This window comes from Urocitellus parryii, chromosome 3, assembly GCF_045843805.1.
Source record: "Urocitellus parryii isolate mUroPar1 chromosome 3, mUroPar1.hap1, whole genome shotgun sequence".
Lineage (NCBI taxonomy): Eukaryota > Metazoa > Chordata > Mammalia > Rodentia > Sciuridae > Urocitellus > Urocitellus parryii.
In genome coordinates, this window is record NC_135533.1 from 67155693 (window position 1) to 67444050 (window position 288358).

Consider the following 288358-nt stretch of genomic DNA (forward strand, 5'->3'; position numbering starts at 1 on the left):
TGAACTCAAATATGCACTCATATTTGAGTTCATATATTTAATGATTATCCATGAGCAGTCCTTCTCCTTCAATTGACTTGAGCATCAATTCAGTATCAGTGCATAAGACTAAAAGCTATAGAAGGAAAGGAGGGGGAAAGCAATGGAGAGAGGGGAACAAAGGAGGGACAAGGGATGTATGAAAGGAAGGAAATTAGTGAACAGTCAAAGCTCCCCATTCTAAACATTGTGATATAGTAGAACAAAATCTCACTAGGAATTACCTAAACAAGTATAAACATCTCTTTCTGATCTAGTTTAAATGTACTTAAGTTAGCTCCTAAGCTAAGGCTGATACTTATTGAAGTTCTTTCTAGTTTAGTCATTCTCTGCCATATCTTGGAGCTAGCCACAGTGCCTCATAAAAGTTCTTTAAGCTTCTGCATATTCTAGGCATGAAAGTTTGAACTAGTTTTGCTGAGATTCACACTTCTGTATTACTGATCTAAGAGGTTTGTGAGCACATATAAACTTTTGAATACTGATTTAAACTACTCTCTAGGGCATCTAGGGTTGTCTGCTACTTAATTAGACCTTCCACGTAGGAAAAGAACAATGAACTGGTGTCCCATCTCCAACAGATGCCTGTGCCAGATGCTCAGAGAAACATACACTCCATTTCCTATAATGTTGTCTATTGCTCATTTTTATACTGTGTCAAAAAGTCTTTCCAAGAATGCTTTAAGAACTTATAATGAAAACAAACAGATTATAAACAGTAAAAGAACTTCTATTATAATATTTTTCTTGTATATTTCTCATGAATATTCTCTTTCTTATTGTTTGCTCACACTTTAACTTATACTTAATTCTTTCTTGTGATTCTAATTACATTTGATGTGCAAAAAAGGGTTTTGATTATCTACAATATCCAAGAGCTCTGGATGACACCTGAATTCTAGGGTCAAACATGAAATTGTCCTCCTCAGGGAAGGTTTTGATAAAACATGATGTTGAAGTTACTGTCAAATGAAAGAGGGACGATAAAGACTATTCCTGAAGATATATGAGGATTTGGGGAAAAAAACAAGGCTAATAATAAATTTTGTCCAAGTACATTTCCCCCAAGACAGTCTGCGTGAATCTTTTCAGAAAGCTATCAAAGAGGAATTTAAAAATGTGAAGGAAGGATATCCAATCACACAGTAAGTCCCACTTACTGAGGATCACCATAGAATTTGTCATTAAAAATGTCAAGAAGATCACTATTTGTTGTAACATTACATCTAATTGAAATGGATATCTGAGAAAAACTTCCTAGATTCAGGTGAGAGTGTGTATTCCGAGATATTTTGGAATTGCAGTTGCATTCTTTCCTCAAATATTCATGACAAAGAATGAGGTATAATACAACAGACTTTTGATGGGGAGAAAATCTAGCTCCCTTAGATGTTAGTCACATGAGAGTATGATGTATAACAGCTTACCTAGAGAGTCATCATTAAGTCCAAATGATAGAGGTATGCAAAGCATGCCACGTAATCAATGGTAAATAATTGTTAGGTTCGTGGCAGCAGAAAAACTATCAAAATTCTTCAAGGATTTTTTTTTTCATGTGGCCTATTTTCTGTGGCATGTATTTCCTTATCTCTGATATACCACAGATAGCAGCTACTACTTTACCTAGAACACCTTATCTTATCTGCTCTTGGACTAGTAGTGTTCATGCCTTCAGCTACCCTGGTTCTCGCGCCTTCAGACAGATACACAACACTACTGGCTTTCTTTCATGGATCTCCAACTTGCAGATTACAGATCACAAAAATTCTGAATTTCCCATAATAAATATCCTTTTAAATTTATCTCTCTAAATATGTTGTTTCTCTTTCTCTGGAAATCCTGAGAGTTCTACCCTGTTTCTATACTTCTCTTTGGTTTTCCAGAATTGCAATTTCTTAAGGATGTCTTTCTCAAGATCAAACCTCTAATTCTACTGCTTAGCCTCCCTTTCCTATTAATCTCTCTTCATTATTCTTCTTTGTTTTTCCCATCATTGAATTTATGTTCATTTCTTAGTGTTCATATATTTTCTTCTTTAGGAGCTTACCTTCCAACCCATATTACCTTCCTTCACTGAGATGAACTTTAATTGCAAGTATTAAGCTTATATTTTTCACTCATTATCAGGGTATTAATTACAAATAAATATGAAAATATGAAGCTTAAATGTCTTTTCTACAGACTTATTAAGATACATTTCCCTTTCCTTTTCTATTTGATAAGTGAAACACTTTCAACATTAGGTTATCTGGCCCTTGACATTTTACTTTCACATCTCTGTGTAAGAAAAACTCGAATTTATGGTCAAAGTAAGCCTTTTTACCTGAGAACAACCAAAAGTTTCCAAGTTTGTTCTGCCCTCAGCTAGACTCTAATCTTTATGAGGGCAGCAATTTTCTTTTTCACTCACTGCTAAATCTTTGCAGCAGTACAACTGTGTTTAGTATAGGAAGAGCCTATGTATGACAAGGTGGGGGATACAGGATTTTCAAATCAGTTATATCATTATTTTGCACAAAGTGATACTAATAGAGTGTTCTAGTTATCTATTGCTGTGTGCACCATTAAATGTAATGGCTCAATACAAAAAATTATTTCTCATGGCTCTGTGGATTAATTAGGTTTAGTTTAATGCTTCTCTCTTGGGGAAATGCCATTTCAAGATAACCCCAACCTTTATGACATTATCTGAAGAGCCAACTAAAAGGTACATATAGTATGGACTTCATTCACATATCTGGTCTTTTGTTGCCCCTCCATCTTCATAGTGTACTTGGATTTTTCTTTTGGTACATTAAAGTTCCAAGAGATTAAGGATGAAGCTACTAGTTCTCTGAAAAGTCATACATAGAATCAACATTATATCACTGCCACCATAATCTAATAGTCATAAACATCACAGGCAGGCAAGCGCAGAAGCAGGAAAGGGAACTATACCCCACTTATCAATGAAATGAGCATGTAAGAACCCTTGGCTGTCTTTCATCTGCAGCATTGAGCACTTACTATGCAAATCCAAAAATACACATTATCTCATTCAAGATCCATTAACAGTTCAGTATGGAAGGTACTATCATGACCATAGTCACATATCCAGTTAGTTATAAGGTAAACTATTGATCCTTGTAGTCTGGCCGAGTTTGATACTGAGGCTGTTTATCACTATGACATTTAAGCCCCGATTTAACTCACCAAAAGATTCTACCAGGAAGATTTATCACCGTTCATCTTTCAGTGCATAGCAGGCATGGTTGATGAATTTATATACTGTTGACAAGCTTATACCTTTGTATTTGCAAAGATAACATGAAATTGCAACTCATCCTGCAATTATGCAATCTTTTTTAGTCCATTGCCAAGTGAGTACATGAGCTCACTAATGAAATTGGAAATACCTATTTAGTCATGATTGCTTTTCAAGGAATGAAGAGCAACCTGTGTGTTGTTTTAAAATGTTACAGTGCACATTGCTTTGAAATGGAGTCATGAACTTGGGATGGAGCTCAGAACTATCTGCTTACCTAGGAAGGGCTGTCAGATATTTAGCTGAAGCTTTATTATCCCTTTAATGACAACATATGCTTCTGAATTTTAACTCAGTCTCCCCATTCTTAAATATATGATGCATGAATAGTAAACTAATAAAATGAGGAAAGAGTATAGCTATCTTACCTTTTCTCATAATAAACTTTCAAAGTAATCCATAATAGCCTGTGTGGTAAAGAAATAGCATTATTCCTTTTTGTCAGAAAGTTTATTCTTGATATTAAAGTGTGAATTTTTTTCTACTTGAAAATAACATTGTTAACCTTTTTTCTCTATTTTGACAAAAATCATAAGAAAAACAAAAAGAATAAAACTTTGAAACCTTTAAAAGTGAATAATTAAAATGGATTAGAATACAATTTTTGTAAAGTACTTTATGCTTTAAATTATTCCTTGCTTAAAATTGTTTCAGAACTACACATATTAGGTCTTAAGGCAGCTTTATAGACATTTAAATTTTAAAATTTTTCTTTTGGGTCTAAAGCCAGATGAACAAACTGATAGCTTTCAAAATCTGTGAAACTTGACATTCTGAATTTCACCTCTTCAGTTATTTGTTTTCTTTTCATTCTATAATTTGTCACTCTGCTAAGGAACAAATGAATGTTATCATAGATCAGTCTTAACTTTCCCATCCAAGTGAATTTGGTTTAAAAAGTTTATTCATCTCTCACCATCAAGTCCTCTCAATGAGTCTCTGTTTGTTCCAGTACACTGTGTTTTAGAAAAATAGATCTAGCATTTCAGATTTCCCAACAACTATGGAAAGAACTTGGTAGTGGAGGAAACTCAAATGAGCATGTGAACTCATACACTTTCAAATTAAAAATAAAATTATAATCCATGACCATCATTCTTTGTTATTTCTTTTTTCCTGCTTTCCAACCCTCTTTAGGGACTAAGAAAATGGAATGGGGCCCAGAATTATGAAAATATCCCTGAGCATATTTATATAAATAAGAAAATACAGTTTGAAGTCTTGACTTTATTTCCTGCATTCTCCTAATTGATACTGATTACAAACATGTATGTGTGGGCACACACATTCACAACCTGAAGTATGTTTCTCCCTAGGAAAGGAGAAGATTCTTTGAAATTCTTCATTAAAATCTATTCTTGTGGGGTAATGTGATAGAACTCAACCTAATATTATGTGGAGATTTGGGGTTTAGACAAATCTTAGTCTGGTTTCAAGAAAGAAAACTTCTATTCCATACTTTCAATTGAACCCTAAGAATGAATGCAAACTTTATACTGAATTTCATTCCTAATGAAGTTACAATTTTCTATTCATATTTAGTCATCAAGATAGTCTGAATAATAATGAGGACATTCTAAAGATAATTTCTAAAATATGGTTAAGAACATAAGATTTTGAATTCCCTTTTGGCTCCAGTGACAACTTTTTTAACGTGTACAAGTCATCTCAATCACTCCATATGAGTTCTTGTAAAAAACAAGGACCAATGTTGACAAGCAAAGGATATAATAACAAATCCCTTCTGTGAGCAAGAAATAGAAGAGGGGCAAATGCTTAACTGAATGGTCCAGTAAAATACCAAAAATAGCAAATAGTATACACTGAAACATTGTCAGTTTTCCTGCAAAACAACAATTGCAATTTCTCTTATAATTCTAGGAGAGGAGTTTTTGTTGTTGTTATTTAGTAGAGGGAAAATATGCAGAGTGTTCTACTTATCTATATGAAGTTAAAGATAATTAATTCATAATGGCCAACTTAGGAACAATGAATGTCGTTCATTCTAAATTGAATATAGAGTAGAAAATGATGGGAAATATAGCATAACAATAAAGAAAAGATATTGTTAAAACACTATTCTTCACTGAGTTTCTACAATAGCAGACCATGTTTATCCTTGTCAAGAGCAGGAGACCAAGGCAGTCAGGGGGACATATTTGCTTGTGGCGGAGATTGACTAATGTATTATGTAAAGAATATTCTATAGTCCTCATTTGCTTATTTAATCTTGCCTTAAAGGAATTCTTTGATTTCTACCATGTATTTTGTACTTTGGAATAATGAGATGATTCTTTAGAGAACAGAATTGCATTTCTATTGAGCCATGTCTGTTCTCATCAACCAAGATATGATTAGGCTCATTCCCCAGTGTTAACACAACAGTGTTTACTCAATAACATTTAAAGGACATTATACTAAACTTTCTAACCATTTAACAGACCTTCATGTTGATGAAATTGTTTTTTATTTTATATAGTGAAAAGTTCTCATGCTATTTTTATTTACTTCCAAAGGGATTAAACTTCGCATCCAAAAATGAAGATTGATACCATCAAATAATATTTGAATATGAAAGAACAGCTTATGAATTTGAGAAGTATACATAGAAAAGCTGATTCAGTATTGGAAAATAGCCATGCACACTGCTCAGTTTAACTCTATGGTGATTCCTTAATTCTGCACAGAGCTTTGACTTGGGATAGAATGCCAGTTTTGCTTTCATAATCTTTATAAGCTCATATTTCTCCAAATTTAGATAATAGAAAAGGTAATTGAAAAGTTAGAATATAGCAAAGTACTTAAACTTGTATCTCAGAAATACTAAATACCATCTGTAGTCATTGAAATATCCAGCTTTAAATATTTTGTGTTACTTTTAGTAAACCTTTGGTCTCAGAGCCAGAAACACACAGCTGAAACTAAGCCAAGTACAAGCCGGAATTGCATTATGATTTCAGAAATGAAATGGACTTTAAGTTTCCTGACAGACATTTTTCTAATGATTTAAATGGGATAATAATTACAACATTTCTTGAGGAAAATATATAGAGGATAATTGATACACCAAATAATTATAGTATTGAAAAGAAACAGTCCAGGAATTTCTGAATGACCTTAATTTGTGAGTATAGGCTATAAAATATTTTGTGCTACTAAATAAATATGGGGTATTTTACAGATAAAAGGGGGTTTTGACTCTCAGATTGAGATTTTTGTCTCCAATGGCATGACTTTGAATGTGACTGCATGTAGAGGTGAATACCTTTGTGTGTGTCCAGCTTCCACAGAACACAGATGCCTAAGCTTATATTAAAGACACAGATAACCCTACATCAATGCACTCTCTACTGCAAGTTCAACAAGGCATTTCATTGAACAGAGTTACAAAAAAACTTATTTTTCAATAAGTTGTGTTAGTTTTTTTTAAAAAAATAGGACAATTCAAAGAGAAACTGAGCTTCAAGTAATTATCAAGATATTTAGATAACAAGGTTGAAGTCATCTGGAAATCACAGAACTTTTGCTCAGATAAAGACGACGTTATAACCAGTGAGAACAGTCTGGATGGTACAACATGGATCTCTTGGCTACTTAAACACATCAGTTTATTTTGCATTCATTCAAGTGGCTAGCAAAATCATGGTTGACAAAAGCAAGTGATTATCTAAAATGATGACATCCAGTATAACTAAAATGATACTGGATAAAAATAACTCACTAAATGAAACTTCTAGAAAGCATCCAGCAATATTCACTACATTTAATTCTTCTCAGTAATCACTTTTCTAAATTATGTTATCCAAATGTTCAAGAAATATTGCTGTGGTAGTAATTGTCCCTGAAATACATTTTATTACTGCTCTTCTATTTTTCACAGTTTCATTCTTTTATAGTTTGCTGAGTTTACTAGCCTGAAACTTTTTTTTTCCTTTTGCACATATATTTTATTTTGTCAAGGAATTGTAAGGATTAGAAAAATGTTGGTGTGAAGGCCTGTTCATCCTAAAGACAGGAATTAACATTACATTTTTTCTAGTTTATATTATCCTGTCAACATATAGATGAAATTTTAAAGATTTCTCCTCATCTATTTTCTCCTTTGGTTTAATGGAACAAAGTAGCAGAGTACATATATAAAATTATCACATTATTTTAGTGTACAAAAATTTACATCATCAAGACTTCACTGGGCAAGAAGGGAAAATCCCTCTGTTGGAGACAGGTGAGAGTTCTATGTGGATTTTAAAGTAAATTTACTGGAATCCTATAAACCAATTTTTGCTTATAAAACTAAAATATTTTTCTTATAAAGTAGCTTTTTCAATATAAGAGAATTGCATAGTTTTTTACATTAATTGGATTCATTAGAGCTAGCTAGTGAAATAAGAAATAATCAAGTTTGAGGAATAAAGTAAACATGACTAAAATGTTTATAATTCAGGTATAAGAACTCAATCATCTCAAACCAATATTCCAACAAAGCTAGTTTTTTTCTAACAGATGTTTATAGTTATATTCAAATTATGACAAATATTAAATAGTACATCAAAATCCTATCCCGTTTTCAGTATTACTAGTAAAATTTTGATTTAATGATTTTTTCTACAGTAAGAACTAATTTGATTTAAAATTTACAATACCTCATATAGAATATACTTTTTCTATATTCAAAATGGCTATCTAAAAACTAAACCAAAATTTCTTCTCCACTTATAACAGATCATTTCATTAAGGGACATTAATTTTGATACTTTCTGACGTCCACTATAATTTAACTCTGAATATAAGATGCTTGAAGCCATGAGGCAGAATATTAGTTTTTGTTCATGTTTTATAAAACAAAATTTCAACTTTGTCCCTAGAAGACACAGAACATGTGGAGGAAAGTAAAAATCATCCCTAGTGACTACAAAGTTCTCTCTCCAGGATTCTAAAAGACCTATATCTGCTGGTTCTAACCAAGCAACAAATTGTTCTGCTGCTATGGCTTGGTTCTCTGAAAAAGAAATAGGCCTAAAAGGAAATTTAACCAGGGAATGCTCCCAGAAATTAGGGAAATAAAAAACAGAGACACCAAAGTAAGCTTACCAGGACACAAAGGCAAGTCTACAAAAAACATACACAGTGTACACATGCAGGAAGAGGATGAGTGAAGAATTTACATATATTCCAGGAAAGCTAATCCAGACCACTTCAGTGTCAGATCCAGAGACCTCAGGTTGACACAGGGTTTTTATTTACTCTAAGCCCATGGACCCAGAACTTCCAGGTGCTGAAGAGTATTATTAAGAGTATAACTTGAGCAATTTCTTCTAAACTATAAACTGTTCAAAGAGTCTTATCATGTTAGTTCTTTCTCAAACATCAGATGCACCATTTCTTGATCTTTCCCTTGTTCGTCAATATTCCAGTCACTTTTGTTCTGTGTTCTGTCAATGTTTTTTGTTTGTCTACTTGTTTTAATAATACTCGGGAGCCAAATAAATCCAATGATACAGAATACATTGGTACCATCTCATTTTAACACAGCTTTTGTTACTGCTTTTCACATAATGACACCATCTTTTAAGAGATAACCAAGTCAAACTATTAGACTGAATGTACCTCTGAATAAATAGAATACATTCACTTCTTTGACTAGGGCTAAAATTGTTTCATCTATATGAAATTTATATTTTTAAAGAGTTGGAAACATCTTCAACGTATCCTACTACCAAACATGACACATTCCTGGGCTCTGTTAGATGTTTTTGAGTAGATAATCAAATGATCACTGAGAAATTCAAAGCTAAATTGAAGACGCACAGTATTGCATTAGTTTGTTACTTCAATGAAATATAAACTACATAGACAAAAGAATGTTTTCAACCTATACACATACCATAATCCATGATTCTTTTGAACTTTGGTGAAATAGCAGTTTATTACTAAATTGTATTCTAACTTTTAATACATAAATCTAAAAACCAAGGCTCTCTCTCCTATTTATATGGCTTTTCCTCCCCAAATGCACATCACTGTTTTTTTTTAAATAAATATAATCTTCATAATATAAATACTTACTTGGTTTTTTAAAATAAGCAAATGCAACAAGATTTATCAACTTTCTCAGGTCATCCAAATGGCATCATCATGAGTTGAAAAGAGAAAAATTCTCAAGCAGATTGAAATAGAAATTGTGTCTCTCACTTTAGGACCAGGATTATAATGTTGGATTTTTTTCTTTAGTTCTGATTATTAATTTGCTCAACATCAGGAAATTAAATAGAATCCTTTTGGGGGTAGACAATAAAATTATTTTTAAGTGTAATTTCACTTAAATTATGTGATTATAGGAGGCTCATTTTCAACTAGAAAAAAATCACAAATGTTGACATCACGAAGTCTTATATTTGTACCTCACTTTTATTGTTACTAGCCTTATGACCTGTGGAGGATTTTATTCCCTGCCAAAATGCAATTGGTTATCATCTAGAGTAAATATTATCTTTAACTAGAAAATTAAGAACTTCTTTTTCATCTTTATTTTAAATTTTTTAACTATGTCTGGGTGATATTATTGACTTTAATTATTTAAACTTCTGTAAGTTGTTTGAGATTTGTACTCTTTTGTAACAGAAGCAATTCAAATTCAACATGACACAATGAATTATCTTCCTCCAGGATCCTAACAAGGTCTATTGTTGATTCTCAATCTACTATAATACCTTCTGTCTGGCATCCTGTATAGCCATATTTGTTCTTTTCTATTTTTTTGAAAAAGTAATTGCTCTTGGTAACTTAATCTTGCCATTTTATTGTTCAAACACTTTAGGGAATTCCAATAATTTATAAGTTAAAATTCAAATTCTAGAATTAGGTCTTTGAGGAACCCCCTCCAGTAAAATTTGCCTAGCACTCCAGTTGCAGCTCTCAGCAACCTTAACTCACTTTTTTCTCACTCCGAACCATTCATATTCTCCACAAACATAGATATTTTCCAATTATTCTGCCTTTCTTTATGCTTCTCCATTCATTTATATTTTCCCATCTACTTCAATTAATTAGCATCATCTCTTAAGACAAAGTTCATCTTTTGCAGAAACAAAACAAAAATCTTTTCTAATTCCTTTTCTCTCTTTTTTGATGTATATGCAATAACAATTCAGTACTTCTAGTTTCATTTTTAAATGATGTTTCTGTCTGCATTCTCTTATTTTTTCTATAATCTCACCAGTTGGCTCCTAACCATTTAAGAAGTACTTGATTAGAATTGAAGGATAAATGAATGAATAGCATCTGAGCTGGACAAGGTAGAAACTTGTGCAAATGGAAGAAAGTTTGTTCCAGCCAATGGCACAGCCTGAGCAGAGGTGTGAGAAGATAATCAGGGAACACATGCAAATCAACATGAAGCCAATCAAAAAGAAGGTGGTAAAGATAATATGGTTCAGTAGTTACTACCAACCTGGCTTTATCTTTTCTGGGTACTTGAAATTATCAGAAGATCTTCTTCATTCCAGATTATCTTTCTTTATCATATTGCTCTTTTCAGAAAACAAATGAATTTGTTGAGAATGATTGAATTCAAACTGTATAATGAATACTATTTGAAGAAGACAAAAGCATAACTTCATGTATTACACAGTTAATAAGGTTGAGATCTGTGTATTTCAAATTTCTAATCAGGAATAGATGATGGCCTTATTAATGAATATAGCAGAAAGGACAGTCTGTCTCTGCTCTGGGCTTCAGTACTCTCATTGTTCTTCTGCCACACCATCCTTTGCTGTGCCTTCATTGTTGTATAATAGTCTCTTCAGTCTTCGATCCAAGATAAAGGTCACTTAATCTAGAGTTTTATTTTAATCAAAGTATTAGGATAATTTTTTTCCTCTTTGTTCTCTAAAAAAAAATGTCTAGCCTGCATTACTTAGTATTGGGACTGACTTCTTTCTATTTGGGGGAACCTCAATTTTCCTGTCTCTAATCTTAGGACATTATGTTCTCTAGCCATCTGTTTCTGGGTTCTGCCTACACAGCAGAGATGGGAAGAAAAAAAATGTTTTATATCCTACTTCTTTTGTTGGGAGGAATAACTTCCAGATTGAGTGTGGCTACAACCAGCAGAACCTCCAAATTGCAAGAATGTGAAGGTCAGGACATTTCAGGTTTGACACCAATGACAAAAATTGGTGTTTATATAAACAGGAACTGTTTATATCCCATAGGTGACTTTATATTCAGTATCCTGAAACCTCTCAGGGAGCATTTTGTGGCAGGAAAATAGAATTTGGAAATTCAGATGAAGAAAAAAAAAACATTATACAGTGTCTAAAGGTTGTATAAAGACTGATGAACAAAGGGACAAAGGTAAATTCGTGAAATATCAAAATAGTGATATTTTCACAAATGTTCATGAGATAAATTGTGTTTTTACTTTTTATATTGAGAATCTTGAGTGAAATACAAGTATTCTCGATATGTACATTCACTTGGTCATATGCATATCAAGTGCTCCACAATTCTAAACAGACTTATTTAGCATTCATTGGAATTTTCCACTAAAAGATGTGACCCTTTTTCATAACTAGCAACAAAACTCTTTTTTCAAACTGCTTTAATACAAGAAATAAATTGTTCCTGAGCACTGATGCATTTACACAAGAGTGGTATCCACAGTAGTTATTGTTGAAGGACAACTATACCTGCTGAAAGCATAAAAATTGGTCTCTATTTACCCTTCAAAATTGAAAATTCTTAGTGGCATGTGCTATGTTTGATAACAAATGTTACTTTTCGGGACAAAGTAGTGACTTTCAATCAACATTACAAAGGTACACTGAAACATATCAGAGAGAAAGTCATTTTGACACATTGAAAATGTGCTATATACCAAAAGAGATCCAAGTTTAATTTTATTTCAGGCTTGAGCTTCTTTAGACAAATGTTATATTAACAATTTTAAAGTAGAATATTTAGCCAGAAGTTACTCATTGAAATATTTTACCTATTAAAGAATTTATTTTTTTCTTGTTATACCTAGGTTCTCCATATGGTGTAGGATGTCCCTGTCTCAAAGATGAAGGAAATGATGCTAACCTAATATTTTTACATGTTCACCCATCTTGTTCACATTGGTTATTATTTTTACTTCTTATCTTTAAACAAGAGTAATATATACTTTCTCAAAAAGCTTAAATGACCATGTAGATATGACTAACTTGTATTAAAAGTTTCATCTTTTATATTTTTGAGTATATAAAATTTTGTTCTCAATATTATAGCTATTTAACCTCATGAGAGATTAAATACTGATGCAAAAACTATTTGCATGAATATTTTCCTTTAAAAATAGCAATATGCAGAAATATAGTAAAAATTATAATATTTAAACTTTTACAGGGTAAAAATTAGGCAGAACTTTGGCTCTCATTTCTGACTTGTTAAAAATTAAATATGCTAAAATCTCAATATGAATGAATTTTTCTGACATTATAGCAGAATCTGTGGTATGCTACTCATTCCCCCTTTAAGGTGAGGCATTCACATATCCCTACCCCCAGTGTAATAGCTTATGCCGTCTCTCAGTCACAGATAAAACTTCTTAAAAAATAAATCTCTGCAAAAGGGAAATGCCTAATACAGACTACTTGTCCTTCCCATCAATGGCCAATATCCTATGTTGTTGATGTGAGGGTAAAGGGTTCCATCCTCTTTGACACAATTTTTAATGCATTTGAATTGCATTTCAGAGCTACATTGGAATCTGATGGGGCTTCTGTTGAAACCATTATCAAATTCAAATTCTCCTTATTCCTGCTTTCTCTACTCTCTAACAGGTATTGTTCTTAAAAGTATTCCTCAGAGTAACAACTACATGTAAATGTCTATATCAGTGTCTACTTCCTGTAGAAAATGACCTATGGAAATTGTTACTAGGGTGATACAATGAAATAAAGTTACCAACCTATCACTGGTGTTAGATAAAGCTATTATAGACCAGTATGTGCTTTCCCTACTAGTGAGCTAGATTAGGGCATCAGTGGAGGAGAATGTTCTCATGGTTATCATACCTCAGAGGTTTTCAAACTTCAGGGGAAGAGAAATTCTATAATGACTATAAACAGTATTTGTTGGGTGCCATTGATGCAGTAGAGAAAAATAGAAAGGTTAGAAGTTGAATAGTTACTAAATTGAGGTGATTATATAGTTACAAATTCATAAAGAAAATCTCATCTCCTGTATCTTGGGGTAGTAAATGCTAAGGATCAGACCCATGACTTAACAGGGTAGAAAAGTTCCCACTTAGATTAACCCTATTAAGTCTACTCTGTAAAGTTCAGATCCATGATTGGGAAGAAGAGAGGATCAGGATTGGAAAATCTGTGTCTACAAACTCAAATATGATAAATTCTCACATATTTCAGGACTTTCTGGCCCTGTAAGAGTGGGTCACTGCTCTTTCATCTGCTTGAACATGAAGTTAGAATTTATTGATACAGAGCATTCTCCATGATTCAATATCTAAAATACTAGCAGGAACCCTAGGAGATAAGTGCTGGCATTCTATTAAAATGGCTCAGGGAAACATGAAGAAAGCAATTGTCCATACTGTGAAGTAAAACTGACAAAGAGACAGAGACAAACTAGTAGTGACAAAGGCAGCTGATCTCCCTGGTAAAACATAAAGAAAATCTCATCTCCTAAATCCTTGATGTAATGAATATTAAGGACTCATAATCTAGAAAAGTTACCAAGAAGATTGACCCCAGAACGTCTACTCTGCCAATGTCACATCCAATAATTGTCAGATCCATGAGAGAAGAAGGGATCAAAAAACTCAGAAATGGTCAAACTAGAGTAGATACATTATGTAAAGCCAGAAAAACCATCAGATGACTTTGCTTCACAGAGTAGGCCAGGAGGATTCTATGTACCGAAGAGATAAGGAATTTTCGACAAAGGCACCAAAGTTATTAAGAAGCTCCATGGTAGCTGTCCTGTGCAGGGCAGGGATAACAGTAGGAGATGGCTGTTACAGAAATGGGTTCCCTAATAGCAATGGGAATGACATAATTCCAAAGTAATAGAGGCCATATGGTGTTACTTAACCAATTACCCTAAGGAGAGCAAGGTTGGACTGGCAACAAGGGTGGTCTGCCTTACAGGAACACTTGGAAATGGTTAAGAGATCACAGTGTTCTTGAGAGCAAGATAGGATATTATCCAACAAAATCAAAGAAACCATGGCTTGATGATACAGATAAAAATTTTGTTGGGGCTGCCCCAATAAAATTCACAATCTCTTCCAGAGTATTTACATGTAAGCCAGTTTTCAAATACGGAATCCTTTAAAAATAGGCTAGATCTCTGGGAGGGATCTGCCTTACTGGAGTAAGGATATATAGTAAAATTTCCTCCACTACTTTCCCAAAGATCATTTTCTCAAGTATGTTTATGTTGAGAAAAGCAAAATAGGCAGAATTTTTATGATGCTTGGATACAATATTTAACATTGAAGTATCCGCATTTCCACCTATCCCCTAAAACTACCTCTGTTAGTTAGAATGAGAGAATGTGAAGGTCAAGCTTCAGTGGGGTTTACTGAGTCCATATTTTAGTCAGCTTTTTCACTGCTGTGACTAAAAGACCTGACAAGAACAATTTTAAGGAGGAAAAGTTTTACTTAGGGGCTAATGGTTTCAGAGGTTTCAGGCCATAGACAGCAGGCTCCATTCCTCAGGGCTCAAGGTAAGGCAGAATATCATGGCAGAAGAGTATGGTAGAGGGAAGTGGCTCACATGATGATCAGGCAGCAGAGAGATTGCACTTGCCAAATACAAAATTTTATATATATCACCACCAGCCAAGATATTACATTTTAAAAACCTATATAGTAAGGCTGGGGATACAGCTCAGTTGTTAGACTGCTTACCTTGCATGCACAAAGCCCTGGGTTCAGTCCCCAGCACCACACACACAAAATATATATTGTATTTCATAAGAAATAGCTAAGTATTTAAAAGATTAAGGGATGGGGAAGTCTATGCTAACCCCATTCATTTTTCCAGTCTGGCTGTTTTAGTCAGCTTTCTTGCCACTGTAACCAACAACCTAACAAAAACAGTTTTAGAGGAGGAAATGTTTATTGGCACTCACAGTTTCAAAGCTCTCTATCATAGTCTGCCTCACCTAGGGCCTAGTACAATGAAGTTGGTGGAGTGGAAAACTGCTCAGAACATGGCAATCAGGAAGCAGAGAGGGAGCCCACTCATCAGGGACAATATATAAATCCCAAACCATACCCCAGTGACCTACTTCCTCAAGCCTCACACTATGTGCATATAATTACTACCCAGTAATGAAGTGGTTAAGGATCTTATATTAATTTCACCTCTGAAAATTCTTGCGTTGTCTCACACAGGAGCTCTTGGGGGGACACCTCATATCTAAACCATACATTGGTATATGTGGCAAAATGAGAATGGGGAAATGGCCTGAAATAAGAATATTTGTTGTCTCACAGACAGTGATGCATATCTCAACTATTGGACTATGAACATGGAAAAAAAGATAAGACTAGGAAATCTCAGATAAAGGCATGTAGATAGATCTATGAGAACTTTTTGTGTTATGTTAATACACACTCAAGCATCTACCATAGAAATGGTATTAATAACATAAGAGAGAAAATGACTATTTGACAAAAATCTGTCACTGTCCACTTCATTGTTCCAGAATCAGGAATATATTAGCTTTCATGAAAGAGATGGAGACTACACATGGACAAATATCAGGACTACCATTCACTCAGTCTGATTTAGCTACTACAAGCAGTGAATGTCCAAATTTTCAGCAACAGAGAACTAAGCTCCCAAAATACATTTTAGGTGCTAGCAAATGTTTAACAGCTGTTTATCCAGGAAAAAACAATCTATGATGTCTGTGGTATTAATACTTCTGGGATGATAAATTTCAAGTTACCAACTTGACATTACTAAACACAGAAGTGTGAAGAGAGATGCACAATCAACTATTGAGAGAGAAGCTGAGCCAACTATAACACATCAGTGCCAATATGGTACCATTCCTTCAGGAATCCAACCAGGAACTGGGTGGCAACTACTATATTACATTGGACCCTGTCCATTCTGGAATGGATAGTGAGTCATCCTGACTGGAATCAACATATATTCCAGAAATAGCTTCTTCTCCTACCCACAGGACTCTAACGAGACTACTACCTGAGGGCTTATGGAATGTTTGATCCCTCTGAGTGGAATCTCATATTACTTCATACTGGAATCATACTGGAATAATAAAGACTGTCCCAGAAATGGAAATGTGGCTATGGAAATATGACCATGGGACACAGTAGTTCTATCAAACACCATACTGCTTGTGGACACCAGATCAATTAAGCAGATTTATGAAGGAGCAGCTACCTCTTAGAAATGTCATTTTGAGAGTACAGGACATTATTTTCCAGGACTCAGAATATACCTCAAGTTGTGTTTTCTTAATGGATTGAATACCTGGAACCAAAACTATATATGTAGAAGAAATCAACTTTTGAAGAGTCCCAATTTCTTAATTGGGAAATTAATGCTTATATTTTCTGAAATTTCAGGTTCCGCAGTTTTAAAAGTCTTATTCTAATATAACACTTAAACATAGGGTGCTCAGCAAGCACTTCACTAGATTGCAAGCTCACAGTCCCCAGCTGCAGAAATGATTGCCTACTGAAGAGTTCATGGCTGAAATGACCTCTAAAGGTCGCTGCCTTGCCCTATACCCAGGAAAAGCCTCCAAAAATGTTCTGACCCCCTACCTCTCTCATTTAGAATACCTCTGAGATACTATCCCAAATCTGGAGTTCCACTTGTGTCAGATGTGGCTTCTACTCCAGTAAAATCATGGTTCAACTTCTCCCTCAACTTGTTCCCTTATAAATGCTGCTTCCAAGAGCACATCTTATCAAACCACTTGGTTGAGCATGTCCATTTCAGCACCAAATTCCAGGGAAACACAAATTATGAGAGCTGTTATCAGAGTCTCATCTTCAGAAACTTGTCTCACATCTTCTATCTTGCATTTCTTTGTCTGCCTCATACCAAAGTTCTATGACTTTATTTATTTATTTTTTCATCCTTACTTGCTCTTATATTTTTTTTAGAATGCTGGAAGCAATGTTCATGCAATCTGGCATTCAATTTTCAGAGTACACTTATATGTCCAAAAAAAATGACCATTTCATCAGGAGCAAATATCCAGCTCTGAATTAAATTACCCATTTCCCTGCCACCTCACCATAGATGGACCACAGTCTGATTCCTCTGTAGAGAGGTGTTAAGAAAAGAGAATGCTGCAGAAGCAAAACAGCCATAAAGCTACTGTTCAATTTAAAACAAAACCATACACCTTTTAGCTAAGCTTCACATGTCATCTCTTGGTCTATAATTGCATCACTATAAATAGCAGTTTCCTTTTTTCTCTAAAATTACTCCAAAGATTAATGCACAGATTTTCTTGTAATTTTAACAAATGTATAGATGGTGAGGACTTCTTCCCTTACCAACTGTGAAAAGGGCTTTTGTAACTATTTTTCTTCTTTTACTCAGACATCTGTATGTGTCCAACACATCATTAAATCTTTATGTACTTTTAGAACTTTCTGAAGAATCTACTTACTTTTCTAATCCATTCAGGATATAAGCACTGCTAAAATAAATAGGGTGTTAAAAGAAAAGTTCTAACTAGGCCATTATATAGGTGAGATAAACAGTACTGCCAGGTAAAATTTTTCTTGTTAAATTGCTCTTCATTTCTCAAACCTCTTACTTTTCTTTCTTAAAGCTGTCTAGCTACATGGAAATTCAAAGATCTCAGGTGCTAGTTTCATTTCTCTTCCACTTATTTTTCCCTTTCTTTTCAAAAGAATCACTTCCAAAGCAAAGAAGTAATGTTCTGGTTGACCTCCAAGTAGAGTATCTTAAAATTATTTGATAAACTTGAAATGGGTGATAAGTCAAGTTTATATCTATTGAAGATAAAGAACTATGGTCAATCTTCTGGTTTTGGATGACAAAATATAGCATTGCACAATTTTTGTAGAAGTCTTCCAACAAGAAATCAATGATTTATTCAATGTAGGATAAGTTTAAATCTGCATCAGCAGAAAGCCAAATCTACTTCCCAAACAAAATCAAATCAGCAATCCACTGACTGCCTTGACTCCATGTAACTGCTTTGAAAATAAAAGCAGTTAATGGACTCACAAAAGTAATATGTACAAATAGATCTCATTAAGTCTTGGTAGACTACTCTTCACTATCATAAGCAGGGATAAAAATTTCTTTTATTTTTCAGAATACAAGTTTATATAAATAATCATACTCACATTAGATAAATAATACATATTTCTGATATTAAAAAATCAAATTGGCCCTTCAAGTTATATAATTTAAAATATATAGCCCTTGATGTTAAAACTGGCCAACTCATAAAACTCAGGGTATCTGTTCACTCAGAAATCACTGTCCAACAGTCCCTAGAATCTAAAGCAGATTGAGTAGAGCTAGTAAAGCGAAAAATGAACAGGCCCGAAGCATTTAAAAGTGAGCAGCACAAGTACACCAAACTGAGCACCATAATAGCTTTCTTACAGTGCATAACCATGTGAAGTATCTTTCTCTCCAGCCTCATGTGGCTGTGGTCGATGAGAATTTGAAGATTTGGTATGGTTTTAAAACATGAAGGAATTCAGCTAGGTTTTATTCTGTTCAATAAGCAAGAATGTCACTTCTTTGATGCTCAGTGTCCCTTCTATATAATTTGGTGATAACTTCATCCTGATTTTGCATCTCATCAGATGACATGAGGAGTAAATGAAAAACATAGGGGGAAATGTGTGTAAATAATTACAAAATCTTGTCATTCTCCTGAAGTGAAGTTATTATACACCACTATGGATATTGGCAGCTGTTCTGAACATCTACAGAAAGCTTATCAAGTAACCTCAGCTTTTGTTACTATTTTTTTCTGCCTTTTTCTTCTATCTGATGAGAATTCTGACAGACTCAGCCTTGCACAGCTTATCTCCTTCTTAGATGTTTTACCAGAAAGGAAGTCTCCTAGGAAGTACTTGTAACTATAAGAACAGTTGGTCAATTAATTTATTTATCCACTTGACATGCAATATCTATCATGCTTAAAGTCCTGCTTCAAAAATTATAAATACATGATTTTAGCACATGGGAACTCCCAGCCTACAGATTGCTAAAGAATTTAACTCTGCAGGGCCCATAAGGGATAACCATCATCAACCTCTCACCCAAGGTCACTCTTAGTAGCATGAGCCTTATTAACAAACCAGGAACTACACCTTAATAAAGAGATGATAGCTGACCTATAAAGTGTACTCATGCACTATATTAACAACATTTGGGTCAACAACAGACTACCTCTACAATAGTAGTACCATAAAATAGTGTCATCTAGTAATACCTTTGCAGTTGAGAGGTGGTTTGAGTATGCTCCCTACCACCCTGATCCAAGTCTTCATGTGCTGGGAGACTAAAGTGTGACAATGTTGGAAGGTGGCCTGGAACTTTGAGAGGTTGGAACTAGTAGGAAGTAATTAAGGGCACTGTACTTTTAAGGATTTGATGTAGCTCTTTTGGAACCCTGGTTGGTTCTCATGAGGTAGTTATTATAAATGGCATCTACTTAGTCTCTTTGGCTTCCTGTTTCACCATGCAATTTCTTACCCAATCTTGTACTTTCAGCCTCTGATACTGTCAGGCAAATAAACTTCTTTTCTTTATACATCACTCACTCTCATGTATTTTCTCACACCATTGGAAAATGTACTAACACACTATCTTTGTATAAAACACTCTTAAGTTTGCACAGTGACAAAATCACCTATTCACACATTTGTCAGAACATATCCTCATTGTTACATGACAGTAGTATGTCCCAAAATAACAACCCCATTCCTTGATCTCTGCCTTTTTCCAGTCAAATTCATTTAGACTCTGCACAGAATTCTTTATAGTCCACTTCCATAGTGAAGTGTTTACAAGTTTATACTCTGAAGCTATCCTGTCTGTATTCAAAGATTGATTCTTTTATTTATTAACTATATACACTTGAACAAGTACTCAAAACCTGTATGCTTCTTTTTCCTCATCTGTAAAACAGGGATGATAATTGTATCTAAGGCTTTTGGAAGATTTAAATGAATTAGTATACATATAGCACATAGAATGGTACCTTGAACACAGTAAAGATTCAATGACTATTAACTTACTACCATTATTATTATTATAATTGTGCTTATCATCTTCATAATTACCATCAATGTACATCATGGGTAAATTTAGAGGTGGCTAATAGAATATTCTACTCAACACTGAAGAGTATGTTTTCTAAAACCAAATGATCCAATGTCAATATTCTCTCCAAGTCCTGTCTGCATTAAAATAGGCCAAGAATGTCTAAGTTAACATTAAAGAAGAAACTTCCACAGTAAATTAATCACTTTTCCCAAGACTTCAAAAATTTTCACCTTTGGCACACATGGAAACAGTTTCTAGATCTCTCTCTCTGGGCTGAAATGCCCTTATATTCAATCATGACCTTGCATATAAATTATACATAGTCAATCTTCATTCAGGAATCCTCTCTACTTCCAGCATTCTTCCTAAGTAAATGATCACTCTATCCCACACACTTACATAAGCTGAAACCTTAGTCATTCTTTATCCATCCCTTTTAGAGTTAAATTTTCCACACCTAATAAACCTTGTTACTCAAGGGACTGTTCTTCCAAGTATCTCTGGATTCCTATCTTTCTATTTCTATCCCCACCATGACCCCATACCTAAAATGCAATAAGTTCAGTTGTCACAGCCACTCCTTCCCGTCTTTAATTCTCTCTCTTCACAGCCAATAAAATAACCTATTGAAAACCAAATGCAAGTATGTCTCACACTTGCCATAAAAAAAGTTTTCATGGGCTTTGGAATTAAATCCAAAAGCATGAGAATGAATGAGAATGAGAATGAAGGTTGTCTGAGATCCAGTGCTGCCATATCGGGTTCAACTCAGGCCACTGAACATCTTTCCAACATTTTCTCATAAACTGGCTTATTTTTTTTTCTCAAATCCTCCAGACCACTGTGCTGTCTTCACTTCCATAATTGCTTTTCCTTTTGCCAGGAAAACTTACTAACCACATCTCTTTGCCCTACTAATTCCTTTCAACCACTCTAGATCACTTTCTCAAAGACAGCAAACTATGTCAAATCCTCTTTGGAAGCTACAGTTTTGGTTCTTGACATTTAGCTATAATGTAATTCAATATTAGTTGTACAACTCATTGTTCAGTATATGTTTTCCAAATCATAGTGTAGATGCCAAGAGGGCAAGTGCCTTATATCTATTATTCATAAATGAATTCCAAAAAGCCTCAATTTTTTATCCACAAGTTAATTCATGAGTTCATTTACTATAAACAACCAGCATATAGTAAATAAAATAAACTAAATACGTCAAGAATTACCGTATGTGTCACTTAAAATTGAGATCTTAAAAAAAATAGTTGAATACATAGAAAGTGAGTAAAGTAATGTAAACTTAAGATGGGAAAAGGGAGGAAATTTGGAAATATAGATCAAAGGATACAAACTTGTTGTTAGGTACAATGAACCAGTGTAGAGATCTAATACACAACAGGAGGACTATGGATAATTATATTATATTGCATACTGAAAATTTATTAAGATTTTAGGTATTACAGAAAGGAAGGAAGCATAACTGAAATATAGAGATGTTGCTCTTCTTACCTGTAGTGATCATTTCACTATGTATGTCAAAATATCATGGTGTACATCTTAGATAATAAATTAAATGGAAAGAAAAGGCTCATGAGAAACTATTTACTGGTTCAGAGAGTATAGAATTTTTCTAAAATCTAAAATCTTAACTCTTGATTCCACATTTAACTTCAGAATAAGGCAGAACCACCCCCATTCCCTAATGTTTCACTGTTCCTTTATTAACAACATAGTCAGGACTTTAGGTATCAATCCTGGAAGATTTCCCATTCTTCAACAATTAAAAAAAATGATTAGCATTTTATTCACCTGGTAAAGAAATTAACATACTTTGTACAAAAAAGAAAATACAAAAATTTACTCCATCTGTGGGAGTTGCTCAATCATTTTACCTGAAATGAAAGAGGTTAACAATACCTACTTGCTAGGCCTTTAACAAGAATAGAAAGAGGTTAACAATACCTACTTGCTAGGCCTTTAACAAATTTAAAACTCAGGTTAGATTTTCCAGGAAAACATCTGTTGTTGTAATATGAAACTGAAGAGAAATTTGGAAAGTGTTTCTCTACCTTTAGCAATATGAAGACATATCTGAACCCTGCTTGAAGGCATCCCAAATACTGTGCTTTACCTTTCCCTATGGCAAAAATTCATCTTGCAGAATGATTCTCAATGCAAGATATTTTCAAGATAATAACAAATATATTCTTCTAATTATAAAAGTGATTATTAAAGCAAATTAATGGCATATATAGAAATTTCAAAAATCATTAATATAAATTTAGGCTGAACATATTCTTTCCTCTCTTCAATTTACAAAAAATACTTCATCTGTTTTCCCTATATATTTTTGGCCACTTCTTTTCCTGACTAATCATAAGTGTTATAGTATAGTGGATGTTAACTCTTCACAAAAATGATAATCAGGTGAGGTAATGACCTTTTCATTGGTTATATTAACCATTCCATTATATAATGGAATAATTATATAACATCATGTTGTACACAATAAATACATCAATTTTTTATTTGAAAACTTAAAAATAAATTTGAAAAAAATAGCTTCATCATCTATAAAAGTGTTATAGTAGAAAGGATACATTGGATTAAAATGAACAGTTTGATGTTGGATTTAGCTATTGGGTAGGATAGTGAATACAGAAGCCAGTTCATAGTAAGTTAAGGAATAAATAGAAGGCGGGCTTTGAAGACATTAAATACAAACAGTTTCCCTGGCTAAAGTGGATCACTCAGAGTGGAGAAAATAGTGAGGGAATGAGGGAGCTAAAGGAGATGTAATGGGAAGGAAGAATCCTTTCCATCTTTCTGCATGGAAAGTCAGAAGAGTTGGACATAGACTGCATAGAAATGCTACAGGGGAATTGTAATCAAAGTTAGTTTCTTTTAAGAAGCTAAAGGTCTGGCAAATAGCAAAATTAAATGGAGTAGCTGAGAAGTTAATGTTGATTTTTTCCCTATATTCTTCCACCTTTCTGGGCAAAAGTTTGAGGTTGGTTATGTAGAATTTGAAATGGGAATAAGTGTAAGTATTTATTGAAAAATCCTCAGATTTTTAGGTATGATAGTAGATGAAGATCTCAGTTGACCTTTTGAAAATCATATACATTGATTTCTTAAGCAAACAAGACCAAAAACTAACAACTTTTCTCAGAGGGAAAAAGCAAAGAATTACATTAATCATGTTCTAACCTATTTTTTCAAAACGGCATTTTAACATGTCTTCAAGTATTTTTGAGAAAAATGGTTGACCATGTAAAATGAATTTTCTGCCTTTCAAAATAGTGAATGATACACAAAACCATGTTTGAATAATGTGGAAAGCTGTACAACATGTAAGCCATACAAGTGTATATAAAGCGACAAAATGTCACAGTACATCCTTAAAAGAAAGAAGCAGAGAGGGAAGGAGAAGAATAAAAAGGAACAAGAAGAGCAGGAGGGGAAGTGGAGGTGGGGGAGAGGGAAGTAAGTAAAGGAGGTATTTTATTGATTTGTTTTTATTTTTTATTTTGGATGTAGAGAATAATCTTTCCTTACTAAGATCACCCAATTCTTTTGAACTAACAATATTTGAAACTCACCCTCAATATATATGAATGTTTATTTTTTATAAAGCAAATAGTTATCCTAGTAAAAATTACTCTGTAAATGATGGTATATATATAGAGAGAGACAAAATTAAAATACTTAATATTGCTGTTGGGAAATATTATCTTTAAAAATTTATCATTATTTCTAATTAAATTATCTTTCCTAAAACCAGGTTTTTAGAGGTTGTGTAGATTTCTTTTCCCTAAGAAAAATTTAAAACTATGTTGTTGGCAGACTGTCTCTCACCTTAGATATTTAAACTGAAGCAAAAGTTTGGTACAGTTTCTAAGATTTGGTATTATGTAACATCTTAAAAATACTTTATTTTCTTTAATTTTTTCCTATATAATTGTGACTATTTTTTAGAGACATAATAAAAATGGATATGGATAGCCCATAGACCACTGTTTTACCAACCCTTCTGCAGATTATTGCTAATAGTATGTGTTCACAACATCCAAAATTCTTATATATATGAATGTTAAAAGGATTTCCACAAGAAGGTGACCAAATATTTTCTCTTCCTTTTTAACTCACTGATTAATATTAGAAAAACATAATGTGTCCCTCACACAAGCAAAATAACTTTTTTGTGTGCTCTGATCAATTTTAAGACATAACAAACATTGTAAAAAGATACTGCTTCTGATATTTTGACTTATTGTCTTTATGGTCCTTTTAAAAGTTGATTTTTTTTAAATTCTTGCTGTCGTGCTTTGATTTATCCTTGTTATTTAAGAACTAGAAACAGGCCAAAAGCTTTGGACTTGAAGGGAGCATTTGACCAATTAGTCATTAGCAACTCAGGGAAGCACTCACACACAGCTCTCTGGTGGGTTGTGTGAAACACACCAGTAGCCTCCATCCAGAATGGTGAGTAAATGCCCACATTAAGAAAATATGCCATTACTACTGATGCTAATAAGTCTCAGAGGAATTTAACCTTAATGAAAATATTCCAGTTCATTGTCTTCTACCACTTTGTGCTAGCATTTTTTTAAACTTCAGCCTTGCCACAACTAAACCTTTCATCTTTTGTGAAAATTATAATCTAGCTCCTACTATAATTAACATAGATAGAAATGAGCTAGCTACCTTAAGATATTTTTGGATATTTTAATCATTAGATTAAAGACAACATGATAAAAATTGGGAAGTCCTCTTTGGATAACGAATGAAGAAAGTAAATACAGAATGGTAGGGAAAAGAGTTATCCTCTGGTATGAGGGGTGGGGGGAAGCATCAGTCAGAAATTCACTTCAGATGCAGAATCTAATTGACAATGTGTGGAACAACTCAGTTCTGCATTCTAGGTTTTTTTTTATATTCTTATACTCAACTAAGGCCCAATCATGACATGCAAACACCTTGGAAGAAAAATAATTTGGCACTCCAATCTGGATCTTCCAACCAGATATAGTTGGAGCTAAAGAAAATTTCAGGGCTGCATGTAGGAAGACAGGAAATGCTAGCACATGAAAGCTATTGATGAACTGGGAGATTGGAAATAAATGTCAATTTAGTTAACTTCTCTAAAACCAATCACAAAGTACACAGATGAGGAGTGATTATTTTGTACCAATACTTCATAGAAGGTGCTGATACAACATGTCTCCAACACCTCAATTGTCCTCACTTACCTGTGAATTGATATTCCACTCCTATTAATTTAAGTCTCTGTTCCATGTTAATAATAGTAACAAATACACCAATAGGAATTATGCTCACAATTTCCCTGATTAACCGTGATTATAAAACAGGAAGAATACACAAGGAAAACATAGAAGGGTTAGGAATAAAATAAAGTGGTGAATGATACCTAAAAAAACATTACATTTATATGGGTCATCTTTTACTCTCCTGTCTTTCCCTTCTCTGCAGCCAAACATAAAAAGAGTACTGTGGATGCTTTGGGTTCTTTAGTTTTTCTCTACAACATGCAGGTGTGTTTTAAACAGTGTTAGATTACAAATGTTGGGTGGAGAGAGATATTGAGACAGAAAACAACATTAATCATGGACAAATGGCTTGAACTAATTGAGATTTTCCTTTGGCATTAGTGATTGCCTCCCAAAGCTCTCTGGTTTTATTCATCCTCCTTTCCCCTTTCTCTTCAAACCAAACCTGTGGGGTCAGAAGGGATCTAGCTGATGGTCTAACTTCTACAATATTATAAACTAAAGTCTAGGAGAAAATAAACTAGTAGATATTATAAACAAATTATTTTATATATGCCATTTTGTATAATCACCATAATAAATTTCCACATTTTACCCTAACCTTTTAACAAATAAGGAAACTGAGATTTAATAATTTGTTCCTCATTACTCAGCTGATAAACTCTGGAGTCAGTTCCTGATAGGTTTAAAAAAAAAAAAAAAAGCTATGTCATATAAATGTACCTCCCCTCTCCCTTCTTATCTAGACTTACTCCCAGTTGGCCAGCAATTGTACTGAATTAAGTAGTTCCACCACAGCCTGAATAATGTGTGAGACTTAATATACTCTCCCTCCAATGGAGGGCACCTGTTTACACAAGGGAACCTATCCTTAACTAATGAAAGATTTTTCTAAGGTAAAGAAGTTTCTGGGCTAATCATCACTTTTCCAGTGGTGTGACTTTGAGGCTGAATGCCCCACTGGTTTGATTTAGCAGGTCATAGCTCCCAAATAGTCAAATATATTTAACCCAGACAGACAAATAAGCATTGTGCAGTACAGTGTTTTTGTACTGCACAGTGATTGCTACTTGCAGACTTTGAAGTAGCAGCTGAAACATGTGTAAGAACCTTGTTTGCTGGAGGAATATACCAGTTCTTAATAGATGCATTTTTATCATGTTCTAGTTCTTTGTGTATTCTTCAATGTTGTTGTTTCCAAATGAGAAAACCTTAGTTTCATGTTATCTTCTCTCGTGTTTCCTATAGGATCTTTAGAGTGTAGATAAGTAACATGAATTCCTGGCAATAACATACTTTTCCAATTAAACTGTTCCAGTTACATGACAGGAAATAATATGTTAACCTAATATTGTAGCTACAACAAATAGCACTAATACTAGCACTTCACTGGGCAGATTTTCTAGAGCAAAGAGCTTCCCATACATCACACAGTGTAAGAGAACAAGGTCAAGCTCTGCAGCTAAACTTCCTAAATTTGAATCCTACTCTGTTCATTAGTAGTTTTGTGTACTACATTAACTCACTTAACTTCTCTTGCTTAGGTTTGTTTGTATTTAAAAAAGAGAGAATAAAACAGTAACCACTTTGTTATCTATGATTAAATGAGCAATTCATTTTAAGTTTTTTTAAAACACTGCCTGAAACATTGTGGTAACTATATATGGCATCCCTTTGTAATTCACTTAGTACTTGTTATGGTTTAAATGTGTGGGAACTATATATGGCATCCCTTTGTAATTCACTTAGTACTTGTTATGGTTTAAATGTGAGGTGTTCCCCCAAAAGCTCATTGTGAGACAATGCAAGAAGGTTCAGAGGAGAAATGATTGGGTTCAGGGAGTCATAACCCAATAAGTGAATTAATCGACTGATAGGGACTAACTGAGTGGTAACTTAAGGCAGGTGGGGTGTGGCACTGTGTGTGTGGCTTTGGGGTATATATTTTGTATCTGGCAAATAGAATTTCTCTCTCTGCTTTCTAATCATCACGTGAGCCACTTTCCTCCACCGCACTCTTCTGCCATGATGTTCTGCCTCACCTCCAGCTCTGAGGAATGGAGCTGTTGTCTGTGGATTAAGACCTCTAAAACTGTGAGCCACCAAATAAAAACCCAACCAGCACAATTGTAGAAGAAGAAAAGTTTAAGTCACAGTGGCGAAATAGCTAACTAAAACAGTACTTATACAATACATGATGTTAATGTGCTACCTCATTTGTGACAAGAGAGGGCTTGTTTCCCTTTTTCAAGATATGAGAAATCAGGGTCCAGGTGAGGCTCCTAGAAAAGCCATTTGTTGGATGCTGCATTTCATCCACACATGACAAAGTAGGCAATGCTCCAAGGAGCTAGTGTGCCCTTAGCATAGAGTAGGAAACCAGGAAGAAAGGAGGCTGGGATGGCTGAGGTAGCAGATACTTAACATGCCTTCTCATAACCAAAGGATAAAACTCTGAGACCTTAGAAAAGAAACTACATTTTAAAACATTGCTAAGAGGATACTTAGAAATAGTGGGTCATAATGAAAAACCATCATAATCGAGAAACTGGTGGAAGCTATTTTAAAAGCAAAAGTGATTAAGGCAGAAGTTAGGAGGAATATGCTTGAATATCCATGTTTTATATCAGTTTAACTGCAAATTGAAAGCAACAAAAGTGAAATTTTCAAATCCCAACCAAAACTTTGAAAGTGAGCCTTTTTTCAGGGACATTGAGACAAGATCAATAAAAATACAGGTAATAACATTTTCAGCAGGGAGAAATTCATGTGCTGGGAACCCAAAAGAGAGGCAAGAAAGAGAGAAAAACAGAAGATTTAGGAGACAACAATGTTTCACAGACTAGTTTATTCCTATGCAAAGAAGTCTTACTACTTCTATGTCTACCTGCCATTTATCACCCTGAATCCTCAAGGTCACTACCATTTGTTGCTATTTCAAGAAAGTGGATCAGTCTGACTATGGTGGCACACTCCTGTAATCCCAATGGCTCAGACCCTGAGTCATGAGGATCACAAGTTCAAAGGCAGCCTTAGCAATTTAGTAGACTGTAAGCAACTTAGCAAGACCCTCTTTCAAAAAGTAAAAGGGGCTGGTTATGTGGGATGTGGCTCAGTATTTAAGTACCCCTACATTTCATCCCTGGTACAAAAAAATGATCAGACATTCAAACCAAACACATGAAATTTTTAACAAATCTCTAGATATTTAAAATAAAAATAGGAAAAAGTAAAAATTAAGAATATCTCAGGAAAGTTATTAGAGATCTCTCATTCAAGAATTGCCTTCAAGTTAAACCTAAACCCCAGCTACATTTTCCCATGTGTACTGAACAATCTAACATATTCTGTTACATCATTTTAATGTTCTCACTTAGAAGTTTGAGATACTAAGCATTTCCTCCTAAAAATAAAAATGCCTCTGGGAATGTACAGAGATGAAATACATTGTATAATTGGTATTCTTATCAAAGTAGGATGGAGGAAAATAACTAGGAAGTAAGAAGACTTCCAGGAGGCAAGTTAGACCTCAGTGTGAGTGGCAGAGAAAACAGCAACAAAACAGCAGCCACTATCTTCCTAGAGACAGAAAGCAAAGAAGCAAAGGAAATGGAGAAGCATCATAGTCAAATTTTGCCTAAATTTTAATTTTTACTTTGGACCATTCCTATATGAAGAAAGTAAAGAAACCCTTTTTCTTTACTCTTCCAATCTAAGTTGCATGGTCCCCAGAACATGGACTAGAATTTTAAATTAATACTTTATTCTGCTCATATTTTTTTATCAGTTAATAGATTCCTGAACACTGGAAAACTCCAAATCTAATTATGAACATGTTCCCAATAGCTCAAACCCATGAAGAACAAACCTTCTGGAAAATACTTATGCATTCATAAGTATAGGGCTAAATTTAAAAATTATAGCTAATTTATAATCATTAGCGATGTTCAGTTTGTAGATTCTGCATCCTGGAAAAGGTATTGAGAGAGTGTAGAAGACAACAACGAATACAATTAAGGAGTTGGAAACTAGGACAATTTCTAGGAAAGGTTGTGAATTAAAGTGGTCATTCGAAATTCACTAGCTGAATAAGTCTAAAAAAAGATATTAAAAAGAAAAGCTCTTTAACCAATTTAAAAAAAAAAAACTAGAGAAGAGTTCACTTCAACTTGCAACTGGAATGGAAATAAGTGAACACAGCTTCAGAGAATTGAATATATAAAAATGCAAGCCACTGCAAAGTCAGGAAAAAAAGGGAGTCTTGTGCACAATCACAGCCACAGGAGTACAAAAAGGGGATACGGAAAATCTCAAACATACAAACTCAAGATCCAAAATACAGAGTTTAGGCCTGCAGAATAGCCAGAAATCCTGGCAGTGAGAGAACTAAAGGAATAAGATGCAAAATATACTATGATTTCTGCTCAAATCAACAGCTTTTAAATTAATTAATGAGATAGCAGAGACCAAGGAGGAATCTATCCTGAAGGATGGAACTGCAAGAGAAAGTTGAGCTCAGTGTTTTCATAACTCAGTACTTTCCACTAAACATTAATTAAATGATTAAAATTAAATTACTGACAATTCTATGCCCTCGTAGAGATATAGAACAAGTAGAACTCTCATACATTTTTGGTGGGATGTAAATTTGTCCTACCACTTTGGAAAAGAATTTGGCAACGTCAAATTTAAATATACAATTATCATGCTGCACAACATTCATACTCATGGATGTTTACCTAGGTAAGATGAAAACATGTTTACAGTGGTGAATGTTCATAGCAACTTAATTTAATAGCTTCAAACTGGAAATAATCTAAATGTCCATCAATACATGAATGAATAAAATAGTGGTAATTTTTATACACAGTGGAATACCACTGGGCAATATGAAATTAAAGCTGCTGATACAGCATCAATGTGGATTCATCTCAGAATCCCTGAGATAAAGATTACAGATACAAAAGAGTACCTATTTTTCTATTTGTATGAGATTTTATAAAGGGCATGTTAATCTATAGATAGAGAAAGCAGATTAGCAAATTTTCTGTGTCTAGAAAAAGTAGATTTAGAGGCTGACTGCAAAGGGAAATGAATCTTTGTGGAATGATGGAATTGTTGTGGTAATTACATAGCAGGATACATCAAACCCAACCGTATACTTTAAATGGTTCATGTCTGCAATACTAGCAACTCAGGAAATTGAAGCAGAAGGATTCCAAGTTTGACACCAACCTGAGCAACTTGGTGAGACCCTAAGCAACTTAGGAAAATCCTGTCTCAAATAAAAATAAATGAGAAAAAGGGCTGGAGATTCAGCTCAGTAGTAAAACATCCTGAGTTGAGTTAAATTATCACTATTTGCGGATGATATGATCCTATACCTAGCAGACCCAAAAGGTTATACAAAGAAACAACTAGAGCTAATAAATGAATTCAGCAAAGTGGCAGGATATAAAACAAACACGCATAAATCAAAGGCATTCCTGTACATCAGCAACAAATCTTCTGAAATGGAAATGAGGAAAACCACCCCATTCACAATATCCTCAAAAAAAAAAAAAACTTGGGAATCAACCTAACAAAAGAGGTGAAAGATTTATACAATGAAAACTACAGAACCCTAAAAAGAGAAGTAGAAGAAGATCTTAGATGATGGAAAAATATACCCTGTTCATGGATAGGCAGAACTAACATCATCAAAATGCTGATATTACCAAAAGTTCTCTGTAGGTTTAATGCAACGCCAATCAAAATCCCAAGGGCATTTCTTGTAGAAATAGATAAAGCAATCAGGAAATTCATATGGAAATATAAAAGACCCAGAATAGCAAAAGCAATTCTAAGCAGGAAGAGTGAAACAGGCGGTATAGTGATACAAGACTTCAAACTATACTACAGAGCAATAGTAACAAAAACAGCATGGTACTGGTACCAAAACAGGCAAGTGGATCAATGGTACAGCATAAAGGACACAGAGACCAATCCACAAAATTACAACTACCTTATATTTGACAAAGGTGCTTAAAGCATGCAATCGAGAAAGGATAGCATCTTCAACAAAAGGTGCTTGGAACACTGGAAATCCATATGCAACAAAATGAATCTGAATCCCTTTCTCTCGCCATGCACAAAAGTTAACTCAAAATGGATCAAGGAGCTTGATATCAAAACAGAGACTCTGAGTCTGATAGAAGAAAAAGTTGGCTCTAATCTACATATTGTGGGGTCAGGCTCCAAATTCCTTAATAGGACACCTATAGCACAAAAGTTAAAAACAAGAATCAACAATGGGACTTACTCAAACTAAAAAGTTTTTTCTCAGCAAGAGAAACAATAAGAGGTAAATAGAGAGCCTACATCCTGGGAACAAATTTTTACTCCTCACACATCAGATAGAGCCCTAATATCCAGAGTATACAAAGAACTCAAAAAATTAAACAATAAGATAACAAATAACCCAATCAACAAATGGGCCAAAGACCTGAACAGACACTTCTCAGAGGAGGACATACAATCAATCAACAAGTACATGAAAAAATGCTCACCATCTCTAGCAGTCAGAGAAATGCAAATCAAAACCACCCTAAGATACCATCTCACTCCAGTAAGATTGGCAGCCATTATGAAGTAAAAACAACAACAAGTGCTGGCGAGGATGTGGGGAAAAGGGTACACTTGTACATTGCTGGTGGGACTGCCAATTGGTGCGGCCAATTTGGAAAGCAGTATGGAGATTCCTGGGAAAGCTGGGAATGGAACCACCATTTGACCCAGCTATTGCCCTTCTCTGACTATTCCCTGAAGACCTTAAAAGAGCATACTACAGGGATACTGCCACATCGATGTTCATAGCAGCACAATTCACAATAGCTAGACTGTGGAACCAACCCACATGCCCTTCAATAGATGAATGGATAAAAAAAAGATGTGGCATTTATACACAATGGAGTATTATGCGGCACTAAAAAATGACAAAATCATGGCATTTGCAGGGAAATGGATGGCACTAGAGCAGATTTTGTTAAGTGAAGCTAGCCAATCCCTAAAAAACAAATGCCAAATGTCTTCTTTGATATAAGGAGGGAAACTAAGAACAGAGGAGGGAGGAAGAGCATGAGAAGAAGATTACCCTTAAACAGGGAGGAGAGGTGGGAGGGAAAGGGAGAGAGAAGGGAAACTGCATGGAAATGGAAGAAGACCCTCATTGTTATACAAAATTACATATAAGAGGAAGTGAGGGAAAAGGGAAAAAAACGAGAGAAATGAATTACAGTAGATGGGTTAGAGAGAGGGGAGGGGAGGGGGGATAGTAGAGGATAGGAAGGGCAGCAGAATACAACATACACTAGTATGGCATTATGTAAAAACATGGATGTGTAACCGATGTGATTCTACAATTTGTATACGGGGTAAAAATGGGAGTTCATAATCCACTTGAATCAAATGTATGAAATATGATATGTCAAGAGCTATGTAATGTTTTGAACAACTAATAATAATAATAAATAAAAATTAAAAATTAAAGTGGGACAGACTATTTTGTATAGATTATACCTCACCAAAGTTGATATTGAAAAGTAACTGGTAATTTGCAGTTTACAGGAATGATAAAAATGGTTTTTCATTATCCTGTCTTTAAACAATTTTTATGTAATCTGGTTCCTTCTAAAAATGTTAAACAATACTATAACTAGAGTTTATAAATGTATTTGATATGTGAGCATCCTTGCTTTCTCCATTTTTCTGTCCAGCTTTTCTCCTGCCACACTTCTGACATTTACAAATGTTTGTTACATGAAAGTTATTTAAAGGGTTTGAAACTTGTATGCATGTTTAGGTTCTTTATCAGAAAGACCTTTCAGAGACTAGTAAAGTAATATTTCAGGGTTTCAGGTAGATACACACACACACACAAACTACAAAAAATTCCACCACAATATCTAGCCTCCCTTGTAAATAAAAGAGGTAATAAGACACAGGTCAATGAGATATAAGCAGAAATGGCTGGCAGAGCTTATGGAAAATCTTAATAAGAGGGTGATGCAGTTCAGTTATGATTCTTATTCTTTACTCCTTCCCAACTTCTTTCCTTATTTGCAGACATAATGCTGGAGTCATAGAAGTCATCTTGCAACCACCAAATTATAAATAAAAGAAGTATAAGAAAAAATCTAAGAAGTGGAATAGAAAGCTCAGTGGAATCTGCGTCCTAAGGACTGCCTGAGCTACCAAGCCAGCCCTCAGGACTAAACTTTTGATCATGTGAAAAACAAAATAGTCTGTTAGTTGAATTTTATATACTGCTAAAGTGGCTCCCTTCATTAAGTTCTAATTCTAATTTAATAAATTACTACTCAATCCAAATGCTGACTATAAAATCTTTTTGCCTCCTTTAATATATTTTAAATAAGTTACTTTTGGCTATATTAAGGAAACATATACACAATCCAATATGTGGGTATAAATATATACACCACTGACATAAAATAAAGTGAAGTAAAATACAAAGTCCCTTTTATTGGCTCTGCTTCTTATTTCATCATCTTATTTTAGGTAAAGAAAGCCACATGCCACATATTTATGTTGCATGTATAATTCTGGATGGGAAACTTTGATATTTTGCTCACTAAATTGTATGAATTATCCTTCACCCAGCATTTCCAATAAACATATCCCACATTCACATCCTTTTACCTATAGACAAGGTCATGTATTTATCTGTGAGACCTTCATTCAATTCTTAAATGCTCCCAGTACCTGCAAGTCTTCTCTGTTCCACTCCCACCCAACAGTACATGCCATAGCCTCATTGTTCTGTATTCATAAAGCAGATTCAGGCTTAAAGGGTAAAACCAGAGGATGGAATAGATAGGAAAAAGCCAAACTATAATTATGCTCTAGAGAGCCTTGCAAATCTATCCATATTTAGTTGTTCTGTGTATACATGTATGTTTTGGAAGGATTCCAATTCAGCTAGAAGTATATTGCATTAATATTAATATCAACTAAATTTGAGTTTTATTTAGAAACCTAAAACTTCAGTCAACTTCAGAAAGTTGTATTTTATTTAATTGATACTGAGAATTGAACCCAGAGATGCTTTAACCACTGAGCTACATATCCAGCCCCCCCCCTTTTTTTTTTAAATTTTGTCAGAAATCTCACTAAATTGCTGAGGCTGCCCTAAAACTTGGAATCCTCCTGCCCCAGCCTCTGGAGTCACTGGGATTACAGGCATGTGCCACCATGCCCTGCCTTGAAAGTTATATTTATTTTCCCATTTGACTTAAGTTTATTGTTCTCTTTTCTACATGCAAGTTATGAAATGGTAGAAAGATGTTAATGTACTTTTAATTCCTGCTTATGCCATAAGACAATTCCATCATCCTAGAATGGTTTGCTTTTGATTTGGTATATACATACATACACATGCAAGTACACACACACACACACACATCAGGATCATAATCATGTAATCACACCAGCTATGGAACCTGTATTTATCCAATACAGGTAAATGCCCATAAAACTTCATAACATTGAAATGTAACTCAGAATTAAGGATTCTTGAGTTGCTCTAAATTGTTTCACCTCATGTTTCAAATCCAGCAACCTCATAATTCAGTCTTTTCCTGAGTTCGTGGTGACTCATATCTTTCATATAATCCATAGGACCTTGGAAATTATCCAAAACATATGCACAAATTCTTCAGTTAATCTTCAGTTACCTCCACGACCTCTACTTTGCTCACAGGATAGGCTTTTAGCAGCTCTCCTACCTGATAGTAATAATACCATCACTGGTTCTTATTCCTCCAAAATTTATGCACATTTTTATTTTAACATAGAAGAGTTGCAAGACTAACACAAGGAACCTGCTGCATAATCTTTCCCTGAATTCACAAACTATTTACATTTATCACCCTTCATCTCTCACTCAAAATTACATTTGAGTAAGTTGGAGGCATCGAAAGTTGTATTTTTTTTTTTTTTTTTTACAAAAAATATTTTATGGGGCTGGAGATGTGGCTCAGTGGTAGCGCGCTCGCCTGGCATGCGTGCGGCCTGGGTTCGATCCTCAGCACCACATACCAACAAAGATGTTGTGTCCACCGAGAACTAAAAAATAAATATTAAAAATTCTCTCTCTCTCTCCTCTCCTCTCCTCTACTCTCTCACTCTCTCTTTAAAAAAAATATTTTAAATGTTTTTCCTTAGAAATAATTGTTTTGTAGGTTAGCTTATTAATAGTTAAGAATGCATTCATTCATTAAAATATCTTCTTTTTATTAAGTAAAGGGGAAAAAAAAGCTTGAGAAACACACTTTCCCATGCCTGTTCTTTAATTTTCTCCCCAATTATAGAAAGGAAAAAAGGCAATGAATAGAAATATACTGGTAAAATAGAATTTTTTGTTGTGTGAAATAGAAAAAAATCTTGTCTGTTGAACGTTTACTATTCCTAAGTAATACATGTGTCCTTTCTATGTCAACTCTTCTTACAGATAATAATTTAATATACTAGAGTGTAAAAGCTTCACAAGGTATTGAAATGGATAGGTCACAAATTAGGAAATATAAGTGGCCCTTATCCCCATGAGATGTTCAACCTAACTAATTGCATGCATCTGATAAGAGAACTGAGTTTGTTTCTCACCTACAGATTGGAAAGTATCAAACTTTTTCAGAATTTGGTTTATTTCATTCCACATGCATGAATATATCACAATGAGTCCCACTGTTGTGTGTAATTATAACATACCAATTATAAATAAACAAATGGCTAGTAGATAAAGGGAATCAGAGCAAGGAAGGACGGGAGGGAAAGGTGAAGTACTAGAGAATGAAATGAGAAGATATGTTGTAGGAATATGTGAGTAGGCCACAGTGAATGCCACAATTATCTGTAACTAGTATGCACTAACAAAAACATAATAAAAATTATAAAAATATTAAAAAATTTGGCTTCATATTCTGTTGGCAAAGTTAGGTAGAATAGGCATGCTTGTATGTTGCTAGTAGAGTTGCAAAGTAGTGTACAGGAATTTAATGAGGCAACATCTGACAAAATTATGCACACATTTATTCCTTGACCTGGCAATTCTACTTCTAGAAACCAACACAAAAGCATGATGACAAATGTTTTTAAAGACATATGCACAAGGATCCCAATAGCAGAAGATGGATTGAATAAACTATAGTTTATTCTTAGGGTGAAGTACTATGCAGCTGAAAAAAATGAAGATGAACCATGATTAAATGATCTCCAAGATATGTTTTATAGGATAAAAAAAACCCTAAAAATGTAAAAACACATTTGACTATAAGATTAAGCCATATTTTTAATTAAAATAGAAGGTACAGGATACAGTAAACAGATATAAACTAGGTTTCTATTTCTAAAAATACACTGTTTTATATATTTTAATTTGTAATGCTGTAAATATCTTATATAATTAGGAAATAAAATTTAAAATTGATATCAAAAAGCTTGATTTGCAATCATATGACTAGCCCTAGCTGAATTAATTGAATGGCATAATCACAAAGATCAAAACCATTCCATGTTACCTTAGGACAATACATTTCTATTCGAGACATAAAATTACTGAGTGGAAAAAACAACAAGAATAGGTGATTTTAAAAATTTGTAAGTTGTTTCACTATATTTTGGGTAACAATATTAGTTGATTGTGTGTGTATGTGTGTGTAGTAAGCAAACTCAAGGCTTTCTGCATGCTAGGCAAGCACTCTGCCAGTGACCTATTCCCCTGGCTCTGTGTTAGTATATTTTTGTTCATAGACTATTATGTAGTGTCTATTGTAAGATAAAGAAATTGAGAGTCTTTGTTAAGTCTGAAATCTAAGATTTTATGCATTGGAGGCAGATACGAGATTGATGAGGTATTATAAATACTATGGACCTAAACTGAAATGGAATTAGTCTAAATTCATAAAATTGGCCTTCATATGATAAACAAACATTTCTAAAATATTTGCTTAAAAAGCCTAGAAACAATGACTAACAGCTAGTAATGATGACCCTTAGCCTTCGCATAGTGATCTTAGTAATCTCTAAATATTATTTCCCACTAAAAGCAACTGGTCTTCTTGGATACAAGACTAATTCATAGTCTGAGACAGGAAATGGGTGAAATTTCCTGGAAACATTTGTCACAGCAGTAAGCAAGAAGCTAACAGCCTACTAGAGTAATGACAAATGACCCAATCTGGAGCCCCATCACATCACAGTAGAACAAATTGAGAATCATTAAAGATAAAAACTGTAAAGAATTGAAACACAATTATATTTAAATACATGAACTCATAATAACCATTGGAGGACTGGCCACCATTGGCTAATGCTATTTTTAAAATGAGTCAATAAAGAGAATCTATAAAGCATTTATCTGGTCCTCCGTGTAACCACATATTGATGAAATTTGATCGTTTCCTCTTTATGAAAGTATTATAGCTATTAAATAAAAAAGGAATGACAGAATTAAAATACCTCCTTTACAACCACACAGGAAATAATGGACCTAAGCTATGATCATTTGTGACTATTAAAATTAGATACAATGGTATAAATAGGTATGTGCCTGTAAGAAAATCATATTACATGTGAAGTATGTTTACCAAAAATATTCAGACCCAATTCAGATTACAAGAAATACTGTGGACAAAGTAACATAAAATGACATGAGGAATGTAATTAATAAAACACAAACTGTAAGAAACTTCAGACAGGCACATGTACATGATAAAATTTCTTTCTCTCTAATCACTTTATGAATTTAGTGTGTAAACTTTATCTGATCCCTGACCTAAATTATGAAAAGTATTTGAGATAATCAGCAACATTGAACAATGATTATACATTTGATATCAATTCTTATCAGTTGTAAGTATATTAATAATATTGGTATTTTCAAAACATTTTAGAAATACATACCAAAATATGCACAGATAAAATTGTAAAATGTCTTAAATTTGCTTCAAAATGATCTGTATTTTAGAAAATACATGAGGCCTCTGTTGATAATTTTTTAAAGCTGGATAGTTCATAACATGAATCCTTCTACACTTGTATGTGATAAAAATATTATATAATGAAAAGCTTTTTAAAATGTATATCTTCCTAAAAATGTGAATATATACAAAGAACAACTAAGCATAGCTAATTCTTGCAAGGTTTTGTGGAGTAGGGATATTTACAAAGATTTCCTATCTCATACTCTGATTTTACGTTTTAAGCCTGAGCTTACTATATGAATTCTATGACAATGAAAGATGACATGTGCTGTCCAGTGGGAGTGGGAAAATAGAGGACTTAGATTTAATGGAAGCATTTAAAAATAGGATGATGGTCTCACCAAACACACACATTGGTTCGGATTTGGATCTAGAAGTTCCCCCAGAGACTCATGTGTTGAAGGCTTGGTCACCAGCCTGTGATGCTCTTGGGACCCAGTGGAACTTTGAGAAAGTGGGGCCTAATGAAGCTGCTAGGTCATTGGAGATATGCCCTTGAAAGAAATATGGGGATCTCTTTCTCTTGCTTTCTCCCCTATGTCTCCCCACTCACGCCCCACCCCCAGTTGCTACTATGAGATGAGTAGCTCTGCTCTACCTCTCTCTCCCTGCCATGGTGTTCTGCCTCACCATAGGTCCCAAAGCAACAGAGCCAAGCAACCATGAACTGAAACCTCTGAATCCACGAGCCAAAATAAATCTTTCCTCATTTTAAGTTACTTATATCAGATATTTTTGCCATGCGATGAATTCATTCTCAGCTCCCGACAATTAAATAAGGCTTTTTTAAAATAGATAATAGGAGTTTGAGATGTGTTCATCAGTAATGCAGGATCCAGAATAAGTTATAAAACGCAGCGAGCAAAACTTCAACTTTCCATCCAGAATTATTTCACAGGAAGCATCTGAAGTATATCTAAGATTTCAACTTACTCCAGTTAGAATGACTGTTATTAAGAACAAAAATGGGGCTGGGGTTGTGGCTCAGTGGCAGAACATTTGCCTACCATGTGTGAGGCACTGGATTCGATTCTCAGCATCGCATATAAATAAATAAAGGTCCACTGACAACTAAAAAAACATTTAAAAAATAAAAATGATAATAGATATTGGTGAGAATGTAGAGAAAAACAAACATTTACACACTGTGGAACTGTAACTTATCACAAGCACTATGGAAATTGGTATGGAGTTCCTCAAAAGGCTAGTCATGGAACCACTAAATGACCCAACTAAACCATTTTTTGGTATTTATCCTGAAGAATTAGTCATCTTACTACAGTGATTCATGCATGTATATATTTATAGAAGTGCGATTCACAATAGCCACATTACAGAAACAGCCTAGGTGTCTCCTGGCAGATGAATGGATAAAGAAAATATGATATACGTACACAATGAAATTTTACTCGGCCATGAGGAAGAACTGAATTATTTTCAGGAAAACTGATGGAACTTGAGATCATGATGTGAAGCAAAATAAGCCAAACTCACAAAGTCAAGAGTCATATGTTTTCTCTCATGTGAAAACAAGAGGGAGAAAAAGAGTGGGGAGGATCACAGGAAAATAGAAGGGAGACTAGTAGAGTAGATGATGGTGATGGGGGAGACAGGAAGGGAAGAGAAGGGAAAGGACTGAGGGATGAAATTGACCAAATCACATGTGTGTTTGAGTATATAACAATGAAATCCACTATTATAATGCGACGATTTAAAAAAATCTAAAAAAAAAAAAAAAAAAGCAATTGCAGTATATGCACTATTAGGTTGGGTTTTGTTTTGTATTTTGGTACTGAGGATTGAACCCAGGAACCCATTGGCACTTAAAAACTGAGCCACATCCCCAGTCCCTGCCCCACTTTTTATTTATTTATTTATTTTTAAGACAGGTCTTGCTAGGTTGCTGAGGCTGTCTTCAAACTTGTATGATCCTCCTGTCTTACCCTCCAGAGCCATGGGGATTACAAGCATGCATCACCATACCTGGCTCAAGTTGGGTTTTATGAAACAAACATGTAGCTTTTGGGGGTACAGGGGTGGTATCGGGGATTGAACTCAGGGGCACTTGACCACTGAGCCACATCCCCAGCCCTATGTTGTATTTTCTTTAGAGACAGGGCCTCACTGAGTTTCTTAGTGCCTCACTTTTGCTGAGACTGGCTTTGAACTCAGGATCCTCTTGCACCTCTGAAACTACAGGTATGTGCCACCACACCCAGCTCTGTTTTCCTTACGACAGTGAAAAGTTAATTTATTTTATATTTGGCACATAAGGCAAAAAGGAGATTTTATATTCAGTTAGAAACACATTGCATTATTAAAATCATACAGACCTGTTTATTCAAAAGTCTTAAATTTTAGCCTATAAAGATTATAAACTCAAAAAGTTGTGTACTTTTTAACCAAAAAGGTTTTGTTGCTATAACATTAAAATACATTTATATACATAGTTTTAAATGTTAATGGTTTATAATACTTTCAATACATTATATATGTATATATAATATATATACACACATATACATATATATATTATATAATATATATAAAAATATATATGTACACACACAATGAAATAAGAGGAGGAGGCTTGTGAAAATTTTTCTTACTTTTTGGTTACTTTTGGTTTGATATTTCTGTTGTTTTATGTTGATTTAAGAGAGAAGGAAGAAAGAAGGAAGGGTGGAGGGGGATTAGGAAAAGGAAAGGCATATGGTCTTAGAGAATACACTGCCCATGCCTCTATGGTTTCCCCTTCAGTGATTCCTTTTTAAAGGGAGAAAAATTAAGCCTGTGTGATCTATATTACCAAAGAGGAGATAACCACAACGGGATTGAAAAGCAGGAACTTGCTATTGTAGACAACAGAACAAACCTTAAGTGTGTAACAGATATTTCAGATCTCAGTAATTCATTCTGAAAGACTACATTTCTAATTACTTGTTGACCATAAAGACACTGGCACTATTATACCTAAAGTGGGTGGGTTTAATGCAACATAAACATTTGTTTGTGTAGACCTTGTAGTACCTTGAATAGTTTCTACAGATTACCAGTCTTCTAAAAGAGTCTAGAAATCTCTCCATCCATAAATTCTAATTAGAGTACGGTTTTTACTTATGGTCAAAATTTAAATCAAAATTCAAAGTTTTATTAAAAGTTTATTGCTCACAAAGGAATACTTTAAAATCTCATACCTGTATGTGTGTATACATATGCAAAATAAGATCTCATTCCCTTAATTCCCTTCCTATGCCAGAAATGCCCATAAAAGAGTCCTACAATTGAGATTTAAAACTATTTTGAATATTACCTGGGGCAGCAAGATATTAATTGTTTCTTCAGGGTATTAATTACCTCCTCACTGAGCAGTGATATAAAACCAGAGTAAGATAATGATTGTATCACCAAAGGAACATGTTTACACATAATTAGTTAACTTAGTAATTAATAATTTGATTGATAGATTTAATGAATAAGTTAATAAACGTACCATTAACTAAACAAAGTCAAAATAAGCAGTTCTTCTGTGACTAAACATAGAAGCTGCCTAAATTTAAACATATATTTGCATTATATTGAAGACAAACTTTGAAATATTATCAACCTGTTCTCAATGCTTTCTCATTCTAAATTGGCAAATTTGAAATTACTGTAAAATTCCTGAACTTTGATCTGCATGCCTGTAAAATATGCACAAGCACCAGAATCAGTTAAGTGTATCTACTACTAGTACAATCAAAAACAGTAACAACCATGTTGGTAGCTTAAAAAAAATCAACTAAGAGAGTTTGCTGACAAAATACCATCAGACCCCACGATTTCTGCTGCGCTGATGGGCCATATGGTGATGGATATATTCTGTTAGCAGCAGGAAATTTTTACAAAAAAAAAAAAAAAATCAGATGACATTTTGTTTTATTTTTACACTTCACTAAGATTAGTTATGAGTTAATTATATGAAAAATATGGTATTTGTCTATTGGTACATGAGGCTTGACTACATTTTTATAAAATAAGTTTCTAAGCTGCATTCATTCAAAAACCTGTGTCCGCTAGGAAAAGTGAAGAGGGCAAGGCTAAAAATACAGGTTGTTTTCACTCATTCAAGCTCCCTTTAATTTGCTTTTTAAGTTTCTGGACAATCCTAGACCCCTAACATCTTTCTGCAGACAATCTCCTCTGCATAAGAGCAGGATGAAGGAGTCTAGGGATCAGATGTTTGCTCTTGGCTAGAGAATGTGTCACAATTCTGCCACCTAGTGGTTACTTTTCCACACGTGACTTGGCAGCATTTACACGTGAGTGGGTTCTGTTTGCATGTGCACAGAAAACGTTGAAGGTGGGAATGGCCAGCCAAAGCTTAGCTAGTAACATTCCAACAAAAATTATTCATGTTTTAACTGAGATAAATGTAAATGCTCCCAAACTTAACTTAATACAGGTGAGATCAGGACCTTTGTAGTCTGATCCCTTTCTAACCACTGTCCAACTTGTCACCCACAATTTTCCCCCTTAAAGAACAATCTGCTGTTATTGAATGCACAATATTCTCTCATGAGTCCCTTTTTTGGGTGCATAATTTTCTCATCTCTTTTGGCCACATTTAACCATTGTCTTCAGAATTATTTTCTCATAAAACCTGCACCAACTTCAGTCAATTTTTCCCCCAATAGTTTGTCCCATTCTGACTGTCCTTTCACACCCCTCTTCTACCTTCTAGAAGGGAGGTTCTTTGATGGCAAGATATTTATCTTTACATTTTTAATTACCTCAGCACTTAACCCTTGATCCATACATATATGATATTATGTGTTGATAGGTGTGACTCTTGAAGGGGTGTTTAATTCCTTAATTAGCATAATTTTATTCTATAAAAATGATTCAAACATTTGATGGAAAAACAGTATTTGCCAGTTATTGTGTTCCAATGTCTCTTAAACCAGACCTTCCCAGGATTACACATGATTTTTATGTATGTTCATGTCAAATATATGGCAAATTTAAGATACTTGGGACTACAAGGAATGGAATCTTGAGTAGTGATGTAAATTTTTTACCCTTGATTTGTAAAAGAAAATTAAAAGAAATTGCAAACATCATTTCAAACTTCATCCTGCCTAAATGGTTGAAATGAAAACTAAAACTAAAAATATGTCCATTTTATTTGGAACATTAGATTTCCTGGATTAGTCTTCAATTTGTGCAAAACCTTTAATCTCAATAATGTACAATATAAATTTTTATGATGGTTAGGAAAGTAATTATGGAAAAACATATTTGACTTAATTTAGCTCACCCTAGCCTATCTTCAAGCCACACCTGCTTGCTGTATTGACCAAAATAAACATTTATTCATTTCCATATTACATAACTGAAATAGTAGAAGAGCCAGCTTGGACTTTTCTTTTATTATCTGCTATGTGTACAACTAATCCTGTGTTAGAATTTTTATTGCCAAAAGATGTATTGAAGAAGATAAAATTTGATGCTGGAGGTTGCCATGTAGAATTTACAGAACTATTGGTTATGAAATAAAATAACCTTTTCATGTAAATGTTGAAAAGTATACACAGCAAAGGATACACATGATAAATGAGTAAGTATGGCACTCTTGAGCAAGTAACTGAGTACAATCCATCATCAAAATGTTATGTGAGAATTCACCTGTCTCATTCCTCATGTCTTAGATGACTATTTTGCAGACAACTTTGATAAATTTAGAATAAACAAAATACTTTTTGTGACAATTTTGCCTAGTAAGTTGTAAAAGATAAATAACAAAAATCATATGAATTATTATAAAGTATTATGTATATGCCAATGTATATGTGAAATCTTACCCTACTGACTTCCACTTGTTTTTAAGGACATATTAAAAAAAACCCAAACAATGTCATCATCCTTTGGAAGGGAATATATATTAAATATAAATGACAAGTTGTTTTCAATTTAAGCTAACTAGAATAAACCAATATTTTCCTAAATAAGAGCTAGCTCCATTTATTTTACTCTTCCTTTACATCCAGGAAATGTTTTATTGTTAGATTTATTCTGAATGTGCACTCCTAGGAAAAGTTATGTGACTTAAATTGTATAGACATAATAAGACTTAAGTTCCATAGTATAGAGAAGTACTTTCCAAACCTGGCTTATTAGTATGTACTGAAAGCCTTTATAAGACAGAGATGCCTTGGCCCAGCCAAGACCTATAGAAGTAGAATCTCTGAAGGGAAGGCCTGCAATCTATGTGTTTCAAAAACCTTCCAGGTATTTCCTACATATCTCATTTTAAATCATTTAAAACTGGTATTCAGTTCTCAGAGTGTAGTTCTCAAAGCTAATAACAACTACTAGTTCTCATACTGTGGCCTTTAGAATAGCAGTACCAGCATCACCTGCAAACAGAGATGCAGAATTTGAGACTCCACTCCAGGGTAGGTTTAAGGTGATAATACTTATTTTATGAGATTGTCAGGGTTTACTGGTAATGGATATTAATATACTTTATATAAGGGGTGAGGCAGAATAAACAAACCTATTTTCCACCTTTTCTGTGCTTATTATTTGATATTATGAATAATAAATTCTTGGGTAGGGCCTATCCATCTGCATTTTAACAAGTCATATGGGTAAACCACACAACTGGCTCAGAAAAACAATGTAAAAAACTAAGGCTATGTTTAATTCAGTAAGATTTAAGACCCCTAACTTTATGAAGGGTATCATAGAACCAATTCTATGTTTTATGGTTTCTGGATTTTAAATCAGATGTTTACTTATTAATAGTTCCATTTACCATTATTTATTTCCCCCAGATTATCATTATAGATCCCATATGCCATGGGTTAAACTTAAAAACAAAAAAAAAAAAAGAAAGAAATGTGGTTAATTGAAAGAAGCATACCTCCTGAAGAAATCATTCTCAGAAAAACCTATTTTGTGAATTTTAAAGGTCCATGCTTTAGGGGAAAAATCACAGGATTACAGGGACTGATAAGGATGATAATTTTGTCTCATTTTATATGCTGAACAAAGAAACAAAATTATACTTTGAAAACACAGCAGAAAATCTTGCACAAAGAGATAACAATGAAGAGTCCTAGAGAACTTAAAAAGCTTTTCCAAATTTTTTTGTTGTTTCATTGGAAGATAGGCATTACTGCTATAACAGCATAAATAAGGAAATGAAGTTCAGTGACTTTCTGGTAGATGCATTTCTGGCAAATATTTTAGCCTGAATTATAAAATCTTATTCTGTAAATTCTAGCCCCATGTTCTTTACAGTATACTTTACTGAAGGAGTATGGAATGCATATAGTAGGATCTCCATTTATGTATATGTACAAGTTTACACAGACATATGCATATGTACACACACATAACTGAGCTAGAAAGATAGCTTCATTTACAGAATAGAGGGCAACTAGTCATTTGATTTTCTACTCTTTTAATTTTCATTCTGGAGATATCTTAAGAAATAGCACTTGGAATTTCCAACCATGATCATAAGGTGAGAAAAATCAGTGTATTGCTTTGAGAATACTGAATTATGGAGGTACACAAATGAAGTAGAATTGAAAGGAGTTCAGTATTGTGCCTGGACAATATCCAGGGTTAATTGTTTTCCAGCACCAGAAAGCTTGAATTCACTTTTCCTCCAGCTATAAAACAAATTAGTGCTACCAATGTCTCAAGAGCTCATGTTTTTAAATATCCTATCAACATTTTTAAATGAGCCATTTATTTTTCTAGACATCTGATTTCAGCTGAACTATTGATCACTATGAAATGTTGTGTAATAAGTACAAATTGCTCCACAACATTCAGAATGCCAGATACCTCATATTTCTTTATTATTTTCAATCAAATCAAAACTGGATTCTAGCTGCCAATAATCATAGCTGACAAAGCCAATATCCACTTTGAAATCTTGTTTTCCACTATTAGTAAAAGAATACCTAACCTAGCATGGTTCAAAAAATGAAGCCCTGCCCCCTTCAGGTTGGTCATTGGATCACTGACCTTTAACCAAGTCTTAGGGACTAATGGAAGGTAGCTACTCTGCATTCTTCCACTCAATTCCAAATCAAGCCATGAAACCTTTCTAAAGTCCTCTGAATTAAGGTTCTCAATACAATCCCCTCAGAGACTCACTATGAAGACTGTCACTCCTGGATGCCTCACTGATTCAGAGTCTTGGAAGGTGCGATCCCTCATCTCAAATATTCTAGTCTTAGAAATTTCAACTATTTGTGACATGAACATCTTCCTCTCCCTCCCTTTCAGCATACAATCAATTTGCTTAGCAGAGCAATACTTTATACCTTCTAAACAACATATAGATAAGACATCCAAGGATGTGTCTATTTCCCCCTCCTCATATGGAAGATTTTTCTCTCTTCCCCTAAAATTTCAAAAGATCATTTTACTTCTATCAGAGCAAAGAGAATTCACATTTTTAAATATATAATTCTGGCCTCACTGATAAGTATATCATAAATATTACTGATAATTATAGTAATCAATCATGCAATACTTTAATATATCACTGTTGCATATAAGTAACATCATCTCTCAAAAACACTGTATAGCCTACAAGAAGTATGAAAGAATCCAAGAGCCTTCTTTCATTCTTTTATGAGTAACTTCTAGTTCTTCCCATAGAGAAACTTATAGAACAGCATGGATTACAAGTGACCCATTTCTCTTCAAATAGTGACATCTCATGAGTACAGTAGAAAAATGTATGCATGGATCCTCACACCCACATCAAGTACCCTTCATGCCTTGCTCATAGTACTTCATGTGACAGGCACTCTGCATGGGGAATAAGAACAAGGGTTCTTCCTGGTCTGTGTAAACTAGGCAAGTGGAACATGCACTAGAAACACTAATTCCTGGACTTGATAGCTGATCAGATGTGGGGAATGAAGAAGTCAAAGGAAATGGAGGAGGAATCAAGGAACAACTACAGTGGTTTGATTGTCCAGGTGTTTATGCCTTCCATTGAGACTTGGCCTTTAAGAAAGACAGAAGAGGGAGAAAGAGGAAAGTGGAACAAAACCTGTATCAGTTCTGGATATTGAGTTTAAGTACCTCCTAGTTAGTGAGATTTCTCAGGGACCATCCACAGAGGTTTCCAGTAGAGAGAGACTTAGATATAAAACTCGGGAGAGAGCATTAGAGCTTCTTTCACTTTGTACAAAGGTTTTCAGCTTCAAGCATCAGAAACCTTAAATTATCTTTTTATTTAATTATTTTAATCAGCTTAAGGTCTTTCTTTGCATCTTAACAATCCCCAGAATTTAAATCTCTGTGCCTTCTTCTCTAGAAGAGAATTACCTCTGGATACAGCTTGTATTTTCCAGGGGTGGCAGGACTGCATTTAAAAACTATTTCAAATATTTTTGAAAGTTTTGAAATTTCAGGAGAAGAATTCTTTTGTTCACATGATTAAAATGTTGTTATTATATGGTTTCAAAACTTTCAGGGATCTCAATCCCAAATGTTATGCAGCTAATTGAAAAAGGGCTCAGCTGATCCAGTCAATATAAATGAGTCATCCTGCATCCAGGTTGGTTTCATCTATGAAGTTGAGCCTTCCCTCACTGTTCCTCCCAGTTTGCCTCCATAAATGAAATCAGCACATATCCAATCTTTGCAAGGTAGAAAAGATGTACTCTAACACTCCTCACCTGAATGCTTTTCTTCTCTCCCTGCTTCACCAACTTCATCACCTTCTCTACAGGTCCTCTCTGCCAGGTCTAATTTGGGTCTTGGCATCAGGAAGAGCATAACACCTTCCTGCCTGGTGTTTGGAGTCATGCAGCCTTGTTCTTAGTCTTGGCATTCTTCACAATTCCCACACTCCATCCCACTCACTATCAGGGAAACTTTAGGCAAATTATTTAGCCTTTTCATGAATATCCTTTCTCAGATGTAAAAATGCAGAAAATACTACCTATTTGATGGAATTCTGAGGATTCACTGGTCATAGTTATTAAAGAACTTCACATAATAAGCATTCAAACTCCCCCCCCCTCCTTTTTTCTCTTTTGTATTGATATTAGGACCATGATTTATAAATAAGGAACCCAAGGGTCAAGGAAGATAACTAAGGTCTTTATACGGCCTCTGGGTGACAGGTGCCCTCTAACTGTCCTTCCATGTCTGTTTATGCTTTGGCTTTGTGGCCTCTCTACACTTTCTGCAGCACATTTTGTGTCTAGTCTCCGTCTCTCTACATGCTATTTATTCCATGTGGGATACCTTTCAGTTCTTCATGTGCATGGAACACTCAGTTGTGTTTTTCTGCCAACTCCAATGTCATCTTTTCTCTGAATCATTTTTGATAGTTAGAGGCAGAGATACAAGTTTTGTATTCCCTCAGCCAAGGGTGTGCATTCTCTCTCTATAAAAATAACTCTATTAAAACACCAGTAGACTATAAAATGCTTAAGGGCAGGAACTATTTTCTTCATTACTGAATCACACAGTACCTATCACAGTGCCTACTGTATATTAGGGTTCCAGTAAATCTTTCAATTCTTTTATACATTGTCTTATCTCCCCTATTTTTACGGAGCCCTTTACTTCCACCTTATCTCTAAATGTTAACATGTCTAAGAACTCAGGCCTTGGGCTTCTTTCTCATTTATACACATGCTTCCTAGGTGATCTCAACCACTCCTTTGATTCCTAATATTGTCTACATGCTGAGGACACCCATGTTTACTTCTTCAGTCTGGACCTCCAGAACTTCAGATTCATGTATTCAACTATGAATTGTACATCTCCCCTTTATTTACTAATTTATCTCATCATTGTAATATATAAAACTGAGCTGCCTAATCTTCCCCAAATCTGTGCCTCCAAGAGTCTTATTATTTTAATAGTAGCTTCACCCTTCCATTTGTGGCCTCAGAGCCATCATTGCCACCACACCTCTAACACCCTAGATCCATCTTTAAGAAAGTCTGTTCTTCATATGGTGAGCAGAGTAACAAATATACAAATATAGGAAAAATTATCTCTTTGTTATAAAAATCATCTCCCTATAATGTCTCACTGTCCTATCCAGATCCATGTCAATGTCCTCACAATGGCCTACCAATCCCAATAAGATCCATACCTAACCCCACCTCTTCTTTCTTCTCCCCATATCCCCCTCCAGTCCCCTTAATGTTCTTTGAACACACAGACTTTCCTCACATTATTTTCTGTGTACTTGCTATTTCCTTCAGAAATTCTCTCTACCCAAATACTCACAAACTCATGCTCCCATGTTCTTTGGGTCACAGTATAATTGCTATCTTCTCTATAAGAACACGTACCCTCACCTCCAGCTGTTATTTTGTTGCTTGACAAAAATTTCTTAGTACTAATCACCAGCTGTTATAATGTAGGTCTAGTTGACTATTTATTCATTATCTATTATCAGACTGACTACGAGATCCATGAGAACTTAAACATTTTTTTTTTTGTTCACTGCTTATCCTCATTGCCTAAAACAATTATAGACTCACAGTAATGCTCAAAAATTGTTGAATGAGTAAAGGGATAATTTATCCAATGATTTGATGGAAACTCTTGATGGCACCTTGACATAAACTATATCTTACAAATTTTTGCCCAAATTTATTTTTTCTATCGGTTCACAATTCCTGTCTCTCTCACATTGAAGCATAAGATGCAGTGAGCTATCACGGGAAGTTTTCATTTTCCTAGGACTTGGCATTTGGCACACTGAATCAAACCCCATAATGCTCTAGAGCACACAGGCCACTGAAAAAACGAATTAGGTCCCATTTACTTGGCAAAAATTTAACTTCTCACACTGTTTCCTATGCTGGCGGTATCTATGAGGAAATACCTGCGGAGAAGCCAAATTCAATATATTCTCCTGAAATCCTCCCCAGAATAAATAGCTAGATGTAAGAAATGAGGATAGGGGATACATTAGAGAAAGGATTTGTACAGACTTAATAGTGAGTTGCTCTGAAATATGCTCTCCCCAAGCCATCTTTGGATTAAGTTTAGCACAGAAAACTAAAAGTAGATTGTATCTAAACCCAAACCCCTGGGAGCCAGTTGCAACAGATTATAAAACATATAAATGTTCTGGAGTAAAGGCCAGTAAAACCTTTGAAATATTTTGAACTGAAATGAATTAATCTTCCATTAGCTTTTGAAATGGTATAATACTAATAATGTTGGACCAAATATCATAAAAATAAATACCCCAAAGAAGTATAATACTTGGCTCAAGTTCTGCTATGTCAAATATAATTTTATAGGTCCCCAGATAGTCTTTATACCCAGACTATTGTTTAAGTGATTTCTTTGGGGTGCAAGTCTATTTACACATAAACAGATATGACTGAAAAATAACCACCCATATAATAGAGACTTTTTTAATAAGTTAATATAAATGAGAGATTCTTCATTAAAACTTTATACTCAAGGGAAATATAGCCTTAAAATTAAGCCTGCTCTAGAACACTTTAATCACTAGAAGTGTGTAGCCACAGAAAAACTCTTGGAACTGAAGTATGCACTTCTCAGACACAGGCGCCAAAAAATCTGCGACCTTATTATTGAAGTCAATAGTTCCATTATTTTCTGCAGGATCATGCTCTCAAAGAATCAAGCCATTAGAGGAACAGACCACAGATATCCTTTTTAAAAAATCCTTGAAACAAGACTATTTCAGAACTGAAATTATTGATCGATTTTTTTTGTGGCTTCAAAGAAGCCCTTTAGAAAGGAGATTGTGATATATCTAATTTTAACCTTTGCATGGAACTCCCTCTCTTCAGTTAATTCAATAACCATGTATATATTGCCAATTGTGTACCCTTTATTGTCCTTTGCTCCATGGGAGAGTGCAAAATGGAAAAAGTCCCAATCCCTGCCTTTATGGCACTGATAAATGGATAAAGTCTGAAGGCTATTTAAAAACAAGAAAGGCAAGAGATGATATGTTCATAAGATGTGTGCCAAAGACTTTAGGAATCTAGACAGCAGAAAGATTCCTTCTAACTGATGGATTCAAAGGAGAGTACACCAAAGGAGATATTAATTGACTTGTACCTTGAAAGTTGAGCTGGGTTTGAGGGAAGATATACAGAAAGAAGGAAATCCTCAATCACTTAGAGTGAGCCAAAACCGAGACATATTTAGGGAGTAGCGAATGCTCCATGTAATAGGCACCTTTGAGGATGACCCTCAATATTGTCCACCCCTGCATCTTTACACCATCATGCTGTCACCTTCCCTTCAGTATAGGATGACCCTAAAACTTGTTTATAATAATATAATAAGGCACAAGTGATGGATGTCATTTCCAAAGTCCACAAAAGACTTTGATTTCCATCTTTCTCTGTTCTTTCTATTGCCTTCTTGACTTGCAGACTTTGATGAAGCAAGCCTCCACATTAAACAGGCTCATGTGCCAATGACAGCCTACTGTCAACAGCAAGTGGGAATCTGCGACTTTGAGTCCAGTAACCCATGAAGAACTGAATTCTGCCAATGACAACTTGAGCGGGCATGGAAGCGGATCCCATCCCCAAGTTGAGCCTAGAGATGTTGACAGCCACAACAGAAATTTAGATTGCAGCCTGAGAGAATCCTGAAGCAGATCACTTAGTTATGTCAGGCTCAGATTTCTGACTGAAGGTTTCTTTGATCAGAAGAAATACTTGTTTTAAGCCACTAAATTATGGTGTAATTTTTTTTTCCACAGGGGTAGGTAACATCCACATTATATACAGGTGTTATAATAATTCACATTTTGTGATCTTCAAAGGACTTTGACATACATTGTCATTTGATGTTTCACAATCCTGAGAGAGAAAAGCTGGTGTAACATTCATTTTATAGATCAGGAGACACAGCTATGGTTTTATGGTTTGTTCTCAGTGTCACACAACTAGCTAGTGTTTTGTCTTTTCAGTGCTCTTTTCATTACAACACACAGAGGAATAGAAGACAGAAATTTGAAAGATTTAACATATACTAGGATTATAGTCTTTAAATGGGGATGAACAGAAATGACAAGTATCTGAACATAAGGGAACTGGTTTTGCTATTTATCTTTGCTTTCCTAACTCTTAAAATCTGAATGTTTTATAAATAAATCTTCTACTGGATTTTATGGCTTTGTTTTGGTGTCTCTGTGCAACTCCTAAATATGTCACCAAAATGTCAAAGTATGTTGACATTTCAGTTGGCTTAGAATGGCCTGTGACTAAGAAAAAAATGAACAGGTCTGATAGGCAAACATGTTTTATATGGTATATAACATAGATGTTGCACAATATTTTTAATTAAAAACCTCATGGCCCACCTCTCAAATACTCAATTAACCCTTAGATTCCTCTCAGCATTTTTATTTACTAATATTACTATTAAAATTATAAATATGTACCTTCTCCCATCAATGAGGATTATAAAGCAAAAGTAATCATTCTTGATATATCATAGTTACTAAGATGAGTTTAAATCTACTCAAATATAGTAATAATCCCTATAATACAAAATGTTTCTGCATTTATCAAGGTAAAAACTACCTCAAATTTCAAAGGTTTTTAAATATGGAAGGATTTTATATTTTTTATTCTTAGTCTTTAAAATCAACTAGCCAATCCTAAATTTACTGTCATTGAGGTTCTTATTTGCACTGTCATGTTTCATTTCTAATGGATTCTTTTTCCTACAAAAACAAAAGTCAGAAAATGATCATTAACTGTAATAGAGGTATTTAAATAATACTGAACAGGGTAGACACAAAAGTTGAAGTTAACCTGATGGTGGTTACAGAGCCAGCATGCGTGGGTTTATAGCCCACCACTTAGTAACTAAGAAACAGTAGACAACTTCCTCAATAATGCTGTGCTTCTGGTAACAATTCCTTCCTCATGAAATTATTATGGAAAGTAAATAAGTTAATATTTTGTATGTTGGTTTACATCACTGGTGGTGCTGTCATATTACCAGTGTTTGTAAAAAGCTTGTGAGGTGATTTCAGGAACAGCTATATTCATTGAAATCAGATTCTCAACCTGACTACATGTTAGGATCACCTAGTAGCTCCTAAAAATAACTGATGCTTAGACCCTGTATTTATTTTCTATTTCTAATATAACAAGTTATTACAAACCCAATAGATCAGAACAACATAAATTTATTATTTCACAATTCTGGTGGTCAGAAGTCTAAAATGCAGCTGACTGAATTCGTGTGAAGATGCCAGCAGGACTGTGTTCCTTTGCAGAAGCTCTAGGAGAGAAAGCACTTTTTGCCTTTTCTGGCATCTGGATTTTCCTGCATTTCTTGCCTGCTACCCCAACTCCTCTGCCCTTCTACCTTCACAGCCAGAGATGGTTGATGGAGGCTTTATCACAGGCATCACTGACATCAATCACTGACCAAAGCTCCTGCTTCCTTCCTTCTGCCACATTAAAAGACATTTGTCATTTACATTGGACCCTCTTGAAAATCCCAGAATAATCTATTTTAAGGTCAGCTGATAAGCAACCTTCATGCTAACTGCTAACTTCTTTCCCATTTGCAATCTAACATACGCACAGATCCCAGAAATTAGGACACGAACCTTTGGGAGGCCATTCTGGCTTCCTGGCTACTGTAGGTCTCCATCTTCCAAAAACTCAGATTTGATTGTGCTTGTCCCAGATACGTTTCAAAAACTCGGATGATTCTAACATCTAGCTTCATTTGAAAACTAGTGATCTAAACATTTTCAGGGTTCCATGAAAGCTCGTCCCCATGAAATGTTCAGTAATGATCAAATTAGGTTCAGAATGTATTTAATTGAATACATTAGATGTTAAGGAAAAATAAGAAGTTCTAGAATAGATAAATTTGTTCAAGTATATTTAACCAGTCTCTCAAACTATTCCAGTAACAGCTAGTAAGAGCCCAACAAATTATTTTTCTGTATAAGGCATTTGGCATCTAATGTTCTGCAGATGAAAAGTCTGAGTATAATGGTGCTTTTTATGTTTTGTTCACTCAGAAATTTAAAACATTTTTTATTTTACCATTAAACCATCTGTTGAATTGGAACATTTCAAGTACTTAAATATAAATTCAAGATAATTTAAGTATTGTATAGCTACATAAATTAATAAGAAAAATATGGTCTCAATAATATAAATGTTATTTGAGGAAAGAGAAAGCTAGAAAGACTCAAGAACAACTATTTTGTTAAAAAAATGGGATGTCTCATACTTCTGAGAAATGACTTGTTTACACAAAATTATATAATGACTAAATTACATAAATGGAATTGAATCTATTTCATATACCTATATTGCAAAGATAGGCCATATCTAAAAATAATCATAAAAATTAGGTCCATATCTCCTAGCTGAATCACAAATACATCAACTATTTTCCTCTAAACTGTCAGCAGAGATCTGTCTTTGTAAATGGAGAGCATATAATGTTTGGAAAATTTGTATCCATTGAAAAGATACTTATTATTTCTAATTGGAAAATTTGCCAGCTACAGTTCCACATTGCAGAAGAAGAATAATTCAGAACAAACAAGCAAACAGACTAAATAGTTTGGATTGTAAAAGACCAAGCAGGGTACTTTAAAAGATTCTCCTTTCATATAATCTAAAGCAAATACTTATTTCTGGTTACTGAGTTGTCTGTACCCATAATGGGACTGTCTTCAAGTTTAAACTGGGCTTGTAGTATAAGGTTGAAATTCTAAGGGCCATAATTAGAGACTTTGTCCATAATGTTTCAGAGTTCAAGCTATTGTAATTTAGCAAGAAAATGTTAAATAATTGCCCTGCTGCCTAGCTAAAAAATACTATTCCGGGCTTCTTCTCTATCCTGGAAGTGGGACACAGTAAAGAGTGGTGGTAAGCTATGCAGCTCTGGAGCCAGCCAGCTACCTGTGTTCAAATCCTGACTGTATCTTTATTAGATGTATGAATTTGGGCTGGTTATTGAACTTTTATGGCCTTGGATTTCACATCAGTAAAACAGATATAATAATGATACTTTAACGCTGGTAACTTACCAATTAGACTCACTAAATGCTAGCACTTATTTTTAGTTCATTACATTTGTATTTAGTGTAAAGTAACATGATTAAATGCTTAAACAAGTTTAAGTGCATTTGATCTGTAAATTACATTAAAAGTACATCTGCAATTTACAAAAGAAGGAGTTAAGAATTTAGTGGGAAATATTGCTACATAAGATGTTCATGATTTTTCCACTAATTAATGCCATTGATTTTTAAAGATGGAAGCAATTTTAGAAGTTCAGCTTTTACATATATAGATAAAAATACTGTGCTTGAAAGAGATCGACTCACATAAATTTTAAACATCTAAATTAAAACAGTTAAAATTTCAAAGATTTTCTGAACAATTTACTTAATTTTACTGTATTAAATTGTGAATACCACTTAAATTTTTTTTGTGCTTAAAATTCTCCAAATGATTGAGAAAACATAAATATTTCCTGTGTGCCTCTCATCATGTTAAATGCTGAACAAGAATAATCAACAGTGACCAAAAAAAGATATATAGGAATTAATTAATTGTGTTATAGTTGGAAGGGTCCTTTAGATGACTATTAGATGATTGATGAGGCCATCAGCTTTAGAAAATGTTTAAATACCTTGCTTGTAATCCTTCAGCCAGGGCCTTACATATGCAATGACATACATAAATTCTGCAATTCCTAGTTTCTCTACCTAGCAAATGTTGACCTTTGAGGCAAGAGGTTTTGAGGCATAAGGAAAATAAAGTTATTCAATCTTTATGTTGAATAAAAGAGAATTACAATCTTAGAAAACGTTTCTTAGCATTTATTCCCAATCTAAAAAAATAGTAAGAAAACATTTCTGGACTTTCTACCAGGATATTTGACTTTAAAAAGTTTTGTATGTACAAAGAAGATTTTTGGTTTTGAATTTTCAATAGCTATGAATGAGCTAAGGTAGAGACAATGGTGAGCTGTCTGCTAGCTGTTAGTGTGGAAAACACTTCCCTTTTCACTTTCCTCACAGTATCACTCTAATTGCAGATTTATGCCCTGGGATTCTTGACCTGATCTTTCTCTGACCTGTGCTATTTGTCTCATTCCAATTGAGCACTGTCATATTTCTCCAATCTCCTTTATGGGGTTTCTGCTATATATTTTTTTAGCGTGCTGCACTGACAATGTCACTAGTTCTGACTCTGTGTTATCATTCTTCTCACTCCTGCCAGTGAATATGCATTGTCATATTGAAAAGGGATGGCACTATAATTTTACATTTCAAAAAAAACACCACAATTTGAAAATATGAGTTCTAGTCTGAAGATGCAGCTCAGGGGTAGGGCACTTAGCATATGTAAGGCTCTGGGTTTCCCAGCACTACAAAAGAAAAAAAAAAAAAAAAGAAAAGGAAAGCCAAAAAAGAAGTAAAAGAAAGCAAACTCTATTCCTTAAGTACATTCCTTGCATAAGATACCGCATTATCATTTCTTCCAGGTTCTCGTTATTCCTGTTCTGCACTATTGTAATGATTTTTATTTAATCTTGCCAATTCCAATCTTACATGTACATTGTTGCAGATAATCTTAAAGTCCACCTCCAATTGGCTAATGTCTCTGATTAAAAAGTACAAACACTACACACACACACACACACACACACACACAGGTTTTTAAAAGAGAATGAAAGTTGTATAAGATCTGCATTCTAGATAACAGTAGTGTACCAAAGTTAACTTCCCAATTTTGATATTGTATAACAGTCTTGTAAGATATCAAAACTGGGAGTACCTGGGTGAAGATTATGTAGGATTCTTTATATTATGTATTGCCTGAGTCCACAATTACTTTAAAAGAAAAAAGAGCCTGTAAATGACATTCTTCATATTTTCCAAATAACTATAAAACTCTGTATTGTATTTCAGCATACCCTACAAAACAGAATCACTTTAAAGTTTATAAATAAGTCCTATATTTACTAAGGCACTCTGGCCTTGACATTTCAATTCCTCTCTCCTACTCATTTTTGGCTTATCCACCATTGCCTGATCTCCTTCAGTTTAATACAGTCTCATCCATAAAACTTTATATCATTTTCTTTTCATTTCCAGCCCCACAAAACTGTAAGCTCATAGAGGACAATTTGTGTCTTATCTTTTTAGTTCTCAGGGATCCCACTAAGTGCTTTGCTCATATTTGTTAAGTGAATCCAAATGCAGCATCCAACCTTCTGCATACAAGGGCTATTATCATGTACAAACGAAAGTGGAAGCTACATCTAATCAATTAATGAGTCAATTTTTAACACACTAAGGAGCAAGATAATATGTCTTCTTAATCCATTATAATCTTTTGTATTTCTCCATATCTTTTTCTGAAAATTTTTTGCTAAGCATCATGGAAACCAAAGATGGGCTGATATATGCTCTGGAGTTTATAGATTCATCCTTCAACATTAAGGCAAATACTCTGGTATATAAAGCATAGAAGTTTCCCACCAATTAAAAAGAAATGCTGAATTAGCCAGATATCTAAAGCAATGCTTCAGTTCACACTTTCATAAGTTATTTTTTCTCATGTGAAGGCTTTTAGTTTGTTTCCACATTTCTTATTTCTCTAGAGAAATAATGAAGGATCCAGCAAACACATCCAGGGTCAGTGAATTGTAGTGCCTTTCAAATAAGCTGGTAGTAACCTCGATCTGAGGTGTCTGTGCCACTTCAAGCTGGAGTTTCCATCCTAAGGCTCAAGTTATGTTTTGTCTAGTACCCTAGTTGAAGCAGGATTGTTATTTCAGCATCCATTTTAATGAAAGAATATGAAACAAATAAACAAAACATATCAAGGTAAGAAGATGGTAAAGAATAAAATTTATTCATGCCCATTTACTTAATAGGAATCATTGCTTCTAGTTTCTGAAGTTGCTAAAAGAGCCTATTTTAATCCACTAATAAAAACAGGTTTTATTCAAAGAATAGTGCTTCAGCAACCTTTCGTTTAAGGTGATTAAGCTGCTGACATTCTGTAATGAATTAACATTCTAAAGTGCACATCAAGGACCTTCTAAAGGCAGGTACTGTACTAGACAATAAATACACTTCTCCCTACCACCACCATAAATTTGAACATGGTTAAACTTCCTCCAACCACAGTCAATGTCTCCTTAATAATAAAATAATTGTAGTGAATAAAGTGGAGTAGGTGACACCATCTGTGCTTCATGCTACTTACTGTCCCATATAATAGGAACTACTCAGGCAATGAGCAGCACCAACCTTAGACACTGGCTGTGGTTGGAGGAAATATTTACCACATTCAATTTTATCATAAAGGACTGGAAAAACAACAAAACAGTATATTTAGTGTCTAGTATTGTACTTGCCTTTAGAAAGTCTTTGATAGCACCAAAATCTGATGAAACTGAATTAACTAAAAACTACTTCTTTTATCAATTATGTTTTTTTCTCAATGTTTATCAATTGACAATGTACAAAAGGGCCACATTTTTTTTTTTTATCTTCATCTAAGGACAGGCCTTTAATAATGGAGCTTTCAGCCAGGTTCAATGCTGCATGCCTGTAATCCCAGGTGCAACTTGTAAGACTGAGGAAGAAGGATCACAAGTTCAAGGCCAGCTTCTGCAACTTAGTGGGGCCCTGTCTCAAAATAAAAAATGTTTTTTATAGTTTTTTATTTTGTATTTTATTTAGAGAAAGGGTCTCACTGAGTTTCTTAGTGCCTAGCTTTTGCTGAGGCTGGCTTTGAACTAAAGATTCTCCTGTCTCAGCCTCCTGAGCCACTGGGATTACAGGTGTGTACCATTGCACCTGGCTCAAAATAAATTTTTTTAAAAAAGGACTGGGCATGTAGCTCAGAGTACAACACTCCTGGATTCAATCCCCAATACCAAATATGTCTTTTAAAATAAACTCCATCCTACATTATCTCCTTCACTGAACAATTTCTTCAAGATTTTCAAAAAGAATGTGTATCAAGAAGATTTACTTGCCAATATTTTTTAGTTATTACCTTAAGCTCAGAGCCATAGTAATTCTGCTTAACATTATGTAGAAATAGTGAGCCTGAAACATGCTTTAATCTGAATGAATGGTTGAAATAAACTGATGTTTTGGCACCACATAACTTCAGAAAAGCATTAGGAAATCTGTTTATTTTAGTGGTGACCTTATAAGGAGATACATGTAATTAGTTTTAGTTGCAAAGACTGAGGTTTCTGGGTACCATTTTGCCCAGTATCAACAAAAAGGCTTCTTCTAAGTTACAACCAGAATTTAGGAGTAAAATCCAATTCCCCACAGATCTGTATTGTTGAGAGTCATTCATGGGCTATGTGTGAACTACATTGGCATTGTTGACTAGTGAATAGAGACATCTGGTGTTTGGGAATTTCCCATTGCAGTCCCATAGGGTGAGATTGCCCAGATACATGTGAATTTCTATTCTGCTCTGCCTGGTCCCACAACAGCACCAGAAATGGGGTGACCTGCAAAGATGCCAATCAAACTGCTGACTGCAAGAAACCATGAAGCAAGAATCCACCCCCAAAACCTTATCCCTGCCTTTGATGTGCCCCCTTAAATAAATCACAGGAGCCATTTTCTAATTGTTCAGCTCCAGCTCTGTGTGGGCTGAACCTATCAGGTGCTCCAACCTTTGAAACTAATTCTGACTCTGTCTTTTGTTCTTTACCAATTATTTCTGACTTTAAATTCTTAGGAGGCTTATCACTCTGAGCAGGCAAGAGTTCCCTGGTGAGGGGCTGGCCAGATTTATAATCTGGGAATTTATGAAAAAATAATATGATTTGGTATAATTTATGAAAGATACCAGTAGAATTATAATAACTAATATAATTTATATACAAAGTAATTGCATATATGCCAATTAATTAATTGCGTATACTCCAACAAAACAAGGATTTGATGATTTCAAGTTAATAATCATTTAAGTACAAAGTATAATATTTCAGGATTTTGTTAGATAAAAATCAATTTAAACCTGGAGAATTTAATGAAACATTTGAGGATGCAAAGACACTAAAGCAATTAGGCTTCCAATATTATTACTTTTTTATATGTGTGTATAGACTTTCTACAACCAACAAAACAACTCAGAGCTCCTGCCTTCAGAAAGCTCTCTGGATGATGTGAATTCTAAGAGTTACTCATAATAAATATGAAGCACATTGAAGAAGTATACTAAAGGAAAAACTGTAACATAAGCTGAAACCTAAAAAATTTACATAATTTGTACCTTTATGTATAAAATAAGTACAGGTAGAGAAGAAGAGAAAGAAGAAGTATGAGCAAATGCAGTGACCATGAGAAAACCATGCATCCTAAAACTGAAGATTTGATATTGTAAATCTGGATAAGATTCAGGAGGGAACTCATAGTTAAGGCAAATAAATTCTAAGATTAAAATAGAGCTAACTTTTAAAACTTTCAAGACAATGAGAAACCAAGAGAAATCCCATTGAATAAATAACGCTTGAGAAGTAGATGTGGGAAAATATTGGGAGTAGATTATAACCAAAGAGGCATATAATGTATTAAGGAATACCCAAATTGATATTATCAATAGGTAGTTCCAAAGGGAATAAATTTTTGGTGAGCAGTTTGGCTAGATGTGATCATCTTGCAGAAAATTACTAAAAAAAGAATGCTTAAATTCTTGATTGTGGAAGATACTTTCAAAACAGAGAGTAACACATAGCCAAGGATAGTCCCAGGAATTGTCTCTGATGAGAAAGAAGAGGAGGAAGAAATAACAGTAGAAAATCAGAGAATAGTGTAATATAAGGAAAACTTAGGGAAGGGGCAACTTATCATTAAACTCTATTAGGCATTCTAAAAAGCATAATCACCATTGAAATAAAATATACTGTTCAAAAATAAGTTATGTTTTCTCTGGGCAGTTATACCCAATAAAACTTCAAATATTTATGGTTTTACACAATAGCAGCTTATTTCTTTCTTTCAAAAAGCCCATAACAGATAGATAGTCCTTGTTTATAAGTTAGCTTTCCAAGTGGTCATAACCTGGAACTTTTTTACTTTGGGTTGAGGTCCCTTCCTCTTCTAGGACCTAAGTATTCTCTGCTTTTGGCCAACAGATGGATAAAGAGAATCAAAACTACATATTAGAGGCATTATGGCCTAAGCCTGGAGATGATATTTTGTCACTTCTCAATGACCTTTTGGCTAAAACAGTCACATGACTTAAAGTTGCAGGTACAGTTGAGAAAGGTAATCTATATGCTCTGGAAGAGGAGAAATCTGATTTAGTGGACAGCTATTAAGTTTTAGAAAGAGTCTGCTCTGGAGATATGGATAAGTAATGATAATATTGAAGGGATAGAAAGATCTGGAGTAAGATCAGAAGAAAAGTCTAATATGTGTATCATTTAACAAGGGATAGAAACCCAATAAAATTTCAACATTTAAATTTTTATGATATTTATATAGATTTGGAATTGAAGCCTTTTAAAAAATTTTTTTATCAAAATGCCTAAGTTCTAGTTTTAATCCTGCCACTGTCTGCATTAATTTCAGCAAATTACATTTTCCTTCTTAATAGATCTAAAATGCTGGTGGCAAAGTAAATATGATATTAAAATTTTTAAGCAATATTTAATTGAAATGATAGTAACATTGTGTTTGATAGAAATACTGTAAGCTAAAGGAATCAATGCAACACTTATTCTTCTTCATAACAAAACAAACAAGAAAAGCCAGCAGCATGCAAAGTATGTCACATTGTTTGGACATCATGAGTGAGAATAACAAACAAAAGACCTGATTCTCAAGAATTCAGGTTTCAATAGAGGAAAACAAACACCACTCTGAGTATTTCAATGAGAAAAATCACTTGCAAATGAAATAGTATTTGAATCCTGAACTAGTGTCTTACTTGGGGAAGATCTGGAGAAAAGTCTAATATGTGTATCACTTAACAAGGTGTGAAATACTGACAGAAGAATTTCAAAATTGGGATGGATTAAAATTTAGTTTGCATGCTCTCAGCTTATGGAGGCTGAATGTATTGGTGGGTGCTACCATCCATTTGATTAAAAGTAATACAAAAATATCAAGGGGGTACATGTTTACATTCTTACCATCACCCTTGCACTCTCTGCAGTCTAGAAGAAGCTGGTTAGAAATGGTGGATCTCATTGACCAGCATAATTTAGCTGAAAGTTGAAGCAATGGTAGCAATCTATGGTTTGGATTGTGGTTCTTAAACTTATCTGCATAATGAAATCTAGAAATTTTTAAATATTGGTGCCTCATTCCCAGCCCTACCAATTCTGCCCTTCTTGATGAAGTATCCAGCCTGGGAATTTGGATTTTTAAAAAGCTCCTTAGGTGATTTTCAGGTGCATCCAACATAGAAAACCACTGGCATAAGGCATTTTTCTTTGCCTCTTAATACTTTCCAATGAGTTTAACTATAATAAAAAAAAAAGAGTGCTAATCCAGGGAATTAAGAGGCATGCTGGTGCTGGGATTGTGGCTCAGTGGCATATGGTCCTCAGCACCACGTAAAAATAAATAAATTATATAAAGGTATTGTGTCTATTAAAACTAAAAAAAATAAAAATTTTTAAAAAGAGACATGCTGATTCTTATTATTACTTAGATTCTAATATATTTATATTCATTTGTCACCAGCTGGCCAGGCTAGCAAGATTAGCTGGGTTCAAAGGAGCTGTCTTTATCAATAACTAAGAAAAGAGCAAAGAAACCACATAGCACAGGAACATGAGTTTCTAAGATCAAGGATGGGACTGCTCTGCAGCTCCATGGGTCAGCTCCATGCTGGGCAGCGCTGGAAAGACAATGTGCACCCAGATTCTTTTTATTTTATAGGGAGACACACACAAAGGAGGTTTGATAGAATGTACTTCACCAAATAAGTCAGGAAATAGGGTTTCGAAGGTGGGATCTTACTTTGTGATGTCTTGGGGTCAGCATATTGATATCTTGGCAAATCACACCCATCTCAGGTGGTGTGTGGGATCACAGGCAGAGCAAGAGGAAAGACACACTGACATTGAACAACCCAATCAGTGTACATTGCCAGACCCATCCCCTATATGCTCAAATGCTCATAGCTCGCACACACTCCATGGATGGCTTGGGACATCCATTAGTATTTGTTATTGGCTATACATTATTCTAGGGTCTTGGAATATACTACTGAACCAGACAAAGTTTTGTGAAGCCACATTAACCTGAAGGACACACAAAAAAGTGATACATAAATGTATTCTTTAGAATAATAAAAGATGATAAATTGCTATATTTTAAAAAGGAAAACATGGTAAAAGAAATGAAGACATATTGGAAGGACTCACAATTTTTAAAAAAGTCATCAGGGGGAGCTTTCATCCAAACTTTTCTAAACACTTTCTGTCTACTATTACATTACTGTGTGCCTTACAATCATTGGTTATTACTACAATGTACAGATGGGAAACTGACCCTCAAGGAAGTAAAATAACTGCTTGAAAATCATATAGTATTTATAGGTAGATCACAGAGCTAGGAATAAAAATAAGGTTTGAGTCTAAAGTCTGTGCTCTTATCTACTTCACATAATCCCTTCTTCCTTTGTAGTCATATTTCATTTATCTATTTATTTATTCTTTTTAAATTGATGCTTTATAGATATACATAAAGTTGAAATTCACTGTGGTATATTTGGCAAGTTTCATTCCATAGTTTCTCCCTTTTCCTGTCTCTCTTCTGTCCCACTCTATCCCCTTCCTCTACTCCACTGGTCTTCTTTTTATTTTCATGGGATTTCCACACTTTTTTCCTCTTATTTTTCTCTGGCTTTTGCATATGAGAGAAAACATTCAACCCTTGACTTTCTGAGTCTGGCTTATCTCACCTAGCATGATATCCTCTACTTCCATCTATTTGCCAAAAAAAAAAAAAAGCCATAATTTTCTTCTTTTTTATGGCTGAGTAAAACTCCATTGTGTATACATACTGTAATTTCTTTATTCATTCATGTGTTGACAGATACCTGGACTGCTTCCACAAATTGGCTATTGAGATTTGCACTGTTATGAACACTGATGTTCCTATATCAGTATAGTATGCTGATTTTAATTCTTTTAGATAAATACCAAGGACCAGGACAGCTTAGTTATGTGGTGGTTTTATTCCTAGTCCTTTTTTAAAATATATATATTTATTGGTTCTTTTTAGGCAGTAGAATTCATTTTGATTAAATTATACAAGCATGGAATGTATCTTACTCTATTTAGGACCCCATTCCTGTGGGTGTATGGGTGTACACGATGGTGGAAATGGTGTTAAATTCATTGTACTCTTTCCTATTCCTATCACCCCTCCCTTCCCTTCATTCCCCTTTGTTTAATCTACTGTATTTCTCTCCTTCCCCACTATATTATAGTTTAGCTTCCACATATCAATAACCAACTATTTGACCTTTGTTTTTTGTGATTGGTTTATTTCACTTAGCATGGTATTTGAGAATCTCCATACCACTTTCCAAAAAATATATGTGTGTGTGTGTGTGTGTGTGTGTGTGTACCTTTTCACCAAAATTCTTACTGGCATCTGGTATTTTTTGTATTCTTGATAACATTCTATGTACAATGGGTAAAAATCTCAATATTGTTTTTATTTCTATTTCTCTGATTGCTAAAGATGAACATTTTTTTCATATACTCTTGGCAATTTGTATTTCTTCTTTTGAGAAATTGTTTAGTTCTTTTCCACATTTATTGATTGGACTATTTGTTTTATTTTTGTTGTTGTTCTTTATATATTCTGGATGCTGAAAAAGCTTTCAACAAAATCCTATACCCATTCATGTTAAAAACACTGGAGAAATTAGGAATAGAAGGAGTGTACCTCAACATTATAAAGGCAATATATGAAAAACCCAAGGCCAACATCCTATGCAACAGACAAAAACTAAAAACATTTTCTCTAAAATTAGAAACAATTAAATATGTCTAGTTTCACAAACTTCTATTTAAGATAGTCCTTGAAACTCTAGGCAGAACAATCAGTTGATAAAAGGTAACTAAAGGGATATAAATAGAAAGATAAGAAGTCAAATAATCTGTTTGCTGATAACATGATCATATATCTAGAAGACCCAAACAACTCTTCCAGAAGACTTCTAAACCTGATAAACAAATTCAGCAAAGCAGCAGGATACAAGATCCACATGCACAAATCATTACCTTTCCTATCTGATGAGAAAGAAATCAGGAAAACTATCCCAATCTCAATAACCTAAGGAAAAAAAAATACTTAGTAATAAATCTAACTAAGGAGGTAAAAGACCTCTACAATGAAAACTATAGAACACTGATGAAAGGTATTGAAGAGAACCTTAGAAGATGAAAAGACCTCCCATATTCTTGGAGAGGCTGAATTAATATTGTCAAAATGCCATCATACCAAAATGTTATACAGATTCAAAGCGATCTCCATCAAAATATCAATGACATTCTTCAGAGTCTAGAAAAAAGACTTAAAAATTATTTGAAGAATGAAAGAACCAGAATAACCCAAGCAATACTGAATAAGATCAGCACTAGAAGCATCACAATACCTAACCTCAAGTTATACTACAGAGCTATAGTACCAAAAAAGTATGGTATTGGCATCACCACAGACATGAAGACCAATAGAAGAGAGAAGATGCAGGGAAAAACCCACATAGATATAGGCATCTGATTCTTGTCAAAAATGCTAAAAACATATGGGAGGAAAGAGCCTTTTTAACAAATGGTTCTGGGAAAACTGGATATTCATATGTAAAAACAAATGAAACTAGATTAATGTCTGTCACCCTGCACAAAGGTAAACTCCAAGTGGATCAAAGTCCTAGGAATTAGACCAGAAACTTTGCAACTGCTAGAAGAAAACATAGGCTCTATCCTCAAACATATTGACACAGGCACCAACTCTTTAACAAGATACCTAAAACTCAAAAAATAAACCCAGAATTGATAAGTGGGATGGCATCAAATTAGAAAACTTCGGCACAGCAAAGGAAACAAGGGTGAAGACAGAGTGTATGAACAAGTTTTTAACAAGATATATGTGATTCCTTTGTACTCTTTGAGCTCTTCTCCAAAAACAGCACATATCTAACTATCAATAAAGTTCTAACTACCATTTCCAACTTTCTGATATGTGATGAGATACTGTTTTAAGTGAGTTTAAATGCAATATGAGAAAAAAAAAACTTTCCAATTTTTCCAAAGTTGGCTTCTGATGTAAAAATAGAAGCTGAGAGAAATTTGACATTTAAGGAAATTGTTTTATCAGATGGAGTCTCAGGAGGACAATATAAATTGCAAAAGTTACATTTATCTCTCTAGCAAGGGGGTGGATTCATCTTTTAAAACAATATGAAAAAAAATTAAGAAATCATATTATTCGGTTGAATGACATAGAGGAAAATTGTTCATGTAAAAATCCTAGACAGCTTTTGATGATTGGTTCCAGATCTCAAAGGCTTTGATCAGTCAAATATATCAGCAACATTCAAGAACACGAGCTGGAGGTAGCAAGACATACTTCACACATTTACATTTTCTCCTCCTCAAGCATCCTTATTTCTGGAGTCTTTTGTCAACAGACTGAATGAAATCCTATGGCATGTGAAGGTTTGCTTTTAAAACTGCATCATCCTTACTTTTATAGATTATTTTTTCTCCTATACTCAGACATAATACTAATATTATTCAAGTGCTTCAAAGATATATTGTGTGCACTTTACAGACAATATCAGGTATAGCCTCTGGTTAAGCCTTTATGAAAAGCTGATTTTTCCATATGAGAGAAAATTTGTATAGCAGGACAACAAAAGACTTTCACACTGCATTCTTAAATCGAAATGAACCTGCTGGGTTGATAAAAACACTAAAATCAGAATTAGCATATTGCCAGTCGTTCAGCAGTGCTTCTGAGGTGTGTGTGTGTGTGTGTGTGTGTGTGTGTGTGTGTATTATTTCACTTCATTCATTATTATTCCCAGACCAAAAAAAACCCACTAATGTGCAGATTAATATTGGCATTTTGTGAAAGAAAATGTGACTTTCTATAGAAGGATGAATGGTGATGAGGTTGGCCTTATGAAAGTCTTTTGAGGAGTCAGGTCAGATAGAACCTAAGCAACTACACTGATTTCCTTTTCAAAAGATGGGAAGGGGATCTGGACAAATCTTTCAAGCTTAAATTATTGCAACTACTGGTTTTATTTCTGATTTGCAAATGTTGAAGTCTAGCTAACACAGAATCAGGTACACAATTCACAAAAAAAATGAAGTAAACACATTTCCAAAAATGTCCCTGAAAATATAGAAAAATTTTATTCAGATTATTTAAAAATCAGATTCTTTTGCCTTATTAAGTACTAAGCATTACTAATCACACTTAGGAGACTGTAGGAAAGTTGAAACTTCATTCCATTGCAACTTTTCCAGAAAACTTTTCTAACTTCAACTATCATTCTATTCAAAGTGGCCCAGCCTAAATCATTCCACCAAATGCATTTACACAAAAGTGCTGTTAAGTAACAACCACTTGATATTTTACTCAAAAGAAAGTTTTACCTAAATAAAAGGTTGTGAGAAAGGAAAAGATTTAAACCAAAAAAGCAATTCTCAAATGATAAAACTGTGAACACTCTTTCCAGAGCATACGAATCCTAGACACATGGTCCTCTACAAATAGCATCACAAAATGTACCCCCAGTTTTGCCTACACAGGGATTTGTTCCTTTAAGATAACGGTCTTCCAATTTTAGCACACATCCAAAGTCTGGACCATTTCCTGAAACACAGATAGCTTAGCACTGCCTGCAGAGTTTGTAGGTCAGTAAGCATGAGGTAGGGCCCAAGAATTTGTATTTCTAATTATTTCCAAAGCTGCTGGTTAGTGACCATACTTTAAGAAACATTTATCTAGGTCAAAGATACTCATGCTTGTCAGAAATCACCTGAGCAGCTTTAAAAACTATGGCTGCTACCCAGAGATTCTGACTTCATGTCTGCCCCAGCCTGGAATCAGTCTTTAAAAAAAAAAAAAAAAAAAAAATCCAGGCATCAAAGTTTTCAATTCACTGATCAAAACACTTTATGGGTAATGACTCCTCTAACGTAAAACTAGACAAGATGGCCCTTATCCTAGCATCCTTAATCTAGCAACACCCAATGTGTGCTCACTGAACACCGATCCCATGTGGCAGGTGCCCTGGCCTGTACAGTTTTACATAACCCGATTCTGGAAATCTTCCTGACCTCATCTCTTAACCATCTCAACCTCACCTACATACCACCCCTCTTCTCCAGCCTCAAAGGCCTCCTTGTTTCTCCTTCACTCCATCAAACACAGTTCCCACTTGGGAGGCCTTTGCGCTCACTCTCCCCTCTTCCAGGAGCACTCTGTCCCCTTTGCTATTCTCTCCCTTTCTCTCAGCTACAAGTCACCACTTTACAGAGACCTTTTTAATCCCTTTATGTAAAAGAGCCTTGCCTTTCTTCCAATCCACTTGCTTTATCCCCTTTTCCCTCTTTTATTTATCTTCATAGCACTCCTGTCTGAATTAGTACACCTTTGTCTATTGTCTCTTTCTACTAAATGTGAACCCCATGAAATGACAGCCTATGTTTTGTTCATTGCTATAATTCCAGTGCCTAGAGATGTGTCTAGCATATAAAAGACACTGAACAGATATTATTGAACAGATGGGGATAGAATAGTCACAAGATGAAGATGCCTACTAAGAGTCAGGCAGTTTTCCCTTGAATGATGCTTATGGGTTTAAAAAAAAAAAATAAAAGTGAGAAGAATAGTCCACATGGGTAGGAGAACACAAAGGAAGGGCTAGAAATCCAGCCAGACCTGATCAGGGAAGACCTCCCAAAAGAAAGAATATCTAAACTGAGAACTAAAAATGAATAGGCAACTTCCAGGGAAAATATAGTAGATAGTGGTCACAGTATATAGCCCGCAGATGAGCTAAAAGGAGTTTAACATATAATTCAGCATGGAATTGTTATACTTCCACTAGGAAAAAGGGCTTCAGTTGATCTAGATAATAACCTGAGGTGATTCAGATTGAAATCTAACAGCAAGAGATTATGGAAAAAGGAATCAGACTGAAGGATATTTAAAATCTTTTTTCCCATTGAACTATTAATCCATCAGGTAATACTATACACATGGTAGGCTCTCCACGAACATAGTGAGGGGTAAACTATACATAAATGAAGAAAACACAACCCATGAGATTCCAGCCATCTCATTTATATTTCCAGTGTCTTACACACAGCAAGAACTCAAAAATTAATTATTGATCAATGATTCCCTGAGGTGAATATCACACTTTGCCCAAATTCCAAATTATATGAATCATCCTACATGAATATTAATTAGATATTATTGTATCTGTCAACATGAAACAATAATTACATTTCATTATATTTTCTCCATAAGCTACCATGAATGTGAACATTTTCAGGATTGATTTGATGCTAAGTTTTCTTTGCAAAAATTATTCCAATTATTTGGCACAAGATGCCTTTGTACTAACAAAAAGACAGGTAATTTTGTCATTTTGAACCTGTCAGCCTCATAGAATTGTATACCCATGTGTTTGTAATCTTCTTATCCCATTTTTAATCTTGAAATATCTTGACAAACTCTTGTATTCTTTCATTATGACAACAATTTTAAATGACACCACAGAGAAAACTAGACTGAATACTTCTGATGCTCAAGTTTTAGAAGTACTTAATAGATTTAATAAATACTAAGTCCTTCAACTATAAGTTCCCTATATTAGAATTCTGAAGATACTAGAAATATGATCAGGCAAACTGAATTCCTAATATTGATCAAATTCATCATAATTGTAGTAGACAAACTCTTAAGTGCCCCCCCAATGATCCCCACCTCCTGTATTCCTGCCTTTATACGATTCCCCCTCCCTAACCTTCCAATGTCCTCTAATAAAATACCAAAGTGATGGAATGTTGCTTCCACAAATTGGTCATAAGACTGTGGCTTTCATCCTGGGGCACACTCTGGCTCTGTCTCTCTTTTGGGCCACCAGTTGCCAATTTATGGGGACACTCAGCCTCCATAGAGGCCCATATGATGAACACGGTGATGAGGCCTGCAAATGCTTGCAAGAGTATGCTAGAAATGGAGGCTTCTTAGACCTGCAATAACTGTGTGAGGGAGCTCAGAGGAGACTTCAACAGCTGAGAACTGAGCACTGAGATAGTTACTATCCTGGCTGACAGCTAGACTACAACTTCATATGAGACAAAGGCACCTTGCTAAACTACACCTAAATTCCTAAGCCATAGAATTCAGGAAATAGTAAATATTTTTTGCTTTAAGCTGCTAAGTTTTAAGGAAAAAAATGTGTTATGAATAATTTGTAACTAGTACAACAATTAAATACAAAATAAAAAGATGCCATTATTTCATCTCTACTTTCAGGTTGTGGCCTCCAGGGTGCTGCTTCCCTTGGAGGTAGTATATAGCACAATGGCTCTGAGCACTGATTTCAAAGCCAAACATGTTTATATGGTTCACTTTGACTCATAAGTGAAAACATGGTACTAATAACATCTATTCCATAAGGCTGTGTCAGGGATTAAATAAAATGATAGTTTCAGTTCTTCAGAGATACCTCATGTTTCACAGCTGGATCTGCTTTTATTATACCCACTTTACGTCCCTACATTGACATTTGCCACTTCAATTCTCCTTTTTCTCCTTTCTGGTTTATGTCCAAATATGTTTTTTCCTTGCCTTTAATCACCCTTTCAAGGAATATTAGTTGTATTCCCGCTCTTTGCAAGACCCTATCATCAACAGTAGTCATGTTAGGTGAATGAGCAGATGGAGCTCAACCATCTTCTGATTTGCAATTTTCTCCCTACTTCCTATTGTCTTACTTTCTCCTACTCTCATCACCACTGTGATCTATATTCTTAAAGCCTTGTTGCCTGGACTATTTTATCATTAAAAAGAATTATTGGGTGTAGAAATAGTTTGTAGCCAACAGTCTTCTCCATCATTCTCAAGAGTTTCTGGCACTGGGCTTAATCTCTTTAAGATTTCAATGAGTTTAAAGTAAAACATAGTATAGCTAAATTTTTTTTAAAGTATAACTGACTCAAAAACCTCCCCTTCATGTTAAAATCTGTTTACTTCCCCAACATTTAAAGTCCACTTGAGTACATTTGGAAAGATCAATCCTATGGGCTGGGGATGTGTCTCAAGCGGTAGAGCGCTCACCTGGCATGCGTGCGGCCCAGGTTCGATCCTCAGCACCACAAACAAAGATGTTGTGTCCGCCGATAACTAAAAATAAATTTTAAAATTCTCTCTCTCTCTCTCTCACTCTTTAAAAAAAAAGATCAATCATATCCTATTAATAACTTTTAAGTTATTTATGTATTTCTGTTCTCTATCAACTAGCTAACCTGGAAAAAAAATCTTTTTCACAGAGCATTTAAGCAGTTTCATAATGTGGCACATTTTTCTAGGAATGACTCAGTGATTCTTCTACACAAAGTTAAAAAATACTGCAAACTTAAAACACAATGAAAGTAGTATGGCTAAGTACTAGGAACACAAACCCTGGAAGCCTGACTGCTTAGAATTACATTCTAACCTCATTTTTTTAGTAGCATCACCCTGGCAATGCACTTCTCTCTTGTGCCTGTGTTTCATCATCTGTAAAATACTGTTAACAAAAGTGCCAGTCTGGTCGAGTTTTCATAAGGATTAGATGAGCTAATATCTCTTAATTGCTTATCATCTGGCACATGGTAAATATCATGTGTGTTTGTTAAATAGGAGGTTTAGAGCTCTTTCTGATGGAGTTTTTCTAAAGAAATTAAATCATAAAAGAGAAATAAACACTCTTGATGATTCTAAGTGTTCCATCTCAGGGTCCCATCAAGAACAACTTATTTGTTTTTAAATATAGCACATTATTTCAAGAATATCTGTCTACAGCTGGGGGAAACCCAGTGGGCACTCCAGCACTGCCAGAGAGAATGGTGGTTTAAACAAGTGGATACTGGAATGAGTGATGTGAATACTTTGGAATCAAACTACTGTGCCCTAACATTTTAATTTCGAATGGCTGGAGAATGAGAGATTGCAAAACGGCAAATTCCACTTTGATTCAAGATTTCTAGTCAGGAAGCAAATGTCATTTGAGCGGAAATTGTATTTGTCCATTTGTTCATTAATTTGGCAATTCCAAAAACCAGTTCTGGAAAGATGAAGATAAATAGTCAATGCCTTCAAGAAGCTTACCCTATCTAGAGAAAGGACCAAATATTCATAAAAAGAAGACCATGTGTACTCTAATGCAGACCTACAGCAGATGTAATCATAATGTAACAAAAGAAGGACAATCTACAAGGGACTATATACACAGACCTCTCAGAAGAAAGAAAAATAGAAGGACATAAAAGAAGAAGAAAACCTGGCGTGACAGCTCTGGTCAGGTAACATTCCCTGACGGAACAACCTGACCCTGCTAGAGCAAGGACTGACCCAGGAAGATAGCTTGTCTCTGAAACTAAATGAGGGTTAGAAGGGCTGTTTGAGGAATGACTGGAAGAAGGTGATGAAAGGACCACAGATCCCAGGCAGTGGGGATGTGTGCCATCGTTAGACATGCATACTTCTCATAGGCCAAGAAATTCTCCACAAAAACAGACAGATGGTCAAACAAGCTAGAGAAATGCTGAACAGAACATCCCCTGAAAGAGCAGGTCGCATATAAATGCTCTAAGAAATTTTCAAGGAAAGAAACCATTTCTCAAAACGAATTGACCAGCAAATTCAAATAGATTTCCACTTTCTGGAAATAAGTGTCCCCAGGAACACAGTTCAAAGAATACTATTAAAGGCAATGGAGGGTTACTTTGCTTTTGATATGAAAGACAGATTTGAGAAGATAAAAAGACTCAGTCAGGGAGACCCAGCAGGAAATAACTAGACCACTAAGTAAGGAAACGGTTGTGGGATGTCAATAATAAAATCATTAGGAGGCAGAAGGTGAAGGAAGAGGATGAGAACAGAGTTTAAAGTGAGCCAGAGGCTTTATCATTTAAAAATCACCAAGCAAATAGTTAGTCTTTCATGTCTCAAACATAAAAAAAAAGTTTTGAGAAAAAATTCAAAGTAATACAGTTTACGCTGTCCTTAAGGAACTATGGGAAAGAATGCTAAACCTACAACATAACAAGATTTGCTAGACTTGCATGGCTTCATCAATATTTGTAAACTTAACTTTGTTTTTTTGAAAGAAAATAAATTTTATTGTGTATATTTGAAGTTTATAATGATGTTATGGAATACATATATGGTAAAAAGATTACTCTAAGGAAGCAGAGTAGCATATCTCCTCATATTAGTCACACTCTTATGTAACAAGAGCAACTAAAATTTTCTTATTTAATAAGAATCCCTAATACAGTATAATTTTATTACTTTTGGTTTTCATGTTGTACATTAGATCTCTAAACTTGATCATTCTACAGATATCATATTTTTTATCCTTTGACCTATGTCTTCCCATTTCTTCTCTTCTGAAACCCCACCTATGGTTAATACCATTTCATTCTGTACCTGTATTTGAGCTTGGTTTTTATTTTTTTTATTTCATACATAAATGAGATAAATATTTTCCTTTTTATATCTGGCTTATTTCATTTAGCAAAATGTCCCCCATCCCTGTTGTGTTAAATTGCAAGATCTCCCCATTTTTCAAAGCTGAAAAAATATTCCATTATATATAGATATATACACATGTTTGGTATATGTTTACAATATATGGAATTTTATATATGCATTAGAGTTTTGATGGATATTGATTTAAATCTACATATTACAGAATATTTGTAATTTTCTATATACAAATAATAACCTAACTGAAACAAAAATTAAGAATATCATCCCATTTATGATAGTATCAAAATAAAATACCTAGGAATAAATTTTTACTAAGGAGATGAAAGATTTTTGCACACTGAAAACAATAAGGCATTAGTGAAAGTAACTGAACAATACACACATAATCCTTTTTTAAAAATCCTATGATGTTGGAAGCAAAGAATTAATATTATAAAACATCCACACTTTGCTCTCTGAGCTATTTTCCCCTACTTCTGGTGCCCAGCCCCTCTTCCATACCCTGGTGAGTACCCCTACGGTCCCTTTCACATTGTACTTCTTTTTCAAGAAAAGATTACATTAATTTATACCTAAGCATGAATTTAAATAGATGCATTTTTCTCTTGGATGTTTCTAATTGAAACCTTAATGCTTCCATATCTTAGCAATCGTGAATAATGTTGCAATGAACATGAGTGCAGATACCTCTTCAGCATACTGATTTAAATTCCTTGGGAAATATACCCAGAAGAGGGATTACTAGATCATATGGTAGTTCTAATTTTAGTTTCTTGAGGAATCTTCATACTGTTTTCCACACTTGCTCTATTAATTTATATCTCCACCAACAACGCACAAGGAGTCCCTTTTCTCCACATCTTCAACCACATATATTCTGTCATTTTGATATTAATCATTTTAACAGGTATAAGTGATATCTTATTGGGGTTTTAATTTGCCTTTCCCTGATAATTAGCAAGGATAAACTTTTTCAAATATCTGTTGGATTTTTGTGTGTCTTCTTTTGAGGAATGCTTATTTCAGTTCTTTTTCTAGTTTCTGGTTGGAATATTTATGGTTGGAAATACAATATCAATATATTTCAAAGATTAAAAAGTAAATTCTAATTGTTTTGCCACTGAAAAAGTATGTGAGGTGATAGATTTGTTAATAAACCTGATTTAATCATTCCATACTGTGAATACACATCAAAACATAACATTGCACTGGATAAGTATATTTATGAATTAAAACTTTTAAAGTTATGTAAAATTAAATAAAAAGACAGTACACATTTAAGGCTTTACCCTTTGGATATAAAGTACCTAAACAATAGGAAGAAGTGTAGATACTTGAGAAGAAATTAAAAATAGGTTGTTGTATAAATCACAGGGCACAGATTCTGGTCTACTCCTTATTAAGAAGAGCTCTGTACCTCCAAGGGAAACAAAATATTTAACAGCCATCAACCTTCCTCGAACACCTGTTAGGTATACTTCACAACATTTTTTCCCCTAAACATATAGGCATAAGGACAATGAGATAAACATTTCCTCAAGTGTGAACCACTATTATATCAGAATGGACAGGGATGTTTGCTCAAAAAATGCAGATACCTAGACACCATGCCTATAAATCTAGATTGGAACCCAAGAATCTGAATTTTTCCTTATTCCCCTAAATGACTTCTTTGGAACATGAACATCTAAGAACTTCTATATGTTAGATTTATTGATTAAATCAAACATATAGAAGTATGTTAGCTGAATGGCTTATTATAAACTGAGAGAAATAACATTTTGTTAATCAGATTTTAGGTTCTTGGCAGGAGTAGAGAACCCAGAAAGCAATTTTTTTTTTCTGAACTTGTTTTAGGTTCAGTTAATTATGAAGGGATTTACTAGTATTTTTCAGAATAGATTTAGAATCAACTTGGAACATTTTTATTATCTTGATTTAAGAAAGGATTTAATGTAAATCAACCCAACGTAAAAGAGCTAGTCAATTTAATCAAATTTTACTCAAAGAGAGGTAATTATTTAACATTCTGTTGCTCACAAATTTGAAATAGACAAAGATGGTTTTGTGCAAAACAAAATTCTAAAATGATTATTTTGAAGTACATTTACAAAATCACAAAATTATTATTTTGTTTGCCATAGATAAACATAGTGAGGTCAACTATGTTATAAAAATGTAGTTTTACTTTTTAATATGAATAGAAAATTTCTTAAGTTTTGGGCTTTTTCCACCAATAAAGAGCAGATACTAATAAATATATGCTATTGTTTTTAAAATCTTGTAGTTTAAATTTAAACTTTTTAGAGGTAAATACTCTGTATTTATTTTAAATGTTGCAATAGATCTGCTCAGGTGAAAATATTTTACCCTGCTAATAGCCTACATCTTATTCCTTTCTTGTACTCACTAATTAGAAAACTAAAACGAAATTTTACTCTCTCAAAACCCAGTTTTGGGATTCCTTATTCATTTAAGCAATACTTTGTATCACTGGATCAACATAAGGATCATTAGGGAACTTTTTAAAATGTGTCAATGCTCGGGACTCATCATACACCAATTTAGCTGGTAGAGTGGGACTGGTATTTGTATTAGAAACTCACTAGCTATTCAGCAAAATTTGAAATACGTGGTGTAAAGAAGAGATACAACTGTTTTGTAAATGCAGAAGATTCTATGGTCATTAGAGAGGCTTATCAATTGAATAGCTTCAATTAATTCTATTCAGTTATGGAAGTAGCCCACACCTGCTCATCTTAGGGTGCTCCTGTGTGCATGTGCATGATCTGAAATTTATTTACTCAATTGCTTGTTTTGACCATTAGTAATAAATACAATTTCCTAAAAGTCTGCTCTTTGTGCCAGCCTATCTTAGAAAGAAAGCTGCAAAGTCAAATTTTCCCTTTTATGTCCAAATTGTCCCTGTCACCAAATGTTTAAAAAAGCAGCTAAAGATAGCCTTGACTTATTAGTATAAAATTTATTTTAAATTATTTCTGTATATATTATTGCAACACTTAAAACTTGAAGGCACAACTTACTTTAATTAAAATTAATATGCAGAACATTTTCAAGCTGTCATATTTTGGTATTAACATGCCAAATAAATACTATCCTTAAAACAATACAGAACATTATTTATTCTGTATTTATTCTAAATGTTGGTATATTCTCAAAATACATGAAGAAAAAATTCTCACTGAAATATATACATGATTCAATCCCAGTTTTTTTTTGGGGGGGAAATGTCATTTTATTTGGAAAAATATACAGATATGAAACAAAATGTCAACATTAGTTACTTAGGTAATAACTACAGGTGATCTTATTTTCTGTACCTATCAAATTTCTACCCAATGAATACTAGATTACTTAAGAAAGCAAATTACTTCCAAACTAGCTTCAGATACAAAAATGGTTCATTATGACAATCTATATTAAGTTTGTTTTATAAAATATGCTAGATATTATTTTAATCTAAAAAGTAAGACTATTTTATTATCTTATTATTTTTATTGATTTTTTTAAAAATTACATCAGAATGCATTATAGTTCTTATTACATGTATACAGCACAATTTTTCATATATCTGGTTGTATATAAAGTATATTGACACCAATTCGTGTCTTCATATATGTACCCTAGATAATATCATCTATCACATTCTACCATCCTTGCTAATCCCCTGCCCATCCTTTCCCTCCCACCCCTCTTCCCTTTCTAGAATTCATCCATTCCTCCCATGCTCCCTTACCCTACCCTACCCCGCTCCCCCATGAATCGACCTCCTTATGTCAGAGAAAACATTTTTTGGTGGGGGGATTGTCTAACTTTATTTAGCATTATCTTCTCCAATGCCATCCATTTACCTGAAAATGCCATGATTTTATTCTCTTTTATTGCTGAGTAAAATTCCATTGTGTATATATGCCACATTTTTTTTTATCCATTCCTCCACTGAAGGGCATCTAGGTTGGCTCCACAGTTTAGCTATTGTGAATTGTGCTACTATAAACATTGATATGGCTGTGTCCCTGTAATATGCTATCTTTTAATTATTAAATTGTTAAACTACAGAAGAAATTATTTTTACTTTGGGAAAAGTTGAGATGATTTGGCTTTATGTGCCTTAGTTGGACTCACACATATTTAGAACCCAAGAAGGCAAATATGTTCAAGATAACACAGGAAAGAATCCACATGCCAACATCATATCTACCCATTTTCAAGTTTTTGTCATATATTTTTCTTCTGTGTTCTTCCCTCATTTTTAATCATGTTATAAAAAGCAAATTTCACTTATTGTTCTTTATTAAATGCTGCTGAATAAGTGCCTGTAATGTGTTAAGTTGCTAATATGTATATGAAGTTAAGCAACTCTTCTTCTCTCAGAAATTATGGACCAGATAAAAATGAAGCAATTTTGAACTGCTACTTTATCTATTTATAGAATAGAAAAGATTCATAGTCTAATAATCATCCTTAATTTATGACCTCATAAGGAAAACTCTGCTTTACATATGGAATATAATTAGCATTTAGAATACAAATAATTCAAGTGACTTGACTTTTAAGAAAGTGCTGTAGGATAATAACAAAAGAAGCTTAAAGGTGAAAGGGAATAAAACTGATATAAATCAAGTGGAGGAAATTAGTGGATGTGGACATTTCATTAGAGACATCCTGTGTGGTTCAGAACTGACTTAAGCTTTCTCTCTTAAATTTCCCTTTCTCTAAATTATGTGTGCCCAAGTAGTTAGAATGGTAGTTACTGAATAGCCAATTTCCATACGTTCTTCTGTATAAAAGGCATTTATACATAAAATTTTAAAACCTAACTGCTCATAAAATCCTGTCTTTAATTATTGTGGGTTAACAAACATTTAGGAAGAGTTTTGTTTATATGCATGTAATAATACACACAACATAATACTGAGAACAGTGGACTACAAATGTATAAATAGGGTAAAATAACAACTAATTAAAAATAAACATGGCTTGAAAATTAATATAGTCAGAAGTATCTCTGAGTGGAAGAAATAAATTACTTTTGCATTATCCCTTTTCTAAAATACTTATTTCTAAAAAACACTAGCTTTTATTAAAATATTATAGTATCCAAACCATATATAGCTATATGGCAAAAGCTAAAAAATTTGAAATAAGTATAATTTAACAGTCCAAGATCAAATTATCAAAAAACTTATTTAGACATGCCAAATTTAAAGATTAAAAATCAATAGTACCTAAAGACAAAACAGTCAAAAAGGCATACTACAATTTAATGGAGATATTCATTTTCTTAATTAATCACCTTCTTTTATATTCTATTAGTCACCTTAAACGCTGGGCAAATACACTTTGTGAGATCATGAACCAAACAAAGAGAAAATGAGAAACTTGATAAGATTAAAAAGCACTCCTTCTATAGCTCAGTTGGTAGACAGCTTGCCTTGCATGCAAGCACAAGGCCGTGGGTTCAATCCCTAGCACCACAAAAATGAATAAGTAAAAATAAAAGCATTGCTTCTCAAAAATGTTAGTGTTGTTGACATCTCACTTGTTTTTAACTGATCATTGATGGTTCCTGAATGGAAGACTTGGTTAATGTACTGAGGCATAAGACATCATTTTAAGGTGAAAAATTAATTAGATTAAAAAAAAGATTCAGAATGAAATCAGATATGTGGGCATGTATTAGATACCCCCCCCTTTTTGTTCCTTAGGTAAAAGTTTGTAATTAAATACTTCTTTACAAGAAAAGCAAGTATCTTTGTAGATTCTTCCTGTCCCTAATGACTTCTCCCAAATCATACAAAAGTAAGATATACAAACTTAGCCAAAGAATTTATCTATAAAACAGGTCCTTAACTATTGGTTGAGAGTTATTTTGAACATAGCCAGATTAATCATTTTTGTTTTATTTTTTAATGTTCTGGAATATCTTTTATTCCTTCAAATTTGATACCCAAAACTAAAGATAGCTTCGGATATGGTCTTAGCAGAAGGATAATTTTCATAGGAAATGTATCCTAGACCCCCACAAAGACTCAAAATCACAAAAATATAATATGTATTAAGTTAAAATAACAATCACAATAGATTTATCAACATATTATTGGGTATATATACAGAGAGTGAAAAAAGTAAAGTCAGGTTACAAGAAGAATAAGTACTTTGGAATTGGCTCAAGGATGGCTTTCAGAAAGGATGCTTATGTGGAGTCTGGTCATCAGATAAGAGCCACATCTTGAGGGACCCTGTACATTGGAATAGAGTTTATACTCTTGAGGACAAAGTCAATAGAGAGCAAAAACAGGATTTGATGTGGGGAACTGTGAGGATAAGATTGTTATGTACAAGTATCATTCTGATGGCTGAAAAGGTATGATTCAAATAATGGCAAAAAAAGAAAAAAGAGAGAGAAAGGATCATTTATTGAGACATAGTCGCAAACCTCCATGTGAAACATGACATTCCAATCTAAGCTAGTGAACTATAGAAAATGTTCAGAATTGAGAGACACACAGAATGAAAGCCAAATTTGATGTGTTCCGTTAAGGACGTAGAAGCATCAAGAATTATGCCAGGCCCTATGTCATCCCCCACCCCCTGAAAATGGCTAGTAATTTTTTGATGTTGCACCTCTGAGCTAATCTACATAAACAAAAAATTTAGTCAAAGCAACTTTCTATCTACTGACAATATACTAAGCAGAGTTATCATATTACTGAAAGCAAAAATATGTAGAAAAATGTGATGTTTATGAAAAATTATAAAATTGTTTACAATAAGAAAGAACACATGTAAAGGAAATCCAAAGTCTTTTCAATTTACAGACCAGTGACAGCCTTTAACAATTAAGTGGAAGTTGAACTCTGTGATATTATTTGCTGAGAGATTAATTCCACACCATCACATGTAGATATCCAATGGGCAGCTAGGTATATAGGACAAGGCTTGAAGGGATGTCTTGGCCAGAATTGCACTCAGTTACTAAAATTATGCAAGTTGCAGCTGAAACCACATGATCTTGTAAAATCTGAAGTGGGATCACTTTGTGTGAAGTCAAATTGGTGCTTTTAATGCCTTCCCATCTGCTTTCTGCTTGGCATTATTGGCAACTGCGTTTCAAACTTCTACTTCTCAGAGCATTATTATTTCAAGGAAAATATGACCTACATCAGCCTGTTCCAAAATTTACCTTTTGGTCTTTATAATTTTGAAAATGACTTTGTTACTTCCATAAAAACTTCTACCCACTGTCATACTACAGACTTCTTGTCAATCAAATTTTAAAATACAGTGATCACCTATTTGCTCTTATTTCATCTCTACATGGTAAATCATGTCAATTTAATTCTTTAATATTTACAATAATACTAGGCCCCAATTCCTGTAATTTGCTTAAAATGCCAAGTGTTGTGTTTTCAAGATAGCGGAATAGAAAACATCACTTTCCTGGTTACTCAATGCTGTGAAACCAAGAAAGCAGTTAGGCAGTTTCTCAGCAAGGTGATATAGTAGACTAAGCATTGGCTCCTCCACCAACCAGTAGAACCCCGGGGAGATCTCTGGGGTGCACCCTTGAGGTGTGTTGATTTAAAATTTCCAGACGCATTGGCATTCGTGAAGAGCTTGGAGCCGACCTAAGTCTAAACCTCACCACCAGAAATTGTGCATGATTCTAGATTATGTCCCTCACTTCAGCAATCCAAAGGGTGGCCACGCACCATGCTCCAGATGACCCCACCTAACACTGCTAAGAGAAGCTGAGAAGCTGAAAATCTTTTGAACTCCAACACAAACAATTTTTTTAACTTTAAATCAAGTTTTTTTCCTCTCTCCCTTTTGTTTTTTCTTCTTTTCTTTTCTCTACTTAATTGTGACCTTAATGGTTCATAGATATTTATACATATTCATATTTGTTTTTTTTTTCTCATTTCTAGCATTTTGAAACATTTTTCATGGATCAGTTTTTTTTAAAGACTAGGATATTTGATTAGTATATTTTAGTTTTGATATTTATTCTTTTACTTTTATTTCTAACTTTTAAAATTGTTACATTATCTTTTTTCTCACCTGATTCCCATGACTCACTCTCTTTTCTTCTGCTAATAGCCAATTTCTATCGTTCTGGCCCTCTTTCTTTAATTTTCTTTTCTCTTCCTCATAATCATCATATCCTATATAACTTCTGTTCTCTCCCTGTTCAACATTCAAATGGTAAAGCCTTTTACAAACATTTTTGTTTTTAATGTGGGCAATAATTGATCCTATCATTTCTGTTTATTGTGACAATTAACATTGTAGATGTCAGCAGAAACTATTTGATTGAATGCTGCATATTGTTTGCATTGGTTGTTGAACTACTTGTCTTCCTCTAAACAGTGAGGAACTGGAAACTGTTAGAAACACTAAGTTCACAGGGTAGAAACTCTACTGCTGCAGATTTATAGAGTTAAATGGGGAAACATACAAACAACACGAAAAAGCAAGGGAAAAAATCCTCCCAAACAAACCAAGATACTCTAATAACAGAATATCAACACCACAGTGGAAAAAAATGTCAGAGAAGGAGTTTAGAATGCTCATAGTTAAACTGATCTGTGAGGTAAAGGACTATGTAAGGAGTAAAATCGGAGAGAAAATACCAGAAGGGAGAGATCACTTCAATAAAGGAAGTTTCTGAAAAAAAAAATCAGGCAGAAATCCTCAAAATGAAGGAATCAATAAACCAAATTAAAAATTCAATGGAAGGAATCACCAACAGAGTAGGTCACTTGGAAGATAGAGTTTTAAGCAAGAAAGACAAAATATATAATCTTGAGGGGGGTGGTGGGCAGGGCAAGTTGACTGAGGAAAAAATGTTAAGAGAACATGAACAAAGATTCCAAGAAATATGGGTAATCTGAAAAAAATTAAGATTTATTGGGATAGATGAATGTGAGAAAATACAAACCAAAGGAAATGTACTATCTTTTCAAAGAAATAATATCAGAAAAATTTTCAAACCTAAAGAATGAAATGGAAAATCAAATACAGGAGGCTTACCAGAAAATATACAAAATTATAAGAGACCCACCCCAAGGCACATTATTAATAACATGCCTAACATACAAAATAAGGATAGAATTGTAAATGCTGCAAGGAAAAAAATGGTCACATTTAGAGGGAAACCCACGTGGCTGATTTCTCAATCTTCAGATCTTTAAAGCTATGAGGTCTTGGAATAATATATGCCAAGTTCTGAAAGAAAATGAATGCCAGCCAAGAATAATATACCAAAAAAATAAGCTTCAGATTTGATGAAATAATAAAGCTTTCATGATAAACAAAAGTTAAAAGAATTTACCACTAGAAATCCTGCACTACAAAACATACTTAAGATAATTCCTGAAGAAGAAATGAAAAATAAAAGTGAAAACCAGCAAAGGGAGGAGCTACACTAAAATAATAGTCAAAGGAGAAACTAATTCAAATTTAAAACCAGAAATAATCAAAATACAGAGAATAAAAATCATTTCTCAATAATAACGTTGAATGTCAATGGCCTAAACTCATCAATCAAAAAACATGGGCTGGGGTTGTGGCTCAATGGTAGAGCTGCCTAGCATGTATAAGGCACTGGGTACAATTCTCAGCACCTCATATAAATAAATAAATAAATAAAGGTCCTCAACAACCAAAACAATTTCTTTAATTAAAAAGACATAAAAGTGGCAGATTGGATTAATAAATAAGACCTTACAATATGTTGTCTCCAAGAAACTCACTTCATAGGCAAAGACATCCATAGACTGAAGGTAAAAGGATGGGAAAAAAAAAATCACTCACGTGGATCTGGTAATCAAGCAGAGGTTTCTATCCTCATATCAGACAAAGTGAACTTGAAATCAAAGTTAATCAAAAGGGACAAAGAAAAACATTTCATGCTTCTTAAGGGAATCATAAATTGACAAATTAACAAGACATAACAATCATAAATATTTACACCCCAAACAATGGAGCATCTCTATACATCAAACAATCACTTGTCAATTTCAATAATCAAATAGACCACAGGACAATAATACTGGATGACTTTACACACTTCTCTCACCATTGGATAGATTCTCCAAACAAAAGCTAAATAAAGAAGCAATAGAAATAAAAAATACAATTAATAATTTAGACTTAACAGACATACATAGAATATTTCATCCATCAATGACTGAATGCACTTTCTTTTCAGCAGCACACAGATTTTCTCTAAAATAGAACATAGCATAGGCCACAAAGCAACTCTTAGCAAATACAAAAGAATAGAGATAACACCTTGCATTCTATCAGATCATAATGAAATGAAACTAGAACTCAATGATAAAATTTAAAAATAGAAGCTACTCTAACAGCTGGAGACTAATGTGCTATATTGAATGACTGACCAATAGATAGAAGAAATCAAAATTAAGGATGAAATTAAGTACTTAAAGGTAAATGAAAATAGTGATACACATTTTAATAAATTAATACATAATTTAACATATCAAAATCTCTGGGACACCGTGTGCTAAGAAGTCAGTTCATTGCATTGAGCTTATTCATTAAAGAATAGAAAGTCACCAAACTAATAACCTAACATTACATCTCAAAGCCCTAGAAAAAAGAAGAAATCAATAGCAAAAGCAGTAGAATAGAGAAAATGGACGCTACTGAACAACTGACAATAATCAAACTATTTTAAAAATTTATACTCTAATAAAATATAAAATCTTGAAGACATTGACAAATTTATAAAGACATGTGATCTATCCAAATTGAATCAAAAGGACATAGAAAATTCAAACAGATCAATTTCAAGCAATGAAATTGAAGACACCATCAAAAGCCTACCAACAAAGAAAAGCTCAGGACTAGATAGATACTCAGCTGAGTTCTACTAGAACTTCAAAGAAGAACTAACACAAACCCTTCTCAAAATATTCCATGAATTAGAAAAGGAGGGAGCTCTTTCAAACTCATCCTATGAAGCTATTATGTCTCTGATACCAAAACCAGACAAAGATAACATCAATGAAAGAAAATTACAGACCAATATCCCTAATGAATATAGATGCAAAAATTCTTAATAAATGACTGGCAAATCACATATGAAAACATATTTAAAAGATAGTGCACCATGATCAAGTGGGGTTTATCGTTGGGACTCAAGGTTGGTTCAATATACAGAAACCAATAAACATCACATCAATAGACTTAAAGAATCACATGATTATCTCAATAGATACAGAAAAAGCATGACAAAATTCCGCATCCATTCATGTTCAAAACACAACACACTAGGTATAGCAGGAACATACCTCAACATGTAAAAGCTATGAATGCTAACCCCAAGGCCAACATCATTCTAAATGGAGAAAATTTGAAAGCATTTCCTCTAAAAACTGAAACAAGACATAAATGCCCTTTCACCACTCCTATTCAACATAGTCCTGGAAAGTATATCCACAGCAATGAGACAGAAGATAGATATTAAAGTAATACAAATAGGAAAATAAGAACTCAAAACATTGTCTATTTGCCAATGACATGATTCTGTATTTATAAGGCCCCAAAAAACTCCACCAGAAAACTTCTAGAACTCATAAATGAATTCATCAAAGTAGCAGAATATAAAAATGAACATCCATAAATCATTTGCATTCCTATTCATCAGTAATCAATCAACTGAAAGCCAAATAAGGAAAACTATCCCATTCACAATAGCCATATTCCCCAGAAATAAAATATTTGGGAAATAATATAATAAAAGTGGTAGAAGACTTCTACAATGGAAACTATAGAATACTAAAGAAATTGAAGAAGACCTTAGAAGATGAAAAGAACACCCATGTTCTTGCATAGGCAGAGTTAATGTTGTCAAAATGGCCATACTACCAAAAGCACTTTACTGATTTAGTACAATTCCTATTAAAGTTCTGATGAAGTTCTTCATAGAAATAGAAAAAGCATTCATGAAATTCATTTGGAAAAATAAGAGACCCAGATAGCCAAAGCAATCTTCATCAAGAAAAGTGAAGCAGGAGGCATCACAATACCAGACCTTAAATTATACTACAGAGACATAGTAACAAAAGTGGAAAGGTGTTGGCACCAAAACAGACATGAAAACCAATGATACAGATTAGAAGACACAGAGACAAACCCCCATAAATACAGTTATCTCATACTAGACAAAGGAATCATAAACATAAATTGGAGAAAAGATAGTCTCTTCAACAAATACTGCTGGGAAAACTGGAAATCCATATACGTAACAAAATGAAATTAGAATCCTCTCTCTTACCCTGCACAAAACTCAACTCAAAGATGATTAAGGACCTAGGCATTAGGCTATAGACCCTGTGCCTACCAGAAAAAGTATCTTCATCATGTCAGCTTACAAACTGCATTCCTCTACAAGAAAAGCACAAGAAGTAAAATCAAGAATCAATAAATGAGATGGTATCAAACTAAAAAGCTTCTTCATAGCAAAGGAAACAATCAAGAATGTGAAGACAGAGCCTACAGAATGGGAGAAAATCTTTGCCACCTGTACCTCAGGTAGAGCATTAATCTCCAGGATATATAAAAAAACTCAAAATATTTAACACCAAAAAAAAACTCTATCAATAAATGGGCAAAGGAAGTGAATAGACACTTCAAAGAAGAAAAAATATGAATGGTCAACAAGTATATGAAAAAATGTTCAATATCACTAGCAATTTGAGAAATGCAAACTAAAACTATACTGATTTTTTTAATGTCAAGTGTTTAGAAAATAACTATGTCCCACATTTGTGTTAAACTTGAAAAAGTAGTTTTAAAAGTTCATCAAGTTGATGTTGCTTGATAGTCTCCCCAGTACAAAGAAGTCCTCAATCACTGTGATCAGCATCCACCTATCCAGAATATTTTCATATGATGCAGTAATATGTTGAACCTGGTGTTTCTTGCCACCAAATATGAGACACTACTTCTCTGTGGGGACCAATTTGTAGTTTGAGTTGTCTATACTTTATTACAAAATTACTTGTATTAGTTTCAAGAAAGCCAGCCTAATGCAGGTGTCTGCTCACAATGTCAGGTGAAGTGAAGAATACTAGGATAATGTGTAGTCGGCAATAGCAGTTAACTGCATGCACTCTAGAGCCAGACTGCCAGGGACTGAATCTCAGCTTTGCCACCTTGAAGCTTTGTGACCTAGGGCAAGTGACTGTGGGTGGCTCAACTTTCCCATCTGTAAAAAAGAAATAATAGTATCTACAGTTTTTTAGGGGAGTGGGGCATACCAGGGATTGAACTCAGGGCCACTCAACCTCTGAGCCACATTCTCAGTCCTATTTTGTATTTTATTTAAAGACAGGGCCTCACTTTTGTTGAGGTTTGCTTTGAACTCGCAATCCTCCTGCCTCAGCCTCCCAAGCCACTGGGATTATAGTCGTGCACCAATGTACCTGGCAATAGTATCTACTTTCTGAGGTTGTCATAAGGAGTATGGAACCTGACAAATGGAAAGTGATAAAATAGTGCATGGCTCATGGTAAACATCATAAGTGTTAGTTATTACTTTTATTATTTGTTGTTATCAATATTTTATTGATACATCAGTCTCTGTCTAGTATTCTAGATATCTGACAAGACATTATCAAAAGCAATTAAAACACCCAGTGTATTCACTGAAAGTGAAAATACACAGTGTACTAATTTATCAACTTCCTAAAATGAGAAAAAAAGATTGCAATTCTACTTAATCCTTGTCAACAGTTAAAATGCTGAACTTTTTTTCTATTGTGGTGTCTGTACATTTGTAATATCAATCAATAATTTAAGATAGAATAATGAATATTTTATGGTTTAAAGCTGAGGTCAATCTCTAATAATTCCCAGTTATATGTAACTCCGATAAATATTTAATATTGTTAGCTGAAGATGATCAAGGTGTGAAGGAAAATAGCATTGGCAAGTGGAAGTACAGTTTGTTTTGAAGTTAAAAAAAAATAATAAGAAAAAAAGCTCTCCATGTCTACAGCAGAACTGAACACTAAATATAAAAAGGCAACCACCATTAGACTGCAGCAGCACCAGCAGCAGTATGGTTCTATCAATAATTTTATTACCAAGCATTCATTGGCAATGGCACTCACTTGCCAAGCAGCCTCCAGGGCTCATGACACACAGCCACCTTGTCATCTTTACAGTCATGTGGGAAATTCTGGGTTCTAATCTTCAGTTCTATATGGTTCTTTCAGTATCTTAAATATGTATTCAGCATAAAAGGAATTTTTTTTGCAAACAACAAAAAAAATGCAATTTACATTGTCTTACATATGCTTTTGTTCTTTTTACTGAAATACTCAGAAGCAGGACTTGCTTCAGATGTACCCTGTCACACCTTCAGTTGCATTTCTCTTCAGTTCTCTCTGCTCCAGCCTTATCTATGTACATTTAATTTTAGGCCTGGTGTCAATCATGGTAACAAGCTGGCTGAAACAATACCAGGTGCTACTAACCATATCACATGACTTCTAGAAGATAGATAACTTTTCTATCCCAACCATGGATTAAAAACTCTGAGCTTCACTCATTTAGGACCAACATAAGACACCTGTGCATCCCTGATCTATTACTCTGAAAAAGGGATGTGATTTTACTTAGTGATTGTGACTGCTACATTGTAACGATAAAGGCAGAAAATGATAAGGAGGTAACCAATAACTCACATTAAAAAAAACACAGATGATTGTAATGTGAGTGATGCCATTTCCAGTTTTAGTTTACATTGCAGGGCTTGATAATATATATTGAACACTAAATATTGTAAATTCAGATTCTCACCAATCACTGCAAATTAAATAATATTACCAGGAAATGTCGTTTCCTTTTTTTTTAACCACTCATGGAAACAAGCCTTCAACATTATTATTTCAGTTAGCAACTTTTATGGAATATGATCTGTAGATTCCTATTCCTTTCAAATATATCATTTCTTTACAGTCAAACAGCCATTAGCAAGATAAGCACAGGGACATTTCACAAATACCATTAAGGCACCAGCTGAGCCAGCTGTCAAGGTTGACTAAATAAACTAGGTCAATAGAAGTTTTCACACGTAGTACTCTTTGAATTAGTATTTATTCAGGTAATATAAAATGTTGGTTAGAAGAATTCTTTAATATTTAAAATATATTATTTTAATTTAACATTTATTCACCTTAATGATCTTGTTTTAAGATATTTAGAAGAATGGATATATTTTCAAGATTTTTCTCTACAACATTTTTATCACAATATTATAGGTTTATTTAGCTGTAAGTTCATATATCACCTCTATGATTTTTTTTTAAAGTAGTGCATGTGCAAATTTTGGTTCAAGGTTCAATTTTATAGCTTATACATTGTTAACTTTATTTATATTAACTCTGCACTTTCAATAATTTTACTTCCAGATCATTTGCCACTATACTTTGTCATGTGTTTTCTTTAGGGAAACCCTGCGGTCTTTATTTAGCCCCAACTGAGTTACCACCCTACAGTCTTAGTTAATTCTTGCGGTTTAGGGCTTACTATATAGCACTATCACTCTTTTGATGGTATTTTTCACCTATATTTATCTAAGTCTAAAGTGAAAATTTAAATCCATATTAATAATCCATCAACCCTTGTTTAATGAATACTAATGATTTTATCAGTTCTGTATTCTAGGTTTATTTTTTTCAAAAATGGAAAATTTTGGCCTATATCACTTTTCAAGGACATTCTGGTTACTCTTCATGTATAGGCTGAATCAAAAATATCACATTGGAGAGAAAACTTAAAAAGTCTTTATGGTGGCTTCTTTCAAGTTTTACCACATTGCGTTGTGAACTTGTATTATCTGTAAAGAATTTGGCTTTATGTGTAAGTTTATTTTTTTCACGTTTCCTTGAATAATTCAGAATAACTGTGCTGATTTTTGTAAGCCACATTAAACTGATAAAAATAAACTTTTTGAAATTCTAGAATATACTGATTTTTTTAAAAAAGCTATTTGGGATATAATCTGCAAAGCTGCAAGTTGTTACTGTGGCTTCTTTGATTTTCTGATTCTAGATGCTGCATGTTCTGATTTTGATGACATTGTTTTCTTAAGTAAATGTGACATATTCTCATTTAGATCTCTTTTGTTCAATTTGTACAATGACTCTCATCTAATTCTCTCTATTGATAAGTGATTCCGGGTCTTTTGTAAATCTCTAAGCAGCATGCTCCTCAGAGTACATGTTGAAATTACTAATTTCAATGAGTTAGTGCTAAATAGGGTGGATGCTATGAGTTCTTCTTTGATATCTACACCAACCTCACTTTGTTAAAAATATTTGTGCCTCCCATAATTTTAATGCAGTGGTAGGGCCTTTTTCAGTAAGGCTGATGAGCTTTCTATATTCTTTATTGCTTATGTCAGATCCATAATGGATAAGTTATAATTTATAATTTGAATGTGCATTTATTTAAAGTAGGGTAAGAAATTACAGAGTCATTAAAAAAACTATGTGGAATTATAGATTTGTCATTTTCATCTTCTAGCCCACATATACTTCAAAAATTTTACTTAGCAAATTAATTTCTTAATTTTATTTTATTTATGAAGCATCAACAGTTTTTGCCAATGACTCTTTTTTTCCCCACTGATGCATCATTGGTTTTCATCACTAACTAAATGACTAAAATGACACAGTTAACAATAGTTGTAACTGTCACATGTGTAACTTCAGTCTCACTCAGACTTTCTTGCGTTCTTGGCTTCCATGCTTCCATGAAGCAAGTGGCCATACTAAAGAAGCTAACATGGCAACATGGCCTGTGACCAACATGCTGCTGGGACTGAGGCCTTCTATCAATCACTTTCAAGGAAGCAAATTCTTCCCACAAGCCCATCCTTTTTTTTTTCCCAGTTGAGCCTTCAAATGAGTTCTAACCTGGCTCATTCCTTAATTTCAGCCTCATGATAGACTCTGAAGGTAATACCAGGTTAAGCTGGGTCCAGACCTCTGACCCACAGAAGTTATAAGATATTAAATATGCATTGTTTTAAATCAATAAGCTTAGGGTGACTTGCTGTGAATAAATAAAAATATAACACTCTTCAAATCATTTATCCATTTTTAAAGTGAATTATTTGTTCTTTACTGTTGTGTTGTGAGTTATCTTAATTTCTTGTCAGATAAATAGTTTGGAAAGTATTTTCTCAGAGTTTGTAGATTGTCTTTGCATTCCATTAATCATTTTTGTTGCTGTGCAGAGGTTTTTAGTTGGATGTAATCCCACTCAATTCTTCCTTTTGTTGCCTGTGCTTTTGGGGTCATATCCCCCACCAAAAAATTGTACAGACCAGTGTCCTAAAGCATTTTCCCTATGTTTTTTCTACTAATTTTATAGTTTCCAGTCATACATTTAAGTCTTTAATTCGTTATATATATATTTATATTTTAATATGGTAAAAGACTAGGTTCAAATTTCATTACTCTACATTTAGATTTTCAGTTTTCCTGGCACCATTTGTTAGAGATTATCTTTTCCCAGTGTATGTTTTTGACACCATTATTATGTAAATACAAATAGCTAAAATATATGAAAAAAATGGTAACATCAATAATCACCACAAATAACAAATTGAAGCCAAAATCAGATATCATTTCACCCCTGTAAGAGTGAATATTACCAAAAGAGAAAAAGTAACAAACACTGGCAAGAACATGAAAAGAGAATTTTTCTATACTTTGAGAATGTAAATTAGTATATCCATTATGAAATACAATATAGGAGTTCCTCATAAAACTAAAATAGAAAAACACATCTAGCAATTCCTCTACTGGGTATAGATCCAAAGGAAAGGAAATCAATATGTCTAAGAGATGTGTGCATTCCAATGCTTATTGAAGAACAATTCACAATAACCAAGATATGGAATCAATCTAAAGTCCAATAGTGGATGAATAAAGAATGCAGTACATATCCACAATGAAATATTACTGTCATAAAAGAATGAAATCCTGCCCTTTGCTACAACATGAATAATCCTAGAAGAATCTATGTTAAATGAAATAACCCAGGGACAGAAATGTAAATACCACATATTCTCACTCATATGCAGAAGCTAAAATGTTCATTTTATAGAATTAAAGAATAGAAACAGGTTACCAGAAGTTGGGAAGGTGGAATAGTTGCTTAACAGATACAATATTGGAGTTAGTAGGAGGAATATGTCCTAATATTCTATAGAAGAGTAGGATAACTATAGCTAACAACAATGTATATTAAAAACAGGTAGAAGACAGAATCTTGAATGTTCCAACACAAAGAAATGATAAATGTTTGAGATGATGTCATGTTCAATTACCCTGATTTTATCATGCCATATTATACACATGTATTGAAATATCACACTGTACCTCATGAATATCTACAATTATCATGCATAAAACATCTAACACTTGCCAGGCTCTGTAATCTCAGCAACTCTGGAGGCTAAGGCAGGAGGATCACAAGTTCAAAGCCAGTCTCAGCAAAAAGTGAGGCACTAAGCAACTCAGTGAGACCCTGTCTCTAAATAAAATACAAAAATAGGGTTGAGGAAGTGGCTCAGTGTTGAGTGCCCCCGAGAGTTCCATTCCCAGTACCCGACCCCACCCCACCCCCCCAAAAAAAAATCTAACACTAGTGATAAACAAGCTTGGAAAAAAAACACAACTAATTCTAAATGAGCTAATAAGGGAGTAATCAAACCAGACATACTAGGGCATAAACCACTGCCATGGTGCTGTCCGAGTCCTCTGAATACATTTTTCAATTTGCAGAGCAAATTAACAACACTGGATTCTGGTAAATTAGTGAGACATATTGATATTAAACACTTTTACAAAACAGGAACACTCAATCAGCAGTGTATTGAGCTACTCTTCCACATAATCCTAGACACTGACTATATAATAGAAAACAAGAAGGACAAGATCCCTGCTCTAATGGAGCTGAAACACTTGTAGGAAGACAATAAAAATAAACTACAAAAAGATTCAGAATGTAAATTTCATGAGAGCAGAAATGTATCTTTTCATTGATATATTATACCTCAGCTCCTTCAACAATACCTGACACATTACAGATACTTAAAAAAATACATTCTGAATAAATAAGTAGCAACTAATGGAATGAAGAAAATTGAGACAGTATAATGAAATAGAATAACTAAAATTGGTACTTTAGATGAAGAGTTAGCAGAAGCCCCAGGAGAAGCTGACAATTTGCATTGAGACATTAATGATGAGGCAGAACCAATCTCTTGAAGATTTAGAAATAAGAAATTTTGAAGAAAGAAGTTAACAAGGGCCAAAGACTTTGAGAATTATAGGTTCTGCGTGTGGTTGTGACAAAGTTCACATGTATGCAAGCAAAATGACCTGTCCAACAGATGAACCAATGACACTGTGAACAATTACACTTTCTGAGGAGTCTTTCTAAATAAGGGGGAAATACCCTTAGGATATCCAAATATCTCCCAAGAAATGTTAAGTAACTTGTGAGGGTGCTTGTGAGGGTTATAGGAAACATAATGAATGCTCTTTATGGGTTTAAATATCTTCTGATGAAGAAGGCCATTGGCATTATGATTTTGTAAACTGAATGTTCATTAAATGTACCTTAACATAAGCCTAATTTTATTGTGGCTAATTCACTTTCCTTCCAATGAGGTAAAGCATTCCCATCCATTACTTTCCTATGCTTTTTGTAAGAATCATTTTCTTAAACTAAGAGGCAAATGGGAATAATAAATTGGCCAAGTTTAGCCTATTTTTTTATTAGAAAGTTTCTGTAAGTCTCAGAATGACTCTAAAAATATGTGCATTTATTGTCTTTTCTCGTATCCAAGTTGTTTCCAAAGAACAATGAAATTCAATTTTTAATGCTCATTTCATCATACTGAATGTAGTTTTGTGTAATTCAATTATTTGAATATATGATGTATTAGATATAAGGAATGCATTAAACTCTTGTCTATTGACTACACTATTACCAAAACATAATGAGTCAGATTATTCCCAATTAGAGTTTAAATTTAAAATGTGTTGTCTTAAATGCATACTGTATAATATTCTCCCAAAATAATACTTTGGGAGAATCTGGAGGACTCCTCAAAAGATAGCAGATGTCTTGGAGAGTCCTGGCCAACATGAGTCTCTAAAAATATTTATTGGTATTGGTATTTGATACCTATTAATGAGTAATTAATGTAAATTAAAACTTATGAAATACTTTTTGCTTTATCACAATTAACATTGTTTTCATCAAGAATAGACAAAATAGAGAACCTAGGAAACCAGATGGTTCAAGAAACCCAGATGAAATGCTCAACCCCTATTTCAATGTTTGCAGGCCCACCTTAAGTGAATGTTTTATATAAGTGAAACAAAGTGTTTGTTCTAGCTCTGAAGGTTTTTTAGCATTTTCTTTCACATGTATTTATTTCCCAGTCTTACCAACATAATGGTAAATAATGTCTACTCACCCGAAACTCAGACCCCTCTTTTCAGAATTGCTACCAACAACTAATTTTAAAAGTCACTGGAGACTGTTTCACATAAGGCTCATGTACATCTTTCTCTCAGTATCTCACAATCCCACCATTTGTCTTTCTATTAATCTGTCCCTTCTGCTGAGGCTTTAAATGCCTCTGGAGTAACTTATAGTCACCAGTTGCTTATTAAGACTGCCAGCACTCTCCTACTGGTTCTCTGATGCTTGAAGTGGAAAGAGGCCTTACCATAAAGCTTAGCGTGCAGTCTAGAATATAGAAAGTGACATGAAAGAGTTACTACTACTATTACTACTACTACTACTACTACTACTACTACTACTACTACTATCATCATGACTATTTTTGCTTAGTTCTATGCTCAAGCAATTATTATCCATCCTGGGTTTTAGCAGTGTAGGAAAACCCTTTCAAATTTTCTCCCTGTTGCCTAGCCAAAAATACACTGAAGTTGTTAAGAATTACAAAATAGTATTAATTTTTGGTCCCTCTTACACATAAGTTATATGCTTTTTTCATAGTTTATCCCATACTAAGGTTTCATGTTGTAGCTTATTGTGATGATGCTAAAAATAACTTGAGTGGCATATACCATGTAAAACATTTCACCATCCATCTCCTCCAATTTTGAAATATAGTGCTATGATCAAAATTTTGTGTTTCATGACTGTTCCTTCAGAAGGAATTCTTTGTAAGATCAAGTCCTACTAGATAAGCATGAGGAAGTCCTAACTTATCAGTGATATATAAATAACTAAAATGTATTATGGAGATGATGTTTCTAAAAAGAAAATCACAATTAAAATGATTATGATATAAAACACCTAGATCAAGTCTTTTTCCTTTTAATTAATATTGGAATTTAATTAATATTTTAATTAATATTAATTAATATTAATTTAATTAATATTAATTTTAATTAATATTTACATCCCTAAATAACCTATGTTTCCACATATCTTTATCCATCCATGACTATAACATTAGGTAAGGATAATATTGACCATTGTTTGAGATCCTGTTATGATACTAACTCTCATATTTTCTAACATGCTCTCTGGAATGCATATCAGCCTGGAAAGTAATTACAATGTACAGTGTACTATTTGATTCAGAACCATGCTGAATAATAAGCTCTCCTATCTGTAATTTGCTTGGAAATGAAATCTGTACCAGAAAAAGGTAAATGTTAAAATTATAACCATAAAAGCAATTATTGAATTTACCCTGCAAATAAAATTGTGCTCTTTGATTCAAATATGTAATGTAGATAATTCATCCTTCATAATTAATATTTAAAAATCTTTTATAAGATTTGTCATTTTATGAAAATGATATCCCAGCCACTGGTGTGGAAACAAGAAAATACAAGGACACACAATTATTTGGAAATGAAATGAATATAACTATCACTCTTGCCTCAATCAAGAGCTAAAAGAAATTTCAAGAAATCAGGGCATTCGCTTTTCTGCCTGGAGGTAGGTCTACAGATACAAAGTAATGATGCACTGTTCCAATTGTGAAGATGACACTGCTGACCCATGAGGAGTGAGTCATATTACTGCAGTATTTTTCCATTAGCAGTGAGGATTTTTGCCTATTTTTCTCCCTTTAACAGACATTGATTTACTAGATCATACTGAAGATCCCCAAATACACTGAGACCGATTGACCTTCTCAAGAGGAAGTAAACATAAAATCAAACCGAAAATCACATTAAAACAGTTATTTGATAAAGTGTCCACATTTATGGAATTTAAGTTACAGTATTCATTTATTTGGTGTAGCTAATAGCAATCTTAGTGATACAGAACAACATTCTCCATACTGAAAGATCTGTGGTCAATAATGTCCTATTTTTTTTCTAAGTTCATAAACAATAGGATGTGTGGAAGTTACAAATGAAACGGCAGGGAAGTAGAGTGGTCACAACAGGCTTGTCGATGCTTCAACTTTGATTCATACTCCCAGACCCTATCAGATTTTAAAACAACCCAGATCACCCTGAAGAGGAAGGCATTTCATCTCAAGGCAGAAAACAGACCAGAACATACTCCCAGTCGACAGAAGGATACAAAGACAACTAGAAGTAAACACACTCAGCAACTCAGTTCCTTCTCCCAACTCACCCATCAAAAATCCTACTCCACTTCTCTGGGACCTAGGAAGAAAATTTGCTGCCACAAGCTTGAACTGTTTTCCCCATATGTGTCTGTCCTGATGAGTAAAAGGGGTCTTCTCCTTCTCTTCAGAAATATGATACAAAGTGCTCTAGTCCTCAGTACTCCTCTAGTCCATTTTCCATTGTTATAACAAAATACCTGAGAGCAGGTAATTGATAAAGAAGTTTATTGGATTATGGTTCTGGGGACTGGGAAGTGCAAGATCATAGCACCAGAAGGCCTTCTTGCTGTCTCAGAACGTGGCAGAGGACATCATGTGACAAGAGGCCAAGAGTGTGCTAGCTCAGGTTTCTTTTCCTCTTATTAAGCTACCAATGCCATCGTGAGTACCCCACTATATGACTTGATATAATCCTAATTCCTCCCATACAAATACCATTAACACTTAAATTTGGAGATTCCATTTCCAAAACATGAACTTTGGGGTGATACATTCAAACTCTAGCAAATTCTAAACACAAATTAATATCCTGTTTATATTTCCTTATCTGTATTATCCATTATCGTTTCATTATGTCTTTCATAACTCAACCTCAATAGGAGGACAGTCAAATCTCAGAAAACAACTGTTTCCTGACACAATTAGTAAGAAGTTTGCCATTAGTTGATGTGGAACTTTTAAAAAATTCATGTGCATTAAAAGTAATTTTACTTAATTGAGTAATTGTAAAAGTATATTGAGACAGCTTAGCTACAAAATCAAAGGATTTATAATTGTCACATTAATTTGAGCTGACCTGAAAAATAACCTACTTTACTGAAAAAATAGCCTATTCTCCATATTTTTTTACAAAATTTTCTGGTAAATTATGGTAAGTTTAAATTGCACCATATTCATCAAAATATTTAACAATAAAAATTAGGTATCTTAAATTCTTGTTTTTATACATTGCATCAAAAAATGGTGTAAAATTGCACATTTTTCTCCCAACATCAGTTTAAATATATTTCAAACTGAACTTTCATTCAGATTTTTTGTTCATTTGGGTTGTTTTATTTTTTAAAACTGGAGATGAAACTCAAGGCCTTGTACATTCTAAGCACACATTCTACCAGTGATCTGCACTTACATACCTTAACTCAGTATTTTTAAAAATGAGTCTGAGTAACTTTATTTTATAACCAATCCTGGGAGAAAAATGGCCAGGAAGGAAAAAAAATGCTCCACTCTCTGCTTGTTCTTCTTCTGTCATAAATTTCCACTCATCATCTATCACATCCTCCATTTGACTAGCTGTCTCCACAGACTATCCAAGACTGACAAATTCTCTAGTTGTGAGATATGTATATATAGAGTACAAATAGAAAAGATTGTTTTCTGAGGCATGATTTCTTTGCTTCTCAGTTTCTGAGATATATAAATATAGTAGGAAGTATCAAATGACTATTAATCACACTTGTCATTTATTCCTATAAAGACATCTAATTTAAACCCATCCACTTGGGAAGCATTGTTTGGTTCATTACTCCTTTTCAAATACAATGGTTTCTATAAAATAATTATTTCTCACAATTTAAATGTTGTTATCAGAACTTTAGAACTATAAAATTATTTGATCGAAGTCTTAGAAAATATCTAACACAAAATAAGAAGGAAAATTTGTCTTTATTATTAAATCATTCAGAGTATCTTTTAAATAAAAATTAAACCTTTTATCCTGTGATAAGTTGTCTATATTTTTTATCTCTTCTGGAGTCAGTTTTATAAATAGCATTTCTCAAAAGATTATAACTCATAAAAATATGCACTTAAACTGTAGCATAAATATTTAAGTTAATTTTGACTTGCAACAATGAGTAATATAGAATGCCCTTAAGGGCTTGTTTTTTTATTATATTCAATGAGAGAGGGCAAAGTGTAACTTGTTAGGTCTCCTAGATACATCCTTTCCCTAGGAATCATACTGAGCCTAAATTTTCAGAGATATGAAATACAAATTCCCATTGAATAAGTAGTAATGATGGTAAGAAGGTAGCCTTACTACCTCTACCCTTTGGAACCTGGACCCATGTATTCTACATGTTAGAGGCACAGCACTATATATGTCATCATTTCATAATAAAGGTGCTAGTTTAACACTCTTCTATTTCTTTAAGAAATCATTCCAGAAATGGGATCCAAGATGGTGGGCCAGATGGAGGCAGCATTCTGTGTCACTTCATGACCTGGAACTTAAGCAGTGAGAATACTGTTTCTCTGCAAGTGATATTCCTGCTCCTATGTAGGAAACACAGCCACTGAGCCTGTCCAGGGCTCCAGGCCTCATCATCAGAATATGTCTCCCAACTACTTGCCCATGCAGGAATACCTAATACCCGAGCGGGACCATCAGCATCAGCACCCATGCAGAACTTTCAGTCACCCACCTGAGCAAAAATCCCAGATGCCACTCCCATGCAGGACACCCAGCAGCTACCCACAGACAGAAATTCCTGTCACCACTCCTGTGTGGTCCCCCATCTACCAATGTGGGGCTCCCCTGGTCGCCTTCATCTTGGGACTCTGTATTAACAGAGATAGTCCCTTATACACAGTAGCTTGCCTGTACCACACACTGCATGCCACAGAGCTCTCTCTGAACACATAGTCCATGTCCAACACCATAACCTGGCTCACCTCACCCCTCGCGACACCCCATCACTGAAAGAAGGTGCCTCCATCTTTGGTCATCATCATCACCATCTTCAGAGGGGGCAACTCCCAGTTTGGAAACCCAACTGGCCAGAATATGTATTGGAACCCTACAGGGACACTGTATGCCTATGGGATAAAAATGGTAATGCCTCATATCCATAGTCCTAGAAGGGAAGACATACAAACAACATGAAAAGTGCTCCAAACCAATTAAGATACCAAAGTATTAGAATCCATGGCCAGCACAGAAGAAGTGACAGAGAAGGAATTCAGGATGTACATAATTAAAGTGTTCTGTGAATTAAAGGATGATATAGAAAAGCAAATACAAGCAGCAAAAGATCATTGAGATAAAGAGCTACATAAACAAATATAGGAAGCAAAAGATTACTTTACAAGAGAGAGAGAGAGGTTCTTAAAAAAATAACAGAAATTCTTGAAGTGAGAAAACCATAAACCAAATTAAAAGTTCAATTGAAAGCATCACCAACAGATTAAACCATTTAGAAGACAGGACCTCAGAAAACGAAGAAAAGATATATAATCTTGAAAAGAATGTATAGTAGTGAAACTGGTAAGAAACCCTGAGCAGAACATTCAAGAAATATGGGATAGAATGAAAAGACCAAATGTAAGAGTTATTGGAATAGAAGAAGGTATAAATTTCCAAACCAAAGGAATGAACAATCTATTCAATGAAATAATATCAGAAAATTTTCCAAACATGAAGAATGAATTGGAAAACTAAATTCAAGAGGCTTACAGTACACCAAATGTACAAAATTACAACAGATCTACAAACAAGGCACGTTATAACGAAAATGCATAACATATAGAATAAGAAGAGAGTATTAAAAGCCAGGAGAAAAATGAATCAGATTGCATATAGGGAGAAACCAATCAGGTTTTATGCAGTTTTTTCAAATGAGATCTGAAAGCTAAAAGATCCTGGAACAACATATATCAAGCTCTGAAAGAAAATACATGTCAAGCAAGAATCTTGTATTCAGCAAAATTAAGCATTAGATTTGATGATGAAATAAAAATCTTCCATGATAAACAAAAGTTAAAAGAATTTACAGCTAGAAAACCAGACTACAGAACATCCTGGGAAAATATTCCATGAAGAGGAAATGAAAAACGACGACGAAAATCAGCAGAGGATAATAATACTCTAAAGGAAAAACTAATCAAAGGAGAAATCAAATCAAGTTAAATAACAAAAATAAACAAAAATGGCTGGGAATACAAATCATGTCTCAATAATAACCCTGAATGTTAATGGCCTAAACTCACCAATCAAAAGATATAGACTAGCAGATTGGACCAAACAAACAAACAAAAAGCCAACAATATGCTGCCTCCAAGAGACTCATCTCATAGGAAAAGACATCCACAGACCGAAGGTAAAGGGTTGGGAAAAATCATACCACTCACATGGACTGTGAAAGCAAGCAGGGATTTCCATCCTTATATCAAATAAAGCAGACTTCAAGCTAAAGTAAATCAAAGAAAGATAAAGGAGGGGCTGGAGATGTGGCTCAAGCAGTGGCGTGCTCGCCTGGCATGCGTGCGGCCTGGATTTGATCCTCAGTACCACATACAAATGGGAATGTTGTGTCCGCCGAAAACTAAAAAATAAAATGATAAAATTCTCTCTCTCTTTAAAAAAATAAAAATAAAAATAAAGGAGGACACTACATTCTGCTCAAGGGAACCATACACCAATAAGACATAAAAATTATAAATATATATGCCTGAAACAATGGAGTATCTATGTTCAAACAAATTCTTCTCAAGATAGAGATCAAATTGACTAAAACACAATAATTTGTGGTAACTTTAACATACCTCTCTTCCACTGGTTAGGTCTTCCAAACAAAAGCTGAATAAAGAAACTATAGAACGCAATAATACAATCAATAACTTAGACTTAACTGATATATATATATAGACTATTTCATCCTTCAATGAGGGAATACCCTTTCTTCTCAGCAGCACCTGGATCCTTCTCTAAAATAGACCATATATTATGCCACAAAGAAACTCTTAGCAAATACAAAAAGTAGAGATACTACCTTGCATTTTATCAGATCATAATGGAATTGAATTAGAAATCAATGCTAAAATAAAAAATAAAAATTACTCCAACACCTCAAGACAAAATAATATGCTACTGAATTAACAATGTGTTGCAAAGGACATCAAGGAGATTAAAAATTCTTAGAGGTAAATGGGAACACTGATACAACATATCAAAATATCTGGGACACTCTGAATGCAGTTTTAAGAGGAAAGTTTATTGCATGGAGTTCATTTCTTAAAAGAAGAAAAAGTCAACAAATAAATGACCTACCATTACATCTCAAAGCCCTAGGCAGGGAAAAATCAACACAAAAAGTAGAAGACAGGAAATATTTGAAATTAGAGGGGAAATCAATGAAGTTGAAACAAAACAAAAAATTGAAAAAAAGTTAGTTTTTTTAAAAAATAAAATTGACAAACCATAGCCATGTTAATGAAGACAAAGAAAAAGAAAATTCAAATTACTAACATATGTGATGTAAAAGAAATATCAAAACAGACACTACAGAAATATAGAAGATAATTGGAAATCATATTGAAAATTTGTACTCCAATAAAATATAAAATATCAAAGGCATCGACAAATTTATAGACTTATATGACTTGCCCTAATTGAGTCAGGATGATATATATAATTTAATCAGATCAGTTTCAAGCAATGAAATAGAAGATGCCATCAGAAGCCTGCCAACCAAGAAAAGCCCAGGACCAAATAGATATAGAGCCAAGTTCTACAAGACCTTTAAGGAAGTCCTAATACCAATACTCTTCCATGTATTTCAGGAAATATAAAAAGGGGGAGCACTTCCAAACTCTTTCTATGAGGCCAATATCATCCTGATTCCTAAACCAGGCAAAGACACAGCAAAGAAAGAAAAATTCAGACCAATATCTCTAATGAACATATATGTAAAAATTCTCAATAAAATTCTGGCAAATGGAATACAAAAACAGCAAAGATTGTGTACCACAATCAAGTGGGGTTCATTCCAGAGATACAAGGTTGGTTCAACATATGGAAAGCAATAAATGTAATTCATCACATCAACTGAATAAAGATAAGAATCATATGATCATCTCAATAGATGCAGAAAAAGCATTTGACAAAATACAGCACCCCTTCATGTTCAAACACTTAAAAAAAACTAGGGGATAATAGGAACATATCTCAACATTGTAAAAGCTAACTATGCTAAGCCCCAGGCCAACATCATTCTGAATGGAGAAAAATTGAAAGCATTCCCTCTAAAAACTGGTACAACACAGGGATGCCCTCTTTCATCACTTCTATTTAACATAATTCGTTAAACACTGGCCAGAGCAGTTAGACAAAAGAAATTAAAGGGATATGGATAGGAAGAGAAGAACTCAATTAGCGCTATTTGCTGACAATGTAATTCTATAACTAGAAGACCCAAAAAATTCTACCAGAAAAATTTTAGAACTAGTAAATGAATTCAGCAAGTAGCAGGATATAAAATCAACACCCATAAATCAAAGGCATTTCTGTATATCAGTGACAAATCCTCTCAAAGGAAAACTACCCCATTTACAATAGCCTTAAAAAAAAAAAACTTGGGAATCAACCTAATGAAGAGGTGAAAGACCTCTACAACGAAAACTATAGAATGCTAAAGAAAGAAATCAAAGAAGAACCTAGAAGATGGAAAGAGCTACCTTGCTCTTGGATAAGCAGAATTAATACTGTCAAAATGACCATAGTACCAAAATCACTAAACAGATTTAATGCAATTCCAGTCAAAACTCAAGGACATTCCTCATAGAAATAGAAAAAGCAGTCATGAAATTCGTCTGGAAAAATAGGAGACCCAGAATAGTTAAAGCAATCCTTAGCAAGAAGAGTAAAGCAGGTGGCATCATAATTCCAGATCTTAAACTATGTTACAGTGCAATAGTAACAAAAACAGGATTGTATTGGAACCAGATTAGATTGGTAGACCAATGGTACAGAATAGAGGACACATAGGCTAACCCACATAATTCAGTTATCTTATATTAGACAAAGGTGCCAAAAACATACATTGGAGAAAAGATCCTCTTCAACAAATGATGCTGGGAAAACTGGAAATCCATATGCAACAAAATGAAATTAAACCCCTCTCTCTTACCATGCACAAAACTCAACTCAAAGTGGATCAATGAATTGATCCACTAAGAATTAAACCAGAGACACTGTGTTTAATAGAAGAAAAGGTAGGCCTAAATCTCCATCATGTCAGATTAGGCCCCTACTTCCTTAATAAGGCTCCTATAGAGTAAGAATTAAAATCAAGAATCAATAAATGGGATGGACTAAAATTAAAACGCTCCTCAGCAAAAGAAACAATGAGGTGAATAGAGACCCTACATCTTGGGTGCAAATTTTTACCACTTGCATCAGATATATGGACTAGAGATTAGTGCTCTAACAAAAACAAAAAGTTAAACATAAAAAAGAAAAAGTCTAATCAATAAATGGGCCAAGAAACTGAACAGACACTTCTCAGAAGATATACAATCAGTCAACAAATATATGAAAAATTGTTCAACATCTCTAGCAATTAGAGAAATGCAAATCAAAACTACTAAGATTTCATCTCACTCCTGTCAAAAGGGCAATTATCAAGAATATAAGCAACAATAAATGTTGGGGAGGCTGTGGAGGGAAAGGTACATACTGGTGGGACTGCAAATTGGTGCAACTGTTATGGAAAGCAGGATGGAGATTCCTTGGAAAGCTGTGAATGGAACCACCATTTGACCCAGTTATCCCACTCCTCCGTCTACACCCAAAGGACTTAAAAACAGCATACTATAGGGACACAGCCACATCAGTGTTTACAGCAGCACAATTCTCAATAGCTAAACTGTGGAACCAACCTAGATGCCCTTTAGTAGATGAATGGATAAAGAAAATATGGTATATATACACAACAGAACATTACTCATCAATAAAAGAGAATAAAATCATGGCATTTGCAGGTAAATGGATGGAGTTAGAGAAGATAATGCTAAGTGAAGTTAGCCAGTCCCCAAAAACCCAAATGCCAAGGATTTTCTCTGATATAAGGAGGCTGATTCATAGTGGGGTTGGGAGGGGGAGCATGGGAGGATTAGATGAACTCTAGATAGGGCAAAGGGGTAGAAGGGAAAGGGAGGGAGCATGGGGGTAGAAAATATGGTGGAATGAGATGGACATCATTACCTAAGTACACATATGAAGATACAAATGGTGTGAATATACTTTTTATACAACCAAAGTTATGAATAATTGTGCTATATATGTGTAATATGAATTGTAATGTATTCTGCTGTCATATATAACAAATTAGAATTTTAAAAATGCTCAGTACTGAAAAAAAAGAAAGGAAAAAAAAGAAATTATTCCAATATTTTATCAGGTCCAAAGATTTTAAGTAATGTAGATATGGTCACGTGTCATGACCTTGTTATACCTTCAATGTAAACTGGGTCACTAGAACTGAAGAAAAGGAATGTAGGACTCATAATGCTAGAGCATTCACAGATTCTGAGCCCTCAAATAATGGTGCTGGTTGAGCCACTGAAAGCAGGGAAAGCCATCTCCTATCCAGAATACAAGCAAATCATATAAAAGACAATAACTTTCCTTTGCTGGTTTGATAGAGTGACCTTTCCACAGAGGTCTGGCTGGTGTCCTCAACTCATTACCAGTCTTTGCTGTGCTGGATCAAACATTCAGCTTCAGTTGACCAATGAACCTTCTCTCAGAGCACTCAATGCAAAGATGCTACCCTGTATAAATAATTGCTGCATTGAAGACCCTACACCACAATCACTGATGTAAGGCTAGACCAGACAAATCACCATATCCAGCTAGTTATTCAGCACTACACATATTTTGGATGCTGTAAGATGGGCATTGCTGTGGATACACAAATCTGGAAACTCTGAACCCATTCCCAAAAGCCATCTGTTTTAGTCAGCATTTGCATTGCTGTGACCAAAATACCTGTCAAGAACAATTTAGAAGAGGAAAAGTTTATTTAGGCTCATGGTTTCAGAGATTCGGTCTGTTTATTGACCTAGCAGAGGAAAGCTGCTCAATTCATGACTGGATGAGAAAGCAGAGAGCTAGAGAGAATGGAGAAGGGGCCATGGGAAAGATACACCCTTCCAGGTCACACCCCCAGTGACCCACTTCTCCAGCCACGCCCCAACTGCCTACCACCAAGGTCAGTCTATTCAAACTAGGATAAACTGATTAGGTTACATCTCTCATAAGCTGATCATTTCACCTCTGAGTATTCCTGTATTAACAGGAGCTTTGCCAGACACTTCATATCCAAACTATAACATCTCTTTTCACATCTTAAATCTCCTGTTTTTTTTATGGGCTCCTAATTGAGGAGACAAGGTGTTTGTCACAGCCAAGGAGTTCACATGTATGCTTACCTCAGGACACTCTCTCCACACCAAGAAAAAGGTCTTGCTTAAGGAAGAATTTTCTTTAACATTGTCTTTAAGGGTCATACCAGCTGAATGCAGCAGCAAATCATCAAGCTAATTCATTACAAACCAGGCCAAATCTTTTCCATCTATGTCCTTTCTGGTCATTGGAACTCATCACAATGTAACAGTGGTCCCCTCACCTTCTAAATGTAGCCCTCATTTCTCTGAGGTTTATTTTCTTTTTTAATGTTTTTTTTTTTCCTCTCTCTTCTTCCCCTCTCCCCCTCCCTAACAAGGTTAGGGAGACAGTGTTATCTTTTCTTCCCCAAGTTAACTGCCCTTGAGCACACTCACTACTAGAAGGAGTTGGTGCTGAGGATTTGGGAAGTGAGTAGCTCCCAAATTAACAAGTGAATCCTAACAGCCTTCAGGGCACCCTGGGACCCCCTACTGGAATGGAACTCTTGAAAACTTACTTTAAAACCCTCCCTGTCCCTCCTGATCAGGAGAGTTACAGCCTTTGAGACAGGAGTCTCCTGTGTTTGTCCTTTGCTAGCAAAGCAATAAAACTTCTTTTTCCTTTTTCTCAAAACCAGGGTCTCATTATTAAATTTGGCATTGATTGGCATTGGAGATAGGGACCAAGCTTTTGGTTACAACAAGGCCGTAGGTGAGAGCACAATCTGGAACATGGGACTCCTAAAAGCAATCATGGTGGCAGTTCCTAAATCTTAATATGGTAGATGTTGTTCTCCAGAGTGAGAAACCAGCCTCTACCTCAGAGCAAAGCCTGTCCAAGGAAGGGGGCATGACCCTTGTCCTTGGAAAGATTAACAGAACACTCCTAGGCACATACCCACCCTGCTGAGTTGTTTATCTACAAATAACAGGAGAGATCTGCTGCCAGGTGTCCCTGACTTAGGCTAGGTGAGGACCCTTAGCAACCCCCTAGCAACCACCAATCAGCATGAGACAGGGAAAATAACTGGGATGCCAGATGACCCTCCCAGTAGTTTATGGTGGTTGATAACATGTTGGGAAACCAAGTAGTTCAGCATGTACTCCCCTTGTGGATTAAACCAATCAGTTCTTGTACTAACCAATCACCCTTACCCAACTTGTTCCCGACAGTGAATGTGTTAATCAATGTTAAGAGTTGTTTGATTTTTCACATGGTGTGTGACGATTTGCTAAGAAATGCTATGATGTATGTGAAGTCCCTGCCTTCCCCAAAGAGCGTATAAAACTGCTGCAAACCCTGGGCTCGGGGCCTTTCAGCATCACCAGTTGTTGTGTGCGAGTGGAGGGCCAAGCTAGATCGCAATAAACGCCTCTTTGCTGCTTACATCGATCTTGGTCTCTGGTGGTCTTTTGGGGATCCCGAATTCGAGCATAACAAGAGCACACGTATTTTAACACATCATTCAAAGTATTTTTACTCCCTGATCACTTGGTATTATTAATATGTTATCAAATACAGTAAGAATTATGTTCTATGGAATGTTAAAAAATCACATTGTGCAATAGAGATATAATGAAAATACATAAAGAATTTTAAATTTTCTATCAGTCACATTTCAAAAGGCAAAAATAGAAGAGAATTTAATAACATAATATTTCAACCTAGGGGACTGGGGTTGTGTGTGGCTCAGCGGTAGAGCACTCACCTAGCATGTGAGGGACCCTGGGTTCAATCCTCAGCACCACAAAAAAATAAATAAAATAAAGGTATAGTGTCCAACTACAACTAAAAATTAAATATTTTTAAAAAATTCAACCCAATATATCAAAATTTAACTACTATAAAAATATTAATCATAGACAATATTTTTGATTCTGACACTTCAAAATCTGGCATGTATTTTACACAAACAGCTCAACTCAATCTGCATTAGCCACATTTTAAGTGCTCAAAAGGGGCATCTGAACTTTCCCTTTTGGCCAAGGTGGAAAACATGTACCAGAATTATACTCTTGCTACCTAAGAGTAAAAAGTAAATGAAATAATGGTTTCAAGATACTGGCCTTAAGGGCAGAGATCTCTTAGAGATAAGTGTGAGGATGGCCTTAGGCCTGAGCCTAAGCAACTCTATTTTAAAAACTCCAGTTTGAAACCTGCAGTCTCATGAGGCATGCCTAAAGGAGCCCTCCAGTATGGCCTTTGGCCCTCAGGCACAAACAAGTCACTTCCCCCAATTCTGATGAACTCAGAGTAAAGCCTCTGGCAGGCTGTACTTACCTGATAAGAGGAAAAGGGGAAAAGATCAGTGTGCAGACCACCACACCAGAGGTTTTAACCCCAGGGTAAATGGTGTCACTGAGAAATCCCGGTGGTAGCTGACAAGGATTGAAAGGGGGGTCAAAAGCCCCCAAATTTAGTATAAATAGTAGAGCAAATGAACAGAGATTTAGCCAGCCAATACTGATGAACACAAGCTTGGAGAGCCTGATGAGGACCTGGACTGACATCCCATCACTTGTCATCATTTACTGATCCTCTGCATCTTCCTCACCACTCTCAAACTCTATAGCCACATCTTTACCCTGGTGACGGCCAAAATTTCTCCCTAGGACTGTCTCCTCAGCTGGCCCCTAGAAGAAGCCTACCTTGGTTGCTGACTTGATCACCACACTCTGTGAGTGTGCATCTGCTGGACTTAAAGCCAAAGGTTTGAGACTTTTGATCTGACACTGGAACTTAGCACTTAGAGGGAATGTCTGTCATTAGGCTGTCTTGAGTAAGTGCATTTGCAGTGCTTAGAATTAATCAACCTAGAATTGTTTACTTAGAATTAATTAATCTAGAATTGTTTGCTGTGAATTAATTAATCTAGAATTGTTTGTTGTTGTGAATTGTCTATTGCAATGCCTAGCATTAAGGATTGTTGTTTTCTTGATTAAGAACCTATAGAGTGATATTGTATTGAATGATTTGAATGAATAAAGCATTGAGAAGGGTAGAAGTGCATGGACATTCTTTGTTTCTCCCCCTTTTCTGCATAAGTCATACCTTTTGCCATCACAAGAAGAAACAAATGAGATTGATCTTGTGTTACTCCCACTTACTGCTTTGAAAGATCTTCCAGGACAGGACAAGGAGAGCAACCCAAGCAGAGGTCAGACAACTTTCTGATTTTAGGAGGGCATCTTAGAATTCAGGGAGACCAAGTTTAGCTATAATTCTCAGAAAGGGGAACCAGAAAGCACTGTAAAGAGAGAGCCCCACAGAGACCCTTCAAAGGATCCCCCTCCACCATTTAGCTGAGTACCCATCAGCACATGTGTGTAAGGACACTAGATGAGTCAGGCAAATTATTACATGAAAATATTAGAACACACACACACACACACACACACACGCATGCAGCATGCAAGACTAGGTAAAGTGCTCATTCCTACTGATACCGCCAGTTATCGGGGAGTTCTGCTTTCACACATGTTGAAGTTTGAACATTACAGAAGCATGCCAAGGCAAGCCTATAAAGCAGGGTTTATTTAAAAAGTGGTAACACAGACTTCTCCTAGGAGGAAGAAGGGGGCCATAGATGGTATCCTGGTATCCCAAGAAGTGATGGTGTTCTGTCTCTTTTATATATCCTAGACCTTCTTTGTTTTTCTGCCTTCTTCTGCCCCCCCCCCCTCCTTCCTGCATACATGACTAGGCCCAGGAGATGGTCCAGGTGGGATGGCCAAAATGGTGAGAAGCAGATGGTCCAGGGAAAGGCCAAATGGAATAATCTAGGCAGTAAGCAGCCCAGGAGACATTAACTTTTATAACTCCCTATTAGGTGGGATAATTCCTGGGACCAGTTACCTTAGCAACAGGTTGTAGCAGGGGCAGGTTATCTTGATAAGGGTGAAGGATCCGTTACTATTTCAATCCCTCAGGGGATTCTCCAACTTCAGGGACCCAAACTGTCCTCCTTTCTCTGGATTCCACTGGATTTCCTATCTACACTGACTGCCTGTCTTTAATTCTGGTTTCACTACCAACCAGACTGAAAAACCTCAAAATTCAATGGAATAGAGGAAAATCAGCGAAGTGTCTTTCTTCAGCAGTGGTAAAAATTAGTTCTAGAATAAACTATGATTCTTTCTAAAATCTCTAAAACAGCAAGACACAAAGGAATCAAACTATTTTCAGGTAACATAATTTTATCCCAGGAAAAAAAAAAACTGAGAATGTTTGTAGGATGAATGTATCTAGCTAAAAAATTGGTAAATTCACAATATTGTGCCTCCAATAAGAAATTATGAGACTTTCAAATAAGAACCCATGCTTTGTTATAGGAGAAAAAAATCAATCAACTGACACCAAGTCAGAATAGAAAAATGGGGCAATTTGAAAATCGATGACTTTTCTTGCATACATCAGAGAAGTCAGGTTATAGAGCAAACCACTAGCCTGAAATCTAGAGAGACAGGTACATTCAGAGTTCATAATATTTAAAATCTGCCAAGTCATAAACTACAGCATGAATCTCATAAGATAATTAACAACTGTCATATCAAAAGTAAAATACAAGAATCTATAATTAAGTCATCTGTTTAAGTAATTTGCAAGTATTAAAAGATCAATCAATATTCTATTTCTCGTTAATTTTTAACAAATTAATCTTATGTGTAACTAAACGTATAAAGGTATTTATGAGGTGAGCAGTATGCTTTCATTAAGGTATGGTTTTACTTTAGTAAATGTGTACATTTTGCAACTCCTTTGCCTTTGGGGTTTATTTAAATCAGAACCAAGAGTAAAGATAAAAAATAACTTTATTAGTTTTTTCAGATATCGTGAATAGAGCTTTTATATTTAATGAAAGATAAAGATGGATAGCTAAAAACCAAGCAGTCTGGCAGCTAGCTTTAATAAATATTATTATTAGGAATCAGAAATTATTAAACATTTTCCAAGATAACAGAAGATGATTGACAAATTTATATTCGTATTTTCTCATAATAAAATATGCCTTGTCTATCAAACAACATACACTGATTCTGAACAAAATTTTGTCTGTTTTATCCAATGTGTTGTCAAACTTTCAATATTTCAAAATCATTCTTTTTTTTTTTTTTTTTTAAGGAGTCAGTATACTAACCCATGATACTTTTTGGAAATTAATACTAAGAACTGATAACTCTTAAGTTATATTTAAATATATAGGTAAATATATATGTACATATTTATGTAAATATATGTGTATATATACATATATACTTATATAAAAATATCTGTACAGTTATATTTAAATAAATAAAAATTTTAAAATATATATGGAAATGTTAATCATTCATCACTTTTTACCACTATTCTCTTTTCATTGTCCCAAAGCTAGAACTTTTTGGATAATAAGGCATAGAAAACACATAATTACTCTATGAAAAACTTCATAATCTCCATCACACCTTTTATCACATAACTGAATTCAGAGTACCCTAAATGTCCCAATAATCTGTTTTTAAAACTATGCTTTGCAATTAACAGAAATATATAACAAGGGAGAAAACAAAAGTTTTTAAAATTATTTTCTTAGTTGGCTATTCTATAAGTTTAAAACCCAAGGCAATTTCTATTACCAGCCTTTGTGGTAGATAAAAGTTAATGCTTAACTGCTGAAAATAGGCAAAAATTTACAATGACATATATATATACATTAATTATGATAATAAATTAAAATTTATTATTTATGGCTTTGCAAATAATTTTAAGATCAACTTATGAAGAAATACATATAAAAGCTGAAGATACAGAAGTTCTGTGCTTAGTCTACTAAGACAGGTTGAAAGATTAATTTATGTCTTAGAAATTCCTTAAAATCAGCATATAATTATAGGAATACTTTATCTAGGAATTGTCTTAGAGAAAAACATAGGTTGAGATAAAGGGAAAATGTTTTATGTTTTGAAGTTCAAAAACTGATTCCTACTCATGTATGCAAATATGAATGCAAATTGTTAGAGTAATAAATATTTAAATGTTGCTGTTATGCACTGTGAATAAGATCACTCTTTGTTCAGCCTTGTAAATGGTATGCCATAAGGGGTAACTGACACTGTAATGTTGCACTAGGTTTTCCTAATAATATTTTAAAGAGATTCTTTTCCTTTTTTTTTTTTTTAAATAGTCAGATGAGTTAGGCATTAACCTCTACAAGGTTAAAAAATACTTGTAGCTGGCTTAAGACTAATGGTTCAAGATGGTCATTTTAGAGCCAATTCAATTTAATGTTTTCACTAAACATCACTCCCCCCCCCAAAAAGGGCATGTTTTCATGATATTATGAAAGACACACAGCTTTTCTTCCCCTGTTTGATTTAATATTTTTAAAATTTATATATGACAGCAGAATTCATTACAATTCTTATTACACGTATACAGCACAATTTTTCATATTTCTGGTTGTATACAAAGTATAGTCACACCATTTCATGTCTTTCCGTGGTTGATTCTTTAACTGATAGTTTTGCTTAGTTGAATGGCTATTGCTCAGGAACATAAAGTCATACAATTTACCTCCAGTAACACATTCTCAACCTGTTGACCTCAGATTATTCTCAAAAACCCCATCTTATGATGCATCTTGTGATAGTGAAGAATGAATTGCTTTTATTTGTGTATTTTTTTTCCCCACAAAATCTATTGGGTTGTCAGGGGAATTCATGTATTCCTACTACCTTATAACACAAAAGCACTAAAATGACTAAATTCTTCTTCCTGGATTTCTAAAGAAGGCTCTTTACTGTATGTATGTATGTGTGTGTGTATGTGTGTGTATATATATATTTTTTTTTAAAAAAAAGGAAAGTCTTTAAGAAATAAAATATGCTGTCAGCCATAATCCAAGCTAAGCATAAAGAGATTTGGGCGGTGCTGGTTTATAAAGGTCAGGGAGAATTTAATAATTTATTTAAATTGAATATTTAACTGATCATTTCAAAAATCAAACATGCTTTTAGACCACTATTATTTCAGGAACCTGCAAAGACTTGTTCACTTCAGCAGTAGTGATCATCTGTTCTGATCTGAATTTTATAGACAGGTTCTAGAACTATGTCATCCATTTCAGGATTTAATGCTAGTTTTTCCCACTCTTCCCTGCTTCCAGCCTCTTTTCCACATCTCAGTCTCCAACAACTCCTCATTCCAATACCACTATTAGAGCACCTATTCATTTATTTAATAAATATTATTTGACTACCCACTATATCCCCAGCCTTTCCTGTGTACCAGAGATTACTAATTGAAATAAGAATCTTTTCACTTTGGAGGTTAAAATCTGTGATAAGGAGTATAGATAGAGAAATAATAGAGAAAAATGAATTATATAATAAATCTAAAAGTAACAAAGACAATGGAAAGAACAGAAATCAGAGTATACAGAAGATTGAAAGTATAGATTATAATTTTGAATATAGTGGTAAGAGTAGCTCCAGTGAAAAGCAATATTAAGTAAACCTTGTAGATGAGGTTACTAACACAGATATCTGGGGAATGAAAATATGAAGCAGAGATAACACCCAGTGCAGAGACCCTGATGCAAGAACAAAACTAGCATGCCATAGGAAGATGAGGATGGTCTCAAAGTCTGCATCAGAATGAACAAGCTGAAGGAGAACAGCAGATGAAGTTAGAGAGGTGAATGGAGCCTGTAGGGCCTATTAGGTCACTATAAGAGGGTTTTACTCTGAAACAATGGGACCCAACAAAGAAGACTGACATGATCCATCTTACATGTGCAAGTTACTATCTTGAAAATAGGAGGTAGAAGCAGGACTACTAGCAAGAGGCTACTGAAGTGATCAAGTGAAGTGATAACAGTGGCTAAAACAAGCTGCAAAGCTATCTTGTTAGAGGTGATAAGAAATGGTCAAAGGAAGAATTGTGAATGTATCTGTCAACAGGATTTAGCTGTGGGGCTACTATAATGGAAAAGAATAAAGGAAGACTAAGATTTCAAACCTGATACAGCACTTATTCTATTCATCAACCTTCATTTCAAGAACATACAAAGAGAGGCAGAGATTGAAACAGTGAGAAAGAAAAATTAAATTAGCTTTAAAAAATGAAAGGGTAAATTATAAGATTTTCTTACCTGATTATGTATGGCATAATTGGAAAGGAAGGCATTGAATTTAAAGACTAGTTTTTCCATTTGTTATACAAGTCATTTTGTCTTCCTAGTTGTTTATGTCTCAAAGTGTATATCATCTATTTCTTAAAATGTTGTTGAAAGAATTTAAGAAGATTGTAACAAAGGCCTAGCATGTTTTTCTTTCTTAACTGTTAAGTATTACTGAATAAATAAAACATACTGTGTTTAAATAAAATGTGTAGTTAGAATCTGCACATCAATAAACCACCTGGGGAATTCTTAAATGTGTTTTTCAGCTGTGTTCATTGTTGTTGTTTCTTTAGGTTATGGGGATTGAACCCAGAAATATTTTACCACCAATCTACATCTCCTGCCCTTTTTAATTTTTTTTTTAATTTGGAGATAAGGACTCACCAAGTTAGGGCCTCATTAAATTGCTGAAGATGACCTTGAGCTTGTGATACTCCTGTCTCAACCTCCCGAGTCACCCAGCTAGCTGCCTTTAAATATCTATCTACTATCTCAGGTTTGTAGTCCTTACAATTATTCTTCCAGTAAAAAGTTGCCACAAATTCATCTAGAATGAGTATTCTTATACTCTGAAAGTAATGCAATATGAAGTACTTTTATATCCATATGAGATAACTGTATCTCTGCTATGATTTTTCTCAAGTTGAAACCAAAGGGACACATACAGCACCGATTAGGAAAAAAACAAACACACACCCAGTTAGCTCATAAATGGACAGTCTTCCCAGGTAAATGCAAATCTACATCATGAAAAATGACTAGATCTTTATTAGTGTCTAAATGGAAGTAATATTTCTTTTTAGTAAGTCTATTTCAGAGATGCTTTTAAAGTCTAATCTTCAAAGTTTTTTCAACAAGCTTAAAGCAAGTGTAATAAAGCCTTATTTTTTTCCCAGAAAGATTTCAAGTTATATTTTAGACCATATGTAGTAAATGGATATCTACCAAACACAGCAAAATATAACTTGTCTTTCAGTCTGATCTCAAGTTAGAAGTTTAAATTTTTATATACATATGTGTGTCTGTGTATGTGTTTCCATCTGTGCATTTAGGATATTAGTAAGCTACTATTAAATGACTACAGGTATTTGTTAGTATATTCCACATAATTTTTAGCTAACAAACCACAATTCAAAACATTTTATATTCAACTAGGATTTGGACAATAGTGAAAGAAGGAACAATAGAGAACACCAGAAGTTCTCCAGGAACAGGAAGACTGATATCAGGGGTGTGTGTGTGTGTGTGTGTGTGTGTGTGTGTGTGTGTGTGTGTGTTGTGTGTGTGTGTGTGTGTGTGTATTTTCAAATGTCCTCATTTTTTATAGTTTCTTAGAAGATAATTGATTATAGTTAACAACAACAAAAAGCTGTACACTACAATATAGAAAGTCTAGCGTATGCGAAAACAATGACAGCCATAGTTCAAAGACAAAAATGGAAAAAAAATCGAACCATACTATTATGTTTCTTGCATCATATGTGAAGGGATATAATAGTATTTGAAAGTAGAGTGTGGTAAGTTAAATATTCATATTGTAAACCCTGTATAATTAATAATTCTTAAGAGATAAAATAAATTTTGCAGCTAAAATATAATACTAAGATATACTCAATCCAAAACAAGGCAGGAAAAGAGGGAAAAATGGAACAAAGAACAAGTAGAACAAATAAAAATTTTCAATATTATAGATTTACATATAACCATATCAACAATCACATTAAATATAAATGTCCTAAAGGCCAATGAAAAAGTAGGCAATTTCTGATTGCATTAAAAAATCAATAACCAACCTCATCTTGTAATAAACCCACTTTAAGAATAGAACCACCAGGTAAAAATTAAAGAGTGGAATGTAATATGCCACATATGGCTAATCAGAAGGATGGTGAAGTATCTATATTAACAAAAAAAATACACTTTATGTCAAGGGAGATAGAAAAACACTTTCTAATGACAAATGTTCAATTTATCAAGATATAAAAATTCTAAATGTATATACCACAAACAAAAACTTCAAAATATATGAGGCAAGAATTAAATAAAATACAACAGAAATAAAAGAATTCAAAATTGTATGTTATAAACCTCAAAGCTCCACTCCTAGGAACTACAAACATGAGCACATGTCAAATTTCCAAGGTTTTATAAGACTGTCAAATGAGTTAACCTGATGACATCACTAGAACATTCCAAAGCACAGCAGAGTACACATTACTTCCTAGTGCACATGGAATAGTCATTACAATATGCCATTCTAGGAAAATAAAATAATTCGCATGAAAGTTAAAATTAATTGAATCTAAGTGAAATAAAATTAAAGTAGAAATCATTAAACAAAATTGAAAATTTTCAAGTATTTGGAATTTAAGCCACATATTTAAATACAATTTTGTCTAAGATGAAATTGCATAGAAAAATCAGTAAATACATTCAACTGAATGATAATGAAAGTACCACAAAGCACAGCTAGAGCAGAATTCATGGGTTTTACGAGTATATCCTAGCACACGTAGAGGAAAACAATACAAAACTGTGAAAATACTGGACTAGAAAAGTCTTCACAACTTGTGATACCAGCATAAGCCTGATGTCAAAAACATACGAAGATCATGAGAAAGCAAATTAGTGACCAGTAATTTTTTTTTTTTAAGCAAGAGTTTACTGGAATAGAAAGCAACAACCGAGTTCCTAGAACAAAATAAAAGGAAAGTAATTTCCAGTAATATAAATAAATGCCTTCAAATTGATAAAGGGTATTTATTTTAAAAATGGTGAAAAATGGTTTCCCCATTAAGAACAGAAAAAATGTAAATTACATGCATTCCCAACACTTTTGTGCCAGAACACAGTGAAGGTTTAGCCAGTACAATAATAAAAAGAGATTAAAAGTATAAAGATTGAAAGATGGAAAAACCTCTATATTCATAAATCATATCTTTGTATTTAAGAAATCTGAAAAAAACCCTTCTATAACCAATAACTGATCAAGATTATAAGGACAGTATCCAAAAGTTAAAATATAATTCAATATACTAGCAGCAGTTGAACAACAAAAAATAAACAAAAGCATCCAAAAACTTAAAATATATTAGAAAACATGATAATGTTTATATATCAGTTCTCCCTAAATTATCCTACAAATTCAACACAATCTCAAATTTCTAGCAGGCTTTGTAGAAGATGTGACAGGTTTATTTTAAAATTTATGGAAATGTAATATACATAGTCCAGGAATGGAATATAATGGAAAATGAAATATATTTACATTTACATAATATATAAAAAAACAGAAATAGAAATTACCTAAATATAATACATATAGTAGAGTGTGTTGTTTGTTGTGAGAATAGTTAAACTGATCAATTGAGCACCGATTGAACTGAATATATAATCTAAAAAGTGAGCTATGTGTACATAATAAATTGATTTTTAACAAAGTTTCCAAGCTCAATCAATGGAAAGAGAAAAATCTTTTGATTAAACTATATTGGCCAAATTAAATATCTATATAGGCAAAATAGAATCTTACCATTACTGCACACAATAGCAAAAATCAAGTTGAAATGGATCACAGATCTGAAAAACATGAAAGAAAAATCTGCATTAGACAAAGACTACTTAAAACAGAAGAAAGCAAAACCATCACAGAAAAATGAAAAGTCATACTTTATAAAAATTTAAACTTTTTGAATTTTAAAAGACACTTAAAATATAAAGCAAAAATAAAAACAATCTATAGACTAGAAGAAAATGCTCAGAATTCTCAATACATAGGTTTAGCATAGAACATGAATCCAGAATATATGAAAAATTTCTTCCATCATTAGTAAGAGAAGCAAAACAATACAATTTGCCAAAATCTAAATGTGCATTTCAAAGGAGTGTATATGTAAATGACTGGTAAGTATGTAAAAATTGTTAGATATCATTAGATGCGGAAATAGAAATAAAATATAAATTCCATGAATTCCGCTTGAAGAATCAAAATTTTAGAAGATTCATGTAAGTTTTGGTGAGAATGAGGAGTCAATGGAACTTTCATGCTTTACTTTTGGAAATAAAAAATGATAAATTAACTTTGGAAAAAAGTTGGGTACTCTCCTAAAGAGCCATTTATATGTCCATATCATCTTGTCATTCCACTCCCAATTATTCAATCAATAGAAATGAAAACACTTGCCCACACAAGTATTTGAGCACCAATGTTCACAGCACCTTTACTCATTACAACCAAAAGTGGAAAACAACCCAAATAGGCATCAACAGATGAATGGAAGAACAAAATGTGGTATAACCGTCCAATGGACTACTAGTCAGCACTAAAAATGACTAAACTAATGATATGTACAAATGGATCTCAAAATATTATACTCACAGAAGACAAAAGCACGCTGTATCATTTGACATACTAAATTTGAAGTAAATTTGACATACTAAATTTAAGCCACTATCTTGTGGCTTAGGTCATTTGAAAATTTTAAACAGCCATTAGTGGCTACCCAGGGCTATGTATGGAGGAAGGTTTCCTTTTCATGGACATGAGGGAGCTTTCAAGACAGTGGCAATTTCAGAATCTTGATTTTGGAAGAACGTACATGGATGTACTCTTAAAATTGGTGCAAGGAAGGTAACAAAAATTAAGACCTAATCACCTATGCTCAAATTAGCCTTTGTTCTGTAAACTCAATCACTTTTAACCCACTCTGAATTATTTTTCATTTATGGTTAATGAAATAGTAGAGTCCTGACACAGAACACATCCTAAAATTAATCAAATTCTATCCAGTAACAAAAGTATATAGAATTTATTATATTTTTACATCAGAATTCATTATATTTTTGATCCATACATTTAGGAACTGCCTATTGGGTCCTCTGTATAACTATGTTATAAGCTTTTTAGGGCAAATGGGATTATTTTCAATCCTTTAAGTAAATGCTCAAAAGGTTCGATTTCCAGTCTAATTAGACAATCCAGTAATGTGTATCTGGAACCACAGAAAGGAAAGCAAGTAATCAATTATGAAAAGTTAACTAAACTGAGGGCACCAAATTTTTTTTTCATTTAAGATCCAGAGTTTGTACTTTCTAAGAAACAGAAATATGCAAAACTAAAAATATTCATTTACAGATCTTTTCAAGTACACAGGCAAGAAAAAATTGCATTTATGTAGAAAAAAATATGCTGCCTTATTTCCAACTTGGTGTATTATACTGGTACATTAGATGCTTGTTTTAGCAGAATGTAATGCTTTATTGAGCTGCTGAATTCATTCACATCATGAAGCCCACCTTATGTCACAGTGAGTTTTCAATGCATTATTAATCAAAGTAATTTAAGATGTATCTATACAATGTCAAAGTATACAAAAACTAAGATTTAAACTCTCATATCAGAATGGAAGAATTTAAACCTTCATTTTTTCTACACAAAGTCAATGATTTCCAGAATTAATATCCCAAGAGAAAATAAAAAGTCTACAACAAAACAGGCAGACCAAACAGCCTAAACTGGTGCTTCCTTATTTTTTATCTTAATTCAAGGTATGTTCTACAATCATCAAATTCTTTTTATATGATGGCACTTGCAGTTTGCAAAGCAATTAAAGATGAATAACATACTCTGTATCAATAAGGAACTCAGTCTGTGGAAGAGCTGCTCATTGTCTGATGGAGGAATTTATTAAAAGGACAAGATATGCAGAGTTCTTTGTTCCCTATTCATTATGGAGTAATTTGGAAACAGCATGAATTTTAAACCTGGTGCTTTATTGGTCTTTTGTTCAAGGAGTTCTTTTCCCCACAGCCTTCCCTTCCATTTAGACCAAGGAAAATCTTTAAATCTCATTAATCTCCTCCTTCCCAGTCTCCTTTGATGTATCTCATCTGAATTATGAGATTAACATATTTTCCTATAATATTGAAGAAAGTTATAAAATAGAAGTGACTCCTTTCAAACTATGATGGGACAAGATCAAGTTTCTTCCACTAGCTTTCTTAAAAATCTCACTCTCTATTACTATGTGTGATGATTTCATAGCAAGTGTTATCATAGCTCACCAATGTGCTGAAACCTCTTTGTACCAAGAAACTCATGTACATATATTACAACCTCCTTTGGCAAAAATACTATCTTCTGTTTATTTGCACTGTGACACCCAGTATATTGGAGGTGTACAGTAATCACATCTTGGTTTGTACATGGATTAGTTTACTTAGAATTATCCTTAGGAATAATATTTATTCCTACTGCATATTTTAAATATTGCCTATTCTCAATTCCTTCTTTAATTTCCAGTTGTTTCTGTAAATATATGATACTTTTGGGATAACTATATCAATTGCAAAGCAAAACTTTTTTTCATTCTTAAACTCTTTACTTTAAAAATAGCATTTATGGAAACAGCCTTAATCATGTGAGTATTGAATTGAGGCTTGACCTATTAGGCAATGCAGGGACAAATGAAGTTATTCAGGCATGAAAATCATTAAATCTAGATTCTAGCTTCAATTCCTTTTATATCAATTTTTCATAAAAAGAACGTCAAACTCATTGCCCCAACTAATCCACAAAACAAAGCAAAAACTCACAATAATATTTTCTTGTGGCTTAGGTGTTCTGGGAAAGGTGCCATGTGAACAATATTTGTTTTGCATTGTCTGATTTTTCAGCACAGGGCAATGAGTCATCAGTCGTGTCTTCTTCTAAGTTATATAATAATAGACAGGGTGGCACAAACATTTTGCCAATGTAAGGGATTCTAGAAGCAATCCATCAGAAATTCCAATTCCTGGTTTGATCAACAGCATTCATGAGCACTTATATGAAAAGGAAAATAGCTACACTATTTCTTTCTTGATGGCAAAGTTTTGTTACACAAAACTAACCAGGGGATGTTTGGTACATGTTGGTCCTTGGCACACTTGTTTCCATGCTCTGTGACATTTTAATCGCCCAGTGATCTTTTCAAATGGCGATGCTTGTCTAGCATTCCCAATTCTACTCACTTAACTGGTGTGGGGTACATTTGAATTTTTTGAAGTAGTCCAGGTGAATGTCATCTGGAGCCAATTTTTAGATCCTCTACTCTAAATAGCTACGGAATCCTATTTTAGTCTTCTTTTTCAACTACCCCTTAACTGCTAAAATTCACCAATGGACGTTCTGCCCTCTTAATCAAGAGTTAAACTTTATGAATACTTACTTTCTTTAAAAATTTCAAGTCATCTTTCTTGTGCCTAACCTTTCTTGCTGTGATATGTTAAAGCCTCACCATTGGGCTATAATGATCCATACAGACTCCATACACACTAAGTGACCCTCATAATTTTCTCTCAAACTAGCATTTTTTTAATGTTCAAAATCCCACTTTCTGGTTTTCACATTTACCCAAAATTATTTTGTTCAAAAAGGGAACCTCTTGTTGACAATGTCACAGAGATATTATCCCACTGAGTGCATCACCTGGTCCTGATTTTGCCAAGCTGTGCTCTACAAGGCACCAAAATAGATTGTGCCCCATTTCCTTAGGGCATCAAAGCTATTCTAATGAACAAATCTATTGCAAGGCATTTGTTAGCAAACTTGTGTCTCTGCACCTTTGCTTAAGCTGCATACTTTCCTTGGAATGACCTTTCCAATTCCTGTCATCTGGTTGGACTGCTGAACACAGGTTCATATTCAGTGAGATAGCACATCCACCATAAGGTCTGTTCTGATCCATTGTATTGAGGGAGAATTGGTCACTTCATCCTCTGAGCACTCCTTGGCAGTTCATGCTTCTGTTACAGACCATAAAACTCTGACACTATGAAGTTACCTTCCAGCTCAGCTCTCTTCAAGAGGCTATAAATCACTAAAAGGTAGAAAATGTATCTCACTTATCTATACATCCCAAGTCCCCATCACTATGCTTGACACTTTAGCACATGGTATGCAATAATCTGAAGAGTTAAGTTGGCTTTCTTAAAGACTAAAACATAGGATTACAGTTAGACACAGGTGCAAATTTCAATTCTTCTTTGACCAACATATTTTTTAAAAATACATAAATTCTCTAAGCCCAAATGACCCCACCCATAAAATGTTACCTGCAAAAGACACATTTGCAGGATGTTGTGAGGACTAAATAGAATGATGTTAAATGCATACATCATCTCTCATAGCACATTTCCCTCCAAACCTTACCTCTGACAAGCCAGTAAAGTGGAATTCAGCTTCCATGTCATTTCCATTCTCCAAACCCCTCCCCCAGATCATTTAGCAGCACCATCTCTCTGCACTTAACCAAACATTACTTAACCTAAATACTTTAAGAAGTAATTTAACAATCCTCCTCCTTATTCTGTCATGTTATCAAATGATATTGCTCTCCCATTTCTAACTATTGGAAGCTACAGTGCATTTGTATTAAAGTACACATAATTTAAGAAAAAGCAGGTATGCCACCTAAAGTATGCCATTGGATCATGAAGTTAATCTAGTATCTAATTGTCAAGGAAATATTTCTTGTGGGAGGAGTAGAAAAACAGAACTATATGTATCTGCTCTGTGCCTATCTGCTACCACTCGAATTTTTAAAAATATAACATCTTAGTATAGGAATATGTCAGTACTGAGGGAAAAAATGATCCTCTCTGCTCTAATTTCCCCATGGCACAATCATGAATTAAAATAGTTATTACATCTAGTTTAAAATTCAGAAGGTTTTGTGGCATATTTTTTTTTATCAGGCAATCTATTCTTGCCTAGTTGAAAATTGATAAGTGTTTGACAATTGTCAATTTTGTAGGTGACATTTTGGGAAGACTGCAAAAAAAAGTTAAGTCCTTTCTTCAAAAGGAATGAGCAAGTAATGTTTCATTGCCTTATATTTGTTCTAAAATACATTAGAAATATGCATATAATCAATGTAATAAGTATGTTCTTGGTGAATTCATAAAAAATTCTCTAGTTGACAACAAACCTTTTAAAGGACCTATTCATTTTTTTTTAAGCAAACACTAATTTGGGGAAAGCAACATTTACCAGGATTGCTTATCTGCTGTGAAATACAATAATACATGTTATAATTCTACTGTAATATATATAAAAATGACCAAATATCTAGTCAGTTTAAATCTGCCTGATTTCATTAAGCAGTTCTAACTCTGATGCCCTGAAAACAGAGCATCCAAAGGTTCTGACTGTATTTAAAAAATAGTAACTTTTACTAAGAACCATATGTCTATATTCACTATACTTATAATTGAGCCTATAGTTCTCAACTAATATGTTACTGGGGAAAAAAAATTAAAAAGATCTTCCTCTGACCATTTCTCCTAGCCAGGACTGGATTAGAAGGTAGGTGTGTGTGTGTGTGTGTGTGTGTGTGTGTGTGTGTGTGTGTGTGTTTAGGGGGTCATAGATCCTGATACTTATTAAGTGCTCAATAATATTGATTTCAATGAAAATATTCACCAGTAGAAAGATTAAAAAATAATGAAATAGGCACATTTTTTTCAAATATAGGCAAAGTAATGCATTGTCACTAAACATCCACTCAATTTTAAAATGTGTTCTAGCAAATAATTGAAAGTTACATTTATACAAAGGGAAGAGAGCATCAGAAAAGATTGAAAAAATAAGGATAAACACAAAGGATATTTTTCTTAATTCTTTTATAAGGTAATTCTCTAAAGCTAGAAGTTACAGCAATGCAGTATGGGCTCTATAAAACATGTATGCACATAATGTATGACAAGAACAGCACAAAGGACAAAATAAAGGAAGTGTAAATATATTGATATGGGTCCTATCTCCCTTGCTTACAATATTCCTTTGTAGTTACTCACTCTCTCCCCATGTTTGAGTTACTTATTAGTTTGAGCATGTCTTTTACAGAAATTTGCACTGTTGTTACTATGAGGCTTACAAAAAATATCTTTTGACTATAATAAGCTATTACAAAGTGATAACAACTTAAAATTGATTATAAAGACAAAAAATAAAGTGTAATGAAAAACCTCTACACTTCTACTCCATTCCTTCTGATATTTTAAATATCTGATGTCTTGTTATTATATCTTTCTAAATATCTGATGTCTTGTTATTATATCTTTCCAAAAACAAAAACAATCAAACAAAAAAATAAGAAAATTTATTAGAACCAAGAAATGATTTCTTTGAACTGAATACAAGAAATATATTAATTAGTAAAAAGAAAATATCAGAAAGCATCAAACTCAAGAGATGAACAATATATATAAATTTAGAATGCTCTAATATTGAAGCCTAGCTCTCTTTTCTTCCCCACTACCCAATTACTTTCTCTGTGTTGTGCTACCTGACTGTAGAGAAGGAATCAGGTGAGCAGTCCCATGGACACCAATACCACTAAACTGAGTTACATATAAATCCATAGTCTGCCAAGACCAGCATAACACTGAGGCAGGATTAAGAGCAATGCGGCTATGGACTTACTTTTGCTGAGTTGGACTAATGGTCTGAAACTGCTGCAATCTGTTACAGGTGATATGGTTAGAAAGTCCGATTGATTGAGGCCGTACATCTCCACATGGCACAAGGGTGAATCTGATTCACCAGGGGTAATCAGAAGCACTGGCTTGAGGATAGTGACCATTAGAATATTCCCAGTTATAGGTCTCACCAGAATTTTTTTTCTGGTAGCAGAGTAGGACTAGAGGCTCCATCTGTGGGCACTGGCTTGGGGATAGGGATTTGGGACCCTATCAGGAACTGGGTCTTACCATAGTGGGCCAGCACTGAACTCCAAAGCAAATTACTTATTTTGCTGGCACATTCCCTAGCTGATAGAGTCTTGCTCCTTACTCTAGTGCCCAAGGTTAGGAAGAGAGTGGTAGAGGCATTTCCTTAGCCACCTGACTCAATCTGAAGATAATACATTAGGGACAGAGACCATGAGGCTTTGCCCAACAGTGGGTTTCTCCATGCAAGTCAGGTATTGAATTCAAGTCTGCATATTGGACTTACATCCCTCTCCCTTCCCTAAATAGGAAGTATATCTCACTCCATGCTGAGCTGCTTGGAGTTGGAGAAGGAATAATATTGACAACTCTTTCTTTCTTTCCTCCTTCAATGCAGTTTTTATTTTATACTAAAACCAGACATTGTGGTCTCTCACCTGTCTTCCTCAGCTCTCTTGATTTAATTATAAGAAGATGATTCTGAGCTGCCATCTTGCTCCCTCCCCTCCGTAGTTACCATGTTGGATTTAAAAGACCCAATTCTATGCTTCCTAAACATAAAGATGCTGCCTATAACACACATTAAGTCCCAAATTTTCAATTCTGTAAATATTTCAATACAATTGACAGATATATTGAAAATAGTTTGAAATCACAATCTACAGCTTAAATGTGTTATGTTACTATAATTACATTAGGATATAAGTGTATTCTTAAAATATTATGAGTATTATATACTTTATTTAAGTTTATATAGATGTTCCACATACGCCATGGTAGAATAAGTTAAATATAAATATACACCTAAAAAAATTATATTAAATATACACATCTTTAACCTACCTATAATTACAGATTCAAAGTGGGAAAAAAAGCATGCAGAAATTAAAGTTGAGTGCTTAAAATAACACTAGAGCTGAAAACAAAAAATGTTATCAGAGAGTGATTTACATAGTGCTGAAGTGATCAACTCATTAAGAAGACATAAAAATCCTAAATGTGTACTTAACAAATACATAAGATATATTAAATAAAATACCCACAATAAACACAAAATTATCGTCAAAGTTATACAAAAGAAATTGGCAAATTCAAAATTATATTTGGTGTGTTCAATACTCTAATAAAATTTAGTAAAGTAATATGACAGGAAATCAGTAAGAATATAAAGTTCTAAAAAATACTAACAACCAATTTGACCAAATTATGGTTTTCCCAACAATAGCAGAAAATTTACTCACTTAGTACATGCCCCAGTAAAGATGATATGATGGGCAATAATAAACACCTTAGAGAATTTTAAGATGGAAATATTATGACAAATGTTAAATGAAATCATGGAATTGAACTAAAATATGAAAGGAGAAAGGCAACTAGAACATCCTCAAATGTTTGGAAATTAAACAATATACCTAAAATTGTTCCTAAACTAAATAAGAAATTAGAAAAAAACTTGAATTTTTTTTTGTTGTATTTTTTTGTTTTGTTTTTGGTACCAAAGTTGTTTACCTACTGAGCCACATCTCCAGCCCATTTTTTAAAATGTTTATTCATTTATTTTGTTTATTCTTTTTAGATATAAATAACAGTAGAGTGTATTTTGACATATATACATGGAGAATAAATTATTCTAATTAGAATCTATATTCTTACTGTTGTATATGATGGGGAGTTTCACTGGAGTATTCATAGATGTGTGAATATACAAGTAGCCCTACACACACACACACACACACACACACACACACACACACATAACTCTATATAAACTTATTTCAGATATTGAGATCAATGGTGCTAAGTGCAGGCTATGGAGGGGATGGTCAATGACAAAAATGGCATGAATGTTTACAGATGGTGAAACTGTTCTGTATCTTAATTTTAGTGGCAGTAACACAGTTATGTATGTTTTTCAAGTTCAAGCTGTGCACTTAAAAGTGGAATTTTGAATATGAAAAAGAATTTTTCAATATATCTGATTTTGAAAACATACATTAGACATTAAAGTGTGTTAATAAGCTGGTCAAATACTTTTCTTCTCTTAATACACATTACAGAGAGGTATAAATGTTACTTTGGAAATACCTATCAAGAGGCTCTGTATTTCAGAACCAGCATCAAAGCTGGAGAGTCTAATGCTATTAATTTTCTCTGGTTCAGCTCTCAGCACCCTGGAGGGCCCTAAATAAATAGTCCTTGCTGAGTGACTATTCTTTATAGTTCCTTCAGCACAAAGTTTAGAAGCACTTGACTGGAAAGGGGAGATTGCAAACTATAATTTTTGAGAGGGCAGAAACAAGCCCCTAGCACCATATCCCATGGCTTAACCTTCAAAGTTGAACACCATCAAGAGGAAATATAGCAAAAGAATCAGAGACACATGAGTCCCAGAATTTAGTTCTGTATTATTCTTCATCATTTGTAGTTCACCTCCCCTTCTTCACTTCTCTTTACCCCCTCCTCCCTCCGTTCTCATGCACACACAAACACTGTTGTAACAGTACTATAAAGTCTACCACCTTACATAGTCTTTATGCTCACAAAAGCATAAATATCTGAAAAGGGTTATATTTGCATTTTTAATAGATTAAGCTTTAGCTACTAGATTGCAATTGCATGAAATCATATTGCCTAAACTCCCTAAATCACACCTATATGATCAAGCATTCACCTAACCCCAAAGGAGACCACTTTCCCTCATCTTTATATCATTACCAAATATACACTGAACTCAGAACAGGTGTATAATATTGTCTGGATGTTAAGGGGCTTGCAAAGCTAATTTTCTGAGATACAGATCTTACTCTAAAGGGTCTTACCATGTTAACACTAATGCCTCAAAACACAATGATAAATTTTCTTGCACTCTTGGAATCATATTGAGAAACCATTAAGGAATTCATTGAGCCAAAATTCATAATAATTCAAAATCTAGGGTCCAAAGCCAATAATTTCAGAGATGACCTGCTCACCCTATGTCAGTTATAAAATAAGCAAACTTTCAGATCACTGATAATGGGTAAATGAATTATTAAATAAACTGCCAAATAATATGGAGGATAGAGGTACATAAGAACTATTCTGCTCTAACTCCAATTTATTCTTCCTTACTTTCTGCATAGTCCTAAGATAACAGATGATTCATATGTGTGTTTAGAGTTGGGCTCTTCATCAAAACAACTGGGGCAAGGTATGTGTTAAAAAATGCAGGAAGGACAGCAGAATAAAATAGACATTAGTATTGCTGTGGGTATATAGGTGACTGCATGATCAATATAATTCTGCAACCTGTACACTCAGAAATATGAGAAATTATATCCCATCTGATTCAAATGTACGATATGTCAAGATCATTGTACTGTCATGTGTAACTGATTAAAACAAACAAAAAAAATGAAAAAATGCAGATTTCTAAAATGGGCCAATGAAATTTACTTCATTCAAGCTGAAATTTATTCAAGGATTCATTAATACTAATGATTAATGAAATTTGGGGAATATTGCTATTATTTTGTATGTTTTCTGAACACTGCTAGTCAGAGGAAAAGAAACAATTAACATTTTAAAGAGACATTGTACAGGTATTTCACATATCTTTTGAAAGCATTTCTCAGTTAGGTTTCATCTGGCTCAGAACATATTGTTAGATGGTACTTTTGTTATTAAGAGAATAACAACCCCAATTTAAGACCTACATGGAAGTTTAAGAATCAGGTCTACATTATGGTTCAATTTGTTTCTCACAAAATAAGCCTGTAGTTCAGATTTTAACTTCTGATTTTTCTTTGTAGGAAATCATCTTGTCAAGGTTACTATAGATAAGGATCACATACTGCCTGCCGGGTTCTGAACCCAGGGCCTTATGTAGGCTAGTCAAGCACCCTACCCTCAGATACACCCACTGCCCTGTACTGCAAATTTCAGAAAAGCTAGAAGAGAAAATTTGGAGTATGATAAATACTTGGAGATATACATGCATACCCTCATATGAACTTTATAATATATATATCTCAAAATGTCAGTGGTATCTCATACATAGTTTTTATATATTGGTTTAAAAAAGAAAAAAAACATCTTGTCTATGAAGTTTTCCAAGCTTTTCTAAGATTATATCTGAATTGAGTTATAGTTTTGCTCTATAAACACTTGCTTGTGAGACTATAATTAGCTCTACTTATAAGAAAACGCTTATTCCCTTGATCCTGCCCATTTCATTTTCCTCAATCAAAACTAGTCACATTTCTCTTGGAATGGTCACCTCCTATACATGAAATTGTACACAAATGATAAAACATTTGTAGGGATTCTGACTGTGGAAAGTATAGGGAAGCATTCCCCTGGTGAGCAAACTCCCAGGGAGTAACAGGCACTGTGCTACCCTTAAAATACCCTGCAATCTTCTTAGGATCTAGTAATATAGCTAATATATATGCAGTGTCTAGCTGGTATGGCAATGCCCTGAGAGGCCTCTGTGATAGAGCCTCATCAAGCCTTGACCTTGATTGTAGCCATATAGATCCTAGGAATAAAGAAACTTGCTTGCTTGATAACTACAATGTTTCATCAAGCTTCAGTGCTAGTGGATCTGCCTATTTAACAATAATTTCAGACAATGTACTTTCTTGAGAACTGCACAAAGCTCCTAAGATTACATATTATAACTGTTAAATGTCACTGCAAAATAAGCAACCTTCCTGATACTTTAAACAATGATGTAGTTATGGTACTAATGACTGAATGTAACCTATTGGTATAAATAAACGTGGCCACTTGAACAAAGAGTCACTCTGCCACCTTCCCTGCCTCTGAACCTTGTCTCTGTGTCACCCTTTATTATTATTTATTTCTTTACAAATCTCTCACTCTTTTCAACCATATTTGTAAAACATTCTCAATTATAATCTTGTCAAGCTCTGTTTTTAAGGAGTTTGCCTTCTCTCAGTGCACTCTTTGAAAAATAAAAAAAAAAATATTGCTCTATTTGCCTAGGATCATGTTCCTTTCTCCTCCATCCTTGAAGCTAATTTTTTTGAGCAGTGTTATATACCCAGGACTAATACAGGTTCCACATTCCAGTGAAGGAATTATTTTAAGATGCAGAATATTAGAGAGCTTAGGCTTTGAAGTAGGAAGCAAACTCAATTTAAATCCTGACTTTTTTGCTAACTGGCTCTATGGTTTCAGAGAAATCATAAAATATACTTAATTAAGGTCCTTCATGATTCATTCTTCTTTCAATACTATTTATGGAACAATATTATTTGACCTTTGTTATCCTAACCAGTTACATCTCAACTTCAACCCACCCTTCATCAATTATGTTCCAATAATAGAGAATGACTTAAGTTCAGGTTACCAAATGTGCCAGAAACTTGCTAGGCTCAGCTTTTTTCAATGCTTTGTTTCATTTGCCTAGAATAATCTCAACACCACCTCCACATTGGCTAACTCGTACTACAAAATGATACTTAGAAGTAATTTTACAATGCAATGAAGAGATAAAAGCAAATAAAGCTACCCAGAGGTGACATATCTCAAAGGATAGGTAGGATTATATTGGGCAAACTGAGAGTAAAATTCATGTAGAAAAATTAGCCAAATCAAGGGAATGCCATAAGACAGAAAGGCGGGTAGTAGAATAAGAAAAGCTTGGGAGGAATTGAGTAATACAGTATAACTTAAGTGAAGGGTGTTATTTGTTATTTGAGGCTGATCAGTAAGAGAACTATATCAATTTTTATGGCCACAGAAAATCCATAGGTTAATTAAAGGAATATAACTTCAGCTACAGCCATGTGCAGTGGTGCACTCCTGTAATCCCAGTCACTCAATAGGCTGAGGCAGGAGGATCATGAATTCAAAGCCAGCCTTAGCAAAAAGAAGGCACTAAGCAACTCAGTGAGACCCCGTCACTAAACAAAATACAAAATAGGACTGGGGATGTGGCTCAGTGGCTGAGTCTCCAAGTTTAGTCCCCACTTCCCCCAAAAAAGAATAATTTCAACTAGGTTTCAAGACTCAGAGAAAATTTCTTTTTAAGGATATACCTGCCCCTCTTTCCCTGCCTTTCCCCTGCTATGTTGTAAGAACCTACTTTCTTGTTTAGTCTATTCTGCATAGGTCTTTAGATTGATAACTCTACTGAAAGTTATAATTGATTTGCGAACTCAGTTGGTGCTTTAAAAGCTACATGTCAAGTCTTCAACAATGAATGGATTCCATTTACCAAAGCAATTAGCCGAGCATCCTAGCAAACTCCAATCTTATAATCTCAAAACAATATCTTACTATCCTACCTCAAATATTTAATTTTATTATCAAAAAAAATCACATATAGGTAAAACTGCAGATAAACAAGTTCAATGGGTGGCATACACATTTTGGTAGGACATGGCCTGAAGGCATGAAGCATCTCTTCCCTTTATACACAACCAATGACATGAACCCAGCAAGATGTTTTGTGTTGTTTGCAGAAAAGGTTATTGATGTTTACTAACTCTGTGCCAAAATAGGCTAAAGGAAAACACTATTTTTTAACTATTTTCTACAAATCTTGAAAAGATATTGAAAGGGACTCCCACCTCCCCACTAAATCCTCTTTCCGATTGATTCTTGCTTTGATGTCCCTTATATTCTCACTTCCCTCTATCCCTTCTGCAGTAAAAGTCACATTGATGGGGAGAGAACTTTCTCAGCAATGCAAAATTATACTTTGTTAGTAAATAATCTCTTTAATGTAATAAATAATTATCTTTTAAACCACTTTTGAAAGATATTTCTAAGAGTTTTCAAGCTCTTAGTACTTTACTCAAATTTGATCTTTCATTCACAAGAATACTGAAAAAGAAAATTTATTTCAGAGTATTAATAAAAAAAAAACCCAAAAGTCAAAATAAAGTGAAAGGAAGGTACCAAATGCTAGATACTTTACACTTTTGAAAATTACCACTGTTACAAACCTGAAACACCCAATCATCTATACACTATTGACCCAGTATTTGTCAAGCCTCAAATTCTTCTCCTACAGACTAAAATATTATTCTTAAGCTAACCCTAAATCATTTTCAGGAAATTTCTAATTTCTGCAGAAAACTCTAGAAAACAAGAATGAGTTTCCCAAAAGTGTATCTGTAAATGCTCCTTTTATTTTATAATCAAGTAATATTTTTATTGTATAAAAATTAGAAATAATAAAATTCACCTTTATTTCCATTATTTAAAAATAAATATTATGGACATTTTTAATTCACCAAGTAATATGTCACGTACACTTTCCTCTGTCAACAAATCTCTCAAACAGTTTGAACTGTGTTGAAGATGACTGAACAGAAGCACCCAGTACTCACCTTCTTTTCCACAAAGAATGAAAGCAAAGATGTAGCAATGCATTTTGAGTTAGGGGATCATGGAAGAACACTGGAAATCAGAAAGAGAAAAATGGAAAACTTGTAAGATTCAGAGACCTGGGACACTAGCATAGCAAAACAAACAAATATTATGGGCATCCGCTTCTCCAGCTCCACAGCCAGGGTAGGGGGAATCTTCCCTCTGCAGAGGTTAGTACGACAGAGTCCCAGCAAACTGCCAGCACAGATGCTGGCAATCCTAGCTATTGGAAAGATTCACAACCCTCACAGATTTGCAGCCTAACTCAGTAAGTAACCTAAAATGTGTGCAGTAGCCTTGTCATGTAAAGGATTTCAATCATTTCCCAGCAATCTCCCAGGGTGTAGCCAGGGACCATCTTGAGAAAGGGACCTATTTTCCGAATTGTACTAGAGTAAGGGTCAGAGAGCATGTTATGTTCCCATCTTAGAGACCCCACAGACATTCCAATGATATGTCTCAGTGGGTTTCTGCCCTGCCAACCAAAATTGGTTCAGTAGGCTGAATGACAGAAACCCACTGACCACCCTGAACACATGACAGGGTGGGGGTAAGGGGAAAATGGAGGGCACTGCCCTCATAAACCAGTAGATCAGGGAGCCTATCCTCTGAGCCCAGGACCATGGTCATTCACCTGAGGATTCCTGCCAGTTCCAGGACTGTAGGCAGTCACCTTCATTGTTCCTGCCACCTTTCGCCCTACACAAGGACACTGCACAAGGAATCTGTCAATTATAGAATAGGGAAAGAACTCCATGGTTTTGCTGCTGCGCTGCTGCTGCTCAGGGTAGCCATGAGTAATGCCATGGCTCTACCTGTCACCCTGCCCCAGTATGTACAGTCTAAGAAAAGCCAGAGTGAAACTGCCAGGCACAAGCTGTGTTTTTGCTCTCACTTACTCCTGATGGGTACTTCAACTGAATGGGTGTCAGGGAGGAAAGCTCTGGCTGTAACTCGGACACACATTGCACGTAACCAAGAGAGGTTCTGAGAGGAATTTTGCTCAACTCCAGCAGTGACCCACTCTTGTTTGCTTCCTGGCAGGCATTAAATGTGAAAGAGTCCAGGAGGGGAAGGCCCTAGCCTTCATCCTCTCTCCAGGTACAAAAGGCTGAGAAGGTCCTATTCCTCCATAGGCATGACCACAGTAGCAGTAGAGAGGAACAGTGCAACCCTTGCTGCTACCACCTCTACATGGTTCCTACCACCAGCTGCCACTATGACTGGACTGTCTGTGGGCACCAGAGAGGAGGAGCTGTTGTTTCTGCCACCACCTGTAAAATATCTGGGCTGATTTCACCGTCTGGGTCAGAGGACAAGTCTTTCTGGCACTTCATCATCTCTGAAATAAAAGAATATCAAGGACCCTTGCAAATAGCAGAGCAAACACTAACAGTGCCTAAGGAGAGCCCCATAACCAGATAGGGGCAACTAATCCCATTGCAGAAGCCAGTGTGCTCCCTACACACTCTTCTCTGTGTGTAGGGAACCAGTGTCTCCATAATACACCCATCAGAATGGCTAGAGTTTCCCCACACTTGCATGCCTTGAAGAGACCATGGCTATCTCCACTTCAACGCAGTATACACTGTGCTCAAATTCACTAATCACACCCAAAGAAAGTACAGGAACATGACCCACAGTGCCTCCCTGGGATTGCTTGAGAAACTGATATCCCAAGACACATAGGAGAAAGCTGCCCACCAAGAAGATCCTCTTATAAAAGTGCCAGGAGTTATTTTCAACCCACCAGATACCTAAGAAGGAACCCAAGAAGAAATGAAAAAAACAAGGCAATGTGATGCTGCTGAAATGTGTGCTTCTCGACTGTTCAGTGGCACATTCCAAAGAAGTTAAAATGGAAGAGATGCCTGAAAAATAATTCCGAAAAAATTGGTTTTTTAAAAATCTCAATGAGATCTTGGAGAATACAGATGAACGTCTAAGTGAAACTAGGAAGACAATGTGGAATATAAATGAGAAATTCAACAAAGAGAAAGAGATTTTTGGAAAGAACCCAACAGAAATCTTGGAAGTGAAAAGCTCAATAAGTCAAACTTGGAATTCAGTTGAAAATCTAACAACAGACCAGACCAGCAGAAGAAAGAATATCCGAGCTTGAAGACATGGCTTTTGGAATATCATATAGAGGGGAAACAAGAAAATGAAGAGAGCATTCAAGATCTTTGGGACATGATTAAACAATCAAGCATCAATATCATAAATGTTAAAGGCATGAAAAAACCTATTCAATGAATAATAGCAGAAAATTTCCATAACCTTGGGCAAGATGTGTGCATCCGTGTACAAGAGACTTATAAAACCCCAAAGAGACCAGGGAGATGCCATAGCATTTTATAGTCAAACTGTCAAAAATGAATATTAAAATCTGGATAAGTACTTACACATTATTAGTGGAATTGTGAATTAAAACAACCATTATGGAAATTAGTATGGATTTTCCTCAAAACACTAGTAATGGAACCACATGATTCATCCACACCACTCTTCAGTATTTATCCAACAGAATGAGACATGTGTACTCAGAGTTGTAGCAACACAATTCTCAATAATCCAATTATAGAACAAGCTGAGGTGGCCATCAAGAGAAGAATGAAGAAAATGTGGTGTATGTACCCAATGAAGTTTAATTCAGCCATAAAGAATAAAACTGTGTTGTTTACAGGAAAATGGGTGGAACTTGAGGGGATTATGTTAAATGAAATAAGTCAGAATAAGAACGTTGAATGCTACTTAGCAAAATTCAAATTCCTCGATCTATAAGTGAAGGTTAGCTTTCCCAAGTTAATACCCAGGGAACCTAAGGGAAAAGCTTAATCTTGATTTTTTTTTTCTTATCCCCAGACTGTGAGCTCATTGAGGAGATTATAGTCTATAATTAATTTTTTTATCCATTCAGTAGCAATATCTGGTAATACTAATGTCACAATAAGTACTAAATGAACAAATGAGTGGATACATGCATACATTAAAGAAAGAAACTTAAGTGTTTTATGTTTTTCTCTCATATGAGAAAGCTAGAGAGAAAAAATGGGGAGAAAAGTGGGAGGTCTCATGAAAATAGAAGGCAGAGAGTAGAGCAGAGGAAGGGGACCAAGGGACAGGAAAGAAATGGGAGGTAGTGAGGAAAGAATCTGACCAAATTATGCTATGTATATGTATAAATAAGTCACAATGAATTGTACTATTATATATAATTATACTGTATTATTCAAAAAAAATGTAAGAGGCAAGTACCAAGTCACATGTAAGGATAACTCCACTAAACTAACTGTTCTCTGCAGAAACCCTATAGGAAGGAGGGAATAGAATAACATAATCAAAGTCCTGTTGCCAAACTGTAACAAGGACATAACAGAAAAGGAAACTGTAGACTACCATCCCTGAGGAACACAGGTGTAAAAACTCTTGAGAAAATACTTGCAAATCAAATTCAGCAGACCACTGAAAAGATCATATCCAATGATCAAGTTAATTTCATCCCAGAAATACAAGGATGATTCAACATATGCAAATCAAGGAATACAGTAAGTCACATAAACAGAATGAAGGATAAAAATCAAGATTGTCTCAATAGTTGCATAAAAGGTATTTGATACAATCCTACACCACTTCATGATAAAAGTTCTGAACAAACAAGATGTAGAAGAATTATACCTCAAAATGACAAAGGCTATATGTGACTAACCCACCTCCATCATACGAAAAAAGGAAATCTGAAAGCATTTCCTCTAAGAAACGAAACAAGGCTGTCCACTCTCACAGTTCTTATGTTGTATTAAAGTTTGAGCCAGAGTGATGAACAACAGAAATAAATAAAAAGAATACAAAAAGAAAGGAGGAAGTTAAATGATCCCTGCAGATGATATTCTATACATAGAAACCTAAAGATTCCATCAGAAGGCTATTAGAACTGATAAACAAATTGAGTAAAGCAGAAGTATACAAAAATCAATATCTAAAATAAGTAGTTTTTTTTTCTGTACACCAGTAACAAATTTTATGAAAAACAAATCATGTAAACAATTCAATTTAAAATAGAAAAAATAACCTAGGGAGAAACTTAATTAAGGAGGTAAAAGACCTCCACAATGAAACTTACAAACATCGATGAAAGAAATGGAGGTGGACACTAACATATAAAAAGACCTCCCAGGTTCCCAGATTGGAAGAATTAATGTTAAAATGTCCATACTAACAAAAGTAGCTACAAATTCAAAGCAATTCCCATCAAAATACTAACAACATTCTTCACAGACCTAAAAAAAATAAAGTACCCTAAAACTCATATAGAAGTAAAAATGACCCAACAGCCAAAGCAATAAGCAAAAAAGAGCAAGGTATCATAATACCCAATTTTAAGACATACTATAGAGTCATAATACAGAAAATGTCATGGTACTGGCATCACTAAAAGCCAGTGGAAGAGAATAGAGAAGCCAGAAATAAGTTTATCCATGCACCTGCAGCCAAGTGATTCCAAATAAAGGTGCCCAAAACATCCACTGAAGAAAAAAAGAACTTCCTCAACAAAATATTATGAGAAAACTGGATATCCATATGCAAAAAAACCTGAAGCTTGACTCTCATTCTGTACAAAAATCAAATCAAAATGGATCAAAGACCTTAATGTGAGACCTGAAATACTAAAACAGGGAAAACTTACGAAATTGGTACAAGCAATGATTTTCTGCAAAGAACCAGAAAAGCACAGAAAACAAGATTTCTAAAATTTTGACAAATGGAATTATATCAAACTTAAAAGCTTCTGCAAAGGAAGCAATCAACAAAGTGAACAGATGACCTACAGACTGGGAGAAAATATTTGCCAACCCTTCATCTGACATGTTTAAAATCAAAGTTGTACAAAGAGCTAAAAAAAATTAATAAAAAAACAAGTAATCTAATTTTAAAATGGACAAATGATCTGCATTAGAGAATAAAGAAACTAAGGCATATTGAAGTATTGTTCAATCATAATGAAAAATGAAATGCTGTCATTTACAGCAAAATGAATAGAACTGTAGAACTGGAGGGCATCATGTTAAGCAAAATTCAGTACAAAAACTTTTAAAAAGGTAGAAAAGTATTTACCAGGGACTGACAAGGGTGGGGGGGGGACGAGAAAAGATATGGTGAATGCTATATGAATGTATGGAAATACACACTGAATCTCATTCATGTGCACAGTTACTATGTATTAATAAAATAAATAAAAGAGAGTAAAGCCCTGATCTTCCAATGTGTGAATATTATCCATTTTTATTTATCAGTTGTCTTTGGACATTTTAATAGTTTTATTGTACATAAGAAAAACCTGTAACTATTCCTGAAAAGGAACCATTCATTACCCAGGCTTAATGCTTCATGGGTGTGAAAACCACTTCTCCAGTGAACTCAAATATTTTGAAAACATGTAAGTCAAGTGCTTTCTAAAAACATGGTTTTTTTTTAATTATGAAAGATATATTTAGTTCCTTGCTTAGAGCCACATAATTTTATTCAGTGCACAACTGGAATCAGTTCATTTTCTATGGTTCATAAATATATAAACAGAAAAGTAAAGCTATCATCAGTACTAATTGCACCAATAACAAAAGGCATGTTTTTTAATTTTCTTTTTTAAATTGTAGATGAACACAATACCTTTATTTATTTTTATGTGGTACTGAAGATTAAACCCAGTGCCTCACACTTGCAAGGGAAGTGCTATACCACTGAGCCACAACCCCAGTCCCAACAGAAGGCATTTCACTGTTGCTTTGGGTATTAAGAAAAACATTCAATAAAAAATGATTAATGGAACATAAACATGCATAAAATTTGTTATTTTCTATGTGGCAAATATTTTTCTAGCTGGTTTAAATGCATCATGCCATATAATCCTATGATATATAGAAGAGTATTGTTATCTTAATTTAACAGATGAGAAAACTTATACTAAAAGCAAGTAAATCTGTGTTTTTAGGAAATGGTGAGTATACACTATAAACATAACTTAACAAAAGAATCAAAACTATCCTACATACAGTATATATGCTCAGAACTATGAAGGGCATACACAATTCAAAGATAATGATCTAAATCATCAAAAAGCATTTAAGAAGGATGAGTGCTGTGCAATACAAGTAAGTATTTCAGTCTACATGAGTTCTAAATGTTCTTAAGTAATCAATGAATAAACTTTAGTTACTTGAAAAATGCTATCGTCTCTAAATTATGCTGTCAATAAAATAGATTCTAGTCACTTTTAGCTGTCAAACTGTTTAAAGACAGTAGCATGACTGAGAAAATAAATTTTTAATTTAAATTTGCAATAACCCAAGTAAACATAATTTAAATGTTAGAACTGAACACCATCTTGGTGGTATTTCATATCCCTTTAACTTTTACCTAGAATAAGATGGTATTGCTATCCCCCAGCTCCTGTGTCAGAGAAGTACATTTTACATATTACACATAAACCCACTACTCATCTAAGTGGTGTCAATAGATTATTGGAATTTTTTTTTCTATGCAAGGCATTAAAATATAACATACTCATTCCTGTATATCAGCGACAAATCCTCTGAAACGGAAATGAGGACAACTACTCCATTCACAATATCCCCCCAAAAAATAAAATACTTGGGAATCAACCTAACAAAAGAGGTGAAAGATTTATACAATGAAAATTACAGAATCCTAAAGAAAGATATAGAAGAAGACCTTAGAAGATGGAAAAATATACCCTGCTCATGGATAGGCAGAACTAACATCATCAAAATGGCGATATTACCAAAAGTTCTCTATAAGTTCAATGCAATGCCAATCAAAATCCCAACAGCATATCTTGTAGAAATAGATAAAAGAATCATGAAATTCATATGGAATAATAAAAGACCCAGAATAGCAAAAACAATGCTAAGCAGGAAGTGTGAATCAGGCGGTATAGCGATACCAGACTTCAAACTATACTACAGAGCAATAGTAACAAAAACAGCATGGTACTGGTACCAAAACAGGTGGGTGGACCAATGGTACAGAATAGAGGACACAGTAACCAACCCACAAAACTACAGCTATCTTATATTTGATAAAGGGTCTAAAAGCATGCAATGGAGGAAGGATAGCATCTTCAACAAATGGTGCTGGGAAAACTGGAAATCCATTTGCATCAAAATGAATCTGAATCCCTATCTCTCGCCATGCACAAAAGTAAACTCAAAATGGATCAAGGAGCTTGATATTAAATCAGAGACACGGCATCTGATAGAAGAAAAAGTTGGTTATGATCTACACGCTGTGGGATCCGGCTCCAAATTCCTCAATAGGACACCCATAGCACAAAAGTTAACAACTAGAATCAACAAATGGGACTTACTCAAACTAAAAAGTTTTTTCTCAGCAAAAGAAACAATAAGAGAGATAAACAGGGAACCTACATCCTGGGAACAAATCTTTACTCCACACACTTCAGATAGAGCCCTAATAACCAGAATATACAAAGAACTCAAAAAATTAGACAATAAGATAACAAATAACCCAATCAATAAATGGGCCAAGGACCTGAACAGACACTTCTCAGAGGAGGACATACAATCAATCAACAAGTACATGAAAAAATGCTCACCATCGTTAGCAGTCAGAGAAATGCAAATCAAAACCACCCTAAGATACCATCTCACTCCAGTAAGACTGGCAGCCATTAGGAAGTCAAACAACAATAAGTGCTGGAGAGGATGCGGGGAAAAGGGCACTCTTGTTCATTGCTGGTGGGACTGCAAATTGGTGCAGCCAATTTGGAAAGCAGTATGGAGATTTCTTGGAAAGCTGGGAATGGAACCACCATTTGACCCAGCTATTCCCCTTCTCGGTCTATTCCCTAAAGACCTAAAAAGAGCATGCTACAGGGACACTGCTACATCGATGTTCATAGCAGCTCAATTCACGATAGCAAGACTGTGGAATCAGCCTAGATGCCCTTCAATAGATGAATGGATAAAAAAATGTGGCATTTATACACTATGGAGTATTACTCTGCATTAAAAAATGACAAAATCATAGAATTTGGAGGGAAATGGATGGCATTCGAGCAGATTATGCTAAGTGGAGCTAGTCAATCTTTAAAAAACAAATACCAAATGACTCCTTTGATATAAGGGGAGTAAACAAGGACAGGGTAGGGACGAAGAGCTTGAGAAGATTTACATTAAACAGGGATGGGAGGTGGGAGGGAAAGGGAGTGAGAAGGGAAATCGCATGGAAATGGAAGGCGATCCTCAGGGTTATACAAAATGACATATAAGAGGAAAGGAGGGGTAAGACAAGATAATACAAATGGAAGAAATGATTTACAGTAGAAGGGGTAGAGAGAGAAAAGGGGAGGGGAGGGGAGGGGAGGGGGGATAGTAGAGAATAGGACAGACAGCAGAATACATCAGACACTAGAAAGGCAATATGTCAATCAATGGAAGGGTAACTGATGTGATACAGCAATCTGTATACGGGGTAAAATTGGGAGTTCATAACCCACTTGAATCAAACCGTGTAATATGATGTATTAAGAACTATGTAATGTTTTGAACGACCAATAAAAAAAAATATATAACATACTAATTTGAATACTGTAAGCAATTAATATAAGTTAAAATGATAAATATATAAATTAAATTTAGTAATTAAAATTTTAATTATAATTTTATTTTTTTTTTCTTTGATAATTCACGTTTCATTTTAAATGTTTATTCTTTTTTTTTTATTGGTCGTTCATAACATTACATAGTTCTTAATACATCATATTATACGGTTTGATTCAAGTGGATTATGAACTCCCGCTTTTACCCCGTATACAAATTGCTGTATCACATCAGTTACCCTTCCATTGATTGACATATTGCCTTTCTAGTGTCTGATGTATTCTGCTGTCTGTCCTATTCTCTACTATCCCCCCTCCCCTCCCCTCCACTCCCCTTTTCTCTCTCTACCCCTTCTACTGTAAATCATGTCTTCCATTTGTATTCTCTTGACTTACCCCTCCTTACCTCTTATATGACATTTTGTATAACCCTGAGGATCGCCTTCCATTTCCATGCAATTTCCCTTCTCACTCCCTTTCCCTCCCACCTCTCATCCCTGTTTACTGTAAATATTCTTCTCAAGCTCTTCGTCCCTACCCTGTCCTTGTTTACACCCCTTATATCAAAGGAGTCATTTGGTATTTGTTTTTTAAAGATTGACTAGCTTCACTTAGCATAATCTGCTCTAATGCCATCTATTTCCCTCCAAATTCTATGATTTTGTCATTTTTTAATGCAGAGTAATACTCCATAGTGTATAAATGCCACATTTTTTTTATCCATTCATCTATTGAAGGGCATCTAGGCTGGTTCCACAGTCTTGCTATCGTGAATTGAGCTGCTATGAACATCGATGTAGCAGTGTCCCTGTAGCATGCTCTTGTTAGGGCTTTAGGGAATAGACCGAGAAGGGGAATAGCTGGGTCAAATGGTGGTTCCATTCCCAGCTTTCCAAGAAATCTCCATACTGCTTTCCAAATTGGCTGCACCAATTTGCAGTCCCACCAGCAATGAACAAGAGTGCCCTTTTCCCCGCATCCTCTCCAGCACTTATTGTTGTTTGACTTCCTAATGGCTGCCAGTCTTACTGGAGTGAGATGGTATCTTAGGGTAGTTTTGATTTGCATTTCTCTGACTGCTAGCAATGGTGAGCATTTTTTCATGTACTTGTTGATTGATTGTATGTCCTCCTCTGAGAAGTGTCTGTTCAGGTCCTTGGCCCATTTATTGATTGGGTTATTTGTTATCTTATTGTCTAATTTTTTGAGTTCTTTGTATATTCTGGTTATTAGGGCTCTATCTGAAGTGTGTGGAGTAAAGATTTGTTCCCAGGATGTAGGCTCCCTATTTATCTCTCTTATTGTTTCTTTTGCTGAGAAAAAACTTTTTAGTTTGAGTAAGTCCCATTTGTTGATTCTATTTGTTAACTCTAGCGCTATGGGTGTCCTATTGAGGAATTTGGAGCCGGATCCCACAGCGTGTAGATCATAACCAACTTTTTCTTCTATCAGATGCCGTGTCTCTGATTTAATATCAAGCTCCTTGATCCATTTTGAGTTAACTTTTGTGCACGGCGAGAGATAGGGATTCAGATTCATTTTGGTGCAAATGGATTTCCAGTTTTCCCAGCACCATTTGTTGAAGATGCTATCCTTCCTCCATTGCATGCTTTTAGCCCCTTTATCAAAAATAAGATAGTTGTAGTTTTGTGGATTGGTTACTGTGTCCTCTATTCTGTACCATTGGTCCACCCGCCTGTTTTGGTACCAGTACCATGCTGTTTTTGTTACTATTGCTCTGTAGTATAGTTTGAAGTCTGGTATCGCTATACCTCCTGATTCACACTTCCTGCTTAGTATTGTTTTTGCTATTCTGGGTCTTTTATTATTCCATATGAATTTCATGATTCTTTTATCTATTTCTACAAGATATGCTGTTGGGATTTTGATTGGCATTGCATTGAACTTATAGAGAACTTTTGGTAATATCGCCATTTTGATGATGTTAGTTCTGCCTATCCATGAGCAGGGTATGTTTTTCCATCTTCTAAGGTCTTCTTCTATGTCTTTCTTTAGGGTTCTGTAATTTTCATTGTATAAATCTTTCACCTCTTTTGTTAGGTTGATTCCCAAGTATTTTATTTTTTGGGGGGATATTGTGAATGGAGTAGTTGTCCTCATTTCCGTTTCAGAGGATTTGTCGCTCATATACAGGAATGCCTTTGATTTATGCGTGTTGATCTTATAACCTGCCACTTTGCTGAATTCATTTATTAGCTCTAATAGCTTCTTTGTAGACCCTTTTGGGTCTGCTAGGTATAGAATCATATCATCTGCAAATAGTGATAATTTAAGTTCTTCTTTTCCTATTTTTATGCCTTTAATTTCTTTTGACTGTCTAATTGCTCTGGCCAGTGTTTCGAGGACTATGTTGAACAGAAGTGGTGAGAGAGGGCATCCCTGTCTTGTACCAGATCTTAGAGGGAATGCCTTCAATTTTTCTCCATTCAGAATGATGCTGGCCTGTGGCTTATCATAGATTGCTTTTACAATGTTGAGGTATGATCCTGTTATCCCTAATTTTTCTAGCGTTTTGAACATAAAGGGATGCTGTACTTTGTCGAATGCTTTTTCTGCATCTATGGAGATGATCATATGGTTCTTATTTTTAAGTCTATTGATGTGGTGAATAACATTTATTGATTTCCGTATATTAAACCAGCCTTGCATCCCAGGGATGAATCCTACTTGATCATGATGTATAATTTTTTTGATATGTATTTGAATCCGATTCGCCAGAATTTTATTGAGGATTTTTGCGTCAAGGTTCATTAGAGATATTGGTCTGTAGTTTTCCTTCTTTGATGTGTCTTTGTCTGGTTTCGGAATCAGGGTGATGTTGGCCTCGTAGAACGAATTTGGAAGTTCTCCCTCTTTTTCTATTTCCTGAAATAGCTTGAAAAGTATTGGTGTTAGTTCCTCTTTAAAGGTTTTGTAAAACTCTGCTGTATACCCATCCGGTCCTGGGCTTTTCTTAGTTGGTAGTCTTTTGATGGTTTCTTCTATTTCCTCTATTGTTATTGGTCTGTTTAGGTTGTCTATATCCTCCTGGCTCAATCTGGGCAGATCATAGGACTCAAGGAATTTATCTATGCCTTCACTATCTTCTATTTTATTGGAGTATAAGGATTCAAAGTAATTTCTGATTATCTTCTGTATTTCTGAAGTGTCTGTTGTGATATTGCCTTTTTCATCCCGTATGCTAGTAATTTGGGTTCTCTCTCTTCTTCTCTTCGTTAGCATGGCTAAGGGTCTGTCAATTTTATTTATTTTTTCAAAGAACCAGCTTTTAGTTTTGTTAATTTTTTCAATTGTTTCTTTTGTTTCAATTTCATTAATTTCAGCTCTGATTTTAATTATTTCTTGCCTTCTACTTCTTTTGCTGTTGTTTTGCTCTTCTTTTTCTAGGATTTTGAGATGAAGTATGAGATCATTTATTTGTTGGTTTTTTCTTTTTTTGAGGAATGAACTCCAAGCAATGAATTTTCCTCTTAGAACTGCTTTCAATGTGTCCCATAGATTCCGATATGTTGTGTCTGTGTTTTCATTTAACTCTAGGAATTTTTAAATTTCCTCCTTGATGTCTTCTAAAACCCATTGATCACTCAGCAACCTATTGTTCATTCTCCAGGTGATGCTTGCTTTTTCCTTTCTTCTTTTATCATTGATTTTCAGTTTCATTCCATTATGATCAGATAAGATGCATGGTATTATCTCTACCCCTTTGTATTGTCTAAGAGTTGCCCTGTGACATAATATATGGTCTATTTTTGAGAAGGTTCCATGTGCTGCTGAGAAAAAAGTGTAGCTACTTGATGTTGGGTGGTATAGTCTATATATGTCAATTAAGTCTAGGTTGTTAATTGTGTTATTGAGTTCTATAGTTTCCTTATTTAACTTTTGTTTGGAAGATCTGTCCAGTGGTGAGAGAGGTGTGTTGAAGTCTCCCATGATTATTGTATGTTGGTCTATTAGACTCTTGAACTTGAGAAGAGTTTGCTTGATGAATACAGCTGCACCATTATTTGGGGCATATATATTTATGATTGTTATGTCTTGTTGGTGTATGGTTCCCTTGAGCAGTATGAAGTGTCCTTCTATATCCCTTTTGATTAGCTTTGGCTTGAAATCTATTTTATTAGATATGAGTATGGACACTCCTGCTTGTTTCCGTGGTCCATATGAGTGATATGATTTTTCCCAACCTTTCACCTTCAGTCTATGTATATCTTTTCCTATCAAATGCGTCTCCTGTAGTCAGCATATTGTTGGGTCTTGTTTTTTGATCCATTCTACTAGCCTGTGTCTCTTAATTGGTGAGTTTAAGCCATTAACATTTAGGGTTATTATTGAGATATGGTTTGTTCTTCTATCCATATTTGTTTATTGATGTTACTAAACCTGATTTGTTATCCTCTTTGACTACTTTCCCCCCTTTACTGTCCTACCTCCCATTGTTGGTTTTCAATGTTGTTTTCCATTTCCTCTTCCTGTAATGTTTTGCCAAGGATTTTTTGAAGAGATGGTTTTCTAGCTGCGAATTCTTTTAACTTTTGTTTATTGTGGAAGGTTTTAATTTCATCTTCTAACCTGAAGCTTAATTTCGCCGGATACACGATTCTTGGTTGGAGCCCATTGTCTTTCAGTGTTAGGAGCCACAGCAAAAATATTGATACAGGCACCTTTGGATTTTATTGACTGCCAGCCAGCAATTCACATTCATATGGTAATTGGACTCATGCTGTTCAGCTGGGCCCATTTCAAGACTCAGGTTACTCATGTCACTCTTGTAATGGGAGAGTTCCCATTGGTTGGGAAAGGATGGTAGGAGGGTGTTCCGGGGGAAGGGGAAACCCCCCCGGCTCAGGTAGAACACACACGTGGCGGACCCACCTGTTAGGGGACGCACACGGCCTCTCTCTAAATAAAACTTTGTCTCAGTTTGACTGGCTTGTGTTTTTGTGCCCAACCGGGTTGCAAGATTGCAAGCCCGTGTGCACTGACAGCTCAGCAGGGGATCGCTCAGCAGGGGTGCCGCAGGCAGTGCTCAGCAGCAGGAGCAGGACTCAGCCGGCCCGGGGCCGGGCAGTTTGCGGCATTTTGGTGGCCCTGTACTGGGAACGCCCAAAACTTAAAGGTGAGTAATATCACTCGCCCCTAAGGAAAGGCGACAGAATGGGTATTTCTGTTTTGATTTATTCTGCTCTTATTTCAGGCTCTCTAGCCTTACAATTTTTCCAGACGAGTTGGGATAAATGGCTGACTCAAGGTTTGAAGTTATTCGGCCCTGAGAGAGAGAAAATTGACATAATCATTTTCCTCCTCTCCGTTTCTGTTTCATTCTGTTTTGGCTTTCTTCTATCCTATCTTATTGGGTTACGTTACCTTTATAGTAGATTAGAATCTAGTAAAAAACAAACCGAAAAACTGTTAAGTAAATTGTTAGAGGTCCAGGCCATGGCAGAAAACATATTAGGTCAAGCAAAACAAAAGGTCTCTCAAGCTAGTCAGATAGAAGAAAATTTGAACAAGGCAAGCTCAGGGAAAAAACGGTCGTCAGATAGGGAGGCTGCTACTAACTCCGTTCCACCACCAGAGGGCATAATTCAACCAACAGCTTTACCTGCCTCCATAGATGATGAACGGAATCCTGAGGCGGGACCCCAAAAACTAGCATGCCCTGTAATTGAGCAGGGAGAAGAAAAAGAACGAGTTTACCGTGCCTTAGATTTCAAAATAATAAAACAATTAAAGGAAGCTGTAGCAGCCTACGTCCCGGCCGTTCCCTTCACAGTCAGTATGGTCGAATCTATTACCGGCTGGAACTTAACACCAGCAGATTGGGCTAACGTGTGTAATTCTGTGCTAAATAGAGGACAGTATTTATTATGGAAAATTGCCAATGAGGAATTTTGCAAGGAGACAGCTAGGCAAAATGCAGAAGCAGGTTACCCTGAACGAGGCCTGAAAATGTTACTGGGAAAAGAGGAGTTTCAAGAACAGATGCAACAGCTCAGATATGATCCTGGCGTATACGCTCAAGTCGCTATAAATGCAATTAAGGCATGGAAAACTTTAAAGGGACAAGGGGATTTTCAAGGTCAACTATCTAAGATAATACAAGGAGTTAATGAGCCCTACGCTGACTTTGTAGCTAGACTTATTGAAGCAGCCTCTGAGACATTTGAAAATACAGAACAGGCAATGCCATTTATAAAACAGCTGGCTTACGATCAAGCAAATCGTTGCTGCAAAGAGGTCATTAGACCGTGGAAACAGGAAGATTTAAACACATATATTAAATTATGTAGAGACATTAATGAACAAGGACAAGTCATGGCAGCTGAAGTAAAACAGGCTTTAAGTACCAAGCCAAAAACATGCTATAATTGCAATCAAGAAGGGCATTTTAAAAGAAATTGCCCCATAGGAGGAGGGTTTAACTAAGCTAGGTATCAAAAGAGTAGAATCCCGGGTATTTGCCCACGATGCCATAGAGGGAGACATTGGGCTAATGAATGCCATTCTCAAACCACCATAGAGGGTATTCCGTTATCAAAAAATGGACAAAGACCAAGTGTCTACCCACGATATCGTGGAGAAAGGCATCAGGCCCCGTTGTCAAAAAACGAATTGGAGGGCCCAATGCCCCGGGGCCCAAAACCACAAATATACGGGGCAATGGAGGAACCCAGCAGTACCATCAAGGTGGTGCCCAGGACGCATTATCCATCAGATCCCTCATCAGACAGACTAGAGGGAGCACAGGGTTGGACATCTGTGCCTCTGCCAGAGCAGTATTAACTCCAGAGATGGGAGTTCAAATCATTCCCACAGGAGTAAAAGGACCTCTTCCCCAGGGAACAGTAGGCTTATTATTAGGACGCAGTTCTTCTACACTTAAAGGACTTATGATAAGTCCTGGGGTAATTGATCCCGATTATGAGGGTGAAATAAAAATCATAGCTAGTTCTCCAAGAGGTATATCAGTAATTTCATCAGGAGATAGAATAGCACAGTTATTAATAATACCAAGCCTACATGATAAATTTTCCAGTTGTAATGTAGAAAGAGGTTCCAAGGGATTAGGCTCCACAGGTGTAGATTGGGCTATGCTATCTTTAAATTTAGATTCTCGCCCTATGCTAAAATTAAATATTCAAGGGCATGATTTTAATGGACTGCTGGACACAGGCGCTGACCTCAGCATCATATCTCGCCAGGAATGGCCTAAGCATTGGCCATTACAGCAAGCGACCCAAACGCTTAGAGGCCTAGGAGTGGCAACTAATCCCCATAGAAGTGCAATGGTATTAGATTGGAGGGATCCTGAAGGATGTGAAGGAACTATACAGCCCTATGTATTGGACCATCTCCCCATAAATTTATGGGGACGAGACGTCCTAGATCAATTAGGATTGACATTAACAAATAACGTCAATCCTAACGCGCCCACTACTAGGGCAAAACAAGGCTTTAGAAAAGAAAAGAGATTAAGAGATCAAGAACAAGATATAACAGCACCAATTCAAGTAGATCAAGAGATAGATAAACATGGATTGGGTTTTCAAAAAGGGCCACTGAGACAATCAAAATTACTTGGAAATCAGAAAGACCAGTGTGGGTTCCTCAGTGGCCCCTAACTAAAGAAAAGATACAAGTAGCCCATGATCTGGTCAAACAGCAATTAGCGGAAGGACATATACAACCTTCCGTATCTCCCCATAATACTCCCATTTTTGTTATTAAAAAGAAATCTGGTAAATGGAGATTATTACAAGATTTAAGAGCCATTAATAATGAGATGGTTATTATGGGACCTGCTCAATCAGGGATTCCCCAACTGTCTGCTTTACCAAAAACGTGGCATGTTCTAGCTATAGATATTAAAGATTGTTTCTTCTCAATTCCAATTCACCCCGAGGATAGTCCACATTTTGCATTTACTATCCCTGCACTGAATCATGAAGGTCCTGATCAGAGATATGAATGGAAAGTACTCCCTCAAGGGATGGCTAACAGCCCAACTTTGTGCCAAATTTATGTTGATAAAGCAGTCCAGCCACTTAGAATTCAAAACCCTGAACTACAGATATTTCACTATATGGATGATGTGTTAATGGCACATAAAGATAAAAACACATTGCTAGAATGTTATGCCACGCTTACAAACTTATTAAAAAATTATAATCTAGAGATAGCAATAGATAAAGTACAATTAAATCTTCCAATTAATTATTTAGGAGTTCTATTATCCTCAACCATGGTCCGTCCACCAAAAATTCAAATACGAGTAGATCAACTCAAATCACTTAATGACTTTCAAAAGTTATTGGGAGATATAAATTGGATAAGGCCTTATCTAGGCATACCAACAGGAGAATTAGGACCTTTATTTGATATTTTAAAAGGTCCATCAGATCCAAATTCACCCCGCATGTTAACGCCTGAAGCTAGAAAGGCATTAAAAATCATTGAAACATATATGGAAAATATGCATTTGGATAGAATTGATATAAGTTTGCCTTTATTATTTATTGTATTACCGACAAAAAATATTCCTACAGGGGTATTTTGGCAAGAAGGTCCATTATTATGGATACATTTATCTTATTCTCCTAATACTATTCTTACTAGATATCCTGAGGCTGTAGGGCAATTAATACTCAAAGGAATAAAAGCAGCAAAAGGAGTGTTTGGGATTTCTCCCAATAAAATTATTACTCCATATACTATGGATCAAATTGATGAGTTAGCTAATGAGTTAAATACTTGGGCAATAATCATGTGTAAATCTAGTGTTGCATTTGATAATCACTTGCCATCTAATCCTTTGTTGTCCTTTTGGTCTAAGCATCCTGTAGTTTTTCCAAAAATGACAAGAAAAACCCCTATCATAAATGCTCCAAATATATTCACTGATGGGTCAAATAATGGTACAGCAGCAGTAGTTACTCCTGATCAAACTTTTACATTTTTAGTACCCAAACAATCAGCTCAAAAGGTAGAGCTCAATGCAGTATTGCAAGCTTTTATGATGTTCAAAGATTCTACATTTAATTTATTTTCTGATAGTCAGTATGTAGTTAATGCTATCGTATCTCTTGAAGATGCTGGTAGGATTTCTCCTTCCTCTACTGTTTTCTCTTTGTTCTCTGCTATACAAAGTCTAATCTGGGATAGAAAGGATCCATTCTTTATAGGACATATCAGAGCACATACAGGATTGCCTGGAGCCCTTAGTTTGGGTAATGAACTAGCAGATAAATCTACACATGACATACATATTTTCTCCACAATAGAAGAAGCTATAAATTTTCATAAAAGGTTCCATGTCAATGCTAATACTTTACAAAAACGTTTTAAAATAACTAAAGAACAAGCCAGACATATAATAAAACAATGTCAAAATTGTGTGACATTTTTGCCACAAGTTAATCTTGGAGTCAATCCTAGAGGACTGATACCTAACCATATTTGGCAGATGGACGTCACACACTTGCCAGAATTTGGAAAATTAAAATATTTACATGTTACAGTTGATACTTCTTCTGGATTTTTGATGGGCTCCCTTCATCCCGGAGAAAAAACTAAAGATGTTATAGCTCATTGCTTACAAAATTTTGCCACTGTGGGTGTTCCTAAACAGTTAAAAACCGATAACGGTCCTGGTTACATCTCCAAGTCTTTTAAACAATTTTGCTCATCATTTGGCATTACTCATATAACAGGAATCCCATACAACCCACAGGGACAAGGCATAGTTGAAAGAGCTCATCAAACTATAAAAATGTACTTATTAAAGCAAAGGGAGGGAATTAGTAAGGGGTATATATCCCCCAAAGATAAACTTAAAATAACCCTTTTTACTCTAAACTTTCTAAATTTGGATTCATCAGGACTTAGTGCTGCGGAAAGACATATGTATCCGAAAAATGTACATAAGCCTAAGGTACTTTGGAAAGATATTCTAACAGGACAATGGAAAGGTCCGGACCCAGTAATAGTCTGGAGTCGGGGCTCCGTCTGTGTTTTTCCACAGGAGGAACAGCAACCAATTTGGATTCCAGAGAGATTAACTAAAACAATTTCTACAGAAAAAGAAGATGATTTGACTCAAATCCATAACAGCTGATATCCAGAGTTCCAGCCTGGCTATTCTTGCATCTGCGACAGTGATTTACCACGGTGCCTTTTTCAATATCTATTTTATTATTTGCATTTTTCCCACATCATAAAGTTCTATTTTATTTTATTTTATTTTATTTTACCTTATTTTTTAAGCTCATACAAACCTAGGTTAATGTTTTTCTGATCAGTTTTATTTTTTTGACTGTGTTTTATTTATTTATTTTTTTTTAACTGTAAAGTTTTTAAACATTGCAATGGAGATTTCACCTAGCTATAGCTACAAGGCCTTTATTTACTATTGTCTTATATGTTCTATGTTATGTATGCTGTTTTGTGTTGTATGTCTGTATGTGTGTATGTCCATATTTCATTTATAAGGAGCGCTCATGTATATATAGATACAAGTATTCAAAAAAAAAAAAATTTAGTCACGTGACTTATATGGTTTAATTTACTTTAGGTAAACAGCTGTTATTAAATTTTGTTTTTAAAGGTGGTTAAGAGATATGTTTGTTTACTTTCACCTTTCCTTTTCATTATATTTCATAATTCTGTTCAGGATAATGTCTCTTTAGCAACATGGCCATAATTCCCATCTCCATCCCAGTGCCGGTGAAGACTAAGACCAAACTACAACTTTTATGATAGCTATCACTATAAACTGTATAAATTGATACATCAATCAAAATAACTCAATAAGACTGCTCAATCAAGGACTTAATTTACTTTGGGAGGAAATGGACATATTGATAGACTCCTCCAATTTGAACTGCTCAATCAAGGACTTAATTTACCTTGGGAGGAAATGGACATATTGATAGACTCCTCCACTTTGAACTGCTTACACAACTTGTCTGGACTATGTATCACCTGTATACATTGTGTTCTATTTGTTGATACAGCGAACTGGTAGTGCTAAATATCTTAGCCGATGTGTCACCAGTGTTTCCAAAGGAGCCGTCAATTGGCTTGGTGTCGTGGCAATTCTGCGTCTTTCTCCCTTCTGCTAGTGATGGTCTGATTTTGGGGGCCAACAGAGGTGAGGCAAGAACCTCACCCCCCCACTGGCACCAAGGTTAAATTTGGGGGCCAACAGAGGTGAGGCAAGAACCTCACCCCCCCACTGGTGCATAGGCCTATTACACAGGTATGGCTATATACTGGACCGGTAGTCAGTGACGGGTATGATTCGGTTACAGTGGTATCAACCTAAGCCAGGAGACTGACGCAATAAGGTCAGTTTTCCCATGACGGGTAAGAACCATATGTGAATTGGACATACCTAACAGGCACGGTCCCTAGCCACATTTGCCTGTTGTTTATTTAAACAGTAGGGGGCAGATGTTAGGAGCCACAGCAAAAATATTGATACAGGCACCTTTGGATTTTATTGACTGCCAGCCAGCAATTCACATTCATATGGTAATTGGACTCATGCTGTTCAGCTGGGCCCATTTCAAGACTCAGGTTACTCATGTCACTCTTGTAATGGGAGAGTTCCCATTGGTTGGGAAAGTATGGTAGGAGGGTGTTCCGGGGGAAGGGGAAACCCCCCCGGCTCAGGTAGAACACACACGTGGCGGACCCACCTGTTAGGGGACGCACACGGCCTCTCTCTAAATAAAACTTTGTCTCAGTCTGACTGGCTTGTGTTTTTGTGCCCAACCGGGTTGCAAGATTGCAAGCCCGTGTGCACTGACAGCTCAGCAGGGGATCGCTCAGCAGGGGTGCCGCAGGCAGTGCTCGGCAGCAGGAGCGGGACTCAGCCGGCCCGGGGCAGGGCAGTTTGCGGCATTTCAGTGTTTGAAATATGTTATTCCAGGATCTTCTAGCTTTCAGAGTCTGTGTTGAGAGATCAGCTGTTATCCTGATTGGTTTACCCCTAAATGTAATCTGCTTTCTTTCTCTTGCAGCTTTTAAAATTCTCTCCTTATTCTGTATGTTGGACATCTTCATTATAATGTGTCTAGGTGTGGATCTCTTATGATTTTGCACATTCGGCGTCCTGTAGGCTTCTAGGATTTGGGATTCTGTCTCAATCTTCAATTCTGGGAAGTTTTCTCGTATTATTTCACTGAATAGACTGTTTATTCCTTTGGAATGGAGCTCTGTGCCTTCCTGTATCCCAATGACTCTTAAATTTGGTCTTTTGATATTGTCCCATAATTCTTGGATGTTCTGCTCATGGTTTCTTAGCAGACTTGCTGAGCTGTCTATGTTCTTTTCCAGTTGAAATACTTTGTCTTCATTGTCTGATGTTCTCTCTTCTAAATGATCTACTCTGCTGGTAGTATTCTCAATTGAGTTTTTAAGTTGGTTTATTGTTTCCTGCATTTCTAGAATTTCAATTTGTTTGTTTTTTATTACCTCTATCTCCCTGTGAAATTGATCTTTTACTTCCTGGATTTGTTTGTCAATGTGATCTTTCATTGTCTGATTTTGCTGTCTCATGTCTTCCTTGAGACTCCAGATCATCTGAAGCATATATATCCTGAACTCTTTATCTGATATTCCATCTGTTGCAGCTATTACCTCTTCTAAAGTTGAGTTGACCTGCATTGCTTGTGGTCCTTTCTTTCCTTGTCTTTTCATACTGCTCGCGTTTCTTTCTGCTTGGTGCAACTGTTGTGTTTTGAAATTTACCCCCTATTTATTTATGTTGCTCTTGTATACTTGAAAAGTCTCCCTTGCAGGTGCGGGCGGCGGCTGTGCCCCTACTCCAATTGGGGTGACGTGTCTACCACGCTGGCGGCTCTCTGGGCCTGTTCCGGGAGTGGAAGGCGGCTCTGCTCTGTCCCTATTCCAATTGGGGTGTCGTGACTACAATGCTGGCAGATCGCTGGGCCTGTTCCGGGCGTGGGCGGTGGGCTTGGCTGGCGGGATTCCACCTAATGGCAGTCCCTAACCTCCCTGCTTGCTAATTAATGGCTTCTCTGAGGCGCCACGCCTTCTGTAGCTGCGGGGCAGGCCGCGCGAATCCGTTGGCCTGGATCTCCGGGGTCCTGCTGCTGGCTGTTTTGATGTTGCAAGCTGTTGGAGAGTGGTGGTGTATTCTTCAGCTTTCCCGGATGGTGGCCACTGACTGCCTGGATGGAGTGTCCGCTGTTTTGATGTTGCACTCTGAAGGAGAGTGGCGGTGTATCCTTCAGCTTTCCCGGATGGTGGCCGCTGACTGCCTCGGTGGAGTGTCCGCTGTGGGGGATGGGACTGTACCGCTTCCTTCCCCTTCTGAGATCCCGTGCTCGGCCCAAGGGTCCGTGTGGGCTTGGCTGGTGGGATTCCACCTAATGGCCTTCCCTAACCTCCCTGCTTGCCAATTAATGGCTTCACTGAGGCGCCACGCCTTCTGTAGCCGCAGGGCAGGCCACGCGAATCAGTTGGCCTGGATCTCCGGGGCCCTGCTGCAGGCTGCTGGGATCCCTGGCACTCTATCACTTTGATTTTTTCTGCTTGCCCCTCCCCCAGCGCTGGCTAGCCAGGTTTCCTTTTGGCTGCTACTGGGAGGAGGGGTTGGAAGTCAGGTGTCTCTGGTTTCCCCCTAGTCTGTATGGAGGCTCAGCTTGATACTCCCTCTCCCGGCAAGCCTAGGAGAGATTTTATGCGAATTCCCGCTGTCTGGGGGGTGAGCTGAATGACACCGACCTGTTTTGATGTCACACTCTGAAGGAGAGTGGCGGTGTATCCTTCAGCTTTCCCGGATGGTGGCCGCTGACTGCCTAAAAACGATGGTTAGATGCCACTAAGTAGGTGGCAATGCCTTAACCGTATGCGTGTTGTCAGGCCCGAGGGCCTCTTCCATCCTTGTCAAGGGGAGTGCTAACCTTCTCTCCTTTCATACAACACTAATTATAATTTTAATTAGAAAAAACTTTAAATAGAAATGATAGACAAATTAAAATTTATTTTATATGCTTATGATTGATGCAGAATTTAGTGAAAAATGGAGAAGTTGATACTATGACAAAAAATATAGCAAAAGGGAGACAGAAGTTATAAGTATCAACAAATATCAATTATAATTTGCTATATCAGAATCAAAATTTATCATGTAAAATTTTTTTAATCATTTTAAAATTTCATGTAACTACATAGTGAAACAAAAAATATAAAAAAGCAAATTTACCTCCTTGAGTTGTTCTAGACATTTTTAAACTTCCACTCAAAACTCAAAGAATAACAACCTTCAAAACAAATGAAAAATTTTAATGATTTTAGGCAAAATTTGAACTTTTAATTTGACATTGTATAGAATTGCTTGGATTAGAAACAAAGCCATATTTAGATGGAGAGATGGTAAAGTAAATTTTATTCACATGAATTTTATAAAGTAATTATAAGTCTAAAAAGTGTATTTTACAAAAGTGAAATCTTCAATTAAGTCATCAGAACATTATGCTTGAAAGTGATTAATTCAAACTTTGAAAAACAGTGAATAGTTTTCTTTAGCTTTGTGTGAATCATACAAGATACATGGGTTGATTAATATTTATGATGGTATTCTGTCACAGGTTGTATAACTTACAAAAAAATGTATGATTGCCAATTCATAGCCTAAAAGTTTTAAGCCTTGGCAAAGACAATTTTGAATCCTTTATAACTGCTAAAGATGAATAATAGCAAAATCTTAAAGAAGTTTGTTTTTGATAGTGTTTTAGCTATATTGGATCAATATCTGGATTTATTAGAAGTTTAAAACAAACTAATGTTCCTTGCTTTATTCCATTATATAAAAATTCACTGTGTATAAATATTGAAAATATTTGTGCTCAATTTTCTAAAGTAGATCCTATAAAAGTGATCTAGCTACACATGCAGATGTACATATAAATGATATAAATCACTGCAGGGTAAAAATAATGAAAAGATATATAATAAATTTAATGATCTTATTTACTTTGCCAATGTTCATTGGTTGAGATCTGAATTACAAAGATTTACTGTTCTGTTTTATCCAGTTCAGTATTCTTGAAACAAAGAAGTGTTCACAAGATAGTCAATATTGGAAGATAAAAAATGGCAGTACAATTTAATTTCCTCATCATATCACATTACCAATTCAATTAAATCTGAGTTTCTGAAAAAGGAAAAGGTGGTTTACGACCTAGATGAAGTTATGTTGAAATTAAAATTTCTTCTCATATAACAGTGCTTTAATACATTTTTGAAATATGAAGCAATATGGAGAAAATTTCATTGTAATTATCAGGACTATGTAAATGACTGCCAAAATTGTAAGAAAAACTTCAAGAATGTTTTGTTGACATTGAAGGAGTTTCTTTTTAACTTAGGCAGTAATCTTTGAAGTTACTAACAGACAATGAGAGCTGACACAAGTCAGTGACCGTTTTTAATTTAAAAATACGTGCTTTTGATAGTGATGTGTTGTTCTTCATAAATTAAAAGAAAACAAATGACTTATTTTTTATGTTTAAGTCAGATTTGATTCTCCTTTAATTGACCATTCTACTGAGATCCATTCATTTACTGGCTTTGATATTTATTTTTCATTTCTTCTCTGTAAAGTATTACATTAAGTATGTTTTGTAGTGCTGGCTTGGTGTTTATAAATTCTTTTAGTTTCTGCTTATTTTGTGTGTATGTGTGGTAAGAACACTGAAGATCAATTATATTGGTAAATTCCAAGTATCCAATACTGTATCATCACCAGGTTGTACATTGGAGTGCAGAACTTACCCATCCCGTGTAACTAAACATTTATCCTCTTTAACCAACATCTCCCAATTTCCTCCATATCATGTCCTGTAGAAACCACCATTCTAATTGCTGCTTTTATAACTTTATTTTTCTTATTTTTGGTATCGGGAATTAAACCCAGGGATGCCTAACCTCTGAGTCACATCTCCTTTCTTTCTTTTTTTAAAAATTTTGAGATAGGGTCTCACTAAGTTGTGTAGGGCCTCACTATGTTGCTGAGGCTGGCTTTGAATTTGCATTCCTCTTGACTCAGTCTCTTGAGTCGCTGGGATTACAAGCATGTACCACCACACCTAGCTGCTTTTATGAATTTGACTATGTTACATTTCACATGTGATATCATGCAGTATTTATCTTTCTGTGTCTGCCTTAGTACACTTAGCATAATGTCCTCTACATTGACACAATTTCCTTTTCTGATGCTGAATAAAATCTATTTTTTGTATCAATTCAACTTATCAACAGATACTTCATTTCCATACCTTTGCTATTATGAATAATTCTGCAAGGAATATGAAACACAGATATCCTTTTGAGATACTGATTTCACCTCCTTTCCATATAAATCCAAGAGTGGGGATGATGGGTTAGAGGATAATTCTGTTTGTCATTATTTTTTGAGTCACTGTCATACTATTTTTCATATGGTTGTACTAGTTTACATTTCTACCACAAGTGTGCAAAGGTTCTTTCTCTTCATTCTTTCTAGCACTTGTTATCTTCTGTTTTTTTGGTCACAGCCATTTTAACAAGTGTGAGATAACACCTCATTGGTTCTGATTTGCATTTCCTTTATAATTAATGACATTTTCATAGGATTATTATCTATTTTATGTCTTCTTTTGAGATAAAAGACACTCTAGTTTCTTAGTTCTTCTTGTGTAGTTATTTGTCTTTTTGATGTTGATTTCCTTATATATTTCTCATACCAAAACTTTGTCACATCTATTTTCAAATATCTGAAAATATCTGCAAATAATCTCTCCTATTCTGCAGGTTATCACTTCACTTTATTATTTTTTTTAAAATTTTTGTTGCAGAGAATTTAAAGTGATCTACAGATTCAGTGCAATCCCTGTCAAAATCTCAAGGGATTTCTTTACAAAAACAGGAAAACCATCCTAAATTTGATGTGGAACGACAAAGTACTGTGAATAGCCAAAAGAGTCTTGAGCATGAAAAAATAAAACTGGAGTTATTTATCACACTTTCTGGTTGTAAAATATATTACAAAATTACAGTAATCAAAATAGCCTGGTGTTGCATAAAAACAGACACACAGATGAATTTGATGGAACAGAAGTCCAGAAACAAATCAGCTCATCTTTAACAAACATGCCAAGAACACATAATGGGGAAAGCATAGTCTCTTTGATAAATGCTGGGAGAACTGAAGAATGCAATTCTTGTTTGCCTGCAAACTATGAAATTGGACTCTCATCTTGTACTCAATTCAAAGTGGGTTAAAGACTTAAAAGACTTGAAACTATAAAATGAGTGGAAGAAAACTGATGTTGGTCTAGGCAATGATATCTTTTTTTAATATGTCACTAAAAACAATGACAACAAAGCAAAAAATAGGCAAGAGGGATAGAATCACAATAAATTATGTTCTTAAAAGTTGATGTAATCCATAAGGATTACAGGTGTTCACTTGTAATCCTTATGGCTCAGAAGGCTGAGGCTGGAGTATCACAAATTCCAAGCCAGCCTCAGTAATTTAGTGAGACCCTGATTCTGAGTAAAAAATGAAAGGGACTAGGCATGTGGCTCAGTGGTTAAACACCCCTGGATTCAATCCCTGGCGCGCGCGCGCGCGCACACACACACACACACACACACACAATCATTTAACTTGTTTCTTGTTACTGTTTTCACGTGGTGCCTAGGAAGTTTTAGATTACAAATGAGGTTCACTTATTTTTTTTTAGATAGCATTGATCTATAATAAGTTAATCCCTTTAATCTTCAGATAAAAGATGATTTAAGTTATCTCTAGTACTTCTAATAATACTTGCATTTTAGTAATTTTTCTCTGGAAAAATCATTTATTGCAAGAAATTTACAAAAATATAAAGAATCAAAAAAAATGAAATCACCTTTAGATGGACTCAGAAATACAATGAATATTTTGAGGTGTTTTCTTCAGATCTTTGTTCATAATTTTTTTCCTATTTCTCTTTCCCTCTCTCTCTCCCTCACTTCCTCCCACTCTTCCATTCTACACGCCAAAGAATTAAAACAGAGCACTACTTTTTTCCAAAAGATATCTGAGCCAGTGAAAAGAAATTAAAAGTAAATCTGTAGCCAAGAAAAATTTGAGAAGCAATGCCATTTTGGGTTTTAAAAGCAGAATATTCAGTTTCTGCTCTATGCAAAATACTATCAAGAAAATGAAAAGTCAATCCACAGACTGAGAGAAAAAGCATTGTTATTCAAAGTATACAAAGAACACTTGAAACTAAATGATAAGAAAACAATCAATCCAATTTACAAACAGTTCAGACATTTACTGATACTCCATTGCAGAAGATATATACATGACAAATAAGCATGTGAAGAGATGCTCCACGTTGTATGTCACAGAGAAATCTGTATTAAATCAAAAATGAATTGTCACTATACATCTATGAGAGTGGTGAGAACACGGACAATACCAAATGCTGGCAAGAACGTGGAACAAGAGACACTCTCATTCTTTGCTGCTAGTGAAAATGATACAGGAACTTTTAAGGCAGTTTGGTGGTTTCATACAAAACTAATCTAGCAACTGCTCTTCTTGGTGTTTACTCAATGCAGTTAGAACCTATGTCTACACAAAAACCTTTGTATAGATGCTTATATCATGTTTACCTGTAGTTACCTAAACATGGAAACAACAAAAACATTCAATGGTAAGTGAATGGATAACTGTTGGCACATCTAGATAATGGGTTATTCTTGAGCATTAGAAGGAAATAAGCTATAAAGGCTTGAAGATACTTGCAGGTAACTTAAACACATATTACAAAGTGAAAGAAGCCAATCTGAAAAGGCTAAATACTGTAAGATCTTAACTATATAACATTTTTAAAAAGGACCAACTATGGAGACTTAAAAAGATCAGTGGTTGTCAGGAGACGACAGAACATGAACAGAGCCTAGAGCAGTTTTATAGCAGTAGAACTACTTTGTATGATACAATAATGGTGGACATATGCCTTTATTCATATCCAGAGCAGGTATAATACCAACAGTGAAACCACAGGTAAACAATGGGCTCTGGGAAATAACTATGGGTCAGTGCAGTTTCACCAGTTGTAACCAATACTCCACTCTTATGAGGGATGTTGATAATGGAAGAGGCCATGTGGGTCGAAAACAGGAAGAATGTGGGCCGTCTCTATACCTTCCACTCAATTTCACTGTGACCTTAATATTGGTTTATAAAATGAATTCTACATTTTTATAAGAAAGACATTATATTCTTTTTCTGAAGTTAGATAAATGTTTATTTCTGCAGATTTTTTTCTCTTCAGAAGTAACAGTTAAGGAGGAGTTTTGAGATGTTCTATTTAAGCCTTTTGTAAGCTCTTTATAGAGAAAATGGCTACAGTTAAATAATTTAAACACACTTATGCAATGCTAGCTCCTTTGAAGAATATTGTCTTTAAGCAGATCATAAAATCTCATAGTTAAGAAAGATATATTTCAAGTAATCATTCACATATTTGAAAGTTTTACTTTATCATCACTATACCTACCAATTGATGGATTATTAATGAAATGTTTACATGTAGAGCATACTACTATGTGCCTTTTATATCTTTGCTTTTCATTCACTCAACTGTATATTAGGTTTTGAAATAAAAATAGTTTCAAATAACTGTTAGGTACTGTACAATGATTTTTAAAAATTAAGTTTGTGCATTGTGATATAGGTGCTATCACATAAGAACTTCTAATAATTTCTGCCTATTTTGAAAAGTCTAGATTGGAAGGTAAGTTTGAAAATGAATTAACGTGTATGTACCACATATGTTTCCTCCTTATATGTGTTTGAAGCTTGCATGAATTGACTCATTCCCTCCATATTGAGTTTCAATCAGGAATTTACAAATCTAAAATGAAGACTTATCAGTAACAAACCACAGGCACTGACACTTGTCCCTACAGTAGAGCTTATGCTATAAAACGATTGGAACATGAACTTTAATTGACAACAACAGTAGTATCATTTAGAAACAAGTTATTCACATTATGAGAAATCAACTATCCAACTATTTCTTCACTTCATCTATCCAAAGAACATAACCCCTTAAGCTGAGTGATTTTCAGGTGTAATGCATATTTCAACATAAAAAAATGCATCCTCTTTCTCCATATGTTGCTTTTTGGACTAACACAATTATGGGTTTATGAACTATCTTTTCTTCAAGAGATGTGATTTGTTATGGATCCAAGTATTTAAATAGTTCATCTTTCTCTGTTATCTGAATAAAGTATTATAACATAACCATAGCATAACTGTGACTTTATTAAGTATTCTGTACCTCCATAGCTAGAAAAAAATGGAAAATTTTTCCTTTAGGTTTTATTTATTTTGTTGTTTAAACATGATTAATTCCATGCATTTTATCAATATACTCCATTCTACAGAAGATGCTAATTTTATATTATATTGAATCCAAAGTTTGTGTTTGTGGCCTTTTCTCTCCATTTATTGCTTGGCTTGCTGCATCAACAAGAAGTGATAAAGTTTAATTACATTTATGAAAATGAACCTAAAACTATTATTACTTTATACAAGTTCTAATGACAAAAACACTTTAAATTGAACAACAAAATCTTACCAGTGAGTCATAGCACTAGCAGCATGCAAAGTAATAGAAAGGAATTCTTATTTATTAGAACAACATTTGCCCTCATGGTACAGAAAAATTGATTATCCTTTCCTGATTTGCTTGTTTTCTCCATGCTCTATGGGGCCATTACACAGCTTCTATATAATTATTTAACTTGTTATTTCCCAATAGCAATAGAAACAGCAATTACTTTCTTCAATGACAAAAATGATGATGACTTAAAATGTAATCAAATAATAGAATTGATAGCATTTATACTCCCAGAACACAGACTTTTTAATATAATGAAAGAGTCATATATTAAATTTCAAATAAGAGAATTGAGTTCTTTTATTTGATTTGTGTACATGTGTTTTGCAGAAGGTTTTGGAGGGAACCCACTGAGAAGGAATTTGGACAATTTGTTTGTGACTCGAAATATTTTTTCCCTTCTTTCTGATCAATTCATACATTTTTGTCTTAGTCTTATGCAGAAGTTAAAATATATGACAAAATAGGGATTTCCAGAATCCCAGTTTTAGAAAGGGAATAACATCTCTTGTAATACTTGGCATACAGTGTTCAATAGCATTTACTCTGCAAATACTAAGGAATTGAGAAAATTTATTCTCTGGAGTCAGGTAGACATGGATATAAAATTTGTCTCAAATATTTACCTGCTCTTTAGCCTCAGGCAAGTTTCTTAGGTGTGGCTGATATTTCTTATAAAAATTCTATAGGATTTTTATAAACATTAAGAAAATATTACAATGCAAACTTAACAAAAAGCCTGATTAATAGAAGATATTAAGTGCAGGTTAGTGTTTATCATTTTATGATTAATATTACCTTTCAATCCAAGTAGGCATTCAAGGCATTCAATAGATATATTCATCATGAGTATCATTCATCCACCTCTCAAGGATATAAGCACAGTACATTCCACTCCATCCATTCCTACCATTCTTCCAAAAAGAATGATGCTTCCACTCTGAGATTTATACACTTATAAGTGTCAGCAACAAAGCCATTTCTAGCATATGTGGTAAGTGTAGCGGGAACATACAGGAATCTTGGGGCGTAAGTACTAATCTGGTATTTGGGGTCTAGGCAGTGAAGACTGCTGACAGCAACAAGAAATTAGAATCTCTGCCTCATTCCTTCATAGGAGTTGAACTAGCATGAGAGCATCAGATTGGTGAAGGAGCCCCAATCCTCTTCCACACATTTTTAGGTTAAAAGTACCAATACTCACATGTATCCCATTTTCAAATTACAGCTAATTATGTTTAAATAATTCTGGGAAAAAAACCCACCAAAATACTAGTGGACTTGGCTGTAACAGAATTTGATCTACAACATCTAAGAGCTTCCTTAGAATGTATTGTGATCATTAGGAACAATCCTAGACAATGAAGAATGCAAAGAATAAAGAATATCATACAAAAATAAAGAATGTGTTGTCATAGTATCCTCATAAGAAAAAGAGATTTCATATGGAGTATATTTGTAATTTCTTTTTTTTTCTTTCTGAGGCACACAGATGTGTTCTTGATTAAATTTACTAGGTAATTTATTGCCATATGTTTGAGTATCAGTTTAAGTCTGTTTATTATCAAAATAATTAGACACAATCATTAAAACAGAAATAAGAAGAGCAGAGAAAAACAGGGTTGTTAACACAAAGCTTTTTTTTTTTTAAATAACATTTCCTTCCCTTATTTTTCATGACTCATGCAAAGGAATGTATGATGCCTGCTAAGTAATAAGGAGAGAAATGCTGAATGAGGCATAACATGCATAACAAAGATGAAGCCGAAAAACCTGCAAAAGTGAAAATTTTAAAATGAGAAAGTGGATAGAGAGGAAAATGGGAAGCTAGACATTTAGAAGAGATCTAAAACTAATCAACAATGAAGACAAAGGAGTAGGCATGGTAGTGTATACCTGTAATCCCAGCAGCTCAGGAAGCTGAGGAAGGAGGAGGGCAAGTCCAAAGCCAGCCTCAGCAATTTACTGAGGACTTTAGCAACTTAGCAAGACCTTGGCTCTCAACAAAATACAAAATGGTGGGCTGGGGATGTAGCACAAGCGCGCTCGCCTGACATGCGTGCGGCCCGGGTTCGATCCTCAGCACCACATACAAACAAAGATGTAGTGTCCGCCGAGAACTAGAAAATAAATATTAAAAATTCTCTCTCTCTCTCTCTCTCTCTCTAAAAAAAAAAAAAAAAAAAAAAATACAAAATGGCTCAGTGGTTGAGTGCCCTGAGTTCAATCCCCAGTATCCCCCCCCCAAAAAAAAAAGGAATGAGGGATATCTTAGAACCTTAGTAGAGAGCTAAGGTAAATAAGAAAGTAGCATGAAAATAAAGAAGGAATGAGACATTCTGAACAAAACAGATGAAAATTTTAGCAATTTTAACCAGATATTTTTACGCATATGGAGAAGATTAAAAAGTTGATCTTATAGAAGAAAATTGAATAGTGATGACTAGAGACTAAGAAGCTGAAGTGAGAAGGGGCGAAAAAGGAAGTTGAACACAGGACACTAAAATACTCTTAGACAGAAAAAAATAAGTTCCAGTGTTACACAGCATAGGAGGATGACAGTGTTTTACAAAAACGTATCACAAATTTATATAAAGAACTAGAAGACTTTGTAGGTAACAATACTAAGAAATGATAAATGTTTAAGGAAATAAAAATGCTATTTACCCTGATTTGGTCATTACACACTGACCATATCAAATGATCATTTTATACCCCATAAATGTATACTAGTGTTTCAAGTAAGGGTAAATTTTAGATACAGTTTACAATTTTAACAATTTGAAAATAAAGCTAAAATAAAAAAAAATAGTAATAAACTACTGTATGGGGGAAAAAAAAAGACTAAAAGAAGATTCAAAGAGACCAAACTAAATTTTTCTTAAAATAGACTTATGTGAAACTACGCACTAAAATTATGAATAGTAAAAAATTCCTCCAGATAAAAATCAGGGTTGTAAAAGGGAACTACTCCAGGGAATAAAGAGAAGTCTAATTATAGCCACTGGTACTTCTTAAAAAGTGTTTTTGCCCTTTCATTAATGCCTGCTGCCAAGTCATGAATAGCTAGGGGGTGCTGGATACCGTCAAGTGGCTTTGTGTGTGTGTGTGTGTGTGTGTGTGTGTGTGTGTGTAGTAACACAACACAGGACAAAGAATGTTCCAGAATTATCCAAGGGTCAACCAAACAATCTTTCTATTTGGATATAAGAGAGAGTCAACACTGAAAGGCACCCCAGGGATAATGATACAAATGATAGTATGTATGCCTTTGAAGAATGAAAGATACAAGAGAAAGGCTTAAATTGTTTTTTTAAGGATAACGTAAAGTTTGGAGAAACACCCTCTCAGAGTGTTTCAGAGAGGCTCTACTTAGAGGGAGTAAAGAAGAGTGGTTAAGAATAATAATCAGATCAGAGCCCAGCTTGGAATCCAGGTGCTGCTCCCCAGATGATATATAATGAGCAAAAAGCTTAACCACTGTGTCTCAGTCTATGCATCTATAAAATGGGAATTTTGCAGCTGATCTGAAGACTAAATACTGTATTGAATATAAATAATTTGGCACAGTGCTTGGTACATACATAATAAGCACTGAAGCACTCCTTCTGTGCCTATTATAGATAAAACAGCAAACATTTAAAAAATCTTGGCAATGATTATAAGATAAATAACTTTTATTCAGACTTTTAAATTTCATCATAAATAAAATCATATTTTGATAAATATCCCATAATTTTTGCAATGAAATTATTTTCTTTGAGAAATTTAGAATCAGTGCATTTAGAGGTTTTTCTATAGTACATTTATACATGGTCTACTTACAGCAATATAGGTCAAAGACAAGGATTATGAATGAATGACATTCTAATGACTGAACCATAGTAAATACTCAAAAGTAAAACTCTGGGGTATGAAAGGGTATAGTTGATTGCATGCAAAAGCATCTTTGGGCACATATCACTTCTTTATTTCATAAATGACTTTGAACAAAAAATTGGATTTTGGTTTCTACCTTCTAACCATAGGGAGAAGTGCGACTTTCTGCTAACAGTCTATGTATGTCTACCAGGTTAAAAAAATAAAATACTCGGGGCTGGAGTTGTGGCCCATTTGTAGAGCACTTTCCTAACCCATGTGAGGCACTGGGTTTGATCCTCAGCACCACATAAATAAATTAATAAAGATATTGTGTCCATCTACAACTAAAAAAATTATTTAAAAAATAAATAAAATATTTGATTTCTAAAGTATAAATTTCAAAATAAGTAAGTAAATGCAAATAATTTAAAAATCAAAGTTCTAAATAATGAGATACTATATAGAAATTCTGTGATGGTAAAATATATTTGTGACTCAGCTAGAAATTTAGTTGATCTATTTCATCCCTCCCACCATACAAAAGATTGAAGTCTAATACCAACACTTAATTTTGAATGTATACAGTATAAACCATAAGGTACTATAGATTTAATAATACATGAGATTTATTTTATTCTAATCACCAAATATTTTAAGTTATACCATTTATCCTCTTAATCATTAATATCTGCTCTATTGAATTCTAATTTCTATTTTAATCTTGGCTTAAATTTATATCGTGGTTCTTTATCAGTTTATTTAATGTGTAACCCATAGATTTTCACATTTTTTTTGTCTGTTATATTTTTAAGGCAACATATTGTCTTTTGGTGCTGGAGGCATATCTGTAATCCCAGGGTCTGAGGAGGCTAAGGCAGGAGGATCACAAGTTTGAAGCAAGGCTCAGCAATTTAGTGATATCCTGTCTCAAAAGAACTGGGAATGTAATTCAGTAGTTTGGTGGTAAAACACCCCCGAGTTCAATCCATAGCACGCCGCGCGCGCGCTCGCGCACACACACACACACACACACACACACACAAATCCTTTGTGCACTACTATAACTATATTGCATACTTTCTAATTCATAGTGTTTTCATTTTTATTAATTTCTATATATTCTGAAATCTTGGCTTGGGTTTCATCTTTTTAAAAATGTTTATCTGTACTTGATAACGTCAATATTCGAATTCTCATTCTATGAAGAAGACACTATCTTCTGCCTTTTTTCACTGTTTTCATTTAAATGCAGGACAATATCATTGTCATGCACTGCTCATTCAGGCAGATGTACAGACACATGCTCTGGAACACACATGCTCTCTTCAACTCCTACACAAGCCTTCATTCCGCTTTGCCTCATTCACCAGTTGCTTGGAGGGACCAAATACAAGGCTCCTAGGTTCCTGGGCCAGACAGGCAAGGAAAATGAGCAAAGCTATGGAGCTGGAGATTACATTGTACTGGAGAAACCACGCCTCCTATGTAAAGGGTGCCCTGCTACTCATCTACAGCCCAGGATGTGTGTTCATCACTCTCAGATCTTTTGGGGACAAAAAAAAAAAAAAAAAAAAAAAAGCCCAAAACTTTGAAGTCTCTCAATTTTTATAGATTGAAAAATTTGAAATAATTGCCAAAGAAAACACTGTGTCTAAGAAAGAAAAAATATGTCTGAGGATTGAACTTGACCTGCAGCTGCCTACTTTAAGTTTTCTGACATTTGTTTTGTTTTGTTTTTCTCAGAGTGACACACCTGATGGCCTTTTTCCTGGCTGTTTATTCCTCACTGGTTATAATGAGAGACTAGAGGCAGTTGACAGCTCTGTTTGTATTTACCAGATATAAATTTTTAAATGTGAAGTCTAAAGAGAAGTTTTGAATCAAAGCAAGCAGTAAAATGGAGGAAAGAAATCAGGAAATGGGGTGGGGGGGATAGAGAGCAATGATATTAGTCAAATTATATATTGTTATATTGTATACATATACAGATATGTAACAACAAATTCAGCCACTATGTACAACTTAACATACCAATAAAAATATGGGAGAAAAATGTTTGATATATTTTTACTATTTTAAAGAAACTTATTATATTATTAAAGTAATAATCATAAACTTCAAGGTTTTCAGAGTTGTAACTTTTTCAGATAATCCAATAGCTTTCAAGGGTAGTGTTTAATTAAATAATATAACCATGAAAATAAAAATAATCTCGGAACAATGAAGATATTGCCACTTGATTTCGTCTACATCCATTTATAATCCCTACTTGTTGCTCTAGCAATTTTGCCTTTGAAGATGTAATATTAATTTTAGTCCTATTTCAAGAGAAGAAAATAAGCACTTCTATAATGTAGACCAAAGTAAGCCAATAATTTATTTATATTTTTTAAAGAAAGAGAGAGAAAGAGAGAGAGAGAGAGAGAGAGAGAGAGAGAGAGAGAGAGAGAGAGAATTTTAATATTTATTTTTTAGTTTTCAGCGAACACAACATCTTTGTATGTGGTACTGAGGATCTAACCCTGGCCATACGCATGCCAGGTGAGCACACTACCACTTGAGCCACATCCCCAGCCCTAGCCAAAAATTTAGTAAAGGATTAAATAGCAGATTCTGTAGAGATTATATGAGCTCTTCTACAACTATTCCAATATATCAATGTATGAATACATCATTGTATGAAAGCAGCAAAGACAACCTATCTGTGAATGACATGGTTGCATTCCCGTAAGACTTCATGTGCTAGTAAAATTTGAATCTCATAACTTTTATAAGTCACAAAATATTATTATTAATTATTCAAACATGCAAAAACCATCTCAGCTCATGGATCATACAAAAGAAATAGGCAATGAGTTAAATTTGTCTCAGGTCATCATTTGCTAATCCCTACTTTTAGAGCATATCATTCTCAATATGAAGATATGTGGAATACCAAATTACTTATGCATTCTTGATAATTTTATATTGCCAAATTAATAAAGTGGCTTAGCAAGCAGACATTCAGTACAGAGGGGAGGACTGCTTGAAAAAACATTTTACACTAAAGCAGGTAGTCCGAGAAGTTCTCCATCTCCCACATACAAGCAAATCACCTACAAACTGCTCAAATAATCCAATCAAATTCACAATCAAGCAAAGAGATTTAAATTCCAAGATTGCTAATGGTTTCTCCAGTTCTAACATTAGCCAATTGTCCTTGAAGTTATGTTGCTGACCATCTACATTCTTGTGATATACTAGAAACAGATAAATGCTAGGCACTGTCATGGTCATTTCCCATCATACAGCCAGCACATAGATGGACACATTAATAGTTATATTTTTCTGGTTCTTCCCTTTGAAAATATTCCAAAGAACACCTGGATAAAGTATTCATTGAATGCACTAGTGAGTTTCTTTTTTCAATTTCTTAAAGAAACCATCATTATCATTGACTCTCTTAGCACTTAAAAACCATGCAATTAAGTAAATGTATTTTGTATAATTTTTAAAGGTTGTCTATATTACCAAGGAATTACAAAGCCTCTTATCATTTTTCTTATGTATCTCTAGCTCAAGTGATACCAAGACATTCCTTTAGCAAAGGACTTGCATCCAAAACAAATAACCTCTGAGAGGAATGAGAGTCAGGATGAAATTATCCAACAGGATGATGAATGGTGACTGAGTATTTTTGAGCATTTTCTTCCACAGATTTCAGATATTTCATCTGTCCTGGAAATATATGAAACTGAGAATATTAGATCAAAAGATCTTTGGTAAATGTCTTCTTGAGTAATGAATTCCAGGGTCTGGACTCAGCATTTTATACCTAGGGTTATTTAAGGTTTTCAGGAATATATAAACTAGAGAGCTAAGCTGACCTTCTCACTTAGAAAAAAAGAATGAATGCATTTCTGTTGTGTTTCAGAAAAAAAAAAATCCTACAAACCTCATGGGCTTGTGCTAAGTAAATTGTATAGCTTAGTTAACATTATTGGAATTCCAAAATTAAGGCATGATTAAATAGTCCTGAAGTATAGAATTTTGTTTTTAGGAAACATCAATTTTGTATTAATTTTTCTTAATATTGTGAGCTTTTCATGAAGATTCAAGAGGAATTCTTGTCTTCTTTGGGCAATTTATTGATTTTACAAGACTTTTCAAAATTAGATGTCCTTTTAGTGACTAACTCATAAGATTTCATGTCCAGAAAGTAGGAACCTCAGAAGAATTTGTGATTATGTGCTGGTAGTGGTGGGTGTTGTTGGTGTGTGAATTTTGTCTTCGTGGCCTTTTACTTAGACATCTAAATTATATAAAGAGAAATGAAGAGCCAAGTAGTCAATGGCCTGTAGAGCAACATGTCAAAATTTTATTGTAATTACTACAGGACTCTCCATCTGTGAGAAAGACTCATTGGAAACACAAAAATGGGAAAGACTGCTATCAGAAATGAATGGAAAAGCAGGCTCGGAGACTGATTGACAGACCAACTGCTATATTTCAACAAGGAAAGATACCTCCTAGTCCATTTTCTTTACCTCCTCCAGCAGGTATTATGATCCTATATCCCCCTAGCTTACCAGGTCTTTCTTGCCCTGATATGAAGCCAGCACTCTATATTGGAGGCTCTCCCAGGATGCTAATGATGGGCCCTCCTCCTTCTGGGATGATGCTAGTGAAATCTGCTCCCAGAATGAGGCCACCCATAGGAGGCCAAATGCCAATGATGCCTGGGACTCCAAAGATGAGACCTCTTGCTCGTCCCATAATGGTACCCACTGGGCCAGGAATAACATGACCAGACAGATAAGGATAGAGAGGAGGCACTTTCTTTCAGTTTCATATTACTTGTTCTACTTCACCAGGAGATCATGTGTTGACTGTATGACAACAAAGACTTGCTCCCCATTTCAATCAAAGAGAATAGTTTCAGTGGGGAGAAGTTGGAAACAAGAGGTACAGTTTTCATTTGTATTGTGAAATGTGAAAATAAAGTCATCAGGTCTTTTAGAAAAAGTAAAAAAAAAAGAGAGAGGGAGGGAGAGAGAGAAAAATGAAACAGTTTTCAACAGGGAAAACAAAATGTTGAGATTCTCCACCCAAAATTGTCATTGATCATTACTCCTTAGACTAACCAGCCACAAATATGAAGATATTACTAATAACATTATGTAAGTCAAATTTAAACATTTTAGCCTTTGAGAATTCATAGACAACCTTTCTCAAATGGTTCACCTGAAAAATAGATCAGATCATCTATGCCATGAAGAATCCATGATATAGTATTCTAATGATTTTTTTAAACATCTCTATTTTTAATATTTACTTTTTAGTTGTAGTTGGACACAGTACCTTTATTTTATTTATTTTTATATGGTGCTGAGGATCAAACCAAGGGCCTCGCACATGCTAGGCGAGTGCTCTACTGCTGAACCATAATCCCAGCCCTTAAATGTCTCTTTATCTTCACATTCTTTCATAATTCTTAGACTTGTCATTTAAGAAATTTTCCACAATGTCAAGTGAGACTGGGAACAGTTTCAATCTTATCTAACTCTTGTTATAACAACTTCCTCCTACTTGAGGACACTCTGTTTGGGATAATTAAGACACAGTGAAATTAACCCATATATAATAAGATTAACTCTTGTCTACTTGCCATTTAGTCTTAAAACACAACTTTTAGAAATTTAATTGAGCAAAGTCAACTGAAAAATATATTTTATGAATAGCAATGTTATGTTAAGGGAGAAAGACCTGAAATTGAAGTCAAAAGGAAGATTTTAGTGCTAGCTCTAACAGTAATTAAAATACAATCTTCAGTCAATCTTCAAATGTTTGCTTCCTCATCTGTGAAAGGATATTATATTAACAAAGTCTATCCCATTCATATAATCATTTTACATTTTAAAGAAGTTAATGCAGTGGAAACCTTTTGAAATCTATAAAATGTTCTAACATTAAATGGCTTTTATTATATCAGTTCTAAAGACATTTACCAATCGATCTTCTATTATATTCACATTTCTGTTACATTTTCAGATATTATTTGTAATATAATGATCTCAACCAATGAATATAGGTAGGATAAAGTCAAGATTATGACCATATGTACAACATTATAGAAACTGATAATATGAAAAATCTAGTCTTCTCTACCTCTTCCACAGGCTCAGCCTCTGTGTGAAATTTACTATGGGAGGTATACATTGAGAAATTATCCATAAAACCCACTTAATTCTGTGCCTGACCATCCTGGAACATGCTCCCAGGAAAAGGTACAAAAGTGAGGTAAGAAGTTTTTACTTTGTTCACAACTATGTAACCAACTTAATTAAAGCAACCAGAAGTAATTCATCAGGAGCTACATAATATATACCCTGGTAATGCATCTGGCTATTACAAGTTTTATTTGATTTTTTTCTTAGACTGCCTTAACCAAAACCAGTCATTTAGCAGTTTAGCATACTGTCACATTCAGAATAAATTCAATCAGGATAATCACACCAAGAATGTTAATTATGCTGTAGTTTAATAATTCTTATATAACACTGTTTTTGCACTCACTACTGGTTATTATGTGAATTATCTTTTGTGTATGATCAAAAGACTAAAATTTAAGATGAAAATGCCTAAGATGAAAATCTATATTATCTAAAATCAGCTTTGGAATTTAAACTTCTATTATCATATTCATCATATTCAGCAGTACATGTCACATGTTATTTTGTTAATAATACTTACAATCCATACTTGCTCCCCAGAAAGCCTAATAACAAATAAAATAGTCATTAATAAGCCTCCCCCCCCCATTGAAATATGTTAAATCTCCTGTGGTCCAAGTTAAAATCCTTAATGAGTCTTAAAATCATTTTCAAAGGTGACCTGCTCATGTGAGCTACTCATAACAAGAACCATTGATACAGTTTATTTAATTGAAACCTCTTAATTAACACCTTTTGATCAATGTGAAAGAAACTGATCTAAGCATATCAGTATTCGGTATTTGCTAGTTGTCCACTCACTAGGCATAGAGCCTTAGAGAAATTCAAGAAGTGAAATGTGGGTATTTGTCTCTAGTAGCATGGAATCCCTGAGGAATGTAATGCACAAGGAAATGGGTCTCATCCCAGACAGAGTTATCCACAGCTACATAGAACCAAAATATATTTCACAGGTTTACAACTAGTCAAAGAAACAAAGTTATATACTTGAGAAATTTTATTTTGTATTTTAATAAACTCTCACCCTTCACAAAAAGTATTATTATTGTTTATAATGGTGGCTTTATACGACACCTCTGGTATACTCAGCCTGGGTGACCATATGTCTGGGATTAGAGACCCATCTTTCTTGCCTAAATAACTAAAACACTTATAATAGGCACTACATTACATATATAATCAGAAACTACTTGTGTGGGCTTTTCATTACTATCACAAATACCCAAGACGATCAACCTATAAAAAGAAAAGATTTCTTTAGTCCCTAGTTGTAAAGGTTTCAGTTCATAATCAGTTGGCCCTGTTGCTTTGGGCCTGTTGCAGCAGATACCTCATAACAAGAACATGTGGCAGAACAAAACTGCTCTCCTCATGACTGGGAAGCAAAAACAGAAGGAGAGAGAGAGACTGGGGTACTTTCAGTCCTTGCTAGGGAATTTCCCATAACTGAAGAACTCCTAGAAATCCTCACTTTTTCAAAGATCCACCACCTTCCAGTAGCACTATGGACTGGGGACCACATCTTTAACCCATGGACCTTTGGGGAATATTCCTGATCCAACCTATAACACCAGTGTTTATTGTTCACCATGAATTCCTATGTTATTTCTGTTTCTTTTAATGTGAATATCTTAAAAGTAAAATTGTGAATATGCAAGCCTAAGCTACTATTGCCCTAGCATATGAAAGCCATGTACTAAATATTGATTATTTGTTGATTGATAGAAGCAAACTTAGTAGCTTCTACCCAATAATATTTAATAAAATAAACAATAATAATAATAAATGGTCTAATAAAAATGGAATCCTGAAAGAGGCTCAATGATTTGTAAAATATTGGTAAGTTATTTATAAATATTGGCAACTCTGACAAAGAAAACAGCACTAATTTTTATGTATGACCAATATACTAATAATCCAGAGGTCTAAAAAAGTGGCCAAATTATTCAAGTACTAATTAATAATCTAAGAATTTGTCTGATTAAAGAAATTTCATTTTACCATTTTTTTATAATTATGAATAGGTAACCACTTTAGGAAAACAAAAATTGCCAAGATATATTTGTACATCATAGTTACTTGTATGAATAGGACAATATAAATGAATAAGGCAAATGCAGTATGGCATGCATAATTGCCAGCTTATTACAAAATCTCATCAAATTGGACTCTTTCTTAAAATGTTATTTGAAGGTGTAGATACAGCATCTGTAATAAAGATGCATGCTTTAAGTGGTAACAGGCTTATTGTAAATATAAATTTTATTGTGTCTCATGTATTTACAGAACAATGGAAAAATCTTAATTTTTTAAAGTTCTCTTTCCTCTCTCATCTCTCTTATTTTCAATGTAGAAGCTATATGAGAATTTTGCTTAAGACAAAAGCAAAGACAAATAATTAAACTAGGGTAATATTCAGGGATTTCTATTAATTTTTAAACTCTATTTAGCTAGATCTCTTCTTTTTAAATTTGCTCTTTAAAATCAAATTAACATAAATGTATACAGCAGGGCAAATTTCTCTATAAAATAGTCATTCTTGATTTATTTGCAATCTTAAAAATAAATTCTACAGTGTTTGGTATCTATGATTCTTTGCAATGACTCTTTCATCCCCATTACATATTTTCTTATAATATTTTAAGATGTAAAGCATCTTAACACTTTCATATAGAAATTCATAAAAATAGTCATAGTCTTAGCAAATTTTAAAATTATACTACTAAAGAAATGGTTATCCTTTTTTCTTTTGGCAGAACCAGGCATTGAACTCAGGGTCTTATGCATGGTAGGCAAGTGCTCTACTGCTGAACTATATCCTTAGCCCCTGGACCTTACTTTTATAAAATGAAGGCCAAATTTTTTTCCCTATGTTACCAAAACAAATCTTTTAAAAATAAAATAATGTTTATATTATTAGTATATATGTATGTATGTGTATATATATATTAGTATAAAGGTATATATGTTCAATTTAAGATGCCAACATATGGGAAACACTAAATAGGTTATCATCTACTCAGTTTGGTTTTAGAATTGTTCCACTTCACAGAGTGTGTGTTAGCTAAAAGAAAATGTTATCTTTGTACTGGCTTTATCTCCAATAAAAGGAGAGAAGGAAAACTTTTTCAACTCTGTCTTTTTCTGATTCTGTAATGGACTCTAAAGTTATCCAATTTTAACCTCATGATGGCACTACCCTAAAACACTGGAATAATTATCCTCAGTTTGAAGAACAGGATATTCAGAGGCCAGATAATTTCCTTTTGGTATTTTTTGTTGTTATTCTTGGTTTCTTATTTATATACTAATGTAAATAATTTAGCCATAAAAATATCTCAAGAGATACATAAATATCATGAACTAAAAAGTGAGGTTGAAGTATAGCAAAACTAAATACAGTCATAGATTTAATATATCTTTAGGAAACCTATCTAACTTCATTTAAATCTGCTAGAAGGCAAGGATTAACTATTCTCATTTATATGACATATGAATATCCAGAGTTAAAAATAAGTTGTTTAGGAATAACTTTTTGTAATCTCATGGTACAATCACTGATACTTGGGGTTTCATAAAGCCATTTCTTAAAACTATGCAACTTTTTTGTCATCCTGGGACAAAGATTGGATAGTTCAACAGCAATTCATTGATTGATGGAGAAAAGAAAGGCTTATCCTCTAGGAGAATGTTATATATCCGTTAAAAATGAAATTTTTGAAAAAAAAATATTAGGTTAAAATTTCCAAAGATAATAGTCACAGTATAATGCTAAGAATATATATACACATATGCACACACACTCATATTTAAGTTTTCCTATGAACTCATGTCCAGATCCAACATTATGAGAAAGAAAGATCACCCATATGTAGCCAGGAAAAGGGGTCTCAGAAGAAAAGGAGGAAGACAGGATTGGGAAATCACACTTCTGACTCCAGTTGGTCCTAGCCCCAAGGACAGTTATTAACAGCCCTGAGACACAATCAATCACAATATTTACTTCCTCTGTGCCAACAGACTCTCACTCCCACCCTTGTATTAATAAAGGCTTATGTAAGGAGCACCTGCCATAGACATGATGGAACTCACTAAGTTGCTGGCCATAAGGAACAGCAGCCACTGAACTGCTTACTCATGTCTGCTTGCAATTGATAAAGAGGTATAAGGGGCACTAGACCCAGGCATGCTTAGCAATGACTGGTTACACATGATAGGGAGCACAGCTCCATGGACATGTGCAAAGATCATGCCCAGCTACGATTACATCACCTCACTGGACATAACCAATGGACATCAATTTTCACTGGGTGTAACCAATCTCCAACACACAAAACCAATTTGGAACTGTTAAATTGCTGGTCCTGCCACATTGCTCCAAGGACATTGGTGAGACTGGCCACCTTACTGTCCGTCCTGGACTGACTCCACAATTCTCTGATGCCCAGCTGATGAACGTCAGAAAAGGAGAGAACCACCAGACAATGACAAGGTCTGTTCTTTGGCTAAGAGAAGTCATGTAGCATCAGAGGTATTTTAGGGCTCCTGGTTGTCCTAGGATTTTGTGATTTGCTTATAGTGTTTAATTAGTGTTCATTGAGTGCTAGGTGAGATGCTCCAGCACACCCATCATTTTTGCATTAATTGTTTATACTTGATGATTGGTGTGATTGAATATACACTGCATTTAAAGACAATCCACCTCCAAGTAATTATTAATAGTCCACTCGACAGCTTACAAATCACTTTTGTCTAGATTTGCTGACAAAAATAGATAGAATTGATTGGCCCCTTTTCTGAATCCGATTTTCTACCAATCACCTACAGGGATAGATCAAGCCCATAAAAATCCCTAGACAACAAACACCTACTGGTGTACCTTTCTTGGGACCAGTCACCCACCCCTCTTTGGGAGCTCTTTCTTTCTTTCTTTCTATTACTGTAATAAATCCTGTTACTTTGCTCTCACCCTTGTGTCCATGGATTTCATTCTTTGAATTGACAAGACAAAGAACCTACCTGACATCCATGTTACAATAAGTTTTTCTTGATGCAATATTAAGTAGTAATTGAACCATGCCTCTTTCTGGCAATAGCCATCTAATGCTAAGAAACATTTTAATATTATGAACTATGAAACTAATAAGAATGCTTTAAAGTTCTCTTTTAAGTAAGTCCTTTTGTAGGTTTTTTTTTTTTCACCAAGGAAATAGAGTTGACAATTAGCCCAATGTCATAAGACCTAAATCCCAATTTGTCACAATACTAACAAGACTGCAAAATGCACAGAGCGCATCCCTTAAGGTAATACATGTGTGCACAGATAAAAATAGAAACTGAAGTGTTAGATGAAACACACCCTTCTTCTGCTCATTACTGGTTCCCTGACAGGTCAACTAGCCTCAGGTCAAAATATTTCATTTCTGATCACCAAACTAACAATTTTCCAGTTCCTAGTTCTCTGGTAAAAAGAATCATAACACATCCTGAGAAACATGAAATGCTAACTTCAAAACATTTTGGAATCCTGAAAATATATAAACCAAACTTTTCACTAGTCCTATAAAATATAGTGGCACTTCCATTTATAATTGGCTTTTTTTTAAATTAAGGATTACAATATGTGGCCTCCATGACTTCTACAGCTTAACTTTTATCCCCTTACCACAGCTCATTAGCTGGGGAATCCAGAAGATAGGAAGACAAATTAAATGGATCCATTCCTGGCCCTTCAGGCAAGAAAGACATCTATCCTCTCTAGGGAATTAGCTCAATTCCAGAGGTCCGTAGTTCTTTCTTAGGTGTTTTCTCCTCAATGGCATATTAAATATTTCCTGCTGCCCTTCATAATTATTTCTTGTAAAAAACAGTATAGGAATTTTGTCTAATTGCAAACTCAGGGCTAATAAGTTGGGGGAAAAAAACCAAATATTACAAAGAAAAATTACCACTGTAAAATTTGATGGCTTTTTCCCCAGGCAGGTGAAAGTATGTGTATTTTTTAGAAGATATTTACATTATACACAACAGCTTTTTAGCATTTCTCAACTCTAGAAATATAATCTTAAAAATGAATTTTAATAGTGAAGTAGTATTTCATTATCACATGGGTATGTTGTCATTTACTAAATAAATTGATATTGTATCCGTTTTTTCCTATTAAAAATAAAATACACCCTTATACAATCTATATACACATCTGCACACACCTGAATTCTCTTATAATTCCAAGTTTTTTAATACTTAAGACAAAAGATAAAACATTTTAAAAACACAACTGTATATAGTTCTATTATTTTCTGTTCCTTATAACAGCAGTGAGAGAGTACGCATTTCCAAGAAGCTTACCAAAGAATAAATTTTTCTTCACTTATGTCAATTTCACTGGTAAAAATTGTATCTCATGAAGTCATTTTCAGAGAGTAAAAACATGAAGGAATTAATTTCCATTACAAACACCACAAAAATTTTTTGGTAAGCTAAAAGAAAAGGACGTGAGAAAAACTGGTATTAAAAGAACAACAAAGAACAGAAAAAAGCAAATTAGTAATTATCAGGGGTCTTTGAAATTATTATACCACATATTTAGTTGTCTCCTAAGACAATTGTCCATTTAAAATAAAATAGGAAATGTATTTTTATAGAATATTTAGAAGTAAAACATGTAACAATTGAAAATACATGATTATAAATTTCTTAAATTATTCATAAAATAGTAAGATTTTGAAGTTATCTCCAATAAATTATACATGTACATTTTATTATCTAAAGAAAAACTCCCAAAGAAACACAAAGGAATGAATAAAATGCAAATAAAATAAAAAGGAATTTAAAATTATATTCAACATGCTTCCAAAAGAGATAAAGAAAACAACTGATGAATAATGAACAGGTAGGACAAAATCAAAATCAAATACCAACATAATAGCATGTCAGTAATTAGTTTAAAGGTTTAAAAGCAAAACATTTCCCTTATAACACAAACTATAAATCTATATTTAAAAAGTTAGATCCAAGTATATTTATTTATAAGAATTATGTACACTATAAACCTAAAAGCAAAACCCTTAAAGCAAAAGGATTTCTATATAAAGATTTACCATGTAAGTGTTAATCATAAAAAACTTGGTACAGCTATAATAATATCAGCCAAAAGACTTAAGGACAAATAATATCAGCTGGAAATTAGAAAATATGCAACTGGATGATAATAAAACACAATAAATTAACATTTGTGAAATGCTGATAATTCAATCTTTAAACAAAGTATAAAGTTGTAAATATTATGTTATATTAGAGAGGTGCAAAATAATGAATCCTGTTTCTAAGTTTAGTATCTTGGAAAATAAAACTCATTAAAAATAGAATAAATGAATACAAATTAAAATAGAACCAAAGAAATACAAAACAGAAAAAAGCCAGAGAATCAACAAAACCAGAAGTTCTTAAAATTTATTAATAAAACTAATAAACTGCCAGAACTGCTTTAAACAATAAATAAAAATAGAGATACATTAATAATACCAGGAACGTAAAGGTTGGTATCATCAGAAATGTAACTGGTATGAAAAATACAATAATCACAGAGAAATGCAAATCAAAACTATAGTAAAATTCCATCTCAGTCAGAATGGCAGTCATCAAGAACACAACCAACAATAAATGCTGGTGAAATTAAAACTACACTGAAATTTCATCTCACTCTAGTCAGAATAGCAATTATCAACTGTACAAGTAACAATAAATGTTGACAAGGATGTGGGGGAAAAGGCACACTCACACATTGCTGGTGGGATGGTAAAGTGGTCCAACCACTCTGGAAATCAGTAAGGACATTCCTCAGAAAACTTGGAATGGAGTCACCATTTTACTCACTTATCTCACTCCTCCACATGTATTCAAAGGACTTAAAATCAAACTATAGTGACATAATCATATCAATGTTTACAGCAGCTCAATTTACAATAGCTAAGCTATGGAACCAACCTAGGTTCCCTTCAACAAATGAATGGATAAAGAAAATCTCTCCCCCCCTCTCTCCCTTCCCCCCCATCTCTCTCTCTCTCTCACACACACACAACACACAACACACACACACACACACACACACACACACACACACACACACACACAGGAATATTATTTAGCCATTAGGAAGAATGAAATCATGGCATTTGCTGGTAAATGGATCAAACTAGATTCTATCTTGCTAAGTGAAATAAGCCAATCCCAAAAAACCAAAGGCCTAAAGTTCTCTCTGATATGCAGATGCTGATTCACAATAGGTGGGAGTAGGGTGGAGTTGGGGAAGAGGAAGGGTATAGGAATAGGAAAGGCAGAACTAATCAGACATAACTTTCCTATATTCATATGTGAATACATAACCAGTATAACTCTACATTATACACAACCACAAAAATGGGAAGTTATACTCCATGGATATATGATACATCAAAATATATTCCACTGTCATGTATAATTAAAAAGGAGGAATTAAAAAAATAATAAAAAAATATATGCTAGTGAGGCTGTAGAAAAAAAGGGAAACATACATTCTTCAGGAATGTTAATGAAGAGAACCACTGTGAAAATCAGTATAGAGGTTCTTCTAAAAACTAAAAATAGAACAACCATATGATCCAGTTATACCACTCCTCCTATGTATCTTTTTTAAAAAATCAACATCATATAGAAGTATCTGACCACCCCTTATTACTGTCACTCAATTTTCACTAGCCAAGTTATGTAATCAGTGTAGGTGCTCTTCAACAGAAGAATTAAGAAAATGGGACACACATATACACGCACAGTGGAGTAGTATTCAGCAATAAAGAAGGACAATATCATGTTATTTATAGGAAAATGGATGGAACTAGAGATCATCATTTTAAGTGAAATAAGTCAGACTCAGAAAGACAAGTAAGGCATTTTCTTTTTTCTGATATGTGGAATTAATTTGGGGGAGGGTAAAAGAAAGGACAAGAATGTAGGGGAAGTTAGTATAGATAATGGTGGAGTACAAATGATCAAAATATGTTACATGTGTATACTAATATGACACATGAACCCTACAATTCTGCTTAATTATGTGTACCAATATATATGCATATGGAATAATGGAATAGCATGAGTATCTTTATGCCAATAAATTCAACAACTTAGATCAAACGGAAAACATTATTGAAAAATTAAAATCACCAAAACTAACCAAAGAAGAAATAGAAACTCTAAATATCCCATCAGCCAATATAAAAATTCAATTCATAAATAACCCATCCCCCCAAAAAATAATCAAACAAATAACACTTTAGGTCTAAGTGGCATGACCAAAGAATCTCCATAAACATTTAAATAATAATCTGTATTGATTCTATAGAAAATCTTTAAGAAAATAGAGAAAAAATAACTAGTAAATTTAGTCATTTTATGAGGCTAGTATTCCTTATTATCTGTGCCAGACAAGTACATTAGAAAAAATAGTTTTAAAAAATCCTTTTTTAAAAAATCTAATCAGAAATCTTCATAAATATAAAACTCAGAAATATATAGATTTTATACCACTTTCAAGTTGAATATAAAACAGAAATTCAGTCTTGATTTAATATAAGCTATTGATGTAATTTATCAGTGTAACAACACTTCAAAATGTTACAGCCATTTTAATCAATAAAAATTGGCATTTAACTATCCTCCTCCACCACCCTCCAAAAAAAGCCCAAGAAAAATCTCAGAAAACTAAGAAGGAAATTTCTTCAATGTGATAATGAGCACAATTTGTAAAACCTATGATTAATGTATTATTTAATGGTGAAATATTATCTATTTAGCTCTTTTTCCTTCTAAGATGAAGGCAAGGCTGATTTAGCCATCTTTTGAACATGACATTAAATTCCTAGTCAGTAAAAGAATGATAGGTGGATGAAAAGGCAAAATGGGGAGAAGAGGAAAGGAGGAAAACCCTCATTCAGAGCTGATATGACTGCATACCATGGAAGTCCTGATGAATCTGCCAAAACCCAAATCTACTGCTATAATCAATGTTGTAGGATAAAGAACTAGAAAAACACAAATTGTATTTTCACTATACTAACAATAAAGATTTTCAAATAAAAATTTTAAGCAGCATAAAAATATTTAGTATTGGCTGGGCACAGGCATGGGCCTGTAATCCCAGCAGCTCCAGAGGCTGAAGCAGAAGGATCGCAAGTTCAAAACCAGCCTCAGCAACTTAGTGAGGGCCTAGCAACTCAGCAAGACCCCATCTCAAAATTAAACACAAAAAGGGCTGGGGATTTGTGCCCCTGGATTCAATCCCCAGTACCAAATAAAAAAGAAAAGAAGAAAAAAATTTTAGATTAGTTTATTTTTTCCAGTGCTAATGAAGATTAAATTCAGGGCCTTGCATATGCTAGACAAGCGCTCTACCACTAAACTACATACTCAGCAGCTAGGCATAAATTAAACAAAAATAAATGCCAAGCCTGTATATTAAAACTATGAAATATTATTGAAAAGAATTAAATATAATCTAGGTGAATGACAATATAAACATTGTTGTGGATCTGAAGACTCAATACTGTATAAATAAATACCAATTCACCCAAGATTACCTATAGATTCAATGTAATACAAACTTCTAGCATGTTATTTCCTAGAAACAGAACAATTTAAAAATGTGTTTAGAAAGGCAAAAGACTAAAGATGGTTTGTTTTAAAAAGAAAGACTGATGTTGAAAGACTTAGCCTTTAATTTCAGAACTTTTCAGAATGTGTAAATAGTCAACACGGTGTTGCAATGCTGAAAGAACAGATCAATGTAACATAACAACATTACATAATCAAAAATACACCCCACATTTAGTCAAGTGGTTTACAATAAGGATGCAAGAAATATTTAACCTGGAAAGGGAAATCTCTTCCAATAATGGTACTGGGACAACTCAGTAACCATATGGGGAAAGAAAGTCAATAAAAAAGGCTGCACAAAATAGAAGGATAATATGATATTTGAGATCTCTTAAGCAGTAAATTTTTAAAAATGTACTATTTCTGGATTTTGTGTTCTTCATGCTTAAAACTATTAATTATCTTTTTAAATCTATAACACTTTAAATGTTTTTCTCATTTTAAACAAATAACCCTTTTATAAACAAATTCTGTGCTTTATATTTTGCATTAATTTTTCTGAAGAGCTCCTGGCTCATCAAATTAAATCAACTACCAGTCCCACAAAAACCTGATCTGTCCCTGGTCCCAAGCTCACCAGGTATTCTGCTTTGAACTAACTGTGTAGTCCAAAATTGGTGCTATTTGCCTGGAATAGAAAATTAATAGGCAGGCCTAGTTACAAAATCCTATTAGCATGTTCATTAATTAAGAACCACACAACTGTGAAATATTCCTCTTAATAAAGTGTGATTCAAAGCAGTATTATCCTTTCCTCTATTTTCACCTTTTTAAACTTGAAGTGTTCTTCTAGGGAAAGAAATACCCATTAAATCAGATAATCTCTAACCCCTAAAAAATTACTTAGCATTTAATTCTGATTTGGGGGTTTTGTTTGTTTGTTTTGTTTGGTATGAGTATTGAACTCAGGGGAGCTTAGCCTCTGAATTACATCCCCAGCCCTTTACTTTTTTATTTTGAGACAAGGTCTCACTAAATTGCTGAGACTGACATTGAACTTGTGATCCTGCCTCAGCCACATAAATTTCTACAATTAGAAGCAAGCATCATTATGCCTGGTTCATTCTGATATTTCTTAAGAAAACAATTGACAATAAAAATTGTGCATGGAAGATCACATCACATTTGGAAGAGCTATGATGCCTTCAGTATGTGTGGATGTTGTAACTACTGAAGAAATGTTTCTTCTACCCTAAGTATCTTCATTAAAAAGATAACTGCTTCAGAAATGATGCTTACTTATGCAATGTCTACTAGAAGATTTGCTGATAATTTCAAGTAATTTTTACAAATATGAACATCTACTTCTCCAGATTTGTTGAGTTTATTAGTCTCATTAACTCCAGTGTCCAGTGCTAGTGTTGAAATCATATTTATTACCATAATATTATACTTTAAAATAAATTCAGTAGTATGACAGGGATTTTTTTTGAAAATGTTTTTATTTTGTTTAGAATACATCTTTCATTAATTAAAATTAAAAATTTTTAAATGAAAAATGTAAAAGCTGAAGAATCTAATATAAAACATAAAATATAATGACCATACTCAATAGAATGTCCATTAGTATCTTTTCCAAGAAATACTGGCTATGTCAATGCCATCAAATAACTGGAACTCAACAAAACGTTTTTAAATTAATTACTTCTTAAAAACATTTACCAAACACTAGGATTTATACCTTAGTCTATTTGCTATATCTTCCATCTACTCCAGAATTTTGAGAAAAAGATAACCACTGTTCTTATTCTAATAATTCATAAAATGCCATTTAATTTTTTTCTTCTAGATCAAACTTATCCTTTTTATTCTCAAAATAATGTAAAGGGCTGGGGATGTAATTCAGAGGCTAAGTTTAAATATAAACATAAGATTTATTATTTCCATTTTATCATTTTAAACATCAACATTAATGCCCTTTAGTCAGTATCTAGATAAATAAATTGATTTAAGTAATACAATAGACTCTTTGAAGCCATTAAAAATAAGGAGACTTTTGCTTCCAACCAAGAGTAACAATGACTAAATCTGCTCTCCTAGAAACTAAAAAAAAAAAAAAAAAAAAAGTAGAAAACATACATGAACCAAAGTCTCTCCATCACTAGACATTAAGCATTAGGTAATGGAAGCCAAGTGGTTAGCTTTAGGAGTTTCAAACTTTCTGTCAAACCTGTTTCAATTTGGTGACTAAGAGAGATGGAGTGGGGGTGGGGGGGAAGCCCATATAGTTCCTGGCTGCACACCTAAAACAGATCTGTGAGTCCAGAGAACTTAGAATTTGTGGATCAGAATATGAGTAATGGAAGGGAGAGCGCTACACAAGATAAAGAAGAGGCTCCTCCCTTTGGTATTCGTTTAAATACTGATGAGTGCTTGAGCATCAGAAAACTACCAAGATTGTGGGACGGAGCGGGGAAAAAAGAATTTCAAGACATAATATTAGAGCTCACATAGGGCTGGGAGTAAAATCTGTTCCCAACAGCCAGAGTAGAAAAACCTTGTAATTTATATAACATAGTATTAACAGGGATCCTATTTCTGTAGTGTAGAAAACTCAATTCTAGACTAACATTTTATGGTTTCACCTATCAAAAATTAAATAAGACCCTCAATAGATCAACCCATTTACAAATAACTACAGACCAGAATAGAGCTAACGAATAGTTTTAGAAATTTAAAAATACCCCAAAAAGGTAAATTTTACAGGCCCTGGCATCCTGTGAAAAATCACATGACATGTAAAGGAGGAAAACGCAATCCATAATGAGGACAAAAATGAATCACTTGAAACTGACCCTGAAATAACACAAATGATAGAGCTAACAGACACAAAAGCAGTTGTAACTGTTTCTTATGTTTAGGAAACTTGAGAAAATATTGAACTTACTTCCTAAAATAAAGACATAGGAGATACAAAAGAGTACCTAATTCAACTCCTAAAGACAAAAACAAATCTTAAGAAGAAAATGCATAGGATAGTTCTAGTAGATCAGACATTGCAGAAGAAACTGTTGCAAATTTAAGGCTTAATGATAATATAGTCCAACATTAAACAGGGGGAAAAACCAATAATAATAATAATAATAATAATAATAATAATAATAATAGAATTAGGGATCAATAAAGTATAGGTAACATTAGGCAATAAAATATACATTGAATTATAGTACCCAGAAACAGGAAGAATTGATATTATTTGAAGTAATAAAGGCCAAATTTTTTATGAATGTTGTAAAAATTATCAACAAGATACAAGACTTTCAATGAAAAAAAAAAAAAAGAACAAGAAACAGCAATACATTTCTGCAAAACTACTTCATAATCAAATGTTTGTTTAAAACCAGTAATGAGGGCTGGGGCTGGGGTTCAGCGGTAGAGTGCTCGCCTAGCATGTGCAAGGCTCCGAGTTTGATCCTCAGCACCACATAAAAATAAACAGAATAAAGGTGTTGTATTCAACTGTAACTAAAAAATAAATTTAAAAAAAACAGTAATGAGACAATGTCTTAAAAGTAGAGAATCAAATCATATGGAAGAAAAAAAGGCAAAGATGGAAAATGTGGACTAGAAAGACAAGATCAACAACATACTGGAAAGAAAAGACCCCAGGTAATGTTTCTATGTTATTTGAGATTTCTTCTCTGAACAAGTTAGACTTACAAACAAGGACTTAAGATTGTCCCCCAGCCACATAGAGATGGATGATATGAACGCTGCTAGTGTCACACCAGTTCTAAAAAAATAAAAAAGAATAATCCTTAAAAAAAAGTTAGATCATAATTCTTAAAACAATAAAATAATAATTCAAAAACACCTTTAACAAGGTAAAATTTAGCTTTCATATGTCTGAAAGTCTAAGCATTCATCATCAGTATATTTGCATTATAAAAAGTATTAAAGGAAGTTATTCAAGGAGGAAAAAATACAGATTTTCAAAATTGAGTCAATGCAACTGAATAAAAAATACTAGCAATAGTACCCACACAAATAAATGCCTTATTTACGTAAATATACTTATTTATTTAAAAAGATTGTTTTGTAATGACAAAAGCATCAATTCCTAGAGGAAATAACCCTAAATATTTATTCACCTAGTAACAGAACTTCAAATTACAAAAAGCATAGAGTAGGAGTTTAAAAGTCCTCTTTCAAAAGTTGATGAAATGAGAATACAGAAAAATCAGTAAGAAAAAAATCAGTAAGGACATTGAAAAATAGGAACATCACTTTAATCCATTTTACCTAATTAACACTTGTATAACAGCAGGCATATCAATATATTCTGAGCTAAAAAACAAGTCTCAATAAGTTTAAAAGGATACAATAAATTAGAAAATAATTACAGAAAGCACTCTCAAAAACTCCAAGTATTTGAATGTGGGGGCAAGAATGCCCCATTTCTAAATAATCCATGGGTCAAATAAATCAAAAGGGATATTAGAAAGTGTTTTGAACTAAATGAAATAAAAAGTCTATCAAAAATTGAAAGGGAGAAATCCCTTGAAACACTCAAATTTCCAAAGCTTAGTTAAATATAAATAATTTAAGCCCTAAATCAATTCATTTGAATTTATCGTTAATATTTTTTTTCCACACACAAAAAATATCTTTAGGCTCACAGTGCTTCATTGGTGAATGTTGGGGAAAAAATTAGGGAAAATTATCAATCCTAAAATTGATATTTAAAGAAGGAATACTTTCCAAGTTACACTTTGATTCAGAATTACTATCATTTCAAATCCAAAGTCACTAGCAAACAAAACCTCATACCAATATCGCTTATAGCCTTAGATGCAAAATTTGTTAAAAACAAAAACGCCGGGGCCTGGGATTGTGGCTCAGTGGTAGAGAACTCTCCTAGCACGGGTGAGACTCTGGGTTTGATCCTCAACACCATATAAAGACAAATAAATAAAGGTATTGTGTCCATCTACAACTAAAAAATATTAATTAAAAAAAGCCAAGATATGAATCTTACATGTCCTAGAAAGGTCCATATAGCAAAAGCCTTCTCCCCAGAAGGTAGAAACTTCACGAAGTAGGGCCCAGTGGGAGTCAAGATCATTCACGAAAAGCTCTTGAAGGGAATCCTGGGACCCCACCTTCCTCTTCTTCCTTCTTTTTGCTCTTTGCTCTTGAGATGAGCATGAGTAGTATATCATGGCAGGGAGCTATGAGTAGTAGCTCCCTGCCATGATATACTACCTTTCCACAATTCCAAAGCAATAGGGCCAAGTAGTCATAGACCAAAACCACCAAAATTACAAGCCAAAACGAACCTTCTCTAAGTCGATTATCCCAGGCATTTGTAATAATAATGCAAAACTAACAGAAATATTCCAACATCAAATTGAATAAATATGTTAAAAAGAATAACATGCTCTGACCACATGTGGGAATGTAAAACAGGCTTAAGAATTGGAAATAAGTCAATACGCAACAGACTTAAAGAAAAAAATTAATATAATGATCTCAAATATTGAAGACAAGTCTTAGCACAATGCCTTAGGAACAATCCAGATAAAATTCTGATCTAGAACTAAAAGGAAAATTCCTCAACCTTATCATATACACATACAAAAAATTTACTGCATCATGCTAATTGTGAGGACTAAGTGAATCTTCTCTAACATTATGAAAAATAAAATAAAGCTCATCATTTCCAGCTTGGGTAATAAAATCAGAAAATAGAATTAATTTCAAACAAATAAACATAAAGATAAATAGAAATAAGTTTTCAATATTAACAGGTGACCTGATAATTTATATAGAAAGCCCTATGGAATCTATTTTTAAAAAGCAATTAAAATAAGTACATTTAGCACTATCAACATAAAATCATCAAGTACATTCTACATATTAGCCATGAAAAAGCAGGGAAAAAAATCAAATTCTGTAACACAATAGCATCAAAATCACAAGAATCTTAGAGATAAATTTTACAAAGAAATGAGAATCCTATACACTTAAGTCTATAAAATATTGCTGAGAGAAACTAAATACCTAAACAAATCACTAGATATAATATGCTCATACATTAAAATTAATATGTACCCTCCCAATATTGATCTACAGATTCAGCACCATCTGAATCAACATCTAGCAATCCTTTTTAATAGGAAGTAATGAGTCATTCTAAAAGATTTGTTGAAAAAGATCTATGAGAGCAAATAAACATGTTAAAATATTCTTAACATTATTAGTAATCAGAAAAATTCATCTAAAAGGCAAATGCTACACTACTACATACCTATTAGAAATGCCCCAAGTCAAGGATCTGAAGGAAGTGGTACTTTCACACACTTAAAACCACTTTAGAAAATCATTCTGGCAGCTTCTAAAATACTTATCCTTCTCCCATCATATGACCTAGACATTTAACTTTTATGTGAATACTCAAGAGAAATAAAAAGATATTTCTGCTCAAAGACCTGACGAAAATGTTCATAGTTCCTGTATCTAACAGCCCAAACTGAAATAACCCAAATATGTATCACAAGGTGAATGGATGAATTGTGATATGTCAAACAACTGAATACTATTCATCAATAAAATGTAATGCCCTATTGATATGTGCATTAGTAATTTATTATACATTTCAAAATAACTGGAAAATTTTGAAGATTCTTTATATATAGAGAAACAATATTGGAGGACAGGGAAATGCTAATTACCCTGATTTGATCATTATACATTGAATATAGGTATTCAATGCACATACTGTATCCCAAAAATAAATACAAATATTATATGTCAATTAAAAATAATATTAATTAGGAATTTTAAAATAATTATGCTAAGTGAAAAAAGCCAGGTTTAAAAATAATATGTACTCCGCTTAGTGGGTTAAGTGCTTGCCTAGCATATGTGAGGCACTGGGTTCAATTCCCAGCACTATAAAAATAAAATAAATTATGCTCATATGCTTCCATTTAAATAAAGTTCTATAAAATTCAAATTAATCTATAGTGAAAAAATGGAGTTCAGAGGCTGCCTGAGGAGTACATAGAAGGGAGACAGGTATAGAAAAGAAATCAGAAAATAAAGTGAGGGAATTTTTCAGTGAATGATATTTTCAGTTCTTTTGATTGTAGTGATGATTTCACAAGAGAATGCACATGTCACAACTTATCAAATTGTACACTTCAAAATTAAACAATTTACTGTATCTGAATAATGCTCTTAAACTGAAAGATCAGTACTAGTATGAGATGTTTAAGATACCTCATGTAAAAAAATGTCTTTAGTATAATATGTATATTATTAACCTAATTTTATAGCAAAAAAAGAATACCTGCATGTGTTTGTATGAGCTTTAAAAATCTCAAAATATGAAATTATGTTAACAGTGAGCCATAAAGAGGTAGAGAACGATTAGGAAAGAGCAACCAACTTTTTTTGCTTTATATATCATGTGTTTTCATAACAATCAAACTATTGATTTGGTACTTAATTTATATAAATGCCCTTAAAAGAATACTCAGACATATATTCTTAATCCTTCCTTCTCATTCCTGATTTGTAGTTCTCCAAGGATAAAAAATTTTATTTCAAGATTTGTAGCCCTAGGGAAATATCAAGGCTGTTCTTTAACTTTTGTATTTAGTCTTTTAGTCTTGGCTACTGTAACATACAGATATATAGATTTTAAAAGGGTCTTTAAAGAAACTTTCTGAATACCAGGTAAATAAAAGCAATAAAAATAGTGATAACTAGGACTACATAGAAATAGAGTTTTTTTTTTCCTTTTTAGCTGATAGTAAATTAAAATCTTGGTTAAATATTAGACCGTGGTACATATACAGTAGGTATCTGTGTGTGAATGAAATCTGAAATAAACAGCATAAAATAGTTAAAGCAGTCACAGTAGCAATGGTAAGGCTCAGAAATCAGGCTGCCTCTAGGGTATAAATTGTATTTTTTTCCCCTAGGGAACTTCACACCTTGAATTAATGAGAACATTTGGATACTGTCTAACTGTATTTCCATTTTATATAACAGACCACAAAAGAAGGAATTACCAAAAAAAAAAATGGACGGATGAACCATTACCAGTAATAATCCTAGGCTAAATATTTTAAATATATAGGTCAGTTTAAGGACACAAATTATTTACATCTAAACAACCAGCATTTCAAATGACTTAAAGCCTGACATTGTTATATAATTCTTATAACTTAATAATGAGTCTTAAATGCCTAAGAGCTCTACAGCAGATAAACCCAATTCCTGCTTGGACAGACTGTTACAGAAATCATTTTTCATACAGAATAACTCTGCAACTCAGTTAATAGCCAACTTAACCAAAGGGTTGTAACAAATAGTCTTTGTTCTAATAGTTTATTTTAAAAAATTATGGTTTTGAAATTAAAATACACTAATTTCTTTGCTTACAAAGGAGACAAGATACTAAAGGTTAACATTACTACAGCCTACCTCAATGCCTAACATAATACATATAGCATATTCTAGGATTACAAATAAATAAAAACACCATTTTAAATATTGATTTAATAATAAACACATAACTTAGGACTTGAGAAATTCATCATTGCCTGCTAAAGTGGTGGCTAGCTAGACTTTCCCATTTCCTACATATTTCTTTTCCTAATGCTAAGCAGAATCATCATATAACACTACAAATTACCTTTATACAGCAAGGATTTCCTATCCAAGATGGAAATCCTAATATGCTTATTTATTTCATCTGCCTTTATATGTGTGTGTATATATTAAAATGATAAATGAATAAAAATGACTATCACTAATAGTCAATATATTTTGACAAAAATTCTGAAAGAAGTTAAAAAACTACCAAATAGAGGAAACAAAACAGAATGCATAGAGACTTTTGTTAATGAGCAAGAAATTTCGGAAGTTCTATGCTATGTAAGGATAGGGTTCATTTACAGCGAGGGTAACCCTCCAAGTATCCCCAGAATTCCTTCTAGTGAGGGATAAAAGACTGTTAATTAATTTTCCTTATTCCCCTGAAACCAAGATACCTTGCACATGCCCTAGTAATTTATAATGTGAAAATGAAGAATGTTTTTGCCACTGAGAAAAGATCCCAATGGGCCATACTGAGAAATCTCAGATCTTTTGGCAATTGTCCATACTCTATTTATTTTTAAAATTTTTGTGATTTGTTGTCTTTAGATATATATGACAGTAGGGTATATTTCACATATTATACATACATGGAGTACAACACATTCTAATCTGGATCCCATTCTTGTGGTGGTACATGATGTACAGTGACACTAGTCTTGTATTTATATATGAGCATAGGCAAAGTTTTATTTGATTCTTTCTACTGTCTTTCCCTATTCTCATCTCCCCTCCTTTCCCTTCATTCTACTTTATCTAATCTAAAAAACTTCTATACTTCCCCTCCCTACACTTCCTTGTTATGGGTTGGCATCCACATATCTTTCTTAGATTGTGCATTATCTCTTTTGCATCTATTAAAGCCTTGGTTGAATATTCCTCATGAAAGTCCTGAGAGCTCTTTCAATTACTTGAATCTGTGCAATTACCAATTTTACCAGATGAATAAGCTGTGCAGACATAATGTAGCAAATTACTGGGGACCCAGCAACCCAAAGTGATGTTCTCCTATCTTTAGTGATCAGGAATTCCATAAATTAATATACACTCACTCTAAAGTAAAACTAACCTGACAATGAGTTTTCTCCCACCTACACAGAGCTTATAATTCTGTCACTCTTAAATGAATAAGCAGAAAAAAAAATTCTAGGAATGGAAAAGTACTTGAAGTAAAAGAAGTGATGAGCAGGAAAACTGACAAAAGAGAAAAGATACATATGTAAGTAAAAGATGAGATAAAAAATCATCCTCAATGAGACTAAATATGACAAATTATGATAATTTCAATGGAGTCAAATGTTTAATAATTAAGATTATTAATGAAAAAATGAATTATTTGCCATAAGCAAAATGGAGAAATAGGAAGCCCTGGATCTTCGTTCCTCCCTCAAGCACATTAATTCAGCAACAGTTTTGAGACAAATTCCCTTTGTGTGAAATTTAGAAACTAGTTGAAAGGTTCTTGCACCCTTCATGAATGTGTAACCACATACACTAATGACAGTAGGGAGACTTGGGACACCCTCTTGCCAGATTCTATGCCTTTGGCAACAATGTCATACATAGAGGAAGAGATCTCCCACCTGCAAGCTTCTCCAAGGCAAGGCAAGAGGGTGCAGCACATTTGTAGCATCCCTACTCTTCTGAGGGAATGCCCCAGATTCTGAATTCTGTCTTGTGAGTCTTGGTACTCTAACAAGTTTGGTATAGTCTCTCTGCCTGAAGGGAAAAGGAAAAGGCAGGTTGATTTGGGAGATAGCATAGATTCGCCAACTTGCTTAGCACAAAACATGCTGATAAAAATACTCCAGCTCTCTGTTAATCTCCAGGACATATGAAAAACTCAAAAAACTTAACACCAAAAAAACACAAGAAAAACAAATAACCCAATCAATAAATGGGCTAAAAAAACAGACACTCTACAGAAGATGAAATACAGTCAATCAACAAATATATGGAAAAATGTTCAACATCTGTAGCAATTAGAGAAATGCAAATCAATACTACTAAGATTTCACCTCACTCCAGTCAGAATGGCAATTATCAAGAATACAAGCAACAATAAATGTTGGGGAGGCTAGGGCAGGCGGGAGGGGCAAAAGGCATATACTCTTATGTTACTGGTGGGAATGCAAATTGGTGCAACCATTATGGAAAGCAGGATGGAGATTCCTCAGAAAACTTGGAATGGAACCACCTCTTGACACAACTATCCTCACTCCTCAGTTTATACCCCAAAGACTTAAAATCAGAATAGTACAGGGATGCAGGCATATATATCAATGTTCATAGCAGCTCAATTCACAATAGCTGAACTATGGAACTAACCTAGATGTCCTTCAACAGAAGAATGTATAAAGAAATTGTGCTACATATATACACAAAGGAATATTATTCAGTCTTAAACAAGAATGAAATTATGGCATTTGCAGGTAAATGGATGAAGCAAGAGAATATAATGCTAGGCAAAATAAGCCAATCTCCCCAAAAAATCAGATGCTGAATGTTTTCTCTTATGTGCAGATGCTAATTCACAATAAGGAAGAGGGGGGCTAGGGAAAAATAGAAGTACTTTGGATTGGGCAGAGGGGCGTGAAGGGAGGGGAGGGAGTATGGGTAGTAGAATGAATCAGACATTATTACCCTATGTACATATATGATTACATGACCAGTGTGATTCTACATTATGTACAACCAGAAGAACAAGAAATAATATACCATTTATGTATTATTTATCAAAATGCATTCTACTGTCATGTATAACTACTTAGAACAATTTTTAAAAATCCAGCTCTTTGTTTTTCCCTGTTGAGGGAAAAAATTGGTTCAAATACCTAACTTCCCAACTTCTCAGGAGACGCCTAAAAACCTTGCATCTGACATGTTATTCTTAACAACCTAGAGGAGAGTAAAGGTAGCAGTTAGGGCCGGTAGACCTGATATCTCCCTACCATTGGCTTAGCAAAGTGTACATCAAAAACAGCTGCCCGATTCTTCATAAAGAGGAAGCCAAATGGTGGAAGCCCTCCCAAATTTTGGACCAGGATAATTGGTGGGGTTCCCTCACGTGCAAGAGTAGTTAGGGAAAAGTGCCTGCCTTACTCAATGGGGTGACACCAACACAAAGATTCAGTAAAAATGAAGAATCAGGCAAAGATGTTTAAAAAAAAAACTAATAATGAACTCAAATGAAATAGTTATAGCATGCCTAAGAGAGAAGTTAACATAACTGTCATGAAGTTTGCGATGGAGAAACATACTTGAATAAAGAGGATATCAAAAGAGATTAGACATATTAAAAAAGTACCAAAGAGAAATCATGGAGATAAAGAACACACTAATTCAACTAACACTTTTACTACAAGGGTTCTCTAGCAGAACAGATCAAGCAGAAGGAAGAAAAACTCAAAGACACATCATTGGAAATAAATTAGAACAAAAAGAATGAAAAAGTATAAGAGAAGCTTAAAGGACTTCTAAGACACTATCAAATAGATATGTACATATGCATTATGAGAATAAGATAAAAGGAAGGACCAGAAATTTATTCAAAAAAATGTTGCATTTTTCCAAAATCTGTAAGGAAGTATATGTCCAGATCCAATATCCCCAGTAGCCACCAAATAACTCAAATCTACACCAAGACTCATTAAAATCAAATTGTCTAAAGATGAAGAGAAAGAGGAAATTGTGAAAGAAACAAGATAAAACTGACTTGTCACATACAAGGTAACATCCATAAGACTATCAGTAGGCTGCTCCCCCTACTCCACCCCAGCAGAACCCTGGTAGACAGAAGGGGTTGGGCTGACATACTCGGAGTGCTGGAAAAAGGAACTGTCAATCAGAAATATTATATATAGAGAAAACCTGTCCTTTAAAAACAAAGAAACAATATTTTCTCAAACAAAAGCTTGAGAAATTCATTCACTATTAGATTTCTGCCTGCAATAAACGATAACAGAAGTTCCTCAGGTCTATATAGAGAATGTTAAATGGCAATTTGGAGCATTGGGAAATGCAAAATTCACTGATAAAAGTAAACATACTGACAAATACAGAATGCTGAAACTATTACTGTAATGATGTCAGGTAAGTAAAATTCAGTTATTATACATGTATACAAATATATACAAAACAGAAGACAAAAAATATTAAAGATAATTATATGTTAAAGATATACAAAATGAACTCATAAATTATGACAATGATAACAAAGTATGTAGGGCAAGAGAACTTAAAATGTAGAGTTTTAGCATGCAATTGAAATGAAGAATCATTTCACAAGTCATTTAATGTTGTTTCTCTGATACTACTGACAGAAAAGTAAATGGTATTTCCAACTAATTAAATTACCAGCTTAACTAGAGACTATTACAACTATAAAATAATTAAGCCACAAAGTAACCACCAAAGTACCTATGGAAGTTGCACATTTTAAAAATCAACAAAACACAAAGGAAGTCAGTGAGAAAAAGACAAAAGAATTACATAACCAAGAGAAAACAATGAACAATAAACAAATGAAACAATGTGGCAATAACAAATCTTCCTCGTAGATAATTTATTAAATATAAATGAAATAAACTGCCCAAGCAAAAGCATAGAATAGCTGAGTGGATTTTTTTAAAAGTAAAACTCAAGTATATCTACAAGAAATTCATTTTAGATATAAGAACATAGGCTAAATAGGGAGAGATGGATATTTTATGTAAATGCTAATAAAAAGAAAAAAAGGGTGACTATACTTACTGTCTATTTTATCTGATGTAAGTAGTAAGTCAAGAACTGTCAAAAGAATCAAGAATCAAAGAAGGTCATCATACCATACACAATTAAAAGGCCAACCCATAGGAAGATAAAACAATTACAAATATATATGTACAAAATATCAGAGCACCTAAATACATAAAGCTAATATTAACAGAACTGAAAGGAAAATAAGCATCAATGCAATAATAGTAGGAACCCTCAATATCTCATTTTTTGGTACTAACTAGAACATTCACACAGAAAAATCAGTTCTTAATAAAGGACTTGAGCAACAGTACAAAAACCTAAATAGACATTATAGACATGTATAATACATCAACACAAAAAATAGAAAATTTTCTCAAATACACATGGATATTTCTCCAGGATAGGACCTATTTTAGGTGTCAAAAGTCTCTTAACACATTTAAGACAAATTATTCCAAATACATTTTCTGTTCACAACTAGAAATCGGTAGAAGAAAACTGGAAAAAATTACAAATATGTGTACATTAAATAACATACTCCTGAAAACCCATTAAGTCAAAGAAGAAGTGAAAAGAGAATTTGAGAATTTGAGATAATTGAAAGCAAGATATAGTAAAGATTATGGGTGACAGAAGCAAGGCTGAGAGAAAAGATCACAGTGATAAATACCTACATCAAAAAACTAGAATAAAGAAAAAAATTAGAATGAAGAATTTTGAATGTTTTAGCAAAAAAATGAATACTTGAGAAGGTAGATATTAACCTGATTTAAAGATTATACAATGTGTATATGGATCAAATATCACACAATGCCATATTAATATAAATTTTATGTTTTTATGTATCTGTTAAAAATAAAATGCTAAAAAAACAAGAAAGATCTTCAGTAAACAACCCAATTTAACACCTCAAGAAGCTAGAAAATGAAGAACAAACTGAGCCCAATTTTATCAGAGAGAAGGAAATAATATTAGAGAAGAAATAAATAAAATCAAAACAAAAAGAAATCAATGAGTAAGAGTTGATTTTTTGAGAACAAAATTTACACACTTTTAGCCAGATTGAGAAAAAAAACTGTTCTCTCCAAATACATCAGAAATTAGATGAAAATAAATCAGATATAATAAAATCAGAAATGAAAGAGACATTTACAAGTGAAACCTCAAAACTAAAAAAGATTATTAGATTACTATGAAAGGTTATATGCCAATAAGCTGGATAACCTGGAACAATTGATAGATTTTAAGAAATAAGCAGTATACCAAGACAAAAGAAAATTTGAACAGACCTAAAACTAGTATGGAGATTGAATCAGTAAGGAAAAACCTCTCAACGATGAAAAGCCTAGACCAGATGGCTTCTCTGATGAATTTAACAAATATTTAAAGAAGAATTCATATCATTCCCTCTCAAACTCTTCCAAAATATTTAAATGGAAGTAATACTTCCAAACTCTTTTTGTGAAGCCAGCATATCCTGATATCAAAGCCAGAAAAAGAAAACAAAACTATAGGCCAATGTCCCTGATAAGAGTAAATGCAAAAATCCTCAACAAAATGTGAGCAAAGTGAATTCAGTAGTACAATAAAACAGATTCCCTAACTAAGTGGAATTTATTCTAGGATGCCAGATGGTTCTATGTACAAAATCAATGATATGCCCTGTTAACATAATAAAAAAAAATAAAACCACATTATCTTCTCAATAGGTGCAGAGAAAAAAAAATTGACAAAATGCAACAAAAAATCTTAACTAGAAATATAAAGAATTTGCATCCACATAATAAGGTTTTTCATAATAATCTATGAAAAACCCACAGTTAACATTGTACTGAGTGATGAAAAATAAAAACCTTTTCCTCTAAGATCAGAAACAAAGCAAGGATATCAAGTCTTTAGGCTTCTATTCAACATACTACTAGAAGTCCTAAAGAGAACAATTAGGCAAGAAAAATAATAAAAGTCATCTAAATTATAAAGGAATAAATTAGATTTTCCTGTTGCAGATAATATAACATACACAAAATAGTTGTTAGAATAAACAAATACAGTTAGTTGAGTTGCAAGATGTAAAATCATCATACCCCAAATCAGTTTTGTTTCTATGCACTAACCATGTACTAACTAAAAAGAAATTAAGTAAAATAACCCTATATATAATAGCATCAAAAGAGATGATAAAATAGACTAGGGATATAGCTCAGTTGGTAAAGTTCTTGCTTTGCATGCACAAGGCCCTGGGTTCAATCCTTAGCAGCAGCAGCAGCAGCAGCACCACCACCACCACCACACACACACACACACACACACACACACACACACACACAAGATAAAGTGTGAAGGAATAAACTAAGGAGGAAAAAGATTTATTTACAGGTTGAATGACCCTTATCCAAAAGGTTTGAAATCAGAGAACTTTGGGTTTGGGATTTTTTGGATTTGGAAATATTTGTACGTACATAATGATGTGTATTGGACATGTAACCCAATTTTCAAGAAATTCATTTATGTTTTGCAGATACACATAGCCTGAAAATGATTTTTATAATACTTTTTGTGTCCCTGAATTTTTACTGTGACCTATCACATGAGGAAGGTATGGAATTTTCCTTTGGCAGTACCATGTTGACACTCAAAACCTTTCAGAGCTTGGAACACTTTATTTTCCATTTTCAGATAAGAGATGCTGCATCTATATTGAAAACTATAAAATGTTGATGAAAGAAATTAAGATAAACACACAAAAAGGGAAAAAAATCCCATGTTTGTGGACTGGAAAAATATTGTCAACATGTCTATACTGACTAAAGATTCCATGAAATGCCTACCAAAATGTCAATTTTTTAACAGAAACACAATCACAATTCTATTCATATGTGCTATGATCTCAATGCTTGTGTTCTCTCAAAATTCGTATTGAAATCATCATTGTAATTGATTTGGGAGGTGCAACATATTTCGGCTTTCATCATATTAGAGCTTTCATCAATGAGATTAGTGATCTATAAAATAGGTCTACAGGAGTTCATTCATCCTTTCCACTGTATGAAGACCCCCCCAAGAAGGCACCCCTTATGAACCAAGAAAGAGGTCCTCACCACACACTAAATTGCTAGCCCTTTGATATTGAATTTCTTGGGTCCCATATCTATAAGAAATAAATTTGTTTTTTATTAGTTATCTGAGGTATGATAACTATGGTATTTTGCTACAGTAGCTTAAACATCCTAAGACAATATAGAATGATTAAAAAATTATGAATAGAAAATTTTAGGAATAAAGAACAAAGTTGGAAGTTTAACATTTTCTATAAAATATATTTAAAAGCTATAATAATCAAAACAGTATGGGAATAACAAAGGCATATGTGTGTGGGTTTTTTTATATATTCCAATGTAACAGATTATAAACCCTAGAAATAAATCCATACTTAAACAGTCACTTGATTCTGAAAAAAAAAAAACAAAACGGACAATGTGGAGGGTCTCCAACAAATGGTGTCAAAGAAATAGGATGTCCTCATACAAAAGAATAAAATGTGACCCATGTGTAAAAAAGCAATTCAAAATGGATTAAAGACTTAAGTCTAAGATCTGAAACTGTAGACTTTCTGGGAGAAAATAAAGGAAAAAATCTTAATGACATTGGTCTTTACAATTATTTCACAGATATAATATCAAAAGCTCAGACACAAAAACAGGAACAGAAAAAGTCAGACTACGTCACACTAAAAATCTACTACACAGTAAAAGAAACAATCCAGAGTTAAAAAGGCAAATGACACAATGAGATTAAATATTTCCAAAACACTTATCTGATAAGAGGACAATCTCTAAAATGTATGAAGAATTTCTCAAATTGAACAGAAAAAAATATTAACACTATGATTAAATGGGGTCAACTTAAAAAGACATTTCTCAAAAAAGTTACATGACCAACAGTTATATGAAAAATGTTCAATCTGATTAATCATTTGGGAAATACACATTAAAACCACAGTAAAATAGCACCTCATGCTTGTCAGAATGGCAAAAGACAAGCATTGGTGAAATTAGAACACTTGCATGTAGGATTTCAAAATGGTACAGATAATATGGAAAACCACATGGATGTTTCTTAAAAAAATAAAAATAGAATTAGCATGTGATGCATCAAAGTATTGTCCAGAATAATTAAAGTCAAGATATTGAAGCTATATCTGTACTTCCATGTTCATTATAGCACTGTTCACAATAACAAAGATGAAAAGCAACTTAAATGTTCAATAACAGGTGATTGGATAAAGAACATAAAGTATATAATTTCAATAGAATTATTCAGCCTTAAAAAAAACTTTCCACTTGTGACAACATGGAACTTTGACCATATTATTCTAAGTGAAATAAACCAGTCACAGAAAGACAAATGTGGTTACACATTCACGGGGCATCTAAAATAGTCAAATTAGTCAAATTGATAGGATCGAAGTGTGAAACTGAAGTTATTTTCTTAATCAATTTTTCCTCATTTTTGACAAGCAAACTTGCAGATATTTATGGTATACAAAATGATGTTTGATATATGTATACATTGTACAATGTGTAGTGAACCTTTTCAACATGTATTACCTCACATATTTATCATTTCTGATGAAAACACTTAAAATCTACTCTTAACAAATTTCCAGTATATATTACTAATGACTGTATCATAAAACTCTTGAAATTATTCATTCCATACATTTTAAATTATAGGTCCTTTGATTAAGGTTTCCCTACATCTCTTAGGATGCTCAACCTCTGGGAAGAACCATTTTACTCTGTTCAACATTGTCACACTCCACATGCAAGTAAGACCATGTGGTACTTTTCTTTCTGTGCCTGGCTTATTTCACTTAGTGTTCAGTAGATTTATGCATGTTGTCACAAGTGACAGAATTTTCTTTTTATTTTAAGGCTGAATAATATATTGTGCATATATACTCCATTTTATCAATTCATCTGCTGATGACAGATTGATTTCAAATCCTCACTATTGTGAATAATGCTTCCTGGGTAATTTACATACCCAGTGGTGGCATTGTTGGATCATATAGTAATTCTTACACAGGTTTCTCAAAACACAATGGCTGTTTTCCATAAAGGTGCACTAACAATGTGCTTTTCTCCACATTCTTGCCAACAGTTTTTACCTTTCATCATATTGATGATAGCCATTCTAAAAGTTGTGAGATGATACCTCATTTGGATTTTAGTTTGTGTTTCTGTGATAATTAATAATGTTGAGTATTTTTTGTATGTCTGTTGGTCTTTTGTATATCTTTGAGACATGCCTATTCAAGTCTACTGCCTGTTATTTAGAAATTGTGTTGTTTTCTTGCTATTGATTTCTCATGTACTTTGGATATTAACTTCCTATCACATTACTATTTGAAAATATTTTCTCCAAATCTGCAAGTTGTTTCTTCACTCCATTCTTTGCAACACACAAGCTGTATAGTTTGATGTAATACCATTTGCTCCTTTTTGCTTTCATTACCATACTTTGGGGGTCATAAAAAAATGTTGCAACTCCCAATGTCCTGGAACATTTCCCCTATATTTTCTCCTCATTAATAGACATGCCTGGGTGTTACACTCAAGTCTTTAAAGTACTCTGAATTTTAATACATGGTGAGATGTGGGAGTTTAGTTTCTTTCTTCTGTATATGGATATCCAGTTTCCCCAGGACCACTATTGAAGAGACTTTCCTTTCTCTTGCTGAAATTTTCTTGCTTTTCCAAAAATTCATTGTCTGTACACATGGATTTATTTCTGGGTCTTCTATTCTGTTCCATTGTTCTGTGAGCTTAGTTTATGTTGGCTTCATGCTGTTTTGGTTACTATTGCTCTGTAGTATGTTTTGAAATCGGGTATTTTAATGTTTTCAAACTTTGTTATTTTTGCTGCAGATTGTTTTCACCATTTGTTTTTTTATTTTCCTGTGGTTGTATATACAAATTTTAAGAACATTTTTCCCCGGGGCTGGGGATGTGGCTCAAGCGGTAGCACGCTTGCCTGGTATGCGTGCGGCCCGGGTTTGATCCTCAGCACCACATACCAACAAAGATGTTGTGTCCGCTGAGAACTAAAAAATAAATATTAAAAATTCTCTCTCTCTCTCTCTCTCTCCCCCCTCTCTCACTCTCTTTAAAAAAAAAAGAACATTTTTCCCCATTTCTATAGAGAATGTCATTGATATTTAGATAGAAATTGCATTGAATTTGTTGATTACTTTTGTTAGTATGAACATTTTAACATTAATTCTTCTAGTCCATGAACATGTAATACTTCATTTGTTGTATATTCTTTTTCAATTTTTTCATCAGTGTTTTGTAATGTTCATTATAGAGATTATTTCCTACTTTGACTAAATTTATTTACACACACACACATATTCATTTGGAGATTTTTATCTATAAAGAAAAAAATATATATATAATCTTGTTTAATTTGTGTGTATATATATACGTATATTATATATATATACACATCCCATTTACAATAGCTACAAATATAGATACTTGGAGATCACACACACACACACATACATACATACACTCAGTATTTTCATTATTGGTGTATAAAAAGTTCCTGATTTTTGAGTGTTAATATGGTATCCTTCAACTTAACTGGATTTCTATAACAGTTCTAACAGTTCTTGGTGTGGTTTTGAAGTTTTTCAATATATAAAATCATGTCATCTGATAAGGGAGATAATTTGAAATTAGCTTTTCCTGTTTTGGTAGCCTTTATGTCTTTCTCTTATCTTCCTGTTCTCGATGTTTCAATGCTACATCGAACAAAAGTGGTCAGAGCAGACATTCTTGTCTTGTTCCTGATCTGAAAGGAAACAATTTCAGATTTTCCCAATTCAGTTAGTTCTTTTAAAGTTTATCAAAGTTTAGTAGTGGAGCCATCTGGTCCTAGGCTTTTCTTTGTTGGGAAATTTTTATTACTGATTCAATCTCGTTACTTGTTATTGTTCTGTTCAAATTTTCTCTGTCCTCATGGTTCAATTCTTGAGACAATATGTGCAGAAATTTGCCCATTTTCTCTATATTTTCCAATTTGCTGGCATAATTTAAGATAGTCCCTCATGATCTTTGTGTTTCTATCTGTACTGACTCCATTTTCATCTTTAATTTTTCTGGAGTCCTTTCTCTCATCTTTTCTCTAACTAAACATTTGATTGTTTTCATAAAAATCAATTCTTGTTTCATTGATGACATTGATTCCATTTATTTATGTTTTGTTATTCTTTTCCTTTTCCTAATATTGGGTAAGTTGAACATTGTACCGTTTAAGTCATTTAAAAATAGACATTATTACTATTAACTTTCCACCTGATGCTGCTTTTTCTATATTTCATAGGTTTTGCTATGTTGCATTTTCTATTTGTTTTAAATTTTAAAAAAATTCATCGATTTTTTCATTGACCCACTAGTCATTCAAGCATTGTTAAATTTCATTATACCAATTTCTAAAATTCTTCTTGTTGGAACCACAGGAAGATGGGCAGGTCACCTGGATGCTTCCTGGGAATTTCAGGGCAAAGTCACTTAGGAAAGGCTGCTCAGCTGCTTTCCAGGTTATGAATCACTGAGCATGGCTGCTTATTTGTTTCTCTGAGCTGATTACAGCCTAGACATTCAGGACGCTCTCCGGCTAGGTTTGGAACTGAGGTTGGGTGGGTGAGGCCACCTGACTGATTCCTAAGAGCCTTAGCAGGTCAACCCTCTTAAGTCTGGTTGCCCAGGTTCTTTCCAGGGCTAAGGATAGATGGGTCAGGCTATTTGACTACTTCTGGAGCAGGAAGATGGATGGGGCCACCTGGTTAGTTCCATCACAATGGAAGGGTAAATAGGACCACCCATCTCTTTTAAGGGTATCAACAGGCTCAGCCACTCAGAGTTGGCTACCCTGGTGTTTGTAAAGGCTGTGGGAGGGTAACCTAAACCATATGCTAGTTTTAAGGGCTGAGTAAGGGTAATTTCTTTTTTATTTTCCCTTTTCCTCCAGAGCAAAGGACATTTTGGCTCAGTGTTGATCTTGAGAAAAAGAACACTAGACTCTGTGTGCTCAGTTCCTTTCTTCATAATGTCATCATGTCTCCATGTTCTGCAATGTCTCTTCAACATCTCCACCAGACTCCAATGCTCTGCCTCAACACTCCAAGGAAATAACATTCTTTTCCTCTTGTTTTGGTTCCTTTTGTAGAGGAAAGTGTTCTCAAGTCAGTCATCTTGCTCTATTCTTGACTCTCTCCTGTGTTTTTCTCTATTGTTTTATGATCTCAAATCTTTAATCCATTTTGAGTTGATTTTTGAGATGAGGGCTTAATTTATTCTGCATGTGGATATCCAGTTTTTCCAACACTTTGTTAAAAAATATTCTTTCCCTAGCAAATTGGAAATTACTAATCAATAGACATTAGATATAGTTAAGCAAAATTAATAAACTGTAGAGATATTACTATAGAATAATGTGGTATAGCATAATATTTACTTAAATATTTAATAAAAGAGTATGTCTCAGATGAAGCATGGTGGCACATGCCTATAATTCCAGTAGCTCAGGAGGCTGAAGGCAGGAGGATGGTAAGTTCAAAGCCAGCCTCCCAGCCTGTCTCAAAAATAAAGAGGTAAGGGGAAGAGCTAAGGATGTCGCTCAATGGTTAAAGCCCCCTGGGTTCAATCCCCAGTTAAAAAAAAAAGGAGTGTATATGTCTTATGTCTTAAGTATTTTACCATAATAAAATAATTTTTTAAAAAAGTCTTTTTAATTACAAAGTTTTAAATAAAGGTTAAAAAATATGAAATGACTAATAACTGATAGGGCAGCTAATGTATTTTTTCTTGGTGGAACTATTCAATTAATAGTACTTCCAAGAAGACAGAAGAAAAGTAAAATCTTAGGGAAATTAAAGGAAGAAGTTGAAGATAAAAGACTATGCTAAAACAGAGATGAGAATTTTAAAGATATAAATTCCAAATACCAACTACAATGGATTTTTAAATTCACCAAAATAAATGTATTATTGTGAACTGTCATACCATTGAGGATAACTAAAAATTTTCAGAAAGGAACAAACTATCAAAAAGAATGGATGACTTCCAAGTCATTCCAGTCTAATGGAGAATTAGACTGGCATCTGAAATTTCAGTAATATTAGAGATACGACAACAATTATGGAAATTCCTTCAAAGTTTTTCGGGAGAATAATTTTCAGTCTAGGATTCCAGCCAAATTTATTCACTAGCATGAGGTGTGATTAAAGCATTTTATAATGAGGAAATGATCCAATATTTATTCTCATGTGCTCCACATTGGAAGTGTATACTGAGAGTATACAATTGTAATATTAGGTTTTAAGAAACAAAAGACAAAGTCCAAAGTAGAAAACAGTAGAAGGAAGTTCTACGAATTCACACATACCCACACAGGTAGGAGAGGAAGGGATACCCAATGTTACAGTTGAGAGTTTAAGAAATAATATTAAAAAAAAAACAAAGCAAATGAACAGCAATTAGAAACTATAAAGTAAACTATACAGATGCCATGGTTCAAATATGAGACAAAGCTTAAAGACTGAAGTTACGTCATTTGCAGGAAAATGAATGGAACTTGAGAACATTATGTTAAGCAAAATAAGCCAAATGCAGAAAGTTAAGGGGTATGTTTTCTCTCTCATGTGGAGACTAGATAGGAAAAAGGAAGAGAGAGGTTGGGGAAGATCTCATGAAAATCAAAGGGAGAGTAAATAGAGGGAAAGGACCAGGGAAAAGAAGAGAAGGAAGAGGGGAAGGACCAAAGGACAATAGTGGCCAAATTATTTTGCTTTATTTGTTTTGTTTTGTTTTTTCGGTACCTGGGATTGAACTCAGGGACACTTGTCCACTGAGCCACATCCCCAGCCCTAATCTGTATTTTATTTAGAGACAGGGTCTCACTGAGTTGTTTAGCAACTTGCCTTTGCTCAGGCTGGCTTTGAACACAGGATCCTCCCATCTCATCCTCCAGAGCTGCTGGGATTACAGGTGTGTGCCACCGCGCCCAGCTCAAATTATCTTGTTTTGTTGTGTACATGTACACATATGTAACAATGGATCCAACCATTATTTTATATTAAAATATGCCAATAAAGGTAAATAGGGGAAAAAATAGGATGCAATGATTTCAAGTTAGATTAAGAAATCAGTGGACTTTAAGAAAAAGACTGTATATAGACAAAAAAAAAAGTAAGCAGCTAAAAAACAAGAAAGAAGTGCAATAAAGACATAAGTTTGTTCTAAAATAAAAACAAAATCAAATCCCAGAAGATAAGATCTGTATAAGAAGATTGCTTTCAGGATATTATGCAAATTAAAATGTGGTACAGTTTTCGGCAGTTGTCAGAATTCAAAAAAGAAAAATGTGTTTGAATTTAATATTAGATATGGGCATTTATCATTGGAATTAGGACTGGATATGTTAGTGAATTAATTTGTTCTTCACTGCAAAATATTTGCATAACCATAAACATATGCTTTTTATTCATTTTCAACTTTTACAATTAACCTATAGAGAAAACATCCTGCTTAAAAACTGAACAGGATCTCAATGTTAGACACTTTTGAGGATGTAAAAATAAACAAGTCTGGCAAGAGCTGAAAGATGGAAATGGGAAAAGAAGTGGTCAACGAATAGAAGTACTCATCATCTTATTAAAAAACATATAGATTCAAAAGACACTTCTTACAGTTGAAAGAATAGGATATCTATAAGTACAGATGTTCTTTTTATTATATAGTCAGAAATTTCCTCAAGGAAGAAATTAGAAAAGGATGATATAACTCTGCTTCAAAGTCTCAGTGATGAGCAAGTGAAATAAATCCTCTTGTATCATAATAGTAAAGAAATGATTGTTTGTACAATTGATAAATCAAGAAACAGTTGTATAGATGTACTATTTCAAGATATTGGAAGAAGTTAAAAGCTACTGCTCTGAAAATCAGAATGAGCCACTAAGATTGCCATTTTTTATTATAGCTCTTCCTATCCTTTTTGATTTTTTTAAATCATATACAATATTTTGGTTTTTAAAAATATTCAATGGGATAAAAGTGAGATAAATAGAGCACATCTATTCATCTATTTGAAATAACACATGGTAAGCCACAAGTAGAACAGATTTGCTAGGAGTCCTGAACAGGTCTGTGCAAACTAAACCATAGCTTAGAGTACTAAGAAATCATAGTCTTTTGCTTCAAAGAGTCATGGAGCCAAAGTGAGTAAGAATTCCTTCACCTTTTCTTTGTCCAATCAGACTCCAGTCCCCAATGATGAGCTGAGCACCCTTGTAAAAGTATTTATCTGCCAATTATTGGATAGACACTTCATCAAATTTCAAAACCACAGCAGTTAGTCAAACCTTCTAAGAACATCCTCTCCCAGCCTCTGCCATAAATCCATTCTCTCTGGAAATTTTTTCTGTCAGGATAATCTGAAAAGTTCTATGGGCACTGCCATCTATGATAATCAGTTTTGCTTCAGAGATGAAATTAACATGCATCATCTAGTCTAAAATTACTCTACTTTTGGACTTTATATATGCCATCCCTGAAAAAAATGTTTCAACAAAAGGCCAAAAATTGAGGTATGAAATATCCCATATCTTTACATGTAAATCACCTCATGATGTTTTAGGAAATGTATCCACAGATGTTTCATCCTTTGGGATACACACACATTTGTATATTGTATACACATAGTATATGTATTTTAAAAACTTTTAATAAATGTTACCAGAAATCACTTTAGGTCAGGAAATAAGTTTTTGCATTATCTATCTGTCATTAGTACTATATATAACAGGATCCTTGAATTCTAATATTGAAAACAAAAGTTGCGAAGTATAAGAAATTTTCTACACAAACTAAGATCAAAACCACATATGATGCCAATATGGCAAACTTCAGATTAGAAAATGGTTAATACCTTGAGTTTCTTTTAAAATTTTTCCTTTGAAAGAGAACCACAATGTCCTAAAATTTTAATGAAAATATGGTTTTAATATAAATTTACCTACCTATATTTAAATTAAAGTAACTTTATTGAAATTATTGGCTTTGATTTTTTAAGTAGTATAAACACATCTTAATTCAAAAAATTATCTTTGCTCTCTTTCTTCCCATACTAGGCCTATGAAAGTCGAATTCTCAAAAGTCTGAATTATTTTCAAATTATTTTTAATGAATTCTCTTTTGTTTGAGATGATGTTTATAAGACTTCTTGAAAAATTATGTAAATATCAGTTTCACCAACTCTTTTTGACTGTTACGAATCAAATGGTTTCCAGTGGACTTTCAGTTTATGCCTGCAAGTGACAGTCACTCTTATCTCTATAGCTAGAATGCGCAAAACAAATGTTTAATAGGGTACTGTTAGATAAGATATGAGAAGTTCAGGGAAGTACAGATAGAGGGCTCTGACTGTGCTCTTATTTAAAATCTAGATCTTGATATAAAAAATGGTACTCAGGCAAATATAGCTACACAACATTGAAACTAGAATAAAATTATAGAGTTAACTCAATTATAAAGATAACTTCAGAATTAAAAGGAGAGATTGTAGCTGGAGATATCCTTTAGAGACTGAGGGTACTTTTGAAAGTGCTTTGAGCTGACAGTTAAAAGGGGGAGGGGTGTGAGGCAGAGGTAAGAGGGAATAAATTTCTCTTAAAAATCTACATATTACACACTAGCACAGCATTTGGCACATATTTTGTTTTCAGTCTTGTTGAGTCAGTGAAATTTAACTCTACCTTTTCAGCAGCTGTATAAGTAATGAGAGTTAATTTTAAAAAATGAGGGAGGGTAAATTAAATGGTCAAGGGCCTGAATTTTGCCCTTCCCCTAATGACTGCTTTTATTTGGGACCCAGTTTACACTGTACTGTGCTTATGAATAGTTCTCGGGTAATATTAATGCTCCAGTTGAACAATGGAGCCATTGGTCTGAGAACTATATACAGAAAGATGCTATATCCCAAGGGTTAAAGGCTTTTCATGTGACTCCTAGTTTCTATTACTGACTTACCTTTATTTTCACTAATGACCTTAGAATCCATATCCTTTCAGGAGCTACAATCAACAGAATCACCAACTCTAAGAGACAAACTTTCTCATTACAAGTGGATTCCCAGTGTTTGTTGTACTTACTTCCCAAATGTTGTCTGCTGTAGTTTTCCTGAGGCACAGCAACAATCACCCGTGGGCCCAGAATCAGCCTTAAGCTCTATTGGGTTTCTTCAGTTTTTGTTTTTTATTACTTCAATCTTTGCCTCATGATGAAAATCTGGCAACCACCTCACAACCTCCAGCTTCTGTCCATAACATCCTAGGAGTTGATGGCCACTTTTTTTCAGTTATTTCACAGGAAATTCCTCCAAGTCCTGCTTTTATTCATGTTCAGATTATTTATACAGTGTTTGGCTTTGGGGGAGGTACCAGTTCTACTTTATACAAAAAGCATAAAACAATGACCTTAAGATTCTCAACTTGGGAGGATCTGGTGCTTGGTACCAATGTTTCTAATATTCCATAATCTACCCAGGTAGTCTGCATCCTACTCACTAATAAGAGCCCCAGTTTTCAAAAGCATATGCAGAATTTACTAACCTCTGTAGCTCTATCCCATTTTCCCTAGGACAGACTACTCTTTCAGAGTTGTATACTAGAATACACCTGTCACCAAGTCTCAGATTCTAAGCATCTATCTTTGGGCTGATATAAAGGGTATATAAGAACAAAATTATTTTACCAACACATTATTTAACAGATGTCTATTATATATTGAGCACTTTTTTAGATAGTTGAGTAAAGCAGTGCATGGACAAATTTCCTGCCCTCCTGGATCATATATTTTGTTGGAAATAAAGACAATTGACATGATAGGTATAACTACTATATTTGTACCAGATAACCAGAAATATTGTGAAGGGGGAAAATTGAGGAGAAAGAAAAATGTGCTAACGTTTTAGACAGAAAGTCTAGAAACTTTATTGTAAAGATACAAAATAATTGAGACAGTTGGTCATATAAAAATCTGGGGGAAATTATCCCAGGCAAAGGACATGGAGGTACAAAAGCCCTGAGGATACAATCTGCCATAGGGCTCAAGATAGCTAGAATGGATTGGTGGGGAAGCATCTAGATTCAGAATTTGGGGAATAGTGACTGGAGTAGTAGATTCATACACAAAGTCTCATTGGTCATAGTTAAGACTTTGGGTTTTACTCAAATGAAAGCAGAAACATTTGAGGTCTTTAGTATAATAAGAACATGATGTGATCTTCGGAACAGTAGATTGACAAAAGCTGAAAATGGGCAAGACAAGAAGTGTACCAAACAGTGGTGGTAATCAAATAATGGCTAAATTTTGGTTTTAGACTGAAGATAGAACTTATGGGAGAAAGAGGAGTAAAGTTTTAAATCAAAAGTTGCAAAACAAAAACAGCATTCATTTACTGCTATTTACTGAGATGAGGAAGACTCAGAGAAAATGTATTGTGGGGGCATGTCAAGAATCCAGAAGTATGTGACTAGAACAATTGTTTTTAGATAAAAAAGAATCATATCCATATTTTTACCATAGTGAAAGTCTGAGTGAATAAAAATGTTGTTCTCTGTTGGTAAATGAAAATTTCAGAAGTCTCAGACTGATCATGTTATTAATTGAGTCAGTTTTGAGAGTTGTTTACTAGACCCATTTCTAGAGCACTCCTCTCCCTCAAAAAATGTACAACAGAGGAATCCACCTATAACGTAATAATTAAGTGTGCAAATGAGAAGTTCATTTATTTTGGTCTTGGCAAAATATCATTAATCAAATTTATGAATGTAATGAAATCACTTCTTCCATGTTTATTAAAAGTCATTATGAAAATGTTATCTTTGTACTCAGTTGACAGTATTAAACGTAATGTGACTTTTAATCAATGGCAACAAATATCAATTATGTCACCACTGAGGACCTTAAGGAAAGTAAATTACTACCAGTCAAAAAGTCTTTCTGTTTAAATTATGTCTTTACACATGAATGAAAAAGGAAAAAAAAGAATTAGCAAGCAGGGAGGTTAGGGACTGCCATTAGGTGGAATCCCGCCAGCCAAGCCCACACGGACCCTTGGGCCGAGCACGGGATCTCAGAAGGGGAAGGAAGCGGTACAGTCCCATCCCCCACAGCGGACACTCCACCGAGGCAGTCAGCGGCCACCATCCGGGAAAGCTGAAGGATACACCGCCACTCTCCTTCAGAGTGCAACATCCAAACAGGTTGGTGTCATTCAGCTCACCCCCCAGACAGCGGGAATTCGCATAAAATCTCTCCTAGGCTTGCCGGGAGAGGGAGTATCAAGCTGAGCCTCCATAAAGACTAGGGGGAAACTAGAGACACCTGACCTCCAACCCCTCCTCCCAGTAGCAGCCAAAACAAAACCTGGCTAGCCAGCGCTGGGGGAGGGGCAAGCAGAAAAAATCAAAGTGATAGAGTGCCAGGGATCCCAACAGCCTGCAGCAGGACCAGGGAGATCCAGGCCAACTGATTCGCGCGGCCTGCCCTGCGGCTACAGAAGACGTGGCGCCTCAGAGAAGCCATTAATTAGCAAGCAGGGAGGTTAGGGACTGCCATTAGGTGGAATCCCGCCAGCCAAGCCCACACGGACCCTTGGGCCTAGTACGGGATTTCAGAAGGGGAAGGAAGCAGTACAGTCCCGTCCCATCCCCCACAGCGGACACTCCATCCAGGCAGTCAGCGGCCACCATCCGGGAAAGCTGAAGGATACACCAACACTCTCCAACAGCTTGCAACATCAAAACAGCCAGCAGCAAGACCCTGGAGATCCAGGCCAACTGATTCGCGCGGCCTGCCCCACAGCTACAGAAGGCGTGGCGCCTCAGAGAAGCCATTAATTAGCAAGCAGGGAGGTTAGGGACTGCCATAGGTGGAATCCCGCCAGCCAAGCCCACCGCCCACGCCCGGAACAGGCCCAGCGACCTGCCAGCATGGTAGTCACGACACCCCAATTGGAATAGGGACAGAGCAGAGCCGCCTTCCACTCCCGGAACAGGCCCAGAGAGACGCCAGCGTGGTAGACACGTCACCCCAATTGGAGTAGGGGCACAGCCGCCGCCCGCACCTGCAAGGGAGACTTTTCAACTATACAAGAGCAACCTAAATAAATAGGGGGTAAATTTCAAAAACACAACAGTTGCACCAAGCAGAAAGAAACGTGAGCAGTATGAAAAGACAAGGAAAGAAAGGACCACAAGCAATGCAGGTCAACTCAACTTTAGAAGAGGTAATAGCTGCAACAGATGGAATATCAGATAAAGAGTTCAGGATATATATGCTTCAGATGATCTGGAGTCTCAAGGAAGACATGAGACAGCAAAATCAGACAATGAAAGATCACATTGACAAACAAATCCAGGAAGTAAAAGATCAATTTCACAGGGAGATAGAAGTAATAAAAAACAAACAAATAGAAATTCTAGAAATGCAGGAAACAATAAACCAACTTAAAAACTCAATTGAGAATACTACCAGCAGAGTAGATCACTTAGGAGAGAACATCAGACAATGAAGACAAAGTATTTCAACTGGAAAAGAACATAGACAGCTCAGCAAGTCTACTAAGAAACCATGAGCAGAACATCCAAGAATTATGGGATAATATCAAAAGACCAAATTTAAGTCATTGGGCTACAGGAAGGCACAGAGCTCCATTCCAAAGGAATAAACAGTCTATTCAGTGAAATAATACGAGAAAACTTCCCAGACTTGAAGAATGAGACAGAATCCCAAATCCTAGAAGCCTACAGGACGCCGAATGTGCAAAATCATAAGAGATCCACACCTAGACACATTATAATGAAGATGTCCAACATACAGAATAAGGAGAGAATTTTAAAAGCTGCAAGAGAAAGAAAGCAGATTACATTTAGGGGTAAACCAATCAGGATAACAGCTGATCTCACAACACAGACTCTGAAAGCTAGAAGATCCTGGAATAATATATTTCAAACACTGAAAGACAATGGGCTCCAACCAAGAATCGTGTATCCGGCGAAATTAAGCTTCAGGTTAGAAGATGAAGTTAAAACCTTCCACGATAAACAAAAGTTAAAAGAATTCGCAGCTAGAAAACCATCTCTTCAAAAAATCCTTGGCAAAACATTACAGGAAGAGGAAATGGAAAATAACATTGAAAACCAACAATGGGAGGTAGGACAGTAAAGGGGGGAAAGTAGTCAAAGAGGATAACAAATCAGGTTTAGTAACATCAATAAACAAATATGGATAGAAGAACAAACCATATCTCAATAATAACCCTAAATGTTAATGGCTTAAACTCACCAATTAAGAGACACAGGCTAGTAGAATGGATCAAAAAACAAGACCCAACAATATGCTGTCTACAGGAGACGCATTTGATAGGAAAAGATATACATAGACTGAAGGTGAAAGGTTGGGAAAAATCATATCACTCATATGGACCGCGGAAACAAGCAGGAGTGTCCATACTCATATCTAATAAAATAGATTTCAAGCCAAAGCTAATCAAAAGGGATATAGAAGGACACTTCATACTGCTCAAGGGAACCATACACCAACAAGACATAACAATCATAAATATATATGCCCCAAATAATGGTGCAGCTGTGTTCATCAAGCAAACTCTTCTCAAGTTCAAGAGTCTAATAGACCACCATACAATAATCATGGGAGACTTCAACACACCTCTCTCACCACTGGACAGATCTTCCAAACAAAAGTTAAATAAGGAAACTATAGAACTCAATAACACAATTAACAACCTAGACTTAATTGACATATATAGACTATACCACCCAACATCAAGTAGCTACACTTTTTTCTCAGCAGCACATGGAACCTTCTCAAAAATAGACCATATACTATGTCACAGGGCAACTCTTAGACAATACAAAGGGGTAGAGATAATACCATGCATCTTATCTGATCATAATGGAATGAAACTGAAAATCAATGATAAAAGAAGAAAGGAAAAATCAAGCATCACCTGGAGAATGAACAATAGGTTGCTGAGTGATCAATGTGTTTTAGAAGACATCAAGAAGGAAATTAAAAAATTCCTAGAGTTAAATGAAAACACAGACACAACATATCGGAATCTATGGGACACATTGAAAGCAGTTCTAAGAGGAAAATTCATTGCTTGGAGTTCATTCCTCAAAAAAAGAAAAAACCAACAAATAAATGATCTCATACTTCATCTCAAAATCCTAGAAAAAGAAGAGCAAAACAACAGCAAAAGAAGTAGAAGGCAAGAAATAATTAAAATCAGAGCTGAAATTAATGAAATTGAAACAAAAGAAACAATTGAAAAAATTGACAAAACTAAAAGCTGGTTCTTTGAAAAAATAAATAAAATTGACAGACCCTTAGCCATGCTAACGAAGAGAAGAAGAGAGAGAACCCAAATTACTAGCATACGGGATGAAAAAGGCAATATCACAACAGACACTTCAGAAATACAGAAGATAATCAGAAATTACTTTGAATCCTTATACTCCAATAAAATAGAAGATAGTGAAGGCATAGATAAATTCCTTGAGTCCTATGATCTGCCCAGATTGAGCCAGGAGGATATAGACAACCTAAACAGACCAATAACACTAGAGGAAATAGAAGAAACCATCAAAAGCCTACCAACTAAGAAAAGCCCAGGACCGGATGGGTATACAGCAGAGTTTTACAAAACCTTTAAAAAGGAACTAACACCAATACTTTTCAAGCTATTTCAGGAAATAGAAAAAGAGGGAGAACTTCCAAATTCATTCTACGAGGCCAACATCACCCTGATTCCGAAACCAGACAAAGACACTTCAAAGAAGGAAAACTACAGACCAATATCTCTAATGAATCTTGACGCAAAAATCCTCAATAAAATTCTGGCGAATCGGATTCAAATACATATCAAAAAAATTATACATCATGATCAAGTAGGATTCATCCCTGGGATGCAAGGCTGGTTTAATATATGGAAATCAATAAATGTTATTCACCACATCAATAGACTTAAAAATAAGAACCATATGATCATCTCAATAGATGCAGAAAAATCATTCGATAAAGTACAGCATCCCTTTATGTTCAAAACGCTAGAAAAATTAGGGATAACAGGATCATACCTCAACATTGTAAAAGCAATCTATGATAAGCCACAGGCCAGCATCATTCTGAATGGAGAAAAATTGAAGGCATTCCCTCTAAGATCTGGTACAAGACAGGGATGCCCTCTCTCACCACTTCTGTTCAACATAGTCCTTGAAACACTGGCCAGAGCAATTAGACAGACAAAAGAAATTAAAGGCATAAAAATAGGAAAAGAAGAACTTAAATTATCACTATTTGCAGATGATATGATTCTATATCTAGCAGACCCAAAAGGGTCTACAAAGAAGCTATTAGAACTAATAAATGAATTCAGCAAAGTGGCAGCATATAAGATCAACACGCATAAATCAAAGGCATTCCTGTATATCAGCGACAAATCCTCTGAAACAAAAATGAGGACAACTACTCCATTCACAATATCCCCCCAAAAAATAAAATACTTGGGAATCAACCTAACAAAAGAGGTGAAAGATTTATACAATGAAAATTACAGAACCCTAAAGAAAGATATAGAAGAAGACCTTAGAAGATGGAAAAATATACCCTGCTCATGGATAGGCAGAACCAACATCATCAAGATGGCGATATTACCAAAAGTTCTCTATAAGTTTAATGCAATGCCAATCAAAATCCCAGCAGCATTTCTTGTAGAAATAGATAAAAGAATCATGAAATTCATATGGAATAATAAAAGACCCAGAATAGCAAAAACAATGCTAAGCAGGAAGTGTGAATCAGGCGGTATAGTGATACCAGACTTCAAACTATACTACAGAGCAATAGTAACTAAAACAGCATGGTACTGGTACCAAAACAGGCGGGTGGACCAATGGTACAGAATAGAGGACACAGTAACCAACCCACAAAACTACAACTATCTTATATTTGATAAAGGGTCTAAAAGCATGTAATGGAGGAAGGATAGCATCTTCAACAAATGGTGCTGGGAAAACTGGAAATCCATTTGCATCAAAATGAATCTGAATCCCTATCTCTCGCCATGCACAAAAGTTAACTCAAAATGGATCAAGGAGCTTGATATTAAATCAGAGACACGGCATCTGATAGAAGAAAAAGTAGGGTATGATCTACATACTGTGGGATCGGGCTCCAAATTCCTCAATAGGACACCCATAGCGCTAGAGTTAACAACTAGAATCAACAAATGGGACTTACTCAAACTAAAAAGTTTTTTCTCAGCAAAAGAAACAATAAGAGAGATAAACAGGGAGCCTACATCCTGGGAACAAATCTTTACTCCACACACTTCAGATAGAGCCCTAATAACCAGAATATACAAAGAACTCAAAAAATTAGACAATAAGATAACAAATAACCCAATCAATAAATGGGCCAAGGACCTGAACAGACACTTCTCAGAGGAGGACATACAATCAATCAATAAGTACATGAAAAAATGCTCACCATCGCTAGCAGTCAGAGAAATGCAAATCAAAACTACCCTAAGATACCATCTCACCCCAGTAAGATTGGCAGCCATTAGAAAGTCAAACAACAATAAGTGCTGGAGAGGATGCAGGGAAAAGGGCACTCTTGTTCATTGCTGGTGGGACTGCAAATTGGTGCAGCCAATTTGGAAAGCAGTATGGAGATTTCTTGGAAAGCTGGGAATGGAACCACCATTTGACCCAGCTATTCCCCTTCTCGGTCTATTCCCCAAAGACCTAATAAGAGCATGCTACAGGGACACTGCTACATCGATGTTCATAGCAGCACAATTCACGATAGCAAGATTGTGGAATCAGCCTAGATGCCCTTCAATAGATGAATGGATAAAAAAATGTGGCATTTATACACAATGGAGTATTACTCTGCATTAAGAAATGACAAAATCATAGAATTTGGAGGGAAATGGATGGCATTAGAGCAGATTATGCTAAGTGAAGCTAGTCAATCTTTAAAAAATAAATACCAAATGACCCCTTTGATATAAGGGGAGTCAACAAGGACAGGGTAGGGACGAAAGTTTGAGAAGAAGATTTACATTAAACAGGGATGAGGGGTGGGAGGGAAAGGGAGGGAGAAGGGAAACCGCATGGAAATGGAAGGCGATCCTCAGGGTTATACAAAATGACATATAAGAGGAAAGGAGGGGTAAGACAAGATAATACAAATCAAAGAAATGATTTACAGTAGAAGGGGTAGAGAGAGAAAAGGGGAGGGGAGGGGAGGGGAGGGCGGATAGTAGAGAATAGGGCAGACAGCAGAATACATCAGACACTAGAAAGGCAATTTGTCAATCAATGGAAGGGTAACTGATGTGATACAGCAATCTGTATACGGGGTAAAATTGGGAGTTCATAACCCACTTGAATCAAACTGTGAAATATGATGTATTAAGAACTATGTAATGTTTTGAACGACCAACAATAAAAAAAAAGATTTGTATAGTAACAAACCATATAGATTTTAAATAATGTTTGGAAATAAAGAATTCTTCCTAACAAAAAAAAAAGAAAAAAAAAAAACAGTACCATGAAAATAAATGAAAGCCATGTTTTCTTACAGTTCTGTTATGATTTAAATCTGGAATGTCCCCCAAATACTCATGTGATGAAAGTTTGGTCTTAGGTCAGCAATGTTCATGGGTAGGGTTTGATCAAGTCATTGGATCATGAGAGCTGTGCTCTCATTAATGGATTTATCCATTGAGGTTTTTATAATTTGAATGGACTACTGGAAGGTGTTAGGAATTGTAGGAGATGGACCCAGAAGAAGGGAATGGGTCCTTCGGGACATGTCTTTGGGGACTATATTTTATCCCTGGCCTCTCACTCTTGTTGTGCTTCCAATGCCCTGACCAAGCAGCTATCCTCTGCCAAGCCCCTCCAAAGAAATAGATCCAGACAACCATGGTTTGAAACTCAAACCAGGAGCCAAAATGAATCTTTCCACCTGCAAGTTGTTTTTCTCAGATATTTTATCCAAACAATGAAAAGCTGACTAACTAGTCTGTGTAATGGAAAGTGCCCTCGTTTAGAAGAGAAAAAGCAGTTTGTGATCTGTGGTTTTGCACATACCAGTGTGCTCTTGAAAAATTTACCTGATTTTGTCGAGCAACAGATTCTCATTCCTTAAAATGCCTTCCCATAGTGTTGCTTTGAAACTTAAATGTAAAATGGTATTGTTAATCTTATAGGTTACATTTAAATGTTTTTATAATATGTATGGTGTTGCATGCCTGTTATCTTAGCGACTCTGGAGGCTGAGGCAGAAAGATAAAAAGTTCAAAGCCAGCCTCAGTGAGTTAGTAAGGCCCTAAGCAACCAACCAAGACCCCATCTCAAAATAAAAAGGGCTGGGTATGTGGTTCATTGGTTAAGTGCCCCCGAGTCCAATTCCCAATACCAAAAAAAAAAAAAAAAGTAGGAATGACTTGCATTTTTATTACAGAATTTATTCATTTGTTTTGTTTAATTTTTCAAATATTTGTTGCATTCATGGTGCCAAAGCTGGAAGTAAGATTTGCTTGGGAAGTATAAGGAAGTTTAGAGAAAAAGATACACACATGAATCAGTCTAATAGTGTGATAAAAGTATAAATTTAAAGTGCTATTCCAATGTTGATTCTCATTATTTATGTAAAATATCAACTTATTTTCATAATATATTGTTTTATTCATAACAGATTTTATATGGGTCTCAACAACGAATTAATTATATTCAGCTCAAGCCACACTTCCATGTTATGAAGGAAGTTAATACACTTTTCTATTTCCTGTCCCAAATGATATTCAGCCACAATGCTTAAAGCTTCTTATCAGAAGATCTACAATATGATTAAATGATAGTATTAAAATTCTCTGACTATAAAAGTACAGATATGGCCTAACCTAAATATAACACTCAATGTATTTTTTTAAAAAATTACAGTATAAAACAGGAATCCTTTTATCATTTATAATCAAAAGAAATAAAATTCTATTTTCTTTGTGAGTCAAAATCCCTAGGAAATTAGTAGTTTAAAATGCATCCTCCTTCATGTCATGTTTTATTCAATCTCAATAGGGTACATTTTTTAAAAATACATGACCTCATAATGCATTACAATTCTTATTACACATATAGAGCACAATTTTTTATATCTCTGATTGTATACAAAGTATATTCATACCAATCATGTCTTCATACATGAACTTTGGATAATATTGTCCATTACATTCCACCATCATTTCTAACCTCATGTCCCCATTCTTTCCCCTCCAATCCCTCTGCCCTATCTAGAGTTCATATACTTCTCCCATGCTCCCTATCCCTATCCTACTATGAGTCAGTCTCCTTACATCGAAGAAAACATTTAGCATTTGGTTTTTTGGGATTGGCTAACTCACTTAGCATTATCTTCTCTAACTCCATCTGTTTACCTGCAAATGTCATGATTTTATTATCTTTTACTGTTGAGTAATATTCCATTGTGTATATATACCACATTTCTTTATCCATTCATCTACTGAAGGGCATCCAGTTTGGTTCCACAGTTTAGCTACTGTGAATTGTGCTGCTATAAACATTGGTGTCCCTGTAGCATACTGTTTTTAAGTCCTTTGCATATAGACTGAGGAGTGAGATAGTTGGGTCAGATGGTGGTTCCATTCCCAGTTTTCCAAGGAAACTCCATATTGGCTGCACCTATTTGCAATCCCACCAGCAATATATGAATGTACCTTTTTCTCCACATCCTTGCCAACACTTATTGTTGTTTCTATGCATAATAGCTGCCATTCTGACTGAAGTGGGATAAAATCTTGGTGTGGTTTTTATTTGCATTTCTCTAAATGCTAGTAATGAACATATTTTCATATATTTGTTGATTGATTGTATATCATCTTCTGAAGAGTGTCTGATCAGGTCCTTGACCCATTTCTTGATGGGGTTATAATTAAAAGAATACACATAGGAAAAGAACAACTCAAATTGGCACCATTTGCTTATGATGTGATTCTATACCTAGAAGACCCTAAAAGTTCCACCAGAAAACTTCTAGAACAAATGAATTCAGAAAAGTAGGCTATAAAATCAACACCCATAAATCAAAGGCATTTCTGTATATCAGTGATAAATCAAAATGGAAACGATGAAAACTACCCCATTTACAATAGCCTCAAAAAAAAAGAAAAGAAAAAAGAAGCAATAAAATACTTGGGAATCAACTTAACAAAAGAGGTGAAAGATATATATAATGAAAATTACAGAACCCTAAAGAAAGAAGTCAAAGAAGACCTTAGAAGATGGAAAGATCTACCTTGCTCTTGGTTAGGCAGAATTGATATTATCAAAATGACCATACTTCCAAAAGCAATATACAGATTTAATGCAGTTCTGATCCAAAACCAAATGACATTCCTCATAAAAATAAAAAAAGGAGTTATGAAATTCACCTGGAAAAATAAGAGACCCAGAATAGCTAAAGCAATCCTTAGCAGGAAGAGTGAAGTAGGTGGCATCACTATACCAGACCTTAAACTATACTACAGAGCCAATAGTAACAAAAACCAGCATGAAATTGGCACCAAAACAGATTTGTAGATCAATGGTACAGAATAGAGGACACAGAGACTAACCCACAAAACTACAATTATCTTATATTAGATAAATATTAGACAAAGATGCATCAAGAACTTGCATTGAAGAAAAGTTAGCCTCTTCAACAAATGGTGCTGGGAAAACTGGAAATCCATATGCAACAAAATGAAATTAAACCCCCGTATCTCACCATGCACAAAACTCAACTCAAAACGGATCAAGGACTTAGGAATACAACCACAGAACGTGCACCTAATAGAAGAAAAAGTAGGCCATAATCTCCATCATGTGGGATTAGGCCCCCACTTCCTTAATAAGACTCGTGTGGCTCAAGAATTAAAATCCAGAATCAAATGGGATGGACTCAAACTAAAAAGTTTCTTCTCAGCAGAAGAAATAATCTGTGAGGTGAATAGAGAGCCTACATCTTGGCAGCAAATCTTTACCCCTCACACATCAGATAGAGCACTAATCACTAGGGTATATAAAGAACTCAAAATAGGGTACATTCTTGATGTCAGGAGAAAAGCAGCCTTCAACAGTTCCAACCTTGGTGGTACTTTTGTAACTCAAGACTTAACACACTTGTTAGTAAGTATCTAATGTGTGTGTGTGTGTGTGTGTGTGTGTGTGTATTTTTTTTTTTTTTTTGGTACTGGGGATTGAATTTATGGGCGCTCGACCACTAAGCTACATTCCAGCCCTATTTTGTATTTTATTTAGAGACAGGGTCTCACTGAATTGCTTCGCACCTCGTCATTACTGAGGCTGCCTTTGAACTCACGTTCTTCTCATCTCAACCTCCTGAGCCGTTGGGATTACAGGTGTGTTCCATGGTGCCCAGCATAAGCTATCCTTTTAAAGAAACTAAAAAGTTAATGTGACATACCAAATTTCACTGTAGTTTCTGAGTCCTAATATTATAAACTATTTACTATCTAGAAAATAAGTTATTATTTAGCTCCTGGAAGTTATCACAAGCAAAATTATATTTCCAAATTCAATACTTAATAATTCCAAATTTCATAGTAGAATCTCAATGGCATCTGAAGGAAAAAAAAAATGAACAGATAAAATCCTGGTATTAGCCTTGCCGAGATGCCAGTCAGTCTATGAGGGATGCCCAGAATCTACAACCTGTGGGATTAAACTCAATTCTACCAACAGAGTGATGATAGCAACAAGGCCATCAGGCGGAAAAGTCATCCCATTACACCACCCTCATCTTCAAGTTGCTTCTCCCATGTGTTTGCTTTTCTGGTGATGTTTGGAAAATTGCAATACTGGTGGGTGCAGGCACATTAAGGCATTTTTTTTCTGCTTTTCTTTCCCATTCAGCATATTCAGACCCTCTTAATTTTCATTTCCCCTTTGGGCCCCGTGTTTCTGGCACCCCAGTGTCAGACTATCAGCACCGATTAATGCCTTAATGTCCATAATGTCTTGTAATGTATATTTTTAATCTTGCATATCAGTAGCTATTTACATTGTGTCTTCTTATAGCATAAAATCTTCCTCTCAAGAAAAGGTGCTTCATGATCCCCTGAGTTGTGGACTTTCATATTAGAGTGGATACTGGTGTTCTTCATCTCATGGCCAAGAAAAGTCCAATAGTGCTTCTCAGAACAGGATCCTTTCCCTTTGCAACAGCTCCACGTCTCAGCTGACTTTCCAATAATTTTTTTTAAATAAAACTTATATTCCCAAGTAATTTTAAATGAAAAGTTACATCAAGAGTACAGGATTCCCATGTACCCATACCCAGTATCCCCAATTATTTACAACTTCTTTAGTATGTAATATTACGCGACATCACCTAAAGTAATATTAAGACAGTACTTGAAATCTGTTTCTTCCATGTATTTAGTTTTCATCTAATGTCCTTTTTCTATTTCCTGCTCCCATTCAGATATTTCTCAGATATTTCTTTTTATATCTTAATTTTTTTTTCTATCTTTAACTATTTTACAGGATGCTAGTAACAGTTCCATTTTTGCTTAAGTTAGTATCTTTCTTTCACTACTTGATATAATAGGGTTCGTACTGTTCACAGTTTCAGTGACTTATGATTTACTGTTTTTTTTTCCTAACCAAGAAGCTTATTTATCCAATATACTTCAGATTTTATCTTTTGAAGCCTCCCGCAGTGAAAGATATAAATCTGAGTTTAGGTCTGTACAAAATCTTACCATTTTCAGCTTCCTGTACTGGATAATCTGTAGAATGTTTGTTTAAAGACTGACATAGACAAAAATCCCATCTATTGCTATTATTCTGAATCTTTGTTTTTTCACGTCTTCCTGTTCAACAGAAATTCCACAAATTTCTCAAGCAAGTTCCCTAAGGACAAAGATAATAACTCACTCTCCCCACCCCCCATAGTTACTGTCATCTAGAAACTCACTTATCAATTGTTTCTTATGTTTTTGCACTGTTCTTCCTAGTTTTAACCTTTTAAATATGCCCCAAAATTATTATCACCAACTGTGACAGTCATCCTAATCTTCTAGGTATATTTACTCAATTATTCTTACCAGGGATTCTCTATGTACATTTTTGTAAAGATCCTCTCCATAGTCACTTGGATCTTGATTCTTCACAGCACAGTTATTCAATCCTCCTCTGAGAACCTGCCATTCTTTGAGAATTCTTTGAGTCCCAGTCATCTCTTCTGTCCTAGTAACAACTAAGCCAGTATCTATCCTTTTCTTCTATCTTCTAACTGGGCAGTTTGGCCTAGTTCAACTAATTTTTCCTTTTATATCTGACCAGTATAACTTGTCAAATATATAAGAATATCCGTCTTGGTTGTTGGTTAAAATACCAATTTTTCCAATAAGCAACTCTCTTTGGCTGACTTAGCAATCTTCCTTTATTTTGTTATTAACTAATCATTTCAGTTTCTTTTCAATTGCCTGAGGTAACTTTATATAGAGAATTCCAAGTTACCAGCTCTTTAATCATCGTCTTAGTGGGTTTGCAACAACCTATTTTGAGCTATATGTCTTTACTGAATCCCGAAAGTATAACATTTTCTGTTCATGGGAAGGGCCTCCATTTGTTTTATTTATTCATTCATTCATAAAATTTTATTATATTTCTCTGGGTGTCTAACATTAGGATCCATAGCCAAAGTTTAGTCACTTAATAGCTCTCAAGCCAACTCTACAGAACAGAGTTTATTCCCTCATCACTTCTCTCTCTTGGCCTTGAAAGCAAGCGATATAACCCAAAGACTAACGGAACATGGGTCAGCTGATCAAGAGGTGCCTACAAAGGTCTGGCACATCTGTGCAAACTTCCCTGTTGTTCTAAAGAACATGAAAAACTCAACTGCCTTGCTGTTTAAAAGCAAGAAATAAATAGTGTTATTTCTTCCAAGTCCTAAGAGAACTAATCTCAACTCTCCTTCAGTGAAAATACTAGACCACACTATGCTTATAAATTTTCAAGGTCTTGCTCTCAGTGTCTCACCCAGGAGTGCTAACTGAGGCTGGAGTTTGTCTAAGGCACAGGTGCTTGCAGCCTTGCCTGAATAAAAACTGTCACTTTCTGGGGACACAGTTAATATGCTTCACTGACCCACCAAAGTCAAAATCTCACCTGGCCAATTTACTAAAGCCTGAGGCCTAATGCCACCCACCTAGGTCATTTGAGCTAAAAAACAATAATAAAACTGTAAAAAGTAGCCATATGGCATGCTGTTGAAGGTTACTACATCTTCCAAAGTCAAAAACCCATGACTTACACCTCTACTCCTGACTGGTAAACTGAACACAACAATACCCTTTTGATAACTTATGGTTTCTTGCTTCAGCAGCCTGCCTTTATCTCCTCTGTTTCTTTTCCATCTCAGCTTCTGTTCCTTAACTATTGTCAAGGTATCTGATACAATGTATAAGATTTGGGGGTTTATAGATTTAGGATGTAATACTTCTGTCTCCCTGTTCAAGTTCAGAACCAAGAGCTGATCAAATGAGTCAAGAGACTAGAGATGCCAGCTTTATTATGAAGGAAATGATTGGGGTCAAATCTTGGATTTGTAAACCATGCACATTCCCAATGCTGTGCCCCGTATGTTGAAGAGCAGAACAAAATACTACATTCTGTCTAACGAAAGTCATCAGGTTTGTAAAGTGTGCCATTATTTTATGTACATTTAAAAAAAAAGAACTTTCCTTATTATCTAAGTTAGGACTTATCATTTATCATAAGGTAAACATTTATTCAAAGATATTGTTCATAAAAATGTGTTTTAGAGTAGAAGAAATATGAAATAGGATATCTGCAAGAAGGCACATTCCACTGAGGTTAAGTAAGCCAAAATAGTTAAGCTGCTCACACCTGGTCATTCTTCATGTATATTAGTTGTATAATGATTGACTCCTTCCTGGGAGCAAAGGTGGGCAGGGCAGCCAGGGAGTAGTCTGCTTAATTCTTGAGTTTTTGGAAATGTGAAACAAGAGGAGAGATATCCTCATCCAACCAAAAATTAGCACTGTATTTCAAAACATTTGAAATAGTTTAGAAGATGATACCTAAAGTCATTTCTAAAATGTTTAATATGGAAAAAGCCACTTCTATAAATTTTTTTCCCATGGAACTTTTCTCCCAAGTATAAAGTAATATTAATTTTTAAAGTTTGGAACGAAATTACTAAGTGGAAATTTCAATTTCAAAATAATTAAAGGTAATAAATATTTTGGAACTACTACTTGCAATTTTCAAACACTGAACCAACATTTTATATAGCAATGGAAATAGGACCTAGACTTTGATCTTCTCAGAACAAGACAATTTCATATTTGGTCCCATAAGTTTAATCAGTGCGACTGTCCTACTGGTCTCATAACTTTCCCTTTAGTTCAGATATTACAGTCTTTGTCTCTATAGCAAGATTCAATTGCTCATTTTCACTTTGTATTGACGTTTAAAAGCATGCTTTCATAACATCAAAGAAAAGGACATTCAGGGACCCAGTGAAAAGGACCTTTAAAGTAAATTATTAACTAAATTATGGAGCCTGAAGGACACAGAAGTATTTCATAAATGCAATGTCACTCTTAAGGGCATCGTCTTTGGAGTCAGAGCCTTAACCTTAGCCCCACCATTTACTTCATGGGCAAGCCATTTAACCTCACTTCATCCAGTGTCTTCATCTTTGTATAAATAATAATACTACCTCCCTCCCATTACATGAAGCAATGTATGCAAAGCACTAGTGGAACATTTGAGACATTTTTTTGGGTATATTAGGAAAGAATACACAAGATCAACACTACTTTATCATTGTGGCAGCCATTAGTGTTGTTCAGTTGTTTTATTTAGGCTCTCTGCCTTCTGGGCACAGGATAAAACTGAAATCCCTTGTGGCTGTTGGCATCAGTTCTGTCTTTGAGTCGTACACACAATCTATGCTTGTATGTTCCTGAAGCACATTTAAGTGCTGATGTGAGACTCTGTAGATCTTTCTTTTCCTTTGCCACATCCACCTAATGTTCCAGATCACCAGCCTGGGTTCCAGAGGAAGGGCCACTAACAGAAGAGATTCTAGGTAACCTTTAATCAACATGGAGTTTGAGTATTGTTTTAAGCCAAGAGATTTTGTTTCCTATAACAATGGATTTTCATCAACTCTGATGGATACACCTAGCTAATTTATCTCTAATACATAGATAATTACATCATCACACTTTTCACAAACTGTACATGCCCTACACCATCTTTCTATGGTTGTAATCAAGCAGGTAGTTGGCAATATCTTTGACATTCTCTAATTCTAAGCATATGATCCAGACATTAGCTTAAGTTCCAGGCCAAGAAATTGGTACAAGTGGACCTAATGTGATACCTTCCCTCATGTTTTACCATGAGGTTGATTGAATCATGAGACAAGTGATCACGGATATTAACCCCATATTCTCATAAGATTTTTGGCTGGATTATTTCATTTTAGATTATGGAGGGAACCTTGCTATCATACTCCCATTCATTATTTTCAAAAGACATTTATGATCTTATTACTTTCCAAGATAGCTGAAAATCTCCATAAGTCCTTAAAGTTAAAACTTACCTTAGGAAGGTAACTATTACCTGGCTAACTCCTAAATTGAGATGGAATTTTTAAAATAACACTTTTTTATTCATTACAGAGCCATACAATATTAGAGTCCTGGAGAAACGGCACATTCAGAATTTTGAGAAGAAAAAAGTTTGTGCCATACTATGGTTTGGATCTCAAACGTACCTCAAAGTCTCATGTGTTGAAGGCTTGGTCTCCAGTCCAGCAATGTTGATGGATGGGGATTTGGAGAAGTGATTGAATCACAAGGACTCTGACCTCATCAGTTGATTAAGCCATCAATAACTGGGAGGTGGTTGAAACTGGGAGCAATGGGGTAAGGTTGGAGGATATCAGTCACTGGGGCATGCCTAGAAGGGCATTTCTTGTTCCTGGCCTTTCCTCTCTGCTTCCTGGCTTCCATAAGGTAAGTGGTTTTCCTCTTCTACACTCTTGTGCCCTGATTTTTTTTTGCCTTGGAGCCAGCTGACCATGGACTGAAAATTCAAACTATGACCCAAAATAAAGCCTTACCCCCTGTAAATTGTTTATATCAGGAATTTTGGTCTTAGCAACACAAAATTGACTCATTTAAGCCCTAAGGAGCAGGCTAAATGTACAATAGGCTCAAGTATAAAGTGTTCTGGAGTGGAAAGAGATGCAGCCTAAAGGCATTACCCAATGAAGGGGAAACAATGGAAGGCAGGTTGGGATATTGGCACACATAGTGGATTAAAAATCCATTTGTTTGAAGTTCTGACTTTACTAAACATTTGCTGTCTGATCTTAAACATAAGCCTTAGATTCCTCCTCAGAAAAATATGGGCAATAGGACTTTTTTTTTTAATTCCAAGAATTTGGTAAAATCTGGAAGTAAAAGCATTTTGAAATCTCAAAAGTGTTTATTCTAGGGAAGAATATTAATCATGTAATAATTGAGGAGCCTGATGAAGATTCCCTGGACTTCACAAACTAGCAATTTTTGCAAGGGGCATAAAAGTGGAAGAAGTCAACAGTTCTTATGAGAATGTAGTAAGTTTTGGGCTATTTTCCTTTGCTGAATGTTCTACTTTCTGTGTAAGCTAGCATGAATACAAGTGTGATCCTAGCAAGAAGTTATTCTTACGTGTGTTCCAATATCCTACTTCAGTGGAAGAAAGAGAATGGAGTTACAGCTGACAATAGAATTCAAAATAACTGTAAGTATTTCTTTCAGAATGATTACCAGCTGGAACATTGTCTCTCATGGGTTCTGAGCAGGAAAGAGTTTGGGAAGCACTGGATTAGTTGTCTTTCCTGTGAGCCTCTTACTGTCCTTATTCAGCAATTCTCTGATCTATACATATTCCTTTAACTTCCGTTTCTTCCTTAGAGTCAGAATATACAAGAACAAATTTATCCTTAGAGGAGTCAACTTAGGAAGAAAAGTAATTCATTCAAGAAGGGGATTTGCAGTTTCCTCCCTGTAAACCAGTGGGAAGAAAGACAACATTACATTCTAACCTTTGCTCCTCATTAAGAGCTCATTTAGTCTGCAACTTTTAGAATCAAAATAGTTATATTGTAGGAAAAACAGTGAATGAAAGATTAGCAAATAATGCATAATTTTAATAAAAATTCCCCCAGAACTTAAATCCAAGGCTTCTTTTCAGTCTGAGATATTTGATTTTGAGCAGTATGAACTTTAATTTTGGTGAGGTAGTAGCACTCTTATGGCTTGCTGCTAATTTGGCACCACATATAATTGAAGTAGCCTGCCCTCAATGACTGAATCTCCACCACCAAAATAACCTGGAGAATAGGAATAATTACCTAATTAAAATCTTTACTCAATTGCTAAGATCATTCAAGCCAAACACATTTTGCCTGAGAAAAATGCTTCCCTGATAAATTTTATTAAATTCAAGCCTAGAAGTGATAGCATCTGAATGTAAATAAATGACATTAAGTTTGGCTATCTCCACCCAGATTCCTTCCACTCTTAAGATACCCTTATACTAGGCCAGGGGGAAAAAAAAGTCCTTGTTATTAAGGGCCTTGATTTTCATTATAGTAAACATTTCCCTAGTAAAGACAATGCCTTTCACAATGAAAACTGGATTCATTTATGAACCTGCAGAACTCATTAAATGTTTTTCAAACATATGAAAGGTTAAAGGAGGAAATTAGGAGGTATGGAAGTGTTTTTGTTTGCTTTTGTTTTTAATGAAATGAATATTTCCAGAGTAGCATACAAAATAATGAAAAAGCAGAGTCAATTAGAGTAAAAAGCTTGAAATACAATACTGAGAGCTTGTGATATCACCCACAGTCATAGGGCTATGGTCAGAACATTCCTAAAAATAAACGTCTGTATTGATTGAAAGCATTTTCTGACTATTAGTGCCACAACTCCAAGAGTTCTATTAAACTAATCTATCTTGTATACTCAACATATACCACATTGCCAGGCACAGAATGGGCACTCAATACTTATTATTAAATGAATCTCTAAGAACAAAACTAGAGGTATCTCAGTGAACAACATTCATATTTCAGAAATGAATACCTACATCAAGGGCTGGAAAATTATCTCGAAGGAGAAAAGATATAACAAGAGGGAAGTATCAGGGCACAGAGGTGCCTGCCTCTAATCCTAGAGATTCTGGAGACTGAGGTAGGAGGATCACAAATTCAAAGCCATCCTCAGCAATTTAGCAAGACCTTATCTCAAAATAAAACATAAAAAGGGGCTGGGGATGTGGCTCAGTGGAAAAGCATCCCTGGGTTCAATCCCTGGTACCAAAAAAAATGAATATTTCCAAAATATATGAACAAAACAAATGAACTAGTGAGATAATTCCCCAAGTCAGACACTACTGGCTGGCTAGCCCACCAACAAAACCCATTCACCTCCTCTTTCATATCTTATAATAATAAAGCTTTCTAGCTTACAAACAAAGCTAGAAAGCTAGTTAACACTTTTCCAACCTAAGTTACATCTAGGGGAAGTCTTATATAAACAAATCTGGCCAGTGAAACATGAACAGTAGTATCTATGTTGTGTGGTTATGGGAACTGAGAACGATAATACATTCTTGATAAGCAGAGCAAATATACATATAGTGTTGCTAGTCCTGTTTGTTACCCCTCAGTTGATGATGTGATAGCTGGAGCTAAAGCAGCAATAATGCAGCATAAAGGAAAAGAGTTGCTGGCTCTGACAACACTGAGCCAGAGGCTGCCTAATTCCATACTCTCACTATGTGAAAATACATAATATCTAGAAAAGCACTATTTATTAAAGCCATTGCTAGATGGGTGTTACAGCCAAAAATCATTTCTAGCTAACCTACTTCCCTTTCTCATACATATTTATTTCAAATTTTAGAAGTGGTATACTCATAGAATAACAAACTCATTGCTTGGATCATCATAGTCAAAGACTAAACTCAGGACTTCTATCATAATAATTATATACTGGCCACTTTAGATCATTGTTTTCCTAAAGGACAGCCTTTAGGTATCACATTATATTTTTAACAAGTTTTTTAATTTTCTGCTCATCATTATTGAAATAAAAAAATCTTCAGGTTAGGTTTTCTCATCTTCTTGGTATCCTAAATACTTGGCATTATGTTTGCACCAGGACAGTTTTCAATGAATGTTACTTAAATACATAATTAATCAAACCCTGCTTTGATAGGAATGGGCAATCTAGAAACAAATAGTATGCCATCACTTCCAGGTATGAGAGAGAGACTTGAAATATCAGGAAAGAAATAATCAACATAAAACCAAAATAAATAGCACCAAAATATGTTATATCTAAAATATACAATGGAAACCTATGCCAAAATCTGAGGGGGGAAAAATGTATAGGTGGCTAAACAAACTTAGTTGATATGCTTTTCTGTCTCCTGTGCTCCTGTAGTGTTTGCTCTGCATCATTTATTTAGAGTGGAGTCACAAGCCCAGAGCAACAGCAGTGACTACACACATTATCTACTTAGGTTAAATCTCTAAGCAATGGCTGTGCCTGGAGGCTCTAGTGCCCCTACCATGCGTATAATCTTTACAAGATCCTATTATCCCACCCTCCCCCCTAAAATTATTTAAGGAAACCTAAAACCAGTCTCATGTTATGAAAATATGGAATTTGACACAAAATCCCTAAGAACTTCTTTTGGTCACTTAATCTTTTGTTCATCAGATGCCTAATGAAATCTACAATACGCCAGACAGTGTTAGGCACTCCAGATAGCAGAAAACACAAACACTCTCTCCCACATGAAGTTTGCAGTCTGATGAACCATGTTAATAATCTAAGCTCCTCCTGTATAAAAAATAATCAAGAATCCATGCTATTTCGGACTCAGCCACAAAATATAAGGAGACATTTTAATATTTTACAGTTAACTCAGTAATTCAACAAATATCTACTGGGCTTGCCTTCTCCTCCCTGCTCCACCCTACACAAATACACATTTCCATAAGCACCAGTGTTAAAACCAAAAATATGACAGCCATCGTAATTTTTTAATGATCAAAATTTGCAATGTTCCAAAGCAGCCATATTATGGACAGAAAATATTTTAACATGTAAACATTTAAATTTAGAATTTACCATAATCCAGGTGCTAACTACACAATACGCAGGACATAACCAAAACAAAAAATCATAAATGGGACTACTTATTTTCTTTTCCTTTTGCTGTTGTGAAAATCAGTGGGGGGTAGGGGGAATTGCTTAAGAATCCAAAGTAACCAGGAGTGACAGTGCAGCAGCTCCAGAGGCCCAGGCAGAAGGATTGTAAGTTCAAAGCCAGCCTCAGGGCTCAGCAACTTAGCAAGACCCAAAGCAACTTAGCAAGACCCAAAGCAACTTATTAAAATCCTGTCTCAAAATGAAGAAATAATTTACTGGGTTCAATCCCTGGTACAAAAAAAAAAAAAAAAGCCCAAATAAAGCTCAAAGCACCACAAAAACACCATTGGCCCTGCATACCTTACCTATGTTGCTAGTTCTTCTCTATCCCCTTGGATGTCAAGGCCAGCACCTTGACTTTCAAATTTTTCCAGGATAAAAATTCTTCCCTTCACTTTTTTTTTTAATTTTTTTAGTTATAGGTGGACACAATATCTTTATTTTATCATTATTTTATTTTTATGTGGTGCTGAGGATCGAACCCAGTGCCTCACGTGTGCTAGGCAAGTGCTCTACCACTGAGCCACAGCCCCAGCGCCCCTTCACTTTACTCTTCACACTTCAGTAAAAATAAATACATTACAGACACAGGAGGAACTGGATCTAAGGCAGAATAATAACTGAAACTCAAAACATCCCTCAGAGCTGATGCTGTGCCCCTCACTCAACCTGGGGAGCATCAGGAGGGAAGCCCACAATTGGAGCCAACAGTCTCTTCTGTCCTCATTCCCTCTTTACCTTAAATCATAGGCTGGAACTTTTGAACTCTTAGTAGTAGAGGTCAAAGACCAAGTATGAAGGGACAAAGAAACTCTCGTTTGTCTAGCATTGCTTTTCCCTGGGCTGAGCAGTTTTCAACACTGACTTTGCAGATGCCAATTTAGTCCATCCTCTGAAGACCCTAAGGCTCCTGGGATCTCTCACTGCAGAATCTGACCCAATTCTGATGAAGCATTCATGACTGGCGACTTACTACTGCCCTCCCCACTTCACCTTCAGGCTTCTCTTACCATCAATTATGTGAATTTTTTAAAAAGCCATCGCACCAGATTGATGGAGTACAAACAGATGCCCTCCCCCAGGTTGATACCGCTCCACAGAATAGCTCTCCTTTACTTCTCTGATAGCCAGGCACCTTTGTGCAGAGCACAACCTCAAGGTTCCGCTACCACAGCCCTGTACCCTCCCGAGACATCTATGGAATCCACAGATTCTCATTAATCCCTTCCAGGTAGGAGCTAAGAAAATGTGTCTCCTTCTCCACGCTTACTCTCTCCACAAGAAGTGTAAAAGAAACCCTCCATTTACCTGCCAAAAGCCTCTTCCCTCCAGCCTCTGAGAGGCAAACTAAGCAACAACACTTTGTTTTCTCTGTTGTGAATTAAAAAGCAGCCCACTACATCCCCTAATTCCAGGGCAACACAGGGGTGATTTCCCTATAGCAGCAGCACATTCATTCTAGCCTGTATCTGCCCCATTAGAGCACATAGAAAATTCTCCATACTCCAGTGTCCTTCCCCTCTCTACTTGTTATACTATGACTCTTACATTCCACATGGTTTAAAGATACCCCAACTCAAATTCAATACAAGCAGACTGAAAACTCTTTGAAATATGGATGTTGGCACCTCTTTTTCTTGGAGCTTTAGTCAAAACCAAGGCTAGGATTTTTTTTTAATATTGTATAACAATAATTAAAATCAGAATTTATAGACAAAAACAGGAAACTTTTATTGGTTCTAATTATACGTAACATTATGATTCATTTTGGCATAATTCTAAAAGCACGGAATATAATTTACTCGAATTCAGTCCCCAGTAAATCTCCTTTTCCTCCCCTCCTCCCTCTTTCTTCCCTATAGTCTACTGATCTTTCTGCTATTTTTTTTTTTTTTAGTGTGTTGTAAATGTTGAGATTCACTGTGGTATATTCACATACATACATAGGAAAATTAGGTCACATTCATTCCAGTGCCTTTCCCTATTCCATTCATTCTCCTTTGTCTACTCCACTGATCTTTCTTCTATTTAAAAATAGTTGGGTGTGGTGGCACATGCCTCTAACCCCACAGCTTAGGAGACTGAGGCAGGAGGATTGCAAGCTCAAGGCCAGCCTGAACAACTTATCAAGATGCCATGCCTCTTAGCAAGACCCCATTTCAAAATAAAAAATATTAAAAGGATGGGGATATAACTTGGTGGTTAAATGCCCCTGGGTTCAATTCCTCGTATCAAAACAAAAATGAATAAGAGGTATGCTTACAAGCAAATTAAGGAAATTTAATATTTTGTAAGTATACTATAATTTACAAAGATATATGTAATAAATTTCTATAATTGATCAGTCCTATCCTGGAAAAGTTATACAAATAAATTTAAGAGTCATAGGGCAGACAAAGCAAGCAAAGACTGAGTCAAAAGATATTGTATGGTCAGATACTTAGAAGGTTGGAGGAGCTATATGATTTAATGCCCAAACCTGACACTTCTGATAAATAAAGTAAGGTCTCTGAATACACCCAGATAAAAGGCATAAACCAGACCTGTTCTATGTAAGATGGTATAGTATATGATCAAAATAATTGTATAATCCTCAATAGTAGTAAAACACAGCAATGAAATTGAATTCTGAATTGAAAAAGAAATTTGCTCTGAAGAGAATGCTAGTGATTAGCATAAGGATGGGAAAGTATTTTATCTGTAATTAATGATGATAGTACATCAGTTTTCGGGTTACTTTTTGATGAAAGATGGTATATACTTTGTAGGCCATATTTTTAAAGCAAAAAATAAAAAATCAGTGTGTTCACTATAAAGTGCTCTAATAGAAATATCATGATTAATCATTTGGACAAATATAAATGGATTAAAGTTTAAACTAGTAAAACAATATGAACTAGAAAGTAATCCAGATGCTAAACACACATCTATTTTACTTGAAAAAATGGAGTTTTATCAACTTTTTTTAAATTATAGATGGGCACAATACTTTATTTATTTTTATGTGGTGCTGAGGATTGAACCCAGTGTCTCACACATACCAGGCAGGCACACTACTACTAAGCCACAACCCCAGCCCAAGATTTGGTTTTGATAAGGATGCTACACCAGAGGTACTTAAAAAGGGAAACTAGAATTGTTAGAAATGGAGCCCAGCTAGAACACTTGGGGAGGGTGAGGGAACAGAAAAAATGTAATTTCTTAATTGGTATATCATTTAGTCAGCAATTATTTAGCCTGATTCCTTGAAGCTTTTGTAAAGCAACTTGAAAATACACACCAACAAATAAATGCTAAAAGCTAAGCTATTATTTCTGGTCAATGATGTATTTAATTTATTAAGGAAGAAGTTCAAGGTGAATTACCTTCCAATAAATATTCTATATGTTTGATGATAAAATGCCATCAGCTAACTATAAACAAGAAACTAATAATAGTAATTAATATTTATATGCTGCTTACATGGATCTACTAATACAACTGAAGTATAGACAATTAGTCCATTTTATAGATGATTAAAAACAGTTTAAGAAACTAGTCCAAGGTTACACAGCTATGAAGTGATGATAATTCCAGATTCAAATTCAGGCAATGTGTTTACATCAAGCAGAATGGCATTTTGGTTCATCAGAATGGGGAAGGGCAAGAAGTATCCCATAAGACCAGCTCTGATAACAGACAGGTAATTTGCTTCAGTATTTCAGTCACTACACATTACAAGCATTGATATATTAAGTGTCTACATACAGACTATGCCAGATATCAGAAACTCTTTGCACAAACACCTACATTTCTTTTTTAATGTGATGCAGATACCAGAACTCTTCTACTTTTATCAATCTCAACTGATTCTGATAAGGTCTTAGAAATGCATGATGATATCTTCTGGCACATTCTGAAAGAGATCAAAATCTGCTAGTGTGGCTTTTTGAGTATATGAAGATCTTTGCAGTGCCCAAGACTTTATCTTCCTCATTATTTCTGTCATTGCTCCTTGATACTCAGTTTTCCATTGGACAGACATTGTCTCTCAAAGACCTAATGTGTTTGTGCTGAACTAAATATGTTAGATAGTAGTAATAAAACAAAGAGTCACTTTTCTTTGTATTATGGTGATACCATTGCATTCTAAAAAGGTTTTGAAGAGGCACTTCTAGCATTTTGCTATATAATAAAAAATGCTAACTATTTGAATACCTAAATTTCTTGGTTTAGTGGAATTTAAAATAAAATACATATGCACGTTTGTCTCCTAAATATTACTGGCCTCTAAAAGAATCGTTGTTCAATTATTTATGTAGTTTAAATGTTCCAGTTAGGTTACAAAAGACAGGAGTTAAACAACTTAACATTAAAGAATAAATGAAGCATCTAACCATTAATTTCAATTGTGTCTGGCTTCATATAACTTAGTTCTTGATTAATACAAAGTTGGTATATCAGGGTGGAAAAATGAGTGAAGTTTTATTTTGAAATTAAACACAATGCATTTCTAAATGCAGAATGGATGTCTGGAATTTTACCTTTAGGATTTTATCTGTAGCTTGCAGCCTATTAAGGCTATTTCCGTGTGCCTTTTTCTCTTTTGTGCCTACGTCACCGATTTAGGGTTTTTATTTATTTAATTTTAAGAAGAAAGAAGAGGTTCTGTAGAAAACCCTGACAATTTTAATCACAAGTAGGACTACAGGACTAATCTGGAAATGTAGGGGGTAGCTGCAAGGGAGAAGTGTGGTTTGCACAGTAGCATAAAAAAGAAGATAATTTCACACTCCTCTAGAATCTTATTCCGCCCAAGAAATTTGGGAGAATGAGAAAAAGCAGCAGCCCAGCATTCTTGAAGGGGCGTGACTTCTCTCCTGGGGCTGTCCAATCGAATTCCTTCAGAGGGAGCTATCCGGAGAAGATTGATGAGAGTTGCTAGGAAACCGGAGCGTCTCCCTCCCTCCTGACCCAGGGATTGTTCTGCAAAAGCCCTCTCCCGGGGCTCCCAATGTGCAGTTAAGCCGCGTGTGGGGCAGAGATGCGCACCCGCCTCCCTGGCTCACTCGCTCCTGCTTTCCCTTGTCTCCTCCAGCATGCGGTCAGCCAGTTGCACGGGGACCACAGGAGAGTTCTTCCTAGGAATGACTGTTAGTCCCTGCTCACCCGCAAGCCGAGAGCTGTAGCAGAGCTTCAAAGTTGGAGCCGACGCCCACTCTACTGCCCCACGCCCCTTTACCCCACTTCTCCGAAATTCACCGACCTTCGCTTGCACTGCCTAAGGATTGCAATCCCAGTGAGGCAGAGCAACCTGCAAAACCGCCCTGGCTTTCTTTATAATCCTCCTCTTCTCTAGGTACCCTGTCTCACTGAAGACTCTGCAGATACACCCCTATAAAAGGAGGGAAGAAGGGGGAGGGGGAAGAGAAGGGAAAAAGAGAACGAGTAAAGGGGGAAACAAATGAAAAGGAAAGGATGCCAGAAGGTCCATGCCTCAGCTGAGAGTCCCAATTAGCTGCGACGGTTTCAGCCTGTCCAAGGTGAAGGAAAGTTGCTTCCGCGCCTAGGAAGTGGGTTTGCCTGTAAAGAGGAGGAGGGGAACTGGGCTCTGAAGTACTTCCCTTCCCTCTGCAGAAGACCACTGGGTCCCCATTTCCCCCAACCTCCTCCCTCTTTTCTCCTCTACCCCTCCCTTTTCCCACTCTCCCTTGACTCGGAGGCCTGGATGCTCTGCCGCTGGGCAATGGTCCAGCTCACAGCCAGGAGGGGGCGGGGGCAGGGGGCACTGTGACAGGAAGCTGCACGCACAAGTTGGCCATTTCGGGGGCAAAATAAGTTCTCCCTTGGATTTGGAAAGGACAAAGGCAGCAAGCTACCCCTTTTGTGTCGGATGAAGAGGACCAACCATGAGCCAGAGCCCGAGTGCAGGCTCACCGCCGCCACCGTGGTCAGCTCCAGTTCCTGCCAGGAGTTGTCGGTGCGAGGTAAGGAGCCCAGAGGAGGATGTGTCCCTCTGGAGGGCGCCCAGCGAGGGCGCAGGAGCTTGGGTGTTGTATGGGGGCAGGCACAGCTGGGAAAGTAGAGGCACAGCACGGACCAGTCCCTATAGATATGCCGGGGATGGGAAAGGTAGAGGGCAGAGGAGGTGTAGGTGTGTGTGAGTGAAAATGTGTTTGGGCTCACGTCTGTGTCTCCGGAAGGAGGCAGATTTCAGAGTACACATCTGCAGCCAGGGAGCAAGAGGTAAAGGGACTAACTAGCACTGGTGGACCCCCAGAGACACCAGACTCACAAGCCAACCGCCTCCAGCTCTGCTCTGGGCTCACGATTCATTTCTATTTGGGAGCTTGCTAGGCTTTGTGCACAGGAACCCATGAGATGACTGGCTGACACACTGGCAGTTTCATGTGGGTGTGGAGGTTGCCAGGCGAGGTGGGTAGCGGTCTGCAGGACCTGGTACTGCTGGGATAAGCTTTGCAGCCAGGGGCAGTCAGAGGTCCTCCCTCCCACAAGCATGCTTGGAAAGGAGCCCTAACTTGCTGCCCTTCGCTCCTTTTGGCTTGAATGAAAAATCAAAGAGCCAGACTGGGAGCATATCTCTTCATGGATCCTGTTCCATTTTCTTATCTGACAGTGAGATAACTAAGAGGGTGGGAGATTCCCATCCAAAAATAGACTAAATAATATATCAAATAAGCTTGATCTTAAAATTTTCATTTAATTTGCTTCTAGTTCTTCCTTGGGTCAACAAATGTGTAAAAAGTCTCAAAGGTATAATACTTTAAGATTGATGGTTTGTTAAGTATCTTAGAGCATTGTGAATTTTGAAAACAGAACTACACACTCCTAAAGATCTCTGGTCAAGTACTCAACAGATTTACTTATAAAATATGTCCATTCTTGCTTGAATAATAAAGATTTATTTGGGTTATGTATAGAGATGATTACATATTGGCATATTCAAAGTTGAGATTATTGTGAGCTGACATTAGTATGAGTTTAGCACTCCAGGCACAGTTCATTACTTGGAGTTTCTTTGCTTGAATTTCTTTGTGTTGCTGGGACCTAGAACTGTTCACTAGAGCTATGTTATGTTTCTTTGGGTAGAAATGAAAGAAGCATTCACTTGGGAGCATTATTCATTTACCTAAGTGTAAATCTGTTTTTGTTTATCTGATCATATATTAAAGCTGGTACCTAAACTCTATTGTTTGCCTAAGTATATTTCAAATATGTATTACTGAAAACATATGGGTTACCATTATACTAACTAAACTCCTTAGGACAACAATTCCTACCAAATATGTTCAGGACACTTCAATTGTCATTATGATTCTATTATACTGCTATGTGCCTTTTTCCCAAAAACATTCAAATAGAATTTGAAAAGATCCGAAAACCATTATACATCAGGCATTAATAAAGTGATATCTTCCTTTCTGTAAGTGCAGCATCATATTTACAAAGATTTCCCCCACCTGTGGGTTTGAGCTGTCCATCCTTTGAGGTACTGATTGCCCAGCAGGAATACAGATACTTTGAATAGACAGGTCCTAGGCTGTCTAGATTTATGTGTAAAGTAACACAGGTGTTTGGCATACAAAATGTGGAAAGGAAGTCTTGAAATTCATACTTTCACAAATAAGGCAGTGGAAATTTATATTCATTGGACTAAATCTATATTCATTTGACTAAAAACAAAAAATATGAATAAGAAAACTTACAATATTAATAAGCCCTGCCACTCCAAATTTTGGCATTAAGCCACTAGTTCTATAATCTAGACCCTTACTAACAAAATGTGCACCTTAAATTAGAGAAAACTGTGCTAGCACACAAAATAGACTAAATTATGGGACTTAATGAAAAGGATATTTATGTTGAATGGTATTTTTTGCACTTCAGGAATATGCCATCTGTAAGTGAAGAAAATATGTGGAAAGCTACATGGATATTATAAATAATGAAAATAAACTCTGTTAATTGAACTTATGGTGGACTTTTTAAAAAGTTTGTGTACATAAGTGTAAATCAGATGATTTGTTTCACAATTATCAAATATCAAAATGAGCCCATCTCTGATTTTATGTTACTGCAATTAAGTTAAATACAAAGATAGTATAAAATTAAGTGATTAAAGATTAAATTAATGCATGTATTGCATGACATAATTTGGATAATTCTCAAAAGGTTGCCTGTCCTACTTGTCTACTCCATGACAGGTGATCAATTAGAAGCACACAAAATTGAAGACATTCTTATTTTAAAAGATTCACCACAACAGCATATTACAACTTCTCTGGGTACATTTTCCTCTTTTTTTAATGTCAAACTTTTCCCATTAAATCATCTTCTGTTTCTTGCCCATTCCATAAAAATGATCAATCACAAAAGGAAATGTGGTCTCTTTCTAGAGATTTTTTTTTTCCTCCTAACAAAATATAGCCTGTTGGCTTGGGGATGAAATATTCCATTTGTTTTCCTGCACTCGACATCACCAAAAGAAAAAAATATCACCCCAAGAAACCATTCAACAAAATAAATGAGAACTAATATCTAATTACTGTTGAAAAAGCAGGAGAGCAGGATACATTTATGCACACTGGAATAAAGCCAGAGTTATGGGGTGAGACTTGTTTTCTCCAGTGCTAACTTCCAAAAAAGGGTAGATGTTTACTCAGTTGTCTCGCTTTACTATTTTACACAGAGTTCATTGTGCATTCACATCTCTTTTGAGTCTCTGCTAAATGCATCCAATTCTGCATTACATGAATTTTCTTAAATTGTTCTCAAAAAGCAGCATAAAATGAGAGAAGGTTATCTATCAAGATTGAACACATAAAATGAGTAAAATCATAGTAATCACTGAGATGATAGAAACTATTAGGTCATCCTCCTCTTTTTACTTGTAAAGTGGGCTTGGTCTTATTGTATTTTGGAATACTTCAGTCCAGTCTAATTTTAAATGATTCAGATAATGACTTCTTCCAGAGTGTTAGACTATTTTACAGTATGATTCTCCCCTATTAAGAACTTTGCTCTGATATTCAGCCTAATTTTTTTCTGATTGTTTTATAATATTACTAACTCCTCCTACCCTTCTGGACTAGTTCATCCTCTTATCTGATTTAGAGTCTACATGTAAATAGAAAATTTATAAAAATATAAAATCTTAATAGAGTTATAAGAAAGAATACAAAGGTGATAGCTCTTCATCCAGATATCTTTGCTAAATATATAGATAAATCTTTTAGGCCATTTATATGTACATTTATGGCTATATATTTCTAATAATTTGGTTTACTAAGGTAAGAGTGAGGAAATTGCCTTCTCTGACATTGGTGACCAATGTGAATATTAAAACGATCCCTTCTGAGCAATGTTCTATGTGGATACACAATTATGAGACATTTTCATTGCAAATTTGTTGTCAACAGAACCCTGTCAACGCCCACACTACAAGGGAATTCTGTGACATGCAAGTCTGATGCTCCACTGAGCCCCAGAAGCTGTTGTCATGTAAATTCCACTATTGAAATGAAAGTGATTTCCATAATTAATAGAATGTGCTAGGACTATCACAGCATATATAGAGTTTCTGTGTATATGAACACAATATAGTAATTCTGTTAGAATTTTCAGTGGTCCCTTCATGCTGAAACAAACTAAAAAAGCAAGTAGAATTAAGGCCAAATTCTTTACTGTGCTGTATCATGAAAAGTAAGCTTAAATCATTCTTCTATCAATATGGAATATTTTAGATTTATATGGAGAAACCATATGGGAAGGTTACTTTATAAATAGAAAAGCCTGAAATAACCACAAGAGAAAAGCAGGTTTTCACTTTGTTCACTTAAAATCTGGTTCCAACACATTCATGTGTAGGCTTCTTTAAGATTCTTAAGCAAATATCTTAGTAGACTCACCATCCCACTCAATTTTATCTCAGAGTCCCAGGCATTGAAATGTGAGTTCCGCTAGACAGTAGAGGAGTAAATGATATAAACCAGGAAATAAGTTGCTAGGCACACTTGGCAAGTCCAGAAAATACAGGACTAGGCATAAGGTGATCAGCAACTAAAGACACCATTTGGTAGTGTCCTCCTTACTGCTTGTTGAGCATTAGATGGTACATATACACAGTTGTGTGGATTAAGTTAAGGAGACAGTGAATAGGAATGTCATGCCAAAACTCAATGTATTTTTAAGGGAATAAAATTGCACTGCATGGATTAAACAATTCTTAAACCAGAGTTCTCCTTCCTGACATCCGAAAGTGTTTTTATAGTGCCATTCATCACATAGTGGCGAGTACCCTCAAAATGATTTTCCTTAGAAACAAAGGGGAAATCAATTTTCTTGGTATAGGAAAAGTAGGCCATTAATATATCTGTGATTTCACCCTGACACAGAGAGGCATTCTAAGAATTCAGTATTTATACAGAATATAATCTCGTCTCATCAAATGAGCAGTCTTATTATGGAACAGGAAATCATACAACGTACTTTAAGGAGGGAAATAAATTTGGAAAATATTCAGATATAAAGTATACAAAGCATGGATTAAAACACCATGTTTGAAAATAAAGCCGTAGACAAAGAAGATAGCACCACAGAAAGCACAAGATAGCTCTCATCTTTCATTCCTTGTTAGAATATACTTTCACTGTCATTGCCTGTACCCATACTATATTCAAACACAATGTTTGAGAAAATTCAGTTGAAATAGTGTAGATATCCACCCAATAAATGAAAATTTTCAAAAACTGTGATGCCAACACATGGTTTCCAAAAAAAAAAAAAAAAAATGCAACCAGTATATCTAACATGGGAATATAGACAGTATAGTGAATTTCAAATTAAGGTTCATTTTAGAGTCAATTTAGGATTTGAGGAGACTCCCTTACCAAAGAGATTACCACAAGAACGAAAAAATTAGTTAATACAAAAACAACTGATCCAAAATATTTATTAAACATTTATTATGACCAAAACAAGATTCAGAGCTTGTAGTGAGGAAAAAAAAAAAAGGTTAAAATATACACAAAGTTTCATAAACATATGTAAAGTGGAAGATGCTTCCAAAATCAATCTTGAAATTCTAAAGGTGTTATCAGAATTATTGAGTGAATGAAAGAGTTTGTTACTTCTTTTCCAGATGAATTCAAATTTAAGATGTTCAATATATAATATAAGCAAAATATGTGAGTACAAATGTATTTGGTGGTGTATATATATGTGTGTATATGTATATATACACATATATTCTGATACTCTGTGGAGATACTGTGCTGAATGTTGAGGTGACAGAACTAATGATGTGTCATAATAGATGATAATTATTGACCAACTCCCCTGTGGTAAGAATTTTGCTATAGCATGAAATAAGTCTATGAAAATGATAGATTTATTAACAATCTGAGAAATGAATACCATGTCTGAAAAATTCCTAGAACCCGATTTCAATTTACATCACAACCTGTAAAACTAAATACAGTGGCAAGATTCTAGTCTCACCAATAACCATCATGGAGGTGAACAGCATTGCTGCTTGCCAGAGCTAAAACATTCATATTTCTCTCCTCTTACAACCCAATTACTTACAGGAGAACTGGCAAAAAATATTTTGTAGACTAGTAAAATTTTGAAATTTCTTTACCCAGCTGGAATAGTAATGGTTCATGTTTATGTAAGAAACTCTCAGCATCTTACACATTGGGGGCATTTATCCACAGTATATACAACAGCATGAAGCTGAATTGACTCGGGGATTGGAAATTTTAAACACACTAAGCATAGGAGAAGTGAAGTGACCTACTGGTGGTTCCAAAGGCTCAGTCAGCTGAGCAACTCTGAAAAAAAACTCACATCTCATGAATTTCTGAACTGGGTATTTTCCTACAGGCAGGAAACCTGCTGCCTTAATTGCATAAATTTATACTTATTTTCACACAACCAAAGGAGCTGAAACATGAGTCTTTACTTGAGGGTCTTTCTCTGATTTGTACTAGAATATTTTATGGACATTAAAAAAAAAAGGATATCACAGATCGTTCCCACCATCTGGTAGAAGCTGTGTTTTTTTCCTTGTTAATAAGACATAACAGATAGATTATTAGTAATATTTTGTATTTTGCTTAACAGTCTCAATACACCATGTGTTAGTGAATACAACATAATGGAAACCACTTTCAAAAAATATGTCAAAATACATGCCAATTTGAGAGATGGCACTACAAGGTCAGAAACAATTGGCATTTGAATCTGCCTCAAGGAGAAAATGAGATTTGAAATATATAATTAACTGTTTCTATTTTCAAACATCTTATTTTTTCCTGAAAAAGCAGAGACTGTCTACTTGCTAATGCATTAATCCCAGTGATTTCTGTCAAGTTCAGAGATACTAGTCCAGGCCAACCCTCACTTCAAAACTCATAAGGAGCCAGGACATAGGATGTCTATTCCTAACACATCTGGTCCTTAGACTGCTTAAACCCTGCCCTAAGCAAAATTATTTTGAAGAATTCCAAAAGCTCCAGTTGTCCTACTCCTCTAAAAATCTCTTCTAGTATCTGCCTTGATTCACTAAATTCTTCAAATTTCAAACTAAAGTTTTTCATCCAAAGGTACCAAAGAACATTTTTTTTTTTAGATCCATCTAGTATACTGTCTCGAACACATTTTTAATCTATCTATAGGCTCACTTTTCAGCAAACTAACTTTACTCAGTTTGATGGGGAGGGGCAATTAATTTATGATTTTTGGCCTACTTCACAATTTTGCATAAACTAGACCTTACTTGGCTATGATTTCCTGAATATTCATAATGCAGGAGTTTGAGAGAAAATAGACCTTCTCTGCAGTTATTGAACCAATGAAGCTCTGGCAGAAAAAAAAAAAAAAGTTTGAGAGGTTACATCAAGCTCACTGTCCTTGCTTTTCTAAGATCCTAAATATGTGTTCATTGCTATGTGCTTTGGGAAGGAAGCTGGTAGTTTTAGGTGCTCCTCAAATAGGAAAGGTTGGAACTTTCAAGTAAGGAAGAGTGAGGGAGGTGAAGGACAAAGTTAGAGTCATTCTCCTCCTCCTTTCCATACCACCCTCCCCTCCTCCCACCTATTGAACAAGAGCAATCATCTGCTAACCTCTGCTATAAATAGTGTTTGGCAAATAATTGCCCAGAAGAGACTGCATCTGTATCACTCTAAAGTTTACTTAAAATGAAGAATACTGGCCAGATGCATCCAAGACTAATTGAAACACACTGTTTAGGTTGGGGGTTAGAAATGCACCTATTAACTTCAGATTCTTCTTGGACCCAAGTTAAGCTTGAGAACACTGCTGACACACTGCTCAGGCTGCTATAACAAAATTCCACAAATGACTAGCATTTATTTTTCAGTTCTGGAGTCTGAGAAGTCCAAAATCAAGGTGCCAGATTTGGTTCCTGGTAAGGGACCTCTTCCTAAGCTGGCTGCTATTTTGCTGTGTCCACATAGGGCAGGGAGAGAGAGTGAATTCGTGTATGGATACCAGTCTAATCATGGGGACCCCACCCTAAAGGTCTCATCTAAACTGAATTATCTGACAAAACCCTCATCTCCAAATTCTCTCACACTGGAGATTAAGAGTTCAGGATATGAATTCTGGAACAGCACAAATATTCAGTCCATATCAATTACACACAGAATGATGGTCTTACAGGGACCATCCAGTGAACCGCTTGTACCAAATTTTTCCCACAGCAATTCCACTCTAATTGGATTAACCAGTTGTCTAAAGTCTACAAGCCTGAGTATTAATTAAGCTCTACTAATAAAGTAGTTTGAGTTGTATGAATAGATTTTCTAGAGGCCTCAAATTAATTAGAGAATTTTTTCTGTTTCTTAAAATAATTTCCTGTAAGATACACAAACACATACAATATCTTTTGCACAGTCTTCTCAGGAAACTTTCCCCCTTTTTGACTTTTTATCCTGTGTTTTGTAACTGTGACACTGAGATATTAGAAAGAGAAGTTACTGGTGTTTGAGAAGTACCATTAACCGAAACATTTCTAAGAACAGAGTCTGTATTTGTAAAACTGCCCACTTAGAACTCCAATTGTCTTTGTAGCTATATCCTTGCAAGCCAGGGGATGTGGGAAAACATTGCTTTGTCACAATTCCCCCACTCCCTCCGGATCTGCAGGGCTGCAGGGGGGTGGGGAGAACCTCATTTGGCAACTTACACATTCTGCACTCAGCTCCTACTTCGTTCAAGTGAATGGTTGCTTAGCTGAAGCTGGCAATCTTCACAAAGATAGTTTCTTAAGCAGTGTTCAGAAGCACATGGGAAAAATGCTGGAGAGAGAATGAGGATGGGCAATGCGGAGTGGAAGAGGCTCAGCCTGGGCCACCAGCTTTAGCTCCTGTGGGTGGGAGGGGCCACGCTAATTCTTTGCCTTCACTGAAATTCCACACTTAATAGCAACAGTAAAATAGCCACAGTAAAAACAAAAACAAAAACAAAACGTTTTACAGACCACACCCCTGTTCTTCCAAACATTGAAGTTTGAGGTTTAAAACTCCAGTAGCTCAGTCACCGTATTTCATTGTTGAAGCCTCACTTTACCTCCAGCAGAGCCTGGCTTTCGGGACCTCTAAGATGGTCACTGTGCTTCTTCCTGAAGATGGCACTGCTCACTGACATACCAGGTTCCATGTACCTAAAACCCTTCACCCTCAAACTAGCTCCTTCCCCCTTACTTCCAGGTTTTAGGAGAGAGATACCATCATTTTCCCAGAAGATAGTCAATATCTTAGAATCACCTACTGATGTCCCCCATGCTTGGTTCTCTATTGGCTCCTGCCTTCACCAAACAGTATAGTGCCTTCTTTTCTCTTCTGCCACTGTCAAAACCTAGCCCAGGCTATCACTTTTCTCTCAGTCTCCTTTAATAGTTTATCTTCTTAAGTCTGTTCCTTCATTTAATTATTTATGAGATATTTGATGAGCACCTACTGTGTGCCCAGTCACTGTTCCAGAATAAACTACTTGCAATAGTTAAGAGTCAGACACTAAGCAAAGTACCAAGAAAAAAATATAATGTGATGTTAAAAAGAAAAGAAAGCTTGGTGAATAACAAATTTTTTCTATCCTACTCCTAGGGTTTTTGTTTGTTTGTTTGGTTGGTTTTTTAAAGAATTAAATGTAATCTTATTACTTAAAACTAATTTCTTAGGTTGATCATCAAGGCCTTCTACAGTCAGGCCCCAGATGTATCCTCCACCCCGTTTTCCTAAATACCAACATCTACTTTCTGTTTGTGTCCAAGATAAGCTTTGTACATCATTGTAATAGTAACTTCCTTTAGAATGTGTTCTCTTTCTCCTTTCTACAAACCTATGTTTAAATTCCACATCAAAATCTTGCTTCATGGAAGTCTATACTGAAGAAGTTTCCACCTGTTTATCTAAAACATCCATACAGGCCTCAGTGGATGTACACGTGAATAGAGAAGTGTATCTTGGCATGAATGATAGGTAGGCAGAAAAATAACTTTAGAATAAAATCAAAAAGCAGATTTGTTTTTATTTCTCACTTTCCTTTAAAATATATTCAGTAAAATAAACTTGTGCAATAAAACAATAAGCCTTAATTTGAAAATAGTCTGTTCAAAAATCAGTATGCCTAGACCAATAATAACTGAAACTTTGAACATTACAATTAAGTCTTTTCTCCAACCTCAGCAGGAGCTCATTTCAAGTCTGAAAAGTAGCCCAAATGCTCCCAGGGTTATTGACTACCCTTCTTTGTTTTTCTCACTAACCTAAGTTCTTGCTCCTCCATAGGTAGGGGTGGAAGATAGTCAGGGGTAGGGAGTTTAATGGGAAAAGAAAGGTTCTCACCTGACAGGTTTCCCATACTCTGGCTCCCGAATTTTTTAAGACTGACTGTGCATGTGGGTGCACCCTACCCCCCCATGTTGAGACTTCTCTGTCCATTGCCAAGAATCCCTTACCTCAGTTTCTTGACACTGCTTTGTCTGACCATACGTCCTTGGTTCTTGTTCTTTCAGGGGTCAACACAGACTCATTTCTGGTGTCCTGTTGCTACTTTCTGGGCCCCCTTTCACTCATGGCTGATGCCACAGGAATCACTCACATAATATTACAGAAAAGTCACAAGAATATGGACCAGTCTGGTATAGCAGTCTTTTCTGCTCCACTAACAAAGCATCAATGTAGCTGGTCCCTCTCTCATCCTCTGTATGTCCCTGGCTGGAGTCTGAGCTAGCCCATTGTATGATATCATGTTATTTGCTCCTTGTAAGCATTTCCTGATACTTTCTTCCTTGGGACATACTGATGTGCAGCATATCTACTGGCTCAGATAGCTACCATTTCCTATTTGGCTGTGAATACCAGGATTTAGCAAAGCGCCTAGGCACTGGTATTCTGATAGATGCTTGATGAATGTATGATTATTGTAATACAGCCTAAGTAAAAAAATGATGAGTTTTTTTATAATCCAAAAAATGTTCAATATTGGGCTATCTACATAAAGACTTTCAGAAATTGGTATCTGTGAGATAATTTAACATTTGGTTAAAACATTTTATCTGTCTCCCTAACTAGAATTAGCTTCAAAAGGACAAAGTTTTTTTTTTTTTTTTGTCTTTTTTAGCAAAGTCTATAATAATGCATGGAACATATAACAATATTTAATAAATATTTAATGAATGAAGAAGCCCTATTTTAATTTTTAAATTTAATCAGCAAATACCTTCCATGATGAAATATTAACACAATTTTCCCCTTCTTGTGTTGTCCTTTAAGAATTATTGTTACATTTTTAATTTTAATCCATAAATTGCATTATTTTCCTGAAGGCATTTTGGATTGCAAACAAAATAACTTCATATAAATATTTTAAAATTTGGCATTGTGACATCAATTCAATGAAATAAATCCTTAATGAGTACCTGTTAATTTCAAAGAACCGAGCAAGACACTGTGCCTGACCTAAGGACTTACATTCTTGTAGGAGAGACCAGATGTGTATACATGCAACAACAGTAACAGAAAAATTCAGAAGCTAGGCTGGGAGACTACCAAGAAGCCAATAATTCTTCTATTTGACACAGCTGTAGGATTATCATGGAAAATTTGCATCTGTGTCTTGGCTGAGAAAGTTAGAGAACACCATTCTACACTTTAGAGGGGGTGTGGGTTCTCTATGTGATATGACGTGGTTTAAGAGTAGGGTGTGTGAGGGTTGAGAGCAGAAGGTAAATATCTAAGAGAAGATGCTGTAATGGCTAACATTTCTCCTGCAGGCAGACAGAAATCTCCAAAGGTATCTGAGCAGGGGAATCTGAAAGCACAATATTAAGATAAATATGAGGAAATCTTTGCTTGGGAGACAGGGAGATGAGTTGGCAGGTTGTGATATCAGTCCAGGTGAGAGGTAATGATGGCCTAAACTAGGGCAGTGGCAATGGGAATAGGAAACATGAAATAGACATAAAGATGAATCGTGCCTACTAGGTAGGAATTAGCTGTTGGGTGAAAAACACCAGCCAAAATAATTAAGATAATCATTTTCCTTCTTTAACAATAGAAAAGGGCATGCTGTATGAAATCCCTTGTTTAATAAATGGGATTATTTTTTTCCAAAAAGGTATTTAAGTAAAATTTGTCAAAATACTAATCCTTTGAAAATAATACATAGGAATGAAATCCATGTTCTCTATGCAGCTTTGATTTGAGAGCCTGTGTCCATAGATATGTTAAGCCACCATCGGCTCTCCCCCAGGTTCTGTAATAGGACCACTGGCTTCTAACTCTTGTCTTCATCCATCTGGCTGTGACCAAAATGATCTTTGAAATATACAAATCTGAGTATGTTACCACTGCTTAAAACTTTCAAAGGTTTTCCATTGCTCTTGGGATCCTGGAATCACTATTTACCTGCCACTCCCACCTCTTGATTTGCATATGTATCTAGCTCTCCTTCTCATTCCTTGCCCCCTCACATTTCCTGTTCCACACAAAGGCAATAGCTTACTGCCTGGCCCTTCACCCTAGGATTGCCCATAGACTCTGCAACTCCCAGTGTACTGACCAACTCCAACTTTTCTTTGGGGCTCACTTTATTTTTTTTTTATTTTTTTATTTTTTTTATTTTTTTTTATTGGTCGTTCATAACATTACATAGTTCTTAATACATCATATTACACGGTTTGATTCAAGTGGATTATGAACTCCCGCTTTCACCCCGTATACAAATTGCTGTATCACATCAGTTACCCTTCCATTGATTGACATATTGCCTTTCTAGTGTCTGATGTATTCTGCTGTCTGTCCTATTCTCTACTATCCCCCCTCCCCTCCCCTCCCCTCCCCTCCCCTCCCCTTTTCTCTCTCTACCCCTTCTACTGTAAATCATTTCTTCCATTTGTATTATCTTGTCTTACCCCTCCTTTCCTCTTATATGCTAAGTGAAGCTAGTCAATCTTAAAAAAACAAATACCAAATGACTCCTTTGATATAAGGGGTGTAAACAAGGACAGGGTAGGGACGAAGAGCTTGAGAAGAATATTTACATTAAACAGGGATGAGAGGTGGGAGGGAAATGGAGTGAGAAGGGAAATTGCATGGAAATGGGGCTCACTTTAAATTCTCTAACATTCTGGTCTCTTCAAGCTCTCTGAACTTTCCTTCCTCACACTACTTAACTGTCTATCTCCCTGCTATAATTTGTAAGTGCTAACAAGCCTCAGGCCAGGCCTGCATATTCACGGCTGCATCTATCTGTTATCCAGCAGAACCAGTCCTACATAGCAGAAGATCAATAAACATTTATTGAATAAACAATAGTGGTTAGTTAAATTTCTCTGGAGCTCATTTTACTCATCTATAAGATCAGGGTATTGATCTTTAGGATTTCTCTTAGCCATACAATTTCTATAAGCAAACTTTGTAACTAAACACAACAGAATTCAGCATCCCAAGTCTGAATCAGTACCCCATTATACTAAAAAGAAAGAATTTATATTTATAAATATAATTTTAAATTGGTAGCCAGCAAATTAATAACAATTCTGGAAATAAGTTTTTTTTCTTCAGTGTATTTCCTCATTCTATAAATGCTTACTTGTTCATTTACCTTAAACAGTGAGGTATAAACAATGGGAAACAGAGGGAAATAAACAAAAACTGAAAGTTGAATAAACTTCCTAGGAAAGTCAGCTTCCTCTTCCCCAGAATCCCTCAAACTTAAAGTATATTTCATTTGACAATACTAATTCCTAGCAGTGCCGGTAAATAACACTTCAAGGAATCCTACTTAATCCCAACTCTGTCACAATACTTCTCAAAATAAAAGTTTTTCACATTTTTTTTCAGCATTTTAGGAGAATGAGAAGGATACTGTGAATGAGGATAATTTTAATTGAGTACTTAAAATTTGCCAGGTACTGTTGTTCTATTTGTTTTACCTATATTAACTCCCTGAATCTTCAAAATGCCCCTGTGAAGTAGGTGTTGTTACCTTTATTTGACAAGAGGAGGAAACTAAAGCATAAATATACTTTGATACCAAGGGTACAGCTAGGACACAGACCTAGCATTTGGCCCTGGAACTCATGAACCTGATCAGTTGGCTATTACCTCTTTTGTGAATGCATCTCCAAACTAGAATGTATAAAATTATACATATATGTATATATACTCATATACATATACATATGAATAACTGACTTAAATCCCTTGATCTGAAAATAAAAAACCAACTTTAAACCTAGTGACACTGTTACAGAGCTAGGACCTTCCAAGAAACTGAGGCACAATGAAGATCCCCTCTTTGAAGTCTGATTCTTGTAATCAAATCGAAAAGATTTCAGACCTGTCGCTAGAGTAACAGTAATGAGTTCATTGAAGGGATAGGGAGAGAGGACACTCTTAAAGGAGAGAGGGGATCTTCTCAGAGAGAAGAGGAGAGGATCATGTGCCTCTCCTGCACTTCAGTTTAATTGGAGATCCTAGAGAAATTTCCAGAGTCCTGTCCAGGTCTACCTCTTCACTCCGGACTAAGAGCAGGGTGTCAAATTTTCAAGTCCCCACTGTCATGGCAACTCCAGGTCACCTTGGCCCATGCTGACCTGTTCTAATTGGATTCTTAACCATACATTCTTACAGATTTCATGAAGAGGAACTATCCTTATCTCCCAGAGTTTTAGGATCTGGTTACAAAAGCTTCTTCTTCAGGGTAACTTGGATTACTCTTACCAACATTATTTTGGGCCTATATTTCTCCTTTAGTGAATAGTTCACCAAGGAATATAACATTCTGTCCATTGAGGCCAGGAAGGGCTGCAGGTAAATTGCTTCTTGAAAAAGAAAACCTGTGGGAGTCAGCATGGTGGGCCTAGTTTATAGAATTATTCTCAACCTTAGGTTCCCACCATCCTCATCTGTCCATTCCCTAAGAATATTCTCAGCTTTTTTAAAACAATAAAAATTAGTAGTTAAATATTGTCGCAATTTGCTAGTATTATTGAGAATATATTTAACTGCTTATGTTTCTTATTTTTGAAAAAAAAAATCTTCAAATTTCAGTTAAGTCGAGTTAGCTAAAGCTTCAAGAATCATCTAAGATCTTATTTCCTCATAAAATATTTGTTCTTCTGATCCCTAGAATATGTCCACTATTTTTTATTTTTATATTATAAAAAGAGGAAGAGACTTTAAAGCAAATAATAATAATAATAATAATAATAATAATAATAATAATTGTCCTTGTTTTCTGGGGGAAAAATGTCTCAGATTCCTTGTGTAAAACAAAACTAATTGATACATTGGTGAAGCCACTGGTCAAGAAAGAAACTGTCCTATTTATTCCTTTACCTGTCCATTCATCAGAACAGGTATGTTTACATGTAGCTAATCCTTGAATTGATTTATTAAGCCGAGTTTCCAAGTTAAAAATAAAGAGGTCCTGAGGAGATAATTGCAGGAATACAAATCAGGAGAGACAACTTTGAAAGAATAGTAATTTTGCTTCTTGAAACTGACCTTAAATCCCTGAGAGGAGAACAGAACAGCTTTAAGCAACCTTTTCTCTCTATTCAGAAGTGATCATGAATTAATCGTGCAGTTTAGCTGAACTTTGCTTTTCCATGTATCCTAGGAGAAGATCTGTGACAGACTGGGAATTTTTGTAGCGTAAACTCAGTATCTGGAGATAGGGCTTTCCAATGAGTCCATGTAGTGTTAAGAACTAATTCCCAAAACAAAGAAATAAGAAAAAGTGAACCAAATAATTTATCAACAAAAGGAAGAGTGAAAATACAATGTTTCAAAATCCTTATTTTGATAATTTGGTTTGAAATTATCCCAAAGAAAGATGCTTGATGACATCAGAAGTCTGATTATAAAATACAATCTTGCTCATTAATGAAGATGTATAAGGCTATGGCTTGTATGATTTCATTAGCTGATCTGATTATAAAAGTGCTTAGTAAAGTTATATCTATTTTTGGTTATCAGCTAGACTATACAGTTCTAACAAAGTGGGGAGCTGAGCATTTGCTGATAAATTGTTAATACTGCTAGCTACAAATGTTGATAGTAAAAATTATAGTAGTCTCAAATATGATACTTCCATACATATCTTAGCTAGCTAATATGGACCTTATAATGTTCATTCTATAGCTTCTTTCATTTAATCTTGCCATTTTTTATTTATGCCGTCAATAGGTGTTAATCGAGCACATCTATCAGTCTTGGTACTGCTCTTGGCACTGAGTATAGAACTGAGGAGAAGAGTAATCAATCAAAAATGCAATCCCTAACCTCAACGATCTTAATTTAGTTTTAAAACTATTTAAAATTAGAAAAAGCATGAGTGGCATCAAGGTCCCTCATCTAATATTTTTAGTCAAAAAAGAGTGAATAACTAAGTCTACAAGGGAATGGACTTCCCCCAAATTATGGACAGAGGCCTAGGAGATACCTCAAAGTGTCTTTTACTCAATTTGCTTACTGCTTTGAACAGGAAAAAACATTATGCATCAAAATGTACAATTATGATGACTAAGAAAATACTAAGGACTTCATTCCCAGGATATCTTAGCACATGTAAGTATCCATTTGCTTTAACTTAGTATATTTTGGTACATCCATCCATTCTTCCCAAAAACTTTTGACTAGCACCTTCTTACTGTGTCAGACCCTACAGTAAGTGCTGGGAATCTGTAGATTTGACCTCAAACAGCTCATTTGTGTAGAACTTGCAGGAACTAAGCTATGTGTAATGTTACCTTATAAGTGATCATGTGCTTAAAACTTTTAAAAATTCAAAAGGTATTTGGTAGACAGAGTGGAAGCCATATTTTCTGATGATCTATTTCCTGAGGCTAGATAAACCTTTGTGTAATTATGAAAGCATATCTCAGCCATGTTGTTTTACTTACTTTATTTTTCTTGCAGTACTATGAATTCAACCCAGGGTGCTCTACCACTGAGCTACACCCCCAGTCCTTTTTACTTTTTATTTTGAGATAGGATCTCAGTAAATTGCTAGTGCTGACCTCTAACTTGTGATTCTCCTTTCCTCAGCTTTCCAAATTGCTGGGATTACAGGCATCTGCCACCATACCCAACTGTCTTAAACAATTAAAAAGAAAAAAAAAGTACTCTGAATCACGTAACACTGGAAAACATAAGTGAGACCAATCTAAATTTTGCAGGATAAAAAGCATATTTTGCCCATGTTGTTCTGAAATTAATTATAAAATATATTTTAAATGACAAAAAATAAAACCAATCAATAAGTCATATAAGGCTAGCAAAGACCATTAGCTAGTAAATTGATTTACTATCTACAATAATTCCTCCATAAAACATAATAGGTACTTTCACAGTTTAATGTTTTTGCAATTGAGATAAAATGTACAAATAAATAGAATTTTATGTAATAACATTTTCTCCTCAAAGTATACTCTCATATTCATGGCAAGTATTACAACTAGCTGTTTCAGAATTAAGGAAATATTAGTTTCAAGCAGACTATCTTATAAACTATTTTTCAAAAATAATTGAGAATATTTTAACCAAATTTAATTGTGTTGCCTTTTGCTTCCTTTTTTGATATATTTTTAAAATCCAAAATCATATGCTTTGAAATAAAATCTGATTATGGCAAAGAGGTTATCTTGCAATACCTTTATTATTCCTTCTTGATAAAAAAAATGTATAGCAGTTAATGAAACTTTTCTTATTTTTATTTTTTGGCAGTACTGAGGATTGAACCTAGGGGCACACTACCATGAGCTACACCCTCAGCCCTTTTTTATTTTGAATCAGGGTCTGGCTTCAATTGCCCAGGCTATCCTGGAATTTGAAATCCTTCCTCCTTCAGACTCCCTCCAGAATAACAGGGATTAAAGGTACGTGCACTGCACCTGGCTATATGTGTTCCTTGCAGCAAGTCATGTCCTGGTCATTTCTGTGCTGCTGAAGTATATTATACTTCAAAAATAATAATTGGGCTGGGGATGTGGCTCAAGCGGTAGCGCGCTCGCCTGCCATGCGTGCGGCCCAGGTTCAATCCTCAGCACCACATACCAACAAAGATGTTGTGTCCGCCGAGAACTAAAAAATAAATATTAAAAATTCTCTCTCTCTCTCTCTCTCTCTCTCTCTCTCTCTCTCTCTCTCTCTCCTCTCTCACTCTCTCTTTAAAAATAATAATAATAATAATTATTCAGTGAATAAAATAATGGAGGAGGGAAAAGAGGAATAAAGACCTTGAACACAATGAGTACTCAATAAATATTTGTTGAATTACAATGAGCTGCTGATATTGATTACCATAGCTCAGTGATAAGTTGATATTTCTGTAGTGTTTACTTTTGTGTCACCATGAGGAAATTAATAAATTTTAATGATGAAATTTTATTTTAGTATTTGGTTTCATGTATATCTAAATTCTGTTTTTAAGAGTTTTGCTCTGTCAGTCATTGGTTCAAATATTCCTCTCATGTACTCAAATATTTTTAGCACATTGTGTGCTATGCTGTGTCTCCCGAGTTACTAGCTTTTATTTTAGAGATGAATTTCTGAAGCTATGAACTTCATATGAAACACAACCTTTTTCAAGTGATTATTTTCTAAATATATTCTAATAGCTTATTTTTGTATCCTTTCCTTTGTACTTCGGTATCAGCATACCTAACCCCAAATACCTATGGATGCCTCCAAGCATAAGATTTGTTTCTAAAGTAAACATCCATTCAGATATTCTGCAGTAGTTCCTAATTTCTGTTATAGCTTTTGCCCTCATAAGTAACAAATTAAGTTCAAAAGATGCACCAAAATTTGGGCCAGTATAAAAATCTATGTCTAATGCAGTAGATAAAAATAAAATAGTCTGTATTTGCAAATGCTCAATAACCTTTCCTAGAAATTTAAAATGTACTTATAATCCATCTACTATCCAATAACAAAGATAATTTTTACCAACAAGATCACTTGGAATATAAATGTAATATGGAAGGATATAGGATCTCAGACTAAGGAATGGAGTACTAAGAAGATACAAAAAAAATCCAGATAAGTAGTCAGTATAGTATCAATCTTATAATATTTCTCAGATCAAAGAAGATAATATAAATATATAGTTACCTACTAGAGTCTGGCACTTGGTAGGTGCTTACTAAATGATAATAAGTATCAGGGCTAGGCATTTGGCTCAGTGGTAGAGTGCTTTCCTAGCATGTACTAGACCCTAGGTTTGAATGCCAGCACCATGAAAATTAAAAAAAATATATATAAATGTTAATCAGTAGTGGACAATGAGATAAGAAGCAAACCAAAAGAACATGGTATCATGAAAACAAAGAGAAGAACACTTATTTCAAAATAAGATAATACTAACTGTAATGATGCTTCTGGGAGGGCAAATTAGGTCAGAAAATTATTAGTACAATGTGTTTAATATCTTGATTCCCATCCCACCCCAAAGCTTATGGGATCAATGTGTTCAACACCTGGAATGACTAAAATAAGGAGAAAGAAAATTGAAGAGACTGAGAATAAAACTGTTTTTGAGGAATAAAAAATGAAAAATCTATACAAATAAGGGGTAGTCACTAAGATTGGCTAGGAGATGGGATATCCTAAGGGGGAACATTGGACAAAAGACTTCACACATATTTCTTATATTCTACTGAATTACATTTCTTATAATTCTTTGGAGATTAGATTGAACAATCATTATTAAGTTCAGATCATAAATTAAGAAAAGATCAAAAAGCCATATAGACCTTAAGAAATTTATAACATTTTAGGCTGAGAGTATAAGTCCATGCCCATGTGGAGCTTATTATCTAGTTGGAGCGACAGATTCAAATGTCTCCAATGTAAATTTGCAACTATGGCACATGATAATAAGAAGTGGTATACAATGTTGTGGGAGGGTTTAATATCATAGAAGTCAGGGTTCCATAAAAAAATGACAACTGGAGGATAAGAGTTAACTAAGAGAAGATGGATAGAAATCAAGTTTTATGAAGAAGGATGGACAGCAGCAGAGTAATTTTAAAGAAGAGAGTATGGCACCTGCAAGGAGCTGAAGAGTCAGTGTCCAGAACACTGAAAATGGAAATGGTATATGTGTTGAGGGTTTTCCTTATCCTAAGACCAATGAGAAATCATTTAAGTACAAGAGGGAGTGGATCATTTATTCATTTACTTAAAGAAAAAATAATGCTCATGAGAATGTGGAAAATGGAGTGGGCTGAGGGATCAAAATGGATACAGGTAGACCAATTGTGCGATTTTTGCAAGTGTTTAGAAGACAGAAAATGGTAGCATGAACCGAGTTGGCATATTTAGAAATAATGGCAAGTGAATGATTTAAAGAAAATTTTTAGTGGTTAAAAACTGAAAGGACTTGATGTATGGGTTATGGATATTAGCTATCATCTTGACCTTTCCACAGCTGTTTAGAATATACAAAATGAATGAATCAAGCAAATCAATCAATAAGCTTTTTCCCTGCTTTTATACAAAGTTCAAAATTATTTATGCATTAAAAGTAGAGATCAGATTCTAGACATTGTTTATCTCAATTGTTTTTGACACTCTAAAAAGAAACAAGCCGTTGTTGATGACTACCCATTGTTTCCTAGGGATTTTGGAACAAAGAGTGCATTCAGAAGCTACAGGAGGCTCATCCAAAGAAATGACAAAATCATCTCTACCCAGTACAGCCTGCACAACTCTGGTGCAAACAGATGCAGGTTACATTTGGCCAAGAAGCCCTAAGAGGCTTCACCCACACATTCGAAAAATTTGTGTACTCATCTTAACACACAAGTGCTAGTAAACCCAAAGTCAGGCACAGTACTAATTTCATTCTTAATTGACCATCCTAGAACTAAGGGGCAGTGATAGCTTAGCCTTGGGAATATCTGGCCACCATCATGTAAATCAATGAGGTTGATTTGAACACATTATGAACTTTCTTTCTCAACTTTCTGGGAATGATAACTAAAATAATTTCAGTCTTAGAATATAAGGGTTTCATTCTAGGTTTCATTGATTGTGGTAGCTGTGAAAGTCTGCTTAGAAAGATACATTTTTCATTAATCAAACTTTACCTGATAAGAGAAAATCTAAGTTTTTTTTTTTCATTGTTTTCTTCAGCTGTTAAACTGAATGTATTTGATAGAGAAAACATGAGGTGATGAGCACCACACTAGGTGTGGGAAGAGCATGCTATGAATCCCAATTCTGTCACTTACAAGCTCCTCTCCTGAAAGATGCATGTTGCTCAGATCAGGGGAAGTAATAAATATAAAAATACCTACTAGGGTCTGGCATTTGGGAGGTTCTCATTAAATGTTAACTGAAACTCACCAATGCTGAACCAAGTCTGTACCTAGAGTAATATCTATTGACAAATTTCTTATTCTTTGCCCAAATAGTAATATCCCATAATCACACTAATTCAACTCTTTTCATAATTCCCATGTGTATATTAAGATACAACTATCAATCAATGTTTTACTTATGTCTATATAATTTTATAGACTACATTTCATAGTGGGATCTGTTAATCATGTTCTATTCCTTATGTTGATGTAGATCATGTGTTCTAAAGTTATGAAAATGAAAATTTCATATGAATTGCCATTTGGTATAAAGAAAAACAATGCAGAAAATTTCCTGGCTTCTTTTATGCTGAATTGCTGTCGCTTTAATAACTTCTGCACTGCAGTGATTATGAAACTAATGCGTATTTTTAAATGTTAACTCAGAGTGTCAGACGTTTACTTATATTCGGCAAAATCTGAAGAAGAACAAGTTTGAGGACTACACAATAATGTGGGCTGTTAGACATATTTTCTGTCATTTATATTTTGTGAATACTCTTACCCTCTAATCATTTTTATCTAAATTTATATTGTAATCTTAGCATTCTGAGAGCCTTGAAGTTAGAAATAAGAACTTGATGTTAATGTTAATTACAGGAGCAAGTTGAAATATATTTTAACAAAAGCAAGAGATAGTGAAAGTCAAATAATCCCTTAGAGGTTTTAAGTTGCACTTAATAAGCAGGGGAATCTAGGATAAAACTTTGGGAATTAATAACTCATTTTATAGAAAGAAAGAATCTTTCATCTTGCACCACAGAAGAGGATCTGATTAGCTTCCCTTTTCTCTATATTAACTTCAGAAAATGGCTTACTCCTAGAAGCAAATGGAAAGATACTTTACGTTACCATACTGCTTTTTTATGGCCAAAAATATGACTCTTTTTACAAGACATGGCCTCTCTTGGGCTTAACCCCAAGAAAATTAAAATAATCTCTCTAGAACCAATTTTGTGCTTATGGATACCTTTGGGGGGTTATGATTTTTTTTTTTTCACCTAACACCGGAGCAACTTAAGTAAGGAGTTTTCTATTTAAAAGTAGATATCCACCTCTGAAAGTCACCTTAAACAGACTTTGATGTTTTGGAGCCGTTGTGTGTTGTTTTATTCATTTACATTTCCCATATAGATCTTCAAGTTTCAGAACCACCCCCACCCCCAAAACAATTGTAGTACTCAGACCAGCTATTGTATTTTGTGTGTATGAAAAAAAAAAAAACTGTCTTGTTCATTAAGTACATCTTGCTAAAGATATAGACTGAGGCACTGAGGCACTGATAAATCTGATATTTATTTTATCAAACCAAATTAGGAAACTAATTCAGAGACACAGGCTCTGGTGAGCATGAGCTTACCTATTTTCCCAACTTCTGTTTATTCCATATGGATACCTGTTCCTGGCAAGTTACACAGTTAGTGAATTTCTTGCCAAAATTCACGACTGATATTTTGTTGTGTAACTTAACTACCCAGAATAAATCTTTGACGCTAAGGTTGTCATAGGAGACTATGAAATAATATGAGTAGGAACAAATTTATATAAAGCATATTTCTTTCGGGAAGTTTGATCTCATTTTCAAGCTCAGTACCTCTCTGACAGGAAGAAGGCAGCAGGAAGCAATTTATCAAATGAAGGATTTATGGATCATCTCTATTGCAAATGTCAAAATCCTTCAAAAATTATTTCGTAAAATAACTGATGTTATACACATACCAGGTAACTAACAATGTAGTACTTGCACATCTGACCTAAATAGTAGAGTTGCCTGACTGGCCCAGATTGTTACAGAATTAAGGTCATAGAATAATGGATGATTCAACTAGGTCCCGAAAGCAGAGAAAGGAAGTACCTGTGGTTGAAGATACGATTTTCAAGTAGTGATTGCTTTGCTTTCAGTGAAGCAATACTAGTGCATATCACAGTAAGAATCTCAACGTGTCCTGTAGGATTCTCCCTCACCCACTGTGCCTTCTGCCTTTTTCCTGATTTCACAAAGCAGAGATAGGTTATTTCAATAAATATGAAGCAGAGCTTCAACATTATATTATCTCTCTATGGGACCAAGCTTTTAGCAAAGGCACAGCATAGTATTTCAACCACCCTTGGAAAGAATGGATGTTTGCATTGCCTTACTCTGCTCTTAGAAGTGATTTCCTGGTAAAACAGAGCATGCTCAAGCAATGGCCTGCCTGTCACTCACATACTTTGGCCCCAATCTTTTATGTTGATCACCTCTGAGAATCTTTGCAGCTTTTGAAATGCTCTGCTCTTAAGAGATGTCATTTGAAGCAAAGAGGCATGAAGTCCTGAAATGCCAACTAGGGTTTCTTTGGAGTTACAAGTTCTAATAATTACTCACCAAGCCTTCTAGTCACTTTTACCCAATCAATAAACAGCCTCTTTAAGCAGACACTGGAGGGAGCCAAATTGTTGGCTTAAAGGGAAATTTTAGTAGTTAATCAGATCTTTTCCACTCTTTTCATTCTTTCCCTTCCTGTCAACATACCTTCAGTCACCAATCCTTCTAAATATTAGTTTTATTGTTTTAATCATATAGGCCATTAGTTATGAACAATTTAGCTCATCAGCAGTTTCATATTCACATGAAAACATACACATCTTCCACTTCACACACAGGCAGGGCAGGCTAAATTACTATCATAGAAAGATTCTTTCATTAGCATTGGCTTTAGAGTGCTTTAAATTAATTCTAACCACCCCACTGGATGGTTTAACACCCTTTGATAGTGTTGTTTGGGCTTTTCTCTCACATGCAAATGAGGCATTCACTTTAGTTGCCACAACTTCATATAATCCTTGGGCAATTCTCACACTTTCTAGTGACCCCTTCTTCAAGAGGCAGGGAAACATGGAAGGGAAGAAGAGGAGAGTAAAGGGAGTTACTAATCTAGTATAGACTTACCCTGAAAATGGTATTGTGTAGCTACCTGCTCTTACCCTGGAAAAGTAACTATCACTGAGGAATAGACTCACTAATATACATAAACTGTTTCCTCATAAAAGAAAACACAACTGTAGCTTTTGTGCAGCCCAGTTAATCATCAGGTGGTGATTTTAGAAAGGAAAGAAAGTGTATTTCCTAGGAGCCTTGCCTTATCTTTAGATTTCCCTTGAGCTTGAATTTTACAAGTGACACATTTCAACCATTTTCCTACTAGAACTCTTAATCCCTCATCACATCATTCATTACTGACATCATAAAAAAAAAGGCTCAAGCAGATATGCAGGTGGCACTGAAAAACTGACCAACCATCAACAACAAAACTTCTAATATTCTTTTCAATTAGAAAGTAATCTTAATTTTCCCACTATTACTAAATTTCTTGGAATATTGTTATTGATGCTGCTTTGCTTTTTCCCACCCTTGAATAAATGCTCAGGCAGGTCACATGGATTCTCTGATCAATCTTAGGTAATAAGAAATCTGGTTCTTTCTAAAGCATATCCAATACATTCCATTCTAGGGTGAAATCAGGCAAATACAAGGCTTCTCCTTCTCTCCAACTCGACTGTTGGTCGACACTTAGGAGGCCCATAGTAGAGGAAGGATTATAACTAATGTATTTTTTAATTTCTTATCTTGTTTGTCCCCTGTATCCATTCCATAGATATTGCCTTAGCTTCACAATTGGGCTGACAAATTTATAAATGGATAACAAAATCTTGGCAGGCCCAGCTATGGCCTGCTATCAGTTCCTTCTATGCATAATATATCCATAGGTGATTTATGGTGTACATTTGTGGTTTCCAGAAAAGACTGTTCCCTTTCCTACTTTCCCTTGACTTTGTGCTGGAAAATGCCACAGCTTCGAGATCTAGCAATATCTTACTCCAGAACCCACCTCATCTTGGATGGTTGTCTGGGACACAGTTCCCAGACCTTAAAGATACTATGGGCTGGCTGCTTTGTGGAACGGCACACCTCGTACTTTTGAGACAGGTTTATCCCTCTCATGGTAGAAATGCAACCAGTTTTCAAAGCATTGTCTTCTGTTCTGCCAACCTTAGCCAGGTCCTTAACCTTTGATCATGTCTCCAGAACTCTACGTCACTCATTACTTGTGTCAATCTTTCCAGGGACTTGTCACAAATCCCTTTCCATGACTTCTTTTAAAATGTACAAAAATCACGCCTGCCTCTCTCTATGGATGTGGAGTAGTGGACACAAAAAAATCAACAACATCCCCTGAAAGAGTACTTCAATATTCCTTAGATCTATATTGACTTCTCTCTGAAGAAAGGTGATGGGCTGGCATTGTGACTCAGCAGAACCTTCACCTAGCACATGTGAGGCCCTGGGTTTGATCTCAGCACCACATTAAAATAAAATAAAAGTATTGTGTTTAACTACAACTAAAAAATATATTTTTTAAAAAAGGTGATGAACTGGGAGTTATGAAACCAATTTCACAATCTTTTGCAGCATGCCTTGCACAAATAAGCTGTTATCTATAGTGTCAATGTTGGCTTTAGGGCACCTGCTAAACTGAAATAGAAAGAGCCCAATTACATATATTACCATATTTTCTTATTAGTAGCATCAAAGACATGGCCAAGTACTTGGCACTATCCATCTATTCCTTTAACTGCCCTAGTTCATCTTATTCTTTATTTTCCCTCTATATTTATTCCAAGACCCCTCCTCTCTACTCAGCTGGCATCACCCTTATTTTATCAAGTGATCATTTGGAAAATGAGTACCACCAAGAATGCTACCTCTCAATGATAAAACCCTCTCAAAATTTATTAGGACACCTATTCTTGCCGTCTTCTCATTAGTGTCACAGTGAGGTTTTCTATGCGTTGTCTGAAGCCAGACCATCTACCTTTTCAAGTTTCTCTACCTTTTCCAGTATCCTTCATGCCTTCCCACAATGTCATATTTATGCCAACTGTTTCTTGGTTGCTTCTCTTACTGTAAGCACTTTTCCCTAAATATTTGTGTTTACCATTTCAATTGCACCTTGTATGCTCATGATTCCTTATTCCCAATCTCTTCACTGACATTCTCTTCCACTCTGCACATTCTACCTGGGCATTTCAGAGATTTCAAATTCAATGTCCAAACGGAATCCATCATCTCTCCAAAAGTTAGTTTCTTCTCCCACCATCCCTAAGGGAGCCTTAAGCAAGAGACAAGGAAAAAAAAAATCAACTCGACTCCTCCTCCATCTCCACATTTAATCATTTCCTGAAAACAAGAGATTTTTAACTCTTCCTGGTTTTAGACATTTGCATTTGATCCACTATTACCTGCCCTAAACTAGACTCTTATTTCTAACCTGGTCAACTACAACAACCTCTTGGCTTATCTGCCTGTATTGAATCCTACTTTTCTCAAGAACAAGAGTATGAATTATCTATTGCTGTGTAACAAATTACACTAAAATACAGCTATTTAAAAACAACAAAATTTATTATCTCACATAGCATCTGAGGATCAGGAATCCAGGGGCAGCTTAAGTGGCAGTTCTGGGTCAGTCATCAGAAAATGTGACCATATTAAAGAATCCACTTCCACAATATTTCCTCCCCCCCAATTGGGCTGTGTACAGAACACCTCAATTCCTTGCCACATGGCTCTCTAAAAGTTTCCTGAGTATTTTTGCAACTTGGCAGCCGTCTTCTCCACAGTCAGTGATCTGAGAGAGTGAGAACAAAGAGGAACCCTCAATGATTGTTATAAACCACTTCTGAAGTCACATACAACTGCTTCCATTATGTTCTCTTTGTTAGAAGTGCATCATGAAGTTTAGCCCACATTCAAGGGGAAGGAATTGGTCTCTACCTTCTGAGAAAAGGAGTATCAAAGAAATTGCAAACACATTTTAAAAATACCACAACAAATATCCTTTCCACTTTCAGAAAAGTCTACCAAAGCCATAATTTTGTCAGTGGTCATCTCACTTACTGAAAACCTAAAAGATATTTCCCATCACCCACATAAGGAGTGAAAATTTCCTTAAAAATCTTTAAAAACTCAATGATCCAATTCCTGAGTAGGTCTAAAACTTCAAGTCCCATCACTTATTATAAATAACAATAAATTGCTTGCTGCTACATACTGCACTATTTTTTGACTGCAATATTTTCTCAGATTAAAGATCTTTCTACACTCTACAGCTGACTAAACGATATTCATTTATAAGTCCCAATGTACACATCACAATCTCTTAGGTAGCTTTCTCAGAAATATTTTTTTGTCCACTAAACTCAGGATGTATCTCTTCCTTGCCCTCTAAAATCTTTTACCATTACAGAAACTATTCTGTATTGTTTGTGCATGTTATCTTTATATAAATAGACTGTAGGTGCAGTGAGGGAAATACATTACTTATTTTATATCCCTATGTAAATTGGTATAATAGTAGCTCCTTAGTAGACCATGTCCAATATCTTAATGTATATCTACATTTTGATTACAAACTTTATCCTAGGGGCTTCTTGGAGAATTAAGACTAGAATCAAGATGATTTGACAGTTGCTAAATAGATACTATGTAGTCATTTCTAAGAATATAGAATCTCATTCAAGTATGACTAATGGACCTACCCTCACCCCCATCCCATAGCAAGCTCAAAGGTTGAGCCATGCTCAATTATAAGTCCTTACAGAACACATCAAATCCCTGCTTCTGGAGTGTTCTGTGTCTGCCTAAATTGGAAGCCTCAAGAGGCAACCAGAAGTTAAAACTCATGTAACAGATTGAACACCAGTAAACCAAATCCAAATGAAGTGAAAGCTAATAACCTACCAATGGTCCTAGTAAAACAACAAAACAGAGTAGGGCTCCCAGAGCTGCAGCCAGACCCAGGCTTAACATGTCCTCAGTAGGCTTGCAGATGGGATGAGGATTTAAGAGGAACTCCTGTAATCCATCTTCTCAAACTATTATCCTAAAGAAATACACTCTAAATAGAATAATGACTAGATTGATTTCTAGTCAAGTGTGGTTCTCTATTTCATCTGTAGAGATTTAAATCCAAAGAAAAATGAGAAAGCAGACTTTTCTTGCTAAAGGAAGTACTGTTTATTTCAAAATTTTTCATAGATCCAAATGTCTCACTTCTAAAAAAACAAAAAAAGCCTCAAGAATAAAAATGCCCAAAATAATGAATACAGATTCAATACACATCTTTAATAAAATGTGTATTGAATTCTCTTTAATTTTTAAAAGCTACCTATATTTTGTTAATTCTTTCAATATGAGGAAAGATATGAAAGGAAGTGTTAAGAAATAGAAGCAAAAGTAATACATAATTTCTGGAATATCCTAAGAAGGGTATGACGACATTCTGAAGTGTATCCTCCAGTTAAGGTGGGGGGGATTTAAGCCTTAGGCTTTAATTCCCCCAAGCTAAAGCTCTCAATAGAAGCTACATGAATTTCATCAATGTTTATGATTCCAAGCCAAGAAATTCTGTATAGATTACAGAAGTATCTGATGTAGCTTCTGGAAAGGGATAAAGTAAATCTCTGAAGGACCCAGAAAGTGTCTGTTAGAAGAGTTGCTGATCTGATCAAAAAGATTCTAGATTTAAATCTGAGAAAGAGAAGAAAAATATCCCAATAAAAGTATAAATACTATGAAAACAATAGTTCCATTAACATTGGAAAACTAAAACGAGGGGAACAGAAACACCAAGTGATTCTTTAACAAAAAAACCCCAAAAAACAAAAAAATGAGGAATGATAAAAATACATCCAAGATACAGAGAATAAATCTAACAAAATTTTAAAAAGACATAACTTCATAGGCATATTCTAATAAAAAAGGCTAAAATATACAAATTAAAACATAACTTATAAGTTTTAAATGATCAGAGATGATCTCTTCTAAGATGTAAGGAGTTACTAAAATTCATAGACATAACTGTATCAAGCTTATTTAGTAGAACAGCAAAATTTACTTCTATAAGCATGAAAGAAAAGAGACGGAATTGCTACTGGGAACTGGGCAATAATGTAGGCTATATATTTAGATGAAGTATACAGATAAAGCTTTTCTGATAAAACCTCATAGAGGTAGGGAAGTAATGACAAAAAGATAGCACGCAACTATCTTTTTGTCTGTGGAAACTTCTATTGGCCAAAATGAGATGATCTAGTATAGTTGTGCTTTGATATTTGTCATTCCAGCGTTTTCTTCAGTTTAATCCTTCACAACAGTATTCACCAAGACCTCAAGCTACATTCTCAGTTTTATATAGCCCCTGACCCAATCTTGACTGGTGCAGATCATATGTATTAAATTCAAGCCCACCAGTACCCCAGAGCCCAGTGTTGATTAACTAGCTGGAACCCCAAGCACCTCCCCTCTCACTGTCCCCAAGTCTTTACCATTCCATTCTGCATTTCCTCATTTATATGACTCAAACTCCACTTAATATCCATTTTCTATTAAACACTCTAATTTGAACAAGATTCCTAGCTTAATTCCTTGTCCACTTGACACCTTAGAATTCTTTTAAAATTGTATTATTATTATTATTATTATTATTATTATTATTATTGTTAAGGGGAAGAGTCCCAGAACCCAGGTATTGAGTTGGCAGCCAATGTCCTGCTGAAATGTGGTAACTAGTCAGAATGGTACTCCTGTCCTTACTAGCCTCAGGAGACACTGACCAAACATGCTTTCTAGTTCCAGATTTCTCTTTTGCCCAATTAACCTTCCACTGAGGACAAGCACATTTTGTCACTAAACTTATGAAAGGCATGTGATTATTAATTTACTGTTTTAGAAGCCTACATAAAAACATTTACCTGAAAACCAAGGTATCATAATAGACAATTGATAATATCAATTATCAAACTTTATTATTCTATAATATTCAGTATAGATGTAAAGGAAGAACTTACTGGGAAATTGATGGGTAGCCCAGGAAAAAGCAAATGAATCATCTAGCCAGATATATATTCTAATCTAGAGAAAGATATTTCTAAAATTTCAGGAAATAGCAAGAAGACATTGTTTAGATTGAAAAAAAATAGTTCACAAAGGACAGGAAACTCAAACTAAATTATGACTACAGTATATCATTTTAACTGATCACATAAGAAAAACAAAAGTTTAAGCAAATTATTGTACCTGGGTAGGGGACTGTGATAAAGTGCAGTTTTTAAAGCAGAAGAAAATTCAATACATTTTATCTGTAAGAACAAAACAATTCAAAGAGCCTAAATTTCCTAGAAAGGATTTTAGTAAGTAAATTCTAATGCATATAATAAAAAAGTTTTGAAAACATTAAAATATATTGTATTAAAATATTACAGGCTATAGAGAAAAAAATATTACAAGGTAAAAATTGAGTATAGATATGAATATGGTCTTAGCTTGTAAAGATACATATGCATAAAAATGAGGTATATTAAAATATGAGTAATCATTACTTCTTGGTGGTAGAATTACAGTTGTTTTTTATTTTACTCTTTATATTGTTCTCTGGTTTAAGTTTTCTTCAGTAAATATTCCTTTTATAAACAGGAAAAAATACATTTTAAAAATACATTCTACATTCAGGAACAAAAGGTAGCAGGAGGAAACAGGACTATGAATGGAATATGAAAGAATGATACAACTTTTAAGAATGATATCAGGAATTCAATAGTAATAACTCAGGATTATGAATAATGCTAAGGAAGATGAAAAGAATTTCCTAAAGTTATGTTTAAAACAAGAGAAGTATAGGCTATAAACCCATTTCTCCAAGCAAAGGTCTTGTTAACATCACTTCTTTTTCTGTCAAATCAAATCATGTTAGAAAGACAGCACAAGACAGTGATGATTTCCCAGTTAAGAATGTGTTAAGGAATTATGTGGAGTGATTTCATGTCTCCAAACCAAGAAGTTATGTTCCAGTGTCAGGCAGGAATCTCTAGGTTTTATCATGATATTATAGATGTCTGAGAAATCAGCCATCAGGAGAGGTGAGAAAATTGTGGACTTGGACAAATATTTATCAACTTTCCCAAGGATACACAAATGAACTATGAAAACTATTAGGTGCTGGTTTTAACTGTTTCTAGAATAGAAAACTCTCGGGAGATTTTTGACCCCTTAGAAGGTGACATGGAGCTCTCCAGTCAGTATATTTTTAGTATGAGGCAATTCTGCTTTTGTGATAATGTTAGTAGTTAGTAGATCAATATTCTCTTCAAGGTGAGAAGGATATAGTACATGATTCCTAAAGCTCCTTTCTAATTCTGAAATTCCATCTTAATAATAGTTTTCTTGCTTTCACAAGGTTTTTGAAAAAGTCTCTTATTGCTGTGAGCAAGATGGATATGTAGACTAGAGAATAATAGGCTGGAAGTACATATTAATGGTTAGGTAAATGGTCCACATTGTATTGATTAATGTGTCATGTAACCCTTGATTCATCTCACTCTCTGTAATGATTTTCCATGGAACTAATCTCTTTTCTGACCATTTTATCAGTGATCAGGCTTATAAATACATATGTGACAGGAATATCTACAGATGTTATCAACTTGTGGAAGTAAATATATTTAAATAAATGAATTTGGATTATCAAAGGTTTGAATGTTATTACATGACAACATATAGACACAAGTATTTTTATTAAAGAACTGCATCTTTTAAAAATTGTTTGATGAGTTAAGGAACTGCCTTGGAAGCATTTCTCAAAAACAGACCATGAATTTGAATTATCTACAAGTTTAACATGCCAATATTTGTTTTCGGTGATCACTATACAGAGGAGCTGGGGACGAAGGGGTATTCTCCACTTAGCCTTATCCTATCTCACTCACATGGGAAAATAAAAATGCAGACAAACCACCAGTATTTTTTAAAGGAAGAATAATCTACTGCTTACATCAGACGAGGAGTACATGGAAGGGAGTAACTGTATTGGCAATAGTTGTCACTGCCCCATTCTTATTTTTCCTCCTCTTTCACCTTTCCCCCTGATCCTATTCAAAAGAAAACTGCATTTTTTCCCTGGGTCCTCTTGCCTATAGCTCATTCTTTATACTTCTATAACCCACCCAGAGAAGTTCAGATCTAATTCTTCAACTGACTTATTTTGCTAAAGACGACAAAACTTATTTAAAAACAAAATCAAACTATTCTGGTGGCTATATCAGCAAACTAATGGACAAATTTACCTCTAGTTTGTTTACACAAAGCCACATATTTAAAACCCAATGTATTTGAAGTGAACTTTTCTCTCTTTGCTTACATAGAAACCACAATATTCTTTAGGAAACTATATTCTAATTGAGGATAAAAATTAAAATACAGGCTTAGATTTCACTAACAGAAATCCAATGTGTGAACAAGGAAAGCGGTGGTCCCACTGTCTTGGGAGGGTCCCATAGCTCAGGTATAATATTCTGAGCAGTTTCACATGCCACACTTTAAAAGGCACATGTGGTTCTTGAAATGAGCAACCACGATGATGAAGCGTATAGAAAACACAAAATATGAAGACTGTGGGAACCATAGTCATTTTGAAAGAACATTTTAAAGGACTATACAATTGGATTATCATTCTAACTCTCATCATCTGTATTTGCTCTCGGTTTTATTCACATTATCTCTAGAAGGATAAATTAATATTAGTGGACAAAGCTTATGGAAAAGTTATAAACAGACAATATGGCTTACTTCAATTATAACCTAAACCTCTATGACTTGATCTTAAAGGATAAATTTGTAGACAGACTATTAATGATGCTGCCTTTATCCAAGGTTTATCCTCACTACTTATTTTCAGCTTCCTCTACTGTGCATAGGGTGGTTGCTTCTCATTTTAACACATCCCACTTTAGTAGACTTATTAGGCAAAATCCTAACATTAATATTCCAGATATAGCATGATTATGATCAATTAAAGCTTTCAACAAAACTGTATTAAATGCCAAATGATTGCTGAAGAATGATCACTTCACAGATGAGAAGCCCAAGGTCCTGAATTCACATAGATGGGCTGTTCTGATCCCCAGTCCCTTCCCATTCCAAATGCTCTGAGGAATTAGCCTGTTGTAGTCAGTTTTTTTGAGGCTGTGACTAAAGGACCCCACCAGCACAATTATAGAGGAGGAAGAGTTTATTTGAGAGTTCGTTTTCAGAGGTCTTAGGCCATAGTGGGCTGGCTGCATTCCTCAGGGCTTGAGGCAAGGCTGAACATCATGGAGAGGGTAACAGAGGGAAGCAGCTCACATCATGGTGATCAGCAAACACAGAAGGACTCTACTTGCCAACTACAAATATATATAGCCAACTGTACATATATACACCAAAGCCACAACCCAATTTCCACTTTCTCCAGTAGGAATTGAAGGAAGTGGAGCAATGGGCCAACATCTAACATATGCCTCTGAAAGTCTCTGGTATGTATTTGAATATGGGGATAACATTTAACCTTTTGAATTTCCCTGTGAAACCTATCTTCTCTTCATGCTCTTGTATTTCATTTTCATGATTTCATCTGGCACAAAACACTGACAAACCACTTCAGTTACTATTCAGTTAATCCCCGTCAGGGTATTAAATCACTGATTGGGTTAAGACTTTACAACCCAATCATTTCTCCTCTGAACATTCTTGCATGGTCTCACAATGAGATTTCGGGGGAAATCTCACATCCAAACCATAACATAGCCACACTTTATCCACCAAGGATGAGCAATTTCATGGGTCCTTTTCTTTGATGTTTCCCAATTCTTAAACTTGGCATGTCTATATGTAAAGGACCATTGGCCTTGGTAGTTTAAATTAAGAAACATCTAATCCTCTTTGCTCTCTGCTTACCCTGTGACTCAATCCACAATGAGACTCCATGTTCAAGTATACAGGAAGGAAACAAAATTATCCTAGCATTGAGTTCAGGAACAACACACCCACACTAACTAAACAGGATGATTTTCTCCTCATAGTATTTCTAAATAATTACCATTATAGCAAAACCAATAAAAACAACTCTACCAGAGTAGAAAAAAATTCAGCAAATGTTAGAGCACCCACAATTTCAAATATCACAGGAGATCTTCATAATGGCCAAGAGAATTGAGCCAGACAGTAGTTTTAATATCCTATCAGTTTTTAAGATCAAAAGATATGTCTCATTTACATTTCCTTTTTCTCTAGATATTTCCTATACCTTTGCACATTAATAGAATTAGATATTAATGTGTTCTGGCATCAATAAGGAATGAGTCTGCTCTTTTTTCAATGTGTCTACATTATTTATCAGTGGCTCCATATTTAATTTAGCAAAGTTTTTGGTGGCCAGGGGGCAAGGTAGGGCGAGGATATAAGAACAGCTGGTAAACACAAGAAAATGGAGCCATGGCCCAACATCTAACATGCCTATGCAAGTCTCTGGTATGTATTTGAATACTGGGATAACATTTTACCTTTTCGTTTTCTCTGGGTTGAATCCCATCTTCTCTTCATGCTCTTATATTTCATTTCCATGATTTCATGTGGCACAAAAGCACTGACAAATATGTTAATGAGGTGTAGAACTAACCCTGCATTTCAAGATATATCAACCCATGTAAATTTAAAAACTTAGGTTGTATTCCTGAGAAAAGTATTCTTGTGATATACTGTGATCTCACTTCAAAAGTATTCATCAGTGACGCTGCCTGAAATTTTCATCCCACACTGCTGAGCCCACAATCCCTGTAGTTTATCAATTCTAAAATGGGAGCCTTGTGTTTGTAAAACAGAATGAACTCAGGACTTTCTAATAACCACATTGAGAGGCTAAACAATTCTCACTTGTAAATATACAATACATTTGCAAAACAGAGTGTAACACTAGGAGATACATATTTTATGTAAGTTTTTCATAGTGTGATCTAGTTGATTATCTGTACATTTTGCCTATCACAAAGAATCATGAGTAGAATAAAAAATGTCAGTAGAGCAGTATTGGGGATGTCACAAAAAGCAAAAATATTACAGAAGTACAGTGCATGTCATAATTATGTGCATATATGAACACTTGCATTTTATGTGAATGCCATCAAAATACTAAAAAATCCAATTTGTTATGTTCCAGTTCTGTGTACCCAATATATTGCAAACAAGGCAGTAACCATTAGATTCAGGTTAATGCATACTTAAGGAAAATTTCTCTTATTATTCTTGTTTTGTACTATGCTTTGGCCTACACTTCTATTATTTGCCATTTTGGGAGAATTCTGGTGGAAGAGTGCTGAGGATTAGGAAATAAAAAGCATATGACCATGAAGATGAAATTCACATTGCTTTCTCCAAAACTGAAGTAAACTTAAATTTCACATTAAAAAGGATAGATTCTTTTTTTCAAAATATTTTATTTAACTTGTCAATAATTCTTTATAAACTTATTCAGCAACAGTTTACTGAGCTCTTCCAATGTACCATATAATAAGCAGTCCATTGTGGTCTATATAAAGAAAACAAGGTTTCTTCTTTCAAAATACAGAAAGGTGAGTGCAAAAGAGGGTGATGTTAAAAGAAAAAAAAAAAGAGTCCAGTGTGATAAGAACCATGATAGAAATTAGCATAGAATGTTCTCCCAGAAAATAGAAGGAATACCTAATCCCAAGTAGAAGATATGTCATATTATCCTGGAAGAGGAAAATCTTAAGCTTACCATTGAAGCCCGAGTCAGACAAACAAAGTCAATATCTCAAGCAGGATAAGCCACTGATGTGCCAAGGATCAAGGAAGAACAGTTCAGAACAGACAAGACATTGATCTGAAACAGAGGCAAAGTAAGAGATAGAGAAAATGCTGTTCCTATTTGCAACACTGAAAAGTTCAATTCTTATCTATAGGCACTGAAAATCCAAGATGTTAAAACGATAGCATATTCAGGTTTGCACTTAAAAAAATCATTTGAGGAAGTAGTTTAAAAAAAATAGATCACTAGAGAATAAGCCTGAAGTAATAGAGATTCTGAAATAATCAAATAAGATATGATGGGGTTTCAAAACTGATAGTGGTCATACAGATTTATTGGAGCAAAAAGATGTAAGAGAAGCATTTCCTGAAAGGTGACAGAACTTTGTGAGCAGATGTAGACAAGCAAGGAGAGAAGACAAGGAGCCAAGCGATTCGGGTTTCTGGGTGGCCCTGTGATTAACATAGATGGACACGTGGAGGAGTTGGATATCTGAGGGAGAAGAATGAGATTGGTTTGAGACATGGTGCATCAAATTGGCTATGGGACACATAACTGAAACTGAATGCCAGGAGGTTGTACAAAGTGATCTGGAGTTCACACCTACCTGTTCATTTGAGTAGGCAGGCAGTCATGGCTGTCAGTAGGAGGCTGCAGGGTGTCCTGCAACTGGTGCTATGTGAGAAGCAGATGCCAGCTGACTCAAGACTGAGAACACCACCTTCTCACCTAAGGAGCCTGATGAGGATCCAGAGAGAGATAAAGATGCCAGAAGAGCATGACATCATTGATATTAAGGGAAAAGGGATCTGGAAACACTCCTGCTATTTCATGTCATAGTATTGTGCCAGACACTATAGGAATCACTGAGGAGGGAGTTTGTACCTTGAAGGAGGTCATTGGGAAAGCATGTGTACATTCAGTCATAATGAGATAGAAAGTGACAGGTGCCTTTAGAAAAGGCTCAGATGAACGCTGGGTAGCTTAGAGCAGAGAGCATCCTTCCCCACTTTGAGCACAGAAGCTCTTCAGTGGCTATTGTATGATAACAGGATCATGGTTTACAGTTTATACAGTATATCCTTCAGGTCTTTTCTTTCCTCTAGAGCTTTAATTATCACAGCTGGAAGTAATCTTTCCCTCCTTTGAAGATCTAAACATTGCATCTCAATTATGATACATGCTGCATTCTTTATAGTATTAAATTTATACTCTTTCTTATCTCTGCTACCAGATTGTAAAGCTGTCTGTGGTCCCAAACTGCCTTACTCCTGGGACTGACATTCCTTCCCGTACCTTCCCTGTGCCTGTGTAAGCACCTGACAGCATTAGAAACTTGCTCTTGGAGTCATTCTGTCCCAGGCTGACAGACCATCTCAACTACTTGCACAGCCATTATTTCTCTGACAATGCACAAATTATTAATGGCTACTAACCACAGTTTACTCAACTGAATACAGGAAGAAGACATGGCATAGAGGGCTATAATAAAGTTTATAAAATGACCTAGTTTATTACCTGACTCAAATATTGCATATTAAATGACAGCTTTCTTTCAATGAACAGCGTATTATAAACATCAACAGAATAAATGAGTTCATGAATTTGTAAAGGATTAGACAGCAATTGTTCTGTTGGTATTTTGTTTTGTATGGTATCAGGGATTGAACTCAAGGGCACTCAACCACTGAGCCACCTCCTCAACCCTATTTCATATTTTATTTAGAGACAGGGTCTCACCGAGTTGCTTAGTACCTCACTTTTACTGAGGCTGGCTTTGAACTCACTATCCTCTTGCCTCAGCCTCCCAACCCACTGGGATTACAGGAATTATTCTGGTTTGTTAACAGTTTTCAGATCCCTTGAAGAAAACCAAAGAAACAGAATAGAAGACACAGAGACATAACCACAAAAATACAGTTATTTCTTACTAGACAAAAGCACCATAAACAAACATTGGAGAAAAGATAGCCTCTTTAACAAATGGTGCTGGAAAAACTAGAAATCCATATGCAGCAAAATGAAATTAAACCCCTATCTTTCACTGTGCACAAAACTCAATTCAAAGTGTATCAAGGACCTAGGCATTAAACCAGAGACCCTGCACCTACTAGAAGAAAAAGTAGGCCCAACTCTCCATCATATCAGCTCAGCAAGGGACTTCTTCAATAAGACTCCTAAAGCACAAGAAATAAAATTAAGAATCAATAAATGGGATGGCATCAAACTAAAAGCTTCACAGAAAAGAAAACAATCAAGAATGTGATGAGACCCTACAGAATGTGAGAAAATCTTTACCAAATGCACCTCAGATACAGCATTAGTCTCCAGGATATACAAAGAACTAAAAAAACTTAACCCCCAAAACAAATAACTTAGTCAATAAATGGGCAAAGGAACTAAACAGACACTTCATAGAATAAATACAAATGGCCAAATATATATATATATATATATATATATATATATATATATATATATATATATATAAAATGTTCAACATCTCTAGCAATTAGAGAAATACAAAGTAAAACTATATCAGATTCCATCTTACTCTAGTCAGAATGGCAATTATCAAGAATACAACTAGGGCTGGGGATGTGGCTCAAGTGGTAGTGTGCTCGCCTGGCATGCGTTCGGCCTGGGTTCGATCCTCAGCACCACATACAAACAAAAATATTGTGTCCACCAAATACTAACAAATAAATATTAAAAAAAGAATACAACTAACAATAAATATTGGTGAGGATGTAGGGCAAAGGGTATACCATACATTGCTGATGGGACTGTAAATTGGTGCAATTACCCTGTAAAGCACAATGACAATTCTTCAGAAAACTTGGACTGGAACCACCATTTGACCCAGTTATCCCACTCCTTGATATATACCCAAAGGGCTTAAAATCAGCATACTACGGTGATGCAGCCACATCAATGTTTATAGCAGTTCAATTTACAAGCTATGAAACCAATCTAGGTATCCTTCAATGGATGAATGGATAAATAAAATGTGGTATGTATACACAATGGAATATTATTCAGCTATAAAGAAGAATGACATTATAGCATTTGCCGGTAAATGGATGTAACTGGAGAAGATCATGCTAAGTTAAACAGTGAGTACAGAAAACCAAAGGCCAAATATTCTGATATGTGGATGCTAACCCATAACAAGGGAGAGTAGGGAGGGGAAATATAGAAGTTCATTAGATTAGACAATGGGGAATGAAGGAAGGGACAGGGGATGGGAAAGACAGCAGAATGAATTGGACATAGCTTTCCTATGCTCATGTGTGAATGCATGAGCAGTGTGACTTCATATCATGTACAATCACAAAAATGGGATCCAAATTGGAATGGGTTGCACTCCATGTATGTATAATATGTCAAAATACACCCTACTGTCATGTATATCTAAAAACAATTAAAAAACAAAATAAAAAGGATTCTTTAAACTTACATTCTTATGTAGCTAATATTCTTTTATATCCATAATTTCCCTTAGCCCTCCTCAAAATTTTACTTCAGATTCTTAGAAAATTTGCCTTCACTTATCCCTCTTTCTCTTAGCAGTATCTCAGGGATATATCATAAAACAGGACTTTTTTTTAGCAAAATTGTTAACTAACATTAAAATAGAACATATAATAATTATGCTCGACTTTGAGAATAAATAATAGCATCCCAATTCAGGTTAATCAAGATTTCACTAAGTATTAATTCTTTCTATGGGGCATACTACCAGAAAGCCAAGTTTGAGATTCCTACCTCTGCCACTTTTTAGCTTTAGGAAATTTATTAGACCTCTCCATGCCTCAGTTTCCTCATCTACAAAACAGTGATAACAATGCAACCTCATCAGAAACATGGTATGAGGACTAATTATGTGAATTTGTTACAGTACCAGGCACCAGGTAAGCATCCTATGGATGTCATCGATTATTATTTCCCATGCATTAATTCAGTCTTTGGTACTTACTTTTCTCTTTTTATTCAAAGCTGCTGTTAAATTCAATTTCTCTTTCTTTAAAATATCTCCATTTGCGTTTACTTACATCATGCCTGCTACCTTCAGTTAATGAATTACACAAACCAAAATAGAAAATGGTTTAAGACAAATTATCTGAAAATCTCTTTATGTAGCAATTAAAGTAACAAAGACAGTTGGTATGACGTACATTGTTTCCTCAAAAGTGTTCTTTAAATAAGGCTTTAAGAAAAATAATAAACAAGTTTTTTTTTTTCTTACTGCTCTTTCATATCACCAGTAGAGCTTAGAGAGATCAGTCTAATAAGAAGTAAAACAAGTCTGGGGAGATAAGGCATCAGTTGAAGAAATAGTCAAGCAATCCCTGGTGCTCTTCATGGGTGACTGAAACAAGCCTCTCTCTTCTTTGCTCAAGATAAAGGACACAAGCTTTTAAAACGCATCTTGCCGCCTCAGCATCAGACAGATCTAGATAAACTAATCCTGCTCATACTAGTTGCTTATTATCCTTTCTAAGTCTCAGTTTCTTTATCTAAAATGTGAAAATAACTACCTAAAACACTACCGTAGGGATTAAATAAAATAAGATGATTAAATCCCTAAGCACCATGCCTGGCAAAAATGAATGTTGACTACATGTAGCTTAAAAATAAAAACCATCAGTTTCAATAATAGGCATGAGAGATTAGTTATCTTCACACTATAAACAATTAAAAATCTTGAGTGAAATATTAAAAAAAAAACTTTGCAATCTCTGGAGAACTACTAAAGTTGAGCAAAGTGAAAGGCTGCAGTCCCCTAAGGAAGAGAAGTACTTCATGTTTTCTCTGTAGAACTCTCCAGTTTTCTTTGGCTTGGGGAGCAAAACTGAAGCATCAAGAAGGGCTCTTGCTTCCTTGAAGAGTTCAGAGGTGCCAGAAAAACTGGAAGTTTAAGGGCAAAAATCCAAGGAAGAAGGAAGCCCAGGGCGAGGAGTCTCAAAATATGATTTCAATTTTTTCTTGAGCGGTACAGAGGGTAGAACTGAAGAAAACGCAACACAAAGCAATGGAAACTAAAAAGATTTTCCAGAGCTGTGTAGTACTAGGGTTAAAAAAAATAAAAATAAAAAGTGTCCGAGTCCCTCCAAATGGCAGTGCTAAGTAAGTAACAACAGCTTTGAGTCAAGAGGCTGTGAAGCCTCACTCAAGGATAAGGACAAGTAAGATAGTTCAGCCCTTAGAAAGACAAACAGCATTCATCTAAGAGATCAAGATAACCCACTGCCACTATCAGACTAGTGAAAGAAAATCCAATACTGAACGTGATATCTGTACTGTTCGCCTTCCTTCCAAACACACAAGGCTTGCTAAAAACAGAACAAACTCATCAGAAAACAGAACACTGAAAGTCCAAACAGGCAACAAAGGGTTTCATATACTAAAATTATTACACAAGAATTTAAAAAGAGCCGTGATTAATATATTTATATACATAGAGGAAAGGATGGACATTTTGTAGAAAACAGAAATCCATAGAAGTACCAAATTGAAATTCTGCAACAGGAAAAAAAAAAATCAAAATTGGGTATTCAGTAGAAAAGTTCAATAATATATGGGAAACATTGGAATAGAAAGTTGAATGAACTGAAAACACTAATAAAAAATGCCCAGATTGAGGCCTATATAAAAAGAGAAAGGTAGAAAGTATAGCACAAATTATTAGTGAAACATCAGATCCAGAGAAAAGGTCTAAATGCATATAACTAGAATGCCAGAAAGAAGGGAGAAAGAATAATACAATCATTTTTAGAAAAATATTGGCCTCTGCCAGATGCACACCTATAACCCAGCTAGCTACTCAGAAGCTGAGGTAGGACAACTGCGATTGAAGGGCAGACTCAGCAATCTGACAAAACCGTCTTCAAGTAAAAGATAAAAAGGGCTGGGGATACTGTAACTCAGTGGTAGAGCATCATTGGGGTTCTATCACCAGTACTGCACTTGTGTGCACCAGGAATTTTTCTGAAATTGATGAAAAATGCTTAATTTTATGTACTAAAGATTCAAAACCTACATACACTAAGTATGATAAATATGAATAAAATCATATTTAATGACATTATACTAACACTATTAGAAACCAAAGCAAAAAGAGCATTTAAAGAGTACTGGCGGCTAGCTCAGTGAAAGAGTGTTTGCCTGGCATGTACAAAGCCCTGGGTTTAACCCCCAGCCCAGTGAGGGAAGCAAATTACCTGGGATGAGGCAAGGGTACACATTATATCTTCAGTAAGAAGAAAAGCCAAGCCAGTTGACTACAATAGAAAAATGTTGAAACAAGGCAATGAACTGCACATATAAGATAAATACTATTAGCCTAGAATTATGTAGCCAGGAAAAATATATTTCAGGAAAATAAAAGGCAAAATAGATATTATCAGAAATTCAAAGGTGAGAATTTTTTGCAGGTAAACCTACACTATGAAAGACACTAAAAGTACTCAAGGAAAATAATCATAAAGGAACACAAACTTCAGGAAACAGTGAAAAAAGGATAAATTTTTGGCTAAACTCAAATGCAGATTCACTATTAAAATAAATATGTAATGTCTGGCATTTAGGATAAATCTGTAAGTGAAATATTATGGGAGATAAACAAAAGGTTGAAGGGGAGTAATGTAATTAAATGGTTATAAGTGTTTTGCATGTTCAGGACATAGTAAATCATAACCACCAACAGTAATAGAAGAATGTAAAATCAAAATTGTAAAGGAATTTTAAATGTAACAATATAATAATGTGACTCCATAAAAAGGAAGCCCGCAAAAAAGGGTAAGCAATGAGATCAACACTATTAATAGCAAGATGATATATTTGCATGAGATAAATCAATATTTAAGGTAAATGTATTCAAGTCTCCAACTAAAATAGAGAATTTTCATTTCACAATGCATGCATACATGTAAACATGTTTTACACCTTGAAATTTTACAGTATTTGTTAATTATACCTCACAAAAGTTGGAAAAAAAATTCCATGCAAACTACAAAATTATATTTAAGTATACTTTGTCAGACTGGATAAAATATAGCTGTGTTTTGTATTTTTTTATTTAACAAGGAAATATCTTAAGTAAATGGAAATATAGTTTGAAAGGAAAGGAGGAAAACAGATCTTACATGTAAATATTAACTAAAAGAAATTTTATAGCTCTATTAATATAAGACATTGGAGATCTCAAGTAAAACTACAAGATATAAAGATATATTTTTTAAAAACATAAGTCTATAGAAAGATATTTATGAATTTATAATTTTATATCTAACAATACATTTCAATTATAAACAGCAAAAGTTTGTAGAACTAAAGATATAATTTACAATCCATAATCATGAGGCATTTTTAATCTTTCTTTCAGTAACTAATAGGAAAAAGCCAACAAAAAATTCAATTAAGGATATAGAAGTTTAGAATGACATAGTTAATGAATTTGACCTATTTTGGTTTATAGAATTTTACAATAACTACAGCATACTCTATTTTATATGTATGTATATAGATATATACCTACACACATATATATTACAACTTTTTTTTAGATTTGAAATGAGCACTCTATGTTTTAAATGTTCCCAAAGGGTTAAGAAATAACAGTTTTTAGTCAGTCTTCTCAAGGCTTTAGTATCCCAAGCTCTAGTCTTGATCAACTAATTTTATTTACAAATATACCCCAACATGAAGTCCTAAGTAATTGAATCATCTCTATTATCCTCATCCTGGTGATAGGTTTTAGCTGCACCACAGAGAAAGTTACCAAAGTTAACATTCCGAAGTTAAAAAGAGGGGGAGGGGACAATAAGTGAATAACTTATTTATTCACAAATTATACCCACCTCAGATAATTTATTTAACTACATGATAGGCAACATTTAATATAATGTAGCAGAAAAGGCTGGGCACGGTTGTGCATGCCTGTAATCCCAGCGGCTCTGTAGGCTGAGGCAGGAGGGTTTCAAGTTCAAAGCCAGCCTCCGCAATGGTGAGGAGCTAAGCAACTCCACAAGACCCTCTCTCTCTCAATAAAATATGAAATAGAGCTGGGGAGGTGGTTCAGTGGTAGAGTGTCCCTGAGTTCAAACCCTGGTACCAAAAAAAAAAAAAAAAAAAAGGAGCAGAAAAAAATAATCAGAAATAGTAAGAGCCTAAGGATAAATTTATAATGAAACAAAGAATAAGTTATTTCCTTTTTTCCCCCTCAAGAAAATAGTTGTTTGCCATGTAACTTTACCTTTGATAGTTTGGTACCATAATACTTCTGAAATAGCAAAAGAATGTTGATATTTTATGCTTAGAGAAAAATTTTCTGACATATAGAATTATACAAATAGAATGTGAAGAAAATAAAAATACAAGCCATGAAGAGATGGTGAACAGCTGGAGGTTATAACTTTTGAAATTAAAAAAAGAGAAAAGAAAACCCTATTCTGGTGAGGAATCAGAGCAATGAGAATTCATCTACATGAAGGTCTCTTGAGGGACTAGGCATTACAAAGAAATAAGGAAATTTTGAATATGAAACTTATTGAGCTTTTCCTAAGACAGATCATCATTAGTCAATTAGTTTTTAGTATGACCTTTTCTATCTTTGCTTATATTTTTTAAAATATCTTCATAGATTATACTTTGTTGAGGGACAGATGATGCATTTGCAATTATTCAGTAAATATCTTCCCTGTTCTAGGATTGTGCTAAACACTGGAGATAAAATGGTGAATCAGAGAGACTTTGCCATTAAAATAAATAAAATGAAAGTAAAATATGGAAGTGGAATGAATGAGTTTCCAAGTTTGACAGGCAAGTGACCTGTTTTAGGTAGATGGTCATAAGTATCATCCCTTCCATGAAGCGCTTTAAGTGAAATGAGTAGAAAGTTCCTGAACAGACACTTCTCAGAAGATATACAATCAACAAACATGAAAAAATGTTCACCATTTCTAGTAATTAGAGAAATGCAAATCAAAACTACTCTAAGATTTCATCTCACGCCAGTAAGAATGGCAGTTATTATGAATATAAACAACAATAAGTGTTGGTGAGCATGTGGGGGAAAAGGCACACTCATACATTACTGGTAAGACTGCAAACTGGTGAAACCACTCTGGAGAGGAGTATGAAGATTCCTTAGAAAACTTGGAATGGAACCACTATTTGACCCAGCTATCCCTCTCCTCAGACTATACCCAAAGGACTTAAAAACATCATACTATAGTGACACAACCACGTCAGTATTTATAGCAGCACAATTCAAAGTAGCCAAACCGTGGAACCAACCTAGATGACCTTCAATAGATGAGTGGATCAAGACACTGATATATATACACAATTGAATATTATTCAGCATTAAAAGAGAATAAAATTATGACATTTGCAGGTAAATGGATGAGTTAGAGACTATCATGCTACTGGAAGTAAGTCAATCCCAAAAAACCAAAGGTCGAATGTTTTCTCTGATAAGCAGATGCTAATCCATAATGGGAGGTGGGGGCATGGGATAAATGGAGGAACTTTGGATTGGGCAAAGGGGAGGGGAGGGGAGAAGAGGGGAGGAAATAGGGGTAGGAAAGATAGTAGAATGAGATGGTCATTATTATCCCAGGTACATGTATGATTCCTCTAATAATGTAACCCTACTCTGTGTATAACTAGAGAAGTGAAAAATTGTGCTCCATTTGTGTACAATGAATTAAAAATCATTCTGCTGTCATGTATAACTGATTATAACAACAACAACAACAAAAGAGTACAAAGTTCCAAGAAATCAGACCTCAAGTCAGGAAAGAAATGAAAGCTCAAGGACCTGGAAAGAAGTGGGACAAGATGAACTTGGAAAAGGTGAAGTTCATCATTAATGCCAGGATGTTTTTTTTTTTTCAATTTGGTTGTAAGAACAATGAGTGGCAAATGAAGTATTTCCAACAGAGAATGGATATGATCTTATTTATATTAAAGGTTGAATGAAGAATGAATTTATAAGAGATGAAGTGGGAAGACCAGTGGCCTTAAGGTAAGAGATGATGCTTTCCCAGTCTGGAATGCACCATTGCCATGAAAGATCAAGTAGTCAGATTCAAAGTGTAGATAATTGTAAGTCCTCCTTACTGACTGTGTATAGCAAGGAAGGAAAGAGCAAGAGTGATCCCCTAAATTTCAACTAGAGTATCTGGGTAAACTGCTATCATTTATGGGATCTAGAAGCTGGAGATAAGGGAAACAACAGGAAAGGAACTACATTGTGAAATAAATTTACTCTATCTGCATATTATTATATATTTGAGTACAGTTTTCTTCATTCCTCAAGGGGGAAATTGTTTCTCTTGAATTCTAAGGTTTTCTGTTATGAAGATGAGAATTCCCAAAAGAAGAAGTTTTTGCCAGATATGATTCTCTTCTATGGTATTTCCATATTGTTGGGTATTTAAAATGTTTCTTGTCCCTAAAATTTTAAGAATTCATTTTACAGTTTTTCTTCTATATGAGAGCTCTGAAATAAATTTTAGGAAAGAAATTGTCAAAAATAATAGGCAAATTCTTCCTAAAATCTTTTATTTTCAAGAACTGATCAGCTGGAAGTAGGGGAATAAAATACTAACTCAAAAAAAATCATTAATATGCAAGTTGATCTTATATATAAAAACTTCCATCATTTTTCTGGGTCAACTAAAGTCATGTGTATATTTTAAATAGTCATTTACTTCATAGTTTGAGCTTTTTTTATATACCCATTGACAAATTTCCAAGTGTTTAATTTTCAAGAATTCATGTAGCTATTATTTGAATTCCTTACTATAATTGATTCATATATATAAGATAGGTTAAAGCTTTTATTGAATGATATCTACCAGAAGAACACTGATCTATGGTTTGTTGTATAATGGTTCACTTAGTCCCCACAATTCTACAAAGCAGGTGATACTAATCACAATTTACAATCGAAGATATGGGAAAACAACTCTTATGTTACTCACCCATGATTATATTACATGTCTGATAAACATCTCCAAAGATCACCAAGCATACTCTGAGGATACCTAAGATTCTGACCATTATACATTTAGGATGCTAAATATAATTTTAACATTAGCCTAACCAAAAGATAGGATGAATCTGCTGTATAAATAGTTATTATAAGTCACATGCAGCTAAGTTGAATTATCTTTCTTTGCCATTTTTAGATTGGAAAGCATTCTCCAATTACTGTAAGTCTCTCATTCATTTATTCAATTTTCTGAGCACTTAGTATGTGCTGAGCACTACACTAGACATTTCACATACAGTAAATAAGAGACAAAGATCCTACCCTCAGGGGGTTTATTCTAGGGAGGAAGATAAATAATAAACAATACATAAACAAACAGAAAATGAAAATAAAACTAACAAGAAACAAAGGAATCAGTACTGCTAGGGAGGAGTGTAAACTTTGGATAGTGGGTTGCTGTTTAAATCCAGTAGTCAAGGTATTTTCAGTTAGAGGCTCAAGAACTATTGTCACCAAAAATTTTCCTAACAGTTTTACATAATAATAATCTACATATCCTGAGTGCCGTTTTTAAAAAATTGTCTCATTAAATACATTCATATATGGTGACATACAATAAGACAGTAATTTCTATCTAAAAAAGAAAGGTTTCAGTGAGACTAATGAATTTGGTGTTTTCTTTTTAAAGCAATTATTCATCAGTTAAGTAAGAAGTTGTATCATTGTAAAGACTTTTTTTAATAACTATTTTTATGTGATGCTGAGGATGGAACCCAGGGCCTTGCACATATGAGGTGAGCACTCTACCGCTAAGACATAACCCCAGCCCTGTAAAGACTTTTATAGTTAAAAAAAAAAAGTCTTTGGAGTTGGTGAAATAATTTAACTTAATTCTTAGACCTGAACTTTATTCATTTGGGAGAATGGGATTATTTTTACTAGTTCAGGGAAAATTATGCCAATATTATGTGTATGTACAATGAAATCTCAGACCACTAGTATGCTCATGTATGTACCTCTATAGGATACAAATAAAGAGCATATACATAATTATAAATGTTCACTAAAACCTAAGATTTTCCTGATTATTTAAAAAACATGGATATCTTTACTGTAAAGAAATTTGCCAAACAGGCATAGATTATGTCTAAAGTTAACCTATCAAAAAAAATCTCTTTAATCCTGCTGTTTCTCCAGCATGATTTGCCAGGTGCCCAAACAAAAATCCTATCTTTCTTTCTGTATCTTGCACTCCAGTCATTTATCAGCAAGTCTTACTCTTACTTCCAAATCAAATGTAAAATCCAATTAGGTCTCCCCATCCCACCACTACAACTGGCCAGGTCATCTTGACATTCCCATTACAGTGACCACTGTATCCTTCTTCCCATCTGTCTTCCAGCTTCCACTCCTAACATCTTCTCCCACAAATGATCATACAATCCATTCTCCACTCAGTAGCCAAAATGAGCTTTCTTAGCATGTCAGAGACTAAATTCCTCCAAAGCTAAAACCATGACACTCAATGAATACAGAGTACTTTAAAGATATTCAACCCATCAAGAGAAGATTGCAAAGCTAGTTCAAAGGACAATTAGATAAATGGGGCACTTAGGAAAGGCATACTAAAAGATTTTGCTAAGAGATAAAACTGGTCAATATCTTACAGGCATGAAAACTGTAATCTTTGGGGTTATCTTTTCTATTCTTTTGCCAATCAGAAGTTTTTGCATTTCATTATTTATTTGGAGGGTACCAGGGATCGAATCCAGGCATGTGTAACCACTAAGCCATATCCCTAGCCCTTTTTTTATATTTTATTAGAGACAGGGTCTCACTGAGTTTCTTAGGGGCTCTCAAAGTTGCTGAGGCTGGCTTTGAACTCACAATCCTCCTGCTGGAGCTACAGGAGCCACTGGGATTACAGTTGTGCGCCACCACACCCAGCTTAGAAATTTTTGCATTTCTAAAGAACAAAAATGTGTAAGTTAATATGCAATTTCACACTCTGGGCCTTACTTAAAATAAAGCAAAGGGTTGGGATGGAGCTAGAATGCAGCTCAGTGGTATAGCATGTATTTTGCATGGACAAGGCCTTGGGTTCAAGCCCCATCACCACAAAATAAAACAAACTGAGTGTAAAACTATGGCACATTCCCTAGAAAATAATCCTTGGAAGGGCAGATTAGACAAATTTTCCTCAACAAGCATAAATAAGGCTCTGTTCTTCGGTTTTCAAACTTTTTCTTAGAATACAAATTTCCTATCATGGACTACAGAGTCTGCCCAATCTTACCCTTAACTTTCTCTTTTGTCTCCTTCTCCTCAATCATTATGATAATACCAGTAACTCTTGCTGTTCTTCCAACAGCATCCTTCAGAGCTGTCACTCTTACGTTGTACTCTGCTTATGGATTTTACACAACTGCTATGGGTTGTACTGGCACATCATCCTTGCCTCTACTTGGATGCACACATCAACACATTCCTGCTACATCTCACCATCCCACTTTTTATTTTACTTCATAGAATTTACCATGTTAGGACATAGTGTTTATTGTTTATTTCCTTTAATATTAAGGAATTTTTGTCTATTTTATTTTCAAGAAATATCTGGTGCTTTAACAGTGCATGGTATATAACAAGCACAGATTTTTTTTTTAATTAATGATTAAGGTACACATAAACACTAACATTATCTCAAAATTAAAATGTAATTTTTCAAAATACTTTTATTTCATGAGAGAGAAAAAAAGTGAAAAATGATTTACAAAAGCAATCGTAAAGTAGGTGTCAGACATGGGGCTCAGAATGTGCAAAGATCTTCTTTTGGAGTGGCCCCTTGATTCAGCACCTGGAGACTGGACAGATCCACCATGAAATGGTAGAAAATAGAGACAGTTCTCAGGCTGGTAATATAATCATATCCAGGCAGGTGCACTTTTATTGTCAGAAAGAACTGTCTGGTGATAGGTGGTGGACATTAGCAGGGGAGGGGCATAGGTTAAGGGTAATTTGATGGCAGACCACTCTCAGGAAAGTATGCTCTGTGTGAGGCTCTGTGCCAAGTACTTTCCCAAGGTTATCTCATTTAACTCATCAAAATCCTTCAAGGTGAGTGATATAATACCCGTTTTCAAATAAGACCACCAAGGCTCCAGGAGGGGAAAATTGTACATAACTAGTAAATGGCAGAGCCTGCCTTAAGGCATGGATCAGTTTGAAGCTCATGCATTTTATACTGATCTTTGCTGCTCCCCACCTACCCCCACTTCAAACACAGTAAGAAATAATTGCACAAGTAGGCCAGCTTTAACATCAGAGAGTCTATCAGAAAACTGAAGAAATACAGATGTCTGGGCTAGGAGTCAAAAGAACTCAATTTAACTGGGTGATTGAAGGACAAAAAAAAAAAAAAAAGGGCAAGATCCCAGCCAAAGTCATCATCACCAGGAAAAATGGTCAACTTACAAAATGGCAGGACCCTGAATTCTAGAAAAACAAGGCTTTATCACAATAAACTACAAAACAGTTCACTAACAAAAATCATTGTATAATGTTAGGGAAGAATTTCCTTGAGGCTAAAATTCAACTATATTTGTAATTCCCCACAATCCATCACACTTACAACCAAGAATTATCCCTGGAACTTCTTAGAGTATGACCCCATAATCTCAGAATAAAAGACACCTGGGAGAGAGATTGCCATCTGTCCCAGAAATGCAATTCATTATAACAAGTATTTATTGAGCACCTACTCTTCACAGAATACTGTTGTGGAGCTGGAAGTAACAAAAAGTAAAAGCTTTATCCTCTACCTCCTTTCAACCCAGTTAGCTGAACTTGAAGAAAATGTCATTTAA

General features: G+C 34.8%; 1 non-coding gene and 1 pseudogene across 1 annotated transcript; one reads left to right on the forward strand and one right to left on the reverse strand.

Moving 5' to 3' along the window:
* Window positions 1-155418: 155418 nt before the first annotated feature.
* On the reverse strand, window positions 155419-155544 carry LOC144254036 (U6atac minor spliceosomal RNA). The gene has a single exon (XR_013343410.1). It is a non-coding gene; the product is annotated as a U6atac minor spliceosomal RNA (small nuclear RNA).
* Window positions 155545-170592: 15048 nt separating this feature from the next.
* LOC113201006 (U1 small nuclear ribonucleoprotein C pseudogene) lies at window positions 170593-170937 on the forward strand (annotated as a pseudogene).
* The last annotated feature ends 117421 nt before the right edge of the window (window positions 170938-288358 follow it).